This window comes from Scomber japonicus, chromosome 1 (assembly GCF_027409825.1).
Source record: "Scomber japonicus isolate fScoJap1 chromosome 1, fScoJap1.pri, whole genome shotgun sequence".
Classification (NCBI taxonomy): domain Eukaryota; kingdom Metazoa; phylum Chordata; class Actinopteri; order Scombriformes; family Scombridae; genus Scomber; species Scomber japonicus.
The window spans coordinates 13,403,719-13,692,076 of NC_070578.1; the positions used below are offsets into that span (position 1 = coordinate 13,403,719).

The 288,358-nt window shown below is 39.3% G+C and overlaps 16 protein-coding genes and 1 pseudogene across 20 annotated transcripts in view; 5 read left to right on the forward strand and 12 right to left on the reverse strand.

Annotated features, from left to right (window-relative positions):
- The window catches only part of pkma (pyruvate kinase M1/2a), a 17,555-nt gene extending 6,304 nt beyond the window's left edge, over positions 1–11,251 (forward strand). For 2 of the 4 annotated variants that reach the window (XM_053316836.1, XM_053316838.1), the window contains exons 2-11: positions 216–397; positions 1,017–1,108; positions 3,955–4,086; positions 4,206–4,392; positions 4,563–4,833; positions 5,024–5,174; positions 5,363–5,515; positions 7,304–7,470; positions 9,637–9,818; positions 9,945–11,251. In XM_053316836.1, the coding sequence (XP_053172811.1) occupies positions 244–397; positions 1,017–1,108; positions 3,955–4,086; positions 4,206–4,392; positions 4,563–4,833; positions 5,024–5,174; positions 5,363–5,515; positions 7,304–7,470; positions 9,637–9,818; positions 9,945–10,051 (1,596 nt within the window). In that variant the 5' untranslated portion in view covers positions 216–243 and the 3' untranslated portion in view covers positions 10,052–11,251. Of the gene's footprint in view, positions 1–215; positions 398–1,016; positions 1,109–3,954; positions 4,087–4,205; positions 4,393–4,562; positions 4,834–5,023; positions 5,175–5,362; positions 5,516–7,303; positions 7,475–7,879; positions 8,047–9,636; positions 9,819–9,944 lie in introns of those variants that run through there. The other 2 variants (XM_053316837.1, XM_053316839.1) reach the window with 2 other exon arrangements.
- Positions 11,252–11,426: 175 nt separating this feature from the next.
- dhdh.2 (dihydrodiol dehydrogenase, tandem duplicate 2) lies at positions 11,427–15,212 on the reverse strand. The gene is made up of 7 exons (XM_053318522.1): positions 15,117–15,212; positions 14,152–14,263; positions 13,673–13,836; positions 13,197–13,449; positions 12,332–12,456; positions 11,982–12,132; positions 11,427–11,774 (listed from the first exon to the last, which is right to left on the reverse strand). Exons 1-7 carry the CDS (start codon positions 15,204–15,206, stop codon positions 11,665–11,667), a joined length of 1,005 nt encoding a protein of 334 aa, XP_053174497.1. The 5' UTR covers positions 15,207–15,212; the 3' UTR covers positions 11,427–11,664.
- Positions 15,213–16,726: 1,514 nt separating this feature from the next.
- Positions 16,727–20,136, reverse strand: LOC128360487 (trans-1,2-dihydrobenzene-1,2-diol dehydrogenase-like). Its single transcript, XM_053320931.1, has 7 exons — positions 20,047–20,136; positions 19,811–19,922; positions 19,548–19,711; positions 18,385–18,637; positions 17,605–17,729; positions 17,238–17,388; positions 16,727–16,836 (listed from the first exon to the last, which is right to left on the reverse strand). Exons 1-7 carry the CDS (start codon positions 20,134–20,136, stop codon positions 16,727–16,729), a joined length of 1,005 nt encoding a protein of 334 aa, XP_053176906.1.
- Positions 20,137–39,774: 19,638 nt separating this feature from the next.
- hcn4 (hyperpolarization activated cyclic nucleotide-gated potassium channel 4) lies at positions 39,775–105,758 on the reverse strand. Its single transcript, XM_053338792.1, has 10 exons — positions 105,745–105,758; positions 104,857–105,522; positions 86,240–86,663; positions 71,502–71,663; positions 68,146–68,364; positions 55,152–55,298; positions 54,566–54,806; positions 44,187–44,351; positions 40,992–42,194; positions 39,775–40,898 (listed from the first exon to the last, which is right to left on the reverse strand). Exons 1-10 carry the CDS (start codon positions 105,756–105,758, stop codon positions 39,775–39,777), a joined length of 4,365 nt encoding a protein of 1,454 aa, XP_053194767.1.
- Positions 105,759–109,395: 3,637 nt separating this feature from the next.
- Positions 109,396–119,590, forward strand: rec114 (REC114 meiotic recombination protein). The gene is made up of 6 exons (XM_053315784.1): positions 109,396–109,482; positions 114,311–114,400; positions 117,524–117,607; positions 117,971–118,144; positions 119,189–119,254; positions 119,426–119,590. Exons 1-6 carry the CDS (start codon positions 109,396–109,398, stop codon positions 119,588–119,590), a joined length of 666 nt encoding a protein of 221 aa, XP_053171759.1.
- A 939-nt stretch (positions 119,591–120,529) lies between these two features.
- nptnb (neuroplastin b) lies at positions 120,530–149,230 on the reverse strand. The gene is made up of 9 exons (XM_053339055.1): positions 148,917–149,230; positions 135,183–135,530; positions 130,986–131,160; positions 129,562–129,656; positions 126,389–126,522; positions 126,022–126,295; positions 121,225–121,246; positions 121,024–121,097; positions 120,530–120,931 (listed from the first exon to the last, which is right to left on the reverse strand). Exons 1-8 carry the CDS (start codon positions 148,987–148,989, stop codon positions 121,037–121,039), a joined length of 1,182 nt encoding a protein of 393 aa, XP_053195030.1. The 5' UTR covers positions 148,990–149,230; the 3' UTR covers positions 120,530–120,931; positions 121,024–121,036.
- A 5,340-nt stretch (positions 149,231–154,570) lies between these two features.
- Positions 154,571–156,193, reverse strand: LOC128355565 (UDP-glucuronosyltransferase 2B13-like; annotated as a pseudogene).
- Positions 156,194–158,126: 1,933 nt separating this feature from the next.
- Positions 158,127–160,632, reverse strand: LOC128379223 (UDP-glucuronosyltransferase 2A2-like). 2 transcript variants are annotated; one of them, XM_053338948.1, is made up of 2 exons: positions 160,531–160,632; positions 158,127–160,069 (listed from the first exon to the last, which is right to left on the reverse strand). In XM_053338948.1, exon 2 carries the CDS (start codon positions 160,045–160,047, stop codon positions 158,470–158,472), a length of 1,578 nt encoding a protein of 525 aa, XP_053194923.1. In that variant the 5' UTR covers positions 160,048–160,069; positions 160,531–160,632; the 3' UTR covers positions 158,127–158,469. The 2 variants fall into 2 exon arrangements, with proteins under 2 accessions (XP_053194923.1, XP_053194860.1); XM_053338885.1 differs by having other exon boundaries at positions 158,127–160,073.
- Positions 160,633–162,361: 1,729 nt separating this feature from the next.
- On the reverse strand, positions 162,362–167,760 carry LOC128377094 (UDP-glucuronosyltransferase 2C1-like). Its single transcript, XM_053337023.1, has 3 exons — positions 167,654–167,760; positions 164,127–165,664; positions 162,362–162,463 (listed from the first exon to the last, which is right to left on the reverse strand). The coding sequence occupies exons 2-3, from the start codon at positions 165,662–165,664 to the stop codon at positions 162,418–162,420; spliced, it is 1,584 nt and encodes a 527-aa protein (XP_053192998.1). The 5' UTR covers positions 167,654–167,760; the 3' UTR covers positions 162,362–162,417.
- A 2,349-nt stretch (positions 167,761–170,109) lies between these two features.
- LOC128377188 (UDP-glucuronosyltransferase 2C1-like) lies at positions 170,110–172,668 on the reverse strand. The gene is made up of 2 exons (XM_053337133.1): positions 172,566–172,668; positions 170,110–171,728 (listed from the first exon to the last, which is right to left on the reverse strand). Exon 2 carries the CDS (start codon positions 171,726–171,728, stop codon positions 170,145–170,147), a length of 1,584 nt encoding a protein of 527 aa, XP_053193108.1. The 5' UTR covers positions 172,566–172,668; the 3' UTR covers positions 170,110–170,144.
- A 6,839-nt stretch (positions 172,669–179,507) lies between these two features.
- On the reverse strand, positions 179,508–182,442 carry LOC128376997 (UDP-glucuronosyltransferase 2C1-like). The gene is made up of 2 exons (XM_053336908.1): positions 182,333–182,442; positions 179,508–181,496 (listed from the first exon to the last, which is right to left on the reverse strand). Exon 2 carries the CDS (start codon positions 181,494–181,496, stop codon positions 179,913–179,915), a length of 1,584 nt encoding a protein of 527 aa, XP_053192883.1. The 5' UTR covers positions 182,333–182,442; the 3' UTR covers positions 179,508–179,912.
- A 2,803-nt stretch (positions 182,443–185,245) lies between these two features.
- Positions 185,246–191,151, forward strand: chrna5 (cholinergic receptor, nicotinic, alpha 5). Its single transcript, XM_053337429.1, has 7 exons — positions 185,246–185,336; positions 188,186–188,337; positions 188,708–188,752; positions 189,492–189,601; positions 189,877–190,054; positions 190,144–190,836; positions 190,993–191,151. Exons 1-7 carry the CDS (start codon positions 185,246–185,248, stop codon positions 191,149–191,151), a joined length of 1,428 nt encoding a protein of 475 aa, XP_053193404.1.
- Positions 191,152–193,520: 2,369 nt separating this feature from the next.
- On the forward strand, positions 193,521–194,987 carry LOC128355659 (UDP-glucuronosyltransferase 2A2-like). Its single transcript, XM_053316017.1, has 2 exons — positions 193,521–193,875; positions 194,107–194,987. Exons 1-2 carry the CDS (start codon positions 193,521–193,523, stop codon positions 194,985–194,987), a joined length of 1,236 nt encoding a protein of 411 aa, XP_053171992.1.
- A 1,119-nt stretch (positions 194,988–196,106) lies between these two features.
- Positions 196,107–199,222, reverse strand: LOC128355756 (uncharacterized). Its single transcript, XM_053316137.1, has 9 exons — positions 199,192–199,222; positions 198,804–199,103; positions 198,409–198,729; positions 198,107–198,220; positions 197,940–197,967; positions 197,654–197,736; positions 197,455–197,491; positions 197,208–197,275; positions 196,107–196,585 (listed from the first exon to the last, which is right to left on the reverse strand). The coding sequence occupies exons 1-9, from the start codon at positions 199,220–199,222 to the stop codon at positions 196,503–196,505; spliced, it is 1,065 nt and encodes a 354-aa protein (XP_053172112.1). The 3' UTR covers positions 196,107–196,502.
- An 824-nt stretch (positions 199,223–200,046) lies between these two features.
- chrna3 (cholinergic receptor, nicotinic, alpha 3) lies at positions 200,047–208,051 on the reverse strand. Its single transcript, XM_053336696.1, has 6 exons — positions 207,839–208,051; positions 207,140–207,279; positions 204,608–204,652; positions 203,130–203,239; positions 201,607–202,807; positions 200,047–201,452 (listed from the first exon to the last, which is right to left on the reverse strand). Exons 1-6 carry the CDS (start codon positions 207,897–207,899, stop codon positions 201,324–201,326), a joined length of 1,686 nt encoding a protein of 561 aa, XP_053192671.1. The 5' UTR covers positions 207,900–208,051; the 3' UTR covers positions 200,047–201,323.
- Positions 208,052–210,880: 2,829 nt separating this feature from the next.
- chrnb4 (cholinergic receptor, nicotinic, beta 4 (neuronal)) lies at positions 210,881–218,534 on the reverse strand. Its single transcript, XM_053336790.1, is given in 7 exon segments — positions 210,881–211,045; positions 212,580–213,633; positions 214,487–214,596; positions 214,820–214,864; positions 215,718–215,863; positions 218,403–218,492; positions 218,495–218,534. Coding segments are annotated over 7 exon segments (1,650 nt in total).
- A 21,194-nt stretch (positions 218,535–239,728) lies between these two features.
- On the forward strand, positions 239,729–253,932 carry ube2q1 (ubiquitin-conjugating enzyme E2Q family member 1). Its single transcript, XM_053337535.1, has 13 exons — positions 239,729–240,418; positions 240,832–240,936; positions 245,015–245,137; positions 245,416–245,469; positions 246,065–246,205; positions 246,876–246,960; positions 247,556–247,616; positions 247,720–247,810; positions 247,905–247,963; positions 248,151–248,199; positions 248,340–248,435; positions 249,525–249,591; positions 250,647–253,932. Exons 1-13 carry the CDS (start codon positions 240,260–240,262, stop codon positions 250,676–250,678), a joined length of 1,122 nt encoding a protein of 373 aa, XP_053193510.1. The 5' UTR covers positions 239,729–240,259; the 3' UTR covers positions 250,679–253,932.
- The last annotated feature ends 34,426 nt before the right edge of the window (positions 253,933–288,358 follow it).

Sequence of the window (288,358 nt, forward strand, 5' to 3'; positions counted from 1 at the left end):
AGCTACAGAGCAGGATTATGTACAGTATGGTGCTTTGGCGAAGGACACTTGAACAATGTGAATACTTCAGTGCCATTAATTGCTGTCCAGTGTGACCTAGCTCTGTTAGCCCTATGAGCTTTATATCACTACATTCACCCTGCAGAATTATCTGTAGCTACCAGACAAATGCTCTTAAGTTTTGACTTATGGTTACTTCTGACTTTTTCCTGCAGAACCACTCCAGTTGCACCAGTAAACGCCATGCCTCAGCCAAAGTCAGATATGGGCTCTGCCTTCATTCAGACACAGCAGCTCAACGCTGCCATGGCTGACACTTTCCTGGAACACATGTGCCTGCTGGACATCGACTCTGAACCCACCACCGCCCGCAACACTGGCATCATCTGCACTATTGGTTGGTCAACACTGTTATTCTGCCCACTTGGAGACAGAGAGACAAAAACACATACTTGAGCTCACTGCTTTCACAACATTTCATCAAAAGACCGTAGTTGAAAAGTAGCCAACATTGGCACATTGGCAGAAATGCTGATTAATAAATGATTAATAATTAACTAAATGAAATGATAGTCAAACCTAACCAGATTGCCTTTCATGATGTACAGTGTTGGTTGTGGCAGGACAATACACACAAAAGATACCTGAAGCATTTTATGCATTCAAAGGAAGATTTATTAAAAACTAGTGTTAAAATTAGTGTATTACAATTGATCAAATCTAACTTGTCAGATGATATGCTGTGAAATGTGGTTGCTATAGATATTTTGTAGGGTTACATGGCTAAAATGATTTGTTCCATTTTTAGATCACATTCATTCATTAGCCTACAATTATGCATCCATCTTTGGGAGCAAGGCAGGCTACTCTGACGCTGACATCTAAAGACACACACAGAAAATTAAAAATATTGCACCTGACACAGCTTTATTCATTTTGGGAGCCATCATTTTTATTTCAAATAATACACAATTAACTGTGCAGGAACAAATGAATAACATATTTTTATTTTACAGGGCCCGCCTCTCGTTCTGTGGAAACGCTGAAGGAGATGATCAAGTCTGGAATGAACATTGCTCGCATGAACTTCTCCCATGGCTCACACGAGGTGGGTTTTCACAACCTTTGCTATTGCGTAAATGAACTCGGCAGGTACAACTAGTCAAACTGTTAAAAATCACGTTTAAACTGTGCTGATAATTTACATTAAACATGGTTCTGTGCTTTATCACAGGATGGTATTGGGTGGTTTGTTGATCTTTCTCGCAAACTTTTTCCTATCTTGCTTTTTCAAGCTTTAAACAGTTTGTAGACTCTATACATAAAGTAACTATGGTGAAAGATGGTCAACAATGCTCACATTTAAAAAGCACGAAATTCATGATGAACTGCTATCAGCTTGCAATGAAGCAACACTAAGCCAGCCAGCTGGAATGGGGAACAACAGTAGTGCTAACTTACTTAAGATTAGAGTGTGGGACAGCTAACCAAGTTCAAGTCAATGTGATGCAGCCTGATAAAGTCTTAAGAGTGGTGTCCCACGCTGTAGAGTGACTGTTTGTATCTGCTTTTCAGGATTTGAGGACATACCAAAAACATTTTATATTTTTTGTTGGTCTTACCTAAACGCACACTATTGGGTATTATTTATGTACTACATGTGATCCAAACTTAAATATGAAGATATTCAAAATTCTCCAGGCTTCAAAAATAAAGCTTCCCTATTAACTATACCTGTTATTATATCTTCAAAAAAAAAATCTAAACAATATGGTGTAACAAATACTTAACAAATATAACCAACAAACAAACAGGTGAAAGCCAGGGGAAAGTGAAAGGGAATTGAAGCTAACTGATGGCCTTTCTCTTCTCTTAAGGCTCCAGCAGGGAGAAGTTAGAGATTCATGTCTAGAGGGTCATCAGATATATCAACAAAATTCATTTAAACTTTTCTACAGTGTGTCACTTTATCAGATGCCATTTGACATTTTTGTACAAGATGACCTTGTCGACTCAAATTCTGCAGAATAATCATAGATTTATTTGTTTTATTGCCATTAAATGTGATTTCACTGCACTCCGTGGCATGAGGCATGAATGGCATGCTTGATAGGATATAGAAATAATAAATGCTGTTTGGAATGGATTCTCTTCTCCTACTTAGTGTAAAGTATCTGTGGTTTACATAGGTTTAGTTTCAGGAGGATTGAAGGTTGGTCTAGGCTGAGTTTCAGGGAACAGCAAAAGACATCTGAGCTCTGTTGGCTTGGTGTACTATAAATACGTCAGGTGTATCTTCCTGCCCTTTCTTTATCTACTCAGCAGGCAGCACGCCTAGATTCTGTAAGTGTGTGTGTACACAAACCAGTGTCAAGGTCAGTCCACTTTTAACGAAAGTGGGAAGTGGAACGTTTATTATTTTGCAAGTTCAGTAAATTACATTTCATAATCCAGTGGGAATAATCTTTTAAGGAAGTGAGAACTAAATCCATGTTACTGGCAATTCAATCATACTTCCACTTTCTATATAGGGCAATTTAAATGTATAGACCCTAGACTATACCCATACACTCAGTCACCTGCTCTAAATTCCTGCAGCATTGGTCATAAAACATAACACAGTCTACTTTGCGTTCCATTTCTGCTGAAATGCAGAAACCTACTAGAAATTGCCACCAACCAAGATGTCATCTCCATTGATTTCTTGCTTCACATGATGACATTGCAACTTTTGAAGCTATCCTTTTAAAAGTTTCCATTTCAAACCCCATAAGCTCAGTGCTGGACTAGGTGAGACTCATAACTGTAGTTTTGTGTAGTTTGGCACTTAGCAGAAAAATCTCAAATTAGGTGCTCCTTTCTACAGATGGTGACTCTATCCAGGTTTTTTTTGTCATAGTGCAGTGAGAGTTGTGTAAGATCAACATGTTGCCTTTACAAAAGGCAGCCAATGTGATTACCTGCCACTTAAGTTATTACCTAAAAGCCTGCCTCAGGTGGGCAGCATAAGCCACGTGCAGCAGACAGCTGCCTTCAGAACCAAGAAGACTACGCTACATGTTTATTAGCCTGTGTAAATATGACTACATTAGTAACATGAGTACTAAATGCAAATCTCCTCTAGCATTTCTCCAAAACATTTTATAGTTGGACTACTTTTTCAAGGTGCGTTGGACGGTTAATTCTCCAAACGTTATTTCAGTGTAATAATTTGTTTCAAAGTTGGCTAAATTACATGACAGCAAAGTTTCCAGTGCAAAAGTACACCTTCCCACTTTATTTCTGTTCTCCTTTTAAACATAATTGTAGGATGTTGCACCCTGTTGGTGGTGTAAACAATATCAGGCCACATGAATGAATGATTTTAGAGAGGTCTATTTTGTTCTCTCTTGCTAGGATTCCGATTGTTCAGTTTTTTTTGTGTCTATTGTTCCAACTTTACCGAGGGTTTTCCTTCTGCGAAACACTGCGCTTCATCAGCTGACAAACTCATAATCATCACTGGAGGCAAAACCCCTTTGATCTTTGTGGGAGGAGTGTGGGAGGATTTGATGTATCATACGATTCAGGAATGGCCTGTGTTCAAGGAAATGAACTTGTGATTGTTTGATCCAGTTTATTACTCCCAATAGTTGTATAGATATCTGTATCCTTTTAAAATGTAATGTCTTAGGACTTGCACCTGATTTAATGAAACTTAATTACTGTATTTTAAACATAAAGGCTCACAGTTACTCGTGAGTTACTGCTTGATCAGAGATTTCTCTAACAAGTAAAATGTCTGGTAGGGCGGTAGAAAGAAATCTTATACCCCACAGTGGTGCTGGCAGTATGAGTCATATTTATGACTGCATGAGTTGTCAGATGCACCTTATCTTTTTATTGCCCTCGCCCATATTTCATATCTGCTGTTTAAAACTAACATCCTGTGACATTGCCAAATTTGAATTGTAGTATCATGGAGAGACCATCAAAAATATCCGCGAGGCATGTGAGAGCTTCGAGCCTGGCAGCATCCAGTACAGGCCTATCGGTATTGCTCTGGACACCAAGGGCCCAGAGATCAGGACTGGCCTCATCCAGGGAGTGAGTTCAACACCACCTGCACCTACACTTGCACCCTAACAGTATTTTTTATATTATTTCTTATTGATGTTGGAACACAAATATTACTCTAACACAAAGTAAAACTAAATATTTGACAGAGCGGCACAGCTGAGGTGGAGCTGAAGAAGGGCAACATGATCAAGATTACCTTGGATGACAGTTACATGGAGAACTGCAGTGAGGAGATCCTCTGGCTCGACTACAAGAACATCCCCAAAGTAGTGGAAATTGGCAGCAAGATCTACATTGACGATGGCCTCATTTCCCTGCAGGTCAAGGAGATTGGTGAGTGGAAGAGAGGCTTAAACATGCTTGGTTAGATGATGATTTAGTAGTGTGTATTATTTTCATTCAAACTTTGTTTAGTGTGTCAGATGTTCTTGATCAGGAAGTCTGCAAAACTGTTATGCAATTACACCCAAAGAAAAACTCTTCAATATTTTCTTTGTCTCCAGGCTCTGATTTCCTCATGTGCGAGATTGAGAACGGTGGCACCCTGGGCAGTAAGAAAGGAGTGAACCTCCCCGGTGCTGCAGTGGACCTGCCCGCTGTTTCGGACAAGGACGTCCAGGATCTGACGTTTGGCGTGGAGCAGGGAGTCGACATGGTCTTTGCCTCCTTCATCCGTAAAGCAGCAGACGTACACGCTGTCAGAGCAGTGCTGGGAGAGAAAGGCAAAAACATCAAGATCATCAGCAAGCTCGAGAACCACGAGGGTGTACGCAGGTGTGTGTGTGTGTGAATCACGTGTTCTTTTCTCATCTCACTGTGTGGGGTCAGGTCTGTTTCATTGCTGTGAGCTGTATGATAAAGGGGGAAAATGCCCAAGAACAAATCCTAACAAAAAAAATCTCCTAAGCTAACTGCTAGTTGCTTTATGATTTTAATTGGTTGCTCTTTTCTGTCTGTTTTCCAGATTCGATGAGATCATGGAGGCCAGCGACGGTATCATGGTTGCCCGTGGTGACCTGGGTATTGAGATCCCCACAGAGAAGGTCTTCCTAGCCCAGAAAATGATGATTGGTCGCTGCAACAGAGCTGGCAAGCCAATCACATGTGCCACTCAGGTCAGATAACAGCAAAGGTTGCACTTTACTTCTTAGGCTATATTTCTGCCAGGAGCTTACTAAGACTGGCAGATGATTTTATGTGTAAATATATGCTGTGAATGTGAAGCAGTGCAATTAACTTGCCCTGAAACATCTTCTGTTGAAATGTGTTGATGTGTTGATGTTATCCTGTGATCTTTATTCAGATGTTGGAGAGCATGATCAAGAAGCCGAGGCCCACCCGTGCTGAGGGAAGTGATGTAGCCAATGCCGTGCTGGACGGAGCTGACTGCATCATGCTGAGCGGAGAGACTGCCAAGGGAGACTACCCTCTGGAGGCAGTACGCACACAGCACATGGTGAGATAATGCATATTAAATATAAACATAATAAACATGAATTAATTTATCTATAAGCAAAGAACAAATTGCTATAATTGAAAAATAAGACTTATTGATTGAGATAAATGAATTATGTTCATGAGAAGATCTTGCATGATTTGTGATTTATAACTTTATAAAACTGAAAAACAAAAAAATTGGAAGCTACTGGGAGATTAAGCTTTTATGTTTTCTGATTTTTCTGAACACATCTATCACTTCTCAGTCAACTGCCCATTGAGGCAGAGTCTTTCTTCACTTGGCCAAACATTAGCTGCTAAAGTGTCAGCATAGTGTAATGCCAACTGAAAACTCTGATCTTTTTTTTTTTTCAATTTTCTTTTCAAATTATCCATCATTTTGAGTTTGCACACTGAATATTAAGTATGTCAATGAACAATCGATAAAAACATTATAAATAAATCACCACATCAATAAGTTAATCATTTGATCAATCACACCTCTCTGTTTATACAGTAGTAATGATGACACAGTAAAAGGTGATGATTACCTTAATGTCATATATGTTTGAGTCCACCCACGCTGGAGTAAATGCCTGTCACCTGCACTTTTTCATTTATCAATTCACCATGGCTGCTCTTCACTGATTCTTGCCGTAGTAGCTCCAAACTAACTAAAGAGCACACACAACCCTAAATGTACCAATGTACAGTACCAATCAAAAGTTTAAATACATCTTCACATTCTCTTGAATGATAAAATGTGTCTAAACCTTGGGCTGATATTGTACACTTTTGGATTTTGTAAGCTATTAATGATTAATCAATTATTGATCATTAACGTGGCTGATAGGGGATTAAGGAAGTTGCCTAAAATTTGCATCCTTAATGCCCACACTTATGGGAGGGGTGTTCCAGTCAGGGACAGACACAAGTAAACCACCTTTTTGAAGTCTCAGCACTAAGGTTGTTAATAATTCGTATTTAATGAATATTTTAGTCATAATCCCAATTAGTATAAATTGCATGGATGGATAATGCTGCCGACGTTGTCATGCCTGTCTTTCATTGTTCAGGCCCCTCTTGGCTAACCACTGTTCTTGGCCCCACTCAGTTTTTGCACTGCTATGCAGATGCATGAGTGACTCAGCATTCCTGCAGTTCCTGCCTTTGAGCTAGTTAACCTTAAGTTGCATGGGTTGCTTTACAGTCTGAAGTAAACACAGCAGAAAACTTGTATACCAGTGGACACATTTACACAGATTAACGCCGCTTCTTAACTTCTTCCATTTGACTATTTCTTTTTCTCATTTACTTAAGTCTTTCTAATAATGATCTCGTTCATTCTTCCTGTATTTGTTTCTTTTCATCTTTGTGTGCAGTTTTGCATTTTTAACTCCTAACTCCTCTTTTCAGCTCCCAGTTTATAATAGTTGTTGAGGTTGAACACTTCATTTTAAAGTCAATTTCAGCAGTAGATGTAGAGTAGTTGTAGAGATCTGTTGTACTATTTTACATGTAATACATCATGTAAGTGGTTGATATGTTTTAACTTTGATGTTTTCATGTCCCCCCCACTAACTGCACACCTAAACTTTTCTATTCACTATCTCTCTTGTACTTTACTTCTGTCCCTTCTATTCACTATGAACTTTAATCCTCCTTGCGTCTCTAACATTGTCCCTTTTTGTTTCCTCTCTTCCTTTCCCTGTTCCTCATTTCTGGTCATTTTCCCTCATTTTACACCTGACTGTGCCTGGTGTGGTGCCTGGTGTGTCTTGATGCATCTTGCCCTCACCTGTGCCAGATTGCTCGTGAAGCCGAGGCAGCCATGTTCCATCGGCAGGTGTTTGAGGACCTGCGTCGTTCCACGCCGCACTGCAAAGACCCCGCTGAGGCCATTGCAATTGGCGCTGTTGAGGCCTCCTTTAAGAGCTTAGCCTCCGCGCTGATTGTTCTCACTGGCTCTGGAAGGTAGGCAGGATATCTGATCCCTGCAGGTCAAGGAGGGCACTGTTGGTGCTCATAGTGTTACAGAGAGGGAGAGTAGGGCAAGACAGGGACTGACAGAGGAGGTAACTTGGAGAGCCTGGAAAATACCCAAAGTAGACTACTGGTAGATTTTTTTGAACCTGTGAACAAACTTTAAAAAGTATAACATTAGTGTTAAAAGGTACAAATAATTACAATGACCCAAACTGGCCTCTCATAATTTGCACAGTGCTCAAAGTAACAATCATTATCCCAACAAATGACTTAAACCAGGAATCTAACCAAGTGTTTTCCAGGCACTCCAAGTGGTGTGAATGACTGGGTGTGCAGTAGTAGTGGTTGTGTGTGATTGAGAGTAACTCCCCCACCCTTCCCTCATGGTCGTGCTCAGATAGCACGGGAGGCCGAGGCAGCCACCTTCCACAGAAAGCTGTTCGAGGAGCTGAGGAGGCACACCCAACTGACCAGAGACCCCTCAGAGGCTGTGGCTGTCGGAGCCGTTGAGTCCTCCTTCAAAAGCTGCGCCAGCGCCATAATTGTTCTCACCAAGACTGGAAGGTAAGAAAGAGACGGACAAAAGTGACACAATCCTGGTCCCAAAGGTAAGAGTTCGCCAGCCACATCCATCACCCTAATATGCTGTTAATGTCCCCTCTCCTTAAATTCCGTGTGTGTGCGTGTGCGTGTGTGTTTGTGTGTTACATAGGGTGGGTGCAGATAGCAACTGATTTTAAGAGTTCCCCCTGCTATCCATATTGCTGTAAAACAACCCATCATTGTTATCTGGTATGTGTAGTTGCACCATGCCAGCTTTCCCATTTACAATGTGACCCTGTGCACTGCCAGCTTAATGGCAGTAACAACAATGCCCCTTGTTTGTACCTTTTTATACAGAATAACAGTGCAACATTCCCACCTTCAACAGGCTGTCTGAAAGGGGCTAGTGAAAGCAAGGCTTCAGTTAGCTTGGTCCCAATGTCCACCACAACTTTTTTTTCACCTTCATATTCATTACCAGTGGTTCAGAAGGGGTCAAAATGCTTCATGAAGAATGGGACAGCATTTAGTAAAAGTATGTTACTCAGGGCTGTGGTCTCTCTCTGACCAGTCAAGTAAAAAGCTCCCATTGCATGCAAGATCTAAAAATATGGAGTGCCACATAGTCACAAATATATCAAATCATTACTGTAATGAATTTCACTATGTGGCAGCAATGAGATGCCTTACCAACAGGGGGCGATATGTGACAGAGAAAACGACCCAGCTACCTACCAGCTGCCGTAGATATCAAACGTAAACATGAAGAGGTCAAGGCGAAGTTTGGTGTGGGACCTTTCAAATTAAAAATCATTCATTGTTCATTGTAAACCTGCTCCTTGGCCAGGTTCCCATCTAAACAGTTGAACTTTAACTGTCTAAACGCACTGTATTTTGTATATTCATGGCATTTTTAAGATTAAAAAAAAAAAGATTTATTGATATTGATCGTTAATTTTCCTGATCAATCAAGGAAATGTATTCAAAAGCCCATCCCTAGTAGACATAGAGTTCTTGCAGCAGTGTAGTCTTACAAAAGCTTGATATCACATTTGGACAGCCCTGAACCTTGTGTGTTTGAGGGTGGACATTTGGATTTAGACTCTGATGGTGACCTGAAGCCTCTGCACACCCATGATACAACATAAGTGTTGTCACTTATTTTGACTGATTAAACCTCTCAGGACTGATTGGGTGTTCACTGACTGTACCTGGCTTCTCTGACTTCCCTGTCCTGTTTTATTGCGCCCATTAAGGCAGGATAACTCAATAGATTTAATCTATGATCAACCAAGCATACCTCTGCCAAATCTGATTGCATGGAGTTGATTTACATGTACAAATAATTCAGGTTAAATGACAGTGTTAATTTCAATGTTCTGCTTATGAATGCATATCTAAATAATCTATACTCTATGTAGCATATAGAACATATTGCCTTGGTAACTGAGCCTCTATCTGACTCTGCAAACCAAGAGGAAACAGAGTTCCCTTTCTAATCATCACAATGAATTGGCCATACTGCTCTAATCATTAGTTTAAAGAAAAATACTCCAAATTTGAAGTGAGGTAATCTTTCATCCTCAGCTGTGTCTTCGTGTGTATTTGCAGGTCTGCCCACCTGATCTCCAGGTACAGGCCCCGTGCCCCCATCCTCTCTGTGACCCGTAACGCCCAAACAGCTCGTCAAGCACACCTGTACCGCGGCATCTTCCCCGTCCTCTACACCAAGCCCTCCAACGATGTGTGGGCTGAGGATGTCGACATGCGTGTCAACTTTGCCATGGATCTGGGTAAGACTTTAATTATCCAATATTGGTATTAAAAGGTGTTGCAAAACATTAACATTTTTTCAGATACTTGATATTTCACTTCATACATCAAATAAGCAATGCTTTCTTGATTTGTTTAATTTGCAGGCAAAGCCAGGGGTTTCTTCAAGACAGGTGATGTTGTCATCGTCCTGACCGGCTGGCGTCCAGGCTCTGGTTACACCAACACCATGCGTGTGGTCCTGGTGCCCTGAACAGCCAACACAGCATCTGTTTTCCCTTTCCACCTTCATCTATCTTTCATAGCCCTACATTCAACACTCCACTCCTGCTCACAGACCTTATCACCCAAGACCTGGGCTCAGAGTCAACCCCTGAACTATTTAGAATTTAGGCAATAATTTCAAAAAAAAGAAAAAAATGAATAGAGTATAGCCTTCATGACACAAGAGCCATCTTTGGGTTGAAGGTTGTTCTGTACAATATCACTGTCTCCATTCCTTTCAAACCAGTTCTCTCAATCAAACCAGTCTTCAGGGCCTCAGATTAATACACCCTGACCAGAAACTGCTGTATTTATTCACTCAAACACTTGTATTCTTTAAAGTGAACCAGTCTAAGAGTGAATGCATCCCAGTCCGTATGCACGCGCATACTGGCTTTTGTTTAGGTGGGGTTGGTGGTTGAATAGGATGACCTTAACGGAGCACTTTTTAGTAACGTAACAGTTAAATTATCACACTCCTCTGCCGAATTAACGAACAAAATAGTGGCATCCTCAATCAAGGGCTCCTTCCACAGCGCAGCCTCAGTTCCACCGCTCCACCCAAACAGGTCCTTCTGTAGTGCTGTCTGTTTGAAGTGTCCTCTCTTAATGCCAGCTTTCACTGTATTTTAAGTGTATCTGTACGTGTTGCACTCCTAATCTACTCCAGACAATGTTACATTCTATATTATACTTGACTATTGTGAGTGGTGAAGTTTTGTTTTGGGACATCTAGGACTACTTATATTTTGTCTAACTATGGAGAAATGTTAGTTTTGGATGTCCATTTCAGAGGTGTTTGCGCTAGTTACTGTATTTGTGTTTTTAGACATGTCAAAGCCTTTACATTTGGATCATATTTACTTATGAATCATATATGGTTCACTAAAGTTGACTGATTATGAATGAGCACTTTTAGAGTTTTTTCACAGAGGACCTGATGTAGGGATGAAACTCTGTCCCTCTCAGCTCCAGTGGGTGATGGGTAGAACCCCTCGGCATGTCTTTGTCTCTGTTTCTTTCTACATCAGTGACCCACTGTTGCTGTCTTCATGCGTCTAACATGCTTTTGATTGTAAGGCTAATGTGTAAGAACTAACTAAATGTAAAGGGTAATATTATGTTTAGCTGGTATACTGAGCTGCCCTAAACGACTGGATTTCCATCAATAAAAGAGATGAGCACTTAAGTCTGCCTTTGCAAATGTGTTTGTGTATAATCATGGATTCATGTGTAACTTTATAGGTGGTTCTGCATTCAATTAACTTAAAGATGTAGGTGAAAAAGTCATGGAAAACAGGAAATGTTGACATTTTCAATGTCTTTCTGCAGTGTTTTATTGAAGAATAGATCCAACATACTCAGTGAAGTTGTATCTTTACAGCTTAAAAAATGTAAAGCATCTCAATCTATATGAAATTAAAGTAAACCATGGTCAGGCAAATAAAACAATAAGCAGGCAATTGAAAATTGGCTCTTTATTCTCACAAAATGTAAGCATGGTCCTCAATGTTGGTTTATTAATGCAAATCCAGCAAATAATTATTATTCTCCATTATATCCTTTTTCTATTCAACAAGAGAAAGAGTACATGCTCAATATTTACTGGCAGTCCTGGCTGTACACGACCCCGACCTGCCTACGAATCTCATCCTCCACCTCAGCCAGCAGAAGAGAGTCAGCATGGGGCATAACTGCACTCTCCTTCAACCCTGCATTGAACAAAAACATGCAAGAACATGTGCAGTGTATCAGTGCACCATCACATCAACACAAACACAGTAAATTACTTATGATTAAAGTGCTTCTGATGCCACCTTGTGTTGAAAGTGTGTATAGCAACTAACTGCCAAAACAGATGACCGATTGTTGTTTGACCCATTTAGTTTCTACATGAATGAGGAACTGTCAAACAATACCTTTGAGCAAACACTGTCGAACCTCCTCTGCTTCGTATCTCATCCCTGTACTGTTCATGAAGTTAAGAGGCAGGGAGGGTTCTGGTAATGTGTATTGAGTCTCCTTCCCATTCACCACTAATGTTGTGGGACACCACATATGAGCAGGAATCTAAAAAAAACAAAATTGACAAAAATGACAACAGATTAGTAATTACTGTTTATACAGCATATCATGTACTCAGTGAAAATACTTTATTGCTTCCTTGTTTTATACTGAACATGCAAATGTACACTGTGCAAGTGGGTGCTGTATTTCAAGCAATGATTTGAATATTATATGGTCATACAGCCTTCCAGTGATGACCTACCTTGATGGTTCCCTTTGTGCCCAATATAACAGCATCATTGGGCAACTCTGCACTTATACAGCAAGTAAACACCGCCATCCTGTTCTTGGAGTACTTCAGAGTGACAACCATAGTCTCATCCACTCCTGCAATAACATATGCATATTCATGACACATGTTTAATAACACCAGGAGTATGATGACTGTAATACAGCAAGCAACTTTATTCATTAAAATGATGTTTCAGGAACAGTCTGAATATAATAATAGTCAGTGCTATATGAATGATTGTTGCTGTCCACTGCTGAATAAAACAGCATGCTGACTGTGTTTTATATTGAAGAACAATACAAGTGTGCAACGCAATAATATGTGGACTTTCAAACCTTATTCTGTGCCAGTTACCACATAAAAATGAAGTGACAGAGATAAGAGGTGTAGTCCCTTCAGATAGAGACACTCCCTTTGTTAAAATCCCCTGTTTCACATAGCACAGATTGAGCAAAAACTGCAATTTACATAGTCCAGTCTGTTGTCATATTAGCAAGTTAGCAACTACAAATGAATGCCTACAACCACAGTCTCAACCCATGTGACCTGTGGATTTCCTTTAAGTCTCAAAAGAGGAAGTAGTGGTAAGCAGGATGACTAGGCCATAACGACAGGCTACTTTCTTTACTTCAGATTTAATGTGAGCAAATGTGAGTTTTTTGGCAAACACATCACAGCATGAAAAACCAGAATGAACCAATAATTCTCACCACTACTGATGAACTTAAACAACATTATAGCACAAGTGGAACATCTCACCATGTGTTTACAGATTATTAACTCTATAAAGTGACACCTTTCCTTTGCATATTTGCGAGACAATCTCTTTCATTACCTGTATCCAGGCAGACCCCCGCAGCCTGGATGCACTCCGGCTTCTCTCCGTTATACACCATGCTTATGAACTGCAGGCAGTAAACGCCAATATCCAGTAGTGCTCCTCCACCCAGCTCCTTCTCCACTGCTCTCGGTACGTGCAACAATGGCACAGCAAACTCTGTTCTTACTATCTTCAGGTCACCTATCTCCCCCTGGGCCAGCAGCCGTCTGATCTCTACTGAGGCAGGGAAGAATCTGGTCCAAACAGCCTGGAGCAAAGGGATTTGATTGCAGTTACATTTAGTTTAGTACTCAAGCTGGTCAGTCTTACTACGTAGAGCAATTCTCCTTGCTGCAGGTGAATACAGGGCTGTTTGTCCACCAATATGACTCAGACTTTATGTGGTCTATTTATTGCTCTTTTAGGATATATGAATAATGTGAGTATTACATAAAAACACTGCAGTCTGTTTGGCCTGCTCCAATCCATACCTCCATGAAAAAAACGTTATTCCTCTTGGCACAGGCCAGGATCTCTTTCACCTCCTTAGTGTTCATGGCCAGCGGCTTCTCACACAGCACATTCTTCTTGGCATTCATGAAGAGCAAACAAGTGCTCATATGGTAGGGGTGGATAACGCCAATGTACACCACATCTGCACACACACACAGAAAACGTATAGACCAGAGTGCATACTGTAGAAAATGAGATTATTGTTTTTGTAAAATAAAGGTATCTAAAAAGGAAAAAAAACAAAAAAAGCAACAAGTATTAAAAAACAGTTCAAGGTCAAATTGAAGTGTGAATCAGATAAGATAAGATTCAACAGACGGTTAGGGCTTGCTGTGTTAGAAAGTTTCACCTTTGATTTGAGTGTTGTGAAACAGCAAACTTTAGTACAGAGCAATTAAAATAAACCAAATTCTAGGAGCCACCGCTCAAATTTGACCCAGGTCTGACACAAACTCACCAATGTTTGGATCTCTGGCCAGTGCCTCATAGCCTCCATATGCTTGGGGGATGCTGTGCTTTCTGGCAAACTCCTGTGCATTCTGTAGCTGGCGAGCTGCCACGGCCACAACCTATGAATACAATTGTTGTTTATCACTACAGTGTGCTCCTCTTCTACCTTAATGAAAGGCCTGTCACAATCTAACTTGCTGCAGTTTACATTCCAGCCTACGTCCCGAGTATTGTTTATCAACTCAATATTGCCTTATTATTCTACATAACCCTAATAATAATTTAATAGTATTCAAGAACAGAACTCTCTGTTTCTCAGACTTGAGTGAATATGACATCAGTAGTGATTTGCAAAATAAAGAAACTGGCACTTTTTCTTACATACAAATAAAATCTCACAATATAATCAGTTTAGAAACTGAGAATCAGTAGGCGTGGGTACAAGAAGATCATTTATCTTTAGTCTTCATCACTACATATTGTGAATTAACAGACATGATAGATAGCGTTTTTTCTCTTTGGTAAAAAAAAAAGAAAAAAGACTAAGATTTTTAATGCTTTATATCAGCAATTATTGCTGCAGTAATTTAAAAAACAACAACAACGTAAAGCAAGCTGTATATATACCGTAATTCTTCTGTTCTGGAGTGCGCGTGTAGTGCATATTGTACGGTAAAAGTAAGTCAAAGTGTGAAAAATACTGCTGACTACAGCGGTTAAAGAACATGCTCGATGTCGGGTTTCAGTGACTCACAGTATTTTAAAACTGAGGATTTTGCATCTGCTACATGATGTATACTTAGTATAATACGATTAGAAACTGATTTAAACAGACTTAACTGAGAATCGACAGCAACAGATCAGACCATACAGATACCACACAGAGCAGTAAGCCTCTAACAGCCCTAATGACAAGTCATACATTTGAATCACAGGGTATATTTGTGTCTGAACATTTTCAGATATTCATACCTGGTGGTCTTCTGGAGGAAGAGTTTTCAGAGCCACAGTAAAGTCATTACTGATCTTCCCGGCGCTGCAGATCCCCCACCTGGTTGCCATATTGGACCTTTCACATCAACTGCTGCTACAGCATCTCGCCACAAGGTGGAGACACAGTATCAATTTTGACTGTGTGACGTAACGCTGCACAAAAAACATGATGATGTGGTGATGATGATGATGATGATGATGATGATGACTATTATTATTATTATTATTATTATTAAAGATACTTGCTTGTGTTGACAGGATGTGACCTCCAGTTCATGATCATAGGACAAGTAAAAGTGGAGTAAACAAGCTACATTTAATTCATTTTTCATATGTTGATATTAATGTTAATGCTACAGTCATGTACTCACCCCTGATCCCATCATGTCAAGCTATATACTGTATTTCACAAATAAAAACTGCAGATACCTTCACTCTCCCCATCATCCTTCATGTTAATCCCCAGAGGGATTCTTTCTTTCTTTGACCACCAAGGATGGTCAAAGGTCAGAAGTCATACAGTACTAGCCCCCTCGATGTTGGAAGGAGGACTGACTGACAGGGACATTGTAGTAGGGCTGATGTTTGTCATCATATTACTTAAAGCTGAGTGATCCACCTGAAGCAATGTCTTCGTTAAAGTAATTAAATTTAGAGTTAGTGCTGTGGTACGCTTTCAGGGCAAACTCTAGGGGAAAAAATCCATTGCTAATATTGTCTGTTCTTGAACAGAAAATATCTGCAGAGTTTTATCATGATCTGATTCGCATTCATCGGCTGTATCAGTGGGACATCCTCCAGGTTTTAGGAGTTCTGTGAGCCCAAAAAATGGTTGAGAACCACTGTTAAATGAGCCATGCTCTTTGCTGACTCATAAAGGCCTTTCTTTGTCCTAACCTTGAACAGCAGACAGTGCAACCTATTTTTGTATGGGGAACATGAATCTATTTGTACATCGCTGTAAGGGTCAGACATGACAGAACACTTTGATTCAAATGTGTCACTCTGAGTCTCTTCTTCTCTCCAGCAGATGATATTTGAAATGAAACATGGCTTTTGCAATCAGTCCTTTATTGGATTCATCAATCACGCACATCTCTCAGTGACAACATGGTTTGTCTTTACAGGCCTGTGTTTTGATTAAAGGATGGTGACATCACAACACTGTGAATGTATTTGTTTACATTGTGATTTGGATGGTTTATACATGTTTTCAACCTGACATTTTTAATCTGTGTAATAGAAAAACTGACAGTGTTTACTTATTGTACTGTCTACATGGTGACTCTGGGGTAGAATGATTATGTTTGAAGCTATAATAAAGATGCTAAAAAGCACATGGAAAACAAACTCTGTAATAACACAACCATGATTTACATGTTCCAATAAATTACAGATTGCATCTTTAATTCAGTGGCAGCACGCTCCGAGTCACAGCTGCCTCAGTGACACTGCATCAGTTCAGGCTTTCTCACACAGGCCATGAGTGATCTGCTTATACCAAAGATCCAAAGCCCGCCTGAAGCAGCTCCCTCTGTTCCATCTGAGTAGGTTTAGGTCAGGTGAAGCAGCCCAGCTTCAGTGTGATGTCACTGGCTGTCCTGGCTGAAGACAACTCCCACCTGCTTCCTGATTTCATCCATGATCTCTGTCAGTAAGACAGAATCTGCCAGAGGCATCCGTGGGCTCTCTTTAAGTCCTACAGATGAGGAGTCATATTAACAGCATGGTCACAGTTTAACAGGAAAATCAAAATGACAGACAGATAGTTGTGTTAATAACAGAGTTGAAATTATGCACATATTCACAATCACATATAAATTATGTAAGCAGGGATGCAAAGATTATGTAAATTAATGTAGGATCCAAATTCTAGGAGTGCATTGCTGCACAAGCTAGAGGACATTCCAAGGACTGATAACAGCAGTGATTCTGAATCAATCTGATGAGTTTATTAGTGTATGACTATTCATCTTATTTCACCAAATTGCAGCGTCTTCCTTTCAAAGTCACCTTAGCTTTGAAACTGTGGTTTGGACTGTTCAAACAATTTTATCTCTTTGAAGACAAATATGCACCTTTCCTTTTATCACGACTTACCTTTAAGCAGGCACTGCCTCACTTCCTCTGCCTCATAGCGAAGCCCAGTGCTGTTGGTGAAATTCAGAGGGAGGCAGGGTTCAGGCAATGGGTACTCCATCTCCTTGTCATTCACAACCAGAGAGGTAGGACAGTGCATGGGGCCAAGGACCTGGAAGACAAAAAGAAGGGCATTTTTTTGTGTTAACTGAATACTTAAACTGGTAATTCATCTGACATACTGTACATGCAGTAGGTACGGATTTATGGCTGAATACTTCAATTTAATTAAATGTGAAAGCAATTAGCAGTCAATTCGGTCTTTGCATGTCTCAATCATTTCTCTATTAAATCAAATGTCTTGTACAGGACTTGTTGCATTACATACTTTAATGGAGCCCTTAGTGCCACTGATGACAGCATCATTTGGAAGTCGTGCAGCAATTGAAAAGGTACAGAAGGCCATTCTCTTTCTGGAGAACTTCATCACCACAACCACTGACTCATCCACTCCTGACAAACATTTTAAAACAGTAAATCATTGTAAAGCTTTTGAAAAACAAATCAATCAAGGAATGCTAACAATACTGCTGTTTATATCATTATCTTTCAACTTGCATTCAGTTCACTTCACCATAGGTCAAGACACACTTCAATTAGGTCAATTCAGTTCAGCTGTATTGAGCATTACTTTTTGATAAAACAAGAGGTCTTAAATATATACTATGAAAGCCTATTTTCGTGTATTCATGAAATTGACAAATTGAAAAACATAAAGGTAGATAAAAGAAAATTACATATATAATGTGATGGTCTTACATTGAAGTATATCTTACTGTGAGAAACGCAGTTACATACTCCCCTGCCAGTTTTACAGTATAACTGTATTCTCAGGGGAGGATTTGGATTAGTCTGACATTTTAAAGATAAGTCTGGGATTTTCTGTGTGAAGAATTTCTCCCTAAGGTGTTTACATTTTGGACAGTTCATGAAAAAGTGATTTAAAAAAAAAAAAAAAATTACCCCTCTGAGTCACACGAGGGATTCTTCTTTTCCTCCTTATTTTATGGTAAGCGGTTTCAATTTATGATCCCTGATTCATGCTGTGTGGGTAATGATATTAATCTATATCACACCTCTGCTGTGTAACCTGTGTGCTGAATCATACCTGAGTCTAGCAGCACCCCTGTGGCTTGAATGGATTCTGGCCTCTCCCCGTTGAACACCATCAGCACAAACTGCAGGCAGTACACTCCAATATCCAACAGAGCGCCTCCGCCCAGCTCCTTCTCCACCGAGCGGGGGATATGGAGCTGAGGAGAGCCGAAGTAGGCCTTTACCAGCTTCACCTCACCTACTGCCTCCTCAGCAAGCAGTCTGCGCACCTCAGTGTGCACAGGGAAACAGCGGGACCAGATGGCCTGAGAGGTGCAGAGCAGATAGTTTATACTGGAGTTTCACCTGAGCAGCAGTGTATTAACATTTCCTATATGAGCACTGTGGCAGATGTGCTTGTCAAACATGACATGACAACATGTTTTCCTCTACCATGATCCATGAATAATCCCATGACATGCAAGGTTATGGTTCCTACATGAGTCACCTGTCTGCACTCATAGCAATGCACTGCAACTATTTACCTAAAGTGTATTATAATATGAATTGCAAACTATTTTTATGTTTCCAAAATGTAGTAGTTTAAACACCTAGCAGCCACCTGCAGCAGTAGTGTCTGTGGAAGATTAAAGCCAAGAGTCTGATGGGAACATCAATACCACTCCCATATTTGTCTGGTCAATACAAGGTTAAAACCTGCAGTCGGTTAGCTTAGCTAAGCATAAGGAGGGGAAAAAAATAGCCTGCCTCTGTCCAAAGGTAACAAATTCTGCTGATCTGCGCCTGTAGCTAATCCACATTAGAAATCATTTGTAGGCTGAAAATTTCAAATTGAAAAGTTGCAATTTCACTATTTCTTGACCAGGAGCAGTAACTTTGTTCCTTGCTTATGCTATACATAGCTAACTGCTAATTGCAGCAGTATATTTACCATCCATCTCATCAAACTCCCAGCAAGAAAGCTAATGAGTGTATTTTCCAAAATGTTGAACAATTCTGTTTTTTTTTCTGTTCTTAACAGCAACAAAAACAAAATATTTTTAAGTACTTACTTACTTTACATTTTCTAAGGATGAAGATAAACATGTTATAGACACTCTGTTTTTCATGTGTTAGGTCCATATGCAATGACCCCTACTGCCAACAAGTGGCCTCTGAGCATCATGATCTACATGATGTGACTAAATGACTGATATCCTTTCAACCTTACTGTACCTCCATCAAGAAGACTTTGTTTTTCTTGGCGGTGGCAACGAGGTCTTTCACCTGCCTGGAGTTCATAGCAAAGGGTTTCTCACATAGGACATTCTTCCCAGCTTTGAGGAACAGCAGGCCAACTCGCCAGTGCTCTGTGTGCAGCACTCCCACGTATACAATGTCTGTGAGGACACATGTTCCAGGCTCAGCTTCAAGCAGTAACACCAACACAATATGAACCTCAGCCTGTACATAGAGGTCATTCATAGCTCTCAACTCACCAATGTCCGGGTCGTTGGCCAGCTCTTCATAGCTACCGTAAGCCTTAGGAATACCATGTCTCTTGGCAAACTCTTTGGCACGCTCCAAACTCCTTGATGCAATGACTGCTATCTGTACATGGGAGAAAAACACACACACATACATCACAGGGCAGCTCTGTCAGCAGCTCTGGTCAGTGCACAGGAGACATCCTGTGTGACAATGAAGATGTAGTGAGGTTGTTTGGATAGAGTACCTGGTGATCTCCAGGAGGCAGAGTCTTCATGGCCACGCTGAAGTCATGGCTGATCTTCCCTGCACCACAAAGTCCCCATCGGGTTGCCATGTTGAATTGGATGGTAAGTGACAAATGAGCAGGGTGGTGCTTTAGTAAAGCTCTGAGCTACCGGCGAGTTGTGACCTTGGGAAAGGATGCACGTTCGGGGGAAAGAAACGTACTAAACTGTCATGCCTTAGAGCCAGCAGCACTTCAGCAAGAAGGCTCCTGCATTTATATTCTGGGGAGGTAGCATGTGTCACCTTCCTTCTGCTCCCACCCTCAGGTAAAGGGTGTAGTACACACACACACACACACACACACACACACACACACACACACACATATAAACACACAAACATCCTGCTGTGCTGTTGCTGATACAGGCCTTTCAATCTGGGCTGAAGTGGTTTACACCAGTTGTCTCTAACAATCTGTAACTGGGCTATCAATGGGGCTCTTGCCCATCATTAACATGCTCAAGGGGGAATAAGTGCACAGTTTAATGTGTACACTGCAAGGGTTCACCTTTCCCATAGATCAGCAGGTCAAGTATTAGAAGCAGGAGCTGCTTTGTTTCCCACTGAGAGAGAGGCACTGATTAGCCTGCGATGGTTTGACAACTGCACAGAAGCCAATGATTAAACTGGAGCCTCATGGGGGTTGCTGGGGATAAATAGCTGGGTTCACAGAATGCTCGTGGAGCCCACAGCAAAGCAGTTTAACTGGCCAGTAAGCTGAGCCAGGATGACTATGGAAAAGCATCATCTCAGTTGCCCTTGAGCTAAATATTATCTGTTTAGCCAGACAAGGCGGCTGTGTAAACTTCCTGCCACATGCTGCCAGTAGAGGACACTGTGTTGTCAGCAGAGTTTACTTTCTGTAAGTCTGAGGATTTGGCATGGCTCATTGCAAGGAATTATATAAAGGTTTGCAAAATCAGGTGAACCGAAAAGAAGGCAGATGCACTGCCAGAGGTCATAAAAACACTGTTGATCAGTTTGTAAGAATTGTAAGGATTTTCATGTCAGGATTATAATTCCCCAAAGGTTTTAAATTTAACAATTTCTTTAATAATTGAAAAACAAACAAACTTGTAGATACAAACATATTTAATTTGACCTACATTGATATTATCTTATCCAATAATATCAGTATTTGTAGTAGAATATGATTTTTTTTCATTTCCTGCAGGTTCTGTATTATGATTAGATTTTACATGAGTACGCATTGTCAGTGTTAGCAACATCTTCATTATGAAAGAAATTTTGTCAATGACTCTTCTCACTTGCTGTTTTTTTTTCTCTGTTTCTCTTCCAAATGAATTCTGGGAGCTGTGTGCCGTTGTCATAACAACAAGGTACCAGCTGGGCAATTTGTATGCAAATGGCATTGGGCTTGGCCTGATATCCCTGCCTATACCACAGGACCTGGTTACCATGGGAATGCCTAACTCCTCCTTGAGTAATTTTTTTCTTCACTTTTTTGGGGAAAAGGAGAACAGCATTTCTCTGGCAGGACTACTCAGTGATATCACTATAAGTGCTAAGAAAGGAGCTAGTGAGTGTGAGTGAGGAGGTGTAACCTGACAGGGAAAGTGCAACTAGATTTTGAATTGGTGTGAAGCAATGAATTGGTTCTGTGCTGCCTGACATGACTGCCAGCAGACGGGCACACAAAGTAGAGGCTCAGGTGGTAAAAGAAGGATGTCCTGGACAGGATTTGGACAGGGTCCCCTGACAGCCTTGCACTGGGACCCCGATGCTCAGCAGAGCCATGGATGCCTACTTTTCAGGACACTCCAAAAACCTCAAAATTTCCTGCTGACAGCCGCCCTCTCCTACTTTCACTCAAGATCATGAGAAGAACAACCTTATAAACTGATCACACTTTCAGCTCTAATGACAAGTGGCCATCACAGGATGGAGTTTGGGGTTCTGGGCCTCTGATTTTGCAGAGCCTGACACAGGGATGGAGGTAGGCAGCAAAGATGGCTCCAGAAAGTGAAAGTGAGGATGAGCCAAGTCATTAAAGAACCTGGCATGTGGAAGGAAGCCAGCACCTCATTCATTCAGCATGGCCAGGATGATTGCCTTCCTCTCCTATCACTTCTCCTTGTATTTATTTGATTAAGAATTCATGCATCATCTCTTGTCCGCTTCATCAGTCCACCGAGACTTGGAAGAATGCACATGAACCGATGGGTCATGTGACCGGTCACAACAGTTTCCTTGGGGGTGGATCATTTGTGAAGCCTGTGAAGGTGGTTGATCACAGCAGACAGTTTAGCTTCACACATTGTCAAGTTATTTCATTTGTGAAGCTTGTTGTCACAAAGACTCTGTCCCCCTTTGTCATTGACTATGGCAACACACCAGTGTTACTGCAGAGCTCCTAAACCTCAAAGTCTGTGTGAGATCATGTCAGCACTTTAAAAAGAAATATTTTTTGGAGAAAAAATTACAGAAGGGTAAAACCCAAACAATCAAAATGATAAAGAAATGTAAAGCTTTTTTAAAATGTAGAAAAAATAATATTGGTGTAACTATCTGAATGTGGCTACAATGTGGCTCTGGAAAAAAACAGTTACCATGTAACAGCTACGTATTTCATCAGCAACTTCAAGTTAATGGGAAATAAAAAGGACCAGAGAGAGGCACCTTAATCCTATTTTGATTGATGCGGATATGCAGAAGGTTTTTTCCTCCTCCTCCTCCAGCTGTCTGTGTAAGTGAGAGCCATCCTGCTGCTGTGTATTTTTCTTTTCTTCGAGGGGTGGGGGGACTGTATTGCAGCAGTTATGGGAGCACCATCACTCCTTCATCTCTGTCTCAAGGTCACTGCAGAGGAAGGGTGACAGGCTAGACAAGCGCCAGGAGGTGCCAGCCATTTTGAGGGGAGGTTGGGAGCTTGATGAATCCAGGGAGGTAGAGGGAAGTGTGCAGCGAGGAGTAATAAGTCATTTTGTCAATGCTACAGCATGTTCTGATGTGTGGGCCAGGTTATTTTTTTTTCCATTAGAAAAAGTGTGATAGAGGGAGACTGAGAGGAGCGAGCAGAAATGGGAGCCTTTGAGCTGCCCAGCATTGTGCTGGCCCTTTGAGAGTCCTATCACTGTCTGCAGCACACACACACTGAGAGGCTGAGCTGTGGAGCAAGAGCATGCTGGACCAGAGCTGACTAGCTTAACAGCCCTTCATCTGGGCGTTAGTGGAGATGGGGAGGGGAATGGGACATAGAGTCAGTCCAAACACACATAGAGCTATTGCATTAGGTTACCATTCTTCAGTCTGTGTTTCCAGAGGATTTATTTTTTAATTTTCAGTCAAAACCACACATGAAATGCTGAGGTTAGTTCTTCCAGTTCTTCCTGCTCTCTTCATGCGGCTTCTGCACAACACTCTTAAATGTAAACACTCACAGGAAAGTCACACAGGGCAGCATGTCAGCAGGCTGGTTATCACATGGTTGATAATTTCATTCTAACCGGTATTGCGCTTTTTGATGATATCTGGTTGCCTCCTGAGGGCTCCCAATTTGCACTGTTAATTGAACAATACAGAATAAGTTATCAGTCTTGGGTACCAGCTGTGCACATTGCTCCCCAAATACCCCTTAGCAATGTGACCTAATCCTCACATCTGTGAAACAACACGCTTCAAATAAATTTAAAGCTTAATTTACTTGATGTAACACTTGTAAACACATTGTGGTTCAATCTGTGTCTATAATAACTATAAAATAGGTATTGCTCTCAAGGACACAAAGTTGCAGGTAGAAATACAAGCAGAATAGCTTTATTAAGTGAGTTTTCATGATTACAAGTGTGCTATAATATGTCTCCTTGTCTCTAATTATTACATGTAATGGAACTGACCAACAAATGAAGTCCTGTGAGAAGGAATTGTGTCCCTGTGGGTAATGTTTATATCTGTTGAGTGCTAAAGAAGTTGTCCAGTCTATCAGTGCTGTTGTTTCACTGAGTCTCCATTAACAGCAGCCTGAATCTGGGGAACATGACACACTTTCTCTCTCTCTCCCTCTCTCACTCACACAAAAACTAAAAGAAGCTGTGTCTCTATCCACCATGGTGCTAACTTGTATCGGCTGCCTGTGATTGTGTGAGGTGATACGGAATCCATCTTGGAGTCCCTGCTGAGGTGACAGTGGTAGACTTGTCAGGAGCCCAGACATGGGGCAGATACAAACCTTTGTCGTCAAGCTGATAATGTCCATTTGGGTTTGAGGAATGCCCATTATGGAGTGTAGAGCCTTCACCTAGGTGATGTTTTGCATGTCCGTATAAGAAGCAGCATCATGGTCATGATGTCATGGAATACAGCTGAGGTGGAGGTTGCTATGATCTCACATTACCAAGTTTTTCCTCTATGTTGAACTACTCAATAAAGGGAAAGTTCTTGTTGTCTAGGAACACCAGTATATCATCAGAGGTGGTGGTAACTGAGCAGTTTGCTGGAAGGGGCTTAAGCAGAACCCTTGCAATCTAGTACAAATCCGATACGCCTTATGACTCTGATCATGAATGGAGATAATAGGTTCAACAGGAGGGTGAAACAAATACAACTTCATAATAATGCATTATTTTCATAAGAGGTGTGTAAGTTGTGATTAGTTGCTTTATCAATTATTCATACATTCATATTTAAATGTTTTTATCTATTTGTGGAATTTGGTCTTGATGCTCTGCAGCTAAAAGTGATCTTCTTGTAAACATTATTTACAACTGAAAAAAACTTCATAAAGTGCTACAAAGAAGCTAAAAAAATATAATTTAACAATATGACTTAATACAATATGCACAGTATGAATACTACTTAGTTTGAATCAGAAATGTATACCACAAACAAGCGAGTACAATTGTGGCTGAAGTTGGTTTATTCATAACGGAATACTCTCTTTATTGTAACCTCTAAACTTAGTCCAACTTTTTTACACAGGAAGATTTCTTCAGTAGGGGGTAAGACCTCCCTGAGCACCCATCTTCTAGCACGTGAAAACACACAGAAAAACTGCTCACTGTGACCAATGTAGCTGCTTCACCCACCTTTTGATTACCCACTCCATCAGTGGTCTGTATCCCCCCTGTTGGCCAGTCACACTGGCTCCTCTGCGGGGAAGCCGAAGCCATTAAGAAGCCAACACATTCCACTGCGTCTCCCTGTTTAATTGCCTGATAGGGCTTGTGATATTTTTATCAGCTGTCCTGTGCCGGATGGCTGCCGAGAGGGGAAATGTGTGTGTGTGTGTATGTGTGTGTGTGTGTGTGTGTGTGTGTGTGTGTGTATGTGTGTGTCTGTACGTTTCATGCCTCGGTACGCCCCTGACAGGAGAGCTGCCTGCCTGCTGCAGGAAACCCTGCGCTTCTGTGCACCTGCATATCAAACTGTGTGACCCAGCCTCTCAGCCGTGACATAGCACAGAACATCCATACCTAAATACAGCTTTGGCTTTGACGCCCCATCATTATTATGCTACAGATAATGGATCATGTCCTTATCATGTTTGAGCTTTGTTAAATATTATCAATGAGAAATATTTTTTTCTCACATACGCAGTAGTTCCTCCACAGTGGTCACAGGAGCATGTTTCCATACAGTTGTGAGGTTTAAAGATGGCCCTGGAATAAATGGTGGATGGATTTATCACTACAAGCTGCTATCAGTATCAGATCCTGCCTAGAGACTTTATATACAGCTACACAGGTTATACTGGACCTCGCTCTTTCACACACACACACACACACATAGAGACACTAACTGGTACCATTTCCTTGCACTTCCCTTCCGGCTGTTAGGTTTATTAACTGTATGCTTGTCCACAGTCAGAGTGATTTAGGGCTTTGCAGTAAGGTGAAGGGAGGAAGAAGTGTCAGTGGGGGAGCCAGAGAGAGAGAAGGAGAAAGAAAGAAACAGCATAGGATCCTTATTGGAGCTCCGGAGCTCACTAACTACCGGTCAGCATAGAACCAGGGAAAAACCAGTTGGCTCATTTTTCCAGCTGAGTTTTTGGCAGGGGATTAGGAAGTGGATTTCACCTCCCTGGGATCTTTCTGAGTGCAAACTCTGTCTTATGCGGAGATTATTGAATTCGTTCAGCAACTTCCTCCATGCAGGCTAAGATATTTCACTGTGGCCACTCCACACTGATTGGATACAGCCAGTTAGTCACACCATCTCACAAAGCAAGCACAATTCATCCCAAAATAGGGTAGATGTAAAATTCTGAACCCTGGAATAAATACATGAAAGAATCTGTTCAATATTTCATTTTCAGTCTTTGGAGTGGACAGTGGCATAAAGTATAATCTCAGTCAGTGCAGTCACAAGTAAAATTTATCATAATCTATTGCACTTGAAAAAAAAAAAAAAAAAACATAGACCTTATGTGACCTGCCCAAATAAGCTCTAGTTTTCTATTTACTCCATTGCCACTTTTATCTCTTTATTTTTTAAATTGTCAACATGACCAGCTGATCCTGCAGCTGTGCAGGGAAACTTATCTAATTTGTGCCACTACATAACAAGTTGATGTTGGATTGCCATCTCTTGTTTTCTTCCAGGTATGGCTGTCCTTAGTGATGTATTATTATTATTATCATTATTATTATTATGTAAATATGACTTTCTAATGTTTTCAGCTTATTCATTTTATAAAGAGAATTTTCTCTTTCTTTAATATGCACTTGATGCTACATGAAAGACTGAGGCTAAAGTTGCATATCTCATACAGTGAGCATTCTCACAGCTGATTTCTAGTAGACGTAGTGCTGCAGCTCATACACATTTATTATAAATTAATCTTTCTATATTTTCTATATACTTTCAATAATTTTCTCAATAAATAGTTTTGTCTACAAAATGTCAAAAACACTGAAGAGTGCCTGTTATGATTTACCATTATCAATGATTATTAATTCCAGATTCTTTTTCTGTCCATTGATTACTCAAATCTTTGCAGCACTAATATAATAGCATTGTTCTGTAAGTGTGAAGCTAGTTAGTGCATAGCAGACTGTTATTTCACTCTAACATCACCCTCTTTCATCATATAGAATTTATTTGTTAAGTTACAGAGTGCATTTACTTTCTTTGTTTGGAGCCAGGAGCCAGATTATTTTTGTCTTTTTTATTAAAATCACTTATTCTGAATGTCGTCCTGTACTGCAGTATGGCTTGGTTCAGCAGCTTATCAGTGTAACTTAAAACAAAGCTGCACAATCTGCACAGAATTGTGCATTTTGCAGCACGTGGTCGGGTGAGATGGAAATAAAGTATTATTGTTAGACTCAAATGCTTATTCTCCTTTGCTAATGTCCATCTAGCTCGGGAGTCCTATGGCGCTTTTCCATTATACAGTTCTAGCACTACTTGACTCGGCTCGGCTCTACTCCAGTTTGGTACCAGGTACTTCATAGTACCTACTCAACATGGGTGGGGTCAGCTCTCGTTGGATCCTCTCGTCTGCCACCACACACAGAAACGTCTGCACCTCGTCGAACCACCACAGTGTAGTTTTGCGTATAGGAGCCATGCATACTCGCCCGAAACTCGCTGTAACTATTGTTGCAAATGACGTGTTTTGATTCTTGTGTGGGATGTCATGTTCATGACTCTTCCAGTGACAACACTCTCTAACCAATCAGTGGCCGGCAGTCTGTTGACATCACATTTTAGTATCGGCTCGGCTCGCTTGGAACCTCACCGTCGAGTCGAGCAGAGTTGTGCTAGAAGTGTATAATGGAAAAGCCCCACTATTTGGGCTATTTGCAAGTTTCTGCTCAATACTCCATCACTCTTCCTTTCACACTACAGGATTTCAAGTCATACATATCAAATATGTTTGATATTCAGGATTCAAACTTGGGGAGACTCTGATCCAGTAGGTAACATTAAGATTATGTATATGTAAACCTATACTATAGGGTCATTTGAGCAGATAATCTGAATCGGGAACACTCCTGCAATTGTAAGGAGGGGCGCATCAAACAAACAAAACGAAATCTGCCCAATTGTCCTTTAGTGTGGGTCCAACATAAGGATGCAAAATGAATGTCTGTGTAAGCTGACAATAAATGCAGAGTAGGTATTGTTCTTACTACAGCTCTACACACAACAACATGTGGGGAAAGCTCAGACAAAAGCTTGACAGACCTGCTGTGCATACTTACATTTGCTAAACTGTGATTGGACAATCACTGTGAGATGGAGGGTTTATTGAACAGTCAATTTGGTGAGCAGGAAATAGGAGTGAGGGCAACAATAAAAAAAAAAAACAAGAAATAGGGCAAACACTGCTCACTCTTCTAATCATTGCAGGAGAAAATAACTAAAATCTAAACCTCTTTGACGTTGACACATAAAAATCATGAAATATTCAGAGTTTAACTGCCTCATTTAATCCCAAAGGCTGTCCTAAGATTAAAAAGGAAGTTTCACACTCTTCAGGAAAACACCTCGGCCACAGGCACCCTCCGTTGCTTACTCATCACCTCACCAGTCTCTTTTCCTCTTCCCTGCACAACCCTCTCACATCCTCCTCCTCCTTCTTCCTACACTATCTCTGCTCTGGGTTCTCCCTTCACCCCCTCCTCCATCCCTCTTATCACACACAAAACACACACATTTGCACATACTGACATACTTACAGCGTTTGTGTCCTGGCACACACACATAGACACAAACTCATATACATAGCCAAAGAGGCACACATGTGAGCACACACACAATACAATTTTCCCCACTCCTCCCTTTTGTTGTTTTTTCTCTGTTTTGCTCTGGGGAAGTTGGCACCATACTGTAACTGTCTATTGAATCCACTGCTGTGAGCTATGTTTTTTATATACTAATACACACACACACACACACACACACACACACACACACACACACACAGCCAATTACATGCAATGTAAATCTTGTCCATTTTGCAAACAGAAAATATTCCATATGACATACCTAAGGAGGAAACATCAAAGGTACAATAGCTCAGAATGATCCACTTCTTCTAATGAAAGTGAGTCATCCTCAAATTAGCATCCGCTTCCTTCATGTTATGTAAATACCCATGTACTCTGAAATCTGCTTCATGAGATGGATGTCGGTACTTACACAGACTAAGATGAGGCTTTGTAGGGAACACACCTGACTACTAACCACATCACTTCTTCTTCTTTTATTCTCTTTTTTATTTTTTAAATGAATGAACCCTGTTTTGTATTTTTGGCCACAAGTCAGTTTTAACATTGTGTAGCTCTTTCTGTTGATGAAAGGCTTACATGAATGATGAAACCTGAATGCTGAAAGGTAGAAGGAGAGAATACCTGCATGATCTCCTAAAGCGGCTGGTGACTTCTTTCTTTCTGAAGTCTTTTTCTTGTAAAAATGCAGAAAACATTTCTAAGTGTCCTTTGCAACAGCAGCAACAAGTGGAGCAGGTCAATAGGAAATGTCACAAAATATACAGGTTTTTTATTTTTTTTATTTCAACCATGTCAACATTGTGTTAAACTTAATTAATTTTGCTGGAGAGCTCCCTCTGTACCAACTTCTGGGTCCACCTCTCATTCTTCTATCATCTCTTCCTATGCCTCCTTCCCCTCCCACCCTTCTCCCCTCTCCCCAGCTCTATTTTCATAAAGAATGCTGCTGATTGTTCGACAGTCCTTTATGCCTTATGGTGAGATCTATTTCTGACTCTTAAGCACACCAAAGGTGGTCAGCAAAGGGGTCCATAATGAGAAATAAAAATCATTCAACAAAAAGCTCCCATTGTGCTAACCTCCACTCTTCACTATGTAACAGCTCTCCTGGGCTATATGACATAACATTACAGGCCACTTGACATATAAGGACGCCAATTGCCATGTTGACTTTGACTCTTTCTGCCATCTGTTACCTGGTTGAAGGGAAACATTGTGTTTAGAAATATGCATCAGAGTGTAAGATAGCTACCTCAGGAATGTCTGCTTGTTTGTTTGTTTGTTTGTTTATCAAATTTTATGGACTTAATTGGATGTCTCTCACCTCAGAGGATTAACTTAATGAGGTCTTTAGGTTTGCTTTCAATCACATTTGGTGTGGGCCTGGATGGGCTGCATCCAACTCCCCCTTCCCACCACTAGCTAAGACATTAATTTGCAGGTGAGATGAAGCATAGAGGTCAGCAGGGACAGTATGACATTCACTGCACTGGCTGGCTGACTCCAAAATTGCTCCTCTTCTCAGCTCCTCTCCAAGAATGATTCTGCTCAACAGACTGGCTCTTCTGCAAAATTATAATTACGGGGGTCAGTAATGACACTTCAAACTATCTTAATTATTCTGAACAATGGCTAGTCCAGCACTGGTGTAATTAAGCTTTTCTAGATGCATATGTTGTGGGATAATTTGATCCCCTCAGCTCTTCATGGCTGACTCCTACATTGGCATGATTTTATCACTAAATAGATTGTCCTGCTAATACTTATTGTGTTTTCACAGCCAAAGAGATAAAGATAGAGGAGATAAAGGGCTGTGTTTTGCTGGTCTTCTCTCAAGGCTGGAAGAGGAGCCATGGCAGGAAAACAAGCCTACCAAGACAGCCAATCAAGAAACTCCATTCTGAAGCCTGGCGTTGGTTTAGTACAAGGCCATTTACTGTCAGAATTTAAACCCATATGATTTATGGTATAGTCACCGCAGCCTGCTTTCTCTCCTTAGTTCAAAGGATGAGTCTGGCTGCAAAATGCTCAAGGGCACGGGCTAATATGATAAACAGGGAACAGAGGCTGCAGGCTTGGTGCAGGGTTTTTTTTTTTTGGGGGGGGGGGGGGGGGCTGGGTCTTCTGCTCTCTATAGTTTACCCTGTGAAAAGCGAGCAATGGTGTATGAGAGATGCAGCATTTCTGGAGCCAAGAGGGGAGAGGGATGTGAGGAGAGGAGATCTTTTCCCCCCATCAGCTCTCGCTGGGGGAAAGAGGAGGAGGAAGTGGAGGAGGATGGTATTGCAGGGATCACCAGTCATGGAGGATTATAATTGCTAAAAATAAGAAAATGATATTTGCCTCTCTGTCAAATGAGTTCCTCTGGGTTCCTTTTAATATAATTATTTTTCCAAAGAGAGAGAGGGGTTTTATGAAATATGCAGGAATCATCCACTGAACTATATAGCATGGTAATATATAGAGATGTATTTGGTTTCTTTGCTTTATTTGTGATGGAGAGAAAAGTATATCAGCTTACTGCTCTGAACATCACTCTCCTTTAAATTACAATCCCAAAATATCCCACAAGAATATTTCACAGTCATGCACGCAGTCAGTTAAGCAGAGAAGGGGTCATGTTTTTGAAGTAGTGGATGTCATATTTTGGAATTAATCTTTGCAATTCGATCTCATGAACCAATTCAATAAATAGTATTTGAACATTTTGAGAGCACTCACACACAGATTTAAGACTTCCTAGTCAGAAATAAGCAGCTAAGTGTATCAGGCTCTGAGGTTTTGTCTGGAGGGTGCATTGGCTGTGCTTAGAACTGGACATTTAGCAAGGACTGTTACCAGATGGCAGGGTGACAACTTGAGCTGCAAATTCTTGTGTTTACATATCAAAGTGGGGTCGCAGCTCAAGGCGGCAAATCAATCTGTTTCTCTCAGTTCTGATTAACACTTGATGACTTGGAAGTTGCCAGAAAAGCTTAAAAAATAGTGGGTATTATATAATGTATACTAAATGTAGTGTCACAAGAAAGACACTTCAACCTTTGTGCTAATCACATATCTTTTCCTGGTGATGGCAACTATCATCTTGCTCCCAGAACTCATATTATCACCTTGACAGACTTTTTTTCTCTCTCTAATACTAACCCTGGCATAGTTCAGTCATTTTGTCAGCACTTTTCTCTACCTCTAAGTAGGGCACATATGGCCCATTTCTGACCATCATGATTTTCCAGCAGGGGAGGGAAGGACCGAGCAGAGAACCAGGGCATTTTTTTTTTTTTTGCAGAACAAGAGCCAAGAGGGGACATCAGGTTGGCAACCTGTGGCCATCTTTCTGATGTTATCCATCCGTATGCTTTCATGAACTTAATCCCAGGAGGCACACACACATACACACAGAGTCACCCATGTGCATGGACACACACATACACACTGACACAAAAAGAAAACTTTTAGCCACACGCATCAAATGCTGGAGCATTGCAAAGTTGGCATTTGGACAATATTTGCGAACAAACTGGCAGATGTCAAAAGGCTTTGACGGCAGGGTTTTAGAGGGGAAAAAGCACTAATACGGATGTGCTGTAGTTACTATGTGTGTTTCTGAGTGCTCTGGGCCTCGTGCTGCCAAAAAAATATAGTGCAAGGTCTGCCTGCTATGAGCGTGAAAAGATATGGAAAAAGTAAAAGCATTTTCTTTAAAAACAAACACATAAAACTGGCTGCTGAGAAAGACGAACAGAAAGAGAGAGGACATTCACATCACATGAAAACGCTTTTTAATGCTACGTGTGACCTACTGTTGCTCTGTACAAATCTGTCTTTCAAGACACTAAAGTTTCATCCCTCTAGCCTTCTGAAATCCTCCCAAATCCCCATGTACCTCTAAAATGTCACTATTAAAACATTTTAATTTAAAGTCGTTGTTCCCTCTCTACCAGCACAGTTGATGGCAAGAGCTGAAAGGACCTATCTGGGAAAAGACGAAAAAAAAACTTGAGACACACGCATATACAGTACTTTAACCCTGAGGCCTGCGGGGTAATGGTAGGATTAATTACTGTTGAGTTTGACCCAAGGAGAACTAGAGCAGATTATCCCAGATGCTGCAGAGGAAGGCATTAGTGCTGGTTGTCCCTCTATGGCAGCAGAGAGACAGCCACCTCAGCCACGAGGATGTCACCATGACCTCACTGGCCCGCTGCACAAAACCACACTCAGACAGCATACAGGAGGCTCACGTGGCAGCAGCGGCCATGCGCCATTTACACCACGCTCCTGTGTACCTTTTTTGTTGCCATCAGATGCAGGCGGCTGTGAGGCAGCTCTCTTCTCAGTAGGCAGGCATTACAGAAGGAGAATAATGTGTAATTACAATAGACAATCTAAAACAAAGCCCTTCACTTTCAATGAGTTCCTCTTGGAGAAGGGAAGGTTACCTCAAGGGGGAATTCTAATGAAGCAGATGGCTGAGTGCTCACAGGGGCAGACGCAGACTGTCCTCCTTTTTACATTCTGCCAACATTTCCAGCATTCTGAGGAGCCTCACCTGTCCCTTGACCGCTCTTTGTGTGCATCTGTGTGTGAGAGGGAGAGAGAGAGTGTGTGTTTGTGTGTGAAAGACTTCTGCTTATTGACATATCTCACAAGAGAAAATAAATAATGGATATTCCATCCTCACAAACTCAATGTCTCGTGCCCCCAGTCACACACACACACGCAGAAGAAGCCATATATGAATATCCCAAAAATCTGTGAGAAGAGGTGTGCATATTGCATTGTGCTATGTCTAAGTGACTTTGTGGAGTATAACTGAGAATGTGTTGCATGTGCTACAAATGAAGAAATAATGAAAAAAATACTCCAAGCAGGTGTTCCTTATATTTTATTCTATACCGTTTTATTTCATCCAGTATGTGTGCTTATCGACAACGCAGTTTTTGCCTCACTGCTTTCACCGCCACACAAACGACTATGTGTGGTTGTTGTGTTAGTCAGCGCAGTGTCCTGTAGGTACACATCCAGTCACACCATACCTTTACAGTACTCTTATTGCTTTTTTTCCCCCATAGTTCCTGTGTTTAATGCAGAAAAAATAGATTGATATCCATTGATGATTAGCAAAGCGGTCAAAATACTGTCCTCCCCAAAAGGTTGCGTGTCCTTGTAAGAAGTGTTGAACCAGTCTCTGCCTTCATCAAACAAAAAGGTTGAGCCTTCAAGTAGTCTTGGTCTGTAGCATCATGAAAAGAAAATGTCTCACTTCTGCACTGCACCAAAAGTAGAGACAGTATACAATGCAAATGACATGTTTCCTTAAAAATCATGGACATGTTATGAACTGTACACACACACACAGAGTTTGGTGAACATTGCTTATCATTATCTGTTATGGTGGTGACATCACTTATTCAGAGAGTCTAAAATGAATATAGAAATATAAATAGGTCCTATGGAAATATATAAATCTTTATAAGTACCTTGTTGAAATTATTTTCCCAACATCAGATTAAGTGGAATTATAGTACATATTTCAGCAAATGAAAGACAGCTTTGAGAAGCACAATGTTTTATGTAAACCCTCATCTCTCTCTCTCTGTTTCCACTCAACACTAATCCAGTGAAGAGCAGCCTCAACTTTGGCTTCAACACACGATTTTCTGATCAGCTGCCCCCAGTAGAGAAATATACACACCATATATTTTCAGGACCATATCACAGTTTCTAATTGGCATATTTTTCATTTTACCAACCCAAGTCAAATCTCATGTATCTATCTGTCTCCAATATTAACAGTGAAACCCTGAAGGATCTCAAGTCTTGGAGTTAACTGATAGGCACCATACTGGTGCACAGTGTCTCTAAACTGGGTTATATTCAGGTTACACTGCCCAACAGCCCACTTTGTGGTAAAAACAACATTATTGTTGTGTTATTCCATCTCACTGGAGCAGCCTTAAAAGAGGTCAGTTGTATTAGATGCTACAATAAACAGAACTTTTTACCACATATAGCAATCTTCACATCATATCCAATCACTCTGAGGTACATTGTCATACGAACACCTGATTCTGCTGCTTGTGAATGAAATATAAATTGAGCATTTGTGGAAGGGTAGGGGGAATTTGCAGTTATGAATGAAAAACAAGGGCTTTGGAAAAAACACGTGGAGAATCTCGCCCGAGAAATTTCAGGTTCGATTCCACTGTTGCTACATCTAATCCTCAATCACAGCAAATGATTTCATTAGTGTGCATCACTGACTCACCAACCCATATTCATGGGTGAACAAGGCAGCACAAAGGGAGAGAGAGGCTAAGGTTAGGTAGTGAAATTGGAAGTGCACCAAACAGATTCTGGGAATGCTGCGTTACAGAAATGGGAAAATTATACATAGGTGCTGTGTGGAGCTCCTCCTTTGCTACACATCCAGCTAGCTAGCAATTGCTAACAGAGTCAGGAGCCAGGTATGACCTAAGACAGAGGAAAAGATGAGCTACTTCTGTCAGACCTAGATTTGATTTAGTTAACTAGCTTATACCAAGGCAGGACATTAAAATAAAACAATGGTACCTTAAATGATCAAAAAAACATGTAAGGTGCTTTTCAACTGTCATCCACTGAACTGATTTCAGAACAGCCTAGCTCGGGGCGTTTGGACAGAATGCTGGCAGCTATCGAGATCCTTCAACTGCCCTTAGTTTCTCTTTTCTCTGTTGCTCTCAAACAGCTGTTTTTCTTACCATGTTTAGATGGGTGACACAGGAAAACATCATGAAAATAGCTGCATGAGTGAGTGAGTCACTCTTGTTTTTCTTTATTCACTTTCTGTCAAAAGACACAAAGTTTCAAAGCCTCCTTATCTAATTCCCAGCTGATTCCCCTAAAAAAAAAACCACTGTCTCCATACTACATTACCTTACAGATGTGGCTGCAGCAAATAGTCTAAGAGGATGGAAATAGCAAATCCCCTTGAAGAATAAACATTGCTGTCAGGTGAAAATCTTGTTACTCCAATTTCAGTTATTTTTATGTCTTTACTCAGAATGAAGGATTATATGGTCGTTTTTAAATTGAGAAAATTTCATGACCCAAAGGATTATGAAACCCGTTTTTCATTTCCAATACATCATTTCAATATCTATGTGGTCATCAATCAAAAACATATTTTTTTTTAATTTTATTTAAATTTATTTAAGGTTTGTTTTCTCACATAAAAAATCCAGTACAGGAGATTTTGCAAATATGTTGGTTTAGCTGAAACCGCCAGGACATCATGCAGATTGTGGCAGCTGTGTAACTGACAGAGACAGATTCAACTGATACACTGTGCGCCCACCCACCCCTCCCCTAAACCACTTATCTGTGATAATGGACCATACTAAGTTCAGGCCAACTAATCAATCCCTGTCCAATGTCTATCTCTCTGTAAGCTCTGACCTGTTCCTCCCTGTCCCACCCTCTTCAGACAGCGGCCAGCCCTCGTCATCGACCCTGCCAGGCAGAATGGGATAGACAGTCACAAACACACACACACACACACACACACACACACACACACACACACACACACACACACACACACACACACACACACACATACACACACACACACACACACACACACACACACACACACACACAAATACTCTCTCTCTCTCTCTCTCTCTCTCTCTGTAGCTGCTAGCTTCACAACAACGCTCAAAGCTTCCCTCATATCCTTCCAATCAATACAATACTGACAAACACCCAGGAACGATCATAAGGAAGGGCGACATGCCACAAGTCCCCCAGAAACAACTACCCCCTCAGCATGAGTACCCAATGGGGTGCCTCTCTACTTGTCTTTCCTGTGGCTGAGTGTCTGACCACATCATTCCCTCAGTGCATCAATGTCTCCTCACATATACGTATACTTTTGTCTCACAAACCAACTTCAAATTGTTTGCCAACTATATGCCTCAATAAGGTCATGTTGTGCGGAAAAAGGATGAGTTTTTCCTGATATGCGAGGCACAGCAGTAAAAGGCTAGCAGGTACAGGAAGACCATGGTTGAAACACTATGTGAAGACGATTAGTATTCCAGAGGTGAAACCATTCCTGGTGTTTACTTTCTGTCATTCTGTTACAGGGCTCTGTCCCTTTCACCCTTTGCCCTACTGAATGGTGGTCTAAAGAGACCCAGCTTCTTGCCATGGGGCGCAAAGGCTTCATGTGTCACATAAACACATAGCCCACATAAATGTTTCAGAGCCTTTAAATAGCTGTGAACTGCAGATGAGGACAAGGTGTTAAAAAACAGTGTGTGAGGTCAAAAAAAAGAGAAGCATTAGAAGCGCCTGCTCAGTCTGTGAAGAAGACCATGAAAAGGCCATGTGATTCACTCATTGTAATTATTGAATCTAATTCTGAAATTATTTCAGTTCATAGTTTTTTCTGTATTCACTTGCCCCTACTTTTCCTTGTTTAATTGACTGTCAGCAGTTGAATTTCGGCATTTCACATGACAGGTAGACTATAAGAGATTGTTGTCATTTAATGTCGCTGCAATATCTCACAAGGCTATTGATGAATGAAAGAAGGTCCACATCATTTGCACTTCAGAAAGTGAGATTCATTGATTTGCTAACTAAAGTTCAGGATATTTTTAACAATATAAAATGTTTTGGAGAAAAAAAAGATTGTCAATTTATGTGTTTGCAAAGAGCAATCAAAGAGTGTTTTTGAGGTTGTAGGCATGTCTGTAAATGTGCATTTGTGCAGTTATGTGTCATGTCATGTGTATTGCTATACCTTATTCAGGGACTTCTGGGAACTGTAATGAGGGGAGAGCATGGTCACTGTGCACCTCTGTGTGAGTCCATGACAGCCTGTGAAGGTCAAGGGATTACAGACATGTCTTGTTAAATTAGGCTGCTGTGGCTGAGTGCTGTGACTGAGTTAGGGACTCAGCTGTCTGAGTGGAACCTGGGTCTGTCTTGATGATGAGCTGCAGACAAACATGTAGAAGCATATCGGGGGTTTTCTCCTTTGGGAGTATCTTCCTGTACTGTGTACTCCTCTACTCTGTATTCGGTTTTCTGGCAACTGTACGGCTCTCTGATCACCATATTTTGAATGAATATACACACACAGACCTTTTCTCATATTTGATTTTTGATTGCCAGAAGTTAAATGCCATCTACATATAGGTGCTCCAGTTATGTATGTACTTTATATTATATGAATTCAAAAATACCTGCAGAAATGCAATCAAAACTGAATAGTGTGGAGCACATTTTAAAATGTCCATTCTGACACAATATTTCATTGCTGCCCTGCACCTTTATGGGCTCAATAATAACATCTGAAGTTTCCAAGCAATTTCTCTCGGAGTTACAGCAGTAGCACAGCGGTATGGCAATACTTCATGGAGCATATGCAGTAAAGAGTGCACATTTTTAGGCAACTTACTGAGTCATATATCCAGATTGCATTACAACAAATGAGTGGCTAGTTGTTCTGTGTCTTGCTAAAGGACACTTTGGCAGAAGAAATGTCTGCTGATGAAAACATCTGTCAAAGATATTGAACCAATGACCTTTTTAGTTATGGAACAGTCTCTTATCTCCCCTTTAGTGCATCTACCATAGCTACAGTACTTACTTTTAGCGACAACAAATGTACATACATTCAACATTAAACTCAAACTCAGTACTGGCCATCAATGAGGAGACATGTCTATGTTGACCACATAGCAGCTACAGTAGAAGGAATAATGCACAAATTAAATATCATGTGGCATATTTCCATTTCCAGCACTTTTTGGATATTTCAGCTTGTGTATTGTATATACTGTATTTGCTAAATGACTGGAAGTCTGGTTTTGGGGATTTTATATATTTGATTATTTTTTTTATTTTGAATGTTCTGAGTGCTACACAATGCAACACACAAGCTGGGGTTAATGGAAGTCCTAGTTTTTGTGTGAAAAAAAGGCAAACTTCCTTTTGATCAGTCCAGGGAAAAGTCTTGCCTTGCATCTGACTGTCCCACTGATTCACACACTTACTCTCACTAACACTCACATACATTAACAGTTGCACGCAGTCAGGAAGAAAAACAACACATGCTTTCTACACACATTAGCGGCATGAGCTTGGAAGACAAAGTGAGCTTGTTAGGACACGGTTGAGGACTCTACAGAAAGCCAGTCGCTCACATACTGTTATGTCTCAATATTGAGATGGAGGGTAGCTCTCTGAACCCCTCTCCCCCTGCTTCAAAAACAGTATTATTACGATAAAGTGGTACAAAATAAGGATAGAAGGGCCAAGAGGAGGTGAATTATTACCCATCAGGAAAAGTCTTTTTGGTTTCCTATAGACACTTCTCCATCTCTCATCAGGTTTTGAAAAGTTTACACAGAGGATAAATAAGTACAATCTAAGAGATACATTTAAAGATCAACAATATGTGATCCTGTATGAGATGGTACAAGAGTCAGCCTGTCTCGAAGCATTTTGTTTTAGCTAAAAATTTAGATAACTTTTTTGAAACACACAAAAAGCCTTTACACATGCAGGTATTAGTGCATAGGATCCTGCGGAAAAAAGAGTATTACTGTGTAGTCCATTAAATTGTCTTCCCAAAAATCACCAGATGAATTTGGCATAGTTATAGAAATAAAGAAAATGACTGTCCTTTAAATGGAGATTGTTTTTCACACCCTCCTAGTCCCTTGATTAACTTATCATTTAAATATATCTCTATCTATATACAGTATGTATGACTAAAAAATAGGAAAAAGCATAAAACAAATATAGAGTATTCTCTATGCTCAGAGTTACCTGGTAAAGTGTCTTTTAAATCACAGTAAATTTAAGATCTTGGTAAAATGAAAGGTGGAACACAGTGAAGTCTGATCACAGAAAGAAAAGAATGCCACACATGGATATAGTTTGTGTGTGTTTCAGTTCGGAGGAGCACAGGAGGGTGTGATCAATCCTCACAAATTGGAAGGGAGTTTAGAGCGGACAGTTTGAGGTTCTAGATCTGATGAATAGGCAGCAGAGCCCCTCCGTAGAGGCAAGGCCGGGGAGGTCCTAGGGGACTGAGTCTGGTGAGGGTGCCCCGGAGACATCTGGATTGGAGGAGTCATGCGTCCTGGCACTGAGCTACAGGGTTTGGGCACGAGAGTGGGTGAGGAGAAGGGTGAAGGGTAGTATCCAGTTTCCACCAAGGAGCGAGGTGTTTGGTGGCCTAAGGCCTGGGCCACCTCCTGGGGCAGAGATGGGTGTGAGCTGGATAATAGCTTTAGGTCCTCTGAAAAGCGGCCCAGTGGAGAATCTCTACCTGTTGTGTGTGGCTGGCTGGGAAGTTGTGAAGGGAGAGAAGACTGAGGCATAAGCAGAGAGCTGTGGGATCCTGTTGTACTAGAGGGGTCGTTGTAGTGGAAAGTCCTGCCTGCCACTGGACTTTGAATAGTAGGGCTGGGTGCGACTGGGGTAAGGCAGGGAGAGGCGTTTGCTGAGCCGTACTGGGCCAGAGAGGCCAGGGCAGACCTCTCAAGGGACATCTGGTGAGGCAGGAAGCCAGACTGGAGGCCTCCCAGGCTAAAATGGCTGAGGGATGATGGGGAGCCCTCAGTAGGCTGTTGACTATGATGTCCTCTGCTAGAGGATGGGGAGCCTTGTGGAGGGGAGTGGAAGAGGTTTAAGCCACTGGTAGTCCTTCCTCCTCCAGCAAACTGCTGCAAAGGAGCCACTTGAGGAGGCTTTGGGGGTAGCTGGCTAAGGAGAATTTGTGTAGGCAAAGGGCTGGATGAGCCGGTAGAAACAGGACTCTGACAACGGGAAGAACCAATAAGTCCAGCTGTGATTCCACCAGAAGCCCCACCTACAGGACAAGAAGGAGACCCTCCTAAATGACTCCCTACTGCGCCTCCTGCTGCTCTACTACTGTGGACTCCAATCAACCCTCCCCCTGGCCCACTCAAACCTCCTCCCATATGGCTAGATGTTGATCTTTCAGAAGCCCTTCCAAATGATCCTCCAGGATTTCCTATAATAAAATCACCAGAAACCCCTCCAAACGATGCTCCAGAAGTACTCCCCAATGATCCTACAGTGGTTGTTTCTACCAGTAAATCTTTAGAAGTCCCTCGTACTGATTCGCCAGAAGCCCTCTCCAATGATCCTCCAGTTGGAGTTGCTATCAGTAACTCTCCAGCAGTCCCTCCCACTGGTCCACCAGAAGCCCTCCTCAATGATCCTCCAGTGGTCGTTGTAACCAGTAAGTCTCCAGAGGCCCCTCCCACTGATCCCCTAGAAGCTCTTCTTATTGATCCTCTAGAAACCCCTGCCATTGATCTCCTGGTTACATCTCCAACTGACCCACAGGTAATGCCCCCCACTGATCCACCTGAGGCCCCACCTGCTGATCTGCCACAAGCACCACCAAGTGATCCTTCAGAAATCCCTCCCATTGATTCCCCTGAGATCCCTCTTACTAATCTACTAGTAGCCCCTCCCAACACAAAGTGCCCCTCGGAAGTTGCTTCTGTCGCTGCAGTTGTAAAGTCCTCTCTAGCCCAGGTAGCATCTCCTCCACTGGCCCCTTCAACCAAACCTCCAACTGCTCCACCTGAAGACCAACCTGTTGCACCACCACAGGCTCCAACTGCACCGCCACTTATTCCTGACCCTGTGCTTCCACCTGCAGATCCTTGATGGAAGAGGTTTGACAATGGTGGGGTGCTGGAGCGAAAGGGTTGTTGCTGCTTGGGTAGTGGGTGTAACTGGGCCATACTAGATGAGGGTGAACCAGAGGATGAGTATGGGTCGAAGGGGAAGGCAGAGGCCCCTCCTCCACCTCCACTGAACCCAGACCCTGTCCCACTAGGCCCACGTTGGCCTCCACTACCTGAGGCCTGCTTGCTAGAGCCAGTTGACCCAGAACCTGATGTCATGTGCTGGGCCCGAAAAGAGGCCAGCAATGGCATGTCCACCCCTGTGCGCAGTTTAGAGGGTGTGCTAGAGGGGGAGTCCCCTGCAGATTCAGGAGCTGTGGATGAAGGAACAAATGTGTGAAACTTCTTAAGCCGACTGGGAGGGTCCTTAAGGGAGCCTAGAACAGAAAGTGGAGGCCTGAAGAGCGTTGGTGGGAGGTGGGGATGGTGTGTTAGGGCAATGGCTACTGAGGTGGTTGCGGCTGCTGCCTGGAGAGGGGCCTGGATCAGTGGGGCCCAGATGACAGGGGTAGGTGAGGGAGGTGTCCGGGGTGGGATGTTCTGCATGAGGTGGGCGCAGTGGGCCATGTCCCTGTCATGCTGCACAATCTGCTGGATGATCTCATTCTCCTGGTAGTTGAGTACACCAGAGCTGAGGTCGTGCTGTACCTTGTGCTGCAGGATGGAGTTTTTCTTGCCTGTAAAAGCACACACACGCACACACGCACACGCACACACACACACACACACACACACACACACACACACACACACACACACACACACACACACACACAGAACACCCATGCAGAGAGTGACAGGTGAGAAAGAATAGGAAAGAAAGAGGATGAGCATAAATATTTTTTTCTAACAATGTTCTCCAATAGAAGCTAGCAAACAAACAGTTTAAAAAAGGGGAAAAAGAAAGAAAAGTGTACTTGAAAATCACAGAGTAGAGAGAGAAAAAGAGATTTAAGAAAAATATGTACTGTAGCAGAAGGTGACAGACACAGTATGAAGGAGTATGGAGTAAGAGAAACAACAAAAGCTAGGTGGGAGATAACTACCCAGAGACAGAAGCTCAGAAAGCATGACAGCCTAAGATGTAGGTGGTGTTTGACTAGCTCTCTCTGTGATTCCCTAGGTAACAGGGACAAAACATAAAGCAAACGTTGTACCAGAAGGAGTAGATTCAGCATCTGATAGAGTGTGAGCTGTGCTAGAGTATGGTTCAAGTCTACAATTATCTTTTTGGTGTCATATTTTCTTTCCTATTACTGTCTGTTAATATCCAAAGGGAAGCATCTTAAAAATCAGTGACCAACCTGAAACAATATTGTTCTACACTTCTATAATTTCTGTGGAGTAAGCCATCTTATGTCACAGTAAAAAAATGAAAAACAAAATGTGAGATTCAAAAATCTTGCTCAAGATTGTTTGTGCTCCCTAATTGTCCAGTTTTGGGACATGCACTCTGAAAATAAAGTCACTATGAACTGTCCACAAGTTGGAGTTGCGTCACTATGATAACCATACTATCTGCTGACATTACCTCCTAGAGAAATGTGTGCAACTCTGGCCTCAAAGTCCATTACTCATTGTTGCATTAGCACTGACAGGGTTAATACACATGACTGCCATTTTCAATTTGATGCTAACAAAGGCAGTGAAATCCAGAAATATTGTAAATGCAATTAGGCCGAGATAAAGCTCTCCATTTTCTGTTATGACTGATAGCAGATTAGTAGAGGTGTTGCTGTGAGGTATCTGGCTTGACCCTGTCACCACCTTACCCTTTATCACTTGCACACCACCAATCAGATTGTGCAAAGTCCATAAAGACAGTAATTAATTTGTGGATCAGTGCTGTGTGAGTGACTTTATTAGGGAAGAAGGGTGTACATGAGCATCAAGCCTAGGAGAAAGGACATAGGCATAAGACCATCTCAGAGAAACATCACTATCAGCCCACCACATCTTTTCAAAGCAGCCATTTTCTACAAAGAGAACCCCTGAAGCAATTTCTCTATCTTCCATTCTAAACATAGCAGAGGATAAAACAGAGCATGCAGCGATGGCTGAGTGATGATATAGGCGTGCCTTTCATTGTGATTTTTTCATCTGCCCAGGCTGAGCCTGGGAACAGTGATGGATATGGAGAGAATATCAATTGTATGCATAAGAGAAGTCATGCAGGGATTTCAAATCCACAGCTCTATCTGCATGTTTATATGCAGATGACTTTGAAAGACATTTAAGTCATTGAGTATCAAAGTGAACATTTTAACAATCCTTAAGTTTTCTCTGGGAGCTCTGGCTTTTATGTATACCTACTGGCTCTGTGAGCTCTGGCTCTGACTTTGGTTTTCTTAGTTGTCAGTGTGCCATGTTGAATACTCGTAACTCATGAGTAGCAGAAGGTAAAACACACGTAGGAGAGTGATCCTCTCCTAACCCACTGGTAAAATCTACAATGTACTGTGTTAGATACAATCATTCATATATTTTCAAATATTAAAAATGTACATTAAAGAGCTGTCAAGTTGAGATTGTCATGTAATATCTGAAAATTTCACATTGGTTTGCAGAAATAATTTGAAAGTTATAGTTTGATGAGAGAACAAACATGTTATTTGTAGTACAAAAATGCCACTACTCTGAAATTATTATTTTAAGGATTATTTTCTTACCAATACGGTCCAGCCTGTCCAGGGCAACAGTCTCAAAGGCCCTTCTCATCATAGGATACTCCTCCAGCACCTCATTGAAGTTATCCACAGACAATGAGTACAGACGACAGTATGTGTCCGCCCGGACACTGGCTGTCCTTCTGCCTCGTGTCAGCAAGCAAATCTCTGCAACAAAACACAGCAGAAAAGAGAAAGTACTGTAATGCGGTTGACTTTTTTTCAGCACAACATAGCCTGCACATGAAAAACAAACAAATAACAACACAAAAACAAAACTGCCCTGATTTCCACAATGGCCACCCTTTTTTATATACAAAATATATGTTTTTGTATATCATACCTGGAAAAGTACCCCCAGTGTTCCCACCAATAAACATAGAGTCAAAGGCACTGCTACTGGAAATGTACCCTGGGTCTTTGTGGTAGTAGACACAATTTTGGTGTAAAATCATGGTGTATTCAACTACAACAGAGAGTAAAACATACTAAGACCAACCACTTCCCTACTGACTCTGACACCCTCTAATTTATCTTTGCCTCTTTCAACATGACCTAAAGCCTATAATTATAGTTTTTTTCTCTGCAGATAGAGTGTGCTCAGTGAATACAATAAAAACTTTCTAAGCAAAGTGTGAACTCCAGTGTTTTGTTTTATTTTTTTAGCATTAAAAACTACAAATTGTCTATAATCCATCGGTGTAGCACTTAATACCATTTTTCAGAGCTTAGAGGCCTGCCAGCCCTCATCTGCCATGCCCGCTCAGGAAAATAATGCTCCATTTAACAAGCTGCACTGCTATATAGCTCTGGCACAGAGGTTGTGTGTGTGGGTGCAAGTGTATCTGTACTGTATGCAGATGTCGCATGTGGATGCATGCACCATCCAAATTGGATGTGCCTGTGTGAGAGCCTGTGTCCACACAGAGTGTGTGCATGCATGAATGTGTCCATGCACAAATGTATGTGAATGCACTATATGTGTGTGTGCATGAAAGTGTTTTATTCATGACAGCAAGGCAGTATAGGAGACCTAGGCTGAAACTGTAGGCTTCTGTATACTTTGTCTACATAAGGATATGAATATACATATATGAGGACTATGTATACCTGCAAAAAATACTATACCTTGAATGTATATGCGTAGTTATATGGACACAGTTAGGTTGTTTTGGTCTATGTGTTATTTGTCAGTTTGCCATGTGTTTAAACACATCATGTAATGTATTTTCTCTTCAGCTTTCATCTCATCTTCCACCCTCCCTTACTGTGTTTCCTATCACACTCCCTCATTCTCAGAAACCCATTTCCAGCTCATCCACACACACATGCTCTCAGTTCTCCCACAGCATGTATTTTCCTTCTTTTGCTCCCTTAGCGTATATCAAATCAAATTTTTAAAGAAGCCTTCATCCAACTTACTGCTGTGTATCTTATGTTAGTTTTACTGTTAACCCTAACTGTCCTTCTCTCTATTGTTCTTGGCTTCAAATTTACTCTCAAGATATTGCACATGCCTAAAACGCTGGTGTTTGTGGAAACCTGCAGCCACACACACACACACACACACACACACACACACACACACACACACACATACACACACCAAGTGTCTCCTTGTACTGGCAATGATGTGCTGCTGTGTTTTGAATGTGGGTATGATGTGTAAGTACACAATAAAAATGTGGTCAACGAGTCTGCCTGTGTTACGGGCCGGTAACTATCATGACACATCTGCTTCTCTCATCCCCTTTGAAAAAAGTGCTCTCCCAACCATGATGTACATTTGGCAGGAAGATCAGTGTGAACCAGGGTTATAATAGTTTTGAAATGTTCATTAGTTTTTACTTTTATTTCAGTTTTCATGAAGTTTTAGTCTTAGTTTTTCAGCCTTGATTTGTAGAGTGTCATGAAATAATGCATGACACTGAGGTAAGGTTTGCTTTGTTTTTTTGGTGCAGCTGTCTGACTGTGAGCTGACGTTAGCAGTCTCCTGCTTCTCTGTGAGAGCTACGAAGGTGGACTTTCACATTAGTGGGATTTTCCCTTTTAGCTGTATCCCACAAATGTTCCCATCACTGTTCATCACAACACTTTTACATTTATCTACTATGGGGTCGTAGTCAAAACATTCTCATATTGGGCTGTGATGTTTTCTGCCTGGAGCATCTTCTTCATCTTCTTTCTAAAAAATCATAAATTTGTCAAGCATCTTCTTCTTGTGCTTTATGCGGCAGCTAGCATCTGCTATGCTGCCACCTACTGGTACTAGCCTGTTATCTCAAGAGGTCAAACTGAACAGGAAAAACGAAACAACAATGAAAACGAAGCTAATTTTATCTGCAATTCAGTGTCGTGTTAGTTAGTTTTGCATTGTTCATTTTATTTTTAATTTAGTTTTTGTTAAAAAAATATATTATTTTTATTTCAGTTTACTAAATTATTTTTTCACAGCTAGTTTTAATTTTAGTCTTGGTTTTAGTTAAATATAATAACCCTGGTGTGAACACATTTTCTCATCTGTAAATCACCATAATTCCCATATCACTTTTTTCTCCTATGAATGATGTTCATAGCTAAATACATTTTAGAGAAATACAGCAGAGATTAAATTACTTTACCAGCCTATAATCAAAACATGCATATTAAGCATATCCGCACAAATGTTAACCAAGTCTTTTGAAGATAGAGTCAATTAATACATGGTTAAAAACTCAACCCTAACTTGAGCAAATCATAGTCTTGTAGATCTTCAGAGCATGGTTAGAAAACTCCATGGAATACCACGGTATGATAGTTTGATGCCCACAAGAGTGATGAAGTATATGTGGTTACTTTGTAACAGCCTGGTGCTATTTGTGCAAAATTTCAAGTAGCCACAGTGAATCTGATGTGTCTAATTGCAATTTGACAATGCATGTCACTCAGATTAGGCATTGCAGGTGAAAAAACCCTCTGAAAAGGAGAACTTTATCAGGCAGTTACAGAGAGAGTTAATCAATTGGAAGGGAAAGCCTCCTTACAGCATGCTTTGCTTTATGTGTATAGGTTGAAAAATGTATGATGAATAAATAAAAAAGATTAAAAAAAGGTGATCTTGGAGAGGTCTTTCAGGGTGCACCATGTATAGTGCATACTGTATATCATCTACTCTGAGCAGGCGGATGGCAAAAAATGCTGTCAATGTTGACTTCATAATTGCAGGGCGCTGCTCGATTGCTGGTGACACTTCACAACTGTACTTCTCCTCCCACTGGCAAGGTACCAAAATGTGCTCTGTGGCAAGGAAAAAACCCACAGCACCATGGAAATACTGCCTCTACACTCACACAAAGACCACAAACTGCCAATATGGGTTTGAGTTAAATTGGAAGTGAGTAAGTGTGTAAATTCTACTTTTACATATTGTTATGATTTAGCTGGCAACTACCACACATTACAGCTACAGTACTATACATCTAGAACATATCCTCTGTGGACAGAAAATACCTGTACTGTGTAATGCTGCCTTATACAACAGCCCAAGAGTAAATATTCCCTTTATGACAATTGCACAGTTTAATTTTTGAGAGGGTCAAAAGGGGTTAGGGTAATTTCTGAAAAGGGTTTCCAATGGCAACCATATTTGCACATATGTTTGGACCTTAGAAACACCTCTCAATATAATAAAATTAACCAAAAATCATCACTAAATACGGCTTCAGAAACTGACAAACCAAGTGGACAACAAAATGTCCACCTCACATCACTGCAGGGTGATTGTACTGGGCTGCATTAGCTTGTAAAGGACTTCATATTTTTCTGGTCACTGAGTGTAAAGTGGTTATGATTGTGTGTCATGTGAAACGAGATCAGGGAGCAGCTAAAGGGAGAATGCATGATTTGACATGACAGTGAGCGAGGAATATGTGTTGTATATGAAGCATATGAACAACCTCATGTTATGTGTGTTACTGTTGTGTTGTGTGTGCTGGTGGGTGCTTGTGTGTGAGAGAGAGAGCATGGATGAATACATGATGATGGCCAAGTTGGCAGGAGAGCTGTGAATGTGAAAGATAGAGTAAAAATACCACGCTCGTACCGTATGTGTGTGTGTACATGGTGAGGTTTGCATGTGTTTGTGTGCGTGTACTGTAAGAGTGTGCTAGAGGGCCAGTCCTGGCTGTAGCTGTGCTGGGGGGGTCCATTTCCTGCAGCACTGCTCCAGTAATCCCCTCTGGAGAGGAGCATCGCAGCTCTGTATTAAATCCTCTTGTCCCGTGGCTTTCTGGATGAAGGCAACACTGCCAAGATCAGGCCGTGAGCTGCAGGGAGCACTCTGGCCTCATCTAACTGTCTTTGCAGAAACCAAGAGAAGCCCGGACACTTAGTGGTGCCATTTGAAGTACAAGTGCAGGGAAAAAAATCCATGGCAGGGTTCGGGGCTGGTGCAACCCAAAACAAGCTAAACAATAAGAGATTAGTAGACAGCGCTCAGGGGCTAAATGCAGATGGCTGCACGGAAGCTCAACACTGTCCTGAATATCAGAAACTGTAAAACTGGAGCACCGTTAAATGTGCAATATAATGTGATTCATTAAAAAAAGGTAAATGTATTATTTCTTTTTAAATATTTTAAAGAAATCTCAAGCAAAGCTTAAAGGGGGACATATAATGCACTTTTCCAGGTCTATATTTTTAATCTGGGGATCTTCTAGAATGTTTTTGCATGATTTACAATTTAAAAAAAAGTCTTATTTATCTTATACTTGTCCTTCATGCAACCCCTCAGTTCACCCACTGTCTGAAACAGGCCGTTTGAGCTCAAGTCTCTTTAAGGCCCCCCAATGAGCCCACTCTGTTCTGATTTGCCAGCCTCTGGTTTTGGCCTTCACTTTTTACTCAAAATGGAGACTTTTCAAACATATCCATGCATGTTCAACACAAGGAACAATTTCAGCAACAAAGGCTAAGGATTTGTGGGCAGGTGTGAACAACCTGATGTCATCACGAGGAGGAAGTTGAGATTATATTGCAAAAATGAAAATTTGGCTGCCCTGATTATACCGTTGCATGTTACCAATGTCATCGTAAACATGTTGGCATTCTGACATTAGCATTTAGCTCAGAATACAGCCTCACAGAGCCAGTATTTGTTGCTTTCATGTTAGCAACAATTTGGTGTGTAGATAGCATAATACCTTTTTGTCAGATGTCTGAAAATTGTAACATACTGCTGCATCACAAGTTCACTTCTGCAGTGCACTGTTCAACTCTAGATGGCTTTTGCTGATGGATCATGAGTTACATTCAATGTATTTATGAATGCTCTACTCCCACTGCTTACTCACATCTGCTGTGAATCATCACAATGCTCCTCAAATCCTGCATGAAATCATTGAACAGGCTTAGTTGGTGTCGCTCTGCCTGTATTCTGTAAGGGGCGTGGTTTTTCCCCTCAAACTGACTGCTGCTGCAACAATTACCCATGTTTGTGTGCTCCTTGCTAACAATGACATGATTCATAATCAGCTCAAAATTGTGGGCTTCATTAGCTCAAATTAAAAAAGCTATAATATCTGTCATGATACAAGATAACCAACTGGCTGCAAACTAAATTATTAATTATTTTCAAAGTATTTGATTCTAAAAACAACAAAATAGCTCTAAAGATGAAAAACTCTACTACTTGATAAATCTTTCTATCTGGTCTCAATGCAGTCCTCTTCTCTCTTGGGTTTATCTGGTCCAGCAGTGATAGTTGTTCCCAAAGCTGTGTTTGTCAGGATGCCATTGTTTCCAGAAGGAAAACCACTTCAGTGCAGTACAAGATGTTGCTTTTTACATTACCTTGGTTGTGTTTCTTTTTCACACTTAAGTGACAATGCATTCATCAAAATTGAATGACAACAATTAAAATTTAATGTTGTTCTGCGAAAGGAAGGAGTAAGACGTCATGTTCTGTGACCTTGGTAAGAAAACACTACTGGTCTTTCTGTTGGATGATGTAACCCACGTGTCTTCAGCTCTTACTGGGAAGATGCTTCCCTTGAGTCCCTGCAGGAGCTTGCAAAGTGGAGAGCAGATTGTATGCCATGCAAGATATCAGTATGTGTGTATGTGTGGCAAGAGAGCAGAGCAATAGATATGGAACTGAATATAGAATTAAAGGACTGAGTGTTCACAATCAATTTTTGGCCTCAGATTCAATTAACATAATGTTTCTTACCATTTATAGATGTGTAAAACAAAAGCTTAACATTTTAAAAATAGCTACTATCCTTCCCCTTGTCATTGGGTTTAACTGAAATCCAGTTTGAATCTCATGAGACTTCTTGGTTAAATAAAAAAACAAGTATAATTGTTCAGACCTTTAAAAATGATATATCACTGTTTTCCAATATGCAATGCTCACAATGTAATGTCTACATGTTCTAAAGATAAACAGAGGGATTCTAACTATGCTCTCTGTGAGGTTTTATTGACTTTCTCTTGACTTTTGGTGCTAGAAAGGCTTGATATTCTGCTGCACATACAAAATACTGTAGTTTGGAGATGTACAGTGCACACCTATACAATGTAATTTTTTTAAATGAAATGTCCCAAATGATGGGAAGCTGATCATTCTTTAAAAATATAAATAAAACAATCATTTTATGATATAATTCTACAGTAAAGTAAGTGGTGTCTAAAAAATGAACAAATAATAACATTAACATGTACAATAACATGTATACATGTTTTCAGCAAAATAACAGATAGAGATGAACAAAAAAACTACTCTGCTCATTACTTGGTTGAACGACCACTGCTTGTTGCAGTAGAACATTAGAAACCCATTTCTGAGCTTCTTGACAAAGGTAAATTAATTAAAGTATTTGAATTACTTTAAAGTAATTAAAGAAGTGAGAACAGATCACAACCCCCATAAGCTATATGACATCATACTGTGTGATACAAATCACAGAACACACACAGAAATCTTCTGCACTGTTGCAACTGTAAGTGAAACAGATTTCTGCTGGAAACATATTTCCTAGTTCTGTGTTTCCAGATTATTATATACTGTATATGCGTGTGTGTGTGTGTGTGTGTGTGTGTGTGTGTGTGTGTGTGTGTGTGTGCCTGTAAACTACTGTGCTTGATTCTGAGTGAATGCAAATAGTGGCCTTTGAATGTGCTTTTGCATAAGTCTGTGTGTCCATGTATCTGCATGTGATTGTATGTGTGTACCTGCCTTCTTCTGCTCACAAGTGTGCATGGATGTGAATTAATGAGTATGAGCAGGGCTGCTCAGTCTGTGATGAAGTATCTTTGTCCTGAAGCCTGGTCTGACAAAGCTCACCTGGACTCTGAGTCCTGCTGTCAGTTCCCATCTCCCTCCCCGACAGTGCCCCCAGCCCATGCAGCGGACACTCTCTAACCTTTGAAACATCCACAGTGGGCTGCCTGATTCCCTGTGACAGACCATGCTCACTCCCTCACTGCATTAGCATAGCTGCGCAAACACCTTCCATTTGGCTAGCATGCACAGACTGGTAGGGGATATCTGGCATTTTTTCAGCTGACGCTTGTGTCCCTTCACATCTCATTGTTTCCTTTTTACCCCTGAACAAAGGCTGGATGGGGTCTTTTAGAATGTCTTGACTTTTATTTTATAAAACAGAGTCACAATCTATCTGTTACAAGGACAGCACTGACAGTTTGGTGACAAAAAGATATCTTATATCATCTATATCTATCATCATATCCCCCGTTCTGTCAACTGCTGTGTGCCTAAGTCTTTGGGTGACGTTGCTGGGATGATGGTGCAGGGGTGTTAACTGGGTTAATGACCGGAAGGATTACCTGGGCTTTGCTGGTGCCAGCCCCTCTCACTGACTCACTCAGTCAAGGTGGCCATTTGGCAGTTCTATAACACAGTCTAAGCTCAGAGAAAGAAAAAAAGGTCAAAAAAGTAAAAGATAGAGCTAGCAGAGATGGGAGATGTATTAGTTCCCTAACCCAGAACTTCAAGAGACTACGGATTAAGAGTGCACCATTCAGAGAGAACCAGTCAGACTGAGGAAAGCCAAAAAGATGACACATGAGATTGCAAACTGCAGTCAACTTCCTCCCCACCTCAACCTCCCTCCCTCTCTCTCTCTCACTCTGTCTCTTTCTTTTTTCCCCCTTCTCAAAGAACTGCTGCAAGCCACTCACTCAGAGGCAAAGTGAGCTATCTTAGAGGTGCAATCAAAGGCAACTTTTGATAAGCACCTCTGACTGGCATTCTGGGCCACCACAAGGTCATGGAGCTCTACTCCTAACAAGAGAGAGCTGCAGTCTGCACTGGCAACACATCAATTACTGCAGGCAACAAAGGATGAACTATAACAACGCAATAACCTGCTCAGTCTGGGCACTGAGAGGGCAGCCGAGATGCTGTTCAGATAAGTGTTTCAATACTGAACTATAAGGAGAGAAAGAGGGACGTGCAAGGGGATGGGAGGGTGTGCATGTTTTCTTTCTCAGCCCAAAGGAGCGTCCAGAGAGTGGGCTTGGCAGCAATCCATGTGTCCCTTGGCGTTAGAACTGCAGTCACATTACATTTCCCCCCTCCAGTGGATCGCTGTGTGCCCAGCCGACGCTCCCATCCAGGACATGTCGTGTCCACTTTAGACTTTAGGCTCACTGACTCAAGCTAATCCAACAGCTAACAAACTGGAGAAGACTGCTGAGTATATAATTGTGTAAATAATTCAGGTTGTCTATGAATTAACAAGTTATGTTACATGAGTTTGCGTAGACGCTGATGAGCATATACGTGTGCCATTTGCTGTACTGTAAACTGCAGCCTGCTGACACGGAGCCTGTTTGACAAAAAAGAACGCTCTTCAAAAACTGGGCAGCTTGTGCTCCTCCTTCACATGCTAACACATTAACACTGTGCACGATACACAGAAAAAACATTGCAATCTGTGTGGTGCAGGTCTCTGTGTACCTGCAGATGATATGTTAAAAAAAAATACTGCTCATTGCTTTTGACTTCCTGCTTACTGATACTGACAGCCACATTGAGATCTGCATGTGCCACATCCTCCCTATGCTGATCCTGCACCAATTAATTTCATGAATGACTAACTCGTGTTTGGTAACAAACTCCCAGTGGCTCTGGGCTTACCTCACTAGCCCCCACCCATACACCCCCAGAGGAGTGGCACTGCCAGGAATAGTCACAAGATAATGGAGTCAGAAGCCTTGTCCCTATAATGCGCAAGAGAGGAAAATAAATACAGATCGAAAGCTTAAGATTGCAGCAAGCAAGCCAGTTTGTGTTCCAAAACTAGTGCATTTGCACTTTTGTGGGTTTCACTACTCATGTTAAAGTTCACTCAAAGAAAAAAAAAACAAAACTTGAATGTCTTTAGATGACATTGCCATCTAGAGTACATTCAGTTCAGCATCTTTGAAAGGCAGAACGTCCAAGCTGTCACACAAACTGGGCCATTACCAGTACCCATGTGCTAGAAACCGGCTTATAAGCGCACTAAACCTCTCCCTAAATCCCTGAATCTGAATTTTGCCTTGCCGAGGAGAGACGGAAGGAGGGAACATTTTGGACAACATGGCCCTAGAGAGAGATGGGGCCATGTTGTCTAAAATGTTGATTAGTTTTGGCATATGTAGAGATAGATTGCCTGCCATCTTTTCATTATTTCTCAGGAACCCCCAGAGAGAGGGCATGGAGATGGACTTGAGCAGGCAAGGCGTAATTAAACTTCCACAGGCAGGTCATGTGCTGTTAAACGCTTTGCCACCATTTCTCATTACTTAACAGTGTAGTCTAAATGATACGCTGTCACTGGGCAAATTAATTGGTATTTGGTGAGGGCAGTATGGCAGCATTGTCTCCTACATGTGTCATAGGCTCTCTGGGACCATGAGAGAGCTACGCATTATCTGACCCTGATTAAGAACATAACATGAGTTAAGTACATAACAACTCTGGGTTATCGCTAAAGTCTCAAGCATTCAAATAGTATGCAATTTCACAGCTTTCTGATCTCTGTGACCTTCAAATGCATATTTCTTAATATTCACTACAGCAAGTACTGTTTTCTTAATTTGCCCTATATTTAAGAGACAGCTCATGATGTGAATTACAGGAAAAGTCCTGCATAAACCATGAAGCAGAATTTTAAGTGAGTTGACAAGCACTGCACAACATACCACTGAAAGCTCACAAGGAGCTAATATCTGAGTCTGAATAGAATTATCCAAATGCTGTTTCCTAACATATCAAAATTCAAACGTAGGCTGATTTCTTAAAGGACACCATTATTAATATTAAAAGAGGACAGATTTAGGCACACGTGAAGATGCGCATGAGTGCATGTGACCTTTGCGTTTGCTTGTCTTACCCCCAAAGTAGGAGCCGTCGGAAAGCTTGGTCTCTTTATTGCCTTTGGTCAGTACGCTGACGACCCCATGTTGTATGAAGTACATTTTCTTGCCAATGGTGCCCTCCCTGATGATGTAATCCCCAGGCTGGAACACCTCGAACTTTAGCTTGGTGAGCATGGATGTGACAAAGTTGGGGTCAGCGTTGGCGAAGAGAGGCATTGAGGCCACCAGCTTTCGACAGTTAAAGTTGATTATTTCCTGTGAGCATGCAGAGAAAGATTGAAAGCAGCAGTTAGTGATAACAGCAGTTAAAAGCTGGAGCTGGTGTTTTACAAAATGTATTGACCTGTCAACGTTTCAGACAAGAGGGATGTCAGAGTGTGCAGACATTTGTTTTCTTTTGTGAGAGCCTCACAGTTTTACACTTGTTTGGCCTCAGGAAAAAAAAACTTTTTCCCACTGTGTACTTGTGAAAGGGTAAAATGTCAGTGAATGTGAACTGAACTGAACTGAGGGGAATCTTAAGCAGTACACATGCTTTTGAATGTATCACAGCCGCATGTGCAGAAGATTCAAACCTCAGACAGAAACACTCAATCCCACCTCTCGGAGTGGCTCGTTCAGCTCTCCCAGGATGCTTTCCTCATCAAACATCTTGCCCTGGTAACGGTGTTCATAGTAGTCATGGATTCTCTGCCTCATATCTGCTGGCAGCTTGTGGAACGACATGTATTGCTCCACCTGTTTGTACTGCAGGGACACAGAGATATACAACAATCAGGTTACTCAAAGGCCACAATGCACACACAAGGAAATGGAGACATATACATACAGGACATACGGTCACTTGCAGGTAACGCCCAACAAGAGAGTACTTTTAAAGTTATGATCATACAGTCTCTCTCAAAACATGGAAAGCAGTCTGACATAATATAATGGCTTTATCTGTTGGAAGCACATTGCATTTTTTAAACATATAATATCACCTCTATAGAAATTGTGAAGTGTGTGATCATTGTTGAGAATTGTTTAGTCATGCAGGCAATTCACTATGAGCTTGTAAAATATTGTACCAAGTAAATGTGTCACTCCAATACCCAGTCAGAGTTGTCATTTTCAACCAACTTCTTTGGTAATTCTACAGTTTACATTTAATTTTCAAGTTCAAGCCAGAGTTACATCTCATACATTCCAAGTGTTTAACAATGACACAATGTATTTTTGCATTTGCCTCTGCTATGGGTAAGAGCTGGTCCAACCTAATGTCTGGACATAATGTGGACATAATTGTCATTGTCAGTCGGAGCATCAAAGGCGTCTTTCCTTTAAATGTGAGATAAGAACAGTAGGGAAAAAAGCAAGGCACTAGAGACACTGGTGGTGTCCCCCCCCATGTTTGTGTATTCCTGTGTGTGTATGTGTGTGTGTGTGTGTGTGTGTGTGTGTGTGTGTGTGTATGTGAATGCATGTATTTATGTATGGTGTTGTAATTATATGTCCGTATTTATGTGTCATATACTATAATATCATAAAAAAACTAAAACTAAATCAAAATCTGGAAGATATTTTTCCATTTTTGTTAAGTCAAGAAACGTACACCTCCAATAGCTGACCTCACAATATTCACTGTAGGTGTTACATACAGTACTCAGATTAAATAAAACATAAATTGAAGAAAAAATTAAATATATTTGCACAATGTAACACAGTTAAATAACATCAAACTAAAAACTAATGAAAAATTGAAATCTGCATGACAACCCTACTTTGATCACGTTTGAATGTGTCCTCTCAATAACGCCATAATGTATTAATATACAGGTATATGAGTACTGGGTTATAATTAGTACAGAGCCTTGTGGCTCCTCAAACACCATGTACACCAAAACACTCACCAGTGTTCCTGTTTACACTGAAAATGTGTGTGTGTGTTCATGTGTGTGTTCATGTTGTTTGTTAAAAATAAAACTATTAAAATGTGTGTGAGATGGCCTTGAATTGATTCTACAGCGCAGTAAGTAGGGATGCAGATCAAAGCCCACTGAGAGCACCTTGGGAATAGGAACAGGTAGAATCCTTGACCCTCAGTGAAAGAAAAAAGAAAAGAAGAAAGACAAAAATGAAGAAATTAACCATTCATAGGGTGACGCTGGAGGTACTCTTTGATCACCATTTCTTTGCTGCCAACACTCTTACCCCACAAAGACATGGCTGACCTCAGTTGTCTCCCTCTTTGTTATCTGGCTCTACTGCTCTAGTCACCACTAATCTTAGAGGGGATCATCAAAAGGACAATCTTGTGGAAATATAGCACAGTAAATAAGGACAGCTGTCTCATGCAAGTCAGATTGTTTCTGTGAGACCAGGAAAGCTGTCAGGGTCCCTGAATATCAAGATATGCGAGGGGAGTTGGAGAAAACACATACTAATATTAGAATCCTGTTCTATAAAACATGCAGGCAGACTAAACTAAAACCATCCTAGAATGAGTTTGATCAGTTTCTAGGTAACACACACCCTGCTGAATTTGTAATCCTCCTTTGAGCAGCCCTATATTCCCCCTTCTACAATGCTCAGTTCTGCAATGTTCTCTTTTTAGTCCTGCGCCCATTTTTGCCAAATATAGATGGGTTGAGTTTGTCTGTGTTTGACCAGAGCCTATTAAATCCCTCACAGACGAAGAAGACAAACGCAAGTGACTGCTAAGATATGCAAACAGCTATATAAACATCTGCATGCCCCTGTTTGCAATAATGACTTTCACTGTGTTACCTTGTTACCTTTACATTGTTAGTTGCACAAATACAATCATAAACACTAACATTTGTACATATAATTGCAAGTGCGAGGGTACTCATACAAAAACACATGTATGGAGGGATCAGCCCAAATATAATACTGTATGTCCAACCTAGCAAAATTGCTCATATACTTGGAAAAATCCTGTCACCTCTTAGAAATGTACATGTTTCAATGCTGTGTAAGTGACCTGGAAAATTAAATACTTGCACAAGGAAAAATAAGATGGGGGGAAAAGAAGCTTTTAGATATCCAGTTTCTGTGCATCTGCGGGGAGATGAATGAGTTCTGTCATGGGGTAAGGGTTTGAGTCTTTATCCCCGCAATCCCTTTGGCATAAAATTGAGCATTTACTGATCTGATGATGAAACAGAATCCTTCCACAGAGAGAAACTTCTCTTCCTCTCTTCCAAGATATGGAAAGCTCTAGAAAACAATCACAGACATCCAGTTACAGCCCTATTAACTGGTAAGTATTGCAGTGAAGATGGCTTGTGTGCATGTGACTCAAGGGTGAAGATGACAGGTGTAACCCACATTCTGCATCTTGTGTAATGTCTTTATGTCTCCTGCATTAGACATGCCACAGCATGGCGCCTTGTTTCATAGGCATGGATTATGATATTCTTCAGAATGTCTCTGAACCTTCTTTTTAAACTTTCATAGTAAAAAAAATGAAAATACTGTCCATTTATCCTCAGCTTTACATGCTATGATTTAATTCTCTCAGCATGAAAGGGCATTAGTCAAGTGAGCAAATGCAAGTTAATGTCCTTTGCTTTATACTGTCATCAATACTACAGATATTACTTGTTTCAATTGATGTGATTACAGCAGCAATGCTGACACTAAGGTGGGGTCCTGGTAGTATTAGTTGGGGAGGTAGTCATTGGGGTGTTTATCTTATCCATCTTTAAAACACAGTGAAATGGTGAACATTTGCTGTATTATTAACTGCCATTACTGTTCTCACAACTGCTGTGAGAAATGGAAGAGTTGATAGAGAGGTGTCACATTGCATGGCTAGCAGCTGTAAGACAAACAAACATCACTTTCAGCAACATTTCCCAACACATTGTTTTTGTGTTCACACCATTTTCACATAGGTACGTTATAATCAAAACTCATATAACTGTTACCACTAGCTCCACATACATGGTGTTGGGTAGCCAATCTGTGTTGTTTATTATTGATTTGTTGCTATAGGCAGCCAGCTTAGCACAAACAAAGTTGGCTGCAGTTACATTACTAGTTAAAGAATACAGTGTCCTGAATATGTACCTCCATTACACCTTGGGCACACAGAGCAATGCACACTGAGAAGTTTAACTAAGCAGGTAGCTCTGGGTCTGAAAAGTGCCTTAAATCTGCATTCTTTCTAATGACCAGCAGGGGCCGACTCCATTGGTTGCAAAAAAAGAAGTCTATGTAATGAATGTGTGGCCTCAAACGCTAGTTTCAAGTGTTACTCAACACATCATGTTGATTTTGTAAATGATATATTTAAAGGAAAATAGATGATAAAGCAGAGTATGCTTTAGGGCATGGCTACTTATCACAGCGACATGTCACTATCATGTTGGTAACGTAACATAGCCATGGTATAAACGTATGAAAGTAAATTGTGACATGTTCAGCATTAGGTTGTATAAAAAGACCTTCTGAGAAATTAACTGGTCAGTTTTGTAGGTCATGATAAATGCTCCATCATCTCATCCAAATTTGGTCACTTCTGGCTCCAAAATTCAAAGATGGCAATGTTCAAATGAAATATGGCGACGGTGGGTGACTTGAGTGATAACATCCATACTTACTACTTACAGTCTGTATATACAATTGTTTGGTGTCTCATTCAAAGGCAGCTCATATTCATTAATCACTGCTGAGTCTCTGAGAGTAGCTGACAGGGTTGTAAAGACACCAGCCATAGGGGGGTGTTGGTCTCCTGATGCTGTGAAGGGCTGATAATACCCCCTGTGACAGGAAATTATCTTATTACTGCACAACCACCACCACACTGCCACCAGGAAGACCCCCTCTCTCCTGCTCTACTTGGCTAAATCCAATCATAGTCAGCATTAAGGAGGTAATCATTCCGCCATCAGCCTCCCTAACTGCTCTCTGAAAACCAGGGGGTTCAGGCTGCAGGGGTCTGTTAACAATTTAAAAGGTAACCGATAAGAACAATTGGACCCCCTCCCCCCCTCCTTTCTTTAGCTCTAAAATGTTGAAGATGTTGTAAAAACAAGTTGCTGACACAACACACCTGAAAAGTTAAAAGACTACTTAGCTTTGGAAAGAGCCAGGCTAGCTGTTTCCCTCTGTGTACAGTCTTAGCCCTGAACTAATCAGATAGTGGTGGTAGCTTCATATTGCAATGCTTGGCTGTGACCATCTTAAGATATTGAATATTTATGATATTTCGATTTTCAAGCGCAATAGCAATAAGCATTGTAAGTGATAACATGATGACTGCTGCACTTTTTTTTCTTATATTTTTGTTCTTTAAATGACACAATAATTTATATAAAAAAGTCATTAGATTGTTTATCTGTTTAGGTTATTACACAAAGTGCTAGCCAGAAATGAGCCCGGCCTCTCTATACTGTAAGTCCCTAAATATACTTTGCAGTGCTCTAACCACGTTATATTAGGGAGGACCTTATTTGTGTGTGTGGGTGAGCCAGTTACCCTTCAGTCGGCATTTTTGGATAACAAAATTTGTCCTCTGAACTATAGAGAACTGCATTCTCATGCTATTCCATTTCACAAATTACAGTTTCGATCTTTTTCCATATTGTCATTCTTTGGTGTGTCTCCCATTTGTTTGGTGTGTCTCCCATTTTCTTTTTGAACCTCTTCTCTTTTATCGTGCTTTTCTTTTTTTCCCACAATTCCCTTCTCTCTCATGCAGCTCTCCAAGCAGATTCAAATTTTTACCAAATAATAAAATATGAATAATTCATTTCCCAAAAGAGATGTCAGCTACTTAATTACACTTTCCAAACATTTATTTTTCTCCACCTTACTCTGTCTCCTTCTCGCTAACCTTGCTTTGTATGGTCAAAAGGTTTGGGTCATATAGTGAGGATTACTGGTGTCTTAAATACAGTATTTGTATCCACAAATGTTTGCAAATGATTGGCTAAGAGAATTACAAAGAATTTACCAAACAACATAATAGATAATACTCCATCCTCTTTGATTTGGATTTCTGTATGTTTTAAAGGACATCTCAGTGCCAAATATTTGTATAGTTTCCATTAATGTGGCAGTTATGACTCTATGCATCCTGCAAAAAAATACGTTGCCTGACAGAGGTTGCCCCGATAACTGTCATTATACACAAGGCCTCACTAGCCCAAATCTTCATCTGATTCTCCAGAATTTCAATAACGGAGCAACAGAGAGCTAAGTTAGAAGGACATATTAAAAATAAAATAAATAAAATAAAAGGGTAAAAAAGGGGTAGGACTAGAAACGCTAATTGCTTCATCCTACACCCAATCGAACAGATATTTATTGTTTATTGTTGTATGCCTGAAAGAGGAAAATAAGAAATAGGAAGAAGAAGAGAAAGGGAAAAAAAGAAGAAAGGAAAAGAATGGAAGGAAAATATATGTTTGTGAACGTGTATGTATGTATATGTATATGTGTATATGTATGTATATGTATATATGTGTATATGTGTGTATATGTGTATGTGTATATGTATATATGTTGGGTTTTTTTGTTTTGTTTTTTTTCTCCTATAATTTCTATTTTGCTGTAAACCACTGCCTATTTGTTTTGTTTCGCTATTTTAACATGTTCCAAATAAACTAAACAAAAAAAACAACAACATAAAACATATGGAGTCACAACTCTCACATGTATGGGTTTACTGTCAATTCTTCAGGTTCAAATTAACCAGAATTTTCTTTGAGGGTAAAATCTACTGTCTAGCTGTGTGATGCATCAAGGTTTTTGAATGACATAAAGTCTGCAGTTTTTTTAGTATAGCATAAAGGTACTATCATTTCACCTGGAGGACAACATCAACACACTGTATGTAGGCTAAACATTAATGATCAGTAATCAAAAAAGTCAATTGACAATTCAGAGCATCTGATTGATTAAAGGACACTGTGGTGCCTCAGCTGTTGCTACTGACTATCTAACAAAGCTGACATATGTAGGAAGGAAAATCTCAGTATAAACACTTCAAATGTTTCAGGTGGTTTATATTTGCCATGACCCATTAAAGGGATACTTTTAAATTGCAGGTCAGACAGTATAATGTCATTGGTTGCTGTTTTCACTTTGTTTTGGTTATGCATTTAACAATGGGGTACTTCATGGAGTACCTCTGAGGCACGTCAACATGCCTTGACTCAGCAGTAGAAGTTATGTGGCAGACAGAGAGGAAGAGGGAATGTAACAGGGTTTAGATTAATGCCATCAGTCAGATTCCAACTAATGAGAACGACTTTTACTGTAAGGCAGAATCAGACTTAAGCTCCTCCACTCGTTGACAGCTTTGTCCTTGGCTGATTGTGGGGAAATCATGATCTTTACAGAGCAATAGTTAGCTTTTGCTATTGTTGGATAAAACCTGCATCTTTTTCATAAATGGGTGTTTGATTTTAAGACCATCAAAGTCAGTCAACATAGAGATGACAAAGTAAATATTGAGGCTGAATATGGAAACTACATATTGTGCATGTTCACTGACAGGATTTATCCTTTCTCCCTTCCTGGGAAAGAATGGGATATATCTATCAAGTGCAAACATAGTCTCCCTCTGATGACTATTTACTGTATTTCTAAAGGTCTTGATTGGGGGATTGAAGTGAGGGAACAAAAGATCTCCAGAGCCTCTTCACCCACAAATAACCAGCTTTGGGCTTCTTATTAAGTATTCCCCAAAGAGCCGTGTTTAATTGCTAAGTGTTAATTAGAGATTTAAAGGGGAGGGGCTGCAGCACCCCATTGCCATTTCCTTCTAAAGCCATTTGGGACTGGCATGCCACAACATGCTACTCATATACAAGACCCTCCCCTGAGCATTGATTCCATCACTGACTAACAACAATAAACACAACAACTCACTTATCCTGCACTGAATAATATCAATAATATACTGTTAAAAACCTAAGAGGAGACATACACAAGTGGATCACAGAGCTTCCAAATGCTGGTAAGTAAGACAACATGGATCACAAGTCACCCACAAATGAGTGAGATTATCTCTTTTGTTTGGTGTTCCCATCCCCATCTCTGTGTGCTGTATAAATTTGCACTGTAGAGGGCCATAGTTAAAGATAAGCAGCGGCTTAGAGAGAGATGGAGTGGCAGGCGTACCCTGTATGCACAGTCACATGTACAGCCATCTTGTGCCCCCAATCTAGAGAGATGTAATTCTCTTTGTGTGATAATGGTTCTCAACATGCCAGAGACAAGAGGGAGCAATCCTCAGGGGAATTTGGCAGATGCTTAACCTGTTCCAGCTCACAATATCTTATACTGTGGTGTAGCAGAGCTGCTCGCTGCACACAAGGGTTCAATGTGGAGATGAGAGACCCCAGCAGATTAGTGTATAATACTGCTACTCGGGTATTATAATATCACAGTACTGTAGTATTCTACAGTACTGTGATATTATAATACCCGAGTAATTCTACAGGGTAAAGCTGAAATAACTAATCGATTCATTGATTGTCAGAATATTAATCAGTAACTATTTTCATTGATTCAACAAAGATGCCAACATTACCCCTGCAGTAAATTAATTAATAAAAAAATACTGCTTTTGTTTGTGTTACATAATAGTAATAATACAGAGGTTTATTAGATAAACAGATTTATTTATAATAAATATAATCATTAGTTGCAGTCCTGCTAGTGTTAACAGTATACTCCTATAGAGATGATACAGCACATTAACAGAAAATTACCAGGAAAAAAAAGAAAAGAGTAAATCTATCTTAATCTATTTATCTTAATTTATCAAGCTGATTTCCTCAGGTGGTTTCAGATTTTTTAATTTGAGTATTTGTTGCTAAAAAAACAAAAAAGGATCCATGTCAGAGCAGCAGTTGGTAGAAATTGTCTTGTCTATAAAGGAGTAATCAGTTCAAATAACACCACAGATTGTATCACTACTTCACAGTTTAACTAAAATCTCATGACTAGCACTCTGCACCTCTGGCACATTGGAGTCACGGAAAAGGTGTCATTAAGGAAAACCTTACAATATGTGCAGCTCCAGTCAGTCTCTATTCCATTCAGATGTGATGTGGAATCAACGTACTGTAATCCATGCAGTCAACAAATTGAGTTAAAAACAGGTAGAAAAAAAACAACTAATTCTTTGAATACTCTATTTCCCCAGGTTCTGTTGACACACAGCAAAAGACTGACAACAGGCATATATTTTTTAGTAGATTGAAAATAAATCTAATAAAGCTATTTTTCATCTCAGTGGGGGAAACACTTCAACCCTTGGTATTTAGTGTGATTGCAGGCTCTCCACTTTTTTATAACAGTTAACAGGCTGCCTGATTCCTATTTAAGAGCTAATTTAAGTCTGCTTGCTAGCTTCTGACAGCTCAGGCATTTATCATATGGAGCCACATTGTAATAGAATTCTATTCAGGAAAGATTATACCCCGGCTTTCTGATGATAATTTTCACCATCTTTGAGAGCAGAGCTTTTTTTTCCACACTCTTTTGCTCTTTCTTGTCTGTACACTTCTGAGATTCCTTCATAGACTGATTCTCTTCATCATCATCCCCCAGAGGAGTTTCACTGATTTGTTTCCCATCTAAATTTAACTGTCACCTGGACATCATCTCCTCATGCCAAATGGACAGATGGCCTTTCATCATGGCCATACAGCCGTGTGTATATGAGGGCTCCATGCTCTAGTTTTTCCATTTCCTTTATGGTGAATAAGTGGAGAGCTCATGTCACATCAGAAGCAAAATGAGTTAGTTAAATGTGGCATTGTTGGTGTTTGGCTCAGCACTGATCAACATTTTGCCTTGATTGTGCTCTTTCTTCGCTGACTGAACAGAGATCTGAGGTCAGTATATAGCCTCTGCCTCTGTGACAGTGGCCATTAGGTGTTTACCAACTGGCAGGCTCAGGTCAAATGCTATACATAACCCAACCACAACAAACAGCACAGTGCATAAGCTTATCCAGCCCCACAGATTACATGTATTCATTTGCATATTACCATACACACACATTATTTGTGAATACTGTATAATAAGGACAATTGTTTAAAAAATATATCAGTGATTTATGGGATTGCAAAGAGTCTATACTAGAGTTAAGTAACTCACAATTCCTGCTACTTCACAGACTGTTGGTGTATGTAAATGATGCAGTTTTGTAGTATTGCTGACAGCATCTTTGGAATATCAACATGGAAATTTCTGGCTTCTAAACATAAAAACTCCAAAATGCAGAGTTATTACAGCCTGCCAACAGCCAACGGGAAAAAAAAAACTGGTGGCATTTCCAGCTTTTACTAATGAGGCAAAATGTCTAGTTCTTCATATTTCACGATGTGTAATCTGCAACATCAGCTGTACACGTTATTGAGTCAGCATGCTAAATGAACTATAAAAAGAGTGTCTAAACAATTGTGATGTTGTTTAGAAACCAGAATGAAGAACTACATCTTGTTTTAGAGCTATGGGTAAACATATTTGTGAGAGTTGAAAGACATCATCAAACCCACTGCATAGATATTTGATGAAACAATAATGACTCTGTGAATCAAAAGAGCAGTCTGTGATGCAAATATAGAAGAAACATCTAGCCTAACTTTCAGAAATCAAGACATAAGATAATATAATACTTTTCCTTTGAAACTGATAGAAAGATCTTTAAATAGAAAGATTAACATAGGACAAACACTTAATGAATGAATAACTGAACTTGAATATGAATAAGCTCAGTCATTATAATTCTTATAACTTATTCATGTTGTTTGGTAATGTAAGATATTTGTTATGTACATAGATCACATGTTTTTCAATTTTCCATCCAATATTAAAGCTCTTCAAATATGTATGGTAATAGACCTCATATATAATTGTAAATTGGTCTTTTAATATGGGTAATATTGTAGGTCTATAACAATGAATAGGCAATTTAAATCTGAATGAAAGACAACATTACATTTGGAATTACATTTTACATATTCATTCATTTGAACATCTGCAGATTTGATGGCATTTATACATTTCAAACACGTTACAACTTAATATGATACTAAGGATACGATTTTGCTTGTTTAGGCCAATACAATTTAGCACTTATATCCATGAGGAAAAAAAATCTTATGGATTTGGTTGCATAATTACCCCTTAATAATTACCCCTCTTAATTTTCACTACACAATAAATACACAGCCAGCCACTCTAGCTACTCCTGTTTCATGTAATGTGTTATAAATGCTCTCTACTTTTGATCAGTAAAATTTAAAGCTTCTCAGTATGTCTTCTCATACTTTATGTAAGCATGTTTATGTATGCATACTTTATGTAAGCACCCACCCTAAGACTGATTTTTTGAGTTCATTCACACTCATCAAATTGCTCTGACTGGACAGATTAATAAGAGCACATATATTATTATTTAAAGTATCCTGCATATGATATGTAAATATCTAGAGAGAAGGCATCTATGACTAAAATGCTCTTTCTTTGAACAGTGTTTAATATTTCAAAGTTCTGAGTTGTTGGTATTTTTGTTATCAGTTTTTTCTAACCAAGCTCATCAATGTGTGATTCAAAGGTGTGAATGATGAGTAAACACCTGTTATTTAATGATGTCTTTCTTTATTGCCACATCTGTCACTGGATTAGAGAACACATATTTGTATCAATGTTGGTCATCATCAATTGCTTTTTATCTTTCGCTTTAAGATTTTCTTGAATATATATCAAGGAACCACCGCAGCATGCTTTAACTAATGAAACAGCACAGAATCATCTCACACAGTTGTGTACACTATCTATGTGTATGGTGGCAGGTTTATTCCATTGTCTGCTGTGTTGGTGGTGGTTCAGTGAGCAGATTTCTCCCCAGGCTGGCTCCCTGCTGACAAGAACAGCTGGCTCCGTCATGGCAACCCAGTGGCCATCTGAAAACAGCCACCTGTCTTTTTCAAAACTCTAGGAATTGACCAATGGATTGTCCACATCTTGTGTGTGGATTAAGGCATTAGTCGAACATGGAAAAGCAGAGTGAAATCTCCTCGAGGCAGATCCCATTGTCACACAATGGAGGCAAGGGCCAATGACAAAAAGGGTTTAAGTCTTTGAAGGAACTAGCCCTGATAAGCGAGGAGGAGAGGGTATAGTATAGTGTAGTAGAAATCTACTATCTGGCTCCCACAGCCAGATGAGCACACAGTGACAGTGCACCCAGAGAGTGCCTTATCATTGAGGCATGTGGGAAGATAAATGAGAGAATCCACACTCTTATAAATTAATTGCAGTCTGCAGTAATAACCTTTCTGCAGGCAGGCAGCGTGAGAAGCTGTGGGGAGCACAGGAGACCTTTTTTAGCTAGTTGGGGGATTCTTAAGGCGCCTTAGGGTGTGATCCCACAAACGGCAGAAAATGGCTTTGGTAGCACATGCTGACGAGTGCTGAGACAGGCCAGCTGTTCAGTCTGCTTGGCAGCGATACATCTCTAAAGCAGAGAAGCAGATGAGTGCTGAGTGCTGAGTGCTGAGCTGGGAGTCAGTTTGCTCCCCTTTCATTAAACGGCTACTTAGATCAGCAGCAGTAGTGATGTACCAACTTATATGTTGCTTTTTGCATTTTTCTCCTTTTAGCTTTTGGAAATCTGGTGAAGAACTAGTTTCTTTGTTGCTCACCTTCAGAGGTCCATGAGGCGTTTCATTTACCCATTGCTCTTACTGAAGTCCAAGCACACCCATTACGTCATCTAATGTGTTGCTCTGCCCGTCTGCTTGGTTCTTTTTCTCTATGCCCTCTTTCACTCCCACTCTCCCCCTCTTTCATACGGATGCTGCCTCTCGAGCCTTTTCCTGCATTCCCTGGAGGTCATCCTCTTCAGTCTCCTCTTCGCTACAGACTGTGAGCAATGTGGCAGCCTAGCAGCTCAGCTCATTATCGCCCACACCGGGTCTACAGAGGGCATGGCACTGTGGAACACAGCTCTGCCTTCACAGCCAGCTATCAGGGCTTCCCTTTCCCTGAATTGGGGAGACTGAGGTTCCTGCCTCTCTACATAGTTCCATGGAGAAAAACAACCAAAGTGCAACTAAAGATAACAATTTTGCTTGGAGGAGCAGAGAAGACAGGGACACTGATCACAATATACCTCAATTTTTTTGAAATAGTGCTTTCTGTGTTCTTCCTCTCTGGACAGAGTTTGCTTATTTTCCAGATTTGGTTCTCTCAACACACAAGAAGAGCGTGAGATTTCCTCTCCCTATAACAATTCTATAGGTGTGAAGGTAGGTATTTTAGACTCACAGAATTTAGCTCAACATTTGATTGGAATGTTTCAGCTGTTTAATTCAGAGCAGTGCAATGATGCTCCTTTCCCTTTTTGGAAGAGTTATGGTGGAACTGCAATACTTAGAAGCTAGACAGTGTTGGTGTGTGTGTGTGTAGTGGCTGTATAAATTAAAATGAAATTCAATTTTGTGATGAACTGCTCCTTTGAAGGAAAAAATAAACAGACAACAACCTACGACCCTATCCTCTCTTTGAAATAAATCAAGACTAACACAGCCATCAGCAAAACGTCATCTTGACTCACCTTCTCCTGGTACTGCCGTCGAGACGAGTCTAGGGATTGGATTAGTGCGGTGGCATGGCCCACAAACATGGCGTAGCAGGTAGCGCCCACAATCATGCTGAGGATGGTCAGCCACACGTCTGTCATGCCCACCGGGGGGTACATGCCATACCCAATACACAGCATGTGGCTCATAGCTTTGAAAAGTGCGTAGGAGTACTGCTGTCCCCATGTGTCATTCTGGATGAAACAGAGAAGATGAGATGAGTTAGGGTGAGTGTATCGGGACACTTTAGTGTCTGTTGCTCGCTCTCTGTCTCAAAGGGTGTTCATGGCACATTAAAGGTCAACAAGCCCCCTTACAGATCACACACATACACGCTGATTTCCAATTACTTGAGACAAAACTAATGGCAGATGTCCACTTCAAACTATCTTGGTTCAACATGGAGCAGCTGGCAGGGTAAAATGTACTTTTCAATATGCAAACATTTGGAGCAAGCAGACCTTTGGGCAGGAGCCCAAAACAGAGCCCTGAGAATGGGCGGATGGAGCTTTAGACACTAGAGGCTTGCATGACAGAAAGTAGGTCAGCTATTTAGAAAAATGTGATTTCTCTGTGAGTTTTCTCATTTGTAGATAAATTGCCCCTTTTCCTTTAGATCCTGGTGGTAGTTCATGGCAAATCAATATCAACTCTCTCCTGGGGGTGACATGTCCAAATTGCTTTCAAACTCATTTCCACAGCGGAAAAGCCTGAGAGATAGCAATTTTATTAGTGCCCTCCTGAAAAGGTAAGGAGCGATGACCCAGCAAGATAATGGGACAGCTACTGTAAAAGAGGACAAAAAATGTCTCCTAATGATTCTAATCAGGACCAAACCAACCGTGAATGAGCCTAGCAATACCAACAACCTCTTTGTCTACTAGATAACGTTGGCGAAACATGAGGAACTTTCTGTCAGAGTGGTGCCTGCCCCTGAGGCTTGAATTAATTCAGAAAGATATATTTGTTATTCTGTCACATTGAGAATTCTTCTTCTACGTAATGCAATTAATTAGACCGTGTTTACTGTGTGAAACAAAACAAACTCCATTTGGATGTTAATGAGAGGCTACATCCCTCACATGGGATTTTAAACCAAGTACATTATGTGTGTTCTTCCTCACATCTCAGGGCCTCTCCACCCTGAGATGCAAAGGGCTGTTTTGGGGTGCAGCAGTTTGAGGAAGCAGCCAGCGCTACCTCTGTAGAAGTTATGGAAATACGACCCTGATCTGTAACAACATGAGAAGTAAAAAGTATAATCTAGTCAGAACTGCATGAAATCATTTTGTGAAGAGGAATTTGGTGTGTGAGCCCATATTCCACAGTCACAGAGGTTACAGTATTAAAGCATTTAAGAAATGGAGGAAATGGAGGTAGAAGAAAAGGTACAAGTTACATATGAACAGAGACACTTTTATCTCTGAAAATGTAAACATGTAACAGAAAAAAGTAGTATTTAAATATACATAATGTTCAAATATGTTTAAGAAAAATAAAACAAAGAGATTAGGGGAGCAATACTTGTTTTCACTGCTGCAGTATAAAACAGAAGAAATTCAATCTTAATCTGTTCATTCTGTAGTGTACTATAGAGTTGAGCTACAGTTTACATTATGTTGCCTGACAGCTCAGCCTTATGTAATTTAAGATAATCCCCTTGCAACTTGACTCCGTGCATATTGAACTGGTGGTAAAATCTTTCATGTCGGCAAAAGGAACAGAAATAGAAAAGTGGAAAATATAAGTCTGCATTCAAATCTGTAATATTTGTTTTAATGCATATTAATCTAGATAAATAAAATAAAGAGCTTGGTAAAATTGTGAGGTTATGTAAGGAGGCTATCTAGTTGAAAGGTTGCTCATCTGATTCCCATTACTGAGTGTGCTCTCAGCAGCTGGGTCCCAGAGCAGACCCACCTAACCTGACTGTGCATCCCTGCACAGACAGGTATAGAAAGCTTAAATTAGCTAAACTGTGAAACATCTCAAGGGACAGCAGTTTGCAACATCTGTCGCTTCTTATGATTAAACAGAAGAGAGGCATATTCTGTGAAAAAACTGAGAGCTGAGCAAGTCAGAGAGGCAGTGAGGCATGATGAACCAAATACATCATACCTTGAGCGATGAAACTACTCATGTGACATCTGTTCTGGCACAGATAGCTGAACAAACAGCTGACTTGAAGCTGGTTTATGTATGACTTAAAATTGGCTTCTGTGAATGTGTTTTGTTGTTTAAAAATATGTCTATTTATGGTTTCTGATCTGGCATCTCTCTGTTAATAACAGCAGAAATCCCTCAGTGAATTGAATCATTAAATGACTTCAAACTAGTTATTTTAGTCTGTATTGTAAGTATTACATTCGAAAGAAAACAGCATTGTGTATTTTACTACAAAGAGAATCATGACACAGTGGCTGACAACCATATTTGAACACTAGAAAGCTGAATACAATTAGATGAGGAAACTCTGCTTGGTCAAAATGTCAGCAATAAATCTATTCAATCTAGGAAGCTTTTATTCCACCACGTGAACATCTTTCAGTGTTTCACTGTGATGATTTACCCACCACACAAATGCCCAAGCCTTGTCTTATTGACACTAACTTCGACATGTGTATTGATAAGCCATCAGTTAGAGAGCCACTCTCCTTAGCTGCATTCTTTAAAGATTACATATATGTTGATTTATCAGGATGTTATACTGACAAGAGGAGCATTCACAGATCAATTCCTATTGACGACAGCAAGCTTTGAAATCCCCAACACAAAACCTGACAATAAATTATATTCCTCTGGAGCCGTGTTCTTTTGTTACATGCCAAGTTAACACGAGGCCATCAGCTGCGGGTGATTCAGAGTAGCACATCAGGTGTGACACAGTCCGCTTCCATAAGCAAATGAAAGAGAAGTCAGAGAGTCGCGCTTTAACTGTAACTCTACTCCGGCAGCTGTTTTAACAATACAACCAAATTAAAGCACAGCATGAATGCTCACTGGAAACTGTACCCAACCAATATTGGATAAGGGCCAACTGTCCTCCTCGAAAAAAAAAATCAATGGCTCATGCACAGCCTCAGTGTCTCCAAAGATTTCACAATATGGACAGATGTAGACAGCTCAAAATAAATAAAAATAATCAGCAAATTGAATAAATGTGGGTAAATATATTTGATTTAGGGCTTAAAATGACAGATATGCTGGGCAATCTTTCCCAGGATGCTGAAAGGATTTTAGTAGAGTAATTACTGGAGCTGATGGATGAGATAAGACAGGACATAATCTGATTCGAACAGGCAGGAGGACTCTGTGCAGGAGACGCACTTACCACCATCTTATTTTTGGACACCCAGCAATCGGCGGGGAAGTCCTGCAGCATGGGCACCAGGAACTGCAGGCAGCCGTCCCAGTGACACAGGAGCAGCATCATGCCAATCAGGTTGACTATCCTCACCATGGCGCTGGCTAAGTCATACGTCATGTGGAAGATCTGAGGAGAGAAAGGAAGCAGGAAATGGGTTGGATGATTCAACACACTGATGTCCAAATCCCTGAAATTTCTATAGATTGCAACGCACACACACATCCTCAAGGGAGATTTCCCTCTTCTACATCCAATTCAATAACTCCTGGGTCTATTCTTTGATCACGTCATGCAGAAGCTTCTTGGTATAGGAATTAAACGGCAATGTGCTTAGACTACTAGAAGAGCCTATAGAAACCATAGCTTTTTACATTGCGCCCAGATGAGCAGATGGATGCAGATGTTGCAGCTGTGAGAAAAGTCCACTGGAGATGGTTAGCAGACTGGGACCAGAGATTTGCTTTCCCTGCTGCAGAATCACTCTAATCATCAGCCACTCAGCCAAATACAATAATGGTACAAGGGTAGAGGTGGCTGCGCTCCTGGAGTGAGAGCGTTCACAGGCTGGGTTTGTTAATCCTAATGATAAATATACTCATAAGGCGCTCCAGGACTTCTGGGCTGGTGTAGATTTTAATGGCCTCAACCATTCAAAGCCTCTTAATCCCATTGAAGACCACGGTGTGCACTGCTAACCACTCCAGTGCTTATTAAAATCCACTCAGTGCCTTTTAAGAGCTTGTGACTGAGAGGGGATATTCCATCTTCACGTTGTTGTTCCACAGTAGGTGATGATGAGGAGGAAGATGAAGAGGGTGCAAAAACATAGACATTCAAAGTTTAATTTTTAGTCTTCATTCCTTAAGTTCTGGGCTTGTTTATTTCTCCATTTGTAGTTTCCATCCTACTGCATATACATGTGGATATGTATCTGTTTGCATGTTAAGAAAGAGGCTGGCAGGGATCAGTGCCGTGTTTGTCTGGGACTGCGTGTGCACTGCTGCACCATTATATCACATCAATTTAGCTCCGTCAACAGGCTAGCATGAAGCCAGAGGTACGGCCAGCAAAGTGTGCCCGGGTGAGGAGTGGAGATAGGCTCTCTCTCCTATGCCAGATCTCTGTCTGTCTACACAAATGTACATAGACTGAAACGCAATGTGTCCCACTTCCACTCTGTCCCACTCCCACTCTGTCCCTTCCTTCTGTATTTGGGCTCTTGCTCAAAATGTTTAGCCTTCTGCACTTTTACATCACCTAAGCTGAATCATTCGCCCAGCTGCACCTTTCCCGCTCATTTTCTAGACCTCTGTTCACAGCTGCACAACAAATGTGAGCTCATTGTTTGTTTTCTGGGAGCCAGCCTTTCTTTCAACACAGCATTAAATAAGATATGTTATCTAATATGCAATGTTGAGTGATGTTAAATTTCCTGGTGGATCTGTAATGGCATTCCATAACATTGAAGTGTTAAATTCACTCTAAGGCAAATGAATAAATCATGAGGTTCCCCTTTCCATCTCCCACATTAAGACTGATATATTTTTCATTTGTGAAATCATATTTCCAGACAGGAAAAGGGAAGCTTTATAAAGTGGGGACTGTTTTTAATCTGTAAGAAGAAGAAGAAAAAAAAGAGTGATATGTGAATTCAAATACAGCATTTCCTAGGACATTAAGGACTGACAGAGATAGTGCGTACAGTACAAGCACACAGTGTTGTTTACATTGTGAATTATTATTTTTAAATGAGCTATTTGCGATTCTGACACAATTTCCATTCCAATATTACATTTACCCCTGGGCTATCTGCAGGAAGAAGCTGCATATGTTGTCATAGTAAAAGAATAAAGCAGTGTAGCTTACTATTTCTGCGTAATTCTACAGGAGAGAGAGGCATTTCATTTTAATGGCTGGTAGATATGAGATATTAAATTATTTAACTTTCTAATTGTTTTATGTGTTTAGTTAAGTCATTTTGGGAGTTGGAATACAAAATATTCTACCGTCTTTAGTCAGTCCTATATTGTCCTGTTGCATTGTGTTGGTTGCCCTTGAATGTGTCAGTGTGCTGAATAATACTGAACTCTCTGCAGTGTCACTGTATTTCTGAAGCAGGATAAATTCCTTTCAATATCTTGAAGCACAGCCTGAATGACTCATTACTATTCAACAATAACTCCTGCTATATTCCTACTGTAGATGTGCCCTCAGAAGACCTCTGGCACTTAACTACTGTGTGGAGAATAAAGCCTATGAGAACTGTCACGAGTAATTCCATGCAAATCTCCAGTTTGTAACCCAAACTTTACTGTCACTGGTAGAAGGTGATTCCCCTATCTCCCTTCACAGCTGTAATCAATTCAAATACACCCGAACAGACTTTGCAGTTAGGAAAAATTGTTCCCAAGATTGGTTCTGTTACAAGGTTGTTAAAGGATCATTATTCTGAAGCAAAGAAATGAGGTCTCTGTATCTCTTCGCCCTCTCTTTCTTTTCATTCCTGTCACCTCTGTGTAAATTTGAAAATTGCCACATACAGCGAGACATTTACGCTCTGTGTAATTTAACAAAGAAACATGTACTGTAAACATGCATATATACAGCATGTAACATAAACACACAAAAAACAGTATGTACGCAGACCTACATGATGCCTGCACACAGTAATCCGCAATGTGGCGTATTACATGGTGGATGATGGATTACTGATCACTTTCTTTTAATTGACAGGGACACAGAGTGAGCCTGGCAGTATTAGCATCAGCATTAACAAGAGAGCTTTGATTGATGAGGGCACAGAGACACAACACAGTGGTTTCTTATGGGGGCTTGTTGTTACTCATACTACTCTCATCAGGACTCTCCATATGAAACGCCATGCTAATGTGCACTTGTCTTTTTCCAATCAAAAAAAATGGGCCAGATCTTGCAAACCTACAGTTACTCAAAGTCAGTGAAGTAGTTTCATGACCAGTGTTGGGCAGATGTGTTGCTGTAATACTATTACTTTACCCAGTCACAAGTAGTGTAATGAAATATCATTTCCAAAACAGTATTACAGTTACTAGTCCAAATAACACTGTGTTACTGCGCTGCTAGAATGCAATTTGTGTTTTGTCCTAGGTACATGCAGCAGGTCAGGGCAGGTCATGTCGGCAACTTGCCAAAAAGCTAAATGAAGGATAGAGGATGAGGGAGAGGGATAGAGGCAGACTTTAAAGGAATAGTTCAGGTTTTTTGACATGAAGTTGTATGACATCCTCACCATCAGTGTCGTGTATCAGCAGTGGCTTTTCCCCCACTGCGTCCTGTGAGTTCTGGCCCGCTTTTGGTGCTGAAGAAAGTAGTTCCGGCTAGTTTCTGGGGTCATAAAGATAAAGCGTTTTGCTTCAAAAAACAATATGCTTTCAAAAGAGTAATACATTTGCAAAACGCTTTATCTTTGTGACCCCAGAAACTAGCTTTCTTCAACACCAAAAGCGGGCCAGAACTCACAAGACGGAGTAGGGGAAAAGTCACTGCTGATGCACGACATTAATGGTGAGGATGTCATACAACTTCATGTCAAAAAACCCGAACTATCCCTTTAAACAGCTGGAAGATCATTATTTTGATTTTGTCACAGTAAAAGATGCAAAGAACATTGTCCTCTATTTTAAACTTTGCACACGCACCAAAATGCTTTCAACCACGGAAAATACAACATTGAATTTGTTGAAGCATCTGTATGGCGGCACAGCAATGTGAAACATGTTGAAAAAAGGGAGGCCTCTACTGCCAGTGATGAATGCACTCCAGCTGAACAGTAGAAACTGGATTTCACAGCAGGACATTGTGGCAAAGAGACATTAAGTAGACAAGATCTGGTGAAGCTCATCTTGACTCACACATTAACACATTAACACACATTTAACACATTATAGAGAAAATAACCATGAAAAACAACATCAGGCTGCCAGTGCCACAGAAAAAGACGTCTGCTAGCTACCTTGAGCGAGAATATGACGGAATCTAATTTGAAGGCCGTACTCAGAGAGTTAGACTTTGTTTACACCACAGAGGACATCTGGACAGCTAACAACATTAGCTTTCAGGGTGTAATAGTTCACTGGATCAGCAGTTGCACTTTGGAGCACAATAAGGCCATCATAGCAAGTAAATGATTTGGAGGAAGGTACACACTTGATGTTATTGGTGCAGAGACACAACAAATTCATTCATCATATGGACTGCTTGGCAAAGTTGTAGCCACTGTGACAGACTATCAACTACCATCAAATTTTGTCAATGGCATTCAAGATATATCATCTGTCAATTTGGAGCCTGATTCGGAACTGGGAGAATAAAGTGACGATGATGTCACTTTCACAGATCTCACATAAGCTCTCTCCACTGATACTGATGGTCATTCTCCCCACATAAGTGCAAATCACATATAATTATCCCTTTTAACACCAGTGAAGTTGAGAAATACTTAACTTCCAGTGCAGACACAAAGGCTGTGTATAGAAGTGGTTTCCTGAAATGCACAGTTCTTAAGATCAAAGAAAGTCAATCTACTTGTGCATCAGCACATGTGGTAGAAGTCAGCCACCCACAGCTACTGGTGCCATCATCCACAAGGTGGAATTACTTTTACAATGCGGTTTAAAGAAGCACACAAATTCCCACTAACAAGCTGAATAGCCTTTACATCAAACGTGCCTCAACGACAAGGAGTACCAATTCCTGCGGGGGTACTGCACCGGGGATAACTGTTGTTATGGGACTTTAATACCAACCCTCGAAGTCCTGATGTCAAGGACACTTGCCTTGAAACACCCTCTCAAGTGTAACAGATGGCCTCCCAGATGTGTGTGGAGGTATGCCTATATTCCTAAACTGTATTTTTGTTTGAATTTATTTGGGCAGATTTGTTGCATTGCATCATTCACGAACTGAGGGATCAGATCTTCCCACACCATTTTTTTTAAAGCAGTCAGTACAATTATCAAAACAACAGTAGTCAAAATACTGATAGTCATAATCACAGCAACAGATGATTAAAACAGTGGTCAGTGGTCAATAAACAGCCTAAAACAAAATTAAATACATGATATTGATCCCACATGAGAAGAAAGGTCTACAGCACATAGCCAGCATAGAAATTAGTAATTAGTAATTATACATCTATAATAAAAAGATCAAATTGTATTTTTCAGGCCATCCAGACTCATGTTGCTGTTATACTGGATATCAAAGATGCCCTTCTAGCAGCTGCAAGTTGTCTAAATTCAAACTCTGATGGCTGAGAGATGAGGGTAGCAGAAAGTTTTTGAGGGAGCTTCTGACAGCAGAGTGTCTCACAACTGCTCTCAACTGTGTCTCAACTTTAGAGGACCCTGCCTCTGCGTCCTCGATGTCAGCCAGGCATGATGAAATGGACTTTTTGCATTTGAGACAGAGCCCGAGGACAACTACTCAGCAGAAAAAAAGAAGTAATGGACTATTTGAGGTCAGGGAGTATGAAGTTGAAACTCTTAACTAGTTGTCAAATGTCAAAAATATGAATATGAAGTGAAACACTCCAACCCCAAACCATCTAGCACACCTGTGTAGTGACTTTGTAGTTTAGGAGGTTTGGTGTTTACCACTAGAGGGAAGAGGGGGTAAACTTTTAAATTATTTTTGATAACAAGTAACAAGTAAAAATGAGTATTACTATTTAAATGAGTAATTAATACAAATTTACTTTAACTTAACTTTTTTTAAACACTTCCTGAGTAACTTGCCAAACGCTGTTCATGACTGTCTGTAAATAATGAAATGGCAATTGCAAACAGTTGTAAGCACTTTGAGATGAATGAACAGTTATCATGTGGGAAAAGCCACTTAAACAACATTTCATTTTAAATTTAAAACTACTGTTATTACTAAATTACTACTATAAATACCATGATTACTGTTTCTTACCCTGGTGTCTAACACTACTGTTTACTAGACTATACTATTACAAATGTTATGAATACTAATATACTGTTACCACACAACTGCTATTATTATTTCTATACTATGCAGCGACAAATACCAAATAAATTCAGTGCATTCTAGAGACTAATAACTAAAAGTAGTGACTAAAAACCAATAAATATGACAGGGATCAAAGACCGGGCTGGCTACATAAAGTAATCTGTGTCCTTGTGAGGTAGTGATCAGGTGCAGACAGGGAGAGAGTGGACGTGGGTAGCTGCCGAGTCATCTCAAACACATGAGTAGAGCGAGATCCAGGTGAGAGAATAGATACATATGTCCCATGGTGCTGATGGTAGCTGCCCAGACACAGGCGATGTGGCACTATACTGAGGCATCTGGTGTTTGCTGCTCGCACCGCTAATGATGATGAATGTTTGGCATGGCGGTGTTGCGACACATAAAAGAAAACTAAATTCTTCACTCATATTGTTTTCCTGATGCTGACTGAACTTTGACATGCGTCCTTTCTCATCATTTCTGTGATGTTAAAAGTACAATAAAAGCTACATTTCTATTCCAGTTATTTAATAGTTAGACACACCGAAGACATTTCATTCTATCACAGTGTTTTAGTGCAGTGGACAGCCTCCGATTATATAATTTAATGCATTAATGAAACGCTTGAATTGAGTGATTCTTGGTTTTGATTTAGCAGGAATACTGTACATAGTTGAGCTGAGCATGTTGATTTCTCATTATTTGTTCAAACAGCAAAAACATGCTATTAAAGAAATTTAAAAGTGAACTGAATCTTCAGTTAAAAAACCTATTCAACATAAAATTACTTATTGCCGTAGATTTTTAGCTGCTTATTTACAGATGCACACATCAGTTTGTCATTTTATAAATCCACAAAGGAAAAAAAAAACAATTTCTGGATATTTTAATTAGCCTTTTCTTTGGAAATGATGCACATTTTGAGAGTGCTGTATGTATTACTGTATGTTCGGCACATTTACTGTGTCAATTACCACATGCTGCATCATTCCCTGTGATTAGTAATTAAGTTTATCAACCAAATCAATCCATGCATGCCTCAGTGTTATTACTAATCATCCAACTTGATGGCAGATTCTCAGAGCAGGGGTTAGATTTCTCTCTATAAATGCCTCCACCAAAATGTCATGCTCATGCATGCTGTCATGGTGGACGAAGCGCATGTGGAGAATGAGAAGTAGGCCTGGGAGTGGACCACAGGGAACACCCTTCCATCATCTGTCTAAACAGGCCTGGAGGGCTCGGATCACAAAAACCACTCTCACTCTGCTTCCTACCAAGATGCGCCAAAGGTTTGTGCCGGATTACACATTTCTGTGTAAAAGTTTTTTAAGCAAATCCACTGTGAGTATTCCTATCACATACGACTCATTCAAAATGTTGAGGACCTGTCACTGTTGCTGGCAAGCCTCATTGTGCACTCAATAATAGCCCATTAAATCTATTCTTCTGGTTTTTCTTATCTCTGAAAGACCAGTCCTTGGCAGAGGTAATGGGTCAGTGAGTGGGGGACTGATTAGTTGATTTACCGTATTTGAATATTTTTGTATAGATTTACTGGGTGGAAATGAAAGGTGCCTCATTCATTCTCTGGACCCAGGGGCAACCACATGACTTCTATAAAAGCAACAGAGCATTTTACTGACGTATGGTTTTGTTTCTCTATAGCTGCCACTTGGGCAGGCAGAGCCATCAATCTCAACAAGCTGCCAATATTAATGGAGAAAGACGTTCTGCCACCTTGTATTAAATAAACACAGGTGGTGTGGCACAGCTCTTGACTACACAACATACTGTAAAATATCCTTTTTACTCCCTGTCCCCCTCAGTAAAAGCCTCCGCTCTTGTCTCCAAAACTCATCTCCATTCATGCTAGAAGCAACGTTTAGTGGGTAGGCCAGTTGAGACGGTTATGTTGTAGGCATCAGGAGTGGTGAGAGGAAGCCCTCAGAGCTTAGTCATTAGTGCACTGCCTTGAATCTGATTTAACAGGATGACTAATCTCATCCAAGTCACTGGTTCGTCAACAGGAGACAACTCCAATGAGGAGAATATCCGGTCACAGTCTTATTTTTATCCCAATGAAAAGTGACAAGAGGAAGCTGACAAGAGGGAGACAGGGGAGACGCCATGTCGTGCCATGTCAGATGCTCTGTGTCTGTGTGTGCCTGTTTGTGTTTGTGTGTGTGTCTGCGCATGTGTGTGATGGATATCTACACACCGTGTTGAACGTCATTATGCATGACAGTGTTGTCACTGGCATATAGCCACCTCCACCAAAAAAACTTCTTGTTTGTAAACAACCTTCTGTCGACATGGCGGTTATAGAAACATCTTTAAATCTGGAGTGTTTCAGGAGGAAATGGAAGCAATCAGAGCTCATTTATGACAGCTGTGGTTAAAAAAAGGACATGCAAGAAGGAGGTTTATTTGCTGGTGGGGGATCAGGGCATAGCTTTAGTTATGCAAAAGGATGTTGATGGTCTTAGTGGTTTTAGGATTAGAGTCTTTGAGGAGGTGAAGATGATATGATTGCAGTTATAGACATCACTTTATTTGCTGAGATGCTCTGGAAACATAATGTGCTTTGTACTTTTTTATCTTTTCCCTCCACAATTATGAGAATACTAAACAGATGTTGATGTCTTGAATAACACATACAACATATTTTATATTATGTCTTGAACAAGGCTCATTGTTAAAACAATGTAAAAGCTACACTGCAGATGTCAGTGAGTCAGGAACATTTTTGTAATTTATTGTTGATGTACAGTACATCTATTTATGTTTGTTATCAGTATACCATAGAGGTGAGCTGATGAACGTTATTGTGAACGCGTTCATTCTGGCGTTTGTGAACGGCGCTCTCTCACAGTTTAACTTCGTTCAAGAGAGTGCTAGATTTCCATAGAGCTTTCCAGGCGAAAACCCGGCTAAAACACACCGTAAACAGGCCTTAATATGTAGCAGAAAAAACACCCAATCTGGCAACACCAGCAACCACAGAGTCGCACCGCTGCATGCGTCATCAAAATGCAAAATACGGAGGCAATAACAAATGAATGCAGCAGCACTACCTCATACTCTGCCTCCATCATTAATACAGCGTCTTCATATGATTACTTAAAACAATGTTGAAATCTGACGCATAGTTTCAGTGTTAAAACTGATAAAATAATTGCTGTCTGTGGTTCTATATGGGCTGTGGCAATAATTTTGAAAAATAATAGCTCGCAGGAACATATTGAAAAAAAATTGAACTATTAACTAGTTCATTTTTGGAACTGTGAACTTAGTTCAAAATTTGGAATTATGAACTATGAACTGAACTAGTTCATATAGAAAGTGAACTTTCCCAACACTGGATACTTTATTTATCATTTAAACAGTCTGATTTAAAGCTATTATTCTCTGTTGATACTGATGATCAGTACTGACCATCAAAATACCACTGAGCTGTAGCATGCATGATGACAATTCATGAAAAAATTGTAGCTTGGCTTTGACCCACAATCCCCTCCGTTGTCTTCTGGCAGCCTCACTGGAGCAGTTTGGGGGTCAAGCATCATGCACAAGGACACTTGAACAGTTTGTGGTTATGTGCCAAAATGTGTGATCTTCAGGCTACAAGCACAGTCTGCTCTCCTAAGGACATATGATTGTGACCCATGTAGCCTGAGCCAACTAAAGCAAGCCTGCACTCACTCACAGGAAAACATACTGTAACTTGCATGCAGTACATCAATAGACATGTATATTGATTGCAATTCAAGGGGGAATTATGTATTTGCCAATGCGTGAGCCTGTGTACATGTCAGATCATGATCTACTTTCTTTACCCGAGCTGCACTTTCATAAAACAAGAAGCTGAGGGAACTCAGCCATGTGGGAGGGCTGAACCATAAATCTTAACAACCCAACATGCCAATAGAAAACGACACTCTACCATCTTGTAATAAATAAACACAGGTGGTGTGGCATGGCTCCTCATCTCAATCCACACTGAAAGCAATTTTTAGTGGCACACTAAAGACAACATTCTTCTTTAACCTATAAGGAGCACCTTTATGTTTCTCAGACATAAGACACCATGACCAAGGACCATACAACATGAGGTTAGCTGACCCCAAATGAATACAAAACAGATTTATGACCTGTTGAACAGGTCACAAAATGGGGGTGAGCATAAAATGGCCCATATGTATGGCCCAAATATCCCAAATCAAAGGTGGGCCTCTTTTGGTATATGTGCTCTCGGGTATGTGTATTCAGCATTGTGCCTGTTTTGGTTTATCTGTTTTTTCTTGGTTGACATACGGTATCTCTATGGCTTGCTTGTGGCCCAGATCTGGGAAGCAGGAGCGGACCGCCTAAATGCCATCATTCCATGTGGGCTGGATGAAAGTGTGGAAAGTGTTGGGTGTGGGCTGGATCTGGGCCACAGCAATTTTGCTATCTGGGTTGTTTGTATATTGTTGTTTTCTTTTTTTTACAAACTTTAATCTTTGATACCCCCAGGCTTTGGCGGGGCCCAAAAGCCACGTTGTGAATCACTAATCCAAATAATCAGAGGATGCTCTGGTGTGCTGACAATGTTTTCACTGAAGTCAAAGAGATAAACACCTAGAATCCACTCAAGAAGATGGCAAGTCATATAACTTTCACTTTAGGGGCACTTCACTTATCTTGTGAGTGCTATTTTGTCCCTGGTTTTGGTATGAATTGCACTTCTTGTCAGCACATTACATACTGTTTATATTCCTTTGTCTTGTCTGGAATTCTTTAAAATCTTTCACTACAGTGAGTGCAAGAGAAAAGATTTAGATTTTACAATCTGCTCAAAACAGTATCACTGCACGAGGCACTAAACCACACACACCACAGTTCACTGAGCTGCAGTCAACACTCCACAGAGGAAGTGTCCTTTGCGTGACTCCTTACTGAGGAGAAAATGAAACTCGAACAATAACAGACCAAATGAATTTATGCCAGGCTATTTATAGCTTTCAGAAACTCCGAAAAATAAATCTTCTTTGCCTTCTGGAGGACACTGGAACATCACAGGTCTGAAGCTTCTGCGATGTCGGAGAAGTGCATCTCATCGAGGTGCCATATTTAGAGAGGCCAGCAATGCAAAAACATACTGGGTGTAAGAGAAAGTGGTTCAAATGGTTTACCACAGCATTAATGCATATTTCCCTCCGAAAGCTTGATAGAAAACAGTACACTGGAGTGTGAGGGCAGTGTGAGGGTGTTATCAAAATATTCAAATGGTGATGAGACACATACATGCTGTCTGAAGTGTAGCTGTCGATGGAAAAAGTCAAAAAGTCAGTCAGGTGGTAAGATCTGGATGACAAGTTATTCTGCAGTGACAGATGACATTTCAGTGAGGTTGCATCTGGAGTACTCTGAGGCAAAGCTGGCCTTTCACACACCTCAAACACACACACACACACACACACACACACACACACACACACACACACACACACACACACACACACACACACACACACACACACACACACACACACACATCCACACAGACATAAAACATGTAAATGGTGGCTGGCTCTGTCCCCTCTCTTTGTGGTATTATTTCAATGGTTTTTAGATGCTGCATTCATCACGGTCTCGCAGTGTCCTTGCAAGTTTTCAAAGGAGATGAATATGAATTATTGTTCTTTATTTTCTTCTCATCATACTGTCTTCCTTTTCTTCTAAACATGGTACGAGTCTGGTTGTGATGGTGGTCGATTACACCCAAACAACCCGTGGCTATAAGCAATGTTTCTTTCTTTCTTTCTTTCTTTCTCTAGTTTCCTTCCTTTTCTCTCCTTCCTTTGTTGCCTTCCTGCACAGGCTGAACATGTGTCAGCTTATAGTCAGTGTGTGCACCGTATTCAAATGAAGGCCGGCCTGAACTGCATGTATCCTTTCCTTCATTTTGCACTCAGAGGAACCAGCAGCAGGCATGCATAGAGGCACAGGGTGGCAAAGGGATTCTCCCTGAGTGGTTCATTTGAACTTTCACTCTCTTTGAAATGGCATCACAGAGGCCCTGCATGATTAATGTCACCACACTTATATACACTGTTCTACCCAGAGTGCCAGCTGAATATTTGAAAACCAAGAACTTTCCAGAAAGCCCTGTGGGCAGGTCTGGGATAACTGCATTTGGTCGGCGATCAGTGAGCTATTCAACCTTTCCGATTGTCTGTGTAATGCTGTACACTCAGGTGAACACATGCACCACCTAACTGAGTGCTTCAGCAATTTGATACCATTGTGCAAACAGGCAAATTGAAGGACATCAATACAGTGTTGTTATTGTTTGTCCTCCTGGCTCTGATGTCAATCAGATGTGAGATTAGTGAGTATTCACTGAAAGAATATTCTCAGTGCTGTTCTTGTGACCTTGAGCAATACATTGAACATTTTATAACACAGTCCCATTTAATGCAACCTTATTTCTGAAATTGTGTTTTTTAAATTTTATTTCATCACATGATTATTTAAAAGTTTGCTTGCATTTGAAAATAAAAAATCAAAATAACCCAAATATTGTGTTGTGTTATTTTTATAAATATGAGCACAGGAACCAGTGACAAAGAGAGACACATCCTCACATTGACATTATTGTTTTCTTTTTTTGCTGAATTAAAAAAGTGCTACAGCCTACAGTAATGTCAGATCATACTTATTAGTTAACTTATAAGTTAATTCATACATTTTCCTTTCTGTGTCCTGGAGCAAATGTACTCTAATTTGCCTGATTAGTTTTGGGAATTAATTTTTTTTGTAAATTCAAACTAAACTTCTAACTACACAAAACTGAAATTAATTGATCATTAGAACCTAAATACCTAAGTTACCTTAAAAAAATCTACAATATGCACGATGTCATGGCAATAGCATGCAACTGCACTGAAATCACCTTTATAGTCTTGTTTTTCTCCTTGTGTCTAGGTTCAAATAAATAAATCTCTTTACTGCACACACATCTTAGGCCTGCAGGCACACAATGTGTCTACTCACTAAAACTCTTGTTTGATCCCTGACATCAACAACAGAGTGTACTGCAGGGATGCTGCTGTAACATTTGTATTATGACCATGTGCAAAGATACTCTAAATCCTAAATCCTGAACTAAGGCCTCAACCCTGAACTCATATTGCTTTGAAGAAATACAAGCATGTGGGGGGGCTTTGGTTATTCTTAAGGAAGATACAGTGGAATGGCAAACAACAGTTTACTACATACAGCTGTTTCTTTATCCCTTAAACAGACAACGTGCACCAGGAGATACAGACTCTTTAACCTTTGAGTTGTCCTCCCGGGTCCTTCCTCTGTCCTTCCTTCCTTCCTTCCTTCCTTCATCTGTCCTTCCTTCCTTCCTTCATCTGTCCGTCCTTCCTTCCTTCCTTCCTTCCTCAGATCTAAGTTCAGCTGTTAGAGTAAATGTTCCCTCCTTCTGTCCTTTCTTCCTTCCTTCATCTGTCCTTCCTTCCTTCCTCCCTCCTTTCCATCCTACCTTCCTTCCTCCCTCCCTCCTTCCTTTCCTTCTTCCCTCCTTTCCTTCCTACCTTCCTTCCTTCCTCCCTCCTTCCTTTCCTTTCCTTTCCTTCCTTCTTCCTCCCTTCCTCCCTTCCTTCCCTTCCTCCCTCCTTTCCTTCCTTCTTCCTACCTTCCTTCCTTCCTCCCTCCTTCCTTTCCTTCCTTCTTCCTCCCTTGCTTCCCTTCCTTCCTCCTTTCCTTCCTTCTTCCGTCCTTTCCTTCCTTCCTTCTTTCCTTCCTTCCTTCCTTACTTGAGGTGCAAATGACATAACTAGTAAGGTCTGTTTAAGGGTTAAGATACTCTCCCTCTTGTGAGCTGAATGAGAATGTCCTTATTAGTTATTGAATACAACTATCCAGTGATTTGTTTTATTTTATGACTGGCCAACAAACATGACAAAGCTTTTATTTGACCAAACCACGCATTTATCTACAGTATACTGAACCTGCATAAATTACCTTGTATAACCTCACAACCAAACAAGTGCAGACCTGACTGTCCCACACATTATCCTCCAATGGAGTGTCCTCATGTTGACTGCATATGGAGACTGATTCTTTCACTTTGCACCTTTTACCTCTGAGACTAAACAACAAGATCCATCCAGTGAAAGAGCAGTGGGAAATCTTTCTAATTATTGCTGCAATTATAATCATGCTTGTACTGCAGTAATACCGCTCTGGGCTTGGTGGTCCCACTGCTAGCTGGATGGGCATGCAGAGAGAAATGCAAAACAACATCTCAGCTTCATCAGCTTATTGGTGACTGGGGCAGGACAAAAGAGCCCCTTTACTCCTTCAAGGGTGGATGTAATCAGAAGCAGCATCTATCCATATTTCCCTCCCTGGGGAAAAGGGGAAGGTACAGAGCTCTGCAAATATACTCGCAGTAGCTCCCTAGGATAGTAATATCATTTTGATTATAATTGGATTTAAAGGAATGAAGCCATGTTTGTTTGACTGGCTTCATCAAATAGTATGCTTGATTTTCTCTACGTGTGAATCCATTTGTAGCACCCATTATACACATCATGTGGGTAACATTTAGCAACTTTAAGTTATCAGCTTTAACACATTACCATATTCCCTCTCATATGCACACACAACCACACTGAGGTACACTTTCTTACCTCTTCCCATTGGTGAATGTAGCGAATGAGTCTTGAGAGGCGCAGCAGTCGCAGCAAGCTGAGGATCTTGGTGAAGCGGACAATCCGTAAGGCGCGCGCTGTCTTATAGAAATCTGAGTCGATGCGCGTCTCCACGATGAGGAAGATGTAGTCCACAGGGATGGAGGAGATGAAGTCCACCACAAACCAGCTTCGCAAGTACTTGATCTTGATCTGTTGTGGGTCCAGGATGATCTCTGTGTTGTCCTCCTTGACGATACCTGTCCTGAAGTTGAGAACCAGGTCCATGAGGAAGAAGGTGTCAGAGACCACGTTGAACACGATCCAGGGTGGCGTGTGCTCATCTTTGAAGAATGTGATGCCCACGGGGATGATGATGAGGTTGCCCACCATCAGCAGCAGCATGGTCAAGTCCCAGTAAAACCTTGTTGGAGAGAGAAATGGAGGAATACAGAAATGGTATGGTGAAAGAGAGAATGTTAAAGTTAGCATAGTCAGTTTTTCAAGCTAACTATTAGTAACATATTGCAGATCTTCAGCAGTTAAACTCATTCCAGATGGACTACATGATATATGATGAACACACTGTATCTACAGTATCAAACACGTGCCCAAACAATTAGGCTTTTCAAATAAGGTAGGCCAAATAAATGAGCAATTTACTGTGTTTAAGGCATTTATGTATATAGAAAAGTTATCTTATTTCTTTTTAGATTTTTTTTAGAAAAAAAAGTTAAATCGAGGTAAAATTCATTTTTGGACATCAATACAGCAATGTCTTATTATAATAATATGCATAAAATTGTGTGTAGTGTTTGTAAGGTTTTTTGTGATTGTTCTAAAATTACTTTTCATGCAACTGCTTCAGTTAAACTCAAACACATTTAATTCATATAGTATATGTGAGAGTAGAATTGTGATTAATCTTATGTTTACATATATTGTAATGGAGATTGTACTTGAGACCAGAATAGAGCAAATCAACTCAAATTACCCACATTTATATAGCAATTGTTGCTTTCTGGTTTTATTATATTACATGACTTGACAGTAACATTTCCCTCATGAGGAACAGGAAGGACTCTACTCCTATCTCATCAGTTGAAAGTGACTTATTTGAAAAAACACATCCATCCACTCACCAACACACACACACACACACACACACACACACACACACACACACACACACACACACACACACACACACACACACACACATAGTACAATTGCTTAGCAAACACTGGGAAAGTTTGTTTATCCATCTAACCACAGACTCATGGACTGATATGCTGTTTTTCCCTATGAACAACCAGTATTGGAGCCCACTCATGTTTCATCACTAGCCCGTTTTAACACACACATTTAGTTGCATATGTGGGAGATTATACACACACAATGCAATAATGGCGTGATAACCTATACACATGTGACCTCCCCACAAGCTATTTGTGTTTGGACAGTAAATCACAACTCAAAGGTCAATGAGGGTTAACTGTTAATTACGAATTGTGCTGTGACCTCATCTATCTTCCAAGTCAGAGAGTTTGGATATAAATTGCACTCTCTGCTTGCTTGGTAATTGAATCCAGATTGGCTCTTTTGTGTTAAGGATGATATTTCCCAGATCATTCATAGATTGCACTATGAGAGGATTCAGTGAGCTTGGATGATTTACCAGCCCACCTTTAACTGGGCCGTAAAGATCTGTCTTTGTGTAAAGGCAATTTCAAGAACAGTTCTGTAAGAAATAAGAAAGAAAGGATACTACATACATAACCAGGGTAGGGGATGCATCTTTCCTGCAAGTACGTTAGACTACAGCAAGTAATTATTGCTCTTTCACTTCCTTGTTGCAGCTGATGTCTATTGATTTCATGGTTGATCCGCAGTGTGTTGAAGAAAATGACTCATGAGTTTACAATGAACTGCCACTCTCTGCATGACCAGTATGCACATCTGATCCAAAAACAACTCTGACAAGTTCTTTTTGAATTTAAATTATGACATTACTTTTTACAAACACTTTGGGGCATATTTGAGGCCTCGGAGCATAAACATAAAGATAAAAATAACTTTTAATTCCAAACTGTCTTCTAGTATTTTCCTCATTAGATTTTCTGTCTTGTGTTTTTTTCTTTGTTGGATGATGTAAAATGCATTCTTTCATTGATAGTCAGTTAGATCTAAAAGAAACTCTTTAAAGTCCTTTTTGTGATGAAGCACTGCATAAATAAATAAATAAATAAATAAATGAGCTTAACCTTGTAAAGTGTGACATATCTATTGATGTATAGCTAATAATTTGACATTTAGCTAGCGTTTTTTTGTAGTGCAAGCATGTCCATGTTAATCTATGGACATATTTTACATCACTGTGAATAAAAAAATGTGATTGCAAATCTACACACGCTGTTATCCACAGTTGAGTTGTAAAGCTCTAGAGCATCTCACACTTACACATGCATGCATAAATATGTTGTACACATGGACACACATCTCAGTTTCATGTCTGTTGCACATACAGACACACATGCACATGCACACACGCACATACTGAGGAAACAGTGACAGTAATTGGAATTCTTCAAAGTAAAAGGGTATCTACAGTTCCAGCTTGTTGTCAAGTGGAGTTATATTTAGACAGATCCTGCCACCACTGTGTTTGCTCATGTTAAGGCTGAACGCTCCAGAGAACAAGAAAAACTTCAAAGGAAGAAACACAAACATAGATAATGACATTTGTTCTTCATATTTCCATGTTCCCTAATATTACGAATGCATGATAGCCTGTGCATCTATATAAGCTACGCAGCTTATTAATAGGATGCAAGTGTGCTTCCAGCGCTTGACAGGGTCTACCATCAATGAACTACGATTATCGGTTTCTTTCTGTCTGTAACAGCTGCAAATCATTGCCTTTGTTTTGCTATTTGTATCAAGTGTGACGACTCCACACAGAAATGAACAGAAACCAATAGCAGCCAAGATGGTAGAAAATCACATAAAAATCAAAAGCATATTTATGACCCTTGACAAATGGACTAAATCATAAAGAGGACTGGAATGATCCTTTATGATAACTCTGTTTAGCACCAACAAGCAACTGATAAAATGCTGCAGTACTTTAGGGCTTATGAGGGAAAAAACGCAGTGACATGAACATACAAACAGAGTAGGTCAGTGTCCTTATTCTAACCCTAACCCTACCTAGCAAGGGTAATTCAGCCCCAGAAAAAACAAGCCAGACAGGTGCAAGCCTGAGAAAAAAGCTTCAAACCTTACAGAAAAATCCCACCTAGCAGTTTGATAATATTCTATAAACAACAGAGTGAGGAAACAGAGTAAAAGAAATGAAAATAAAATAGTCCCAGAGGAGAGCAGTCAGAGCACCTCATTTTTATGAAAGAATAACAAGACAGTATGTGGTCTAAGACCTCTAGACATCTCTCTGGCAGAACATTGCTACTGTTGCTGCCTGTCTGAGCAAGTCTCACTTGTTATAGGAGTGTGGGGAGAAGTAAGATCAACAGCAGCTGCTGTATGCTCATTGTGCAAATGCACTTTTTTAAATGTAAGAAAACATACAGGACACATGTTGCAATATAGAATAAATGAAAATATCTAACCACCGCATCAAGGTCAAATCAAATCAAAAATGTGCTGACACTGTTGCGAACGGCTATGTGCAATTCATTAATCCATTTATTTATTATTCATTTTTTAACGTAATGTTGTGTGAATGGTTGTATGTCCATTTGGTGGACTGTAGAAAGTGAATTGCCCTTCAGGGATTAATAAAGCTTTCTGTATCTGTATCTGTAGCCGGTTTGTCATTTTTATGGTGCTTTTTTATGGCACCATTGAAAATGTAACGAAAGTTTAAATATAAATATTATAAATTAATAAAAATATATAGTATAAATATGGATGTCATGACAGCTCCTCAAAAGTGAAGCCAACACATCTCAATCACCCCTGGGTAGCTGGCTGAAGTATAGGTCACAAGTCTCCCCCGCAAGATGGCAGCTACTGAAAAGCTGACTTTTTGGCTTAATTTTTGCATAGCAGTAGTAAATGAAGACAAGTCGTCCATATTTACAGTCAATGGTTGGGACTAGGAAATAATTATGTACATTTTTAGTCTGTTTTATGTGTATGTCAACTGTGGGTTTACATGCATGTGTGTTCATGTGCGCTTGCGTGTGTGCATGTGTATAGTAAATGCTCATGATCTCTCCTTTTCACTCTTGTGGTTGCCTCTTAATGGAGGTCAGGCCACCTAAACATAGCAGGGATCCATTTACTGTGTTTTATTATGCACTGGGACCCTGACATAGAAGAACATTGTTCTATAAATACAGTTGGGCAAGTGCGCGATGTGAGGCAGACATTTCAAAGGCATTAAACAGTCCCACATCCCTGTGTGCATCCCAAATAACACATTCATGCTGTGTTGTGGTATACCACCTGTTTTGAAATAAAATGAAAGTGGAGTGCAGTGACCTAGCAGTGGTGATATAAAGGTGGTATTCCTTGGTGTAGGCGGCAAGAGAGAAAAAATAGGGTTTTATCCTTTTTATGATGTTAGTTATAGTTTTACTGAGTTTTATTTTATTGCATAATTATGAGACATCCCTGGTAATTCTTGGACTGTTCTGGCCACACATCAAGTACATAAAACATGTTAAACTGGCAACATCTTCAACTCTGTGTAAATTTGTTGTGAAAAAGATATTTTATGTCTGTCAGGTATTTTTTTCATACAAAGGAAAGTGCACGTGCCATGACTTTTTATGACATTTTTTCCCCACTTTAAACAATCGTTTGGCTTGTTGGTCTGGTTGTAAACAGGAAGCACAAGATAGAACTGGATCAAAGTGCTTTACAGGAAACAAAAGACACAAGGCAGATAACACATCAAAAAACCTGGCCAGTGCTTCTGTGTGTGTTTGTGAAATGACAGCATGTGATCACTAGGGAACATCAAATATCAAATTGAACTCCTGAACAGAAAGGGAAGGATGGCACAGCGTTTTGAATGGCAGCACATGTGTGACTGAAACTGTTGAAAATGGGGAGTGGCAAAACACTGAAACACTGAAAGTGCAATGGCAGAATAGCTCACACCTAACTTGTTATGGTACTGAAAGTTCACTGTACTGATGAAGGGAGCCCTGACATGTTGCTGTCTGGAGGGACAGAGCAGCAGTCCACTCTGCTCTCCAGTGGGGTGACCAGGGACAGTAGGAACATGTTGTCACCCTTAGAGTACATTTGACTACACGATAAGCCTCTCTCATTCTCTTCACTCTGCTGGCCAAACTATCTGAAAGGGATTGCGAGAGCCACCATAAACCAGATGGACATACATTTACCATTCAGAGTAGCCTATATTTAAATTGAGGAGGCACTGGGGTATATATAGTCCTGCATATATAGGGAGAATATGTTTGTATCTGTGCATGCATGTGTGTGAGCACTTGTTTACATCTCCCATGTAGAGATGTCTATCTGTTGGCTAACATGCTGGGAGAGTGATGGCATAGCATTGCCAACAGATCATCTGTCATGTCAGGTACAAGTGGCAGACAGCATTTAACAGTGTCTCCCTTTATTCTGAAACACACTGACTGAATGGGAACAGCAGAACAGTCAATGCCACACTTCCATTAGTTTAACTTTACAGGTGTACTTCAGGAACCCATGACATCACTCCCATCAGTAATAATAATAATACATACTTTATTGTTGGACAGGGACAGTGCATATTGAAGAACATCGATATTTAAACATCTCTGTAAACATGCCGGATTATAGCAAAGCTGCTAATTTGCATCCGTAGTCCCTAGTGATGTTGGGTGAGGTGAAACAGGCAGTAAAACACTGCTTTTCAGTCTGATGTTAAGTTACTCTTTCAGGAACGTTATTTTAGGTAAATCAAGTGGCTTACTCACATTTGATACTCGGTCCGTTTAGTCCTGTGTGTCAGATTGGTGAATTGCATAACTGCATGAGGCCATTTGCAGGAAAATGTAAACACGGATGCACAGAAGTTGCTTTTTCACAGATTTTTTAGAAACCGCTTAACTACCATGAGATGTTTCTGTATCATGATGCTTAAGTTTAATCTAAGGAACAAAGCAAGTATTTATATTAATTTAAGGGTACATCTCTGTTTAAGGTCTACTGTAAACATCATTTTAATCACACTAAATAATACTTTTGGCTGGACTGCAACAGCAGGGCCAGCCATACACATACAGTTGTCCATGCGTGTATGTGATGAAGTTACATCATTGGTTGGGCGGCCGAGTGTTGGGGTTTCCCCATAGGCTTTCAAAATTAATCGCTTTCTATTACGTCATTGGGGGAGTTTACAGTGCTTCCAATGATAGCCTTATTCGCATGGGCAAGTATTACCTGTACACCTCATTTAATCTTCTGAATTGCTCCCACCACCAATGACTTTGTTTCATGCAGTATCTTTGCATGGGATAAGCAAAGTTTGTATTTTACTCAAATTTACTGATATCCTCCTCGGTGTGCGTGACAACATGACAGGCCGCAAACTTTAAAGTTTTGTCTCTAAATGACGTGCTGTCCGAATCCAATGGGAGTGAACTCACATTATAAACACTACTACTGACTATTCCAGTTACAAATTGGCCACAATTTTGCACACCCAAGCACAGTCCAGCCATGTAGTAGATTTTGACCTAGTCTTGTTGTCTTTCACGATGGTCACCATGTCAGATTACACAATCATAGTGCCATAAAATATTTTTCAGGGGACTAAGACACAGCCAATCATAATCCTAAACAAATGCAGGCAGTCAGGAAATTGTCAATCATGGCTGCAGAAACAGTACTGTATGTGTGATACTGACAGTCCTGTATTCAGGGGAAAAAAAGAAAAAAAAAGGGAAAAAAATACTTGTGGACCTCTTCCTGGGTGTCACGAAGAGGACAGCACTGTATATGCTGTCTATCCATCAAAGAGAACTTGAGGTAATGAATGTGTTAACATGTCAAGAATGTGGTATAAACAGAGGGTATTGTGGGGGGGAATAAAATTGTATACTCTGGTAAATGAAGATTTAATTTAAAGTGATCTCACAATTACTATAACTGAAGTGCTCTCTAGCGCACCTATGCAAACACTGACACAGAAAATCAAAGCTGTCAAGTGACAAAAATTCTGACATGCTAGACTGTTCATCAGGGTATTGTGGGGTGTCCCAGTTGCCAGATCACTGTTCTTTTGGTTATGTCACACTACAAGGCACGCTTGTCGTTCCTGACATTCATAATCGGGCCCAGCGCTGGACAAAATCGTGTCAAAATCAGGCTCAATATGTGTAGTCTGATCCCAGGATAACAGGAGAACAACATCTGTGACATCATAAAAAATCACTGTGTATTGCCCTCAAAAGAGCAGCGCACTGGTGTTAAATAAGCCAGTTGGCAAACACAGCAAGATTTAAGTGTCTGTGAAAAAAAACAAAAAAACAAAAAAAACAGGTTAAAAGGGTTAATCCTATTTTTCTTGTCACCCGCTCCAATGAACTGTCATAATGGTGCTGTCTTTGCTAAGCACAGCCAGCAGGCACACTGCAAGCACATCACTGACACTGGGGCTGTGCAGTCGCAGGTGGCTATATTTAGGTGAGCCACGCTGTTTTATCAAACCTAAGCTAAGAAGATTTCATCAGAGGTAGAGGCAAATCTCTCCAACCTTTAGGCTAAGAGAAAACAGAGGGATTTACTAAATACCTACAGAGAGGAGAAGCAAAATCAACTGAAACTGCTAAAATATCTCATAAATAAGATTACAAATAGTTCTGTGGTAGGACATCTAGGTAAGGGTGCACGGTATGATTTTTCATTCACCTCTAAAGCTCTGTCTAGGACTGTTATTCCACACAGTTGAGAGAAACACAACGCTACAGACAATACCACATCCACTGCAGTAGAAAACAGCCTCTAACAGATAGAGGTCTAACCCCTGATACATAAGCACTGACATATGTTAACAGAGGAACATACATGGTTGTTACTGCTACAAGTCCTCTCAGCTGATCAGAGTGTGCATTTACAAAAACACGGCATATTCCTTCAATGGTGATTATTAATGGCTGAAAGGGAGTTTAAGCCATTCCGTAGACTTTATTTTCATTTAAAATCAGAGATGCAGGCAGAAGTTCAGAGGCTAACCATCTCAGGGAAAATCTCTCCATGCCGTAGCGTGTCATTCAAAAATATACCCCAGATCCAGTTATTGAAATAAGGCCAGACTAAACTGGCTCTGATGTTTGAATAGCTCAGAAGTGTGCACTTAAGAGCTCTGACTAAATAATGAAATCACCAAAGCTACTTTGCAAACTGACCAGTTGTAATCAGGGAGCCCACTGAGAAGAATTCTCTGAAGTAGACAAGCCAAGTTCCCTTTTCTTACTATTGAATTTTTATTTCTTCTCTTTTTTTGGCTGTTTCTAGAAAGGCTCTGCCTGGTGCCAGTAGTAGCTACTCATTGTCCCTGTCCTTGTCTCTGAGGCCCTGCAGAGTCATTCACAGCTTCCCAGAACACAACCTGCTACTTATCTGCTCATAGGAACAAAAACTGTACAAGGGTAGTCTGCAGTCAGCATATAAATCTGACCTCTGTGGGGGGAAAAAATAGACAGACAGTGAGTGGTAGGGCTGGAGAAGACATGGGGAGGACAAAAAGCTTTCCAGCCGGTGCCATCAGCATGCACTTATCCTACTAGCATGTGCCAGTATCTGCACTCTGGCTTTGCGTGGACTGTCATCCTGCCACTAATTGCATCTGTGTTTTATCATGATGCCTTGTTATCTCCTGCAAGGTCCTTAAGGTCATGTCAAGGGGTCTCGTGTCAGCCAGCCACAAAGTGTGGCAGGGGAAACACTAGCCAGCACCTCCCAACTGAACATCAATCCCCTCCCCCAATCATCCCACTGCACTGTGGAGTACGAGAGAATCAGACAGAGAGAACCAGAGAGAGAGAGAGAGAGAAAGAGAGAAAGAGAGGGAAAGATGGAGCAAGGGGCTTTCTCTTAACATGAAGTGCTAAGATAATGTACTGTCTATAATACCAGGAGCTGGTCACACTGTACACCATCACCTCATGCCCTTGCTCTGGGCTGCACCTACTGGGCCATTATCTTCCCCACTTCAGGTGCTGCAATCAGCAAATGGAGCAGCCACAGTGAAAGCCTTTTCTATCCATCTCCAAAACAGTGATCTGAGGTCAAAGGGTGAGAGGAAGAGTAGGGGAACAAAAAGAAACAAACATATGGGGAGAGAAAATATGGAATCAGTGAGAGAAAATGAAACTGTACAACATATTTAGACTAAAAAGGAGGGTTATTATGAGGGGTGATCTCCTGGACATAGAGGTCATCTCTGGATTCACCATCTCTTGAAAATACACAAAAAAGTGGAGGTAAATAAAACCAAAATTAATGCAGCTTAAAAGCTGATGAAAAACCCTCACTAAGAAGACACTCTGAGCATGAAATCAAATCAAATCGGTGAGGAGATGCAGTTTATCTGATTTTTGCTGGTCTGCGTGAGTAAGCAAAAGCAGAGGCTTAGCTGACTGTTAAACCAAACAGAGCAGGATTTATAATGTTTATTTGTTAGCTCTCTAATTTTTCAATTGTACATGCTAAACAGGGTCAGGAATTGGATTTATACACGCACACCCTTTTCTGCTGCCTCCCTATTTAATCAAACACTGTGTAACATTTACTGTACTAGTATGACCAAAACCTGAGTGGGGCAAAAAAATTAGGACATGCTATCAAGTATGGAGATGGTGAAGATAAATCAGGAGTCAACTCCCATAGCAGAAGAGACGAACAATCTGTCTCTCACCACTGCATGTCTCATAATCCTGCTATTTGTCTGAGTCCTCTAGACACCCAGCGTGTGGCAGGGCTAGGCCCATCACATTGATCCAGGGAAGTATTTCCTGTGAATCACGCAAAGCCACACACAGAGTTCTTTATTCATCACACTTGACTCTGGTCCTCTCTTTGAGTGGAAACCCCACTGTTTCTAAAGGGCTTTAGCCTTCTATACAATCTTACATAGTAAACCGTGCAGAGGTGCTGATGATATCCTCCTGCCATGTCTGTCCAGCAAAGATGGCTACTGAGAGTGATTTTAACAACAGAATAACTGCAATCAAAGGTGAATTGCAAGCAACTTTTGTGAAGGATCGTTATGTGAAGTGGTATAAAAGTATGTAGAACTGATTGTCTTTTTTTTTTCTTGGCTCACAAAGTGATTTTAGCGTGTAATTATATTTTTGCCCTTTTCCACCAGCTGTTGTACAAATAAAGTCTGGTAGCTAATCAGATATGGAACTCATGCACAGCCCGATCAATATTATCACTATATGATGCAATATGGAAAAAAATGATTTACAGTCGAGTCAAAAATGATTTTAGTATAAATATTCACTTTTGACCTTGGCAATAGCAGTTTGACAAAAAAAAAAGTATTTGACGGTCCACTTACTTAAGGTTTTTTCTGCTTTCAACAGCAAGTCATGGTCATCATCTGTAAATGGAGTGCGCTCAGTTGAAATGTGGTTGAAGAAAAAGCTAGTGAGTGGACCTTGAGTTATCTCATCAAACCATATTGATGTTCAATGCAATTAACACATTTTTTGTAAAACTACAACACAATATGATTTTCCGTTCTATTGAAAGCTGATAAATGTTAGTATGGATTTATTTCCTATGCAGCCATGCACACTGTTTACATAAACTAGTATTTTAACTTTACTTGATAGTAAGAAAGTAAAACAGAGAGATAGTGGAGATGTAGTAGGATCAAACGCAGTGAAAGTCTGGGCACACTGTAAGTGTTACATGACCAATGGCTATCCATCTGAGTGACCTACAGGTAGAGCTGATTACTGTCACTAGTACACACTGCTAATTGGCTCTGAACTTAATGGAACTTGCCTGTGAAAATGACTTTGTAACGGCCAGTGTCTAATATGAAATTTAAAGTGCTTTTTAATATGGTGTTTCTCTTGTGTCCACCCCCTGGAGCAACATATTGGTGCCAGTCTCACATCTTAGCCATTTCCTATCTAGGTTGATAGGAAAAAAAAGCAATCAAATTTCAGAGAGACAAGGGGTGTAAGAATCCACCTGGGACACAGGCAGGGCTGAAAAGGTCAACCTGTATGTATTAGATATAGCAGAATCTGTGTGAGGAGGAATGAGCAGGCTGCTGCTGCTGCAGCGTGCACGCAGAGGTCACAGTAAGAGAAGATGTGATTTGGTTACAGTACTATAAAATAAAAACTATGCATGAAAACATCTCGAATTGTTTTAGGGAGAATTGCATGTTACACTAAGCAGTTTCTTGGTTATGCATTGCATACTTATCACCAGTTGAAGGACAAATCTAGGTCAAAATCTACTGCAGATTGCAATTAATATTAAGTGGTTATTTAACCTGAATGGGGTGTAAATTGATATCAAATATCAGACCAGTTTGTGTCATAGATAAAAAGCAGTACTGACCTGCCTTATAATGTGATTGTTTGTGTTTTAGACCCTCATTGCCTTGTTAAAATGACCCTAACCCTAACCCTAACCCTAACCCTATCTAGACATCAGAGAGAAGTGATAGTATGCAGTAGGTAGTTTAACCCAAGCAATCTTAATTATTCATTCCACATCACTGTGCTTTGCTTTCTTGATTGCCGGCAACCAGGTCATACCTTCTTTTCAAAAGTTTTACTTTTTTATGTACAATAAATTAAAGAAACTTCTTCAGTCATTGCATTTTGGTTAATAAAAGTAATGATACCAGAAAGAATATATTTTTTCACTTTGTTTAACAATTAGGTGATGTTGCAGAAGGCTGAATCACCGCAATGCCAATAATGCCCTCTTGGGTAACACTGGAAGATTACACCTATATATAATCTGTGTTGATTGTGTATTTGACACTTGACATTCGGCACTGATTATATGCCAGATGTCAGACTAAAATTACAACTAATGTGTAAAATTATATTTCTAGCCAGAACCACTGTTTTGATTGAAAATATGTTTTGCTGCACCACAGGGCAGTATACAGCATGCAGTAAGCCATCACTGTCAAATTCAGTGTTTACAATTACTTCCCTAACAGTGAGTTGCAAACCCCTTTTGCACTATATGTAAACTGTCACAAGGCTTACAAATCCTACTGTAACACATTTCTTCCCATTCTCAACTGCTCCCGTGGACAGGTGAAGTCAACAAGGGATCAGTGTATGTCCACTGTATGGAGAGAGCAAGAATTTTTTTTTTCTTGCACTCTTTTTAAAAAGAGGACGTGGTGCAAAATGATGTTCTATTACAGCTACAAGCATGAAGTTTCAAGAAGAATACAGAAAGGTCCAAAGAGGTCTTGGTCACTCTACTGGCACATACAAGGTACCTCAAACATGACTTGATGATGGCATGATAAATTGTTAAATAAAGAAATAAATACATGTTCTCCATCAACATTCTAAAAAGATGAGATAAGTGAAACTGACATATTTACCTCTGGTCAGTGGGGCAATAAGCACATCTCTCTAGTGGCAAGAAAAATAAATGTGATACTGAAATGTGTTAAAAAAAAACCCAAACAAACTTGAGACTGGGTTTGGATGACTAGTGTCGTGTATCCACCTGGAGAGATTATAAATCAATGTTGCAATGCAGAGGATGGTGGAGCAAGAAGGACACACGACATTACATTTGTCAGGTGACCAAAATACATCAAGCATGACATGTGGCACTTAACAGAAAATGCTTCCAAGCAGGCTTTCCCATTTTCAAAATGTATATGACGTCCAATCAATCAATATAATCTCACCTCAAGATTACCATCACTTTTCCAAGGTTAAACTCAGCTCTCTGCCTAATACATAAAGCTGAATTAAATGACATATCAGAAGAGGGAAAAAAATCCCTGACGTGCAAAAAAATATAAAAAAAGGCAATTCTTGTACAGCTGTGATCACGTGTCCTGATTTCACACTCCCACACAAGCGTGCATGGCGAGGTCATGCGGTACCGTTCAATCATTCTGCCACTATGACAGGCAACCTTCTACCCACCCGCTACACACATCCTCCCTGGGCTCCCTCCATTAAATAAATTGTGCTGTAATAATCTCTTGGCTCCTAATATTCGTGGATGAGCACAGCGGCCTATTTTGATTACCCCACTTTCAGGCCCAGCCAGAACCATCTGTAATCCCCATGTTTTACCCTCACTAAATTAAAGGCGGAATTATTTAATGAGGACCAAAAAGAATAGAGTGTCATTCATGCCATGTACTGTAGTGTCAAATCTCCTTTTCTTCCACCTTCCCATGCAGAGTCGCACCATAAGACAAAAGGGCATGGCCCATGAGGGCACGAGCTAACACTTGTCTGGACTTCATTCATGCATCTTTTATTTGATCTTGTGCAATGATCATCATTAAGATGTACTGCACAAAAAACAGTTTAAACGGAGCTCTAAATGTCGAGGCTTTACATTTATCTCCTGCAGCTTGCCAGCACCTCACCTTGACCTTTATGTAACTCTCACCCAGACTATGACTCCTGACACCGCCACAAGAGGGGGATTCACTATCGCTGCACTCGTGCATGTTTCTCCATCTCATTTTTTAATAAATTCACTTATGGCAAGCCAGAGGTCCCACGAGTCACAAACAAATCAATAGCAAAACATACTCTCAAATAAACTGTAATCAACCTGACCGAGACAGAGAATGCTGTTATTTAATCTGATCCCTTATGCTTACAAACACAATACACAGAGTGCACACTCCAGTACTGTAACTGTTCTTTTCAACAGAAAGCATGCACAGAAGCTACTAATGCAAATCTAAACTTGCAATATTTACAATACCTCAACATTCATCAGGGGAATAATCAAGTCAGTTTTATTTATACGGTGAAAAAAATCACAACAGCAGTTCAGCAGTTAAATCAGGCCACTTTTCACATAGAGCAGGTCTAGACTGTATCTTTAATTTACAGATACCCAACATTCTCCCATGAGCAAGCACTTGGCAACAGCAGCAAGGAAAAACATCACTTTAACAGAGAGAAACCTCAAGTATAACCGGACTCTGGGTAGGTAGCCATCCGCCTTCATAATGGCCATGGGAATTATTTCCCCGACATTCTTCTGAATAAAAGTGCAGTCTAGGTACATGTAGCACAGCTATCATTTACTTTTTATAGTAATCATAGAACACTTATAGCTTTTTCTGGTCATGTTAATCTTCTGATGATGCATATATGTGATTCAACATAGCTGTACTAATAATGTGAAAAGCTGTACCATTTTTTCTTCTTCTATGTTGGTAATGAAGACAATTGAACATAGTTTTAGCCAGAGAATACAAAAATCAAATGAGAAAATGGTTATGTGAATTGTTATGTTACCTATTAATTATTAATGTAGTGTAATATGTATTCATGAACATAGTGAACATAGTCTACATTCTGTAACTTTTCTTAAACTATATCTGCTCTACTTTGCTTTAATGTATTCCCTGCAAAAAATAGCAGAAACTAAATTGTAAGATGTCTTTTCACAGGAATTATTTTTGCCACTGTCTAGGTAAATGTCTTCTGGGACACAGTGCTGGATGTTCAGGAGGAATAAAAGGCTGTTTAAAAAAAGCGGACCTTTGCGGAAGTACTCGCCTGACGGTTGCAATGGGATTTAACTGACTGACAGAATCTGCAGACCCTCCTCTCTGATAATGTTGGCAACATAGTTCTAAAGAAAAAAAATGAGGGATGGAGGAACTTAATAGAGCCTTCAGTACAAAAAAAAAGGTCTAATGTGAGACATCTCCTTTTCTATCTCTCCAGGGAAATGTGGAATACTTCCCAACAGATGTGTCCTCTGGGCTCTGAATCACAAGATAATTAAAAGGCACTTGACGATCAGAGGGCTGCATTCTAATATTGCACCGCATTATATTTCTTGAGCTATGTACAATACCATTGCATTGATAGAATCCATACAAAAGCCTCTATGCAAAGAGCTAAGCATATGTTCTGTTTTTTTTTTTTCATCAGGCAAAGATGAAAAATCCTTTCTGTGAGATGTGAGAGGGTTAATATTTGATCAGCACAGAAATATTGTAAACTTCTTTAAAGAGGTAATAAATGTTCTATGACTTTTATCAATCTCTATCTATGACCAAGGACATGCAGCATCAATAGGGTTCGGCACAGCTTATGATACAGCATGTTTTAAATAGCAAACATGAAGTCACACTTTCTTGACAGAGACAGGTAAGCTAACAGAACAGAGCAGATATCCAACAGATGCATCCAGTAAAGAACAGGACAGAGGGGACAGTAATCTCAGCCCCCCTTCTTATGTATTGTCCAACAATCCCATCAAACACCCACAGATATTTTATGTTCTGTGTGTGTGCTTAAAGTCTTCCTCATTTTAAAAGACTCTGTACAACTTAATCATTTTGTAGAAAAACTTCTCCTGTTCTTTTTTTTTTTGTTCTATTTCTGGGTGCTGGATTTTACCAAGTGGCTAGCTCGCTGACCACATCTCCTGACTGGAAGATGCTTGTTCAAAATCGAAGGGGGGTTGTTCAGCTTTGGATCTGGAAATGAGGCTGTAGATTGGATTATGATGCCATTTTTAATCCGTCTTTTTCCCTTGCAAGATATTGCTCCTCCCCTGCTTCTTAGCGTTATACAATACTTGACAAGAGAAGATTTTGCTGAATTCTGGTGCAGTGATGACTCTGTGATTCCTTGTGACACTCTAATTTGAGCTTATAGTGCCAAAGCTTTGATGCAGACATGGGAATAAAACTTTTAGTCACAGCGACCCCTCTTCTTCTTCAGGCCCACTAAAAGATCCCTCTCTCATACCCTTATGTACTTTAATTACAGTCATCTTGTCCTGTCTCTGATCCTGATTTTGGAGTGGGTGTGAGTGTCCAAGTATCATACTTCTCCTTCAGTTCATTAAAAATAAAATATGAGCTGTAACTCATCTCAACATGCTGTGTTAGCTTACTGACATGATGTGTTATTTCTAAAAGTATATTTCTAAAAAAAAAAAAATGCTTGAACCATGTTAATACTGATAAGGGGTCACAGATGTTGGCTTTCTAAGAGAAGCTGTTCAATAATAGGCCATCATATTTAAATGTACCTGTGAATTGCTGTGTGTATGGTGCTTTTCTTTTTCTTGTTAGTCAGAGCAGTGAGAGCTGAGACTACATTTTTTTACTTTCCTGATTGAGTATCACGGCTGTGGTTTTAATTGTAGAGTTGAGTGATTGCGTAATCATAGTATTGAGTGCTTGAACCACAAGCAAACCACTCTCAGATTGCCAAAATGGTTTAATTATGGTAATATACAGTGTCCTCCCTCAGACCCCGAACAAGTGGGTGGCTAACCTCATTTTTTAGAGCACTTCTCTCTCAGTGCAATTTAATCTATCTATTTATTTATTATTTCCACCTCACTGAGAGAGTCACACGTGCGTCTCTTACAGCGAGTGCAGTGTGGAATGGAGCCCCAATTTCTTGCTCAAAGACACTTCAAAACTGATGCCTGGTGCCAAATCTTTGCCCTTTCAGTAAAAGGACAGTCTCCCCAAGCCTCAAATCACCCTCTCTCATGACATTTAACATAGTGAGAAAGAGAGCAAAGGGGGATCAGAGGAAGCATAACCAGCTGGGAGGAGCATAACAAAAATGGCAATCTGTCTAATACTTTATCTCACCTCCTCATGATGACCTATACAACCTGTGTATGTATTTGGAGATAGTATGAGTCAATAGTTCTGTAAGTGTTGTATGTCTGAGATCCATCTGACATGTGATATTACAAGAAAGCTTTTTTCTTTTGTCTGAAAAAATTGTATTTGTGTAGCACAGATATCACTCCTCTCTCTTACAAACAGTAACAGTAACAGTAAGTTATTACTTTTCATTCCTGACAGTATAATCTAACTAACATGCATGTGGATCAATATTACATTTAGATTCAGCATAAAACATTCACTGTTGTCAGCAAGCATGGTATATTGGCCGCTTCACTCTCCCACTGGATAGATGATCAGATAATGTGCCTGTTTTCTATTCTAAAAAGTCTTGTTCTTGGGGTAGAAATTACACACTTTTGTGATTAGTGATAGTCATATATATATATATATAAGTCATAAAACAATCAAAAATCAAATACTAGGCAAGCTAGACAGGATTCAATGTCACAGACAAGAAGAAAATGTTACAGTATGTGTAACAATTACCATCCTGCTCTGTATCCTTTTACAGCAACATGAATGTCTCCAGTCTTCACACAGCTCAAATGATAAGATGCACTGTTGAACTAAATGCCAAGGCTGACACAGTCTGTGATGAAATAGTGTTGCCGAAATTATTGAACTACATGAAAACATGGTCATTTAAAGAAAAAAGCTAAGGCTCATTACCTACTCACAATAAACAGTCATGATAATATACAATAGAGATTTAGAAGCTACATATGGAGTAGTCTATGTAGATTTTTTTCCAAATTTGATTTCACAGGACATATTTTATGTTGTTCAATCCACAGTAATGTTTTTCGCAATGAATAAGTGTAGTCAAACAGCCCGCTTAGACTTCCTTTAAAGAGGTCATCTGACATACAAGTAAAGACGCATATGTGCATTTAAGTTTATTAAGTCTAAAATCATAAAAGCAAAAATGAAGGAATTTAACTATAATCTTGCTTAACCATTAAGAGCATCTGTGTGGCCATGAATCAGATGCATATACTCAATAACAAAGTCAAGGACACTAACAGAGAGAAGTGTGTAAGACAAGAAATGAGAGCGATCATATGCTCTGTGAGGACTCTATTCAGTTTTGCTGCTGTAGTTTGTCCCAATTTAAAATGCAGACATAAAATGTGTTGATCATTTCAGAATGGCTTTACAACTTTAAGAGCTAATCCAATTAAATTCCAATAAAGATCACTTAATCCTGTTTATTTTCAAAATACTCTAAACAAAAGAAGAGAAGAAAGAAAGAAAATCATTGCTGTGATGTGAAGGCCTGCATCAATAAACCTAATCAATGGATAAATCATGTCTCCTGTGCACATTGCCCTAATTAGTAAAGGCTGACTTATCTGTGGGTTACTCCATAACACAACAAAGTGTCTACAGGCCTCTTGACTAACACTTGTATATCCTGAAACTAGTGAATCTTGTTCTTCTACTGCTGGAAACTCCCTTATCAAAATTGGTACATTTTGATCATTTTTCATAAAGCAGTAAAGTCAGTTTATTACAATCACGGAATTGGTCAAATGTGTGCTGACTATTTTAATCTGTATGAGTAAAATAAATGATAATGGTGCTGTAAAGATGAATAAAACAACTAATGGACCTAATCAGAGGTGATGAATGCACTAATAAATGATAACACACTGAGAAAAACATCTGACACTGTGCCAAAGCACTGATAGTAACATGAGCTTCATTCTGAGCTTTTTGGGGTCTGTGTGCAAGGTGTCAACATTTAGCCTACCTGAAATCACTGTAGGGGTGAATAATCCAAAATCCAGCGGATTTAACCCGCTCTTGCTCTCGTTCAACCGCCTTCTCACTTCCAAACATCCTCAGGGAGAACTTGTTGACCCCTGGCTGAAGCATTGCCCCAAACTGTCTGTGCATGAACCCAGCTTGATATAATCTCTCGTCGTCCGGCAGAATTTGATCAACGCCATCCAACTTTATAAACCCTGACTGCTGGTCTTGGGAATCATTTTGGGTACCGCCACCGCTGGCCCCTTGCGCGCCTTGATCCGGCGGCCCATCACCGATGGCTCCGGGGGGGCTCTCCTCGCTCGGAGTGACATCCCCCTCAGTGATGAGGCGTCTCTCCTCCGCCGAGTCCGAGTCGTGCACATGCCGACTTGTGATGGACGAGAGGCTGCCTCGAAATCTCCGACAATCTCCATTTGAGCTGGTCTTCATCGGTCTCCCTATGTCCGTCTCCATGATCACAGACTCCCCACTTTTGGTCTCCCCGATGCCTTTGCAGCTTCCCCCAGAGGTCGGCGACGGCAGAGGCTTCATCCTGATACTCTTCCTCCGGGTGTCCTTGTCTGAGTCTTCTTCACCCATTATAGATGCTTTCTGTCCAATGTGTTGTGGCAAACTGTAGAGCCTTTTACGCATGGAGGAGTGCAACCTGTCCATTATGACATTGAAACAGAGTGGAGAAAATGAAATAAATCCAGATTGTTAGGCTGTACTGTAACGATTATTGCCACCAGCCCAGCGCTCCGTATCTGTTTGTGAGAGCAATCAGTCTGGAGCTAATCTGAATCCCTGAAAGCCTGCTACACATGACATGGACCGCCGTGGCTCTGCTGAAACAGAAACGAGACACTCTTTTTCATAATTAGACTACCTGACAGTTTGCATATGTCCTCAGACGCAGACTGGGCGGTCCGCTTGGCCACTGTGTCCCCGATGAACATCTTTGTGTCGTTCCGACATTGTGCGCAAAAGTGGAAAAAACTGCTTGAAAGTCACCTTAGCTTGACATGTGAGGGACGTGCCGACGGACGGTGATATGGAGACGAGGGAAAGGTCATGCACAACGGAGGATGCTCTTTTCACCAGATGTCTTGCCAGATGCCATCAAACAACGCGACACAATCGTGCAAAAATACAGTACAGCATTCCAGGGACCGCTGACATCACTGATCCATAGTCAGGGTGCGTTTTGGTGAATTGTGAATATTCATGATGCTGATCTATTGGGTTGCCATAGGAGCGAGAACTGCAAATAAGCTCAGCCCACCTTGTTTAAAGGGGAATGCTCTTCCCATTCTTAAAACGCTCTCCTGTTCTCTTAAGTTAAGGCTACAGGTAGGCGATGCGAGCTCATTGTTCAATAATAGACTGTTGGCTCCACATAGCATGTTTGCCATCCCCGCGATCACACTGATCCACTGCGTAATTTGCGCACATTAAACAGTTCAAACTAGAATAGGCTTGCCAATTTGGTAAGGGGGGTTTTATCGAACGTACTTTCATTAGTTTGTCTCACACAAATCTAATAAGATTTAATGCTTTGACGGTAATTTTATTTGTCCAACTATGGATTTATAATTGGTGATTAAATCTTATTACAGATGGTACAATGTTGAATTAGAGCTTCAACACAGACGTGTAACGTTTAAACAAATATATCTTTGAAATCGAAAATATTATTTCCTTCCCATTTAGGTGAATACAATTTAGGCCACGTCAACGACTTTAGGATTATAGACTTGCATTTATTTTCTCCCCCTAAATCTGTTGTTTGATATGTTTCCTTTTCATTCTTGTCTATCTAATGTGATTCAAATATGGGCACACAGTTCCGTAAAAATATGTGTAATAGCAGGGTCATTAATTTCCCCACAAACATTTGTGTGAAAATGGAAAGTCTTGTATTCACTTTCAATACCTATAAAGGAAAGCAGAGGCATGGCAGTTTCAGTATGCACATTTAGTTTTTTCTGTACATTTCAATAAGATTATGATCTCCACTTCCTAAGGAGGTCCATATGATTAATATACTTGATAATTGGTCAAAGTTAATTTTGATAAAGTGATTTTGATAGCAAGATAGATGTTTGTCAAGGAAACATGGCAATAAGTGCAAATACAGGATTTGTTTAGTGTAAAGTCAACTAGAACATTCAATTTTCACTATTAATCATTAATCACTACTGTCACTATATTTACTGTAATGTATGTGTGCTTTTAACATATTAAAAGTAATATGAAGAAAACATACTCACAAACACACAGTAAGATACATCAATACTAAAATATATTAACAATACAATAAGTTAAATGGATAAAATGTTCTCACAACCAGATCCTCACAGGTCAAATGTTTTAATTAACTTTAATAGACTCCATCAATAATTAGTCCAAGGACAATGTTGCAGATAATAAATTATATATTTGTCTAATGTGATAATAATGTCAAACATTATCAAGAAGGTATATTGCTGATATAAAATAATTGGAAATAAATATTATTTAAGAGGTATTTCTACTGTGCTGAATTTGCAAAATACCATAAGGTTGATTCTCAATTTTGTGAGATTCCCCTTTGCAAAGTATGATTATTAATTAACCCACCCATTTGCAACATACAAAGTTAATATGGTATTTAAAGGCAATGAGAGGTAAACTAAAAGTCTACAACATATAAAATACAAGGGCTCTTTGTCAAAATCTAATTACATTGAGCTGATTTGTTGTAAAATGCATACAGAACACTATATTGTTATTATCAATAGGTCTAACAGTTATTTTCTTTAGTAATTGATTGATTGTTAATTGTATAAAATACTGATCATTATTTTTTGAAGCCAAAGTTAACATATTTTACATATAATATATACTTAACATGTAACATGTTACTTGGAAAACTGGAAAACTAGCAAATATTCCCATTTGAGAAGCTGGTACCAGTGAATTTAAGCTTATTAAAGACTGTGTAAAGTGACTTCAGACATTTTCTTCTAAACACATTAAATAGGTCATAAATGTATTTCTAAAAAAAGTGTAAAAAGCATTTCAACCATTTAGATTTGAATTGTGGAGCTAGGATTCACAAACTGTGTTTCAAAATGTCTGTGTTCAGGATTTAGTGGGCGGGTCTGAAAATCACAGCTGCATTACGTAACGCGGTGGTGATTGGCTGCTGTAGCGGTATACGTTCAATGCACACACGCTACTACTACTACAGTCTACACAGTTAGCCAGTTAGCTGAGTTAGCCACCGAGCTAGCGGCAGAAAGCCCTCAGACTTAGGACCATCTTGCGGTCGGTGCACAGCTGATGGCGGGCGTGGTGCATATGTCTTTGTTAGTTTCCCTCTCCATATTCTTCCTTTATATGAATTAAATGTGAGGTTAGCAGCTCATTAGCCAACTTTCTTTTCAGCAAAACTAACTCATGATATATTATTGAAACGCATTGCAAGGTAAATGCACTGTTATAATAGCAATCCACCAAAGTGACAGCACGCCTGGATATTAAAGGGAATGGGAGACGACACTCTGATTGGTTTTACTGCGTGTTACGCCCAAAATACGCCTGTGATTAATGAGGGGACTTAAGTCCATCCCTTTTTCGACCGTGCGCCTGACAGAGTGACCATTTTTCCGCCATTAAAATAGCAAAAGTGGATTTGGACACGCCTCAAAGGCACTTGCGCCACACGCTTCACGCCATGCGCTATAGATCGTTAAAATGGGGCCCATAGCGTCCAAGTTTTGGGTAGAGGTGGTGAATTTGATTGACAGGTGACACTTGGTAGGGGGCGGGGTCTCAATGTACTCGGCGGGCATGCCCACAGCGTTTGGGAGCAGAGAAAGAGCCTGAGTTTTACACAACTTAGGACTAACTGAAGACTAATTTCATATATTTGGCAATGTTTTAATCATTCATTGACAGGGTGGTTAACAACACACTTTTCTGTGGTATGTCAAACTAAGAATACATATTTATTCTTACTTTACACAGACTTTAAGTCTAAATATTTTTGCTTTCAAAAATAACCCAAAAAATTAGTCAGTTATCAAAATTGTTGCCAATTAATTCTATGTCAGTCAGTTCATTAATCAATCAACTAATTATTGCAGCTCTCGTGTACCATTCAGAGTTTAAAGCAAGATGTAAGCTCAAGTTATTACAGTTAAGTTTGTAGTTCAGAGATAGAGCTGATACAAACTGAGTTAACGCCACAGTGATATGAATAATATTGCTGAGAACTGTTTTAAATATGTTTTGGACAGGCAACCCTCTGCCATAAAATGTGTCGTACCAGTCGATCCCGATTCAGAGGGCTGTGATGTGATGATAAAATGTTTTTTATCTTTACACAGTATACATTTTTGCACAGTTCTTAGTCCACTGAAGCTAATATGATAAGATAAATGGTTAACTGCATTTGAATGAAAAAAATTGAAAACATCTTACAGTCACCTGCCTAGATAGAATAAAAAACTGAGCAGGAGGTGGAGTGCTCCACTGTGTTATTATTAGCGTCATGTCTGAAGCAGTGGAGAGCAGCCTCTCTGTTGCACTGTTAGCATCGATGAAAGACATCGCTGTACAAGACACTGAGTGGGTGCAGGTTTGTTGAGGTGGTAGTTGGGTTAGGTTTAATGCTGCAGTGTATGTTGGTCAGCCAGTCTCATTTGTTACTGCTGAAGTGTGCTGCTCTGCACCGCTAACATTAGTCTCTGGGGAAAGGAGTAGAAAGTAGAGTGTATAGGGAGCACTGTCCTCACATCACATTATTAATGTTATTAACATTTATAAAATTAACTTTTGACTTTGTGAATCGATGCAGAATCAAAGTTTTTTCTTTGATCACGTTAATCGTGCTGCTTACTGACTCACTCACTCAAAACCACTGTCACGGATTGCCGTTGCAATCGACCTCTATAAACTGTGTGCAATGCATGGCATGTGTTTGTTTGCCAGGAGTCTTGCTGCTACTGTCATATTCTGTGCACTGTCTGTGCCATTTGTTTTGACTTTCCTTTCCTCATTATTATAATGTGCTGTACATTTTGTGCATGCACTTCTGCATATTTCTCTTGAACAGTGTAATCCTTCCAAAATAAGCACTTTGAAGTTGTCTCCTACCTCAGGACCACACTGTTGTTGTAACATTTATTTTCTTTTTAAGGCAAGCTATATTTTTAAAGTAGATAAAACTGAAGCAGACAAAATAGTTTCATAAAACCTCACAGTTCCAGTATCAGTACAGTTACACGATCAAGTGCTAAAGTCCTGAATGGTTATGGACATGGCTTTTGATTGACACTTATTCAAAACAAGAGGGCTTAATCAAATCATTAATTTTGAGGAATGATTTAATTAGGCCATCATTTAATAAAAGACAAACCTTTGTTTGTAACTATATGAAACACGTCACAGAAATACATGCTTCACATGTACAGTCAGTATTATCCCCTACTAAACATGGCTTTGGCTTTGCCAACCTGACCCATATTCAAGAAAATATGGAATATATATGTGGTGACACACTTTACCACACTTCATTGAGTGAGATGTGTTGTATGTTGACATGCTGACACTGTACATTGAGTGTTTTTTCATATACTGAAAACAAGTGATCATAAATTCAATTTATCCTGTTTAGTGTACAAGTCTTACTGAGCTGTCATTGTTTTCTTTACCCCTTCTCTCTCGTGCCCTACCTGTCCTGTGCTGTGTGACTGTGACTAGCATTGTTCCTCTCTGGCTAGTCGTGTTAGGTTCTGGCTGCATCTGAAAAGAAAAAAAGGGGGAAAAAACAGTAGGGAGATCATCAGGCAGGATATAGCCAGCCCCAATTTGTGCTTCCCAGTTTTGCATTTGTGACTTGTAACTGATGACCACATCAGAGCAATTCTAAGATAATACAAACTCTTAAAACATTAAACTTGACAATACTTAATCACTGTTGGGAGACATTTCCAGATTCCTCAGTCTTCTGGCTGGAAAGATAATAATCCATCTGAAAAATGGGGTTGTATCCCCAATATCCTTTTCTGATACTTTGAGGTAAAGCACTCAAAGCTCTAAGTAGCCTTTAAAGGCTATAGCATATTCCATGTAAAAAGAGTCAGCATTCTTCAGTTTTGTTACATAAAAAAACTCAATTGTAACTCTAACCACCTTGTTCAACATGAAATATTAAGGAAAAAATGCATATTCTGGGTGGATTACTTTCTAATGTGAGTATTTATATGGTTTACAATAGTTTATAGAACAGTTGCCACCGTGATAACTGTGGTAACATCCTGTCTCAGTTGTAATGACCACTGAATAGCCACAGAATACATTAAGAAGGCTTCTGCATCAATGTCCATGACCATCAACAGATACAGTGGTTACCATCTGCCTCGCCCTCATTTGACCACCGGTAACCAATGTTCTACAAATAGGTCACATGAGCTCCATGTGCTGAAGTAGGCAGTGAGATGTGGTTGAAAGCTCCAAAAAGCTAGTACATAGTAAGTGTAGGTTTGATTTGGTTACACAGCCATCTAATGTGTCAAAACAACATCACGTTTTACTACAGATTGTCCACAATATAGTGTAATATAGACATGGCATAATATGCACAACTATTCTGTTACTGTCAATTCAACAGGTTGTGTCTATCTCTTATTATAATGTCTCTGCTATAACACATAAAACTACTTCTGTTAATAAAGATATTGGGCTACTTACTGTATTATTTATACACAATGTGTTCCAGCATTCCTTGCACTGCCATGCAAAATTGCATATAATAATTTTATGGCTGCAATAAACAATTATTTTCATTATCGATCATTTTATCAGTTACTTTCTTGATTAATCTATTAGTTGTGTGGTTATTTTGGCGCTTTCTGTTGACGTCACATCCCGCGTTGAATATACCCAATCAGCACCGAGTCTACCTCAACCCCCCGGGGCCGCTTATATAGGTATATATGTCACATACATAGGTATATATGTCTATGGCTTAGAGCATATAGACATATATAGGTATACATATGTCTATGGCTTAGAGCACCTACCCCGTAAAAGTTCCTGGAGTTGTCCTATGGGGACGCAAAATTACCCTGAACTTCCTGCAGTGGAAACATTGCACTGTAGGGTCGGGCATACATGTGTATGGTGGGATCACCCACCGCCTGACAAAGGTTTGAGAGCGGCTGTCAAAGCTGTCAATCATCATCGTCCATCTTTATATACAGGTTAATACCGTAGACTGTGTACAGGAACTCGAACTGCGCGCCAATATTATGCAGGCTCACGTAGAGGCACTCTAGGCTCACCTAACAGGTACACATCCTGTCTTAATTAGCAGATTAGTTTGACAAACAGTTTCGATAAATAAGTGGAAATGGCAACAAGTCTTACATGGAGGTTAAAACGCTACGGCCGTCTCATCCCAAACTCTACAAAAACAGTGGATACAGCTTGGAAGGTAACTTACGTTTATTTTACAGCTATTGAACAGCATTATGCTAGCTGGCTGAAATTATTTTCTGTCTGTTTAGCTAGCATAGCGTTGCTAGTCTGACATTATAGCTACTCCCATCATTCACTCAAGCACTTTGACAGCTAACAGTTGCTGTCATTGTAGCTATATTGATTATACCATTGCTGTACACATATGAAATGAAGCTGTCTCCAGAGAAGGTTATACAGTTTCACTTTGGACCTAAGTTAATTTACCATCAGGCTGGTAGCTGTGCTTTTAATCAAATGCGTATTACCAATGTTTCACTCCAATCCAAGAGCTAAGCACTATTTTTTTCCCATTAAAAATATGTCCCTGATTATATCTCAAAAATATCAAAAAAGTAACAGCAAAAAGAGATTGTGAAGGCCAATATTAGGTCAAATTGCGAATATAGTCCTTCTGCATGGAAGTGAGGGAATTAATTTATGGAATGTACATTTGTATAAAGAAGACAATACTATTAAAAAATGATAAAATTGAGGGATATATTCTGGAAAGAGATAGCCATTATAATTTATATCTGGTTAATGGCTATGTAATGTATTAGCACACATTAATTATTCATAGCTAGAAATGGCCTTTATAAGTGTAATATAACTTTTTTTAAATTATCAAATTACAATCTTGATAATTTGGTAGGTTGTTTGTCCTGTTTCATGTAAGTCTACCAATTACTTGATGGTTTTATTTACCTTTTCTGTTTGGTAATATAGGCTTTTTCACAGCAGACTTTTTTTTGACTCGTTATAATAGGAAAAGCACAGGTGTTACTAATAACATTAATGATGAAATGACCCATTTCATTTAGTAAGCCATGACTGAGTGACTGTGAGCCAGTATGGGTAAGACCCAGACCCTAAAATAAAAGCAGCTAAATGGAATTTCATTCATAATTAATATAACTATTTACACCTGGGCTTTTCCTGCTGTGCTATGTCAAAAGGTCTAACAATAAAAAGGACTTCTTATTTTCAATGACAAGTTGGGGTCATTTGGCTGTGGGTCAAACAAAGTGAGCAATTTCAAGTGATATTGGATTCTGGTATGTTGTAATGGGCAATTTATCATATTTGATATTTTAACTGTATAGACAAGACAATGTATCAAGTCATCAAATAATAGACAATTTGATATTTTTTTGATAATGAGTAAAGGCAATATGTTATGTTCTCATGGTCAAAATTTAGCATGTTTCGAGTAAAACATGTTTACATGAAAACAAATTAAATGTCACAATATTTAAATACATCTATGATCATCATCCTACATGTGCAAGTCTACTGTGAAATGCCCACAAATGTTATATGTTTTCAGGTGTTTTCAATTTTCACAGTCACCAAATATTTTTCTTCACATCGTCACTAAGCTCCAACTTGCCATCTATCTGTGTTGAGTACTAAAATTATTTGGGGATTTAGTGATGTGTAACAACATCAGGGAGTGTAGCTTTGTCTTCCATTAACTCCATCAGACTCTAGATGGCAAGCTAGAGCTGCATGTTTACTGGGAAGACTGTTATGGCAGGCTGTAAAACATGACTTACAAATTATTCCTTTTAAACTTCGTTACACTTTACCCATAAGCCTCCATCACATTGCAATACAGTTCTAGGCCATTTGCCCACATGGACTTGCAGTAAAAGAGAATTACTCCAAACACTCTTAATCTTCATCTGATAATGCCACTTTTTAGAGAAACCCTTTATCCACTTAAAAAATGTGAAATGTACTATGCTTTAATAGATAGGCTATTAAATCAAGTGCTCAAAATCTCATAGAACATATAGATATAAGTCAGTGCTGAGGCATGAACTGCTTCAATTACTCACTTCAGTTTTAACCAAACATCCTCTAAAATTTATAGAGCTCCATCATGAGTTGATCTAGAAAACTCACTATAATTTTGTCTAATATTCTCTTTTCTTCCCCAGATATTTGAGACAAATGGCAATAAACCTCAAATCATCCTCACAATCGTGGAGTATGGATACTTGATGGTATTTCAAGGACAGGAAAGCTTGGTAAGAGGACTGTGTGGGTTTATTGATGGTCTTAGTTTTACTCTGTTTAATTTCTTTGGGTAGTCATTTACAGCAAGCATAGAGCACCTTATAGTCCCCCTCCACTCAAAAATGTGTTTTTCTTGTTCCTCAATGAATGTTTGAGCTTCACTGTGCAGAATGATGTGTGTTCAGCGTTTGACACTAGAAAACAGTTTTCACATTTATCTGTGCTCACCTTGAAGTGTCCTCTTTACATATACTGAAAGTGGACTTAACAGTGAAGAACTGTTGGATCCAACACTTTAATGTTTGAAATGAAAAATATTTCAAATATTGTAATTGTACCTTTTTTTTTTAAATAAAAATATCAGAAATACATTTTATTCTAAGCAGAGTGTTTTGATAGTTGTTAAAACATGATTCGAGGGGATCTTTAAGATTTATCCTGACTTTCCAGATGATGTTACACTGAAGGTGTTGATTAAGGCTTATTGGTATGCATGTGTGTGATGGGAGGGCCTAGTTTATTTACTAGTTTATTTCCAAAGAAGGCCCACAGTAAGAACCTGTTGTGAGAAAGGGTATCCCATGAAGGGTTTATTTGTTAGTTTTTTTCCATTGTTGAGAATGGTGTGTAGAGTAACAATTACTCTCCCGTCAACACTGTGACTGGAGGTATAGGTTCAACAGACATGCATGTTAAATCCATGGACACCTTGAGAAACACATGACTGTGACCCTCCCTAAGATCAATAGTGGATGTTAGCAGTGACAGGGACTGTACATTTCATTTTGGTTGAAGGGGGGCACAAATTAAAAAATACTCTATTATTATAGATTAAGACATGCTATGATTTATTTAAAATACTATTACAGGTTAAACTAGGGTTGCCATGAAATGTTAATTGGAATATAATATGTGTTTATATAGTATGTGGGATTTCAGTGTGTATTCCATTCACATTATAGCTAAAGAAAAAATACACCATTCTTCTTGTGGGATGAAAACAGTAACAAAATCTGACAGGCGTCTATGAAGGCCTTATGAAATATTCTGCTGAAGAGCTTGACATTTCAGCTCAAATCTGATGGGACTTGACTGGATTGTTTTGGTTAGGTCAAGCCAAATGTCCCTCACAACTTTGAGGGTGTAGGTTCAAAATCAACTTATTAAAAATGTGAAAAGTCAAGATCAGACTCAGAAAATCTAAAACGAACTTCAGACTTGATTTAAATACAGCAGTTTGTATGACATGACCTCTAATTAGGAGAACACATTGTAAAGTGTAAATCACCAGCACACTGAGTGGACTTGAAATGTTAAAGTGGAATTACATTGACCATAAATTTACATGCCTTGATTCAAGTCATATTTTATATGCCTCATGGAGCTGACAGTTGTTTCCTATTCCTGTATTGGTTTGTTACCAAGATTGGCACAGCAGACATAAATCAATCAACTCTACTAATAGGAAATCACTAAAGCCACCCCAAATCATAGTAATTTCAGCAGATTATCATAGATTACCATTATGTAAAGATCTGTAGAAGTCTGTTTAAAAATGTAATATAGTAAAGGTAAAGTAACTTTGCTCTTTGGACATAAAAAAGTTAGCTTTCTGCCCTGCAGACAACAGGAATTTGAGGGACTACTCAATGTCTCATTAATGGAGTTCTGGCAGGAGACACTGCTATCTTGCTGCGCCAGGGTGCCGAGCCAGACAGATATTCAGGTCAGACTGCAGAGAGCTTTCACCAAGGATGATAGACTGGTCTATTATAGATTGGTGCAGTGAATGCTCAGGAAGTTTCAGTACAGAGAGTTTAGGCCTATAGGCTACATGATAAAGTCTGAAGGAAGAAAACGTTTGAACAAATTGTCTTTGAACACAACAGAAATTTGCCATATTAAAGAGAATCAAAGGGATTACTGATAATTTTCAGTGCTCTCCTCAAAATATGGACAATCCTTACTTACAGGCATCACCAGCAGTAAGATCGGTCAGCTTTAAATTCATATACTGTATATCTTGCATGCAACAGACAGATGGCAAGACAACAAAGTGTTTGCTCACACAAGCCACCAGAGCAGCTTCAATGCTTCTTGACTCAGGAACTCTTCCAATATATGCTCTCTTGTTTAGTGTTTGGATGAGGATGGTTTGTATTACGTCAGGCCAACATCTCCCATAAGAGCTGGTAACTGTGAAGACCATGGCATGTGATTCATATCATTTTTATACTAAAACAAACAGAACCATTCAGACCCCTCAGTGTCCCCTCGTGCCCTGTATGGTAGCATGTATTTGTTCGGTCTTACCACACATTTATTTATGTTTTTTTTCCTTTCATTTGGCATCCAGCCATATATTTTATATTGTAGCAAACAATGCAGTCTGTCACATAAGTTGGTATTTTAATGAAAATTCATATCCAGGAATGGGTTTCCCTAATTGCCAATAAATCATTTGAATGTCCTACAGAAAGAAACGCCTATCCATAACATTTGGAAACCTGATATATTTACTCTTATGTTTATTTCCACTCTTATAGTGACCAGCAGCAGAATTGTTTGCACCACAATCAGAGACAGCAGAGATGTGTGTCTCCCCGAAAAAGTATGATGGTGCCATCAATACAGAAATCATCAAATCATTTGCCATCAAATAAAAACCCTTTTGTTATACCTACATTGAAAGCTTCAAAACAAATGTATTTATTAAACAGATTTAATAAAATAGGCTCAATATTAGGTTATTGTTTGAAGACTTGATACATGTAAGTTAGTTGTACGCATGCATTTACTACTACTTTGTGAGTTGCATGTATGAAACTGCTTATTATCCTTAAAGCTGAGGCTGAGGTTACTGAGTAAATAGAGACCCCTGCAGACAGTTTTAGGTAACTATTTTTGTTCAATCCGCGTCATAAATCTAAAGCACACTCTTTAGTCCAGACATTGCATGAGTGGAAATGAAGCTTTTATATCTACCTAAGCAGGATGGAGGATGTCTTTATATTCTTAATATCTAAAATGTTTTGGGGGTTTTTGTATTTGTTATCAATCAGTTCATTGAGCCTGTGGATAAAACTGATTATTTACTTAACTGCAACAAGGATTATTCTCTTGTCTTTTCCCAGGATACAATTCCTCTGCTCGGTGGCTCAGATTTTCTCAAAGTACAGCAAAGGACTGATAACCTGATGCTTCGACTCACTGTGACGGTGCGTCATGAGATGCATTACAATCCCAACAGAGATACTATTTTCTCAAGCTTCTGTTCCAGTATCTTAATACAAGGTTAAAACTAGAACTAATTTAAAATGAAAACCAATACTGTTAGTTGGATTATTAGGTTTTTATCGTCTTTTAATCAGATGCTATGATGAAAAACCTTCTCATACTTCTCTGTTAAATTTAATGGTCAGGCCTGAGTTGCCTGATTAGTGTCCTTGTGTATCAAACCCTTTGTTTAAACCTGAATGAGATGCTGATTTTACAAAGACAACATACAAATCAGAGTGTGTTTTCACTGGGACAGTTGGGATTGACAGATACAGATTGAACACATTTATGGATTTCTGCAGGGAGAGAGTCGTATGATAAGGATGCAGTTTGAAGGGAGTAGCAGGGCAGAGGCTATAAAGCAGTGTTCAAGTGCTGTGGAAAAACTGATGGAGTACCTGCCTGTCACCACTCAAGATGATGCCCTACCAACCCCTAATCAGCCCCCCACTGAGATCTCTGCACCAGTGATACAGGTTGCCCATTTTACAGTTCAGTAAATACAATTTTGACATTTGTAATTAGAACTGACATACAGATCAGATTTTTGTACTTTTTAAATTTCTTGGCCAAAATAGGCCAAAGACAGGATACAACTTGAGGGTTTGTGGATGTATCAAAGATGCAGCATTTTTCTTCTTAAGACACTTATACAATGTAAATACTCATTTGACAGTATCTTGTAAATTATTTAAAAAAAATAATATCAAAGACTACAAAATGACACAGTAAATATTATTAGCCATTATTGCTCTTTTAACAGTATTGTCACAATGTTATGGTCAGATTCATCAACAGTAGCCATATTATCCTCACTAGATGGTGCTATTTACAATACTGTCATATTAGTAGAGGTGACACTACTGCTACATTAGATGGAGTGAGATAGACTATATACTGTACACGCATGATAAGCCAATCACAATAATGTATATTGTGTAGTACAGTAAGCCCCACCCCAAACACACACACAAAGAGACAGAAATGTAGAACAATAAAAATGAATTTATAAATACAGCCATCAAAGTGGCATACTCCTTAAGCCACTGAAGAAATGAGTTCTTCATATTGCCTTGAACAGTCAAATAGTTGATGATGAACAACAAGATAAAAAGACACACACACAAATGACACAAAGATGACAGACGCTTGTTTGGGCACTGTTATTCAATTCTGCTTTAAGTCAGTAGGTGCCTTTTATTTACTTTGGAACTTCAAAACATTAAAAGCATATGAATGATAAGAATTTAGACTCTAGGAACTTCGATTGCACTCTTCTGGGCTTCACAACATTAAACATAAAGGGTTGAGAAAGGAATGGACTCTGCCATGGGGTTGATTGTGTGACCTTTAGCGTACAGACACACTGAAGGAGTTCACAGTGAAGATGAAAGGGCTTTGAGGGATGGATATCTTTCAATTAGTAATGAAGCCATTGATTGGCCTCTTAACCCTGTGGTGCCATGCAGTGTTTGTCAAATCTTTTTTTCTCCTTTTTGTGTGTAAACCTATGTCAGCAGGGGAAGGCTGTGGGAGTTGAGCCTGAAGTTGTCCAAGGATCATTGTCAATCAAGCGTCTTACCCAGGTATTGCTTAAGTGAACATCAGTAAACGTAAACAGTGGGTCGTCTTGTGCTAAAAACTAACCAAATTAAACATCTCAATGTGCTACATTTACTGTAATTTCGTTCAAGTTTAACAAGGAACGACTTTGTGCTTCTTCATAATAAATATTGCATTTGTTGGACTTTCCACAGCACTTCTTGGGAGAGAATGCTGTGATTCTGCCTAAAGTATACCACCATGGTTCTTTGGCACAAGGTGATTTGGAGCCAATCCTGCGTGTTTGTCTGCTGGATCCTAGCTTTCATGCATTTGTGGACAAGGTGGAGGGGGAGCTGAAGAAATTGCTTCAGGAGTGAAGAATCTCAACAGCGGGCTGAAGGCAGAGAGGTCAAATGAAATGTTCTCTTTTTTTTATATAGTATGTGTAGGAAGTGCCTGGTGGTGGTGGAGGTTTTGTTTTTTATGTGCTTACGTATTTGTTATCATATATGTCCTGAAGAGGACGCATTAAATGGTATTAAACATACCAAAAAAAAAAAATGGATGTTTTAAACTTTTTATTCAGAAAAAAAATATTGGTCTCACTATGTTTGATCGTGGCTATATACTCTGGTCCCTCTGTTCCCACCTCAATGCAGGTCCATTTCCACCGCAACACACACTGATACATTGTATTGAAAGAGGAGTCATGCAGCTACAGCAGTGAATTTTGCTATGCCAGCTTCCAAGTGATCCCACAATATTAAAGCTTCACTGAGTAAAACAAACTGCCCTCCATATATCTAAGAATACATATTGCATAGGATTATAGCCATGCTATACAGTTAAAGAGAGAAAAAATAGAAAATAAAAATTAATGAAATTGGGAAATATAAAAAAAATATTTCTTTCACATATTTCCTATCATTTGAACACTCATACTGTAACATATACAAGACATCTAAGTTACTCTCAAAATAAGATAAAAATAATACACATATTTTTGTTTAGATAGTTAAACACACATTATTCATTTTCTGTAATCACTCTCAATTAGATGTAAATACTGCCAGTCATTGAAGCCCTTGCTTCACAATAAAAGTTCTTTTAAAATTGGACTTCTTGTCACAAAATCAAACATATTTTAATTACAATGATATGCTGTACAAATTTCAAGAAATAAATATATATATACATATATATATATATGTATGTATGTATATATATATTACAGTCAGTGAATGAGTATGTGTGTCCCAAACCTGACTGCCACTACATATATATGAATGATAAGGATGACTCCATAAAAAAGGTAGTTTTGGATGCAAAAAAAGCCACACCAGGGATAACAACAGAAGATGTCTATTCTGAGTATCCTATTGCGTAATTATCTTGCATGCATTGTACATGATATGTAATACAAAAGGGATCACCTCATCTGAGGACCATGATAAAATTAATAAAGGAGACATCAACAGCACATTAAAAATGTGTACACCTTTTGTGGTGGTTTTCGTCATTATTCGTCATCCTGAAATCTCCACGTAAGACTGAATAAGGCATGCTTAAGACAGCCATTATGTTCTTTTTGTTGCCAGTGTTATGCTGATATTGTTTCTCGTAAAATGAGACAAGATGTGCTTTTTTTTAAAACTGCCTGGAGCTTTATCCACCTCTGATGCCTTCATGTAGCCAAAACTGCAGTTTAGACATCTCATCTGTGAAGGAAAAATCAAGAGAAGGCGTGACTATGGATAATCCTTGCAGTGAGTTCTATATTTAGCCCCCACCCCTTACAACAGACTCTTACTTGAGTAAATAGCTTATTTTGTATTCCTCTGGCGAATGTTTTTGTCCTTGTGGTTGTTTGTTGAATTTGTTTTCCTAGGAAAGAAGCAGTTATGATTTAGTGACCTACATGTATAGTGATTCAAATTACAGTACAGAGTATTTAAATAGGAATTATATTATATTTGTAGCTATGAGAAATTGAGAATATTTATGTACTTACATCGGTCCAACTGGTTCATCATCTTTGATACGAGGAGAGGACAGAGGGGGAAAAAAGAACACAGAAGTCAAATAGAAGATAAAGGAAAAAGGAAAATACCTTGCCTTTACTACAATTAGCATGTATTGTTTTGCCAACTATGTGTATATGTTCCAGAAACTTGAAATTTACTAGAAATGGGTTATCACATCCTCTAAATGTTATTGTTCTGTGAGAGAACAGATTGCTTTTGAATCATGGTGCGGTACAGTCATGTGCACTGGTGGGAAGCTCTGACATCATGTGAGTCAGCTGCTAAACAGCATTGTATGCACAAGCTCTGTGTCTAATAAACAGACTCAGAAGGAAAACATTAAGCAAACACAGGAGTGACAAGGATACGGTGAGTTTTGTAGCTTCTTCTTTTCTCATTAACAAATGTTTTGGGCACTAAAGGCTGCTTGGGAAGTGGCAAAATCCCATTCAGAAAAATATCATTAACTGCAAGCATGAGAAAATGGTCAGCAGTGACTTATTTGTAGAAGTACTGAAATGTATTTAACAGTTTATTGCCAAACATTCTAAACTTAACCTCATATGCCATCTGAATCTCATGGGGTTTCTGTTCATTTCAGACTGAGCATATGTGTAGGAGGGGTACAGATGGCTCACTTTAAACCATCTCTTAATTACACTCAGCAATTTTATAGTGATTTTCAAAGGGCCTAGCACACGGGTGTGATATTGTGACTGATTTGGCATAAAAACATGGGTCTTTCAGCATCTAGTGATTTTACCAATTCCCTGCAGAACACATTGGTTAATATTTTGTTGCATCATTTCAATTAAGAATAGCAACATGACATTCATAAAAACACATTTTTGAACAATGATTTCCTTGCACATAAATTGTCATAGTTTCTCACAAGACAGCAGTGCAATAACTAACATTACAAAACACTACAAGAAGAGGAACTAAGTGAGAATAGTGAATATTGCTGCATTTAGTGACAAGTTAGTTTGGAAACCCACAGCCTTGGGGTTGACAAGGTGGTTGGTGTTTGGCATACAGATGAAAATGTGTCAGTTACCATCACAGTGAGATATTTTGCATGCAGTTACATGTCTGAGATAAGCAGCATTAGCAGCATTCCATGGCATTAATATGGAGCAGATTATGGTAGTTATAATGTTAGACAAAAAAACATGATTCTGTGATCACTTGGAGAAGGAACATCTGTCAGCATGTCCCACTGTTTTCACACCTCATATGTATACACATCACAAAGGCTATGTTTACCATAATGGCTCTGCAAGCACATAACAAATGACAGATTTTTACTGTGTGAGACTACTTGAACATCGATAATCTAATCAGTAATTCAATTCAATCAACTGTAACGTCAAACTATAAGTGCCAGCTTAAAATGTCTGTTGTTTCATAAAGTGAGCTGCTATTTAGCCAAATTATCACACAGCAAAATCTGGGATTTTAGCAACTGGGTTTTGAAGCACAGGATAGAAAAATGTCAGCCTCTGCCTCAGAGCTCTTGGTTGTGGAGTATAAAAGTGTTCAAACACAGCTAAGCCATCAAGAGAACAGAATTCATAATGCGCACAGACAGGGGCCAAAACCTCCGGGAATACGGGATGCTAAAAGGAGATTTAGAGAGACTGCATCGTGAGCTGGGAGTCCTCATTGCTGATTTGAATGGCATAAACACGGCAAATATAATCCACCTTAATCGCTTCATTTTTCCGGTAGATGAAACCAAACTAGAGGCCATGCATAGAGCTTACTTGAGCTGTGTGTGTTTGTATTTTAAATAAGTATTGTATTGTAGTAAAGCATTTTTTCTCTGTGAGCTACTTTGTTTTGTTTCTATTTTGTATATAATTGTTTTAATAATTAACAGCATTGTCATATGATTTAACTTTATGAATAAAACAAATATAATTGATATATTCAATTATAGATAATAACAGATCATCATAATACATGTTGTTAACCACCATAGTGTCTGAACAACTTCAATAAAGAAATCAATTCAACATTAAATAATGGTTAAAAATGAATGACATTTTTTTTATTTAAGAAATGGATTCTGGTACCTATTATAAACCAATAATAGGTACCTATAATACTTAATTATTTGAAACATCTGTTAATTTAGGAGCCTATTAAATGATGAATATATTTAAGTCTGTCAGTCGTATGGGAGAAACAGCATTACATGTGAACAGTTGAAGACATTGACCTGATCTAAAACAAGTGTGTCTACTTCATATTCCTTACACATTTTACTGAGTAAATAATATATGTTTGGACAAAGTGGATGAAAAGCAGGATGTACCCTGAAGCGTTCTTTGGTCTGTATTACTGTGCTCTGTATTGTACAGCTGTTGCCCAGCTGAAGTGATTCATATTAGTGGGGAGGCTGTTGTGGTTTTAGTATAGTGTGTTAACGTTTGATTCCAAAATAAAAAGAAGACAAAACCACATGAGTAAAGGTCAGACACAACCTTTGGTGACTGGAGATGCCTTTGGGCTTTCTAGACATTTTCATCTTGTCACATTCTTACCACGTGATTTTTGTCTGCCTCCTGAAGCATGGGCCATTTCTTTTGTTAAATGCAAAGGCTCAACTCGCTTATGGGCTACTATATTTGGCAGATTTCAAAATAAAAAAGAAATGCATGAACTACTAATACTATGACAGAATTAACTAAATAATTGGACATTCTGCAGAAATGCTTTATGTAATTTATTATCTTTCCAATATTTATGCTTTATAATGTTTATCTTTTTATATTCTGTTTCTATGTGTAGTATTTCTTTGTCCCTTAGATGTGGCTTTGACATTTAGGTATAATGTTCAGCCCCAAACTGCTGATGCCTACATGGCCACCACTGGGCCCTGAAGCCTTTTTAGTACAGGGTGAGCCTGCCTGCCTGCCTGCCTGCCTGACTGCCTGCCTATCTCCCTGCCTGCCTGCCTGCCTGCCTGCCTCCCTGCCTGCCTGCCTGCCTGTCTGCCTGCCTGCCTGCCTGCCTGCCTGTCTGCCTGCCTGCGTGCCTGCCTGACTGCCTGCCTCTCTCCCTGCCTGCCTGCCTGCCTCTCTCCCTGCCTGCCTGCCTCCCTCCCTGCCTCTCTCCCTGCCTGCCTGCCTGTCTGCCTGCCTGCCTGCCTGCCTGCCTGCCTGTCTGTCTGCCTGCCTGCCTGCCTGCCTCCTGCCTGCCTGCCTGCCTGCCTGCCTGCATGCCTGCATGCCTGCCTACAGTGCACCTTTCAGATCATAGGTCAGTGTGTGTGATGTAGTAATGCTCAAATTATTTTGCTACTTGCATATGCCAAGTTGGGAAATATACAAAATACATATCTTCCACTAATTTCCTTTTATTTGAACACTACTGCAACATATGCAATATACAATATATTACTCTCATAATAAAATCACGCTAATAAAATCAACCTAATAATTGTGAAATACAGTAACTAAATGGATGTAAGTTGGGGTTTGGATTTGAATATGTGGAAGTTCAATTGAATTGATATTGCGGAATCAGTTGTATATAGTTGCTACCTTTTTGCTAAAACTTTTCTTACTCTAGTAATGAGTTTGAGCTTGGCATTAGGACTGCTAACATAATGACACAGGCAAGAATTTTCTATTAGGATCAGTTGAGAATTACACAACTAAACATTTTTTTTTATCTATAACTCACATTTCATTTATATCTGTAAACATAGTTGTGATTTATGTGGTAAAAAGAATCTTGCTTGGACTTTTAATATGGTTTAGAATTATGGCTCTTGAATCCATGCCTAAACTATAAAATGAGAAGAAATTGCATTATATGGGTTCAGTCGAATGGCAGTGAAATGAATAGAGATCATTTCATTCTCATTTCACTATAATTGGTATAAAAGTTAACTTAATCAAAATGTTAATCTCATAAGCAAAAGAAAAAAAAATGCCATGTGTTTGGATGGACTGTAGGCTCGTAAAAAACATAGAAATTGACAGGGGGAAAAAAATCTCTGGAACCATGCAGAATCTCTCACTTACCACCCGTTTAGATTATGTTGCCATTTGGAAAGAAGGAGGAAAAGAATAGTAACCAATTCAGTTACATATCGGGACTGATATGCAGGTTTACCAGCACGTAGCTAAACCCACATGTTTATAAGCATTCTTATTCTGCTATCATTATAGAAACAAATGTGCTATTACCATTGCCATTAGTACGAAAACACAAAGAGCCAACTCTTGGAAAGGTTAGCTGTGGGACCCCTGTTGTTAACCTAATGTGAATCTGTAAAGGTCATGTTTGCATGCATCTAATATGTTGAATGTGTGACTTATATGTGACAATGTCCTTCCTTTCTCCTTTTGCCACACCGCTCAAGAGCCAAGGAGGCAAGTCCTTTGATAGTCAGTTGGCCACTACAGATATGGCAAGCTCCTCTCATCATGACATTTGACTGTAATGTTGGATCCAAAGTCCTTCTGGAAAAAGAAATGACTGGACACTATTTATAGTTGCTGAAATGTCTAATCTGACACTTAAAAGCAAACCAACCAGAATTATTCTTTAGCTTTATTTCTTAGTAGTGTCAGTACAGTTTGTATACTACATGTACTTACAGTAATGTATTAAGAATAGTGTAATGTTTTTAAAGCAAAGATCAGACTCCAGACCAAGCACACTGAATATCACCATAGTGTGGAAGTGGTGTACTGTAATTCAAACATAAAACTACTTTCATGGTGTATTACAGCATACTGCAAGTAACAAAGTGAAAGTTTTCTTACCATCAATAATGTCATCTGGCCTCTTGCGTTTCTCGTACACAACGATGATGACTACTAGGATTATAATTTCAGCTAGCACACCCAGGAATGGCCAAAGCGGTGCAAGATTGCTTCGCACCCGTAGGATAGTGATCTCAGCAGTGGTCCCAATCACATTAGTGGCATTGCATTCGTATTTCCCCGGATCGTTCTCTCTCTCCAGGTTTATTATGTTGAGCTCGGTGTAGTTGTCTCTATTAGTGATAAAGACGCGTCCAGTGGAGTTGTCAATATCCTGGAACACAATGATAATTTCTCCAAGTTAATTAAAATGTGTGTGTGTGTGTTTCTCTGTCTCTTAATTTATAAATGCAGTATATACATATACCTTGTAGGATGTTCCATCCACTATATGCCATGTCCAGGTGGGATGTGGGTAACCAACAGACTTGCAGTAAAGCATTGCATTTTCCCCCTCGTTTTTATTTTCGCTTCGCTTGTGGCCAGTGATATGAGGTTTTGCTGAAAAGGTAAAATAAATAAATAAAATTGATCAGTTGCAGCTAAGTTGGCAAAAATGAGACATCCAAAGGAACGTTTTAACTCCTACCAGATGGCACAAGTAAGGAAAGCATGATTAGCTGTTCTGGGTAAGGTAATAATGAGTATTATTCAGCTGTCTGTGTAAGAGAAAAGGGTGCAATTAAGATTCTCTATAGCTGGGTTGATTCACTGAAGCAGCAATACTTTCAAAAATCATACAGTCGTATACACTGCATCATTTAGTTTAAGTCACATGACTTCATTCAGTATCTCACGCACGTTATTGAATTTGTGTTGTATTATTATATGTATTGTATTATTATTATTATGTTTCTGGACTATTTTCTTCTTTTAGGGTGTTTTAAATCAGTCACACACAAAAAAACCTTATGTGTGTATTCATTTTGCATCCAAAGTCCAATTTTTTATTAGTGTAATTGGTAATACAACACCCAATCATTATAAGACATCACACATTTTTTTTAGCTGTCAAAACTACAGCTCGTATGAGTCATTGACACACACTTGCTGTCAAAAGCTCATGGGGGCTGTATTTGCTGAATGCTTACAAAATAATAACCCTAACATAAACTGGTATTGTGTTTCTATTGTGTTTTTTTTTCTTGTGGTAGGAGATATTATTATTTTTAAGAAGTAAATATCAGTTTATCTTAAAATATACACATAATAGCCCAGGATGACTTCTCATTTTATCAGAAAGATAGATGATATACATTTTCATACGGCTCTTGATAAAAAGTGCAGTTTTGGATGTGAATTTATTTTGTGAGCACCGATACCCCCCTACCCAACACCTGCAATGGGGGAATATCACTCTGGAAACAAAAAAGTAAAACATTTCAGCACAATTCATAATGAAGTCATGGAAGAGGGAGATCAGTATGATATGAAAGTCTCCAGATGTTCTCATTCATAATATTTCCAAAGTGAATTCCATAAAAGAGACATTGAGCCAAAGGAGAACTGTGTAAATTGGCTCTGATTAATGAATGCACTGAGGATGAAAATGCAACACAAAGCTTATGAATTAAATAAATTTAGGCATATGGGATAAAGCGCTGCAACAGATGCCAAGTCAAACCGCTCCATCAATGGAACAGAGGTGAGATGCAGACTCTCCATTTAACTCTGCACAGCATCGGGAAGATAACTGTTCCTGCTTTTCCACTAATCCTCAAAATTACAATAATTCCTTCCATGCAATTAAGCAGGATAAGGGAGAGGCCTGGAGTGAGCATTTTTCAGCTGCGCATGGATAATAGAGCAGGAGAGGTCTGAGCTCTTTGGTGACATCACCCCACTCTAATTATGGCTCACATGTGCTCCCTTAGCAGGGGGAGTGGCCAAACTCATTTGTGCCTTATCCTGGCTGCATTATGTCAATGACTGACAACGCAGAGACAACCCTCAGAGTGGCGCTAAAACAGGCAGAAACCTCCATTTCATACTCCTGCGATTATTAATCTGTTTGTGCTAGACAGAGGTAACGTGACGCTGAATGAATGTGAGAGCAATGTGTGAGGAGGATCAAGGTCAAAGCTGTCAGAAAGAAGAGAAAAAAGCTGATTAAGGTGACATCAGATGTTAAAGAGCCATTAAATCAGATCCTTTATTAGTCGCTTTCCGCATTTTACTGAAGTGTGAAGTAGCTTAATTTTGTTATTGTGATGATTTTTTAAAAATTATACAAATTTAAACAGATTTTTTTTAAGGATGATGATATATTATCAATATGAAACATTTTATAGAGACATGTGCTTGACATTAACTGCAATTTTAGAAATATAAGGTACCAAATATGTATCTGTGGTAAGCTTAGTATCACAGACAATAAACTCCCCTCCTGCCACAGAGATGGCTGGGACCGGATTCAGAGCCTTAATCCTACAACATCACAGAACCCTCCATCTGTTGCCTCTGAGCTGAGTCCTGCAAGAATGAGTGTGCCAAGGACACTGTAGGCGAGGGATCTCAGTGAACTGCTGCCAGAAGCGCAGTGCAAAGCTGGCTAGCATAACAGTGAGCTTGCTACCTGGGTCATAAAAGATCTCAAACACCTCTAGAAAATCACAAGAGCATTTAATGCTTTGTGTAAATGCTGCAAAGATTCCTACTCTTCAAGTAAAAACATTGTTATTTAAATATCTTTTTTTTTTTTAATGTAGTTCAATTTTTTAAGGAAAAAATCATGCATCATCAGTTTAGTTTTTATCCAGAGGACAGATAGCAAGCCTCAGCAGTCACAGGCCTGCAGTCTGGTGATGGCTAGAACACTTCAGTTTGAATGGCGATGAGTCCCGTCATCTCACAATCCAGTGAAAGCAGAACACACACGGTCATCACCCATGTTACGCAATCAGGCAGCGCTTTAAGACAGCCGCGGAATATGAGGCACGGCATGTTGAGTATGCACCATAGCCATGCCACAGCAAATTGGCTTACGCACTACACACAGAGAAGCTTCTCTTGAACAGGGTTTCACTTGCCCTTTCTCAGAGAAGATTCCATATTCAAGTTGATGGCTTCGCTGTCAGCTCGTATGAAACCAATACATTAGGTCTTCGGTTAGCTTTATAGCCATTACAGAGACTGTTCACGTTGAATTTCATCACTGAAGTCTTTAATTGCAATAAGTATGTAAGGATGCCTCATAGGATATCTTGTGTTTTCATGTTTCGTGAACATGTGCAGTGCCTGTCCATTTTTGCTAGACTGCAATCTCAGTGAAAGCCAAGAGTGACAACAGCCTTAGGAATGCTCCTTGTCATCACCACTGTACCGGATGAATTAAAACATCTTTGTCATCAAGGACTCTCTGCACTCAGTTTTAGATGATGAACTTGTCTATGACACCTTTGGAAAACCGCAGATGACATGGTAAAAGCTCAAATTAATGCCAGGACTTTTTCACAATCTAATGAGTTCAGTGTTGTACATTAACAGTTTTTGATCAGAAAGACAAATGTTCAGTTGTTTCATGTCACAGAGGAATCTTACCTTTAACTTCAATTGTAGAATTAGCATTTGGTGCGTAGTCAAATGTGTAAACACACTTGTATTCTCCAGAATCATCTGCCCGTGGTTTATTGATTCTGCAACAAAACACAAAACAACAACTTATTCCATAACCTTAACTTACTTGTCACATGCATTGTAAGTAGTCAAGTAAATAAAGTCAACTAATTTTAAGCTTAACTCCAGTAATTAGTTGGGACTATAGCAGTGAGGGCCTAGAGGACCTCTGAGCCCATGGGAGACAAAATGTTGGCATTATACTGTTATATTACAGAACAGCAGCTCTGCATTCTGCGGGGAAGGGCACCACAGGCATTTTAGCTGTAATCTTCAGAGTATCACTGATGTAATGTGACAAGGAAGTGACCAATTGGTCTTATCTTGTGGCTAGGGAGAGTCTGTGGTATGTCTACAGGGGCGACAGTAGCTTTGTGCTCCAGTGGTTATAGTGTATGACAGCAGGAACTAACGACTAGTTGGTACTTGAGGCTATGATATAGTTTTTCATTTCTTGTTAGATGCACAGGCATTGATTTAAGGCATATTATGATCTGTTGCATCATTTTTTGAAAATCAAATGGATGAGAATGTCAGAAATGACCTCAGTATTGATCGTAATCAGCAGCAGTCCTGGGATATTTTAAACAGGGTACCAAATTCAGCAGTGTTCTTAATAAGCTCTGAATCATTTGTGCTTGTTTCAGCGTATCACATAACACTTTACTTAAAGCAAAAAATCATCTGAAGCATGCACTTGTACTTATAAGATACAATGCACTGATATATATAGTAGTTTGCTAGTAAATCATATATACATACATTTGTTGAATGTTGCATCATGAACTACGTAGAGCAAAATGACATAGGTTTGGTATACTACTTGAAATAAATAGGTGTTCATAGCTCAGTAATTGTCTCTGCAACTGGCTGAAGATAAGTACATGCAGCCTTACTCTATTGACGTGTTCCCTCCATGTCTATAGAAAATGTCTCAGCTAGCCTACACATTTACCACTGAGAATAAGAAAGTTTGCAACACTGGTCTGAGGTCTGATCCACTTTCAAGCAAGTATCTATAGTTCGTTAGCCTAGAAGAGAAACAAACCTTTAGTTACCATTTCTGAAGATGGGAACATGACTCTCATTTCAAACTGAAACCCAATCAGTGTACTCCATTTGTCCTAACAATGTCAAGTTTGCCATTATTTTCTGACAAGAATCCTGCTAGATGCCCTCTGTTGAGTCAGATATATGACTATGCAACATTACCTCAGCTGTGCTTTTTGCTTGCATAGCCACTTCTATTTTACATGAAGCATTGAGATGAATTATAGACACGTATTATACTTTCAGTCACTGGGAGCACTTATTGTCTGCATTGTCCTCTCTCCTAAGCTGTCTGTCACCTGTAAGCTGTGTTCCTGTGCTCTGTCCTTGTATTAGGGATCTCCTGTCCATTCTTCATCCAGAAGCTTTCTTTGTGGGGAGTGTGGGCAGTGGTGAGGTTACATAGCAGGGTAACGGGTGTGCCAGAGCTGTCCGCTGACAGGATGATTGGACCAGAGGCACTGATCTTTGGTTCTGGAAAATAGAGACAGTCAAACCTTTTCACAGAACTGGGGCTCAATGCTGTTTTAATGCTTCTTCCCATGCTGTAGTAGCTGTAGGCTGTATGCTGTTTATATATGATCTGTGTAGGTGGGTGTCTATAAAGTGAAGACAAAAACGCACGCAACAAACAAATAAAAGACATAAGAACATCAAACAGCTGGAATACCTTGTGTCAACCAGTTGTTTTCATAGTGTAATAATAGAGTAATTGAGTGATATTTTTGGACGAAGCTGAGAATTGGAGTGCTTAAAATGAATGATTAAATAATACAGATTAATGTTTCATCCATATTAGGAGAACAAAACTTAACCACTACCAAAATATCTGTGTTTTAGACAAACACAGACAATAAAAGATAATCAAATATTACATTCCTCAGTTATAACATTGCATTTATGGAAATAAACATCTGAATACTGCTGTCACACAGTCTGAAGAAGAACATATGTCAGTATGATATAGCTGATAAAGTAATTTAAGTTTCATTGTAACGGATGCTTGCATGTAAATGTCATCAGAATATTGATTGTAAAATGAGACATATATTTGGGAGAATATAACATTGAGAATACCATTCAAATTTTACATTACTGCTGGATGGTTGTCTAAATCCACCCTCTAAATTACTACGCAATACCAGGGTCCAATTCTCAAGGACATTCAGGGAAGCAGTGTCATCTCAGACCGAGCTTTCCTTTGCCATGAGTAGTAGTAAGCAGGAAGCCTCCTCTACCCTGCCCCTCCTCCTCCTTCTCCCCCTCCACAAGGGCGGGCCAACCATGGCAACGATGGAGCCCCCGAGGGGAGGAGCAGAGAGGAGCAGCATCATAATCCTACTACTGGCTGCTGCTGCTGCTTCAAGGCCACTAGCAAGGCAAAAGGGAGGAAAGGGTAAGAAGGGTCACTTAGACTATTGGCAAGTGACTTCTATTAGCAGTCATGGCACCTTCTTTCTGCAGTTGTGTATATTCACTTGCTAAGGGGATATGTCTCCCCTCCCCCTGTACATCTCTCTCTACCCCACCAAGCACAACCACATGTGCTATTAATAGTATCTTTGAGACATGCGTACACACACAACATGAGGTACATAAATTAACATTTAGCAAACACGGCACAGTGGTCCACAGGCAATTTAACCAGAAGGTTGTTTGTAGGACACCTTGTCACAACTTAAAATATGGTAACTGCTGGATAGTATATCTCCATATCAGAATGTAACCAGATATAAAAGATCTAGGGAAGCCATATACCCCCCTTTCCTCTTGCTGATACACTAATAATCCAATCTAATAATGCTGCATTTAGACTGACATTGTATCCCATTAACCAATAAAAATTACATAATGAGGGATCCTACTTTTTAAATTATTTCCTCATAAATACATTTTTCCCTTTTACATCAGCTGGTAGTTTATGACAGTACTAGTTTTAATTTGATGTAAAGTAGAGCTACTTGTTGTTGCATGTTGTCATATGTTATGAAATCAATTAAACTTGGCAACAACTTGGTAAGACTTGCAGTATTATGTCACTGTAAAAAGCAAGACAGGTCTCAAATTATGACATTGTTCCAAATTACACTTCAATAAGAGTCAGAAACTGTGGTGCCACAGAGAGAAAAGTGGGCCTCCTGAGCACGTGGTTGAGCTAAACGATTTATACCACATACACTTTATAAGGATATGCATTTTCCAACATATTCTCATGTCCAAATTAGAATAACACATGTTTGTATTACTTTGCAAAGGAAAAAGTAGTAGTTCCATACTAACATAACAAGAAAGCAAAGTCACACAAACATGTCTTTACTCTCAAAATCCACAGAGATCACTGTAAACAGTTAAAGTGACACTCCACACAAAATGTGTGCATGCTTAGTATGAAATATGTATCACTTGTAGACTTGAAAATTGACATGTGACAAGTTTTATATATATGTACATAGATATATGATAAATATGAAGTTAACAGTGGGCAGCCAGCCAGCTTAGCATTGCAAATTTACTGAAAATAGGTGGAAACAGCTAGCCTGGCTCTAGGAAATCACAACTGTTAGCCAAGAAATAGATTGAAATATTCCCTTGAAAACCATAACATGTCTTTTTCACACTTTTTCACAGCTTTAGGTGCTGGAAGGCAAAATTGTACTCTTTGGACAGAGCCAGGCTACCTGTTTCCCACTGTTTACAGTCTTCATGCTAAGCTAACTCATTTTTTCTAACTCTTGGAAAGAAAGCGAATAAGCCTATCTTTCGAAAATAGTACTATTCTTTTATTAAGAAAACTGTCAACTTTTTGATGGTTTCAAACTCAAAAGAAAGACTGAGCATCACTTTAAACACATGTAGAAAGCACATGTTAAAAAGATCTCTGGTAGATTTCATCCATGCATGCATATTTTTTGGAAAATTCAACATTAAAACTGAAATTACTTGAAAATCCAAATGTCAAAAAGAGTAGTTATTACAAACATTTATAATGGAAATGAATTATTGCATAAATACACTGATTTAGAGTATAATGATTTGGAGCAATTCACAAACTAAATTAAGCAAAACTAGAAGGCCAACAAGGCATTCAGACTTCAACATGTTCCCCCAACTACAAACTATACATTCACATAAATGGGCTACGATGTATAGCCTGTTATATACATGTAATAACTTAAATATTACATGTATATGCAAAGAACATTTACTCCTCAGTAATGACAGAATATATTGAGTAAGGATTTGAATTGCATGTTTGAATTTTCTTTTTTTTTAAAGTAGGAAACAAGTAAATAAGTCATCTGTCGCTGTCCACTGCACTTCTCTTAAGTTTAAATTGCATCAGCGTCACACCTATTTAAATTGTGCTCACACAGACATCAAAATTTGTCAGTCCAATCTGAAGAGCCATCAAGAATCAGACTCCTCTAAGCTTCTCCGAGAGCTTCACTATGACTAACATTCCACATAACACTGTGCTCCAGTGAGCAGAGCACTGAAGCATGCACAGATTAGAAGGGTCCAGTTGAAATTCACTTTGTTTGAATGTTTGTGTGCACAGAGCAGAGGGTTAAAGGATATAATGTCATTACTGATTCACAGTCACACTCTTAATGGCTGAGAAGGCACAAGGTTACACAATGCACAGGAAAGTCCAGAGATTATTTTAAGGAAAAAAAATCTGTGTCTCATCTGAAAGAGAAATGAGACACTCAAGGCCCTCGTGTGGTCTTATCCTTTATTGGATTACCACACACAAATTTGAAAGTAATAAATTATTGCTTTTATCACCAACGAGTTGACAGCAGGACTCACTCTTTTATACCTTATGGGATCCCTCCTTGTGTCTTCTTACAGTCCCATTTACACTTTGCCAGAGTGAGAAAGCCAAATCAAAAGCACCTTTACTTCAAAGCACCACTAGGTTTCCGCTGCATTTAGCAGGCAGGACTCTGAAGTAAATAAAACAATCCATGCAATGCAAGAGACACAACATTTTAAGAGACTAACTATCACAAATAAACCCAGGAATAGGGAATGGGTGAAACTAGTATACAGAGAAAAAGATAATGATTAGAATATTGCAAAAGGACACATGAGACAGCAAAAGATTGGTGCAGAAGGAAAGAGGGAAATGCAGATAGAGGCCGAGTAAAGTTCCTGGGTTTGTGGTCATTTATAACAAGGTGCTTAAGTGATTTTGGGAGAGACAGGGAGTTTCTGAGTTCAGTAGAAAATAAATATTTATCAAACCAAATAATTAATCCAAATTTAAAAATAATGAAAGTAAAATACAAATGCAACACTACCACAAGGGGTTCAGACAGAATATTTTTATATTAAAGAAGAATAACGTGGTTGGTGTTTGTTTTATTTTTGCCTGGTCAGTGACCGCTGGGGAGGGAGAGCTCTTGAGAGGTGTTACAGGTAAGTAAGGTTGGGACAGGGTTTTAGTAGTTCATTCACCATCTAGGTACTACAGGACATAGACCACTCACTCTGTAGCACCGAAATGGTGGCCTGAGCGCGGATCCAGGTGATGGCAGGGTTTTGTCGGAGGTCATTGCGCTTGGGGTCGTTGCTGGCCCGGCACTCATAGGTCCCAGAGTCCTCCAGTGTGAGGCGAGTGATGCCAAGCACACTAACCCCATTGGCACCGTATGCCGTGTTGATAGATACCCGGCGCTTGCGGGCTCCGTCCCACAGCTGCTTGAAGGAGTCGGCTCGGTTGATCTCGGCATACCACCACTGGATCTCTGGAGTGGGGTTACCCACCACGTCGCAGTACAGCTCAAAGGTGTCCCCCGTAAGCTTAGTCTCAGACATTGGCGACTTCACAAACCCAGCTGGAGACGAAAAGTGTATCGGGATTGCAGGGAAGGAAACGGTAGAAGAGGGATAGAGAAGGAAATTAAGTGGGATCATAGTACATACAAACAAAAGAGAGGGTGATTAAAGGCAAATGAAAAAGAAGCAAGCCTTAAATCATTGATAGGTGAGAAATGAAAAGGTTAACGATAGTCTAAATACAGTCCGTTCAACGTCAAGATTCCAAGGCCATCGACCTGTCAGACAAAGTCATAGTCAACCAGTCCTACGTCCATACTAGTAAGTAGGGCTGGTGTCTTGTCTCTTTCTCTCTCATATTTAACCTTTCATGAGCTAATGCTTGAGGAAACTGTGTAGACATTAGTTACAATACACTGAAAGCAGTACATGTAAATCACATCTTTCCTTAACATTTCACAACATTTTCAGTGAATATATGATGAAGGAAAATAATAATAATATTAGGCATTCTTCCGGAGTTGAATCAGTCTCTGCCGATTTCCAAACAGTTTGTTTATCAGAGCTTTTTCAAGTAGGTGAACAATCACCCAACCCCAACATACTGTGTTGCAACAATCAGTGGCACCACTCCTACTTGACCTCATTGAAATAAAAACTTCTCACAAGTGTGCCATGTGTTTGTTAGTGTTGAATAAAAAGCAGCTTGGAAATTCATTTGCTTTGTAGGAGAGCCAGCAGCACCTTCCTTCACTTCTGTAAATGTGAAATCTATGAAAGCCCAAAGAAGGTTCTGAGCCCAGTCAACAATAACCTATAACCTCAAGCACATGAATGTATATTTACCTTGGGTATGACATTCTTTCAGTGTTAAAATGAGAGTCCTCTCTCAACGTTAAAATGTCCTTTTGTCCCTTCACAGGACAATCTTCCTCCATTCTAGCTCTAGAGACTCTGTCAACCGTATTGGATAAATTTCAAGTGAGATTTATGACCCAGATCAACCTATTTATATTCTTTATCAACTCCTCAAATTTAAAAAATACTGGAAAAAAGGACTTTTCTACAGAAAAATGAAAAAAGACACAATTTAATTTAATCAGTTTTTAAGGAGCTGAGACAATCCCATGTCACCCAAATTATCTTTTTCTCTTTCTAACCCTATGCTTAATACACACACCAACACTTATCCTTCCCCTTTCTGTTTTTCACTCTGGCGTGACTTCAAATAAGGACATTCATTAGATGTGGGATTCAAGCCAAGCCTCATAAATTAAAGCAAGTCTTGGCTTGAATGTCTGTGTTCCTGAAAAGCAAAAGTTTAATACAGTGTGAAAGGATGTAATCATCTTGTAACCTATATATTTTAGTCACAATGCAGATTGTAATGGTCTGACAATGAACTCTCTGTGATAAACTACAGTTGGGACATGTTCCACCACTACAACACAATGCCAGAAGGAGTCCACACTAGGGTTTTTGTTCAATTTATATCTCCTAGGAGAGGAGAGGCATTTTTTCCATACATTTCTTTCACATCACATGATTTCTGAAGTTTAGTGAGAAAATCAGTGTAGTCCTTTGTGAGATTTCATAGTGAACTGACCAAGATATCTTCAACACTGTTACCAGAGACAACCATATTAGATCAGTTTGTCTCATTCATGTAACAGTTAACCCCTGTGATGGTTGGGTGAATCACCTGAATAAACCATGTAAACAATGCTTTGCCTTAAGCCTCCTGCAGTACTCATGAGTAGAAAACATCCACTGGGAAACTATGCAAGAACTGAAGAAGAGGCCTCTTAACAGCTGATCCACTGGACGCAGCAGACCGCCCGCTGTGTCACCAGTTCCTGTGAGGACAATGCTATGCAGAATATAAGCTAAATAACACCTGTCCTGCTCCATCTGCTACTACAATTAAAAATTTGGTGTCGTTTGACTTGAACTCTCCAGTTAAACTATTAGAGAAGTTGGTTAGTGCAATGATCGTAGCCTTAATTCATTCACTGGTAATTACGTTATCATTCCGACATTTGCAAAATATGCATTTATCAATATGTCATTGTCTGTGACTTAAAGAAGACTGTGACTTCAGACGAGAGACTGATACAAGTGTTTCTGTGTCTTTTTCTGGCACAGTTTAAAACACAGGAAATGGTGCTCCGATCAAAAAAAGTGTTTTATATTAATGAATGTGGATGTTGCTACAGTTTTCTCTACCATGAATCCTGCACAATTTGTAAATACTATTGTATGAGATTGTATATGAATGATTTTTTCAGACATTTTTTGATATGGTACAACAATTTCCTGTTTCTATCAGTAGTGCAGAGTGCTGGAGTCTGTTCCTAACACACGTTGGGTGAGAGGCAGGGTTCATCCTGGACACAAAGCCAGTCTGGTACAGGGATAACACACAAATTCACACTCACATTCACACCTACAGGCAATTTAGAGTCACCTGTTGGCCTGACACTGATTTGAACCCAGGGTCTTTGTGTGCCACTAGTTTCTTATATAACTGGCAGTCAAAGTCTTTTTGGTGAAGCAAAAAGTAGCAAATTAAATAAGACTTTTAATAGTCTGTGTTCTGTATGTTCATCATGCAAATGTATTTATTTCACTTCCACAATAATAAATACATTTGAATATAGATCCCAGTTCTCATGGTTATTTTTTACCTAAAATTTTCAGGGAAATTGTCTCAAATAGATGTAAGTGTATGTATGGATGTATAAACCTAATCTATCTTAATCCATATCAGCTCTCGCTGGTGACGGCAGAAATCAGGTCAACCAGCTTTCATTTTGGATGAGTAGGACTTTAAAAGCAGTTTTTCAAAATTGACTTACTGTCACAGTAGAAAAGGATCATTCTACCAGCTTCTCTGTGAACACTGGAAGACTGAAATGACATTTTGAAATCCTAAACAGTTGATTTTTGCTTTTAAACCAAATTCACTTTACATAAGTAACACATGTAAACCTGAACATGCACTGTACATTCCTAATACATAATGTCACTGGGACTTAGGCCACTGGTTGTTAGACAAATAAACCCCATTTTTCTCACATCTGTGGACTACCTCACTGCTGTGTGGAATAGGAAACACATTTCATTTCTGAAAGAAGTGGAATTCACAATAAAATAGGATTGATATGCATTATAATCACAACTCTGAATGTACCATTCTGTGTCTGTGCCTGATTTATGCTCCTGTTCCACATCAGTAGTTAGCCCAACAATACACTGCCAGCCCTAATGAACCTCATCTAATGACAAATCACCTGGACCACAGACACTGTTCTCTGCCACCCCTGCAGCCTGTCAGCTGTAAGCCAGATGTGCTTAAATAAATCAGAAAAAAACACTGCCTTAACTCTGGCCTGGATTGCTGAAGAGGAAATGGGAACAAAGAGCCTGTAGTCTCTAGAATGTTAGACTATGTGTTGTGTCTAAATACAACAGCTTACAGGCCCTCCTTGATCTGTCTGTCCTGCTCTAAGTAATGTATCATAAGTACATGAACAGATAAGCCTGTGGAAGCCTGAGGAAGGAGTGTACACTGCTACAGTATTCATCTCAACCCTACAATAAAGCCAGTTACAATAATCATTGTATTGAAAGTTTAACTGCCAGGTGAACATAAATACCATTAACAAGGTTTTCCATGGTTTATGTCATTGTTTTTAATGCACAAGACACAATTTAATCTAATCCATTTTTAAGGAGCTGAGACAATCCCATGTCACCCAAATTATCTTTTTCTCTTTCTAACCCTATGCTTAATACACACACCAACACTTATCCTTCCCCTTTCTGTTTTTCACTCTGGCGTGACTTCAAATAAGGACATTCATTAGATGTGGGATTCAAGCCAAGCCTCATAAATTAAAGCAAGTCTTGGCTTGAATGTCTGTGTTCCTGAGAAGCAAAAGTTTAATACAGTGTGAAAGGATGTAATCATCTTGTAACCTATATATTTTAGTCACAATGCAGATTATAATGGTCTGACAATGAACTCTCTGTGATAAACTACAGTTGGGACATGTTCCACCACTACAACACAATGCCAGAAGGAAATAGCCTCTCAGTCTCCACACTAGGGTTTTTGTTCAATTTATATCTCCTAGGAGAGGAGAGGCATTTTTTCCATACATTTCTTTCACATCACATGATCTCTGAGGTTTAGTGAGAAAATCAGTGTAGTCCTTTAAGAGATTTCATAGTGAACTGACCAAGATACCTTCAACGTTGTTACCAGAGACAACCATATTAGATCCGTTTGTCTCATTCATGTAACAGTTAACCCCTGTGATGGTTGGGTGAATCACCTGAATAAACCATTTAAACAATGCTTTGCCTTAAGCCTCCTGCAGTACTCATGAGTAGAAAACATCCACTGGGAAACTATGCAAGAACTGAAGAAGAGGCCTCTAAACAGCTGATCCACATCACTGGACGCAGCAGACCACCCGCTGTGTCACCATTTCCTGTGTGGACAATGCAATGGAAGGAGTGTACACTGCTACAGTATTCATCTCAACCCTACAATAAAGCCAGTTACAATAATCATTTTATTGAAAGTTTAACTGCCAGGTGAACATAAATACCATTAACAAGGTTTTCCATGGTTTATATCATTGTTTTTAATGCAGTGTTTGCAAAGCACTGTGATCTGTAGTACAGCCAACAAAATCCCCACACTTAACAATACATGGATTTTAGTTACAGTAGCACCATGGAAACAAGTAAGTTGCCCAACACCAGTCCATGACTCCCAGCCATGTGAAAATACATTGGTTGATAGGACAGAGAAATAGTGAAGAGAATTTAGAAAAAGGAAAAAAAAGCAGTCTTCCTGCTAGGAGATGTGTCTGAGGATATTAGGTGCTTATAACTTGTGTTTCAATGCACAATGCCTAGAGATATGCAGAGTAATTAGCATTTGTTTCTTTTCTCTAGAAACATCTGGGCCCATCAAGCTCACCACATAATCCCAGAGGGTGAATCCAAGCCTATCCTCCTACACTGTTAAAGCAATATTTCAATTTGACAGAACATTTACTGTGGCATCCTTTACTATGATTATGGGTATGGCAGTAAACTGGCTTGGCACATGACATAGACAACTACTGTCAACCATGCATACGTGCTTATAATCACAGTAAAAGATCAGCTTTAAAAAATGTCCTCCAAGGTGATGGCAAATTAAATCAGAAAAAGGAAGAGAAGACCTGAGCCTGATTTAAATTCAGGCTGCGGGAGTCTCAGTGGAGGAAGACGAACAGAACAAACTACAGAACACTCGACCAATGAGCAGACCAATTTGTGTGTTGTTTAAACTAGGTGCTTACACTGGCAGTGAAAACAAGACAAAAAGCAGCCAGCACTCATTCATTTCAAAGCTCTGCTGAGAAATAAGTGACTAAGAATGGAGCTACGGATGATGGACAGATCTCAGTAACTTTGTGACAGAAGAAAGATGAATTCAGAATTCTTTCTGCAAATGAGCAGGAATGCTGTCAACACGTCTATCAACATAAGGGCAGATGAGTTGACTTTAGTTCCATTCAGTGTGTTATTAACAAATGCAAAAGAAGAAGAAAAAAGAGATGATGATCACATTTTTACTTAGTTGTCTTGCTGATATTTTATCTTACATGGACATCGGTAGAAAGAAAAGGGAATGGAAAATTATGTGGGTTTTTAGGACTGAAACAAACATAATTTAATTTTTTTTTTTTAAATATTTATTTTCATATTAATTGTGTATTGTTTAATTTGAAATATCAGTACAATATAAAAGAATTTCACAACAAGTCCTCCAAATTAAATGACCAAATTCATTCTTTGACCTTGCACTCCAGAATGACACAGTAGCTTTTTTTTCTTTTTTTTTTCTCTGGCACAGGACATCATTAATCTGTGCTTTCCAAAACCATTCTAAATCTATTTTAAAAATAATAATTTATGATGTGATGATACTATAAAACAAACAGCAGTGTCCTGTGGCAAAGACCAGTGTGGGGTTATACTGTCCCACCTGACCCACCACCCCCAAATGAGGAAATTTGTTAACTTGTATAGACATCATCTCAGTTGTGTCATTGCTCTGGGTCATTATTACTACAAAAGCTAAATGGCATCTGTCACCCAGACAAAATTAAATGTCATTTTTGGGGCGAGTGACATTATGACCTATTGTACTGTTTTTCTGAGGACAGTCTCCAATTCCACAGCAACTAAAATGATGTCTTCAAACAAAAGTCCAAATGCAAAGACAATAAATGTATAACCACATACAAGCAGCAACCTCTCACGTTTGCTTGGAATATAACAATATATTTTATGTCACTATCACTGAACTATATGTCACTTGGACAGCTGTGGCTCAGAAGGTAGAGGCACTAATCAGAAGATCGGCAGTTCAATCCCCTTCTCCTCCAGTACGCATTTCTAAGTGTCCTTGGGCAAGATACCTACATTTCCATCGATGTGTTAGAATGTGTGTGAATGATTGGATTCCTCCTGACAAGCATGGTATGGTAGCCCCTGCCATCAGTGTATGAATGTGTGTGGGAATGGGTGAATGTGGCATGTTGTGTAAAGCACTTTGACAAAAATCTCCATATATAATTAACAATCAATCACACAATCAAAAGTGTTTCTATGCATGTTACTACAATTTAACACTCCTACAACTATCTGTAGTTTGTATAATGCCCCAACATTAACAAAATGGACAGCAGTGCCTGCAAGCTACAGCTGCACCACTGGCTGCAAGAGACTACACACATGATCATCATCACTGGCAGTGTTAGCACGCAGTTACACATGTACACTTCAAAACAGGATATAACAAGTCATAGGTTACCATAGGAAGTAATAAAACAGGCTAACTTTTAGTTATATTAAGTGAAAATATCACTTTAAATAATGAACACAAACTATAATACTAACCAAGTACACATTGATGTAGTGGTTGGTTGTCAACTGGTCATAATGAGGGGTTGTTGCATCTCAAAATGCAGGATTTGCAAAAGAAGATTATAAGATCTACGATTTAATACGTGCAGAGGTGTAGTTGCCACAGGGGTTTGTATGGAATCTAACCGAGGAGGACAGACATTTATGAGTGGATGGTTTAACAGAAATGATTCAACGCACAATAATGAAGTCCTCCATGGTGCCACATTTGACAAACACGCTTCAGCTCATTTTACTCCCATGTGACATGTGCACAATAGTACTGCAAAATAACCTGTAGTTTTCTGTGATAAGCTTTTTCTGAGCCTGTATATAAGTCACAGTCATTACAACCTACATACTATACCGATGTAGGTAGAGAAGAGAGAGAGCTCCCCTGAGGACTGACAGCAAGTCACACACAACCACCATGCATCCTGTGAGTGAGTCAGCAGCCTGCCTACAACCTGGATCCCCGACCACAGTCCCACAACACAGACAGAGAAAGCAGCGAGTAGGAAACCCCCTAGGGCAACTGAACTGGTTACATGCTAGGCGGTGTGTGTTTTTGTGGCTCAGGAGGTAGAGTGGGTCATCCACTAATCGGAAGATTGATAGTTTGTTCTGCTCCAGTCCACCTGTCGAAGTGTCCTTGGGCAAGATATTGAACTCCAAATTGGTCCTGAAGGCAGTGTCGTCGCAGTGTGTGAATGAGTATTAGATTAAATCCCCTGATAAGCAGGTTGGCATCTTGCATGGCAGCCTTTACTGTCACTATATGAATGTGTGTATGAATGGGTGAATGTTGACATGCAGTGTAAAGCACTTTGATTGGTTATATAAATGCACTCCATTTGCCATTTATTAGAGTTAGTAGGTATGGATGCATCTGTGTTGTACCTGTATGGTACAATGGTAGATATGTTCAGGTCATTTGTATGAAACCATAAATTGTATTTGGGACAATTGTTTATATTTCAATTTCTTTTTTTTGATGAGGAAATTGGTTGTTTTCCTTTGTCACATGCAGGTAGAGGCCAATCATAGCCGAACATGTGTTTTCAGATATTCTGGCTGGGTTCAGGGCTCCTTTTGGGTGAAAGTTGACTGGATCTACCCTGGGAGTGTTGTCAGGCTCACTAACTATCTCCACTGACTTCAAATCATAAAGGTGTAACTTGTCCTGCCCAAACAGGAGCCACAAGAAAGAAAGAAATGGTGTGAGTCAGAGTGTCGTCAGTCATGCTCAGCGTGCAGACACCTACACAGGAAGAAGACTGGAATGAGAACACAACTGAGAACACCTGTGTGAGTGTCAGAGATCAGCCATAGCATCCAGATAATTTGTCACGATATGGGGACAACCATATGGACATGTTTTGTTTTTGTTGTTTCCTTCACTCTCTCTACTTTTTTATCTCCCTGAGGGTAGTAACTTTTTCAAACTGTCTAAATCTGAAATCTTCATATCCTCTTTGATCTGTCAAAAAGTTAAACAACTCTAAAGGGCCATATTGTTAGTGTTCATGTAACAGCACAATAACTACAAATCCCCTGTGCTTTACCTGGCTGCTAACCCATTTCTTTAGATTCTACCATTGATGCTACCTTCTAAACATCCATTCTATTCATTTCAGTAAATTATAAAAATCATCCCTTTTGAAATGAGTAATGTATTTGACATAGGACATAACCAAAACAGTTTTTACAGTCTTTCTTGTTTAAGCACACACAGACCAGGTTTAAAAGTTAGCTGGTGAAAAAAAGATTGCATTCATAAGCTGTAATTTTGGGAAATCTAACCAAGAATTCATTTGCAACTGCATTATGAAGTAAATATTCAGCCATGCTAGAATGAGTGTAATAACATAGATGCATGGAAGGTGGGTGATTAGTAAATGGTATGTACAGTAGTAATGTAAGAAGATCTGTCAAAGAGGCTGTGATTGTGTATACAAGGTCCTGAGCACAATGATGACAGAGTGCTTGTAGTTTTCCTCACTCACAGTATCACATCACTGATATACCTTATCTAATGTCACTGGAATAAAATATTGGTGTTGTTTAAAAGGCTGAATTCCCAGAAAAGCAGGCATTGGGACAAGCATTTCCATTTCAGTGATAATAATACTTGAGTCTGTCATTCAGATCACAAAAGAGAGGCAACAGTTTGAGATTTAAATCCCAATAACCTCTGTGCTGGGTAGAAATGCTCTAATCCCATCCTCTAATCACAACCAGCAAACACTTCCTACTTCTCTTTCAGAGGTCAAAACAAGGGAATTCAAATGATTTGATCTAAAAACCCAAGCAGCACTTAGATAGATATGTCAAGGGACACTGATTACCATTATTGAAATAACACGATCATTCTTAAATTAGAACAGCCTCACCTCCAGAAGAGTCTGTTTTCGACTGCTAATTGATTTCTGCAAGAGTGACAAATGCTATTCCCCCAATCTCCTGCATATTATTTCTTAGCTTCGGCTGGCATGAGCTCCTACTGTAGGTATGAAAAACAGGCTTGTGTCTGCAATGTCACTAGTTAAAATGCCCAGGCAGATGGGAACAATGTGGTCAGGCATAAATGAAAGTAACATTTTTGAGTATTGTCTCTGAGCTGCCCTTGTGCACCATGCTTAACCTGAGTTGTTCCTGTAGAAGAGCCAGTAGTGCAGGGCTGAGGCTAAATTGGGGAGCTTCCAGCTGTGAATGTGTGTTAAGTGTGTGAATGTGAAGCGGGGCGGTGCTGAAAAAAAACATAATGCGTGCGCAACAAAAGCCTTTCCTGAACATATCACTTTTTTTTTTTTTTTTAAATCATCCCTCCCCTTTACAGTTGTGTATCAGTATATGACTGCAGTGTGCTTTATACTGTGTGATGCTGCCCCTAATCAGTGCAGTCCATATCAGATTTCACAGTAGGCAAGTATGACTCAGTGTAAGAGCTGGCTTGAGTCCGACAGCATATTTTCCAGACTCACAAATGTACCATTGTCCAGAGCATAGAAAGAAACATGATAATGGACAAGTTGCTGCATTCTATACATGGTTCTATTTATTGAATGGTTTTCTGATTTCAAAATGCAGAATTGGCTTCTATTGATAATATTTCTTGGTATAAGTGGTATAAAGAACTAGAGGGACACATATTGGCACAAAACTGTATACTGTACTTGCCATATACATTGTAGTGCATGTGGGCACAGCCTTCACTACATTATGTCTTTGTACTTTGCACTCAGTCCTAAGCAACAGCATACCTAGATGCTCTAATCAGTTACATCAACACGAATAATATAAATAGTTAATTCCTAACATGCAAGTAATAATATGAGGTCATTATGCTACAGCAGATTGTCAACAAGGCATCCAAAATCATAGGCAACCCATTTCCCTCGGCTGAATCTCTATACATAGTCACTGAACTGTAAAAAGAGCAAAGACAATCGTCTCTGACCCCTCACGTCCTGCTCATCACCTCTTCCAGTCCTTTCCTCAGGGAAGGGCTACAGGTCACTGCTCACTAAGACTAAACGCTTCACAAACAGCTATTTCTCTTAGATATCAGGAGGATATCCTCTTCAAGCCCCCTCCTCCCATACCATTGACATGCATTACGATGCACCAACTGTATATGGTTGTCTTATGTTTCAGTGATTATATGTTGACTGTATCCCTGTATTTTGTCATGATAATATTAATTGTCTGCTGCTACAAATTCCACCAGAATTGGTCGTGTGGCTAATAAACAATCTATCTATCTATTATTCACGCAGACAGTGATAATATAACAACAGTGTCAGCACTTGGAGCAGGCTACATGGTTCGTAGGGGGAAATTATGTAAGACAGAAAAGCGCTCTTTCGGGTCAGCCCCAGCCACCTGCTCAACAGTCTTTATTTTCTTTACATAAAGATCACATCATCTCACATCAGCTTAAATAGTTCACAGCCACCTAGCAAGTCTTTAGAAGGCTGTGCAGCTGTGCACAAGGAGGCCGTCCATTAAGAGTTAATGGATTCACTTTCACAAAAGGACCTTAAAGCCACAGTTCTCTGTGCTGTGTCGCGGAGGTAAAAATAGAAACGAGGCAGAATGGACGGATGCTATTTACAGTCCTCCAAATATCTGTCGCAGAAACCGGCCACCTATAGTAGGCATACTTTTCCCTGAACATGAGAAAATAATAATGGTGTGAATTCCCTCTGCTTCCCAGATGCAGTGATTAAATCTCATGCACTTATAATTATTATTCTCCCCACGTCACTGCCTGAACTCAGTACTATCACAGGAAAATCTAGCATTGCATAAGAAGCCATGCACTGATTACCCTTAACCTGAACTGTGAGAGAGAAATGAAATGGCTTTTGGATGCATGCAATGTGACCAAATATCAACATAACACTTACTGTAGCCTATTACCACTATGATCAAACCTGTAATTACTGAGCATGAGGGAGATGAGCTGTGAATTTTGAATTTCTACATAAAAAGAAGATGAAGCACCAACACATGTAGTGTGTATCAGTCTGTCTCCTACTGACCCCTGGTTGTATGTGTGTGTGTGTGTGTGTGTGTGTGTGTGTGTGTGTGTGTGCGTGTGTGTGCGTGTGTGTGTGCATGTGCATGTGCATGTGTGTTTTTCTGTGGTGTGAACTGGGCCCCAGTGAGTGGGCACTAACACTGGACAAAGACCACAGGAAGTGTTTGGAATGCCTTTGCTTGAGCTTTATCAAACAATAGAGGGATTATTGAATATTTGATTTTCCAGATAGCAAGATCAGAAAACGCCTCACTGTGTGCTCGCACACGCTTCAAGCACCTCGGAGAAATTAACAAAGAATAAAGAAAGTAATCCAAGGGATAATATTTTGTTATGTAACTGCTGTGGTAGTTTTTGTCTACTCGTAAGCTGAAGATGTATCTTATGTGATCATGTAAAATGGTCTTGTTGTTTAGACATAAGTCATTTTGAACATTTTTCATTTTAGATATTTGAAAAAATAAATCCCTCAAAGGTAGGACAGTGCTTGATTGAGGTCTTTCACAACCTTCTCATCCTATCATCATAATACACTTATTAAGCCTGGCATAGTGGGTGTCCGATTATCCCACTGGAAAGACGAGGCGGACATTCAGCACTAAAATTATAAGTACGCAAAGTCATTTTCTCCCTTATTTTTCTCTAAAGGGGGATTAGATCATGTCAGTGACATTGATTTTTCAAACCAGAGGCCTTGACCTTTGCGGAGAGCATGCTTCTTAAATGATGTAAGTATATGTAATGATTATATTATGAACAAAAATTGAAATTGATTGATTCAAGTTTCATATTAAAGTGCCAACTTCTTTATAACCATATCAGAATTGTAAAGGAACCTATTGAGTTTCTTTTGCAATAAAAAAAAACATTCAAAAGATTCCACACTCATTTCATGACTGGCTGTTGATTTGTGTGCCCCTCTGGGTGATGTGATTCAACAGAATTTGAAGTCAGGACATGCTGTGTCAGAGGAGGACAGCCTGGAACACCCAACAACACGTTACTGACATTAACTTAAACCAAACAGGGTTTGTGATTAATAGAGAACTTTTGAAATTTGCTATTCAAAATACTAATATCATTTGCAGTTCTAAATCTTTTCTTTCATTTTTGAATACTTGGATAAAGGAAACATCTGGTGCTCCAACATGCCAAATAATCAGATAAGGAAATAAAGATGTTGCTTGTGTAAGAATTACAGTTGTTGAAGAATGAACCAACTGAGCATTAACGAAAGGTCCTCTTAAACTTGCATCAAAGGAAATGTGGTAGGCAACAATAGTGCATTAGTTGTGTCAATCGAAGAAATGCACAGGCCCAGCAACTGTGATACATGAGGGCCTGGTGTTTACATTACAACAAACTAGGAGAGTCCAACTTGTATTTGGTAATAGGTGAGTTCCTCAACATGCAGAGCGGGTTGGTCTTGCTTGAGTGACACTCTGTCACCCAACCGTCTTAGACTAAACAAACTACACTGGCAGCCAGAGGCTACTACACTGTATGCAAATACTCACAACTAATTCCAAGAAGGTGCAAAGCTCAGTTTTGTCCCCAGCATTCATTGCCTATTTTAAAGGAAATTTGGAAAAAATATCCGACTTGTCCTCTAACACACAGACACACTACACTCAGTTGAAAATAAGTAACCTTGCAACAAAAATGTCACAATATCATCCCCAGTTGTTGCAGTTTCTGAGTTGGTTACATTGAAGACAGATTGTCTAGTCAGTGATGGATCATATTTGTTGGTTGTCTAACTCTGGCCTTGATGTCGAGATGCATGAAACGATAGTAGTGCTTAACGGAGACATTCTCACAATCCTCTTCAGCAACATTTTGCTCGGGCGTCCCCACACAAGTCAAGTCACTTTCCCTCAATGCGCTGTGCACAACAATGCCATTGACACATCTGGCATCTTACCGTTTTGAGCCGTGATGAAAGGCAGCATCAAGTTCCCCGCAAGGACCACCGCCAGCACTGCGTTAGGATGCATCGTCGGGGCTCGATGAGAGTACCCGGGTCTCGGTCGGACGAATGTGGGAGGAGAGATCGTGTATTGATCACAAGCTCTAGAGAGATGGGCCCTGCATAGCACCAGGTTCTTTAAAAAATTGTCAGCCGAGGATGATTTCAAAAATATTTGTAAAAAATAAATAAAATAAAAAGTCGCCCTGATTCAAAGACCTTCAGAGGACTGCGATGAGCGAAAGGTCCGGGACGAGGCCAGCGGCTCAGGGATGCCGATGTGTGGCCATAGGCGGTGAAGAAGCCTCGTCGGATTGCGGAGGAGGGGTCTTGGGATGTCAGGGAGATTGTCCACAGTGTAATTCCAAAGATTCAAAGATGCGCAGACCGATGCGCATTTGCGCACGCACGGTCACGGTTCGGTGATTAAAAAGAAAGTAACACACAAATTACTCCCGACGGGAAGTGAGCCGAAACACCAGTCTGTTCTCACCAGCGGTCTATTTTTAATTCCAAAAAGAGAAGCAGATGCTGGTAGGACACCAGCGGCAGCAACGACAAACTGCGCGTACCCTATGCGCTCATGACCGCGGCACAGACTCACATAGGCTGCACATATTGTCTACTGTATATAACACTTATGTCATTAAATGTTGTTTGGGACCTCAAACAGTTATTCTGTGGCTACACAGGCTCCTTTTCCTTGCACGTGGATAGGCTTCATTTTTATTACATGCCATTTTCATCAGCTGACATTTGGAGGATGTTGTTCGTGTTCATACAGTGTCTAATGAACCAGTAGTAGCTATATGATTGCCTACTCTGACCACTCTGTTCAAGGTCTTTTGCAATATTAGTGTATCTGCTGTCTACCATCACCACCGGACAAGACAGATGTGTCACGAACTAAACAGAGCAAACGACAAATAATTTTATACGCACGATTTTACATTTGAAAAACTTGAAAGAGATTAAATGAAAGCATCCCAGTCGCTGTTTTCACCAGTCACATCTTTTCAAGCCTATTTCACAGCGCCTAAATACTCTCTCTTGTCAGGTTTTAATGTGAGGAGATTATGGTGATGCTTTTGAACTCGCTGAGGTCATTTAGAAATTATGTCATCACATCAGCGGCATGCATGTTCTCAAGCTGTATGTACCACATCCCCTTGAAAGTTTAACATGGCCTCCTGTAATCCGCTCAATCCCTAATATGTGCTGTTGCATGGGCGACCTCATGTGGTCAGTTATGGTAAACTGAAAAAGAGCCAGCATGCAGCTAATTTTTGGATTGCAGGCAATTGAGAAAACTTAACTCAAAACACTTGAGCATTTGTTGCATTTGTAACTAGACTTACAAATTAAGAGGCGTTTCTTTAGTTAAATATGTTTTTAATTGTAACATTTTACCCATTTGTTTAGTTTTAGTGTAAATGTGAGCCTGTAACTTGATTCCTTTAATAGCAAAGGCTTGCTCTTTGACAAATGCCTGGAGCAGGCTTTTTTTTGTTTTTGTTTTTTCTTGCTGGAATATTGCAAAGGGCCAGCCTGTGCTCTACTGCAGAACAAACTTCCCTCCACTTTACAGCCCTCCCTCCAGTTTGTCCATGGGAGACCACATTTAAAATGTAACCCCACCTGAAACCTCACACAGACCAATCAGCTAGAGAAATGTCAGAGCAGACGGCACACCCTCCTTTGTTCAAAACCAATCAGAGTGGAAGTGTGGCATTTTGCCCGAGGGGAAAACTTACCCCTGGATGAGTTAATTACGCATCACTTAGCTGTGTCCAATGTGTTCACAACGGTGGACCCTCATTTGGGCTTTTTACAACGACTGTCTTCATTTTCGGTCAATCTAGTATGGAAAGTAGACAACAATGGCTTACCAGGCTGAAAAATGAACTTAGCAACAGTCCTCTGGTATCAAATGTGGCTTTTGGCTTTATCCTCATGGGACTAGAGAAGCTGGTGGAGCTGGAGTTTGAGTGTCCTTGCAACCCTACATGGAATGGAATGTTTTCATCAGCATTCTTCATCATTCCTGCCGTCATGGCCTTCACCTTGATGCTGATCATTCAAGGATGCAGATGTGATACGTGGTGCAGGAAAACTGTTTCCCTCTCCAGCGTCGTTCCTGCTATCGTGTGGCTGATTTTGTTGTTCCTCGATGGGCAATACTTTGCTTGTGCTATGACAGACTGGGAGGGTAGATTTGTACTAGTTGACAAGGCTGCTCCGCAGAAGTGGTGTGAGCCAATTAGTGAGGGAGATGTCAGCCCACAAGAACTAATGCTCCGCTCACAGCAGCTGTTTGTTTTTTCTCAGGTGAGTAGAATGATTTCTAGTGTACAGAAGATTATGTAGGATGAGCGGAGTGCTAACACCACACTGCAGAGAATCTATGTAGACATTTGCATAAATATAGCTTTGTTAATAGACTTTATACAATTCCCATCTTTTCTATTAAAATGACTAAAACGGCATTGCTCTACTCCTTTGCACCCCAGGTTATAGGCATAGTCCTCCTCATTTTCATCTGTGTGGGTCTCGTAGTGTATGTAATCAGAGAAAGCTGCCAACAAGAGGTGGAGATGCAGGATGCAGATGTAGCTGAGCTCACTGTGCTCAGGATGAGCTCTCTACGGACCAGGACATCATGAGAGGATTACACCGCCCACCACACCTGCCCTGCTGGCATGGACACGTTTTAAATACCTTGAACAGACTTTACTATGAGTATACGTAACAATTGTCAATAAGTGCCGTTTGGAAGTATTTTCCCCTCTAAAAAGATTGACATGTGTCTTGAATGATGCTGCCATGAATATGAATATAACTGAAAATAATGTACCTGTTATTTTTGCTGTATTATCAGTGAATATGTACCCAGTGTTGTGCCTGTATTCATCTGATACTTCAGTGCAGTGACAAAGTAGTTCACACCTGTCTTTAAAGTGATATTTTACTTCATCACATTTGGTGATTTTTTTCAGTTTTAAACGATCAGCCAGCACATGTGAGACACTTAGTTAACCTAGTTAACATTTTATACCATGAAAATGTTGTTTCATTTTTCATCTGGATATTTTTTGTACCTTTTGTATAAGCTACATTCAGACACATGGAAATACTACTGGTGACAGGATCCACCAGGCACCTAATATTGACCTGACTAATATTAGATTACTCAATATATATTATTGCGTATTCCAACAGTGAAATATTTTAACAGAAATTACACGTTAAATATTTTTTCCCCTCTCCTGAGTAGCAAATGTCTCCAGATTTATGTATGGTTGGACGTCCGTCATGTGTAAACCTACATAACCATGATGATCAGACTGAACTGATAATTGTTATGATTCATCTGTTTGACAGCGAGAGATATAAAACCATACACATGATGATTTGTATCATGGCTGCAACCAGAAAAAAGTAGGATGTAGACACAAATTCTATAACAGTATTTGCAGTATGTTTTTTTTGTTATTGTTTTGTAATAAAAGAATTTATTTATTTAAGTAAAACCCCTCAGGGATTTTGTACGGTCATGTCATATTAGTATGTTAGTTTCTGTAATCCTCAGTTATTTGAATTTAAGTTAGTCTCACAGTGTGAAACTAGTTTTTGTGACATCTTTCGAGCAAGCAAATTTTACAAATCCCAATATACTGTCGGACAAAATATAATCACTTCAACAACAAATAATGTTGTTCAGACACTAAAAACAGTGTATGGTAACATTTGGAATATCTTTTCTGCTTCTAGTGGGCTTTTATATCAAAATTCAAACATTCAATACATTAACTCAGCTGAAATATGGGCCGTTTAACCCAGGCTACAAACAGCATGGTATCTACAGAAGAATACAAAGACCTGTGGACTATTGTTCACTGGCACTGCAGTCCATAGAGTCTGTGCAGGTTTATCAAAACCAGTGCTTACAGTTTAGTTCCCAAATGCCAGGTAAGCCCATTAAGTGTAAAAATTGGGACAGACCCTGCATGTTCATCCTATAGGGGGGCTTATGCAGGACTTTCTGTGTGGCCTTGAGGAGGTTCTTTCCTTTATCCACTCTGCTCCCTTCACTTTTAAACATAGCAGGCTGCCATATTCATCATCATCAAATGGAGACGTACAACTTAGACTCAGTTGAATTTTGAACTACTTTATTTCTTTTTCAAGCTGTTCTTGACCAGAGTAGCCGATCTATCACCCTAATTGTTTTATTCGGTAATTTGCCAAGTACTGTCAAATATATGCCACTATGTTTAACACAGGCATTTCACTTGCTTAAGTACTGACAAAGTTTAAGAGCTGAATGACAAGGGAACGCAAACACAAAGGCCACAGATATTGCGTTAAAGGAAATCTGTCATTTCTGAAGACAGCAGTGGCAGCCCTGAGCCACTTCTTCTTTCTTTCTTACTTAAAAGGATATGTTCTTACATAATATACAAACAGTCACTTTTTTAGGAGGTAGAGTTTGAGCCAATAGTATACCTGTATCCCATATTGGTTGTTAGTCATACTTCCAAAGTTCATCACTAGGTTCTCTCTCTTCTATTTTTATAATATTTTGAATCACCAGTCAACCCCTCAGTGATGCTCCAGCCTCTGTGGGTCTGTCTTAATATATCTAAGAGTGAATGAATTAGGACAGTCATGTTCAGCCAGTGGCTTCCCTCCACAGGAACGTCTACAACTCTCTCATCAGGAGAGGAAGGTTAGAGAAGCATAAGAAACATCAAAAGATGTCAAAGAAACAGCGTCACTGAAAAGTGTTCAAAATCATTCAAACACCTTTATTTTCAAAATGCTTATGTACATGCAGTAGAAGTCCTTTCTAGAATTTCAGCATTCATCATCTCAACATATTGTGTTAGGCAGTAAATATGTATGTTAATCAAATGATTTAAAGTAGTTTTACATCTAGAATGAACAATTCAAGTCAGACTTTCACACTTGAATGAAAGAGGCTTCTGTTTAACACTGAGATTAATACACTAGTAGCCTATGTATTGCATAACAAGGAAAGACTGAGTCAGTAAAATCCCACAGATATAACAAGTTATAGTGCAAAGAGTCTAGTGTAGTCTTGATGTGTCACTCCAATGTATGGCTTCGTTGTTCAAGCCTACACTTAAGAAGACAAATAAGATAATACAGCCTCAATATTTTAAAATGTGAATAATATGATTAATAATTTATAAATGTAAAATATAGTGTGCTACAGTATAAAAGTGAATTTTGAAAATTTGAAAATTAGTGGCACTGAGAGAAAAAAAACACTGATTAAAATGTTTTTATTTTGTCCATACTAGAGCAGCAGTGCTACTTTATATCTTGTTAACCCGTTTATGTGTCTTGTCGCCTCTGGCTACAGATATCAGGGGGTCCATGTATTTTGAATTAGTGATGTTCTTTAATATATACTGTAAACATGTGTGTGTGTGTATATATATATGTATATATGTATATATATGTATTTGCCAACTTAATAAGAAAAATAAGTTGCTGTTAAAGCTATTGCAGTTTGTTTGTTCAGCGCACTGGTTTTGTGAAATAACAATAATGTAAGAATGTAGTGAGTCAAAACTACAGACTTAGGCATATTTGTTGTTCCCTGACAATAAAACAAATAATTATATAGCACTAAATGACATGTTTTACATGTTTTTTTTTACTAGAATCAAATTATGTTTTTGCAGCTCATTTAAAGTTTATTTCTATTATCCTGATAATCACAATACAAATAACTATCATATGCAAGCAAATTTAGCTGATTGCTACTTCTAATTTTTTTTAATCACATTTATTTTTTGTTCTCGGACACAGCTTAGAGCATAGACACTTTATAAAAGCAGCAAAAGTACTTAGAATAATCAGCACAACTAAAACTAAGGAAAGTATCACATCTACAGAGTGATAGGAATACAAGGGCAGTTTGTACAGGACTCGGTTCTCAGGTGAGCTGCTCCTTTGTGTCTCATGACGAACTCTATCCAGAAGATGGCGTTATCGAGTGGCTTCATTGGCTGATCTCTGTGCAGCCTGGCGAGTCTCTGCATGTTCATCCTGTAGGAGGGCTCATTCAGGACTTCCTGAATACTCTGGAAAAAGATGTCTTCATTCATTGTAAAAACATCAATTATCTTCCCTGCTACTATTCCTTCCATTCTTAATAGATTATCAGGTTGATCAAAAATCAGTGGAAGCCCGAGTATAGGGACTCCATGGTAGATTGCTTCTTAAACACTGTTTGTTCCTCCATGAGCCACAAATAGTCCTAAAAGGTTATTCTGTGGCATTCAGTCATCTAGTAGAGCGTTGTTGGCCAGAGTGGCTGGCCTGTCACCTTTATGCCTCCAGATATATTTCTGGGGTAACTTGGCAAAAGCTGCAACTACTTTGTTTGTTATGTCAGCACGAAGTTTACTTTGTGCTGACATAACAGCACGAAGTGAAGTCCCAGAGACATGATAATGACTCCATGTTCCCCTGAACTCTGGGCAAAATCCAAGTGTTGAGGCCGAGGTTTTCCAGGTTTACACAGGAACCCTCCAAAATAGATAATATTAGGCATGGTGGGATGTCCATTCTCATGAGCCACAGATCTGCTGCCTGAAACAGAGAGTAGTCTACATCTGGACATAAATACTTTTCAATTAAGCCAACATAGTGTGTTTGATATAGTATGCAACTTGATACTCTGTGAAACCAAAAACAATTATAATGGTAAGTCTCTCAAGAAAAATCTATTTATCTGATAAAACAGTTCCCGTCGTTGGAACATGAGAGAGAGGAGAGGATGCAATTGAAAAATGGCCTTCACCATGACTAGTCCATCTTGCACTGAAAGCAAGAGACACCTTAAGGTAGTGGGCATGTATAACACCCCCTGGCATAGCAGGGTCTGTCAAGACAAGGTCATATTTTGCATCCTGTAGAGACTGTATCAAATATTTGTCTTCAAAAAGCATCTCAAGCATTGTGCATGTTTTGTGTCATGCATCTCAGAGGACTTGCAGTTTAAAACATGTCCAGGCAGACTTTCCCTCCAACTGTATTTCAAGTCTTTATCATATCCAGACTCAGTATTGAGTGTAACTGAAGTATAGAATAGGGAGTTTTCCTTGACGTACCAGCTGTCTGATCCTCGCACAACTGAAACCTGGTGGCCTTGAATGTAGTTCCTCAAAAATGACTTTCATGTTTACCCAGTGGCTCCGGTCCACTGAATAAACAAACACTTTCCCACCATAAATTACACTTGGGCAGTGCATGCAGAGAGTGATCCCAACCCAGGACTGGTGTATTTGTAATCTTAAATTGGGAGGACAGAATATTAAATCTTAAGTAGCTTTGTTATTATAAAAATAAATGTACTTAAAATAGAATTCTGTTATATAATATGTTATGTTATATAATAATTTGGCTTTAGTGTGTGTAACCTGCTGCAGTAGTTTAACATTTACAGTGAGTGCTAACCAGAATGCAACCTTTACACCTGAGATGATCTAAACCACTGGAGCAACAAGAGGATGTGTAACAGTATTGTATGTCTAGTAAATATTAGCGTCTAAAATATGCACAATTTCTAATTCCAAAAAAAATAAATCCTTTCTATTGGCAAAAGATTTTTTTAAATGATCTTCTTTGGCAATGTTTTTCTTTTTCAGTATTTCTCCTTTGCCAGAGGATAAAACCTGTGTTAGTCCTTTCACTTTCAAGTTTGAGGTGGACTTTAGTACAGCAATGCCATATTGTTAACACTTGTGATAAGAAAGTTCAAAGGGGAAAAAATATAGTCCATGGTGTTTACTCTAGGCAAATATTGGTAACCAAACTAAATTGCTTGTATACACAGGAGAATTATGCTGCAGTTTCCAAGTAACTTTCAAACTGCAGCATAATTCTCCTGTTTTTACAAGTGTTTAGTTACATACAATTTTAATTTTCAGTTTGCAAATGTTATTGCAATTCCATTATTCAGTCAAATGAAGCTTGACTTGACTCCTTATAAAAAGCAACTGCTACTTGACATGATCGCCAAACATTACTGTTATGACGTTATGACTAGAGTACCGACTGCCAAGCATTTCATTTCACAGTTTGTCCATCTTTTCTCTTTGCCACCCTCCTCTCTCTACATTAAAGAGGCATAGATTAATGTCACTGTTGTAGTGATTTCGGACAGGTTATGGATGAAAAGTTCGGATAGGATTAAAGCTTGTTCTGTTAATGCGAGTTTAAAGTCTGTCTCCCCTCCCTGCTTTAAAAATGACTGAATGACATGGTTTCCTGTCTATGTTCAAGAAATTTGGTACACCTTGTCTAATTCCTGCCCCAAGTTCCTTAAGGTCTGGGGACCCTTTATTGATCATACTAGGACAGAGAGGTATCTCAGTGGGACCTAATTCAGTTGGACTTTACTGTATCATGTTGTAGGGCATTGCATAGTAATGTGCTGTAATCCACCAGATTAATTTTCTTTTCTGGCCTTCCTCAACCTCACTGTATTAGCTACACCGACTCAATTCCTGATCCTCAATTCACTTATGGACATTTCAGTCATTGCACAAATTGACATGCATGTGCATCTTTACTGTGAACTGGCAGTGTGTTGCTCTTTTTTACTTTTTAAAAAAAATCATTTTAGTTTGTTCTGTTTTGTTGTGTCACTTTTTCTATTTTGTTCTCCACATTGTGAAAAAGCAAAACTTATAAATACAATTTATTTAAAAAAAACAGCAACTACATACCTTAATGTTGTAACCAACGAGTGGTTTTCTGATATGGTGATATGACAATGTTCCAGTGTAACCTGGCCACTTTGTTGTGTTGTCTTCTTGAAAATTATATATTTTTAAGTAGCTGATATTCCTCTTTAACAGCCTAAGAAAATACTGTAATGGAATAACATCTCATTCTAGCTGATACAGGTGGCAACAAACTCTCATTTAGATTCATTTTTAAAACATATCTATTTCAAGGTACTTTAATAGAAGTAGAAGTGCATCCTTCTCTGTTTTAATGTTTTATTGTCAGTGTCTTAAATATTTCAGGATCCTTGCTTTAACAACTTTTTTTCAGGATAATGCAGTATATTGTAAAAGTATAGCATATAATAAGTGTATAGCAAAGTTGAAATGTGTATCTTAGCTCGTTTTATTTATCAAGTTATGTAGTACACTTCTGGTAGTTTGCATTTGCAGAGATCATTTTAATCTTCATTTGGTTACATCCAAAAGCAACGGTTGACAAATGACACAATAATCACACACATTTCACAAGCCAGCAGTTAAGACTAGTCATTTCATTTTTTACAGTACATATTTTTTTTGTAGGAAACTTGCAGTAAACACAAAACACAAATAAAAAAAAAAGAGAAATATCTACAAATAAAAAATCAGCATTTTTCCCCCCACTAATTACATTTTACAACTGTAATATAGCAACATATTAACCAATATGAAAATGAACAATCAAGCATGTCTTTTGGTTAGTCAGATTTCACTTTTCTTTTCCAACACAGTCTAAAGCATGTAAGTGCTAACCCAGCAAACGTGAACAAAATAAGAAGAGCAACTGAAACTAAAAATAATATGACATCTACAGAGTGGTAGGAATACCATGGCAATCTATAGGACTCGGTTCTCAAGTGAGCTGCTCCTTTGTGTCTCATGACAAACTCTATCCAGAAGATGGCGTTATCGAGTGGCTTCATTGGTTGATCTCTGTGCAGCCTGGATAGTCTCTGCATGTTCATCCTGTAGGAGGGCTCATCCAGGACCTCTTGAATGGTAGTCTGAAATACTTTTCTATCCAATTCAGAAACATCCAAAACCTTTGCCACACCTTTTGCTTTCAGTCTAGAGAGGTTGTCAGCTTGATCGAACACAATGGGAATGCCTACAATTGGAATACCATGATATATAGCCTCATAGATTCCATTTGTTCCTCCATGACTTACAAATACCTTCATCTTGGGATGTCCTAAGAGGTCATTCTGTGGCATCCAGTCAACTATAAGAGTGTTGTTGCCCAGAGTGGCTGGTCTGTCACCTTTGTACCTCCATATGACTTTCTGGGGTAATGTGGCAAAAGCTGCAGCTATCTCAACAACTAAGTCATGTGGAAACTCTGCAATTAAAGTCCCCAGAGACATGATAATGACTCCATGCTCCCCTGAACTCTGGACAAACTCCTCCAGGTGTTGAGGCAGAGGTTTTGCAGGTTTACACTGAAAACCTCCCATATAGATAACATTTGGCATGGTGGGACGAGGAAACTCAAACACAAAGTCCACTCTCATGAGCCACAAATCTGCTGCCTGAAACAGGGAGAAGTAGTCTACATCTGGACCAAAGTATCGAGTGGACAGTGCAGAATAATGTGGCCCAGCTATCTGCTTATACAGATGCATCCTCATGGTGTAAAAAATCATGTTTCTGACCCTCTCAAAGAATGTCATTTGATCTGTTAATTCAGAAGGTGGAAGTGGGACATAGGAAAGTGGAGAAGGTGCAATTGCAAAATGGGCTTCGCCATGAACAGTCCATCGAGCATTGAAAATTAATGGCAATCCAAGATAGTGAGCCAGCATTACGCCTCCTCCATTAGCAGGATCTGTCAAAACCGTATCATACTTGGCATCTTTAAAGGACTTCATTAACACTTCATTTTCAAACATGTACATGACTACTTCGCAGATTTTCCTGTGTAATTCAAAGAACTTGTCTTTTAACTCCATATCTAAAGCAAAACGGGCCCACGAAGACCCCTTGCTTTGTTTAATTTTAAGAACTTCAGAGACAAAGAGACGAAAAAAATCCTCATTTCCACCACCAGAAATATCCAATGTGACAGTACTGTAGAGTGGAGAGGTTTCACTGATGTACCAGCTGTCTGCAGTGCGAATTACCGTCACACTGTGCCCCTTTGAATGCAGCTCCTCAACAAGTACCCTCATGTTAACCCAGTGGCTGCCGTCATGTGGAAATACCAGAACTTTCCCGCTGTAGGCAGCTGGCATAATGACAGCCAAAAGAGAGATGATAAAGGCCAATGAAAAAAACATCTTCAAATCTTCTCAAATGGAGCTGTCTGAAATGGAAAAGAAAAAGAACAGAGCAGATAGCGGTCACTAATAGATTCGACACATGTGCACATATATCATGGATGGTGTTCCAAGTGTAGACTGCCCAAAACAGAGAGCTACAACAATGTTCCTTGGCCCAGTGGCACAGGCGTCCTCTTTCAGGAAATTAGAGTGCTATTCAGTGCCAAACACTCTGCATGCAACCTCCCCGAGCAATGATGTTTGTATAACCACATCTGTTTTCATTATGCATAAGAGAAAAAATCCAGGAGCTTCCCTGTATGAAAACACAAACCCTGTGTAACAAATCCTATGCACCAATATTTATAATGATCTGTGCTACTTGGCAACAAAAGCTTTGTACTTTGTATCCTTTCAGTACTAAACAGCAGTTAACAGCTCTCAACAGAGATTACTCATTTGTTGCTCATGTCGCAATAACAAGATACATTTCAAGCTTACTGTGAAACTGGCACTCCAATCAACAATCCTGTCAGCAGATGGTTAAGACCAAAACGAAGTAGGTCATACAAAGCCGTAGTCAAACTGTTGGGACTATAAAACATTTCCTGGTTTCTTTTGTCCCACCCACAGCACAGTTGCAACATGAGATTCTGGCTACTAAAATGGAAGTTCATTCTTGGTCATGCATTATGCCTGAACGACAATGTCAACAAGAATGATTTACTTTATAATGGGGTGTGTGTGGGTGTGGGTATGGGTGCAAAAAAGGTGTGCTGCATATTTTTACCTTTAACACAGGCAGAGCAACATAGTCTTTGAAACACAATGACAATGTCTATCATTATTTATTAAAGCTATAAGATTTACCCAGTTAATAACATTAGATCCTAAATTCACACCACAAACAGTATAATTTTCAAAACTTTTTAACTTTTTTTTTTTTAAACTGGATTATTAAGTGTGTCTTTGGTGTGATACTGAAACTATAATGACAGATGTCAATAAACAATCAGCATGAATTATACATCAACCTCCAAACTCACTCAGAAATAATACATCAATAAGAACATTTCATAATTCCACAATTTTGAATTATGAATCTTGGACATTGATTTGATTAAATAACTGATTCAACTATAAAGGCCATCTTCCAAAAGTCCATAAACGGGCCTAAGAAATGTACAGGTTTTCAATATACCAGTCTTTATGCTCCATATAATAAGACCTCTACACCTGTCATGAGAAGCTCACTTTTGACAGACTATTCTAAATAGCCATCTTACAGTTAACTGCCTTGGCTTTGCAGACGGCACTGTGAAGAGCTGAGATAAAATTAGCTGAATTAGAAAGCCACTTCCCTTTTTTTAAATGTTGCGAAATTGATCTCACCATGACAGCACTTCTGCTGAGCTTACTACCTTCAACTCTCGTCTCCTTAAGGCAACGGTTCTCAAGTGTTGTCCGGAGACCTCCCGGAGTGCTGAAGGGGATTTTAGGGGGTACCCAATAAAAAGGAAATTAATTTATTTTCACTATAATATAATTCACAAGCAACAAAATAACAATGTTTGTTGGTTATGAGTTTCATGCACTCTCTATAATTAAATATCTAAAAGTAAAAATCCTATCAGAAGGGGGACCCTGGGACAAAATCTTATCAAATGGGGTTCCTTGGTCTAATTTGTGTCAGTTTAAGAGTCCTTGATGTGAAAAAGTTTGAGAAACACTGCTTCAAGTGGAGTGCATGAGGCAAAACTCCACAGTAATCTGCATGAAAAGTTTCTTCAGTGTTTATTCTTATGAGATATGTTCCAAGCATCTTGGGAGAACCTGCCACAGTGCTTCTGTGGATTTAGGTGCCTCAGTTGCTTCTGTCTCTTCATGTGATTACAAACTGATTATATTATGTTGAGATGAGGCTCTCTGGGGTCATACTATCTGCTGCAGAACTCTTCCTTCATGTCACTAAAGACAGTTTTTTAGAACAAGGGTCAAGCAGAGAACATCTTTATGATGCTAGTTGTATGTTTGGGGTCATTGCATGTTGCTGGAAGCAATCTTGTCATTACCCTTGAACAGGGGTCATATAGAGAGCATAAATTACCCTACTGGGACTAAAAAAAGTATTACTCAATTTAGATATTCTTTTCAGTGTTTTATTTATAAAATGTCCTACTTGAAGCAGATTGAAGATAACAACATCCATTTACTTCATCCACATAATAAAAAAAAAACATGAATATCAAAATTAATTAAAATAACTATAAAATATTGCCTTTAAAAAATAATGCCATTGATTAGTCATTATCAAAATGTTCCATTAATTTTACTCAAAATGAGTAAAGCCCAACTTAATATTGAACAATATATACATCCTTTGAATGATTACTCACGTTTCACTTTATGTTTGCACATTGCAGTGTATAGACACCTAATCAACATTTTAAAAAGGTTCAGTTACATTTATTTGTGCATGATAGAAAGCAAATAGTGATACTGACAAGATGACATACAATAAATATGGAAAATTGAACTACATGGTTGCATAACAATTGACAGTATATGACAGATAGTGCAGTGTAGACAGTAGTATACAGTTAATCAAGTGGTATGGTTTACAGTAAGGATATGTGCAGTGTGTACATTTTTTGCGGGTGATGTCAGCAACAGGATGCTTTGCTGCATTGATAGTCACACACAAACGTGCAGTCACTCTCTACAGCACACTCTTGCTTGCTCAATCCAGATTCCGGGAGTATCTGTATCTGTATCTCATTTGTGGGCGTCAAGGAGCCACTATCAATATGCGGGAGACTCCCGGAACTTCCAGGAGAGTTGGGATGTCTGCGTGTGTTTTTACTACAAAGTAACTTGGGCTATTCAAAGTGTTTTCAGTTTCTTCCATTTTTTTGTGGGTCTGAAGTTTATTTCAAATTTCAGCTGCCAAAGCTCCGCTGCCCTTATACCCTCTCTAACTCAGGTCCTGCGCTGTGCTCAGTGTGCTGTGTGAGTTTTGACAGGGCTATCAGACATAACTTTTATTTTGAAAGAGACACTTTTATTTTAGGGTCCAGTTGTGCTGTTATGGTGTATGTGAGGGGGAGAAATGAGCAGGTAAAATGTGCTCCAGAATTTGGAGAGAACGCTACAAATAAAGCAGTTGTGAGAAAGCCACTTGTGTTTGCCTGTGCTTCGAGGGACTGTGAAATATATGTAGGGACGAGACCATGGGGAGATTTGTAATCAATTGGATGGGAGGGGCGGGGGGTTAGAGATGGTTCTGAAGTGGAAAAAGCTGGATCTGACAATGGAATTTACCCATTTATAGAAGTTTAGTTCACTGTTGAATATAATGTGGTCTGGGTGCCAAAGAGTATGATGTCTGCCGTGTCCTTGTTTAACTGAAGAAAGTTTTGAGACAGCCAGTCTTTGATGTCATGGAGACACTTTTGTAGTTTGGTTACATCGGCCTGGATGTGTGCAATTCTTTCTAATGTGAGCATGTAAAGACTGAAAAAATTGGACCTAAAACGCAATACTGCGGAGCCCCACATGAAATATTTGGTGGCGTTGAGCTGCCAATGGAAACGGTATATTGTCTGTTTTAGATATAGGAGTGGAACCAGTAGGGGGGAAGCCCTGAGACGCCAGCCCGACGTGTCAGGAGAATCTTGTGGTCAGCAATGTCAAAAGTTGCACTTAGATCGACAAGAATAAAAACAGAATGTTCTTGCATCTGCAGCGTGGAGGAGGTAAAAAAGGAAAGCTTACATATTGACCTTAAATTATTATATAGCAGGGTCAACACCAGGCTCCTTAAGGAGTGGTTGAACTATGGCATGTTAAAAACAAGATTGAACTGTGCCTGTGGCTAGAGAACTGTTAACAATTGTCAATATGCTTATGCCAACTGCTGCAAAAGACTGTTTTAGTAGCCGTGTAGGAAGAATATCGAGTTGACAGCTGGTGGACTGTCCAAAATGAGTAAAACCCTAACCCTAACCCTAACCCAACTTGATATTGAACAAAATATATTTCCTTTGAACTATTACTCACGTTTCATCTTATGTTTGCACATTGTAGTGTATAGACACCTAATCAAGATAAAAAATGTTGAAAGCACAAGAAGCATAACTACAGCCAAGAACAAAAACACATCTACAGAGTGGTAGGAATACCAGGGCAGTCTGTAGGACTGTGCTTTCAAGTGAGCTGCTCCTTTGTGTCTCATGACAAACTCTATCCAGAAGAGGGCGTTATCCATCGGCTTCACTGGCTGATCTCTGTGCAGCATGGAGAGTCTCTGCATGTTAATCCTGTAGGAGGGCTCATTCAGTACTTCCAGTATGGCATTCAGGAAGTTGTTGTCTTTGTCCACTGTGCTAATAGATAGAATCTTAGCTGCTCCCCTGTCTTTCAGACGCAGCAGGTTGTCATATTGGTCAAAAAACAGTGGTATGCCCACAATTGGCACTCCGTGATAAATTGCTTCTTGAACACCGTTTGTTCCTCCATGAGCCACAAATAGTTTAATTTTGGGATGTCCTAAAAGGTCATTCTGTGGCATCCAGTCAACTACTATAGTGTTGTTGCCCAGAGCAGCTGGTCTGTCACCTTTATAACTCCAGATGACTTTCTGAGGTAATGTGGCAAAAGCTGCAGCTATGTTGTTTGTTAGGTCCGCAGGAAGATCATTCACAAAAGTCCCCAGAGACATTATGATGACTCCATGTTCCCCTGAACTCTGGACAAACTCCTCCAGGTGTTGAGGCAGAGGTTTTGCAGGTTTGCACTGGAACCCTCCCATATAGATAACATTAGGCATGGTGGGACGTGGATATTCAAACACAAAATCTACTCTCATGAGCCACAGATCCGCGTCAATATTTAACTGATTAAAGTCCTTATCTGGCCCAAGATATTTGTCACACATTTTCTGGTATACCTGCTTAACCACTATAGTGTGTTGCATTTGGGTTATTAGATACAAAACCATGTTTTTAACTCTCTCCAAAAACATCATCTTATCAGTGTAACCAGATCCTGTGATAGGAATATATGACAGAGGTGAAGGAGCAATAGAAAGATGACCTTCTCCAGCTATTAGCCAGCGAACATTATAAACCAAAGGAAGGTTCAAATATTTGGCCAATATGACTCCACCACCCCAGCAGGGGTCAGTGAGTACAAGATCAAACTTGCTGTCCTTCATGTTTCTCATCAACTCTTGATCATCTAACATTGCAGATACATAGTCACCCACCAATTTATGAGCGTCAACAAATGTGCCAATCATTCCTACACTTATGTGGAGAAAACTCATCAAAGGAAGCGCCCCCCTATCAAATTTTATGACGTCAGATACAAGTTTTGAAATAAATGTTTGATCTAAGCTCCTCTCGACTTGAACTGTGAAGGTATTGTAATAAGAGGACTTATCCTTGATGTACCAGCTTTTACTGGAACGCACAATGGTTATATTGTGTCCTCTTGAGTGCAAAGCTTGGATTAGAACATCCATGTTTATCCAATGGCTGCCCTCAATAGGAAAGACCAAGATGTTGCCTCCTAGACACGGACTGGGTATGAAGATGAGCAGCAGCAAAGCAACGCAGCAGCAGATGAGCCTCATCTGAAATTAATATGATGGAAAATCAATTTAATACTGTGAAAAATATCATGATAGAAGGTGTGCTGTGACGATGTCTGATGAACCTTACTCTTACTCATTTTTTCAACTTTGTCATCACAACATTGTAATAGTTAGGCTGCAGCTGAGGTCTATGCCGCACACTCTCAAGTATAACTCTCCTATAGGATCATTGCTGAAATGCTAGTTTCATTTATAAAATATAGGCCCGCAGTTTGCATCAAAGTGTTACATTTATAGAGAAAAACAACAAGATGAAGAGAAAGGTGTTTAATATATTAGCCTGACACTGCATGTCATTGAGTTTAAAGTTTTACTTTCTTTCAAAACACACACCGCCTAATGAAATACTGCTCTTAAGAAACCTAGGTGGGGTTTGTTATCAACATTGAGGAACACTTGACACATATATGGACTGTGGATTGGACTGATACATCTAACTCAGTGTTTGCATTAATATGTCAAATGTGTATGTCTGAAGATGACAGAAAATATCCTGTTAACACATCCATTTTAAAAGTTTAAAATTAGATGGGGAAGTTGTCTATGCTGCACACTCTCAAGTATATCTCTCTTAATAGGATCACTGCTGAAATGCTAGTTTCATTTCTAAAAATATAGGCCCACAGTTTGCATCAGAGTGTTAAATTTATAGAGAAAAAACACCGAGATGAAGAGAGAGGTGTTTAACATATTAGCCTGGCACTGCATGTCATGAGAACAGCAGTGTTGCTGTTGAGTTAAAAGTTTTGCTTTATTTAAAACAATAATGAAACACTGCTCTTAAGCAACCTAGGTGGGGTTTGTTATCAACATCAGACACTCTGAAAGGAAACTGTACACTCTGTCTCACATTGGAGAAAGAGGCAATGGAAATAACATTATAGACGGGTTTCTGAAAGCCCATAGGACATGTTTGTCAAAATCAAAGCACCAACTATGATGAGAAAACGAGAAGGGTATTAATAACAATGAAATGCATTTTCTCATTAAAGTTAAGATGTTTTCTTATATTGAGAAACTTTTTTCGACAAGGTTTAAAAGAATATGTTTTCTCATAATGAAAAACACGTGAGATATGGACTGTGGATTGGACCAACTAACTCCTTGTTTGCATTAATACGTCAAATGTCTGAAGATCCTGTTAACACCTTCATTTTAAAATTAGATGCTGCCACCTCATCAGTATCTGAGGAGACACTTTTCACACAATCACTGCAATAGGTAAAACAATAGGCTACTCATCCTACCTTGTATGAACTGAGGTTAAGAAATAATATTGATTGAATTGGGCTTTAAGAATTAATGTAGCCTAGATTTATGGTGACACTATTAACCTCTGCATTTTTATATTGTGGTTGAAAAAATGTAAACAGTATAATAGGCTACTTGACATGTGCTGGCATGGTGCCCACTGGCTCATCTCCAACCAGTGACTTTGTGACTTAAAGGCATGAGTACTAACCACTCGACAACAATCGTAATGTTTTAATAGTTAACTAACCTACCAGCTAGTCTTAATGATATGGGGCTGACGAGGTTCGTCCGACTTTCCGAGTCGGAAATCCGACTTCAGGGCGAGTCCCAGTTAAAATTTCCGATTGGGAACTCTGAAACACCGACTTCTGAGTACAATGGGAACACACCATTATCTCTGGCTACTACACCCATGATACCGACACAAAATGCAGCAAGTATTACACTAACAAAGGTGAGTAGCAACCTCATATAACCCACTGCAAAAAAAAAAAAATCTAATTATCCCTATAAGACGTTCAAAAAGGACGTGTTAACGAGTATTGATTATCGTCTTTAGACAAAACCTACAAATGTAACGTTTTACATAATGTGGAGGCATAAACCAAACCGTGCCATTTTTCACCTACTGAACTACAAAGTTAGCATCAAAATACCATTAACATAACACATATCTATCACACAATATTGTTAACACTTTGTCTTTCCACCTACTGTGCTGCAGTTGGGTTTGTTCACATCGAGAAATCAAGTCAAGGCGGTAGTCAACTGTTTCGTGTTGCTTGTGTGTTACTGACGAGTCTACACAGCACACATGAGCTTCAGCTGCACACTGGTGTCCTGGGAGCGTTTCTCTTTTTTCCAAACCAGTGTACATTAAACTACGCCCACTTCTTTTGGGAGTCATGTGCAGCGATATGGAGGTTACCGACTTCCGAGCAAAACTGGAACGCACCACGATTGATGGGAACAAAGCACAATTTGCATGTTGAAGTACAGTAATGCAACTTAAAGTCACACTTAATCATTCATATTAGCTCAGATTTAACGACCTCAAAATGAATGCTTTTAATAAGTATAGTTTTGGCCAGAGAATTGTATTCTTGAATTCATTCTCACTCAGGCTGTTTGTCTGTTGATCTCACAAGAATCATAGTTTCATTATGCCAAACAAACAGAGGATGGTTGTATCTGATGACTATCATTGCTTTGCTTGGTAATGAATAATACAACAGGCAACAACACACAAAATGTGATTTAAATAGTTAATAGCTGATAGTTCCAGTGTAGTTTCTGTACTGACTACTTTAGAGCACAACCTCAATTGTCAGTGACCCGAGAGACCCTGAGCTGGAAGCATTACAGTAGGTTATGTTGATCTTTCTTGTTGACAGACTGTGATCCACAGTCTGCTTTTAGCTGCAGCAATATTAAAATAGCATACTATAAAATATTGTATTTAATAAATAATGCCATTGCTTAATAATCACGAAAATGTCCCATAAGTTCATGACTAAGCAAATATTGTTTTCAAGTTTCAGGTTTATTTTATTTATGTAGCACATTAAAAAGCAAACAGACTTTGCACCAAAGTGCTTCACAAAGGCAGACACATATACAAACATGAAAGGATCAAAATTAAAATAGAACATTTAAGCACAGATTTAAAACCCAAAGAAATTAGATAAGAAAAAAACACATTAAACACCATTAAAGGCCAGAGAATAAAAGTGAGTCTTTAGATGCCTTTTAAAAGTGTCAACAGATGCAGCCTGTCTAATGGCTTCTGGCAGGCTGTTCCAGAGCCAAGAGGCCGCTACAGAAAAAGCTCTGTCCCCAGACCTTTTTTTTTCCATGAAAGGGGCAATGCCAACATACTGAGGTGGGAGGATCTCAGGGGTCTGTTGGTGTTGTAAAGTGTAACTGTTGTCCATAATTTGTAATTTGTAATGTCATTATTGTCATTTATAATATATTTCGGTTATCTTTGTTGTTTTTGTATTATTTTGACAGGGTTATCAGACATGACTTTTATTTTGAAATCCAGTTGTGCTGTCATGATGTGTGTGAGAGGGAAAAATGAGCAGGTAAAGATGCACATGTGCTCCAGCTAAGATAAAAGCTAGGTATCAACCTAAAGTGGTTGTAAAATGTTATAAGAGCCCTCCAAGGACAAAAGATAATTCCCTTGTTTGCAGCACGCACCCAACGAGATGACTTTTGTTTTTATTTTGTCTTTGTTTTACTTTGATAAGCTATTTTCCACATGCTGTGCATGCTTTTATTTTTGCTAACTCTGCCTTTATACTGTGTGTGTGTGTGTGTGTGTGTGTGTGTGTGTGTGTGTGTGTGTGTGGTTTTCACAGTGAATTTGGAGAGAACACTACAAATAAAGCAGTTGTGAGAAAGCCACTTGTGTTTGCCTGTGCTTCGAGGGAATTACATAAGGTGTGAGAAGTTCTGAAATATATGTAGGGACGAGACCATGGTGGGATTTGTAATCAATTAGGAGAATTTTGAATGTGATCCTATAATGAACCGGGAGGCAAGGTGTACGGAGGGGGGGTTATCAACATCCGGGGTCTGTAGGTTGACCTACTAGCCTCTGATCTGGATGATGTAATTTCCGAACTTCTCTACCATAGCCCAGTTTATCATTGAGCGGAAATCCTCCAGTGTTGTGATACAGACATTTATTGACACATCCAGACGCGTATTTCCTGGCGTCACATGCCACCACGGGCTCGGAGGGGAATAGCACTAACATATCATAACAAAATATTGGTGAAATTAACTAGTTTCGCGGCAGATAATGCGTTATATAGAGGCTGCGCTTCGGTGCCCCATGTACTCGCATTATACGCATACACGGTGCTCCACTGGAGTTAATTATGTCTGAACGACTCCAAATGACACCAAAGTTGTCTGGCTGAGTAAAGGGTCATATTTTATGCTGGAAATAAGGTCCAGGTTGTAAAAAAACGGTAATTATCCTTTAAGGAGTGGTTGAACTATGGCATGTTTAAAACAAGATGGAACTGTGCCTGTGGCTAGAGAACTGTTAAAAAATGTCTTTGGGCCAACTGCTGCAAAAGACGAAGTTTTAGTAGCCGTGTAAGAAGAATATTGAGTTGACAGCTGGTGGACTGTCCAAAATGAGTAAAACCGACCTTGATATTGAACAAAATGTATTCCCTTTGAATGATTACTCATGTTTCACTTTTTGTTTGCACATTGTAGTGTATAGACACCTAATCAAGATAAAAAATGTTGAAAGCACAAGAAGCATAACTACAGCCAAGAACAAAAACACATCTACAGAGTGGTAGGAATACCAGGGCAGTCTGTAGGACTGTGCTTTCAAGTGAGCTGCTCCTTTGTGTCTCATGACAAACTCTATCCAGAAGAGGGCGTTATCCATCGGCTTCACTGGCTGATCTCTGTGCAGCATGGAGAGTCTCTGCATGTTAATCCTGTAGGAGGGCTCATTCAGTACTTCCAGTATGGCATTCAAGAAGTTGTTGTCTTTGTCCACTGTGCTAATAGATATAATCTTAGCTGCTCCCCTGTCTTTCAGACGCAGTAGGTTGTCATATTGGTCAAAAAACACAGGTATACCCACAACTGGCACTCCGTGATAAATTGTTTCTTGAACACCGTTTGTTCCTCCATGAGCCACAAATAGTTTAATTTTGGGATGTCCTAAAAGGTCATTCTGTGGCATCCAGTCAACTACTATAGTGTTGTTGCCCAAAGCAGCTGGTCTGTCACCTTTATATTTCCAGATAACTTTCTGAGGTAATGTGGCAAAAGCTGCAGCAATGTTGTTTGCTAGGTCTGCAGGAAGATCATTCACAAAAGTCCCCAGAGACATTATGATGACTCCATGTTCCCCTGAACTCTGGACAAACTCCTCCAGGTGTTGAGGCAGAGGTTTTGCAGGTTTGCACTGGAACCCTCCCATATAGATAACATTAGGCATGGTGGGACGTGGATATTCAAACACAAAATCTGCTCTCATGAGCCACAGATCCGCGTCAATATTTAACTGATTAAAGTCATTATCTGGCCCAAGATATTTGTCACATATTTTCTGGTATACCTGCTTAACCACTATAGTGTGTTGCATTTGGGTTATTAGATACAAAACCATGTTTTTAACTCTCTCCAAAAACATCATCTTATCAGTGTAACCAGATCCTGTGATAGGAATATATGACAGAGGTGAAGGAGCAATAGAAAGATGACCTTCTCCAGCTAGTAGCCAGCGAACATTATAAACCAAAGGAAGGTTCAAATATTTGGCCAATATGACTCCACCACCCCAGCAGGGGTCAGTGAGTACAAGATCAAACTTGCTGTCCTTCATGTTTCTCATCAACTCTTGATCATCTAACATTGCAGATACATAGTCACCCACCAATTTGTGAGCGTCAACAAGTGTGCCAATCATTCCTACACTCATGTGGAGAAAACTCATCAAAGGAAGCGCCCCCCTTTCAAATTTAATGACGTCAGATACAATTTTTGAAATAAATGTTTGATCTAAGCTCCTCTCGACTTGAACTGTGAAGGTATTGTAATAAGAGGACTTATCCTTGATGTACCAGCTTTTACTGGAACGCACAATGGTTATATTGTGTCCTCTTGAGTGCAAAGCTTGGATTAGAACATCCATGTTTATCCAGTGGCTGCCCTCACCAGGAAAGACCAAGATGTTGCCTCCTAGACACGGACTGGGTATGAAGATGAGCAGCAGCAAAGCAACGCAGCAGCAGATGAGCCTCATCTGAAATTAATATGATGGAAAATCAATTTAATACTGTGAAAAATATCATGAACCTTACTCTCACTTATTTTTTCAACTTTGTCATCACAACATTGTAACAGTTAGGCTGTAGCTGAAGTCTATGCTGCACACTCTCAAATATAACTCTCCTATAGGATCATTGCTGAAATGCTAGTTTCATTTATAAAATATAGGCCCGCAGTTTGCATCAAAGTGTTACATTTATAGAGAAAAACAACAAGATGAAGAGAAAGGTGTTTAAAATGTTAGCCTGACACTGCATGTCATTGAGTTTAAAGTTTTAGTTCTTTCAAACACACACCGCCTAATGAAATACTGCTTTTAAGATACCTAGATGGGGTTGTTATCAACATCAGACACTTATAGGATCTGTCCACTCTGTCTCACACAGGCAATAAATGTATCATTACAACATGTTTCTGAAAGCCTATAGAATGTGTTTATCAAAATCAAAGCACCAACTGTATGAGGAAACTCTGAGCGAGAAGGGTATTTTACAGTGAAATGCATTTTCTCATTAAAAGAAGACATTTTCTCATTATAATGAAAAAACAATTAAGGCATATATGGAATGTGGATTGGACCAATATTTCTAGTTTGGCATTTTCATTAATATGCCAAATTTGTACATCTTAATATGACATCAAATAGTTGGCTAAAGATGTGCAAATGTTATGTTTTACTTAATGTGGAGGCATGAAGTATATAAATGCCACTTTTCCACTGACAGAACTACAAAGTTAGCATCAAAATTCTGTTAACATAACACATATCTATCACAAAATATTGTTAATATATAATAGTCTTTCCACCTACTGTGCTGCTAATGTGTTTGTCCACACAGAGAAATCAAGTCAAGGCGGTAGTCAACTCGTTTCATGCTGCTTCTGCGTTACTGAGATTGGGATTGGTATTTCTGACTTTGCCCCCGGAACTTCTGACGTCTTTAGTAGAACAGCAATTCACCATACGTGTGTGCAGCAACAAGGAGGTTACTGATTGATAGGACCAGAGCGTACAAGTAATGAAACTTAAAGTCACAGTTAATCATTTATATTAGCTCAGATTTAACAACCTTTGTGAGTGTTGCATTCTTGAATTCATTCATTATTCAGGCTACTTTTCTGTTGATCTCACCAGAATCATAGTTTCATTATGCCAAGCTAACACAAGATGACAAGAGGATCATTGTGTCGCTTGGCAATGAATAATACAACAGGCAACAACACACAAAATGTGAATTAAATAGTTAATAGCTGCTAGTTCCAGTGTAGCCTTTGTACTGACTGACTACTTTAGAGCACAGCCTAAATTGTCAGAAGCATTACAGTAGGTTATGTTGATCCTTCTTGTTGACAGACTGTGATCCAGTCTGTTTTTAGCTTTTATTTTGTAACAACTATGTAATCTACTAATGTGATCATTATTGACAAACGGAAATTAGAATTACACAATTATTAGAATTCCATATGTGGATCAAATACTTATTAGTATTAGATCACTTCCCAAGACAAAGGTAAATGTATAGTATATATTATTGCATTTATCATATTATAATAAATAGCATATAATTAATACACCGAATAATCTGTATTATGTAGCCAACCTCTCTAAGTAAGTGTATGGGGTTGATGGTTTGGTGGTGTATGGTGAGGTGGAGGAGGGTGTCGTCAGTGCTTATTCTGGTGCTACATTGTGGCAGCAGTCCCTCCTTAAAAATATTAGAGCCATCACATTTAGAGAGGAACATGTGGGAGGAAGCCAATACACTCAGATAAAAACACATTTCACAAGGTCTTTCGTTTCACAGCAAAACCTCTTTCAACAGTCTAATAGCAAATTCTAATATTTTTAAGGATATTGGCCTATATCCATTTTTGAAAACATACAGTCGGTAAAATTGCACATTGTTTTAGTTTCATCCATGCAGTATTGAAAGGGAAACTTGTCATATTGAGGCAACAAAAATGTTTTTTTCCCACAGCCTCTGAAGCTGGTTTCACCACTGGGAAAGGTTATTTCAGGAGCGAATTGTCATGCAGTGATCTTTAATTTCGTAACAGCAGCAGTCCTGTTAAGAAATCTTTCAAGACATTTCATTATTATGATCATTATTAATTATACTGCATTGAAAAATGACATTATGGCCTGCCTGCATTTCATACATTGCTCCCACACATCAGTGTGTGTTAGTGCGTGTGTATGTTGGATAGGGGTGGGAATCACCAGAGACTCCAAGATGTGATATTATCACGATACCTGTATCATGATACTGTAATAGCCTGTATTAGTATATGCCAGTAATTCATGCCATGACTACTAGTCAGTGCATGTTTTTGATTCATGTAAAATGACTGGACAGGTACTACATAGCATAGTTTTCTTATCTCTGCACTGAGTATACTATACAATACTATTTATATGAGTCTTACATTCTGTTATTATCGGCTATAGATTTTACAGGTTTCTTTTATAATATTATTAATGTTGTGATTATTTTGCTGATATTGGCAATGTCTTACTGTAATCATCACTATCTTTATGGTAGCAGGTATATTTTCACTGTTTACTTTATTTACAGTACTGATTTGATTTTTTTGTCTAGCTGCCAACGGCACCTGGCACGCTACAGGCAATCCTTGACTTGATTCTCCTTGAAAATGAAGGAATGAATTCACTTGAAACATTTATTAGACTCAGTTTTAGGTGTACAGATCATGTCATTACATTGTAATTTGAACTGATAGAACTATATATTTTAATATGAGTACATTTCTGGCATTATATGGCAGGATTCATGCTTTTGAATCCTGCTTGCCTTGTCTTTATTGATCCACACGCTAAGAGGCTAACACCACGCATTTGTGGTCATTCTTGTGGTAGATTTCAGTGCATTCTCCATCCATAAATTGAGTTTATAAACATGTTGTTGGGTGATTTAAAGAGCAGGAGGAAAGAAATTGTAATTCAAAATGTGAATGATATCCTGCAGTGGAGCTCTACTTCAGAAAAACAATACAGCAGTTTGACTGTGGCACTGTTGTATGGAATGATTATAGTTACAGTTATCATGAACTTCCATGTAATGTTAATATATGCTGACTGGATAGATATCATACGGTACTGCTTTTTTGAGTCCTGTCCTGTGACAAGTGCTTTTGTTAAATTTAAAATGTTTAATTGTTATTGATACTGTGTCAGAGAAATTGGCTTAATTTAACAGTTTTTTTTTTAAATAGTAAAAAAATAGTAATAAATAATAGACACAATTATGGTTTAATATTTTTGTGTTGGCCAAACTAAGAACAGTCCAACAAATACACTACTGGTCAAAAGTTTTAGAACACCCCAATTTTTCTAGTTTTTTATTGAAAAAATGTTTTCAAGCTTACCATCTTGGTCTTTTTTCCTAAGGTAGTTCTGGCATAGCTTGGACTTATGTTGTGGGTCATTATCTTGCTGTAGGATGAACCCCTGACCAACTACGTGCATACCAGAGGGTAATGCATGGTGCTGCAGAATGCTGTGCTAGCTGACCCTGGATCCAGAAAAACAGCCTCAGACCATCATGCTTCCTCCTCCATATTTGACAGTTAATGTCACACACTGAGGAACCATCCTTTCGCCTACTCGACAGTGTACAAAACTCCTGCGTGATGAACAGAATATTTTAAATTTTGATTAATAAGTCCATACCACCTTCTTCCAGTCTTCAGTAGTCCATTGGTGGTGTTTCATGGCCCAGTCTCTTCACAGTGGATCACGCAAGCTGTTGACTCTCAGAAACTTGTTTTCTGACTCTGTTGTGGCTTTGGGTCTGCCAGACCTCTTCCTTTTAGAGTTTCTCCCAGTTTCTGTGTGCTTTTTGATAGTGAGGAAACTGTACTCACTGACACACACCTTGACTTTCTTTGCAATTTCAATAGGAAAGAACAACATTTGTATAATTTTCAGTTTTGGGTAGCCCTGACAGTTCATCACTTACCTTTGTACCATTTCAAGCTATTCATTGGACTTGAACTGCTTGAATTTCAATAAATAAAAATTGGGGTGTTCTAAAACTTTTGACCGGTAGTGTACATGTACACATTTTGAGATTATTGACAATAAACCCTCTAGTGCCATCATGATTCCACAGTTCAGAAAATACTTCCTTTTTTTTTAATATCGATACATTGTCATTTTACATTCATAATGCCCTATTTTCACCTTTAATTACATTTACACTTCTTAAACCAGAATCACAGGATCAAAGCCAGCAGTGAATGTTTAATGAAAGCCATCCAAAAATCACAATAACTGACACATGAGTCACAGTGAGACAGGTAAAAAGGCTTATCTTTTTATTAGGCTTTCTCCAATTATATTTGAAATCACACATTTAGAATACAATTCCTCAAATGTGAAATGTACTCTCTCTGAGACGGATTTGATTATTCCCCTGTTGAATAGCACACAGATGTCAGATGTAGTCACAGTTACATAGATTTTCAGGATTTCATGCATAATGTGTTTTAATGATAATGACATCAAAGTTCAGACACTGTAGATATGAGCGCTGTGATAAGATCAGAGTGAAGTACTATTAGAAACAGAGCTGAAAATGAACCATTGAGTCTATATCAGACATCTGAATAAATCAATGAAGCTTTATTTGCTCGATTACACGCATTGATAAGCTGTAAAAAAAAAAAAAAAAGATATTTAACATTGTTGTCTTTTCACACTTTTTAGGGATTCCAAAACTCTCATCCTATGCAAAAGCAGAGGACAAGCTGTTCAAATACCTCTTTGGAAACTACCAGAAATGGGTTCGTCCAGTGGAATACCTAAACCAAACTATCTGTGTGAAGTTTGGACTGGCCATCTCCCAGCTAGTTGATGTGGTGAGATTATCACATTTATGATTTATATAACACTGTATTGTACTTGGAACACAAGGGCGTTTCTTAAATGTGATATCATTGTATTATTTTATATTGGATATGTGTAGGCGTTGTAGCAATCCAAAGGTTAAAGACTTTAGACTTTAGACTTTACTTCAAGGAAACAAATACAATCGACTTGAGCAACATTGAGCCCTCAGTGAAAAAAGAACGAGAGCGTTTTTACATTTCATTTCATCAATTTGTGTCACTGAGGTTTATATCTTCATAAACTTAGCACTTAAAGACATTATATTGCAGCTCTATAAAAAATGTTATAGCCAATTTTTGAATTAAAATCTAAACTTAGGTTGGATGAAAAAAAACAGCTAATGACAACCAATGTGTGGATGAAACAATTTATTCCATTAACATTTATTTACCTTGAGCATGTGCTGTATACTTGTATTATGGCATAGAAAGAATACAATCAATTTAAAGCTTCTATGAGTAGAATTCTTTCTTTATGGCGACTTAACATTTTTTCTTAATGTAGGAATGGAATGATATGAAACTCAGATGGAACCCGGATGACTATCTGGGCATCACGACTATACAAGTCCCCTCTGACAGGATCTGGCTCCCTGAAATTGTGCTGTATGATAAGTATGTAACATGCCTGCACCATTGATGTCACCTTCTTCCCCTTTGACCTCCAGAACTGCTCAATGAAGTTTGGCTCTTGGACCTATGATGGCTCCCAGGTTAGTGTGTATTCCACAATGTGCGCATATTATACCAGTGTCAGTTATGAGCAGTGACTGTCATCAGATTTCTTCTGTTTATTTAAAAGGTCAGCATCATTCTCAAGGACTTCCATGTGGACAAGCAGGACTATTTTGACAATGGTGAATGGGAGATAGTGAAGGCCACAGGCAACTGTGGTCTGAGGACAGACAGCAGCTCCACCTATCCTACCATCACCTACTCCTTCATTATCCGGAGGTTGCCTCTTTTCTACACCCTCTTCCGACAGAAGACAGACGTCTTTTAAAAGTGTCAACAGACTCAGCCTGTCTAATGGCCTCTGGCAGGCTGTTCCAGAGCCGAGAGGCCGCTACAGAAAAAGCTCTGTCCCCAGACCTTTGTTTTTCCATGAAAGGGGCAATGCCAACATGCTGAGGTGGGAGGATCTCAGGGGTCTGTTGGTGTTGTAAAGTGTAACTGTTGTCCATAATTTGTAATTTGTAATGTCATGATTGTCATTTATATTATATTTCAGTTATCTTTGTTGTTTTTGTATTATTTTGACAGGGTTAGCAGACATGACTTTTATTTTGAAATCTTTTATTTTTGCGCTGTCATGGTGTGCGTGAGAGATAAAATGAGCAGGTAAAGATGCACATGTCCTCCAGCTAAGATAAAAGCTAGGTATCAACCTATTTAAGTGGTTGTAAAATGTTATAAGAGCCCTCCAAGGACAAAAGATAATTTCCTTGTTTGCAGCACACACCCAACGAGATGACTTTTGTTTTTATTTTGTCTTTGTTTTACTTTGATAAGCTATTTTCTACATGCTGTGCATGCTTTTATTTTTGCTAACTCTGGCTTTATATTGTGTGTGTGTGTGTGTGTGTGTGTGTGTGTGTGTGTGTGTCTGTAGTTTTCACAGTGAATTTGGAGAGAACGCTACAAATAAAGCAGTTGTGAGAAAGCCACTTGTGTTTGCCTGTGCTTCGAGGGAATTACATAAGGTGTGAGAAGTTCTGAAATATATGTAAGGACAAGACCATGGTGGGATTTGTTATCAATTAGGAGAATTTTGAATATGATCCTGTAATGAACCGGGAGGCAAGGTGTACAGATATGAGGATGGGGGTGATGTGGTCTTTTTTTTGGATCTTGTTAATATTTATGCTACATATTCTGGATAAAGCCTGTTACCATAGTCTAGTCTGGATGATATTTGTGCGTGGATTTCTTTTTTGAGGTCAGATGGTAAAAGGAAGTGCCTGAATTTAGAGATGGTTCTGAATTAGAAAAAGCTGGATCTGACAATGGAATTTACCTGTTTATAGAGGTTTAGTTCACTGTTGAATATAACACCCAGATTATTAGAATGTGGTCTGGGGGCCAAAGAGTATGATGTTTGTCGTGTCCTTGTTTAACTGAAGAAAGTTTTGAGACAGCCAGTCTTTGATGTCATGAAGACACTTTTGTAATTTGGTTACATCAGCCTGGTTGTGTGAATTAAGGGGGAGGGAGAACTGAGAATCATCTGCATAGTAGTGAAAAGAGATGTTGTGACTTTGTATAATTCTTTCTAATGCCAGCACGTAAAGACTGCAAAAATTGGACCTAAAACGCAACCCTGCAGAACAACACGTGAAATATTTGATGGTGCGGTTGTTGAGCTGCCAATGGAAATGGTAGGCCTATATTGTCTGTTTTAGATGTAGGAGTGGAACCAGTCAAGGGTAGGCCCTGAGATGCCAGCCCAACATGTCAGGCAATATAGGAGAATCGTGTGGTCAGCAATGTCAAAAGTTGCACTTAGATCAAGGAGCAGGTCATTTGTCACTTTTAGGAGAGCTGTCTCTGCACAGTGGTGTTCACGGAATCCTGACTGGAACTTTTCAAAAATATTGTTTTGGTTTAAAAATGACACAATTTGATTAAAAACAATCTTTTCTAAAACCTTAGACAAAAAGGAACGCTTAGGGCGCTTTCACACCACTAGTTTGATTATTTGGTCCGCATCAGGCAGTAAAATTGTTACTATGTTGCAGTGTGGTCCGCGTTCACACCTGCAAACGAATCAAGATTGGTCAGATTGACGTTCCCTCATCTTTTGGTAGATCGGCATTTGGTGCGGGGTCAAGCGGACCTCTTTTTGGAGGTCTCGGGTCCGCTTGATTTAGTGCGCACCCGAGTGCGATTGATGCTTTCACACCAACAAAAACGAACCAAACTAAGAGCTTTTGGTCTGAATGGACTGTTTAGTGCACACCAACTGTTGGTGTGAAAGCGCCCTTCGACATTGGCCTTAAATCATTCAGAATAGCAGGGTCAAGACCAGGCTCCTTAAGGAGTGGTTGAACTATGGCATGTTAAAAACAAGATGGAACTGTGCCTGTGGCTAGAGAACTGTTAAAAATTGTCAATATGTTTGGGCCAACTGCTGCAAAAGACTGTTTTAGTAGCCGTGTAAGAAGAATATTGAGTTGACAGCTGGTGGACTGTCCAAAATGAGTAAAACCCAACTTGATATTGAACAAAATATATACCCTTTGAATGATTACTCACGTTTCACTTTTTGTTTGCACATTGTAGTGTATAGACACCTAATCAAGATAAAAAATGTTGAAAGCACAAGAAGCATAACTACAGCCAAGAACAAAAACACATCTACAGAGTGGTAGGAATACCAGGGCAGTCTGTAGGACTGTGCTTTCAAGTGAGCTGCTCCTTTGTGTCTCATGACAAACTCTATCCAGAAGAGGGCGTTATCCATCGGCTTCACTGGCTGATCTCTGTGCAGCATGGAGAGTCTCTGCATGTTAATCCTGTAGGAGGGCTCATTCAGTACTTCCAGTATGGCATTCAAGAAGTTGTTGTCTTTGTCCACTGTGCTAATGGATAGAATCTTAGCTGCTCCCCTGTCTTTCAGACGCAGCAGGTTGTCATATTGGTCAAAAACCAATGGTATGCCTACAACTGGCACTCCATGATAAATTGTTTCTTGAACACCGTTTGTTCCTCCATGAGCCACAAATAGTTTAATTTTGGGATGTCCTAAAAGGTCATTCTGTGGCATCCAGTCAACTACTATAGTGTTGTTGCCCAGAGCAGCTGGTCTGTCACCTTTATGCCTCCAGATGACTTTCTGAGGTAATGTGGCAAAAGCTGCAGCTATTTTGTTTGCTAGGTCCGCTGGAAGATCATTCACAAAAGTCCCCAGAGACATTATGATGACTCCATGTTCCCCTGAACTCTGGACAAACTCCTCCAGGTGTTGAGGCAGAGGTTTTGCAGGTTTACACTGGAACCCTCCTATATAGATAACATTAGGCATGGTGGGACGTGGATATTCAAACACAAAATCTACTCTCATGAGCCACAGATCCGCGTTAATGTTTAACTGATTAAAGTCATTATCTGGCCCAAGATATTTGTCACATATTTTCTGGTATACCTGCTTAATCACTATAGTATGCCGCATTTGGGTTATTAGATATAAAACCATGTTTTTAACTCTCTCCAAAAACATCATCTTATCAGTGTAACCAGATCTTGTGATAGGAATATATGACAGAGGTGAAGGAGCAATAGAAAGATGACCTTCTCCAGCTATTTGCCAGCGAACATTATAAACCAAGGGAAGGTTCAAATATTTGGCCAATATGACTCCACCACCCCAGCAGGGGTCAGCGAGTACAAGATCAAACTTACTGTCCTTCATGTTTCTCATCAACTCGTGATCATCGAACATTGCAGATACATAGTCACCCACCAATTTGTGAGCGTCAACAAGTGTGCCAATCATTCCTACATTCATGTGGAGAAAACTCATCAAAGGAAGCGCCTCCCTTTCAGATTTTATGGCGTTAGATACAAGTTTTGAAATAAATGTTTGATCTAAGGTCCTCTCGACTTGAACTGTGAAGGTATTGTAATAAGAGGACTTATCCTTGATGTACCAGCTTTTACTGGAACGCACAATGGTTATATTGTGTCCTCTTGAGTGCAAAGCTTGGATTAGAACATCCATGTTTATCCAGTGGCTGCCCTCACTAGGAAAGACCAAGATGTTGCCTCCTAGACACGGACTGGGTATGAAGATGAGCAGCAGCAAAGCAACGCAGCAGCAGATGAGCCTCATCTGAAATTAATATGATGGAAAATCAATTTAATACTGTGAAAAATATCATTAACCTTACTCTCACTTATTTTTTCAACTTTGTCATCACAACATTGTAACAGTTAGGCTGTAGCTGAAGTCTATGCTGCACACTCTCAAGTATAACTCTCCTATAGGATCATTGCTGAAATGCTAGTTTCATTTATAAAGTATAGGCCCGCAGTTTGCATCAAAGTGTTACATTTATAGAGAAAAACAACAAGATGAAGAGAAAGGTGTTTAAAATGTTAGCCTGACACTGCATGTCATTGAGTTTAAAGTTTTAGTTCTTTCAAACACACACCGCCTAATGAAATACTGCTTTTAAGATACCTAGATGGGGTTGTTATCAACATCAGACACTTATAGAATCTGTCCACTCTGTCTCACATTGAGGCAATAAATGTATCATTACAACATGTTTCTGAAAGCCTATAGAATGTGTTTGTCAAAATCAAAGCACCAACTGTATGAGGAAACTCTGAGCGAGAAGGGTATTTTACAGTGAAATGCATTTTCTCATTAAAAGAAGACATTTTCTCATTATAATGAAAAAACAATTAAGGCATATATGGAATGTGGATTGGACCAATATTTCTAGTTTGGCATTTTCATTAATATGCCAAATTTGTACATCTTAATATGACATCAAATAGTTGGCTAAAGATGTGCAAATGTTATGTTTTACTTAATGTGGAGGCATGAAGTATATAAATGCCACTTTTCCACTGACAGAACTACAAAGTTAGCATCAAAATTCTGTTAACATAACACATATCTATCACAAAATATTGTTAATACTTTGTCTTTCCACCTACTGTGCTGCTAATGTGTTTGTCCACACGGAGAAATCAAGTCAAGGCGGTAGTCAACTGTTTCATGCTGCTTCTGCGTTACTGAGATTGGGATTGGTATTTCTGACTTTGCCCCGGGAACTTCTGACGTCTTTAGTAGATCAGCAATTCACCATACGTGTGTGCAGCAACAAGGAGGTTACTGATTGATAGGACCAGAGCATACAAGTAATGAAACTTAAAGTCACAATTAATCATTTATATTAGCTCAGGTTTAACAACCTTTGTGAGTGTTGCATTCTTGAATTCATTCATTATTCAGGCTATTTTTCTGTTGATCTCACCAGAATCATAGTTTCATTATGCCAAGCTAACACAAGATGACAAGAGGATCATTGTGTCGCTTGGAAATTAATGATACAACAGGCAACAACACACAAAATGTGAATTAAATAGTTAATAGCTGCTAGTTCCAGTGTAGACTTTGTACTGACTGACTACTTTAGAGCACAGCCTAAATTGTCAGAAGCATTACAGTAGGTTATGTTGATCCTTCTTGTTGACAGACTGTGATCCAGTCTGTTTTTAGCTTTTATTTTGTAACAACTATGTAATCTACTAATGTGATCATTATTGACAAACGGAAATTAGAATTACACAATTATTAGAATTCCATATGTGGATCAAATACTTATTAGTATTAGATCACTCCCAAGACAAAGGTAAATGTATAGTATATATTATTGCATTTATCATATTATAATAAATAGTATATAATTAATACACTGAATAATCTGTATTATGTAGCCAACCTCTCTAAGTAAGTGTATGGGGTTGATGGTTTGGTGGTGTATGGTGAGGTGGAGGAGGGTGTCGTCAGTGCTTATTCTGGTGCTACATTGTGGCAGCAGTCCCTCCTTAAAAATATTAGAGCCATCACATTTAGAGAGGAACATGTGGGAGGAAGCCAATACACTCAGATAAAAACACATTTCACAAGGTCTTTCGTTTCACAGCAAAACCTCTTTCAACAGTCTAATAGCAAATTCTAATATTTTTAAGGATATTGGCCTATATCCATTTTCGAAAACATACAGTCGGTAAAATTGCACATTATTTTAGTTTCATCCATGCAGTATTGAAAGGAGAACTTGTCATATTGAGGCAACAAAAATGTTTTTTCCCACAGCCTCTGAAGCTGGTTTCACCACTGGGAAAGGTTATTTCAGGAGCGAATTGTCATGCAGTGATCTTTAATTTCGTAACAGCAGCAGTCCTGTTAAGAAATCTTTCACGACATTTCATTATTATGATCATTATTAATTATACTGCATTGAAAATGACATCATAGCCTTCCTGCATTTCATACATTGCTCCCACACATCAGTGTGTGTTAGTGCGTGTGTATGTTGGATAGGGGTGGGAATCACCAGAGACTCTAAGATGTGATATTATCACGATACCTGTATCATGATACGAAATGATTGCAATTTGAAGTATATTGCAATATCCTGCGATATATTGCAAATCATTACCTTTTTTCAACTGCAAATTATTTCCCCAAAGGAAAACGCTGACTGTCATCTCTGCTGACCTCACCAGAAAACAAATTAGAGCTGTCAAAGGACTGAAAAATTGATTGATTATATTATTCTCGTACCGATAACTGAAATTAGCAATATACATATTAATATATATATTAAAAGATCGATACTTAGTGTCTGTGTATTGATGCAGTATTACCATGCAAAATATCACGATACTATGCTGTATCGTTTTTTTCCCCCACCCCTAGTGTTGGACTAGTGTCCAAACATCTTAATAAATAAGCCATATGTGAAGGTAAGCTTTTTAGTTTTCAGTATTTTACAAAGAAAACAAATAAAGACAAAACATAAAATGATAATCTAAGCTAAATATACAGAAATCTGGCTTCAAAATTGATTTTTTTCAACATGAGCCAGGTATTGATTTTCTTTTCATCTCATACCCTATTGCATCCTTAGATCCCACAATTTGCTGTCACCATGAGAGCACTCACACATGCACACATTCAGAGAGACAGATACAAAAAGAGGTACAAGACATCACATTTGGCTGTGGACACCAGACACTGTAAGAACCTGAAAACTTCAGGCAATACAAAGCAGAATATCAATGGCAGAGCTGCCCCTGTCATTTCATTTCATGATGCTGTTGATAGGGAGTGATGTGGCTGCACAGAGTGGCTGACTATCCCTCTCTATGATTAGTGACCACAAGAATGCTAGGAGATGGGATATGGGGGGTGGGAGAAACAGGGCGGGCTTTCTGAAGGAAGGGGGGGTGGAGGAAAGGAGAAGGGAGATGAGCCTGTGCACAATTGGAGGCAGCAGAGAGTGAAGCAGCATCTGTACGAGGCAAGAGAAAGAACCTGCATGGAATGGAGGATCACTAGAGCAGTACTGTCGCTGTCGTCAAGACTGCCTGCACCTCCACCACCTCCACCACCACCACCGCTTCTCTGGATTGTGTATTAATGGCAGAGACTCTGAGCAGGTTTGTGCAGTATTTGCATCCAGCTTTAGCAAGGTGGGAGAAGAGTGCATTCTTGGCTTGTGAAGGATGTTGTTCTCTATAGTAAATGTGTGTTAGCCATTCAAATACAGTTTGTTATTTGGCATGAATGACATGAGGATGATTTTTTTCTTTAATGTTTGTCTATTCACTGAAATGCGTAATTGGAATTGCATGCAGCAAAGGGGAGTAAGCCGAGGTGGCTGCCTAGCAATGTAACCCACAACCTAAAGCATGATTCATGTCACACTCTGACTGCATCAACATTTGCCCAGTGTAAACAGAAGCATCACCACAATTTTTCCTTTATCAACATTTATCCTCCAGCTCTGCGATGCCCGAGGGACCAGCTGTCTGTGTTGATGCGGTGCCACCTCTGATATGATGCTGAGAGCAGGAGGGGCAGCCACCTCTCTCGCACTGCTGCTGCTGTTGCCGTTGCTGTGCTGTTGCCACCTGTGCCACTCATTGCGTAAGTGGGAAGTACCTCATCAATTTACCATGGCAGAATAATAGATTCAGTGTGACAGATGACATAGTCAAAGACGGACTGTAGAGACAGGGAGAGAATAATTGGCAAGTGGTCGGAAAGTTAAGAGTGAGGAGAGCCTGCCATATTAGAGTCAGTTGTGCAAACAAAAAGTTGTTATGTCAGTGTGGATATTTGCCTTCTCATATCAAATGTTTCAGTTTTTCAGGTAATAAGGATTCCAGCTACATGGAAATTGTGATAATTTAGCTCAAAATACTGCAGGAACAGTTCAAGGACCATTCAGTTTTTACACAATTGTATATAGCAGCAAAAAACACTTCTCCTAAAACCCACAATAATCTCAACAATAATAATAATACAAGATTACATAATAGTAGACCGGTTTTCTGCTACTGTACATGACAGAGAATCACCAACACAATGTCTGGACAACTCAGGAAAGACAGTAGTCATCAATTCAAAATGTGATCAATATTTTTTAGTCCGTACAGCAGTGGATCGCTGCTTCAACTAAACAATGCAGCAGTTTGACAGTGAATCAGGCACTAGCATTGTTATATTAAATTACCAGTCCATTATAGTTGGTGCCTGTAATAGAATATGCCAGTAATTCTGAGAGGTACTACACAGCATTGTTTTCTTATCTCTGCACTGAGTAACCACAATACTATTTATATGAGTCTTACATTCTGTTATTATCGGCTATAGATTTTACAGGTTTCTTTTTTAATATTATTAATGTTATGATTATTTTGCTGATATTGGCAATCTCTCACTGTAATCATCACTATCTTTATGGTAGCAGGTATAAGTTCACTGTTTACTTTATTTACAGTACTGATTTGATTTTTTTGTCTAGCTGCCAACAGCACCTGGCACGCTACAGGCAATCCTTGACTTGATTCTCCTTGAAAATGAAGGAATGAATTCACTTGAAATATTTATTACACTCAGTTTTAGGTGTACAGATCATTTCATTACGTTGTAATTTGAACTGATAGAACTATATATTTTAATATGAGTACATTTCTGGCCTTATATGGCAGGATTCATGCTTTTCAGCGAAGCAGGATGGTCATAACAGTTTGGGGGGAGGCTGAAAATATGATGAATTAGCTGATAACACAGTCATTGATTGAGGGTGTTGCAGCCTTGTCTTTATTGATCCACACGCTAAGAGGCTAACACCACACATTTGTGCTCATTCTTGTGGTAGATTTCAGTGCATTCTCCATCCATAAATTGAGTTTATAAACATGTTGTTGGGTGATTTAAAGAGCAGGAGGAAAGACATTGTAATTCAAAATGTGAATGATATCCTGCAGTGGAGCTCTACTTCAGAAAAACAATACAGCAGTTTGACTGTGGTACTGTTGTATGGAATGATTATAGTTACAGTTATCATGTACTTGCATGTAATGTTAATATATGCTGACTAGATAGATACAGTATTATACGGTACTGCTTTTTTGAGTCCTGTCCTGTGGCAATTGTGCTATTGTCAAATTTTAAATGTTTAATTGTTATTGATACTGTGTCAGAGAAATTGGCTTAATTTAACAGTTTTTTTACCATTACATGTAATAAATAATAGACACAATTATGGTTTAATATTTTAAAGTTTTAGAACACCTCAATTTTTCCAGTTTTTTATTGAAAACATGTTTTCAATCTTACCATCTTGGTCTTTCTTCCTAAGGTAGTTCTTGCATAGCTTGGTGTAGGTTGAACCCCTGACCAACTACGTGCATACCAGAGGGTACTGCATTGCGCTGCAGAATGCTGTGGTAGCCGACCCTGGATCCAGAAAAACAGCCCCAGACCATCATGCTTCCTCCTCCATATTTGACAGTTTATGTCACACACTGAGGAACCATCACGCAAGCTGTTGACTCTCAGAAGCTTGTCTTCTGACTCTGTTGTGGCTTTGGGTCTGCCAGACCTCTTCCTTTCAGAGTTTCCCCCAGTTTCTGAGTGCTTTTTGATGGTGAAGGAAACTGTACTCACTGACACCTTGACTTTCTTCGCAATTTCTAGAGGAAAGACCTGCATTTGTATAATTTTCAGTTTTGGGTAGCCTTACCTTTTTTTTAACCTCTGGCAGTTCATCACTTACCTTTGTACCATTTCAAGCTATGCATTGAACTTGAACTGCTTGAATTTCAATAAATAACTGGAAAAATTGGTGTGTTCTAAAACTTTTGACTGGTAGTGTACATGTACACATTTTGAGATTATTGACAATAATCCCTCTAGTGCCATCATGATTCCACAGTTCAGAAAATACTTGCTTTTGACTTTTTGCCCTATTTTTACCTTTAATTACATTTACACTTCTTAAACCAGAATCACAGGATCAAAGCCAGCAGTGATTTTTTAATGAAAGCCATCCAAAAATCACAATAACTGACACATGAGTCACAGTGAGACAGGTAAAAAGGCTTATCTTTTTATTAGGCTTTCTCCAATTATATTTGAAATCACACATTTAGAATACAATTCCTCAAATGTGAAATGTACTCTCTCTGAGACGGATTTGATTATTCCCCTGTTGAATAGCACACAGATGTCAGATGTAGTCACAGTTACATAGATTTTCAGGATTTCATGCATAATGTGTTTTAATGATAATGACATCAAAGTTCAGACACTGTAGATATGAGCGCTGTGATAAGATCAGAGTGAAGTGCTATTAGAAACAGAGCTGAAAATGAACCATTGAGTCTATATCAGACATCTGAATAAATCAATGAAGCTTTATTTGCTTGATTACACGCATTGATAAGCTGTAAAAAACATTAACATTGTTGTCTTTTCACACTTTTTAGGGATTCCAAAACTCTCATCCTATGCAAAAGCAGAGGACAAGCTGTTCAAATACCTCTTTGGAAACTACCAGAAATGGGTTCGTCCAGTGGAATACCTAAACCAAACTATCTGTGTGAAGTTTGGACTGGCCATCTCCCAGCTAGTTGATGTGGTGAGATTATCACATTTATGATTTATATAACACTGTATTGTACTTGGAACACAAGGCCGTTTCTTAAATGTGATATCATTTTATTATTTTATATTGGATATTTATTGGCGTTGTAGCAATCCAAAGGTTAAAGACTTTAGACTTTAGACTTTACTTCAAGGAAACAAATACAATCGACTTGAGCAACATTGAGCCCTCAGTGAAAAAAGAACGAGAGAGTTTATACATTTCATTTCATCAATTTGTGTCACTGAGGTTTATATCTTCATAAACTTAGCACTTAAAGACATTATATTGCGGTTCTATAAAAAATGTTATAGCCAATTTTTGAATTAAAATCTAAACTCTGGTTGTTGTTTCATCATTATAGGATGAAAAAAACCAGCTAATGACAACCAATGTGTGGATGAAACAGGCAAGTAGAGTTAATGTATACAGGTAACTAACACAAGGGTAGCATTGCATTTCTTTACTGTCCCAGCAGTAAACACAACACAACATGCAGGTAGAGCTGTTAAAGAAGCATTACTGGTGATACTTTTTGGCCATGGGAAAAAAAAAAACAACCTCTGACTTACATGACATTTAGACACAGTCAGCCTCCCCATACCCCCTTTGTAATCTGGTGTGGTGGCATTTCACTGACAGTTCTGATCTGTATGAGCTCTGAGCCCACGCACCTGCCTCCTCTAATCACCTCCTCCCCACTGTGGCTTCTGTCAAGCCTTATTCATGGTCTGGAGTGTCCTGTGTGTCATGCATCTTATGAATTATCCCCACAGACCAGCTTCTGCCATTCAGGTCAGTTGCCCCTTTTCACAGTGATGGATTACATCATGCAAAAAGGGGAGGCAGTGACCACAGTGATGATGTCTATCTATCATAGATGTCATTTGCAAAGTGGTAAGAATGTCAGATTTTATAATTGGATCCTTTCTCCTGCATTTGGTGGTCACCTTTGTTGTTAAAAAAGAATATCGAGCTTAAGCTTTTACCATAAACTGGCTTACCTTCCTATTTATTCCATTAGCATTTACTTACCTTGAGCATGTGCTCTATACTTGTATTATGGCATAGACAGAATACAATCAATTTAAAGCTTCTATGAGTAGAATTCTTTCTTTATAGCGACTTAACATTTTTTCTTAATGTAGGAGTGGAATGATATGAAACTCAGATGGAACCCGGATGACTATCTGGGCATCACGACTATACGAGTCCCCTCTGACAGGATCTGGCTCCCTGACGTTGTGCTGTATGATAAGTATGTAACATGTACAGAAAGAAGCTTGCATAGATGTCAGACATTCTTATATTTTCCAAGTTTGCATGATGATTTACATGATAAGAAAGAAGACGTGTATATTTCAAAGTCCTCAAATGATTTCAAAGGACCAACCATTGCTTATTTTAGTTCAGCTGTGAACTTTAAAGAAAGAGTTAGGAGTGGTTGTTTCAGAAAAGCTAATCTAGCAATCAGCTATCACAGTCAAAGCTTTTTTCTTGTAAATAAATAAATGTATTGTTTTCTTCTAACAGTGCAGATGGTCGTTTTGAGGGTACTGTCACCAAGGCTGTTGTAAAGTATGATGGAACAATATCATGGACACCGCCAGCTAACTACAAATCAGCCTGCACCATTGATGTCACCTTCTTCCCCTTTGACCTCCAGAACTGCTCAATGAAGTTTGGCTCTTGGACCTATGATGGCTCCCAGGTTAGTGTGTATTCCACAATGTGCGCATATTATACCAGTGTCAGTTATGAGCAGTGACTGTCATCAGATTTCTTCTGTTTATTTAAAAGGTCGACATCATTCTCGAGGACTTCCACGTGGACAAGCAGGACTATTTTGACAATGGTGAATGGGAGATAGTGAAGGCCACAGGCAGCCGTGGTCTGAGGACAGACAGCAGCTCCACCTATCCTACCATCACCTACTCCTTCATTATCCGGAGGTTGCCTCTTTTCTACACCCTCTTCCTCATCATCCCCTGCATTGGCCTGTCCTTCCTCACCATCCTTGTCTTCTATCTGCCCTCCAATGGTGGTGAGAAGATCTCTCTCTGCACCTCAGTGCTGGTTTCGCTCACCGTCTTCCTCCTGGTCATAGAGGAGATCATCCCCTCCTCCTCTAAGGCTATCCCTCTCATTGGGGAGTACCTGGTCTTCACCATGATCTTCGTCACACTCTCCATCATCATTACTGTCTTTGCTATCAACATACACCACCGCTCTTCTTCTACACATCATGGCATGGCACCGTGGGTGAAGAGGATTTTCCTGCATCGACTGCCGAAGCTGCTGTGTATGCGCAGCCATGTGGACCGCTACGCCGCAGCTGGATTGGCCAGAACAGGAGGAGCGGTCAGACTGGGTTTGAGGAAGGACTCACCTGAGTTCACCCCTCTCCTCTACACCCGACATAACCTACAAGCAGCTTTGGATTCTATCCGCTACATTACCATGCATGTGGTTAAAGAAAATGAGGTCAGAGAGGTGAGTTTGTTAGATTTTGTGTATTTATTCATCCAGGGAATTATAAAAATGGTTAATAGTGGTAGAAACAATAATTTTTGGCTCCAACCTTTTTGCTGGATTAAAACAAAATAAAACGTGATAACAAAGAAGACATGTCCTTCTTTTTTGGCACAGGTGGTACAGGACTGGAAGTTTGTAGCCCAGGTTCTGGATCGAATGTTTCTGTGGGCCTTCCTGCTGGTGTCAATCCTGGGCTCGGCTCTCCTCTTTATCCCAGTTATTTACAAATGGGCCAGCATCATCGTCCCTGACCACACTGGAAGCACCCTCTAAATACCACAATTCAAGAAGCCACAACTAGAGGCAAAGCACATTAACAGCTACGGTCCTGCTCTGGTTATCCATAGCTGTGCCAGACATTGTTTGCGGGGTACATCTCACAGAGACAGTTTTCTAAAAAAAAGAGAGATTCTGTTTCTGAGTTTAGACATATGTGGAGAACTCCTTTTGTCTAATTTATACAATATGAGATAAACTGACTGTTGTATGATTGAAAATAATTCCACATTCAGTGATATTCGCTGCATTTGTTCATTCATTTCAGACATGAATAAAAATCAGTACATCCATTTGACTGTATTTGCTGGCATCATATAGTCTGAGATCATTGAGTTTGGTAGCGATAGATACAAAAAGACAAGAATAAGTCCTCACATGAACATTTAAGATGAATGTCTCACCACTGGCCCTTAGAGTATTATGCAGGTTACATGGCACAGTGAAATATGTTAACATATCTTGATGTTTGACTGATGTTTGAAGAAAAGGCATTTCTCATGAGTTTTGTTTTTAATGCTCATTGTATTTGCTTCTCTTTGTGTACATTTCTTAACTATAGTGTCTGCTTTTATAATTCCAGTTTCACAAATCTCTATTTACTTATCCTGGAATCAGCAGCAACCTGGAAGTTATGTAAGTTTCTGGAGAACATCCTTGTAAGTAAAATATGTGAAACTTGAAGGATTGAAGGAGAAAGAATAAAACTAAATATTGTTTCTAATAAAAATTTAAATAAAGACTTGCATCTCAACAATTCCATGATCACAATCCATATAGTGCATGAAGGTCAGACTCCACAACTGATTTTACAGTTTGTCTTTACACTCTGCTTGACTGTGCATGGGAAGGAAATGAGGCTTTATTGCCACGACTTGAATCTCTCAGGCAGCACTTCTTTTCAATCAGAGGACTTATCCTGCATTCTTTGTGAGGGCTGTAAGATGGTCTTGCATACAGATTAGTACATAATGTCGGTCTAGGATGTCTTTAGTCTTAGCACAAAGGACAAAAGTGTTAGCCATATCTCAATCAGAAGTGAAAAAAAACATTCTCATAACAACTTTAAAGCACAGATCATGTTTGCATAAATTCCATGCTGATACCTAAGGTGATGCAATAAAGCAGATACTTTTTGAGACCATAAGAAGATCCTGTTTTCCTGCAGCTGAGCAGCTCAGCTTTGAGTTGAGCTTACACTGCCTCTGCATGGCCATGTCTTTACATTACAGCTGAACAACACAATTAAGGCACACACAAGCATGGGCATGTCAGTGGCTGAAGTGATTAAAGCTGTGACATTCCAGTTCCAGTAACACCAAATGTAGAGGTTAAAAATAAAGATGATGAGCACAAAATTAAATGAGCAAGCAGTGTAAAGATAGACTAAGGGAGAGAGGATCCACGTAAAAAGGTTGTGCATGATTCAAAATCGTGGGAAATGTCTAAAACATGCAATACAGTATCAGCCACATAAACTGAGGAATAAATCAAATAAATCATGTACATGCTGCACAACTAATTAAAGTGAAGAATTGCAAATTAGCAACACAAATGGGCTGTTAATGTTAATGTTAATTTTATGTTGTTCAACTGGTGTTTGACTCTGAGATACAGACTGAATGAGGTAAAAAAAGAGAGAAGAGAAGAGAAATAAACAAACAAAAAACATCTGGGTGTAAGACATGTATGACATGTGACTTCTAATATCATAAAGAACCATTACAGTACAGACATGTAATATTATTTAGACCACCTTGGGTTGTTCCCAAATAATTTACATCTTCTTGATGAACACACCTTTGAAAATCTTTGAGTTGTTGCCTACAAATATGAACCACTTGAGGATGCATACTAGATAGATTTTTATAAATTCACTCAAAGAAGTACAAATAAGTAGCTGTGATACATTTCTGCTCATGGCTCAACAAAGAGACTACGTTGTTCTCCATTCCTGAAAGAAAAGCCCAAATAAGAGCTTATCCATAATCCACTTATGTAAGATTTCCTGGAATTTGTAGTTATGCATTCGCTGGTACTTAAGATGTTTCACATCATCATCTAGGGAGAACTTCACCCATATGCATGCCTGGAGCTACTAAATGTAAAGGTATGTTACAGATCAATCTATTATTGAGTTTGCTTTTGTTGAGGCATTGATGGCATTCAATGTCTAGTTTTCTTTACAAGTGTTCTGGAATTATTTGTGTATGTCTTTGTTTTTCTTTCCTTTCAGGTTAGAGATGCTCCTGCACAGAAATTCAAAAGGATTTCTTTTCTTATTAACCATCCTGTTCTTATCATGGAAAATTTGTCATGGAGGCAAGATTTTGATTGTTCCTTTAGAAGGAAGCCACTGGGTGAACATGGACATCATGATCAAAGCTCTCCACGCTCGAGGACACTCCGTTGATGTAGTACGCACCAATAAAAGCTGGTACATCAGGGATGACTCTCTGCATTACAATACAATCACAGTTCCTGTCAGCGAAGCCTTTAATCATGACTTTATTAACCCTATCCTGAAAAAGATCATTGATATAGAGCGGGGGGAGAGTTCTGCTTTAAACTTTGCAAGTTTGCAGCTTGAAATGTTTACTGCAATGTTTAACATGCATAGAATAATTTGTAAAATGGCAACTAATATGCTTGAAGATAATGACTTAATGAAAAATCTAAAGGAGAGTAAATATGACATGGTTTTTACTGACCCAGCATGGGGTGCAGGAATAATGCTGTCTCACGCTCTTAAGCTACCTCTAGTCTATAATGTGCGGTGGATAACTAGCGGGGAGGGACATATGGCCATTGCACCTTCTCCTTTATCTTACATCCCATTGACTGGCACAGGACTGACAGACAAAATGAATTTCATACAGAGAGTCAAAAATCATATTTTCTACATCATTTGGCAAGCTCAGGATACATTTCTAATCCACCCTCAGTATCAAGCTGTCTGTGATGAGTTCTTTGGCCAACAAGTCAGATATAGTGACCTATTACAGGGAGCAGATCTGTGGCTCATGAGAGTGGATTTTGTGTTTGAGTTTCCTCGTCCCACCATGCCTAATGTTATTTATATAGGAGGTTTTCAGTGTAAACCTTCAAAACCTCTGCCTCAACACTTGGAGGAGTTTGTCCAGAGTTCAGGGGAACATGGAGTCATCATAATGTCTCTGGGGACGTTTGTGAGTGAACTGCCTGCTGACATAACAAACAACATAGCTGCAGCTTTTGCCACATTACCTCAGAAAGTCATCTGGAGGCATAAAGGTGACAGACCAGCTGCTCTGGGCAACAACACTATAGTAGTTGACTGGATGCCACAGAACGATTTGTTAGGACATCCTAAGACTAAACTATTTGTGGCTCATGGAGGAACAAATGGACTCCAAGAAGCAATTTATCACGGAGTGCCAGTTGTGGGTATACCTGTGTTTTTTGACCAATATGACAACCTGCTGCGTCTGAAAGAGAGAGGAGCAGCTAAGATTCTAACCATTAATACAGCGGCCAAAGACAACAACTTCCTGAATGCCATACTGGAAGTACTGAATGAGCCCTCCTACAGGATTAATATGCAGAGACTCTCCATGCTGCACAGAGATCAGCCAGTGAAGCCACTCGATAACGCCATCTTCTGGATAGAGTTCGTCATGAGACACAAAGGAGCAGCTCACCTGAGAACAGAGTCCTACAGACTTCCCTGGTATTCCTTTTACTCTGTAGATGTGGTCCTGACTTTCTTAGCAACTGTGGTAGTGATTTTTTTTCTCCCTTTTGTATGCCTCAGATTTTTACGTATTGCAAACAACAAGAAAGCAAATAAGTGATAAGACACTGTTCATGGTGCTTCTCTTTACACAAAAAATATTAAACATAATCATTGTTTAGTGGTTTTGTTCAAGTAACAGGAAATAAAGGGTATGTGAATTACATTTTCTGTCATGATATGAATTATGTTGCATTTGATTCTTGTTGATTAAACACTTATGTGATTCCATGAAACACCTGCAAATATCTCTGTGCCAACTTCTTCCAAGAAAGGGCAGGGTGAGGCTTCTATGATACATTTTAGTGTCAGGTTTAGCAGGCAAGTTTGCTTTCAGCACAGGTTGCTGTCACTCATTGTATAAAGCTGTTTGCTGTAAAGATGAATGACCAGGGGAATCAAGAATTGTGAGGATATTTTTTCCTCCAAGGTGACCTCACTGTTACCGTGTTCAGACTAGAAAATCACAGGTAAAAACATGAATGAAATATGTGAGATAAGTAACCAGCTCTTGTGAACAGAACAGCACTGGGCGTCCATCAGTGGTAGTATCAAAAAGATAGCAGATAACCTCTAGTCTTTTCCTTGGCTTCTCTATTGTATTTCCCACAGGAGAGCAGCAATAATGAGAGAGAGGAGGAAAGGAGCACTGGCAAATATATTGGATGCTGTTCTTGATTGGTTGCTAATCAGCTGAAAACATTAAGTCATTATTACTGATGGAGAGATTCTCTTTTCACACTGTGTCATTGAACTCTTTGATTGGACTTATAAGACAACTACAAAACATGGATGGTAATCTCATGTTATCTCCTTGAAAATAAAAAAAACAACAGTGATATGGGTTCTTAATACAGTTAAAACATTAATGTAAAACATTCACACATGCGATACACTGTTAAAATTAAATGTGGTTAAATATTAATATGTGTTTCCATCTAGCCTACACACACACTCTCACAAAGCTTAGGCAAGCTGTTGCCCTGCAGTGCACTATTTGCATGATTGACTGTTTTTATTTTAATTATCTTTGTGCCATCTCCTTTTTTGAAATCTTTCCCCTTATGAGCTGAGTGAAACATATCAACACAAGAATTAAAACTAAAAACTGCAAATTCACTCTTTGAAGAAAGTTTGGCAATAACAGAATTGTTTTATTACATTTAAAAGCACTTAAAATGCATTTGTCAGCACACATTTTACACATGACAAAACAGAGAACAAATGTAATGTAATTACATGTGAGAGGAGGAGACACTGTATTGTTTAATACAGAATAAAATCTCTTCAGTTAGCAAAATTACAACATTAACACTTTAAAAAGCAGAATATTCTATAAAGCCATGATTGTACAAAATAGTAGACACCCACACTCTTTTCATTCAATGTTTTGGTGCATTGGTTGCAACTAATTTGCCCAGTAAAATACCTCCTAAATAACTGAGATCAAGAGGAACTTGGCCACCATACTTCCACAAAACGGCAAGATTATATTCATTCTAAACATAAACATTGCCTTACTATGAAAGAGACATGGATGGACTTAATGGTGGTCCAACTTCAGCCGGTGTTCCCCTTATTCTGTGTGTTTAGAGATCTTGTGTCTTTTCTTTTTGAGGGACATGGTGTACACAGGTACTGCTCTTGCAGGTTCAGCCTCTGTGGTTGGAAAGTTCACAGCTTAATGTTTAATTTTAATTGTGGCACCAGACCATTATTGTGCTCAGACATTTAGACATGCATGCATCTATTCTAAGCTCCCTTGATTCTTTTTGTTCAGTCTACCGCTTTCCATAACAGAATTAGAATGAGTCAGAAGTGAAGATGTGCCTTTCCTGTAAGATACACTTCCCTTACTAACAGAAAAAAAACCTCAATGTGTGGTGACAAGACAATGTCAACTGTGTAATGGTTTCTAAGCTGATAAGTTCAGTTTGTTTTTGTTAATTTACTTATCACATTAACTTTCCATATTGTTTTGTTATTGAGTAGTGTTTCTATTGACCTTCCTTCATACAACAATAAAATAAAGAAAACATACAACAAAACAACATGCTTTCATACCCACAACTCTTACATTGTAATTATAAATCTACGTTACAGTACCTTTAGTTTCTCAGTTGGCACACATATGATTATGTCACTGAATATCATTCTTATCTGACTGTTAGAAAATAAGGTCTTTGAGTTTCATCTTTATTTTTTAGCAATTAAAAAAAGGAAAAACATCTGTAATAGTACAAGTAACTTGTAATGACATGTTATGGAGGTCATCAGTTACCTGCTTCATTGTACACTGGCTCATAGCTCTCATAAGTGGAGTCCACAACAGCCAGACTATTCTGAGACCTGCTAAGAAAATGCTGTTAAAGAGTAATAATAATAATAATAATAATAATAATAATAAAGTGCTTATATGAAGTGTCCTTGTCCTTTCAGTATCAAAAGTCAGGCTCTTTATTATTTCTTATGTTGTTCCAATATGCTTAAAAACAATACTTTTGACTGTAAATTATTAATATTCTTACTCTTCGTTGTCCGTGCTGAAAGAGTCTTCTATTGAATCTGAAAATGCATATATTGTCAAATTTATAAATGAGACAGTCGGGGTTACCCACCTCCCCAACTGCCCCGCAACCCTAACCCCATAGTGCTTTGGTGATAACCACAAAACACATAATGATGAAAACAATTATCTTCTTTACTGTAATTTCATTTTCAACATACCATATTGTCCTTCCAGATCCTGTCCCTCTGTCCTCTCCTCCAATCTCTCAACCACATCTAGATTTGCCTGTTGACTGTCTTCACTGTAAGAAAATACAGTTCAAGGAATAGGTAAGCCGTTTTTATCATATCAGTATTGTTTGTTTGACAGTGTCAGCTGCAGATTCACTTTGTAGTTTACTACAGTTAACTATAAACACTGTGCATGTTCAACAACCAGGATGGAATATATAATATATTTCAGTTTGTAAGGTGAAAACATCAACCACAGTTTATCACAACTCACCATGGATTGCACAAAGTTGCGTGCTGTTCTGAAATAGAAAGAAACCCAATAGTAGAAAGAAATTAAAATAGAATAGAAGAACTTTTTTGTCAGCCAATAATACTTGAAAAGGAACTGAAATTAACTTTTGCTGTATACAATATTAAGTCTGAAATGTAGTTATTCACCGTTTGATTCTCCTTTGATCACCCAACTTCGTTTGTTCCAACACAGACACCCAACCAGTAATAACATGTGGATCACAAATCCACATAAGAGAGTCACTCGGAAGACCAAACTTTCTGGAAAGCAAACAGCTGTGTCAGCCTCAGCATAATGAAAATTGTCGTGTTTCAAAAAAAAAAAACAAAAAAAAAAACCATTACCATTTTAAAAGAACTCACTGAAATCAAGGCACTGGATTAGGGATCTGGCCCAAACAGAAAAACTTAAAGTAAAAAAATAACTTTTTTCCAGATGCCATCCTCACCTTTGACTTCTAGGAACACTGAATTGTTTCCATACAGTATTGACTTGTTCTCTTGGTGGCACTTAGATGGCAGCACCACACAGGTGTAATGTCCCGAATCCCTCATGACTGCACCACCAATGGTGAAAGTCACCTCCATCCGTGTGACATTAAACATTTGCACTTGGAGGACAGTCTCATTCTTTTTCAAGTAAGAGTGAATGAACCGACATTTATCGAATGTTTGTAAGATGTCAGAAACAGTGCATCTGAATTCAACATTATCTCCCTCACTGACAGTGGATGGTCCAGACATTGAAATATCTGCAGGGAGAAAATTGGCTGCAAAAGGGAGAAAATTAGAATAAAGAGGTGACACTGACTTTATGCTGTCATAGGAATTAAACTTGCCTTACCTATAACAATAATCTCTAGGGTGTTGATTCCTGTCTTGGCTACTTCAGAAAGTGGGTGATCGGCTTTGGAGAAAACACAGCTGTAATTTCCACTATGCTGAGTACCAACATTGTTTATGGTGAAGGTCGAATCATTTTGACTTTCCTTCTGGGTCATGTTCTTAATTGCGCGACCATCTTTACACAAATAAAGAAAAACAGAACTGTTTTTCTTGCTACCAAATGTGCTGCAGGTTAAATAAAGGTCACTGTTCTCACTTAACATTTTCTGTTGAGCCCAGATCCTCGCAGGAAAGATATCTGCAAAAAAACCCAAAAAAAATCAGACACTGTATTGATAAATGATACAATTCAAAACATGTTATGGTATTGAGGAATGAAAGCTCACCATCATTTTGGCCCATGACTTGATATGCCATAGCACCTTGAAGAAAGAAAAAATTAAAAAAATTAAAAAATAAAATAAATCACATCTTCTTCTCACATACAAAGGTTTACTTAGTAAATGCAAACTATCAAGTATTTAAAGATGTTACTCACACAGAAGAACGGCGACTATATTCATGATTACAAGCTGCTGTACACTGTCACCACAGCACACCTTGTTAAGTCTACAGAAAGCTGAGAGTGTAAACCATAAGAGAAACTATAATAAACTACATCCTGTGATTGACCTTGTGACTTATGACAACTGAACTGAAGTTAAGAAAAGAACAACGGCTCATGCATGCTTTAAGTGAGCAATTGTTGGCAAGTAAGTGCTGTTACTTTTTTTAGTTAAATTCAACATTAGCTTCTGTGGACATTTTTCAGATTTTATTTTATTATTCATAGTCAGTCTTTGTAGCACATAGTCTGTCAAAAAGACACCTAGAAAAAGACTTACTGATACCTTTAGAAGCTCGTTAGTTTTGTATTTTCATCATACAGAATCTGTTTGGGAGATCTCCTGCAGGTCAGCTGCACGAGTTCTGGGTGAGCTTTAATCTAGTTCATTAGTCAGAGGTTTCTTATCACATGTGACAGCAAGCTAATACAGTATATGTCTATGCTTCTCTGCCAGCATTCAATTAATATGGGCTGGATTTCCTTGTAATGACATAGCTTGCCATCTGCTCTGATTTTTAGCTGTACGTAAAATAAGATTCAGTGACATACTGACAAAACCACTAGTACAAAAAACAGAAGGCAATCAGTTGCACCATATATCAATTCATGAGTACATGTGAGAATTTGATCTTTTAGAAAAACTTTATTTTGGCCAAGAAGAATGGTTAGATGAAGAAAAGAGAGGAAGCCAATAAGGTCCTTCATCAGTTGGTTTCTGTATTGATAGTGATCCAATAAGCTGAGTTAGCTCCATGGGGGCACAGAAGACATGAAACAGAGTAATAAATAGAGCCTTGGTGGCATCCTTGAAATAACATTTACATCACAGAGCCTCTGTTTCCAGTCACAGAAACCACCACCTGACATACAGTAAGAGCTCCATCTTACACCTTTTCACACGATTTGAATATGTATTTACACAAATACATGAGTAAGACTGGTCTTGAATTGGTATTTACAGTCTCTTTGCACATCATATACTTTTGGGAAAAAGTCAACGTCCTTCACAATTAAAATCCAATATATATATGATAAAGTCTCAGTACTGCTCAGCAGGTAATGGTGTCAAAATCAAACAGCAGCTCTCTTTAAGCATTTGAGCTATTTAAATAAAATCAAATATACTATTTCAAATATAATTTTACAACTGCGAATGTGTTACTCAGATTATGACAAAATGGTTGACATATCCCTTTAAAACTATAAGAAAGCCATTTTATTATCTGTAGTAGCATAGCTTTACCACATGATGTCAGTCTTTGAACATTGTCATCAACATCCGTTTTTGGTTGTGACGCATGGAAATCTATGACAGACAGTTCCTTAAACATGTTTTTACTCGGACCATGACCCTCAGCAGTACTTAACATTCTAAAGAAGAAGAAGAAGAAGATTTTCTTGTTCTGGGACTGGATGGTAGATCAACTACTTGCCTATGTGAATGTATGTACATACTCCTGAAAGTAGGAATACTTTTATGAATTCAAACTATCATACTGTGTAACTGTACCAATTATTTACTCATAAAACACAACAATGACAGCTCTTTGATTTTGCATATATTACCTGGTATCCTGTTTTAGGGCACCAGCACTCTGTCTGTTGTAATTATTTGGGTGTCATACTGCAAAACTATTTCTTACATGGTGAAATAACTAATGACAATTGTCTTTCCATTCCACATTAGCCATGTCTTCAACATTTGAGAGTTCTTAAAAATTCTGGCAAACAAACAAACAAACAAAAACAAAACATATGGCTCTGAAAAAACAAAAACAAACACTGAACCCTTTGAATCAACATTTAGCAGGCAGTTTGGATTCACCCTGTATTTTCTCTCTAAGTCATGGCGAGATTGCAACGAATGCTATGCAAATCAACAGTCTGAAATATACGTTTTGTCAAACTGATTCAAATGTCCTCCCCAAGTAATAGAGGCTGCAGGAAGAGGCCAGCTGTTCCCAGGATACACACAAGGACAAATACCCAGAGGAAGATCCTGTCAATAACCATGGCAACATACTTCCAGTCATCCTGAACCTGTGAATGGATCAAAGTGAAAACATTTTTAATGCCATGGCAAAGAAGTTGTGACATTATCACAGTTTCCTTGAAAGTGCACTCCATGTAAGGGTTTAACAACAGTACTTTCTCCACACCCTTCATAAATGCTTTCACTATTTAGAGCACTTACCTCCTTTGCTTCATTCTGCAGTCTCATGTTCTCTGCAATGTATTTGACACTCTCGATAGCCTCCCTGACCTCAGGGGAGAGTGGCAACAGAGACGTTATTCCTACATCCAGAGACTCAGAACTGGAGCACTGACTCTCCCCTCCAGCCCCAACAGCACTGCCGCCAGTCAAGGCCCCAAGACTGCCCAGTCCTCCACTGCCTCCCCCAGAGTCTGCAGGCAGTTTGCTGGATCTCTGGTGCCAGCAGCAGTTGCAACGACCCTCACGGCACAGGAACCCAGAGCCGGCACCTTTGGCTGTCTCTCCGCTTAAATTATTGAGATTGGAGAGCTCTGTGTTGTTGAAAAGTCGCTGGCGGTTCGTCAGGCTGGACACTACAGTGGAAGCAAGGGCCTGAGGTTTATGCTGTTTTTGCAGAGAACCTGAGGAATGAATGGCACAGGGCCTCGAATGCATCATCGGAGCACTGTCAGCCACTGTCACCTTCTCTGGGTCTCGCTCTGGTCTGGTCATGAACATCACCTTGGGCAACAGCCCTAGGAACACACGCCTCACCCAGCAGGGCATTGTGTGCGTCTTTGGTGTGCGGTAGTGGACATTCAACACAAAAACAGTGATGACAATGGAGAGAGTGACAAAGATCATGGTGAAGAGCAGGTACTCCCCAATCAGAGGGATGACTAGTGAGGTGGAGGGAATGGTCTCTGTTATGACGAGGAGGAAGACAGTTAAAGACAGCAGGACAGAGATACACAGAGTGACTTTCTCACCGCAATCAGATGGCAGGTAGAAGACAAGCACGGTAAGGAAGGAGATGAGGAGGCATGGAATGATCATGTTAATGGTGTAGAAAAGAGGCAGACGGCGGATGTACAAAGAGTAGGTGATATCTGTGTAGATCTCCTCACAGCAGTTGTATTTGATGTCATGCTTGTAACCAGGGGCATCGATGATGATCCACTCGCCAGTCTCCCAGAAGTCCTTGAGATTTATGGTTGAACCAATCAGCACCAGATCAATCTTAGCCTTGTCATAGGTCCAAGAACCAAACTTCATGGTGCAGTTTTGGTAGTCGAAGGGGAAGTAGGTGACATCAATCTTGCAGGAGCTTTTGAATATGGCAGGAGGGATCCAGGTAACGTCACCATTGTAACGAAGCAGGGCCTTTGTCTTATCATCGACCTGGAAATCTCCAACTGCACTGTAGAGAAAGAAATAGAAAGAATGAGATAATGAAAAAGACAAAGGGTGCAGGATTAAATTGGGGGATATAAACAATTGACTCGTGTGTCATGTCATGTTAATAAAGAAAAAAGATGTGTTTTGTCTTCTCAGCAAACTGCACCCTTTAATGTTCCTACACAGCCTCCCTGAAGGATATGCAAAACAAATCAAATGGCCCATGCAAAATGAGCAGACCAGTGGAGACTGATATGGCTTGTCATTGTGCAGCAATCTTTCATCATAAAGGCAACAATCAATGAAGTGATTGAGCCAGGTTTTTAATTTGTTGTTATGCTCACTTGTTGTACAGCACAATGTCTGGCTTCCATATCTTGTTGGATGGCACTCGAATGAACTCGACTCCTCCAAAATCTTTTGGATTCCATCTGAGTTTGTAATCATTCCAGATCTGAAAGACAAAACAGGATGATTAATTTACATTAAAAACACAAAAAGACTGCAATTCTTCAACATTTTTGACTTATCTAAAGTAATAAATAATGAAAACCAAACATGTTTTTATTTATATAACATGGTATGATTTTTAAGTATGCTTTCTATTTATGGAAATCCAGTGTCAGACTTCATTTTAAAAAATAGGAGCAAACTATTTTACAGTCAGTTTGAGACCATACTGTATCATCCACCTGAATTGGTAAAACTGAAACCGAATTGATGCCTTTCTCATGTACTGTATACAATGTTGTTGAATCTGTGCTCTCATTTTCATCAAAATTTAAACTGAAAGCAGGTAGAAAATCAAGTAGGTTAATTTAAATCTTTGACCTGAATTTGACAGCTCATTAGTTTGATAATTCATAAAAATAATCTAAATCAAATGTAAATACAAGATAAAAGTACAAAATATGACCCAAGCAGCAGTTGATTCCATAACAAGCTGCCCGCAGTAAGTTTAAGTTTACCATCTTTTCTCATGATACACTGAGCAAAATGACCCAGTGGCAAGTTTCATTAATACACTTGGGCATTATTGTGGCAAATTGATTATTTTAAGCCAAGTGGTTTAAACAAAATAAGTGTGTTGTTAATAGTTTTGTAAAGCTACAAAACGGATATAAGAGCAAGAATGACCTTTTTGCCACTGTTTTTGTTTCAGTGCCCTCATGAGACTCATAAAGCAACAATAATAAAGCAACCTTGGAGAGCTTTAAAAATTTCACTTGATTAAGAAACAGTATCTTGACACGACTAAGGTGTATTTTAGGATTTGGGTGGTCAGGGGGCTCTCCTTGAAGACCTATTACAAGTCAACCCTTTACCATCAACATGGCTCTAGCACTTGTAATATGGGACCTGGAGACCTGCTCTGCCTCCTTTGATTTAAAATGGTTCAATGCACAACGCATCACGGCAGTAGAGGAACCACGTAGGACCAACTAAATGACAAAACCATCAATCCATACAGAAAGTATAGACACTTGTTTTATTTTTGCTGTAGACTTGTCCACACAATTCTAAAAAAGGTTTTCAGGTTTCTTAATCCAGGTTTCTGTGTTAAAAGTAGGATAAATTTCAGACCACTGCCAGATGATTTAGATTTATATTGAAAAAATGTAATTAATTTTCAATTGATGCGTTTGATTTATTTGAAGTTTTTTCAAGAGACTACAAGGATCAATGTGTTTAAAAAGCTTCCTCCCATGAATAATTCAACTTGTCAGTCTGGTCCCAAAGAGTCATGTATGACAGAAGGCTAGATCCATACTTGATGCCCTTGCTCAAGGTCCATTTAAACAGTCATGCACCATAAACTTACATGTCTCAGCCACAGATTCGTCTCCATGATCTGATTGAGTTCATCCTGGCAAGAGAGCAGAATTGAGTCTTAATGAAAACATTGTAAGAAAAGAAAAAACACATTAATTTTTAAATTTTTTTAATGTTAAAACTGGAAGAACACTGTCACAGGCAATCATCCAGTTTACCACTGAGGATTGTTTGTGTGCTCTCTGCAGGGTCAGACCTCTGCGTATCCCAGACAAGCGGATTCAGAAAGGCACACCTGAGTCCTCCATGCCTGAAGCATAACACACATGACAGCTGGAGCCAGGAGGGGATGATGCTTTGGGAGGAGCTCGCAGCATAGCCTTAACTTTTATTCTAACAGCCGAGTGAGAAAGCTGGGGCAGGGAGACATGGGTGGGCGGGGGAGAAAAAACTCATGACCCAGTGCATAACATGAACCATTCATGCCACTGTTTAATATCCAGGAGAGCTCAGAGGTTCTACACAAGCAGCCACAACCCCAGCTTGTAACTGAAGCCAATGTGGAAGTCTGTTAAAGTGCAACACCACCTGTCGCTCGACACTGGCTTCAAAAAAATCCATGGCTCCAATAGATCGGTTGGTAATAAGATATAAAAATGAAAAGTAGCTTTGATGTTTGCAATGTGGGCATTGACTGGCAGTTCACTCTCAGGCCTGCAATGATTGGCAATGAATCAGACTAAGTAAGTTTAAACTTACTTGATAATGATACCTGCCGTGTTAGTTAGCTAATGTTAGCACAAGCGTGCACCACTCGGTGTTCCTGGTAAGCTAGCGTTTACTTTTTATAGTACTTTGAGAGCTTTGATGAGATGCACATCCTGTACCTTATCACTAAATCAAGCAGAGTGCAGAGACAGAAAGGAAGCATGTTCTGTTTCAGATCAAATGGAGTTTCATTTACAATTTAGTGTCTTTTTTTCAAAAGAGAATGTCATTAAAGCATGTACATTGGATTTTTAGAATTATAAAATGCATTAAAAGCACCATGTCACTAGTACAGAATCTTCTGAACAGACATTCAGAAGAAATCTACCTTTTGAAAAAACACACAAGTTCACTTTCTTGAGTTTGATTCAAAGCTTGATGCCACCCTGATGCTTGCACGGTAAATATGAAGCTACAAACAGCATCCAGCTTAGTTTAGCACAAAGAAATCTAGCCTGTAATTTATTGGCTAAGAAATAATCCAGTATAAACCCCTTGTAAAACCACAATGTGTGGTGTATATAGCTTGTTAATTAGTTAGCTTTGGAGGTTTTACAAAGCAGATTTAGTTACCTTTGGATAGAGCCAGGATATGTGTTTATCCCTGTTTTTAGCTTTTATTTTAAACTGTGCTAACTGGCTTTTGGCAGGAATGTCTTTGTTTCCGTACAGATATGAGACTGGCATTAATCTTTTCATCTAACTCTTGACATGAAAGGGAGTAAGGATATTTACAAAATGTCAAACTGTTTGTTTAAAGAACACTCTGTTAGTGCTGTACCATAGTGCCACATGTTCTGAACCCTTCAATCAGCACACACTGCTTGTGGTACGATCCCTGATTGTGACTTGATGGATGAGACAGCCCAGCAGATGAGCTATTGACGGTCTAAATGAGCTCATATGGCCCTGCTGTAATAGGCTGACCAACACTAAGGGAGGTGGACCAGGTGTGAGAAGAGAATTATAGCCATTCATCAGCGCTGTGATCTGTATTAAGGATAAGATAACAAAATAGTCCATATCTCTTTGTCATCTCTGCACTCAGACAGCTCTTCAATATTTATCTAGCTCTAATGAGGAAAAAATATAAAGCTTTCTAATCACAAAGGCAAACTGACTGCAAGGTGTCAGACAACACATTATCCATTCAGACTGTAACAATCTGTAGCCTTGGCTCTACAGCATTGTCATGCTATGATGTAAATCAATTTGAAACTGTAACAAACGTGATATTGATAAAATATCTTCAGGGACTGATGTGACACATTGCAGTATATCCAAAGTATACCCACGCTGTCCATTCGGCCCCTTTTTTGTTTAAATATTGCTATCTACTCTAGACCTGTCTGAGTAAAGCAAGGGAGCCATGTGTCTGCCCAACCAGTCTACACACAACAAGCTCTGGTAAAACCTGCCATTAAATCCAGTGGTGCTCATCGGAAGTGGCAGCGATTGAGTGATAGAGGTTGCCTAAACTGAAAGGTGCTCAGACAGCTGACATATCCTATCTTGTCCTGGTCAGACAAACAGCCACGCTGACCCTCTTTTCACCTAGATCCCTCCTCAGGGTAACTGTGCACTGGTAGAGAATATCCCAGGTGTCTCACATGGTGCCACAATCCTCCCCCTCTCAAAACTTTGTCAAGAGTCCACAAATTTACAGGCAAATATTCCTTTATGTTGCCTCTTGCTTTTTCTCTCAAGTCATGACAGCTCATTAATTGGTACATGCCACTACAGGAACCTTTTGATAGACTTAAGCAAATGTCTCAGAAACTGTGAAGAAAACATATTTGTAGGCTATACTTACCACTTTGACCAGTTGAGACATGGACACCTCAAACTGTACAATGACTGGATCGGACACATTTTCCACAGGCCGTATGTACTGGTTGTAATTTAAGAATATTGCATCGAAGAGTTTGTGCTCTGCGTCTGAACATATGCCTCCTGCATCAGAGCAGAGGGTCACACATGAACTTGTCACTGCACATGGTTTTAATAACAGCTTGTTTTCAGGATGAATAAGTGCCAGATCACGTTAGTTAGTTTTCACTATTCCAGGGAACCAATGATTTCTATTGTTACAGTGATTGAAAAGATTAACTCTTTGTGTGTGTGTGTGTGTGTGTGTGTGTGTGTGTGTGTGTGTGTGTGTGTGTGTGTGTGTGTGTTACATTCAAGTTATCATGCAGTATATTTAAAAAAAGTTTCCTGAGGAGAATACTGGCAGCAAAATATAGCCAACAATACAATAGCCTACATCCATCCCCTCACATTAAACATGGCCATGTTTAGTCATCATTTTGATTCCCCACAATATCTGCATTATATAAAGATTTGACAAACATATTTTATTCATGCAGTGGATTACTTTAAAAAATATTGACTTCATTTTCTAGTTTAAAATGTTCATTTTTGGTCTTTAATTTAGGTAACATTATGTAACATGTTTATGTAAAGCAACAATTAACAACATGTTCTATTAATTAAGTACCCTGTTACTCACCCCGCAGAAGAAACAGAAAGAAGGAACAGGTGTGCAAAAGAGAGCAAAAATTGGCTTTCATCCTGTTTCACCTGGCAATCGTGATATTAATCCAGGGTCAGAGGCAGCAGCGCTCCGTGAGGCAGACAGGCGGAGAAAGTGGGAAGAGTGAAAGCACGTCTGCAGCTGCCAAGAGCCCAGAGAGCAGAGAGAGGGAGGCAGAGCCACACTGAAACACACAGCCAGTCACTGGCAGGATGCTCACTGCACTGCAAAAAATATGCAACCTATAGTGACCTAGTCTGATAACACAAGGGAAGGGCGGGGGCAGTTTTTTGGACAGTTCTTTTAGGTTCTACATCATCTCCAAAGTTTTCTCTTTAAGTCTATGGAAACAAGTATGCAATTGGCAAAAAAGTATACATCTTTGGAATAGTTTTTCTTCCGTTTATTCAGTTTTCTTAAAGTGGGGGAATTGAGGAGGATAGGTGTCCAAATCTGAGTGTTGTGCAAGAAGATAATAATAGCTGTCAATTAATCAAACAAGATCAGTATTGTCTGTCACTGGGTGAGGGTTTTGGTGGCCCTCAGTGGTAGTTTGGGAACACAACAGAATATTTCTTTATTAATGTGTTAATTCTTTATTGATTATTTAAGAATAAAATGCTTTTTGTTCTTTTTTTTAAGTACTGGTATGTCATTTACTACTTATAATTCCACTTCTGATACAGCTTTGTATTTGATTGTGGTCTTCCTTTTTACCCTTGTAGATCACTTTCAAGGCAGACATGTAAAAGCATTTGACTTGTCAAAGCAGAAAAATCAGGAATTTATATCATTCATAATTGCTGCTTTTCATTTAGGTGAGTTCCAGGGCACTGTGCATGCTCACTCACCAACATGGTTTACTGGGAGAATTTATGGAATCAAGTCGTTGTTAATGTTATTATTTACTGCTGTGCCTTTTCTGCTTTGGTAATTCAAAATATCTGCCACTAAAGAGTCCATTGTCAGTAAGTCGACATCTGCTATGCTGAAGTGCCCTTAAACGATATATAAATTAATAACAGCCATAACCATTAATGTGGCTTGGTGTCTTACCCACTCTTAACTCCCTCAATTGGGGCAAGCAAAAAGAGAATTGCCCCATGGGGATCAATAAATTACAACACATAAGACTATAAAGAAATGTTGAATTGACATTTTTGTCCCAGCGAGGTTACAATGAAAACTTAGGTTGTTTGTACACCTACACATAAAAGACTTCAGCTAAGGCTCAGGTCATTTCATATGACTTCAGTGACAAACAGCCTCACACTGTTAAAGCTCTCCTGTAATTTTAATGAGGATTATTAATCTATTAGATGTTTATTTTGTTGTTGTTTTAATTCTGATTGTATTGTTTAATCTGTAATGGAATTCAAAATATTGCATTTTGAAATAATCCTCACATTTATGGTACATTGTTGGATTCATATCCTTCATATAGTGCATTCTTGTTGAAAACATAAATTACTGGATTTTGAAAAGAGAACTGGTAGCTTCAGCTTCCATGCATCTCTTATTGGGGATTAATGACATAAGGCTGCTGACATAAGGGTTGTGATTAATGATTAATGGAACCTTGCATTGAGTGTTGAATGAAGACTCCTCCAGATTAAAGACTAATGATATAAGGATGCTGACATAAGGTTTGTGATTAATAGGACCTTGCATTGAGTGTTGGATGAAGACTCCTCCAGATTTGTTTGATTTGAAACTGATGATCAATGATTGATGGATTTGCTGTGGCACTGCACTTTCTCTCCTAATGACAACATAATAACAGGTAGATGAAAAAGCACAGATCTTGAGAACTGTAAACGGACATTAAAACAAAGAGCAAGGACACTATTAACATAGATGCTGATGGCTATCTCTTGATTTAAATAAAGGTCTTACAAAAGAACCAACAGTCTGCAGAATCTGTAACGAGCCCACTCAGCACTGTTTATTGAGCGGTAAATGTTGTGTGTGTGGGTTTGTGTGTGTGTGGGTGAAGGTTCAGCCTGTGTTTGTGCACTTTGTGAAGCTCAGTTTATATGTGTGTGGGTGCACTTGTATGTCTTTACAAATAAGAACCTAACAGAAATTAACTCCAGTGTAAAGGTATGTGTGGTCAATTTCTGATACATATGAGTTTAATTTTCTCTTCAGCCAAGATCTGAAACCTGTGCAGTGAGCATTGGGCCTCAAGACAAGATCAGCTCCATTTTCAACAGTTTTGTTGCATCAACATATTTTTTTGCCTGGTCACATATTCCCACATTTATCCTCGCCTTATCTATGTGATGAAATGTGCTAATTGGCAGATTTTCAGCAAATGCATAGGCTCTGAGGGCAAACTTTACCACCAGCAACATATATTAACTGAGCACTTTGGCAAGATCCTGACAAGTTTAAGACTTTATTGGGGATTTCATATGTTTAATAAAATTGAAAGAAGACACAGATTGACCTTTCCATACATTTATTAATTAGTTAATCGCACATCAAATTTCAATGACATGGTAATATAACCTAACTACAAATAAGGAGTCAAACAGCATTTGACAGCAGACAAACATCCCTCATCTCTGTCAAATTAGGTTTTTGTCGTGATAAGCAAGTATCATGTTCGCATACTTCACTGCAGAGGAACAATATTCTGTCCAGTTCTGCTACTTCATTTTGTGGATATGTAGAAAAATTGTCTCAGTGTAATTTCACATAAGGTGTTTTGCAGGTGTACCATTTTGTCAAAACATTGGGAGATAAAGACAGTTGTTGTTGTGCGGTACTTGGTTGGTACTTGGATTACTTTTTATGATTTGGTTTAACCCACTAAGGTGAATTGGTGAATTTTGTCACACATGACATTTGTGCCGGTGTTCTTGGACCTCACCAATATGGTACTAGAAGCTTTAGTCAAACACCAAAAATATGCTGCAGCTACTACTGGCCTTCATCTATTGTATGATAATTACCCTAACAGTTCAATTGCTAATGAAGAGACTAAACGTGCGCACTAATCCTCATTTCTCGTCAGATGCGAGGGACCTCAGAGATAGGCTGCTGGTTGGGAATAATCTGATTTTGGAAGAGAGGCTGAAGGAACAGGCCAAGGGTGCCCACCACACACACTATCACAAAGATCCACAGGAACATACGATCCACCACCATGGCCACATACTTCCAGTCCTCTATTACCTGCAAATATACAGAAATCAAGTCTGAATTATTCAGTGTGCTTGTTTGACAGATGTGTCACGACATATCATACACAGGTATTTATCATATTAAACCCATTGTATTACAAGGTGGTGGAAGGAATAAGACTGACTTTTTCAGTGTGATTCCTCCATGCAGCCACTCGGGGGCAGAGAGTGAGTGAATGAGTTCTCAGATCTAAACATAATAATAAAACCCTGATATATACATCTTTTAAACACATCATAAAAATCTATCTGGCCATGTGTTTTAGTGTTATGGTGTTTTAGATGTCTGGTAATATACAGCAACTGAACTGGAACTGGAATTAATTGCAACTTTTACTGTGATTTCCATTTATGGTTTGCCTTGATGTTCTCTGATGGCATGAAACCAATGTTACTTACAATACATAAGTTTATTATCTTAGGATGTAGTATGATATGCTGACTGGGTAATATTTAAACAGGAACAAAGTTAAGTTATAGCCTTATAAGAAACTGTCTCGATAATGCTGGGATCTATAATGAAATAATGAAATAGCTATTGACCCTTTCACCTCATTTTCAATGCTGGCCTTGGTAGTTTTTGAAATGAGTCATTCCTCATTTCTGCCTAACCGACCCCCCCCCCCCCCCCCCCCGCCCACACACACACCTTTTTATTGATTTGTCACAAAAAGCGATTGATTACCCAAGGTCTGCCCTCAATTTGCTGGGTCACACAGCCACCACTTAAGGTTAGTGGTATTCCTTGCTGCCCCTACAGGGGTCACATAATAGTAAATGCTATTATGCAAATACAAACATCTTTGATCCAGGCTGTTGAGATCAGAATAGATGAAGAATAATGATGAAGATATAATAGCTAATTAGCTTGAGCTTTGATGGCAAAACTCTTATATTACCCAAAGTAATTTTAGCTACGTATTGATTACCTTAACATAATCAAATCTTGAGATGAGCACATAAAAAATGTAGTGACCAATTTATCTTACCATCTCAAAACGCACTTTATGGTCATCTAACAATGTGCCCAAATATTCTGCAAAGTTAATTTCATTAGTTAAAACAATCCCATAAAGCTATCAACCCTTGATTTTACAATAATACACAAGTATAGATTTAGCAAACAAGATATAGTATGTCAATAAGTGAGCTTTAGAGGCGCTGGTAGCTCGATCTTAGATTTTTGATGGAGCCAGGCTAGCATTTTCCTTCCAAATCCTCGTCTACAGTATATGCTAAGCTAAACTCACCAGCTCCTGCATGTGCCATACATTAAGCACACCATTTGGAATGGTGTAGATATTTTCATCCTACTCTTAGGGAGAAACCTATGTCCTATTAATTGAAATTCATGCCAATTTTGATACCATTTTATTGAGAATATGTTTGTTTGCTTACAAGTTAAGTAAACAGGTTACCTTTTGATTCTTGCACAAATTTGTGATTCTTTTTTTGGCATGAGAAATCTTCTTTTCATGGAACCATATAGAGTCAATAAAAGTTTTAATTAAAACACTAATACATACACTCTGGTCATCATCATCTCCCATCATGTGCTCAGCCACAAAGCGAACCCCATTCACCGCCTCTTGGACATCAGCAGCCCAATCTGAGTTGCTTTTCTGCTGGAGGTCCTGGGTGGAAGCAAAACCACTTGGAAGATAATCGGTGGAACGTATGTCCGCTTTCCTGCTGGGGTTGCTGTAGCCCAGTGGAGGAGCTACATTTTTGTGCCCTGGGGTGGAGAAGGCAGAGTCGGAAGACAGCAAGCCAGAAGATGATATAGTGATACCTGTTTTGCTTGCAACTGGGTAACCCAGTCCCAAAATGGCTCTTCTAGCCCGTAGGCACCGCTGTTGACGTAGCCTCTGGCGTGCAGAGTTATTGTGAGGACGTCTCATGAAGAGTAAGGCGGGCAGTTTAACAAGAAATATCAGCTTGACCCAGGAAGGCATGGTATGAGTGCTGGGAGACCGATGGTGCACGTTGAGCACACACACGCTGGTGATGATGGAGAATGTTACCAGCACCATGGTGAACATCAGGTACTTGCCAATCAGGGGTACATCCAGTGATGTGGGAGGAACAATCTTTGAGATCAAAAGCAGGAACACAGTGAGGGCCAAGAGGACAGAGATGCAGAGGGTCATTTTCTCCCCACAGTCTGAAGGCAAGTAGAAGACCAGAATGGCCAGAGAGGTGATCAACACACAGGGTATGATCAGGTTGATGGTGTAAAAGAGGGGCTTCCTCTTGATGATAAAGTCATATGTGAGGTCCACATAGGTGGGATCCAGGGGGTTGACAGTCCGTCTACCAGGCAGCGCCAAGATATCCCACTCACCACTGGGGGTAAAATCATCCATGCTGGCCACTTCTGACTTCAAGATAAGGTCGATCTCTGTGTGGTCATATGTCCAAGAGCGGAACTTGAGGGTGCAGTTCTGCTGGTCAAAGGGAAAATGCTTGACCTCGATCTTACAGGCGCTTTTATAGATGGCTGGAGGAAGCCAGTTGATGCTGCCATTGGAAAGGACAATGGCATTGGTGAAAACTGTAACCTCATAGGTTCCATCAGCGCTATGAGAAGAGGAGGAGAAATCGAAAAATTAAGAGAGCCTCTGAATCAATCTCTGAGGTTTGTGTTATCAATTCTACAATCATAGTGCAGATAGGGGAAAACTATTCCTGTTGGGTATTTCAGACAGACAAGGATAGTTCAATCAATATCAAAACCAAAAGCAAAAACCAAAGCAAAGACTGAAACCCCCATCATATGAAACGTTTGGTGAGGATTCAGATTATCAGTTGAGGAACATAGTTAAGATGAGCCAAGAAGATGGAGAGAAAACTGATTACATCACTTTTATACTTCATGTTTTATTTCATGGTGATTTAGGTTCTTTCCAAAAAGTTGGACTGCTCTGTAATATAGAAATGACTAATTCTTTAAATTCTTTACATGAATAATCTTCTATTTTGGTTTTTAAGTCTCATTGGCTGCATGGATCTAGGGATGGCAATGTTGGTCCACCATTTCGAGCCAAACTGAAACATCTCAACAATTTAATGGATTGATATGAAATGCACTACCAAGGTCAGGGTCCCCAGAGCACAAATTTTAATTACTTTGATGAATGACTTCTGACTGTCCTCTATCACCATCAGCAGGTCAACGTTTTCAGTTATTCACTGAAATAGCTTGATAACTATGAAATACTTTGGCAGATAGTTCATGGTTCAGTCATGGTTTATCACACAATGTATGACTTTGGTGATCCCTTGACTTTTCCAGGTCACCACAAAGCTGACATTTAAGGGTTTTCTGTCAAAATTATCATGACAACTACAGGATGGATTGCCAGAAAACTGGCTATAGATATTAATCGGGTCAAAATTTCAAAACAACACTAGACATTTTAGTTATACTTACTTGTTATACAGGACAATATCCGGGAGCCAGATGTGTCTGGAGGGAATACGCAGCTTGTCAATACCTTCATATTTTGCAGGGTCCCATGATAACCTGTAATCCACCCAGTGCTGGAGAGACACAAAGACCTTCAAGTCTGAGTCCTGACTTCCACAAATTTCCTCAAGACTCATATCCAATAACATGCTTCATTATCAGTGAAATATGTTTAGAGCAGATTACAGCAGCAGTTTGTTCCACATTGAGAGAGGAAGAATGGATATGGTTTAATTCAAGTTCAGGGGGAAGGGCATTTAACTAGACATCGACTGGCTGACTCTTCATCAAACTTACCTGAGTGAGCCAGACATTTGTGGTCATGATCTGTTCTCTTTCATTCTGGAAATGAACAAGAGCAGAGGATTTCACATAAAAATCAGTCCCATTCAGAAATATAAAATACTGTCTAATTTTTATATATATATGTATATATATATATATATATGTATATGATATACTGTTTCAGTTATAAATAGTCAGGAAGATGAGAGAAATGTGTCAGTGCATAGCATCTTGTTTAGATTATGTCAACATCAGCACACACACACCCACACACACACACACACACACACACACACACACACACACACACAACGAAAGATTGAGGACAGACTGACCTGGCATCTCATTTGGAAAGTGGTCAAAAATAAGCACATATAAACGCTCCTCTCAGATTGCTTGTTAACATGTTTGTTGATGGCACTGTCGTCACACTGCCATGATATACACTTACAGTAAAGTGATACCAAATGCCAATTACTCCAAGGGCTACAATCAACTCATAAAGTGAATGAGCTGTGCTGCCTTAGTCTGCAGCAGGGAAGAGCTTCCACAGTAAATCAGAAGAGAGCCTCTATCACTGTGGCTAAAACAGCTTTATGGCCCCTTTTAATCCAATGTGCTGAAGTTTCAATCTGGACATGACAGAGGCGGAGATCACAGCTGACCAGATATATCCCTTACTTCATCCATCCGTTTAGAGCTATGGCCTTTCAGCAAAGGCTGGTTTGTAATTAACTGCTTTCTCAAAGCTTTCTCGCTCTGTCCTTTCCATCATCCACTCTTATTGTCTTTATTTGTCGGTCTCACTCTTTGTCTTTCCAGCATAAATTCTCACATACACTAATAGATGCACACACATAAATAAATTCACACACATCCTCCTGGTGGTCAGGAGTATTTGGTGCTTTACCACACTGATGAGCTGTGCCAGAGACACTTGCAGCTTCACTGTGACTCTCTCGGTCCTGTTGACAGCTGGGCGGATCAGTGGATTATAGCGACCCTTTCCGAGCAAGACGTCCATGAGACGCTCCTCTGAGTCAGCACAGCTGCTACCTGAAAACACAGTTTTGTGTAATATTTATTATTACACATATTTACAACCTATGTGGAATATTGCACTTGCACATCTATCTACAATATAATATACATGTGTATATGTTTTAAATGCCTCCCTTATCTTCCCTTTCTCTCTGTTTTATTGTACTTGAACTGGAACTAAAGCCTGAAGAAGTCAAATTCCACTGTCTTCTGTGTTGCTGTGCATGTGACAATAAAACGTCTTGAATCTCTCTCGACTCTTGGATCTCTTTTGTCTTTCATTTTGATTATTCTGAGGATTCAGACCTGAGACACCATGTAGATGGACCTAATTAGCTCATCTGATGGAAACAAGACTTACAGTTGTAAGGCTATCCTTAGTAGAGCAATGCTTTGGGATGTATGCTACATCAGCATGCCAAAATGCAACGCTAACAAGCTGATTTCCACCAGGTACAATGTTTACATCTACCATTTCATCTTATAGCTTATTAGTATGGTAAAATGTGGTTGATTATCATTAAAGGCAACTTTATGATCTGATAATAGTGCTAGGTGGAAGGCCAGGGGATCAATCTGTTACTTCAAAGTATTGTACAAGAGACTGTAAAGTTGTTTTGGTCGGTTGGTTGGTTTATTACCCTGCACAACTAACTCACTGTTGATAATGTATACCCACTTTGCTTTGAAAAAGACATGAAGAAAACTGTCTAGCTAGCTCTGTCTTCTGCACATCCTCTCTGTGTAGTCTGTATGAAGATAGTACTGCATACAAACTGCTAATATAACTTTTCAAGGTCTCAGGGGAGACAGGAGCTGTCAATTAAGAAAGCCAAGGATGGCTGTGTTGAGCAAATCATATTAAAATGTTATGAACACCCCAAAGTCATGTCCAAATAAGTATTTACATATCAGAGGGCAGTTCAGCAGCATGTTAATAATTCTGTTTTTGTATCGTCTTTGCCTTAAGTTAAACCGCTGGTTTTGTCAAATGAGACTAAGCTATGAATACCAACACTTAAACTCCCCCACCTTCCGCCCATCCCTGATAAATGAAGCCCATGTCAGGGATGAGGACAGGCCTGATTGAAACTGATGATCGGCACTTCTCATCTGGAGCAAAATGGGAATGGGAGCATATAGCACCTCTTCCATTACTCTGTATGCAGCTGGTTATTAATGCATTCACAGCAGTAGTAGCTGAGTCAACTTGGTCTACTCATGCAGGGGTGACTTTTACTGATGTGCCCAGAACATGCCTTTTTTGAAGCTGTATGGTGACATGGGGCACAAAAAGTAACAGTGACGTTAGAATCCAACTTCAGAGCTCATTTCTAAGCTTTGTAACGCTTGTTCAGTATCAAACTGTGTGCATCATTATCAGGCCACAGACTCCCGGAGTTTTGCAGGGTGTGGCATATCCACAGTCTGCCCTGTGGGTCAGTGCATGCTGCAGCGACTGTGCCTTTGTCAGTCATTTGGCTGAGGTCCCATCCAAACACAGTAGGACCTCTGCAGCACTCTGTACCAGATGGTGTGTTGTCAAAGCCCTTGGAGATCAGAGTCAAACAAGCTACTGGCAAAAAATAACTGGCATTTGTGTGTTTGTGTGTGTGTGCGTGTGTGTGTGCGAATGTGTGTGTGTGTGTGCATGTGTTTGTGTGTGTGCATGTGTTTGTGTGTGTAGGTTTATGGTGTAAAATGAACGGTGTTGTGTTGACATTACGTTGATTTACAGTGAGGTCGAGCGTGTTAATACAACGCTGGAGTCAGCCGTTGTAGAGTTGATAAGTTATGATATGCTTTGAGATGACTTTTACATCTTTCTCTATTTCTACTTTTTCCTCTCCTTCTTCTTTCTTCCCTGAATTGATGAAGTATAGGCCTTGTCTTTGTGACCATGTGAATCTTTTCACCCACTGTATGTTGTGTCAAATCATAATTTACTGGCAAAGCACTTCCATGAGAATTGTCACTGTATTTTTTAGTTCTGAAATAAACTTCACTATTGACTACGATTCTAATTAATCTCAACAAATAACCCCAAGGTGGTCATGTGAAATTGTGATGTTGAAGACGATACGAAGCAGGTCATGTTTGTCACAAAAGTTAGAAAGCTGCAACTGCATTACCTTCCTGATGTGGGTACTGATCTGGTGACTATACAGGCCACATTAGCAAGCACAAATTGTGTTAAAATATCTCAGCTGAATTTGCAAATGTATTTTTCTATTGTAGTTAGTTCATTTCTATTAAAAAATGCTGACTTAAAACGTATCAAAATATGTTTTAATCACAAAAAATTATAGCAACCTTGACTTGCAAATATTACTGTATCTACTTTCTGTTGTTAATGCTCATGAATTCAGTGCATGTAGTGAAGGCTGCACTCAGAATCAAAAGCTGTGATGCAACTTTGGGACAATGAAAGAGGATAGAAAAATACAGCTCAGGCACCTTTAACTCAAATACATTTGGAGCTGGCACATACTGTAGGCAGAAGCACTTGCTAGAATAACCTACATTAATAAGTGGAAAATATAGACACACTTACAGTGAACCAAAGAGAAAAAGTAAGCGAGGATGGAGAGAACCCGAGTCATTTTTTCGTCACCATCTGGTCCGCTGGAGCTGTCAGTGGAAAAGCCTCAAAGCTGCGCTGCTCAGCGCTCCTCTTCTCGGACATGCCGGACACTACGCGCTCTCGGTCTGGGCACATCAGCACTGTGCTGACGCCTGAAAAACAAAGTCACTTACCGAATAACTAGATCTGTTGTGTTACTTTACAAAAATCCGATCCCATCTAATTCACTGAGTCTCTTCAAGCAGTTTTCGCGCTTCGCCAACACGCAGCAGCCTGGCCATACAGACGCTCTGCTGTCTCCGTCCCTCACAAGTCCTGCAGGTCCTCGCCAGGTCTCTGATCAGCGACTGCAACTTTACACCAGCTCAGCATCTGTTCTAGGTTGTAGGTTTCATATGCTATATGTGCCACTGAAGATGCTACACTGTGTTTTTCAAATGGAAAGGGAGATGAGATGTAATTCATTTCTTGACATACTTTTTGAGTGACATTTGGCTCTCTTCAGGGCACGCCTGAATTATAGAAGGAAGTAGACTACTACTATTTATTTCTCTGATTTGACCTCCACACTCTATGAATTATTGTAATATCTTCCCAACACTATGGTTAAGTCACAATAGCTGAAGCATTTTACACGCTGTGGAAATCATTGTTATGAAAAGTCATATTTGATCATTTTTAACATTTTAAAGTCTGAAAGTAGAGTTTTGCCTGACTTTATGTCATAGTCCTGAATAGTCACATTTCAGCATGTGAGTGCGGATTCATCTCTTCCCAACAAAACATTCCATTAGTTTACAATCTTAGTGACTTGTGAACATTTGCTGACTTCACACTGCTTTGGTGAATGTGCTCAAGAGAGGATAATAAATTATTCTCTTATCCTGCATGTGAGATTTACGGTTGTGAGGCAGAGTCCAGTCAGACCAGGAGCAGTGCAATCTTAGTGTAGCAGATTTATAGTCACTGTGCTGCTTAAAGCCTCATTATACTGGCCAGTAAAGGGACTGTATCAGGCATGAAGAGCACCCCCAAGGACCCGCCTGAGGTTATAAATTTGAACCCCAAAGACTTAAATTCTGCATTATTGAGACCTGATCAATACTAACTGATTAGGTTTTGACCCTTACTTGTTTTTTATCAAGTCAAGGGGATGGAGCCATTGACTGCATAGTTAAGTCATTTGTTTGCAAAATTGCTCATGTGTCAGAGGTATTGTTTTTGCTGAAAACAAATGATTTCTTAGGAAATTACACCTTCAAAGCAACATTGCACTTTGCACTTTTAAATCAGATAGGGTTAGGGTTAGGGACTCTTTGTTAAACGGTTGTAGTGTTTTTGCATTTTTGGTCTTTTAAAAAATATAATAAGTTTATGTGAAAATATTTTCTATTATCAAAATATGTTTTTAGTAGAAATGTAGAAGAAAAGATTGTCCCCATGGCTACAGTAATATAATTGTCAATGCAAAAGGCAAATGCCAAAAAGCCATCTGTAACCCTGACCCATGACTTTATATTTCACAGCACTATATGAAGATCAAATTACTCTCTGCATTGGCAATGAATGTTGCCACTGAAAGTAACTTGCTGATGCAGTAATGTAACTTTGAATTAGCATTTTTTAAATTGCATAACATTTTTTTATTTAAAACCTAAGTCACTACAGCATGTCTGGAAGCAATGTAAAGTTTACATCTGTGGTAAATAAGCTTAAACATGGATGGTCTTTTGTAACAGAAAATTGTTGTAGCTAAATTGCGACTCCACATTGGGTATGACCAAGCATTGCATGTGCTTTTGCAGGAAAGAAAAGACACTGAAACTGCTCTGTCTGTGCACTGCCATCTGTCCTTCAGTGTTCCCCAAAGCTTGAATGTTCAGCACAAATTTTAGCACACAGCACGGTATTTTCCATGACACTCCCTTTTCATCATCACCACCAAAATTGTGACAAATGCTTGAAATATGATGACACCTCTCGTGCTTTTAAAACAATTCAGTCAATTTGAAATTTGATCCTAAGCAGCAAACTTGACAGTATACTCTTAATATGCAGTGAACTGCAGTACAGTCATGAGTTGTGAAACATGACTCCTCAGAAATAAAGCATGAGCCAGTTAATTTTCTTAATGGCCGCCCACTTCATCATATTACACAGTGATGACAATTTACAGGGACACATTCTGTGAAATACGCAATATCAACAATATAATTCCTGATTGGAGAGGGAGAAGGTTGTTTGGACTTTGGAATAAAGCCAATGATCCCATCACTAATTGGATCCCATCCCTAATGTATCAATGGATAAATTGATTATTTATTCCAAAGGGGGTTTGCAGAGGACATCACTGGTCTTTAGCACCATTCTAGTTTCTTTGTTTGTAACCTCAGAAAGGCTGAATTTGTTTAATGGCTATTACTAACCACTCAGTGGCTCAGATTGCAAGACTATGCAAAAGCATAAATGTCAAACAAGAAATTTTATAAGAACAGATTTACATGCACAATATATAAAGTTTTAACATACACATTTGATCATTTTGATACATGTGATGCTGCGAAGAGATTTTCATATTTTTACTACCCAATCCTGGTCTACTATACCAATCCTGGTAATATCTTCTTAATGATCATATATATTCACACACATTGCATTTTATGGTAAGCAGGCACACAAACTATTGGAGAGAATCCAGGCGAGATATTGGTGACTCTCTTATATTAACCCCAGTGACGAGGCCCTTGGGAAAAATTCTCTCGCCTTTGTGAATCATGAAGTGTGGGCGTTCCATTTTCATCAAGGCGGCACAACATTTTAAAAGTGCCACAAAAAGAGCAAGTTTGTCACACAAAATTCACTACCATAGTAATGTACTTAAGGTGGGACAGCTTTTGGCACATCTTTTTTAAAAACATGAGAAATTATTTCATATATGATTTAATTTAGGCTTGTTTAAGACATTTTCTGCTTGAGCATATTATGTCTATACATGCTGTGACAATAACAAAGAAAAGGTAAAGTAGGACATGATACACATGTGATTGGCTCATTGCAGCAGCAAAACATACCAGGAAAAATTCATGTAGTAAGTATGCCATATTTATATATTGTATTTTATTATTTGATTATATCAAAAACAAGACAATAAGTTCACATTTTGAAAATATATTTTTTGATAGTCTTAAGTGAAGCAGTGAATTCAAATCTTAATTTATGATTATGAAAAGTAGCCAATTAGAAACTCAAGGGCCACAGCATATATCATTTTAATGGGTGTATTATCTACATGTCTGGGCTGGTGTGCTTGCATTTCTGTAGCGACCCTGCTGTTTTGGCTTGGATGTAAGATGCTCTATGTTATCAACATTGCTCACCTCCCTAAATCATTTAAATTCACTCTAGTGGGAAGCCTGTCTGGACTGTCAGTGAACGCAACAGAAAACAGTAAAACATTAAACAGCTCAGATCTTTTCATTGCTTGTTTAATTCCCCTTTCGTATTAATAAAGTAAATCTGTCTCTCTGTCTGTCTGTCTGTCTGTCTGTCTGTCTTTCCATCCGTCCATCTGTCCGTCCGTCCGTCCATCTGTCGGTCTCTCTATCTATCTTGTCTGACTCAACCGGTTAGACAAGTTAGTTAGCCTGGTGTCACATATTTATGGGGTTTTCCATTATACAGTTCTAGTACTACTCGGTCACTATACAGGCAACATTAGCACGCACGACCTCTGGTAAAATATCTCAGCTGAATTTGCAAATGTATTTTACTGTTATAGTTTGTAAAAAAATATTGAATTAAAACTTATTCAAATGTGGTACCTGGTACCTGGTGCTTGTTAAATTGTGACATCAAGAGACTGCCGGCCACTGATTGGTCAGGGAGTGTCGTCACTGGAAGAGTCATGAGCGCGACGTCCGACACAAGAATCAAACCCACCACCTTTTAATATCGGCAACAGCGTTACAGCAATTTGTTTCACACGAGTAAGCATACATGGCTGCAGCATCGTGTTGCGTATAAAACGACATTGCGGCAGTTTTGCGCTATGACGACCCCGTTCAGGTTGAGGAGGTACTGTGTGTGAAGTAATAGAAAACAACATGATTGGTACCAAAACCAGGTAGAGTCAAGTCGAGTATAGCAGAGTAGTGTTAGAACTGTATAATGAAAAAGCCCCATTACAGATTAAGGAAGAAAACTAAAGAAAAGCTCTAAAAGCCATATTTACTTACAAATTTGCCCATACTATAACATAGAAGAGAAGCATTCAATAGTAAAAACGGCAAAGAAATGCTTTATGAAAACTTCTCACTTCAAGATTTACCAAAACAAATTAAACAAAAAATACAAAGTAACAAAACTAAACCTCCTTACTGACAAGCATGCAAGCATACAGCTGATATTTATAAATCAGAGGGGATTAGAAAATGATACTGTACTCAAACAGTACATCATAGCAATAGCACTGCAATGGTACGAGATGTTAGCAGCCAGCAGAAGCCTCATGACAGGTTGGCAGTGGACATGTTGATATGTCGACAGACATTGACTGTATGTGTGTGAGAGGTTTTCCACTGTACCAGCATGATAGAAGAGAAATGGCTAATCAAAGATTTGCTGCTGTTGCAGTGCCATGTTGCACCAGTGCAATCCCACTCTGTGAGGGAGATATATCAAGCAGACAGTTCATTACCTGGAGTGCTTGGCTCCTGCTCCAGAGAGTCTCAGCCTCATGTGAAGTTATCGATTACCCACCGTCCATTGCTTGCAGGGGGAATCAACCCATCTCATTGGTCCATACAGGATGTTGTAGCATTATGATAATCTATGGATACAACTGACATTTTTTGGTCTTTGCGTGTTGGTAGACTTGGAGCGGCTGTGTGTGCATGAACATACTGTATGGGTATGAAATGAATGTTGAGGTCTCCTGTGGGCATAACCACCCAAACTATCATTCAAATGTTCAAAAAACATTACTCTGATTGTAACCTACACTGCAAAATTAAGCAGCCTATAGCAATATTTAACATGCAAGACATACAGAACGTTTTCAATTTTGCACACACAGAAGTTCAGAACAGTTATTTTTAGTTACAGGGGCCGTGTTATAGTTTTAGTGGTTTTTAGTGGTGATGTTGTAGATTGTAACCAAACAATCCCCCTCCCTTTCAAGCCTGTAAGAGAACAACGGTGGCTTGAAACTCATGTAAAGTGTTTGGTTAGTCTATTCTGAGCTGGAAACATGGCAGTGCAACATGGCGGCTTCCGTGGAAGAGGACCCATTCCCTATGTAGATATAAAAGGCTCATTCTAAGGTATCAAAAACACAACAATATATATACACTAATTTAAAAAAAAATTAGCCAGTGAATTACTTAGTTCAGCAATGATGAACAAACTACTTGTTTTGAGTATTGTCAGATTTACTCAGTTTAACATTGTAAATTGAATATAATTGAATTTTGGCTTGTTGATTGGATAATATGAACAATTAAAATGTTCATGGGAAGTTGTTTTGGGATCCCCCCCCCCCCACACACACACACACACACACACATTTTTTAATACATTTTTAGTGAAAATAATGAAAATATATCTAATATCATTTGTTATATCAGTCGCCCTAGATTTGAGTTTTAATACATGCCTAAACTGAATGTTAATATGTAAATATTTACTCCATAAAGATACTCTTATCAACACTTAAGTGATATCTATGGATGCTCAGTGGCCACGGGCAGGCATCTGATTTCAGCCCGAACCACTGTGATCTATATGCACTATATATGTGACCACACACATTTATTATGCACTGACCACACAAATAAATATATAAATTTACAAAAGCAATCACTTTTGTTCATTGATTCTTATTAAGCAAAACATTTTAATATGGTATGATTCAGAGCACAGTGCAGTTGCACTCTAACTTCTAAAAAGATTGACTGTATGTCAGGGGGGACGAAATTACTTTGCAACTTTGCTTCACAATCGCTTTGCAATGTCCAAGTAGCCAATAGGCTTGCATTGGCAGACCTATTGCCAAAGCATCTGCACTGATCTGTTGGGGACTTTGAGGAACATTTAGCACATGCCTTATCACTAGCATTTTTTAGAATTTAAAACAATAACAATAGGAATGTAATAGTCAGTTTATCTCAGTAGTCAGACTCAGTAATACATACTCTAATCTGTTTTCTAATCTCTGGAGAAGACAGATTAGCCTGTTCATTATGAATTCAGCTTCTCAGTCAGAAAGGAAGGTCAGACCACTCTCAAGTGTCGTTTCCAATATGTCATACAGCAAGAGTGAAGAAGATAAATGGTCTTACGTGACACCAGCAGATAGAGCAGAGCTTAAAGTGACTTCCTGATTCTGAATGTACTCTGCAGTGTCATTTTTTACTGCTCAGGGTGGAGTATTAAACCATACCTGTCTTGAGGTGCAGACCCAACAAATCCCGAAAGGATCAATTGGTCTGGGCCATCTCTGATTTCCTCCTCCGCCCAGAAGCTTGATTTAGGGGTGGCCTTTTAATGACCCCAGCCAGCAAGCTTGTCTGGTTGTTTTAACCATCAAAGCCTTCACTGAAGTGGATTGGAAGTTGAAAGACTGGTTTACCAAATTGTATGTCAGAGATTAGAAACTGAGAGAGGCTGAGAGACCTGTAACTGTAATAAAGAGATGTCATACTTTGCTTGGTTTTATATTGAAAGAAATTACATCTTTTTGAATGGTGCTGTGAAGACAAATAATAAAAAACTGGGATCCAAAAGTCTGTATATGTGTTAACAGAACTGTAAAATTGATCCCATTTGTCACTTTGAGGTCTTTTACATATAGGCTCTATTTACTGACAAGCATTCCCACAATCACAGCTGACTGGAATCAATTCTTTCTGCTCTAGATGAGATCTTAATGTGCTTAGAAAGGTGTGTCTAATAGCTCCTAGACAAGAGCTCGATCGAAGCAAAGCCATGCAAACTGTTTCTATCTGTAAATCTTTTCTTTCTGCTTCTTTGGGCACAACTTAGATGTCAGTATTAGTAACAAAAGAAATGCAAGGAGAGGACAAAGTAAACACTCAGAATAGGTAGATAGGAATAGTCCTGCTCAAGAATACCCAGGTCATTGCTGTATAACCTCAGCTGTCTGAAGAACTGGGACTGCATCATAAAATCCAAATGATTGAAAATCCTTGCTGTCAATGCCCTCACACATTGTGAGTTAAAGAGGAAATTATGGCAAGAGAAAATGTCTGACACCTTGAGAGAAAAGACTGAGGTGCCTGTTCATGATCTTGAGGTAGATATCACCTCCCAAAATCATATGCAGAATGATTTTTTCATTTTGGCCTTAATAAAACGTTTTGTTTGAAACTTAAATTCAAAATTATTGTGATCAAAAAACAACATCCACCATCATGCAGAGGCTGTATAGAATTAAAATCTGTAAAAGTTGATACATGCACAAGTAACTGTTGACCTGTAAGCTCCAGCGAGCATCATGGGTGACTAGCAGTGAAAATAGTAAACAATGCAACGTGTGGAGCCAATAGACATACACAATTTCTACACATTTAAAAACAGCTTCACCCCAACAGAACCTGTCTTGAGCTTTTGTGTTTCACAGATGGAGCACACCAGCTCAAGATGAGTTCAAAATGAGTCTGTAAGTCAAGATTTGACTTTATATGACATCATATTAAAAACACTGAGTGAATTTGCAGAAGGCTTTGGCCAGATCAAAACAGAAGCTGAGTTACAATCAATTCAGAACAAGAAATTAATCTTTCTTCTTGTGGCATTTTCTAAGTTGCTCAGCTCCAGTGATTTTGCGACAAAAGGCTTACAGTCCCCATCTATTTCAGTGACTGATTGCATGAAGAAAAATGATGTGCTGCAGAACTGGGATGTTTGGGCGCTCATAACAGGAAATCACCTTCCAGGTTTGGTGATTCACATGTGATCTCTAAAGTGGGCAGATGTGCACTTATTAGGAGTGACATGGATTTGCTTTCATTGTGGATTTTGATTCTTGACAGACAACTTCTGCAACATAACTCCTACATAATAATGAAGGCTGCTGCCTCACTGCTGCCTGCATCAGACTCATTTAGCCAGATGGAAATACTACAGGCTCCAAGCAAGCATTATGGGTTTTGAGTGGAAGGGCCTGAATTAACAGTATTTGTACAACTGGTCAAACAAAAGGTGAATAGGGCTCACTCATACCTTTCCTATTAAGTCTTAGACCCGTGTAATAAAGAAACCGCCAACATGAACAGTTTACTTGGTGTTTTGATCACATTGCCTGTTACAAGCTGTTTTGTGGAGTGCCTGTTCTCAACAGTCAACATGATAAAATCTAGCAGTAACCATCCTCACAGGAACACTAAATAGCCTCTTTTTGTTGGCCTTTGAAAAGGAACTTACAGAGAACAGAACAGAGACTTTGGAGTGTAATGAAATCATTTAATCATTTAAAGCTAAGCCATGCTGCCTTTCCTTTTAAGCTGTCAACATGCACAGGTAGGCTATGTACCAATTAAGTTTCATGTAAATATTATTTGGGAGAATGCTGTGTAGAGTATAGTCTTACCTAGTTGTTATTTATTCTATTGTAGGACTGTTTTGTTTTATTTGATAAGCCAATGTAGAGAATGATTGCACTGAGACATTTAAAATAACAATCAAATAATAAACTGTACAATGACTAAAGCACTTTTTAGACTGTGTTATGAGTATGTTGTAGGCAAGCGTGCATGTGGAGTCATCGATGGTTGTAATTTGGTGGAGGTTCATATCAGTCTAGCCTACTCTGTGTTGTAGAGGAAATTAGATGTGGCACACTCAATTTTTCTGATGTATAGTCACAGTATTTTTTCTGGCTTCAGTGTGTCATGATTATAAAATACAGGTAAATCTGCTGCATGATTTACACACATAACTGCTGTGGTGGAAAGTATTACTTCTATACATGTGCAGTATGTAAGTCAGTGTGGTGCAATGACAATTTTCTAGTGTTTTAGTTTACCTGCCAGTGGCAGAAAGACAGAGAAGCACATGTATAAAATTGATGGTTTCTATTTTAGATGTAAAAGTTGGACAAGGCATGTGAACTGCAAAGAATTCTTCACAAACAAGATAAATAAAACGTCTAAATAAACAAGAATTGGATGTCATTACATAACTTCTTGACATTTATGGTTGATCGTAACAAAGCATTACCCAATTCTCCAAATGTACACACTAGTCCATCACAGAAGATGTCTGTCTTTGCTCAATATCACGTTGTTTACTCATTCATTTTGGAAATAAAACTTGTTCTGTCTGCCGTTAATTTCACAGCATGAAAAAAAAACGTAATGCAATATTTAAGATATTGTTACATTCAGTACCCTGAACTCATTTGTGGTGAACAGGAAGAACAGGAGACATTGGTCCTGGCCAGACATAACTATGATGGAGTGGGACTGACAGTGCAACACTGATGTTATTGGACCTTGGAAGCTGAAGCCCTCTCCTGGGACTCATAATAGGGTCAAGGCTGAGCATATTCAATCAATGCCTATCAATGCTGGACATGGAAATGACCCGCCTGGGTCTGCAGGAGTGTGAAATGGGTAATACACCACTACGAGGGTGGTCCCACTGGGAGGATGCATCTTTAGGAGCACATAATTGAGCCCAGTGTTGGATGAGGGTGAAAACTTGTGTTACTTGTTCTTTTGACATAGTTGGAAAAAAGAAAATATGATATGAATTTTACCAGCAGATTTTTGAAAAAAGAGATCAATTTTTATACATGACAAACAGCTGAAACATGTCATATCATGGTAATTACTCTTAGCTATAGAGCTAATAGTCTGTGATGAATTCTCTTTCAAAACTCGTACATAGACTTTTGGTATGAAGTCCATACGCATCCATTAATGGGATCATAAGAGCACTATAAAACATCAAAGACACAGAAACAGACAATTGAAGTAATACAGAGTAACTGGAAACTTCATTATAATATGAACAGTTGTATATTGACCTGTATTTGACTTCAGCTTTTATGACGCAACTATATCCTTTTAGCCGTTGCTCAGTGGATATCTTGGGTTAATGACATCTCTACATTTGGCTAGGATTATGTCTCTGTGATTCAATTCAGTGTCTGTGTTACCATGAAACCAACTCTCCAGGGAGAGGGATGGAGAGGATGAAGCCTCTCTCTCATGAGTGGTACCCAAGAGACCACAGAGACCCTCATCATAGCAGAGATCTCATCTTGAGAGGCTGGGTTCAGATGGTGAAGTGACTGATTGCTTTGTGTATGTCTGGACTGGCTGCTAATGATGCAGGGCAGAGATAATCAACTAACCACAGGCAGCGTGGCTGGTGGTTACTCCAAAGTAAGTGAAACAGATTGGATGTGAAGATACATTTTCCACATAGAAATCCAACCATCCATCAATTAGCTGAATGCAAATGCCCTCAGCCCAAAGAGGATACAGTAGTATCTTACTGGTGGAGCTGCTGTAAAATGTACCCACATAGGTGATTTTCATTTGCGTGTGTCTTGCATATAGCAGCAGAACTGTGATCCTGAGTTATTGGGTGATAACATTTTTGTCAACAGTGCAATGGGATGTACAGGTTGTCAGTACAAAATAATGTATGCACTGTTTGGGTATTCAGAAAGTAAATATTGGATCATTTCATAACCAACTATCCATTCAATCAATGCAAAACGGCTTTACTTTAATCTAATGAAAATCCAACAGTGAACATGAATAGTCATGTTGAGCTAGATAGAGAGAAGAGGAATCTTACATCTTAGGTCCTTCAGTGTTAATCTGATATTTGAGACATCTAATGTAGGTGATTTTTCCATTTTAGGTGATATTTTATTGCTTTAGTGTCATTTAATTTTTCTAATCTTTCTTTGAAAGAAAGCTAAATGATTCCTTAAATAGAAATCTTCCTCCTATAAAATATAACTGACGACTTTTTATCCCTACCCTAAATTATATGACATGAAGGAGCCTTTCCTTGGCCATAGTGGAGAGCAAGGTTAAGTAACTGTTCAATCACTTGATTAGATGTGTGTTATGATCCTAGAATTGCATAACTTAACCTGGACTTAAAATAAATTATGTCCCTGTTCATTTACAACGTAGATGATGTGAAGGACATCCAACGTTTTTTATGGCCTCAGGATTATAAGAACCTATGTAAACTGTTTTCTACAATGATCTTAAATCATGTAAACACACAGATCAGTACAGGCTGTTATCTAGATAGCCTAGATAATTTACAAAAATGCCTTGTTTTTTTCTAAAAATATTTTACCTGCTCTACTTCAGAGAATAATTTGACCAGTTTGAGAAGTGTGTCCTGTCAGATCTGACTTCATCTAATCTCTCTGACTGTTGCCCTGGTGAGCTTTACAGAGAGGTCACTGACTGGTCCACAATTAAAAGTGAATGTGTCCAGATGGTATGTTGCTCCCCTTGAGACCCTCTCCTTCTTGCAGTCTCCACTGTGATCAGAATCATCAGTGGAAAATGTTATCTGCCACACACAGCTTCTCAGCACAGGCACAGCCACCATATGTCCTCACCTTTTCTCATTATATCATATCCCTCCATGTTCTCCACACCCTCAAAATACACATCCACACAAGCAGGCAGAAACTTTCAGTGCAGAAACTTTCCAGATTGTGTGGATCCAGCAGCCTGTCTCACAAAGCAGGATTTGTTGGCATAGTTAACTAACTTAAGCTCAGTCACAAAAGTTACCTTTTTTCTCTTTGAGGGAGCTCTCAAAAAATAGTAACATGCTCTTTGCTTGGAGAACTAGCCACCCCTCAACACAAACATAACATTTGATCCTATAGGATCATATAAACAGTTGTAGCAGCAAACAGCATTGGACCGAGGAGAAGGCATCAGCAAAGAAGCATTTGAGAAGTGTTACCTGATGTACATTTGTAGCTACTGCATGTTTTTATTGTATGTCATTTATGTGCTGCAACTTTTTCCCTATTTCTCCCTGGTGGAGACCAATAAAGTAACCTAACCTAAAGTGTCAGATTATAAAGATTTGCATGAATATGACAGAATATTACTAGTAAACTGGTAGTCAAGCAGCTGATGACAGATCACTGATGCTAAAGCATGAACACAATAGTTAAAGCCTGTGTAAAGTCAATTCATTGATTTACTTCTAAACATATTATACATGTTGGAAAATGGTTACAGAAAACGTGAAAAGGCTGATAACTATGCAGTACTGAATTGTGGAGATAGAGCCTTAAACTGTTTCTCACCCTCTCATTTTTCCTGATTTTCTGAACCTGCAAAAAAGGGCTACTCCGTGACGTAGTGGTGTACCCACCTGACCTTGGCCCCTCGCTTATTATATAAGACCAATTGACAGGTGACATTTGGTAGGGGGCAGGGTTTCAGCTAACTCCGCGGGCACGCCCACAGCGTTTGGGGGCAGAGAAAGAGCCTGATTTTTACACAACTTTGAAGACTAATATTATATATTTGGCAATTCTTTAATCATTCAAATTAGGCAGAGTGGTTAACAACACATTTGTCTATGCTATGTCAAAGTCAGAACACATATTTATTCTTACTTCACAGACTTTAACAGCAGCGCATGCACCAGGCTGTAGTCATGATTTTTCAAATACTGACATCAAAGAGACCACACCTTGTATGCAAGTGCCCAATAAACCATGATATATTTATTCCACTTTCTTGCTGCACATTTCTCAGTCATGGTCACTCTTGTGATCCAGTTCTTTCTTATCACTTCCAATTTTGCAATCAGCAATCAACTCCTATTTCAGTATTCTACAATTTCCATGGTTGTATATTTAAAATAATAACTGTAATACATTATTTTCTTTGTTTGTTCATAAAATGTGGAACGGAGCACGGCCTGCTGGGAAAGGGAGAAAAGGGCTCATCCAATGAATGAACAGTTTGCAAAATCGGGTTAAGTCCAATTGACAAAAGTAGACAACACATTTCACATCTACTGCAGCGAATATTTGAGCACTATATAACTGCAACTTAAAAGTCTCCAGTAATATGCTGTGTATATTTATGAATTTGTGACGAATCTGCTGACCAAAGCGCAACACAGCTGGAGCTGTTCAGTAAGGAAACCAGTTAGGACATATCACCGAGGCTGGTGAAAAAATTCCCAGTGGATTTCAAGACCTCACTCCGCCGCTGGCTATAGCTGACTACTTTCGTTTTGACATGGCAGCAGTATCTGCAAGTATGTGTCATGTGACGGTCCGTTGATGCTATTTTCACTTCACAATGAAACAAAATTTAAAGAAAAAAATACAGAGGACATGACCTCGGTGTCCTCAATGGTAGCTACGGCCATGTTCATACACCTGATGCAAGTGCATCTCGACCAAGGTGGCTTGTGTTTCAAACCAAACCCTAGAAAATACAAGCCAAAAAAGCAAGATAATAACACAAACAAGCCCTAGATGAGCTGTTTTGTGTTTCAATTAATCATGATGCAAAGGCATTAGCATGTTTCAGACAGACTAGGATGTACAATATGTACTCAAAGGCAGTGTTGCATATAGTGCTGCACTAGATTTTTTCTCTCAATTGTGTCCTCTGACAGGCCCATATTAAATAAGACCTTCACATTCAGCAGCCAACCAACTGGACAACCTGTAGCCATGACAAAACAATGAAAAGAGAACATGAGAGAAAAGTTTAAACCAAATGTACTTTCACACCTCTGCACACCATGGCCAAAAAATGCAGGATGTAACTCCTGTAATTTTGCCATTGGAAGAGGAAAGTACATCCTCAGATGTTAGATTACTCAACAAGCATATGATTTAAAGCATGCTGGGCCTTTAAGAGTGATCCAGATGAAAGTTTAAACGTCTGCCTTAGTTTCACAATCTCAGAAGGTTTAAAAGTGGATGTGCCCTCTCTGCTAATGTAGCATAAATGAACATTGTGTTGATTGATGAATCTAGTGGTTTTATTGAAGTATGCTCTCTGATCTGACTTTTGGTGTCTGCTCAGTTCTGAACTAGTTGATACAGTAAGTGTACGCTTAACTGTCAGAACCTCAATCATAACTCTGGCTGGGATTCAGTACGTGCTACGTTTTGCCTGCATGTGCCTTCCATTTTCAGGCCCGTTGCCCAGGGCCAGGCAGAGTATGATTTAGATGATATTTGTCCTCTTAGCTAATTGATTTAAGCTAGCCCTCCTTCCCCCATTGTCAGCCTGTCAGGGTCTCTCACTGGCCCTGTAAACTGTATTAGCATTAGGGCGGATAGATTGGCAATGGTGTGCTCATTTACGAGGCCCTCCCACCAGCCCATTTCGTCTCTTGCCAGAACAGCAGTGCCCCAGGAAGTAAATAGACTTTGGCTTGAATGTGATTAGGCAGCAGTTTACTTGGTTAGACCACATGAGGAACAACAGATCTCACCGAACAGTGATGCTCCACAGATAACCCTTATCCAATTAGATTGGCCCAATACAGTCCATTTATCCATTACAGTGAGACTTATGAAAAATACATGACTTTACAAAATATGAGAGCTGCCATCGAACAATTTCTCTCTGTGTTCTTTCATGCTGTAATATTTCTATCACAATGAATTCCTTCTTTAACCTGCATCTTCCCCACCCCTCAACTCTACAGTATATATGAATGTGTATCTAGGCTTGGTACCTTACTGTGGAAAAAGCAAGGTATAAACATCACACTGTCCTAATCTGAACCTATAAAACTGACATGCAGCATAATGATGTTAAGGATGTGTTTGCAATTTTAATGTTGATTGTGTTGTAGATGCTGTTTCTCTTATGGTTCTTATGTTTGTTGCTAAGATTAAGGTTGTCACCATCACTGTTGTTTCCTCACCCCAAAGTAATTTCATTGCCACACAGACTCTGTTATAAACTTGATAATGATCAGCTAAACTGTGTGACATATCTCTTTCCATTCTTCATTTTCATGTATGCTTTTTAATGCAAAGTGTACTTGTACATTTCTCCTTCAAACCTGACCTCATCTACAGCTGTTAACTTTGTAACTGATGATATAACGAGACTGCTTAGACACTTGTGGTGATACCACTGCAGTTCAAGGTGACATTTAGTCTTTGTTCAGTACTATTTGAGAGTAATGGCCCTCTGTATGCTCATTGGAGAAACACTTAAGCTGACTAAGACCCATGGAATTGACAAGTGCCTTTTTAATGTAATTATGGTTTGGAAGACACTGGTGTGGGAAGTGTAAAAAAGCTATTTGTATAAAGTAATATACTATAATACCTCAAATACAAAAATGCTATATTTTTTTCATCATGTTTTTACATGATCATTTACATGTATTATTGCAAAGTAACATAGTTATAAAATACTAGTGATTGCTGTTGGTTTTTCCTTTTTCCCAGAGTTAAATATATCCGCTACCCAAACAACAAATTCCAATCAAATCATTAACATTTAGTAAATAATTGGAGCAAACATGGGTCCAGTGTGGTTCCCTTAATCTAGGTCTCAAGGGCAGTTCTCACATTATGGTACATTGGGCTTATACTGTATATCTTATTACCCCTTGCAGCATAAACATTTGAAAGCCAGCATCAATCAATCAATCAATCAATCAATCAATCAATATTTATATAGTGCCAAATCACAAAAAAAGGTCATCTCAAGGCACTGTACACATAGAGTAGGTCTAGATCGTACTCTTTAATTTAATTTAAAGAGACCCAACATTCCCACATGAGAAAGACAGTGGCAAGGAAAAACTCGCTTTTAACGGACAGTGAAGTTAATTCAGTACGGTCAACTGGAGAAAAACAATCTAAATAAATATCAGGTTTAACAGCAGTTTCGAAATGTTCTGTTTTTGAGTTACGCTCATGTGTTTAATTTGCAGAAAGGACCTTGTATTATTATGTGAAGCCTATAACAGCAGCTTTCTAGCACTTGGTGTGAGATAAAGAGTTTATGTAATTGAACTACCATCTCTGTCAGTTGTGTGGATGATGCACAGATAGTATGTAGCACTCACTATGAGACCTGCATGATGTTAACCTTCCTCTCTGCCTCTGCTTGTATGGTCACTGTTCCCCGGAAAAAAATTGAATATTGCTCCTCCTTGGTGGGAATGGTGCTGTCTCCTCTGACAAACAGCCCCTCTGTATGTGGTGAATCAGCAGCAGAGGTGGTTGAGTAATGGCTTTAGCTATCCAAAGCTCAACATCTAAACACCTCAGAATCCTTGGCTTAACATCACAGTGGCTTAGAAGTCTTTAACAGCCTACAAAGCACCTTTAGTGAGCGACTTGTGATGCCTCAGTGTTCTACTCGACGTTTTAGAAGGTCTTTTGTTCCAGCAGTCGTTTTTCTGATCCAATGCTGTAGATCATATTTCAAATGTGTTTTATGTATTTATTCATCACTTGATTGTATTGTCCATATTGTATGTATGAGCTACTTGGTGGCAAATGAGTTTCAGTTGATCCAGTTTCACCTCCGCTGTACATGATCCTTTATTCCTTGCACAATCCAGGCATTTAAAGGCTTAATTGGGAATGTTATACCTCTTAATAAATCACTCAATCACTTAATTTAATCCGTCAAGAGATTATTTAAATGAGATGGAACGTTTTGCATTTACATCTTGTGCTGAGGTCTAAGGTCAAACTGAAAAAAAGGCGTGCAGTGCCTACAAGTTGTTGACTTCAGCCCTTGTTCATAAAGAAATAATAAAAGGTTGTAAATGGTGTGAGATGATTTGCTTGCACTGTCTGGAATGGAATGAGGAGACAAGACAGGGTTTTAATTAACTTTTCGTCTGGTGCAGATGGAGGACAGAAGAGCAGGATAAATCACTGAGGACAACAGCAATCTGCCTCTTTATTAGTGCATACACAGGCACGCTGTGACAAACTACATGTCAGCTGCTCTATCATAAAGCAAGTCTGAGAAGACAATCAGGATTCAACCAAAGACATTTGTTTTAGTCTTTCTCTGACCCTTGACAATTTTGCATATGCATTTGTGGCATCCCCGAAGATATACTCTGCCAAAATGTTTTATATACACTCAGCCTAAAATATATGAAACACAATTCTCGCATTGAGGTCTACAATCCATTTCTCAGTTGTCCATCACCTCTCCTTCATTTGCATGTCCTCTTCATGGGTGAAATGAATGTAATGCTGTAGGTGCAATCAATAAAGAAGCATATACAATATCTTTTCCCTTGCGGTAAGACACATCATGAAATATGGTAATGGTTTTCCAAGCAGAAATATTCATGCAAAAACATTTCATTAATTACTTGTCAAGATTTAGGAAAAGCAGAAATGCCACTGTAATGAATCTGTCTAAGAGTGAAGCGTCAACCTCTCAGCGGCTGTCAGTTGTGGGAAGATGCAACACGTTGGGTGTGGTGGGTTAATTGCTTTTGGCAGGATGTTATACAACTGCTATCCTTTACAACATGATATTCTAGCCGAAGACACATGTAAAGGACATTCCTTAAACACAATATCCCAAATAAGCAATCTATGCAGAGTAATTGCACACCAACAAGAATGGATACTATTGATTTAAACTGCTAGTGGAAGGTCGACCTGCACCACAGGTCAGCAGCTTCAACATCAACCTGGCAGCCAAATGAAGTGAGGCACCCAGGTGTAAGGACTGCAAGTAACCTTTAAAACACTCTTCGACAACAAATCTTTTTTTCTCCACACTCAATGATCAGTCATATAACTAAACCTCGTAATATGAGTCATATACAGAGATAGCCTTGTTAAAATGAGTGAAGGGTTTTTTTTTTTTACTAGGAAGTGATTTTACTAAGCTCATTATTTCAGCTCATGTGGTGCATTAATAAAAGCTGCAGTGGACTACTTTCATGTCTTTTGTTTCTCATGACTGATATTGTGTAGTGACTGAATTGTGTTTCCTTAGTTTTGCATCCCGTTCAACCATCTTAACATCTGGAGGTAGGCTGCAATATTAATTTGAATGGAAATCATTTCCCAGCATAATTTGTCAAACCTTTGTGACCTATTCAAATTAAATAAATCATAAATTACTATGCCCTATACCCTGACTTCTGAATGTAATTACTCATAACACAACCCCCCCCCCCCCCCCGTCCACCCACCCGCCATCAACACCACCACCACCATACCATACCCACACACACATACATGCACACACACACATAGAGGAAACCACTGCTCCTAATTCACACACTGTTTCCGACAGACGCGTATATGTAACCAAACAGAAACACAAAGTGTGGGCTCAGAAAAAGAAAGGTTAGCCACACTTTGTGATCTACCCTTGTTGATTTTACACCACCACCTCCACTCTTGCTACCCAAAACCCCCCAAAAATGAATTACAATGTGTGCTAGACTGGAACCGTGACCTTTCCCGGGGAACCATTACATTAGCAGAGCCCCTGACCTCACTGCACACACTCAGTGAGTTCAGGTAGACTGTAAGAGTTTATTGCACACAGTCACGATATTCTGCACAATGAATCTAAGTATGTGTCATACATAGATACTGACATATAAGTATGGGCAGCAGTGTGGCTTAGGGCAGACCCGTGTTTGACGCATTCATATGAGGGTGCTTTTATGGGTTATTCCTGGTTGTCACTTTTCACTCAAGATGCTTCACATCACCAGTGGTATGCAAAGAGCAGAACTAATGTGCCAACAACAACTTCCCTTTTAGTCTTGGATGAACAGGGGCTTTTATAGTAATATATCAAGTTGCAACAGTTTTAGTTCTTGGCACAAAAGTAACAACTTTAATACATTTATAAGTGCCACATTTGCATTCCTCTCTTCTGCTTGCATTCATCTGCTACGACAGGTCTGAGGGAGAAGATACGACTAAAGACTATGCAGTAAACCTATACCAGTAATGTTCAAGTGAGTTACCAGTGCCCTCCACAGAATACTAATTCGGAGAGGGCAAAGTAAAAGCAAGGTTATCCCTGTTGAAAGGAAAACCTGGTGATACCATAATTAGAGTCGACAGCACAGCACTATGCTGGACCCAGTCAGCTGCTCCCAAATCTCTCCTGATAACAGTCGTACTCACAAAAGGTATGGCTTTTAAAGTTTGTTTCTGAGGTTTGCTGTGCTCCCTGAAACCTACCCTATCTGTGTAATTGAATTTATGGACTAAAAGGACTGCTTCCAGAGGCTTTGTGCCATCTCCCCAGTATTGAACCTGTCTGGCTCTCAACCTGAAAGTCAAAATATTTCAAGTTTTTTTTTTCTTTTTCAGTCGATAATGATCACAGTACAGCTTCCAGGAAAACATAGTATCCATACACAGATTTGCCATTTGTTCTATTTATGAATAATAATGCCAACATTTTATAATGTCCCTAACCCACCCTGCACACCAACATTTTATACATTTATAAATATGAACAAAATGGATATTATTATAGCCTGAAATACAGTTACCACAAGGTACCAAGAGCACAGGCAGTCTTCATAAGGGTTGAGTGTTTACTGTTCAAAAATCAATGCAATACTACCCCCTACTGGGCACCAAGTACTACTACAGAGATGATTTATTTCCAAGATCTTTGCTACCTTCTTATGAGAGGAGTAGATTTTTTATAACCCAGTGTGAATAAGACAGTGTAAAAATGGCTGCTGGGCTGGAGGTGAGCAGCCACATCAGTTCATAGTTTTACTATACTATTGTACTATTATTATTGATAATTAAGATGTGATATTTTACAGTTAAATTATAATTTATATTGCAGAAAGTTAGACGAAACACTGCAATAAATATATTTATCTGCTATTTAATAATTTATTTGACAAATATACACATAGAATATTCTGACTGTAATAGGCAATTGCCTTTTTCCTTTTATTAATGAAATAAAAGAAAATTGTGATTATCATGGCTGAACAGTTTGGGGTCTCCAGGCCAAAATCTGCAGTTTGGCCGCTGTTACCTACAAGTTCATATCAAGCAGAGAGCACATAGTACACTACAGATGGCAGCTTCTTTATTATATTTTGCACAAAGTAGGTAAGATCTCCTATATTTGAACACCACCTGGCCCAAGTGTTCTGTATTTCAATTAGTCTGTACAAATGTAATTAAAGTGTTCAAACAAGATTTTGACACAGAGTACATCTACAAGATTGGGTCACAAGATTATGTGCTAATGCAGAACCCAGCTGGTATTGTAATTTTGTGGTGCAAATTCCCAAACAAATTTGCAAGAAATCAAATTACCGAAAGCCAAACGGATACACAGTCAACCTGGGGCTCTTGAGTCCCCTGAAGCTCTGCGGCCCCGGGCAGATAGATACTGTAGATAGATAGATAGATAGATAGATAGATAGATACTTTATTGTCCCCGAAGGGAAATTTGTCTTGGACTCTAAGTGCTGAGACATTAATTTAAAAAGATTTATACTTTTAGTTAATATATTATGTATTATTAGAATCAGAATCAGAATACTTAGTCCCAATACTATTAGTCCCAAAAGGGCAATTCATTTCAGTCAGCCCAGTCATAATAAATAGAATAAGATATAGTAAAAGACAACAACAATAGATACAGCAGCTCTCATCCACAATCAAGCATCTTAACAGCATCATCATCCTCACAACATCAGCACCAACCATTGACACTAAGTGAAAAGTGAGATGCAAAGAACCAAGATTAGTGGGTTATGCTTGTTATGCATTTTGAGCATTTAACATCCTTATGGCCGAAGGAAATAAATAATTTGCATAACGATTATTACATTAGATTATGATATCAATATTTCGGCAATTTTAAAGTGTGTTGCTTCTTGTTTACTTTTACCATCTTACTGGGACTTGAGCAATCTTGATTTTGTTCCCTTATAAATGTGTGAGAATTACAATTAAAACCTTGACAGGTTTAGCTAATGTACCATGTATACCTAAGAGGCTATTAGTGGGGGTACTGTTACACCTGATATTTTTCAGTTGAAGACCTAATGACAGACACCTTTTTATGACCAGCCTGTTAAGATTGCCGATTAAACAGAGATAACAGATACGTCACAAGTGAGTATTGGGCTAACATCAACACCCTCCTGCCTCCCCCAAACACACACACACACAGATGTTTGATTAACTCAAATTATCCACTGTGGTGAACTTTTTCTCTCTGCTCTTCAGATACAGTGAGGACGCGCTGAATGCTGGGACTCTGCGGGAACAGGGAGATTGCGGAACGCCATCTTTAAACCCCACAAGAGGCCAGCTACAGTTGAGCACCGGGATGAAAAACACTTTCCCTTCATCGGGATATAAGTTAAGATCCTGGGAATTTATATATGTGTGTTTCCCAGTTAAGTAGGTAACAAGGGGCTGTCCGATGGGACTGAACGGAGACGGCCACGGGACACAGTGAGATCGTTAACATGTTGTTATCATAGGCAGACAACAACAATAGACGGAAAGACAACAACAGTGGGCTAGCATCGCCTTGCTAACGCTGTTTCAAACGCTAGCTGAAAGCTAGCTAACGTAAGCTACTTCATCGGCAAGTCTGTCTGGTTGCGCCAAAACTGTGACCGGGCGCTGTTTGATAGCTGACACTGGGTGTCCAGCTCTATCCAACGGGGCACCCCAACGCCACTTGGACACTTTTAAAAAACAGATTTAGTTGTGAGATTTGCATTGTGGCTTTAGCTAGCTAAAAGCTAAGTCCCGACTTCTCCCCCTCCCCAGCGGCCCGGCCGGAGATGCGTGGAAGATGTCGGTGTCGGGGCTGAAGGCCGAACTGAAGTTTTTGGAGTCCATTTTTGATCCAAACCACGAACGATTCCGGATCATTGACTGGAAGCCCGATGAGCTGAGCTGCCAGTTTAATGTAACTGGGGAAAAGCTGTTAATTATCCACTGTAACATAACGGTAAGGGGACATAAATACAAGCGCCGGGATTTATACGCGTCCCGTGTTGTTCGTTAGCGAGCTAAAGTTAGCTGTTTAACTTGCTAAGTCAGGTAGCAGGCTACCTCCACAACTGTGCAATAATCTGATGCTATGCGGAACGGGTTTTGCGTAGTTTCATTAGCTAGTGTGAATTGGAGCTACGCAGCAAAGGTTGCAGGTTTTGCTGGTATGACAGTCCTACATTACAAACTATCGATAAGCAACCCTAGCTGTTAGCTAACACTGTACTCTGAATGCTAATGTCGTCAACCTAAATGATAAGTTATTTACAGACACCGTGTTAAACCCTGCGACACGCAGGCACATAAGCTAGGTCACACGCATTGCTGAAAGCTAACTGTCTTGTTTCTGTTGTGTTCAACTGTGTTTAGGAGTCTTATCCATCTACGCCGCCTATATGGTTTGTGGACTCTGATGACCCAAGCCTAACACAAGTACTGGAGCGTTTGGAAGATGTGAGAAAAGGCAGCACCCTGGTAATGATCGTGATTCACTTGGTTCACTGTATGTCACTGAAGCGCAGGGTTTCTGTACAGGTAGTGAGAATCTGCTGACAGTTTTATGATGCATTGTAAAAGGATGAACTCAAAGCCTTGTCATCCAACATTTTGCCCAAAGAAGTGTACTTTGTCACTGGATCATCTTTTAATTATAACGTAAGAGCAGTTAGTTACAAGATAACAGACCATTTTAATACCCAGAGAAGTTTCAATAATGATCCATAGATATCATAACAGAACACACTTTTATGGCATGTGTGTGGTATTTGACACATGACTGGGTGAAAAGAGACTTAACTGCATTGCATGGCTTAACAAGTATTGACCAGGCTGCCTCACAGCAGGAGCATTTTCTTTGCATTATTGTGACATCATGTCAACCTGCTGTGATAGAAGGAGGCTGATAATTGTGGTGCTAAATAATCTTTTGTAACTGCTGCTTTATTTTGGGCTTTGACTGATTATACTGGCTCTTATTTAGATGTTTTAAATACTAAGTGCACTTAAAGTTGGATTTTATTTATCCACCATACATTTTTTTTGTCCTTTTTTAATGTTGTTGTGCAGGCTTTTTTCCAATGTCAGACTTGTTTGAGAGTGTTCACTGACAATGAGTTTTTGCCATTTCATTGTCATATTCCCAAGGTTTACCAAAATAGGGCCTTATGTAAGTTTTCTTACAGTATGGCCTTTCAAACACAAACATTTTGCATATGCTGCAGAAATGTGTGGGGCTCTGTTCTTATGACCAAATGGCTGCCTCTTTAGATCATCGGGATAGTCTTTGGGGACTAAATGTGACAAGCTGATCTTTTATCAGGGATGCTCAACAACTTATAAAAATTGAATACTTCATGTGACTATTGTCTTAAACAACATTTTCCCTTGTTGTTTACCAGAGTCTGGTATCAACATTAGTTACAACCAGTCGCAGATAAAATCCATTCAGTTTTTCACACGTTCATTCTTTTTCACACCAGGGCAGTACAGCATTTGCTAAAGCGCTGTGAGATGGGCTTGATGCTAATGCACAAACATGCAAAGACTATAGCATGTTCCATGTGGAACTCCTTTGAAAAATAAACAAAAATGAGGTGCGGTGCAAACTCTGCCAGGTAATCAGCATATTACAAGTCTATAATTGTGCACGGCCATTTGAGAGCAAAGCAGCCAGCAAAAGGTGGTGGCCCATTCACAGAACCACAATTAATAGCTAGCTATATTGCTAGACAAAGTAAGTTTGATAGTACACATGCAGAGCAAACAACAGCCCTCATCTCAAAGTTGATAGTTAAAGAAATGCTTCAGCTTTGTTGAAGGGAAGGGTTTTCAAAGTGTGATGGCCTTTGTTAACCTTGAGTTTACAGTCCCAACATGAAAATATTTAAGTGAGCTGTGCAGTCCGTTGAGTTTGAAAAATAGTCGCTGACCACGCATTCATGGACGTCACTTATAACTGAATCATATGTAATAGTCACCTGTCATTACATATTCAGCTGGGAAATATAGAGTGCAGTTCTGCTGACCAAAGTAATGCCGGAGTTGTATAAAACCTGGCAAATGTGCTTTCCACTGCTACTGAACACTGGTCTCTAAACAGAAAAGCCACGGAAACCATACATGATAACCAAGATGGTGCTAGCCAACACTGAACGCCTGGAATGTGACTCTCAGCCTTGTTTTGCACATTCACTCCAAGTAATCGCCAAAACATGTCATGAATAAACGATGGATTCAGGCTTCAACAGATAAACCATGTGGTTGCATCTGTCAGTTTCCTGGTTTCTTATTTCCGTCACAATACAACCGCAACAGAAGCACTGAAACAAAAAGCAACAACTGCAGAGCTTGCCTGAGCCCAAATCACTGCTGAACGCAATTAAATTCTACTCCTGATGTGCTCCAGCCGTTGCTTGAGCAAAGATGGTCAGTATCTGCCGTCACGTCAGAAAGAGCGTTCACCAAACTATCAGATGCATGAACCCTTGAGTTGACTGATGATAGCTGCAGGTTTTATGGAGGAGCTCATGCCTCTCACTGAAATGTGCTTGTACTTCATTGTGTGGAGAAACTGGAGTATCAAATCTCCACGGTTTACCCCATTGAAGCAACTCTTCTGTCAAAAAAGCCTCAAAGAATTCCAAAGAGGGTTACCCAAAGTGTCTCAATTCAAGCACACCATGTCTGTTTCACTGGAGTGACGACTTGCACCTGCAGATGTCAGCAAGGCTTGCAAGGTTGCATACATTGCATGCTTCCTGGATCTGAGGCACAAACACCTGAGGTTAACAAATGATGATGTTAAACTCGCTGTGCAGGCAAAGGTGTGCAATCTCCTCTCGAGCAGGCCCGAGGGCATGGAAGAGATGGTCACAGTTGAATCAGGATGAAACCGAGCTGTTGGCCAAAAACCACAAAGTGATGCTGTGTCTGCCATCGCAGTCCTGCTTGCTGAGGATTACAACATGGAAATAACTACTGAACTAAACCAGTGCTGCCAAGTGTCCACCCTTCCTCATCGATCCCATGAACTGGAGGAAAACCAACGCAAATAAATATCCACAACTGGCAAAATTAGGAAGGGCATACTTATGTGTGCCTGCAACGTCAATGTCACCAGCGAGGATGTTTTCCACAGCAGGACTTACTTTTAACAGACAGTGCACCTATCTTCATTCCGACCATATGGAAATGCTCATTTAAAACAAATACAAATATGGAGTTGAACATTGCTGTCATTCAGGTATGTTCAGAATTTAGACATGTTTAGAAACAGTCAGTATCATTATGGCTTAGTTGGGTCAGCACCAATTTTCACAAATTGTTATGATATTGATAGAAAATAACTTGTACAAACATCTTTTGAGCTCTATTAACATTGATATGTTATATGAGAAGTACTATAAATAATAATGTTCCCTTATTTGGCTTTGCGGTTGGCATATAGGATTTTGTTAGCTTTTCTTAGACCTGAAGAGTCAGGACCATGCTGCTGTAAACATACTGAGTTGGAGTATGACAGGCTGAGTGCCAATAACCTGTCCTGTCAGAGAGAAATGATCCATTTCTGTCTGTGTGTTTTATGCGGATGGAGGTGGCACACTCCATTATTCTGTGTTTTAAAGGGTTTTGGGGGTTTAACAGTTTAATTGGATTCTGTAGTAGATTCTTGCTCATTGAGACACGCATTGTATCACAGAAGAACATGATATCAAAATAAAAAGATGGCTGTGAAAATGGTGATTGGGTGTCTCTCTCTCCCTCTGTGTGTGTGTGTGTGTGTGTGTGTGTGTGTGAGCATGCGTTGGAGGGGTGGTGGGGATCTTCAAAGAATGGTTGAATAGTTTCCAGTGAATATTGATCAGTAGTTTTGCTTGAAATGCCCATCCCTACTATGTATGTGTTAGTTAGCCTACTTACCCATGCTGCATACTCTGTTTGTAGGACACCAAATAAGCTTTTTATAGGATTGTTGTCAGGTTTTTTAGACAGAAGGAAATTATCCATAACTTCTACACTGCAGTCTGCATTCATATAAAAATACACTGTTGTGAAAGAGACAGGCTATGCCTTCCTGTAGATAGATAAGATCAGTGTTTTACTGTTGCACTGATGTTTTCATGGCATGCTATATTTGAATTGCACTGAATTTGCAAAAAACGAACCGAGCACACTGGCACACTGGCAGCCTAATGACTGTGTAGTCTTTTTTTATTTGGATCTGTCTTCTTTTATTTATTTACAATAACAAATTGTGTTAAAATGTTTTGTCTTATTTAAGTAATTAGCCTAAATACATTGCTTCTCTGATAGATTTACAGTGTCCCATGATAGTAGTTAGAATACATTGCAACACACTGGTGAGTGATGTAAATGTAATTTTTCTTTGCCTCACAAACTCATGAATAATAGTATTGTCACCAGTAGCTATTTGCCAGATGTTTACATGTCTGCTGTGTGGTGGTGTTGTGGTGGTGTTGTGTAGCTGTGTTTGCTATCTTGAACGATTTATTGCACTCTCTTTAACCTCCTTTTTGTGGTTTATCTTTACTAGCTTTTGCAGCAGTTGAAGAAGCTCATTTGTGACCTTTGCCGGCTGTACAACCTTCCTCAACATCCCGATGTGGAGATGCTGGATCAGCCCCTCCCTGCAGGACCTGTGGCACAAGACCGAAAGGCAAGGCTTCCTTAGTTTGTTCTTATCATGTACCTCCCAATGGCCTGGTATTGTATGATACACCAGGACACTGGCTAGAAATAATTAATTAAGGATTATGCACTACATGTTTATATTATAACTGAGATGATGTTCTCCAAGTTTATCAGTAGACAGTGAACACTGGTCTTCTGACATATAAAAGAACAAGCCAGCTCATTGAGTCTCCTGCACACTCCTTTGTTCACTGTATGCAATTTGATTTAATGTCTTGTCTTATGGTGTTTGTGTGTGTGTAGCATGGAACAGAAGAGGTCACATCCGAAGAAGAGGAGGAGGAAGAGATGGGAGAGGTAAGTTATTATATTAATAATAATATATATATATATTATATAATATATTAACCAGGTGCCTGGTGCGGATTATGAATGGGAATCTTTAGGAATCTTATGATGTTATTCTGATTCCTTTGTCTGTGTCTGATTTGATTCAAAATTGATTCTCGATTCAAAACTGCCTTTTTATTTTAAAGAGGTAATTGCATTAATTAATTAAGTCTAAAACATCTTACAGTCTGATGAGAATAACAAAATAAGGGGAGGTAGAGTGCTCCACTGTGTTATTATTAACTTCATGTCTGCAGCAGTGGAGAGCAGCCTCTCTGCTGCACTGTTAGCTCCAGGGAACGACATCACTGTACAAGACACTGAGCAGGTGCAGGGTGTTTGAGGTGAAACAGAGTGAGCACCGAGTTATTTTCCTCACCTTACAGTTGGTTTAAGAACTAGCAATTAATTAACAACATTAGGGAACATAAAGATTTGCCTCAAAAGTTAAAATGATTATCCAAAAATCAAGAGCAACACTGTTCAAATTGCATGCTGTCATGATCCATTTAGTAAAGTATACTGTGCTGTAAGACTGTCTGACATATCAAATATAACCCAGGACATAGAGGATCTGGACCACTATGAAATGAAAGAGGAGGAGCCTGTCGATGGGAAAAAATCAGAGGATGATGGCATCGAGAAGGAGAATCTGGCCATCTTGGAGAAGATACGAAAGAACCAGAGGCAGGACCACTTGAATGTATGTCCTTTGGTAGATACCATTTTTGATTGATGTCTGTATATAAAATATATGTATGCTGCTAATTGTTTTGTCAGTTGTTTTTAGGGCAGCCACTTAAATAACTGAATGACAAATGGGAACGTTTTAGAAGAATAAAAGCTGAAAAATAAGGCAGTTATAAGATATGTCATTAATTTATCTGACAGTGGGGAATGTGACCTGCTTATTAACTTGTTTCTATATACAGCACATGTCCAGGTTTATTTCAGTGTCTGCCCTTCAAGGCAGCATAAACTTATGAAATGATTTGTTTTTGTTCTGGCTCTCAACTTGCTCATCATTCTGTTCAGTGGCTCAACTATGTGCCTGTCCTTGTATCTGCAATGTGTCAAAAATACAGTTAGATCCTAACTAAGAGCTAATGATTCAAGCTTTTCATGCACTTATTTTGTGTATATATATATTTTATATTTTGTAGATTGGTGAAATAGTCTCAAAGAGCGTAGAGAAATAAATAGTGACATCTTGCAGGACAGTGCTTTCTCTTTGATGTTGGCCTGCATTGAGTACAGATGACAGGTTTACCCTCATGGTGAAGAGCAAAGCACCATGTTCTTTGTCTGCATTGTTACATCTGTTATTTATTTTTGTTTAATGATCATTATTATTATTATTATTGTTATTGCAGGGAGCAGTGTCTGGTTCAGTGCAAGCCTCTGACCGCCTGATGAAGGAGCTTAGAGAGATCTACAGGTCTCAGAGTTACAAGACAGGTAATGCTCACCACACAGAGGTCTGTACTTTGGTGCAGATGTGAATGAAAAGAATGAAAACTACACAGATCCAAACCTACAGTCATCCAGTCATCATCTGTTGTATCCACTTTATATGATAGATGTGTTTTGGTGAATATAAACATTGCAACACAAGAGGTATGATGTATTGAGCAAAGCATTTTGAGTAGTGAAATTCAAGTACCTTTTACATCTTGTTTGGATGAGGTCCGCACCACGCTCACTGTTATTTATATACAACTCGTGTGCTTTAGAAATGGCTATAGGCAAAGAAAAATGTATTCTTTGAAATATGAATACCAACCATTTTGAAGATTATTATGATTAGATATTATGCAGATATACCAACAATTTTGATCAATTGTCAACAAATGACTGGTGCAGAATTAGCTGACAGTAGTATGAGACTGGAGGTACCTGTCAAATTCAAAACTAACATTCAAACCTTTGTCTCACTGCATTACTGTTTAGTTTAGTTTATAGAATGAAAAGGGAGATTCAATTGTTACAGTTGTTACTAGGTCTTGCAATGAGAGATGTCTAAAGACTATTATTTAATCAATTTCTTTTGCAGGTATCTATTCAGTCGAGCTTGTTAACGACAGCCTGTATGAATGGCACGTCAAACTAAGGACGTAAGTACCTTTTAGATCCACAGAAAAAATCATGTTGTTTTTTGTTTCGTTTTTTCTGTGTCAGCATAAACACTGACCGACTAACATCATTTAATGCCAACAGAGTGGATCCAGATAGCCCCTTACACAGTGATTTACAAGTCTTAAAGGAAAAGGAAGGAATGGATTACATTTTACTAAACTTCTCATATAAAGTGAGTAAAACTGACTTATTGAAAATAAAATATTTAAGTGTTCGGGAGGCTTTGAAGTCTTTAAATGAACAATTTTTGCCGGTTGTGTCTACAGGATAATTTCCCCTTTGATCCACCGTTTGTCCGGGTAGTTTCGCCTGTGCTTTCTGGAGGGTGAGTTCATTTAGCATGCACACTTAATAGTTTCTTCCATCCCCATAGTCCGTTTTCAAGTTGAAGCAGAGTTTATGGGATTAAAACCGGGGGGGATTAAAAAGTGCAGACATACAAACAGGAAGAGGGCTTTCTTGCACTGTTCTGAAAAAGCTTCCTCTGCTCATTTGTTTTATCTTTGCTTTAGTTACGTTCTCGGAGGAGGCGCCCTGTGCATGGAACTTCTCACCAAACAGGTATGTCAAATGTATTTTTTTCAAAATAAAATGAAAGTCAATTTGCATTGCTTTATATAAAGTGTTTCAATGCATTGTACTTACATCTGTTTTTACATTTTGAAATCTACTCTTATTGACACTGTGCTTCCTGATTGCAGGGTTGGAGCAGTGCCTATTCCATTGAGTCTGTCATCATGCAGATCAATGCCACTTTAGTCAAAGGAAAAGCCAGAGTGCAGTTTGGAGCCAATAAAGTAAGTGAGGAAGCAGCAGCAAAGGTTCATTTAAAGTCAGGAAATGTCCTGTAATAGGTTGATATCACTGTTTCATTTCATCCTTTTCTCTTTCTTCTTTCCCCTGTCAGATAAGAGTTAAGTGTAACAGGCAAATTTGATCAAGATTATTATTAAAGTACATGTTTTTTCCTTACATTTAAATCTCTGCATCATTTCATTGTAGGAGCTATTTTAAGCTCACTGGATGCCTTTAACAAAAGTTACTGAAATAGTTTTTCTCTTTGGGGATCAAGGGCAAATGGAGCACTGTTTATTTTTAAGCTCGTATTGCATAATGTTCGCATTATAATGAATATGCGAAGTTTTTTTTAATCAGAGCTTTCCCTATAATTTGATCTTTTAACCCTTCTATCCTAAAATTAGAATAGTTTTCACCCTAGCTTGTTTTGGGAGTGCACGTTTTGTTGATGTTGCATCTACTTACTGACAGTTGTATGAAAGCTCTTTCAGTCCTGGAAAACAACCACCATGAAGAGCATTACCCCTTATACAACTTAAAGATAGTCTGACTGATCTAGGGTGAATGGGGTGTAACACTTGAATAGGGGTTTCTTCAATATCCATAGTTACTGTATGGTCATTATAGTATTTCTGCAATTTCTTACTGTAGATACTGTTAGCATTGTTTGTAATTGTAAAGATCCATAAATACATATGATTGTAGAATGGAAGTTGTGACATTAAGTTATGAAGTACGAAAAGTATGTCACTATTTTCATAATGTCTTGTGTAGTTCTGTTGTTTAGCAGTGATGTGTGCTGAAGTGCAGGTGCAGAGCCAGGTCTTATGTGACTGGTTATAATAACCAGGCATCTGTGTGTCAAAGCAGCCTGGTATGAATAACCAAACAAGGGGAGACTGTGTGTTCATTGAACTGCACCATACAGACAGTTCTCCTTTTGAAATGGGAGATTGTGCGATAAGCTTTTTTCTTTTTTTTTTTTTTGCTTGTAGAAAACAGCTGTCAGTGCTGTTTCCTGTTCTGTACTGTCATCATAAACGCAGTGCACACTCTAAAGTTGACTTGATTTTCATCTTTGAATGCAGAACCAGTACAATCTTGCCAGAGCACAGCAGTCCTACAAATCCCTGGTTCAGATCCACGAAAAGAACGGTGAGTGTTTTTGTCTCCAGTTTCATAGAGAGTGTATTGCTGACCTTGTTTACTGAAACCAAATCCCTCCCATGCATCAAAGTGCAGGGAAATGAGTGCTTACACTGGTGTGTACGTACCAAACACGGATAACATTTACATGTATGTAGTCACTTTATTGCACTCAATTACTTCTGATTTCACACCAGCCCATCTAAATCAAATTGTTTGTTACTGACAACACAGTTTAATTTCTCACATGTATCATAGTTTACACTGAAGGTCAAATATTTTACCAACACAACAGAAGCACACCAGTGTTTGTTTGATTATGGAAGGTATATCTGCTAAATAATAGTTTGGACAACAATTTGGTTATTAAGCATGTAATATGTTGAACAACAGCCCACACTACATTTAACTGCAGGTGAGAGTATGAAAATTGGGCTACTGTATTGAGCTATATTTAATTGTATCAAACATAAAAAGAATATAAAAGAGAGAGCTACACTTTGCATTACAAATCAGAGAGACAGAATACAATGTACTTGTGTGTGTATTTGTGTTTGTGTTTGTTTCATAGATTAATTCATGTGACAATTGTGTTTTCTGTCAACTGACCATAATTTAAAGTATTGGCCCATCCTATTGCTGTTTGCAACATGACTAATACAACACTGGTAGTTGTCAGAAACCATTAATTGTATTGAAGGGGTCAGATTTTAGGATTAAATTTAGGTTCCAATCTTGTCTTTTCAATTTAAGATGTAATGCAACCCTTTTGTTTAGATGAGCAATGTATCAAACCCCTAACTATAACAGTCAATGAGGAAGTGTGTTACTAATGTGATCTGTAGAATATGGCAAGCAGAAAGTTTCATATTTATTTTCTCTATCAATAATCACTTAAAACAAATCACAATGACAAGATGTTTTACTGCAATCAATAAAGAGTACTGTGTATGTGAATGTATGAATATGTAACTACCTGCAATACTGTTGGTGGTGAACAGTGGATTGTTTTCTTTTTTTCCCTAATGTATAGTCATTTTCTGTTGTTGTGCTTTTTCCTCAAGGCTGGTACACACCCCCAAAGGAGGATGGCTAAAACAGACTCTTGCCTTTCTTGCACTGGGACCATATGTCTTAGATTTTTGTTTTTCCCTTTTCCTTGCGACCAATTTTTTTTTTCTTTTTCTTTTTTTTTTTTTAATCGTACAAACCATTTTGTTCTCTACATGAGAGTTTGAACTTCAAACCAAATTCCTCAGTGACCACCCACAAACTAGCACATGAACACACACACACCTGAAATTTACATCCAAGCCCATCAGCTGCTCGCAAGGTTTTCCTCTCTTCAGATATTTATCTCTCTGTACATCTATTGTCTGAAACAATCTCATTTTACCATTGCGACATTCATCCCATACTCCAGGAGAACAGTGGACTCGAACATTCTGCAAAGTCTCCATTTGGTTTTGGCAGCGAGCATGCCAAGGTTACTTACTAGCTGTAAGTTGAAAGGTGCAGCATGATTTTATCCTCAAGCGGTGGCAGTCTGACGCTCCAGGCGCTGCACACTGCCTGTGTGGCCACATATTGGATCTGAGAATGGCATGCGACATTCCTGGATATGATGCAGTGGTGGCTGGAACGGAGATATAAATGCTGGGTGGTGGGAGGAACCACCGCCACCACCTGTCTCTCCATGGACAGCCTCCTGTAATATTGTGCTCATGTATTATCTTTGTAATGCCAAGATCCCTCCTCTGGAATAACATGCTTCTGAGGCCAGCTCGCTTTCAAACCTCATATATTTTAAAGCTTGAAGACCTGAGGTTGGGAGGAAGATAAAGACACCTTTGCAGACCTGAGTGGGACAGTCCATAATAATGAACAGCATCCTTTTTAGCTCCAAAGTTGGAGACCACTGTCGTCATCATCATCATCATCATCACAACCAGCTACTGGACCACTCCCTGCAAGGGGAGGATTAGTGTGTGGCGTGGCTGGAAACAAAAGGAACATGACCAGGCAAAGTAGGGGTGTGTTGGGATCGGCTCACACTGTAATGTAGTTGATTTTAACTCCACATGTAAACATGTAAATTTGTATTTCTGCAAAAGGATTTAATTGTTTATAATGTAACCTTGTCTGGGTCTTTGGCTGGGCAGAGACTGTATTAGTATATACCCTTGACTATTAACAGCAAGGGCACTGCAACTTCTCAAGACCCATTTAGAATAAGAAAGAGTTGCTTCATGGGTACTCTTGCAGAAGGAAACAAAAGTACACCATGTTCTTATGTAAGCTTAATGACTACTGCGGTTTTGTTCATTTTTTTTATATATTGATTTGTAATCCTTGTGTTATTGGCAACAATGACAGTACCATTCCCCTTATTTGATGGCACCTCTTTACTACAATGGCCGTAACAATGATGGCGTAGGCGCAACTGTTTCTGGCATTCCCAGAGGTTCGGCTATTCATATCTAATCACTCAAACCGGATGAACCTCAGTAAGGCTATGCAGTGAAGACACAGTCTTGTGGAGTTTTGTTGTACTGAAGAAAAGTAGTCTTAACAGTGTAATCACCTGCTTAGTTCTTGTAGCTGGTTCACATCCTGACCACTTTGCCAATCCTGCAGTCGTAATAGTCTGGGAAAAAAAAAAAGTGACCTTTATCTTCTGACTTTTCCTTGACCTCATGGCTGTTTAAAAAAGCAGCCAGAGTTACAAATTCACAGCAATAGTCTCGACCACATACCTACTGGCCTCACACCTGGGAAGATCGACTGGAGTCCGTTCCATTTCCAGAATATTTGTTCAGGTTTGATAAATATTTGTTCAGATTTGCTACAGGAAGGACCCAGCTCTTCCCATTACCACCTCTCTGGTTACTATTCATAACCACTCTCAGCACTGCTGTACCCCTCACGCGCCGAATCTTTGATGTAATGTGAATAATATGCAGAAAACTGTGTGGAGCATTCCAATTAATGCAGTTACACGTTTGTTGTGGGTGTTCTATTGTGTGGTTATTTGCATTGTTTTAAGTATATTGTCCTGAAAACCAGCATAGAAAGCTTAGTTATGCTAATTCATACAGCCATTCCTCATTTTTGCGTTCATTTAGAATTTTCTCAGTAATACTAACCTCAGTCACATTACCAATATCTTCTAAACAGGTAGAGATGGGTACAAAACAGAACTTGTTTCATGTCCAGCACATGTCTGACATATGTTAAGGATATGACAAGAGTCACACTCCCTTCTTGTTTTACCACAAGTAAAACTTTAACATGACTTAAGGATCATTGGCATGGTTGTTAGCTGTTGTGATGCCATTGGTAAAGTACTAATCACTTCATTCTGGTCACATTGTCGAGCTCACCCCTGCATTCTCTGGAGAAGCAAACTCAGGAATACATACTGCACACTTGACTTTGCAAAGGATTGCTTCAGAATATCGTCATAAAATGCGAGATTGAATGTGTCAATCATTTTTCGGGGTGCCATTTAAAAATGATGCCCTCGTCTCACCAATAGGCTTTGCAGTGTGTTTTGCTGTCGTATTGCACACACTTGATTTAGATTTTCTGAGTACCATTAAGGTTGATAAATAATTACCAAGAAAGTTTTTGGAATGATCAGATATCGGGAGCAGGGATTTGATCCCACCTTCATATCATCCTGTGCTTTATGAGGGGTTAAGAACACGTCAACCCTGTCTCTTTGATATTGCTGTATTTTGCATGTCAATATATCAATGGGTGTTTTTCCCTAAGCTACTGAAGGCAAAGTGTGGTTGGTTGGGGTGGTAAAAAGATTAGATGTATCCATTTTTTGCATTAATTGTTTACTCAACTAGTGGTTTCCTTTCAGAGCACAAGGTCAATTTTCCATGTGCGTTGCTTATTGAAACAGGTCAGATATAGGAGACACATGTACGACATGTTCGGATTACCTTTTGAAGATGCCAGGATTCCCAACAAAAAGTAGCAGTTTAGATTTGTGTGCCATCAGAACAATTGTGAGCCTACATCTTTAACCTGACATTTTTGAATAACAGTGTACCCAAGTCGTTTGTGCACTGAATAACAGCTTCTCTTAAATCAACACAAGTTGTCTGACTAACAAAAACCTTTTCTGCTTTGGCAAGCGCCATATTGATCTGAGGTCTGAACTAGCCTGATTCTGGGTTCCTTGCTTCATTAACTGCGGTGGCCGGGTTATAAAGTTATGCACTGTTAGCATGCTTTTGGTTTGGTTTCTTTTTTTCCATTGCAAGGGTGATTTTGACCATGTAAAGTAATTTGTAAACTTGCATCAAGTTTATGAATAAAGAATTTTATGAAATATCTCCATGTTGTTCTTTTTAATATAACCTGTCAAAACCAAATGTGAAAGTACAATATTTGCTATGTGAAATGTATGCAAAATCTGCCTGGTATTGCATGAATTTGTATATTCCAGTACACTGGAATAGTTGATAGTATTGACAGACTGGGAAAGAACACCAACTTTACCTACAATCAACAACCCACCTTAGATCCAGAGCTACACCCTACTCCAAATGTGTCTTGGCCTTGCAGCTAATATATTTCTTGTGCCTTACAAGAGTACGTGGAGTATTTGCAAAAAGATTCAGGCAATCATGATGTTTGAAAGAGAGATAGTGCACATGAGCCAGTGCACTTGATCCCTTGACTTGTGGTGTAATACTGAAACCCTTTTTTGTTTCCGCTCCTAACCCTTACACACATTTCATGTCTCACTTTTGGCCTTTGTTGTGAAACACATTTTATCTAGGAAGGTGCAATTTTAAATTGAACACACTGACTTTCACCCTTTTTGACAAAAACTACATCTTGGAGCCTACATTGTTAAAATTATACTAATCACTGTTGGATAATCATCTAACACCCAGGTATGCATTTCAAGCACAATAACTGAAATCAAAAGTGTGGATTAATATTAGATTTAGTTTAAATCAATTAGTTCAGCAACATCACAGATATTAGGTCAAATGTGTTTCTGGTACTGTAGGGTATTGTTGCACATTCACTAAATAATAGCAAAAACTGCACTGTACATGGGTATGATACACATTACATTATGACATTCAAATGTCTGGAAACATTACACATGCAAAACAAAAAACAGTTACAGCTTGTGCAGTTCAGTCAGAGGGCAGTGGATGGGCTAAACTTTGAGTTAATGTGTTGGTGAGCAGTGATTTATAGAACCTTGTAGTGGCTGAGAAAAGTGGTGCAGAGCGAGTGTGGTAAGCAGACTTTTATGCCTAGTATTTGTAATAATAGATTTCATCTTTCTCTGCAACATGTTGGACATTTCATAGGCTTTGTATTGTAATGGTTGTGTGTCCTAGAAGCCACCACTAGATGGTACTGGAGCACTCTTGTAACTCACTGGTGGCATTCAAGTACTGTGACTCTGTCCTCTTGTAACATCAGCAGTCAGTGCTCCATTATAACACTCATTCCTGCTCTTATCTATGTGGCTTATTTCCTTCAAGGTTGAATGAATGAATAATGAATAATAAGGTAATTTGTTTAAGTGGTAAGAGTGCTATTGACAGGGTACCATATGATATGAACGGCTCATATTCTCTCATCAGAAATTGTTACAGTGCGCTGCTCTCATAGATGTTAGCTTTGTGATAAATAGCAGAATCAATGCCTATCAGTTCTTATGAGGAACAGGAGAGCAAGTAGATGGAAAGATGACCTGCCCTCTATTGAGTGTGTGGTCGATCATGTTGCAGCCTGGATAGTTATGGATATTAGAAATCACTCAAACCATGTTATTCATCATGTCTTCCATTCCTATCCTGCTCGTTTCTTGCTTTTTATGTTCATGATGCCATTTTTTAATCACACGCAAAGGTATTCTCTTAAAGATCACCGGCAGCCATCTTTAAAAAAGTGGACTTGCATATTCAGTTCATTGAGCAACCACAACAACCATAAATAAACCAAACAAACCACATCTTTCATTGATGAATTGCATTCTCCTTTAGGAGACTTGGTATCTGTGTGAGGATGATTGCAAACCCGGATGAAAAGGGCAGAATGTAGTAAGAAGGAGGAAAGCGAAAAGTAGAACACAGCACGTAAACAGAAGGCCAATTGCCTATTATTGCAGCAGTTTTTATTTTTGTTCATGTGTGAGTTGCTCTTTGCTCAAGAGGAGCAGGAATCATTATGCAGCTTCAGCCAGTTGGTTTGTCCAGCCTGTCGTTCTCTTCAGACGCAACACAGTGAGGAGACTGACAAAGCTTTCAGGCCAGACGAAAGAGACTGTGTATCTCTGTGATTAACGTGCTAGTGCCCACACAGAGACAGCAAGAAAGAGCTGACTTTTCCTACCTCCTCTCATCCTGGGCCAGAGCAAAGCACATGGTGGCCTGCATTCAGAATCAGCAGGAGTTGACTGATAGCCTGCAGCATAACGGCTGTGTCCATCAGAGCTTGACTTTCTGGGCATTGCCTCCCATCAGTAGCATACCATGCTCAAGTGTAACCCCAGATTCATCAGGGAAGCAGCCAGGATTTTAACCTTCTGCCTTGCTGATCATCCTTTTCTCACCAGCCAGGTCAAGGCTGTACTAACAATGTTTTATTACAGATAAGTGAGTTGAAACTGGCATTAGCATTTAATAAGGATTTGATTTACTGATTCCACTCCATCAACAAAATTTGCAGTTATGGTAAATTAAATAGGCCAAAACAGAACACTGTATCTGGTCTTCTACCAGCCATAAACAGCCCACTCCACTTTTCATTATTCTCCACTGGCTCCCTGTTGCTGCTCACAAAGTTCAAGTCACTAAAGCTCGCCCACAGAGTGGCCACTTGCACAGCACCCACCTACATCATTTACATGTGCCTTCTTGTCCACTAAGATCTGCAATGAACAAAGACTATTGTCACTGTGAGGCAGGAAATCTCAGTTCTAATTCTCCTCCTGTGTGGTCCCTTTTGTGGTGGATGTTACCAAACTTGATTTGATCAGCAGAATCCCTTTCTTTCTGCAAAAATTGCTTGGATACCCACCTCTTCCGAGAGTACTTATATGTGCTTTCTCTATTGCTTGATCCTTCTCTTGTTCTTTCTCAAAAGAACAAGCCAGGCTTGTGGCACTTTTTGCATGCAGGAGTGTTGCTAATGCACTTAATCTTGGTCTATAGTGGCTTGGATTGTAACCTATTTGTACGTCCCTTTGGACAAAAGTGTCTGCCAAAGAAAGAAATGTAAATGTGAAGTAATAGTTTAACATTTTGAGAGATGGGTATATTTGCTCTCAGAATACAGACTCACAAATGAATATGTTATATCCATGTTTGTTTAACGTGTATATAAAAAATGTAAAAATAGAACAATTTGCTGTGTTACCATTGCACAGAATCAGGTTAGCTGTTTCCTACTTTTCCCAAATCTTAGTGCTAAACTAAGCTAGCCAGCTACTGGCTCCAGCTACTATATCAATCTTTGCACCAAACTCCAGTCAAGAAAATGAAGTGCACTGTGCAAAAGAAGCTCAAAATCTTAAACTACCAATGTTGGACCCATCTAACAATGAGCATAAAGGAGAGAATAATTGTTTCCTGGCTGTAGCCAAAATTAGGAAGTGGTAGAGTGGATCTGAACTCTAATTTTCTAATATGATATAGCCTACATGTAAATTATATTCATTATCTTGCAATCAAATGCTTTCTAACCTCATCGAGCATTGCTTGGAGTAAGGAAACAGCTACAGTATGGTGTCTCATTAGTAGTTAACTAATTGCAAGAGCCTGTAGTTATCTCCTTTTCAGTTTCATTTAATTAATGTAATCTGTTGCTGCCAGGTTCTCCGGTCAGTGTCCTGAAGATGCATTAAACAGTGCAGGAGTAAGGGAACCAAACCAGAGGCTTTTACAGACAGCAGGTGCTTCCTGATATTAACAGACAAGCAACACTTGTACAGTGGTCTGTGTGAGCCTTGTTAGAGTAAATTGAGAATACAGGCACAGAGCTGCAGTAATGACGTCTGGCTTTGAAAGACATGGCACAATCATGGGCTGACGCAATCCCACTGTGACTCTGAATGACCTGATGTTAGAGCAGAGCATCTGGAGAGCAATAAGACAGGTGTCATCCCCACAGACACTGTTATTATACGGCCATAAAAACCTCCACAGCTCACATCTTGTTGCTGTGGAACGAAACATGGCATTCATTCATTACGCACTAAGAGCAAATAACATTTTGAAATTTAGGTCTGAGGTTATGGTGTCTAAATAACCACATTATATTTGAATTGAATGAAGAAAAATGAACATAGTTCAAATTGGTGGTTTAATAGTCCTGTCTGTGTTTTTCATCTGTCTAATTGTCTCTGGGTGTGTCCTTGGAAGGGAGTATGTCAATGCTCATCACCAGTCAGTGGCAGATTTACCTTGAAGGACTTGAAAATAAATTGGAGCCTGTGATGAGGCGCAGAATTGTAAATTAATCAAAATCTTTTGAACCAACACACACACACACACACACACACACACACACACACACACACACACACACACACACACACACACACACACACACACACACACACACAGAGAAAGACAAATGGTCAAACTTGAAGAAAAAGACAAAAAAGTGATGGATCTCATTACTCATTCAGCACGTGTGTCATTTTAATAGGGACGCTAACACCTCTTCCACTGGAAAACACTGAGCATCAAGATAACCAGAAAATAATGTGTATGACCGTGTAACTTCCATTTTGGTGTTTTACTTGTTTTTATATGTTGCAAAATCAGTTTCATGAATCTAGGTTACTGAAATCATGAAAGGGTTCAATCTTATGAGATGCAGTGCTTTTTTTTATTCCTGAAAAGATATTTTAGTGGTTCACTGCTTTTATCCACCAGCAGCAATGTTTATGATCATCTGGCTCAGAGAAAACATTAAGCTTCATATTTCCACTGGTAAAAGAGAAGACTGCACAAGGCAGTCAATACCACTTTGAAAGTGAAACCAGTCTTATTTAATTTCGAGTAACCCAAACATTTTTAGGAGAACACAATCGCTTGCAGGACCACTGAGTGACTGACCTTCACAGGCCCTCTTTCATGTCTCCATTAAAAGACTCACTTCAAATGTATTCGCAGTTTGCCTCTCAGGCTGCAGCAACGTCACAATCAAGAGCCAGAATGCATACATTACACTAAAAGGCCGGCCTCAAAATCCAATTCTCCCTGGCTTGAAGTGTATGTAAATATTAATGATCCATGCATCTGCATTTTGCTCCATATTCTTCATGGGTCTTTTCATTCAAATCAGATAAGTCTTTCAGTGAGGACACTTTGGATATTTTTCCCCAGTTTTCAATCACTCAAGACTAGGTGCCTTTTAAAGAATACATAATTAGTTCCTTCAAATGTTCTATGTCATATTGGTATGCAGTGAGAGGGCTGTAAAAACTAAAAAGTAGTCAAATCAAGCCACAGACACATCTACTCTTCTTCTATGCTTGGTCACAAGATGACCAAATAATACCTTTTTTTGTTGATTGTTTAGGATGGTCTTTACTTTGAATGTTACTTGCTTTTCCTGCCTGTGCTGAAAGATAGCCCGGGGTTCAGTTCAGCGTGACGATATGCTTCCCTGCGCAGTCTTATACTTCAGACCAAGCTAAATGGATTTCCATTAGAGGGGCTATGACTCATTCCAGATGCTTACTCAATACTGTGTGGGCACTGTAGCAGAAAGTTTCCTCCAGACAGAACAAAAAAGGACAACAAAACCAAACACTCCTGTATGAGTGTATGAATGTCCAGAGAAGGCTGTGCCTTGTACCATTTGCATAGCTTGTGTACTGATTATCACAGCAAAAAAGGTTGCCATCTATATTGTGGTTGTAAAGAGAAAAACATGGATGCTGTCTAACAAAGAAAAATAAACAGAAAATAAGACAGATTGCTAACTAGCTCCCTGAGTAAGTAATAAAGAGTAGCTAGGCCATCTTAATGGGAATTAGTTCAGTTGAATTGCATCTCTGACCCATCAACTCACTTAGTTGAAACTACCTATTATATCAACATCTGTTTGTGTGGGAGAGCTGGGGGCAGTGAGTGCATGTTATGTTCCTCTGCTGCTATGTATATAACTCTTCAGCACCATGTCTGGACTCAGGCTAGACCTGCATCGGGCGATCAATAGGAAAAGCAATGATCTCAGTGAAATGGACCATCTATCTTACCATGATTACCTTATGCAGCTCCTTGACTGCAGAGAAGAGCTGGAACTGAATTATTGTCTGAGCATCGATTTGAAACTGTCTTAAAGAAGCAGCACTCTCTTCTCATTAGAAGTTCTGTGGGATCTTCATGAATGTGTCAAAGATAAACAGAAACAGCATTTTGTGATGTGTTTGGAATTAGAGCAGGTGTATATCTTATAAAGCCTGTACTTTTCCCTGCCAGGAAAGGTCAGGAGTTGAAAGGATGTCTTAAAGGTGTAGTAAGCGATAATAATCCAATACATTTTGAGTCAAAATCACAGAATCTCTCCTCACTATTCGCTAACTGTCCCTTCTAAGTGTGCGCTGAAAAAAAGTCCGGTCTCAATACACAGCCTGGGCTCTGAGATTTAGCAGATATGTGGCTCGGAGCGAGCCAACCAGGCGGGGAGTTCCGGTCCTCTGAAATGAGGCCAACGCGGAAGTAACTTATAACTGCATTCTATCAAGAGGCCACCAGGGGGGCGACCGTTTTGGTGTCAAAAGGACTTTCGTCTCTATACAAGTCAATGGAGAATTCACCAACTTCTCACTTGAGTTCTTACCTCAGTAAACGTTTTCAAAATGTGTTTATGGTCTCAATCGCTAGTTTAAAGCCTTCTTCAATGCAGTATGATGTTCATTTGTGAAATTTTGGCCTCCCTGATTTTATATTTGACGATAAAGCAGGGTATGCATTAGGGCGTGGCTACGTCGTGATTGACAGGTTGATTGCACAATGTCCTCGAGATCCAGCCCTCGCAACCTCCCCACTCCGCCCTTGCCCCCGCCTCATGCCCATATAAGTAGAATCAGTGTTTTTATTTTTCCCAGCATGCAATTTTCACGGTCAGACTGAGGGGTACGCAGTTGGAGTGAGAAACGTCTGGTACAAACATAGTGGAGACAGAGAGGTGACCAAGAAACATCCAGAGAAGACAAAGTTAGAAGAACATTTAATATAAAAGAAGGACTTTGACCAGACAAAGACTCGCGAACACATCGGTGTGGTTTTATACCGGCGGAGGGACCAACGGAGACCCGGCGGAGGAGCGGAGAGTGAAGGCGGACGCTGATCTGCCGGACAGGTGAGCAACATCAGCGCTGCTTCACATAAACTGTTATGTCACCCGCTGACATTCAGCTCACTGTCTAGTTAGTCAGGATGTTGTTGTTGTGATGTTATCTGTAAAGTAGCAGAGTTGTTACTACAGCTGTTTGATGCTCTGCACATTAGCTTCGCAGCTAACGTTAGCAGCGTGCTAACGTGACCTACAACGTAGCTGCTGTATAGTTGCTCGCTGTGTATCTGGTGTTTGTTCACTGCTTTGATTACAGTCATGAAGACATGTAAACACAGGTTTGCTATCACAATAATCTCACGCGGTCTGGTGTTAGCCAGGCTAGCCACCTGTACTATCAGAGAAATATATGCTGCTGTCAAACTAAAGCTAACTTTCCGTCCCACAGCGGACGCTTCAGACCCGCCATGTTGGTCAGCTTGTGCAGAGGTTACGTCCGTTACCATGACAATGCATGTCCATGAACTTCGGGGGAGGAGCCCCAGAAGGAGCACGAAGGGGGTGGGGGTTGTTTTGGTTTTCACTCAAGTATCAACAACTTTTCTCCTCGTTTTCTCCCACATCGCTTACTATACCTTTAATTCATCAAATAACTCAATAGTTTTTTCTTGTCAGCTATGTTTAGCTCAATTTATGATAAGAGGGCCTTCAAAAACTGAAACTCTGGCATTACCCTTCATAATTGTCTATACAGTTAACGCGTTCTATCATCCCCCATAAAGGCATGAGGGTGTACTGGAAAATATATGAAATTTCAAAATCACATTCCATGTCTTGAGCAGTTTGCTTCGCCCAAATCAGTGGATGAGTTGCTACTTGTTGTATTTTGCCTTTGAGTCAGTTTGGTTTGGTCCTGCAAGGTATCTTTCCAAAATGAACCGACAGAATTGCCATATCTGTATAGTTGTGGTCATCACTTATGCCATATACTAATATATATGATATGTAAACAAAATGAGACATTTGCATGGACCTCAAGGCAACGTCTCTCAAACAATGTATTAATTCACATTATGTGAAGATGTGCTGCCTTCAGTTGGTGGACGAGGAGAAGGCAACATATTTCATCATAGCTCGAGGTCAACCCTCATTTCATGTTTACAATACAAAGTTCTTCCTCAGCCCCGCATAATGCATAGGGCAGCTGGCTACAAGAGCTGGTTTAGTCCAAAATACACAATATTTCCTGCAGATGGATTGGATCATTCATTCCACCAACAAACCCTACCGGAGTTAATTTCTAACTAGGTTTAGTACAGTTGTTTTGGTCTGCACCCAAGTGCAATTGTTGCTTTCACACCTGCCCAAACAAACCGCACCAAATGCACTAGAGTTCAATTCAAATCGGACTATACAAGGCAGATGTGAAAACATCCTCAGATTGATTAATGCAAGGCTAGTTGGTTCATTATTTTTCCATTATATTAAGTTTAGCAGGAAAATCTTTTGTTTGTTCTAGCACACACACAAATCATGCTCAGCTATGCAGCTCTGAACCCCTTTAATAGTGTTTTCATTGAGTCCATAGTACAAGGTTATATTTTCTACAAGCGTCTTAATGCAAAGATTATATAAAAATTAATCACATCTTACAGTAGGTATCTTCTTGCATGTTCTGTGTGCTTCTGAAAACAGACACTCTTAGAGATGATCAAATTTTAACAAGTCACACCTGCTTGAATAGGACTAAGGGTCACAAGTCCCACATAACAGTGCAGTCTCAATAATAAGTGCAAAGCTGAAGGACAATTAGGGCATACGTGCTTTTGTTCATGCACTATGTGCAGTATGATTTTTGCTTGTATAGTATGTGTGTGTGCAGTCAACTTTATCATACTTATTGTTTCAAATGTTTAGTGATTAAAAAAAAGTTGTTTCTTCTTAAATAATTGATTTATTTGTATTTGCGGTTTGAATACATGCCGCCAAAACCACAAGAAAAGCTACTTACACTTTGAATAATTAAATAAACTGATAGTATTGCATTTAAAATGTATCCTAAGAGACAAGTTAGACAAGTTGGAAGGACCTCAATGAAGTTAGCCCCACTACTCTGTACTCTCTTACTACTCTGTAATTCAGGAGATGCTGTGTACATTTAGTTTGGGTTTTGTAGATTTAGATAATGGATACTTATAAGAATCACCCATTAATCTTTAGCTCAGTACAGATTGATTTTATTATGACTAATATATCATATTATAAACCCATTATACTTAGTAAACCCATTAACCCATTATTTTTTGTGAATATGTGTTTTTGTTGCTTTAAGAACAACCTGTTCAGGTGTTGCCAAAGCTGATGCCCTCTGAGTTTGATGCTACTCCTGTATGTGATGTCTTACACACTGCTAGTGGTTATACTGGAGAGGCAGTAATGTGCTGTATGGATGTGGGAACATCATAATATGCTACCATTCTTCACAAAAACAAAAAAATTAACAAGATACAGAAAGTTCACTGATATAGGCTGGAACAAAGACAGAAGTTAATGTTATTAATTACGCCTGGGTTTTTCCTTCTATTAAATTTTATGAGATCTATGAGCAGCATTAGTTGATTCATGTTCTGAGGCTAGGTTTGTTGTCTATGCTATGAAGTTGTGAGGAAAAAACTAACACATTAATGAATGTATTTGATGGAATACCAAGTAACTCTAAGACCCCCTGAAGCACATAGCACATCTTCTGGACAATGATTTCCCTTGACGGCTCCATCAGGTGAAGATGCTGGAGGAAATGGGGAGGAGGGGAAGGAAGGGTGGAGAAGATGTTTAAAGGAGGGGCGGGGGATGGAGGATGAGGAGGGATGAAGGGGATGAAGGACCTCCTGGAACTTGGCTAATAGAGGGATGTCTGAACTGTAAGGAAGCCAGTGACAGATGATCAGACATGGGAGCACTCACAGACCTGATAAATGGGATTTCTACATTGGCTGAATGGCTACATCACCATGGAAAAGACAGGGAGCGAACAGAAAAGACAAAGGACTCTCCATTACTTGGGGACAATTGCATTAACAGAATAGGCTTTTTGCCATGAAGTAATATTTGAATTGCTATTGGCACAAAGTGCAGTGCATCTTCAGGATTAATATTGTTAATTATGACTAGCAATATAGATATGTATAATGTACAGACAGATATGAAAGATAGAGATTGAGCAACAATAAAAGTCTGCCACTCCTGACCAAAAAGTCACAATTTATAGTAATTAACAAACCATAGGTTCCTATAAAATAAAATGTTTTCTTTGTGGAACAGTGTTAAAGACAGTTTCCAGCCAGGTTACACTGAAATCTTGAAAACAAATGGTTTCGTCCACAAACATCTAAAATTCCTGTTGAGAAAGGATCTTTGTCTGGCTGTGTGAAAGCCAAAGGTAAGCGCCTCTGTAAGAGAGATAAGGCTGTGATAAGTATCTTATCAGCCTGTCGTCTGCCTCTTGAACTCTCAGAGTATACCTGTTGTATTACAGAATGTTAGACAGCCACTGCTACCTACAGATAAAGGACTCTTCTGTTTTTGTACCTTTGCACAACCTACATTAAGAAGAAAACATCGCTTTGACACTGTATCAATAAACTCATGAATCATTTCTCTCAAAAATAGGGTCATGCAGTGCCATTATCATTACACTCTTACATGACCATGTTGTATCTTTTTCTATTTTACTGCTCACTGTTATAGTTTTTTTAGAGGTTGGTAATGCTGTAGTCCCATGGAGACACAGACATACATTATGTTGTGTTTTCTGTCGCCAAGTACACAGAGAATCTCCAGACTGTTTCACTAGACTGTGAAATATGTTGGCATTACATTGCTTTGCCAGCAACCCGGTAGAGGCATTTCATTTTCACATACATATGAATTATACCCTCTAAATAGACGTCCTTCGGAGCCCTCGGGCTGGATAGGAGATGGGGCTGGGCTGATTTCACTCAGCCGAGCCCCATCAATCTCCCAGTACATTCAGTTCACAAAGGGGGTCCTCTTTCTCTGGTGAGAGCAGTCGATAGAACATTGTTACCCGGATGAGAGCAATTCCATTAAGAGGGCCCTCCACCTTGGGCCTCGAAAAGAGGGCTTATCAGAGGCCAGCTGTGAGGGGAGTGTTGTAGCCATCCATCCTCAACTGTGAGAGGGCAAAATAAACACTGCTGCCAATCTTGCCACCTTGTCTCCTTTCTCCTGTCTTCTCCTCTCCAAGAGAACCACCATGGCCATCCTTGTGGATGTACATGGCTGGGTCTTCAACATGTATCCGAGTTCTGAAATAATTATTATTTTAGCAAGAATAAATACATTCCTTCTAATCAATAACTGTAAAGTCAGACAAATATACAGGCAGAGAGACAGATTTAGAGAGAGAGAGATAATACAACTTTAAAGGCAATTAGTGTAGTTTGAAATAAATGGACTCAAGCACTGTACTGACATATCGTTTACCGTATTGTACTTAACATAGTTATCTTCAAACCTTTGAACACACTGGTTACCAAGTAACCTGTACACCTTACGCGTTTTACCCATTTTTTGGCAGTGTGCCCATTTTTCTATTTTTGGGGTAATAACCCCATGGTCCTACATTTTGCTCATTTTGCTCAACCTCAGCCTGCCCCCCTCATTTATTTTAGGAAGTTTTGGGACAATCTGCTACCCTCTGTTATTTTGCCCATTTTTTGAGTAACCCACGCATCTTACACATTTTATCCAATTTTTGGTAGTGTGCCCATTTTTCAGGTAATATCCCTGCAGTGCTCAATTATTGTCATGTTGCAACCCAGCCCACCCCCCTCATTTTGGCGAAGTACATACACATGTTCGTATACATTAAAGTGCTAAATAAGCACTTACCTAGCATTGTCATGTCATATCAGTAGATGACATAAATGTAAATTAGTTTTTATTTTTAATGTGTTATTTTCACAGCTTGACATCTCACTCTCGTCCTGACATGCATGACTGGCAGCCTTGAGCAGACCTTTTAGAGAGCAGTCACACACATGCCTGATAATGCAAGCTCTTTCACATCTTTGAATCAATTCTCAGGTCCCTGACATGACACTTTTTAGATCACTGTGCTGCACCACTGACATAGCACTGACATGCTATGGCAATGATGTCCAAAATAATAAACTGCTGAAGGATTTTCCTCTGTTCTAGTGAAGAAATGGTTTAAGTGCCATGAAAAAGTCGTATACACACATACATGTATGTATGTATGTACACACATTAATTTCAGTCCTGGCTCAAGTCTAAATGCCAGCAAGGAAATGTTGGAACAGCATTTTTCTCTTAATAAATTGTGTGTAAAAATAAAATAAAGTGTTATTTGGCAAACTGTCATCCAAATTTATGAAATATTGTTGTGATATAACAGCATTGGTGTCTCCAGCTGTTTAAATATCACTTGCCTCTGTAGGTGGTGCCCTTAAAAAGTTTGCATGCATCATAATAACAGGGTTGGACTGGGAACAAAATTTGGCCCTGGCAATTTTCATCTTGATCAGTGTCATTTTCCCCAACCTATGAGTTGCATAACGTAATATCAGGCTATTTATAACATATAGGCTAAGCAGTATATAAACTTATCACCCTACAATAGGTGTTATTACAGGGTTTCATAAAATAATGTAAATGGTGCAGTTGGGATTTTATTTGTTTGACAATTGATAACTCTAACTTCACAAATAAAACAAATATGACTTAATCATATATCATGAATGACAAAATGCAATGCTATCATCATGAATCCAAAGAGCCAAAATTTAATTTTCCCAATAGACAAAAGCTTTCCTATAGGCTTAGCCTAATGATGATGTGTCTGTAATTGTACATTAATTAACAACACTATATGTATAGTCAATCATCCAACATTGTGTTCTCAGCTGATCTGATGCAATTCACACATCCAGCTTAACAGTCAGAATTTCATGCTACCGACATTATATAAGCATTCATTCTCTGCTATTGTCAGGATGTGACAAGCAACAAGTCTGCACCCTGTTGGAGTAGATCCAGAGTGACTAATAAGCTGAGCCATATAATAACATCTTGACATCATTCAAAAAACAGTGCAGTGCAGCAGCCTTAAGCAGTGAATAGAACAGAATAACATTTTCTACCGTAGGCAGTGAGAAGGCGTCTCATCAGATTATTCCATCAGTGTCCAAAGCCAGAAGGATGTCTTTTTTCTGTAGCAATAAGCATAAATGCTTCAAGATGCTCTTGTGATATAAATGGGCTACATTTATCAAACACTTTTCTAGTCTACCAACCAAAGTGTTCTACAACACATGCCAACAACATTCACCCATTCACACACGCTTCATACACTGATGGCAGAGGCTGCCATGCAAGGTGTCAACCTGCTCATCAGGGGTAACACAGGGCTTTACAATATCTCTAATGCTCACTCACCAATTCACACACACTCACAGAGCAATTTTCGGGGTTCAGCAAGAACACTTTGACATGTGGACTGGAGGAGCAGGGGAACGAAACACCAACCTTTTGATTAGTAGACTACCCCGCTACGTAGTGCTCTGTAATCTATTCTTGATTCATTTTAAAGTTGAAAAGCTGTGCCTGCATGCCACCTGGGTAAAGGAGAGGATCAGTGCACCTTTTGCTTGTTCCCAGCAGCGGCCTCCTTTTCTCTACTCACCTAGCCAGACTCGTTCCAACTCCTTTTCATTTGAAGGTGGACTGTTAATGTTATGTTGCAGCTAGGCAGTGGATTTTGCTCCACTTTTTCACTTTTTGGGACCTTTATACACTTGTAATGTTATATTTAATACATTAATACATCAATACATTAATAACTTTTTTCCCCCACAATTTTTGACCAACCCTATAAATGTCAATGTCTCTGACTGACTGAGTGACTGACTCAGTGATGAAGATACACCATTGGTTGGCCAAATGCTGCAATGTCTTGTATCTGTAGCCCCCATTTCAAATTAAAAGCCCTCTAGCATTTCATACACAATACAGCCATACTACATTTTGACCTAGTCCAGACCTTGTCTTGTTTTTTGCCCACACTGATGCCTTGTGGACCACTAGGTGAGCCAGTCCATCTGGTATTTGCTAGTCTGAGCCTGGCCTCAGCAGATTTTTGGCATGTATTGCATTCCTTAATTTAAAGTGTCATCCACATTCAGGCTAAGCTGCATTAGCTATTTGTCATTATTTTTATATGTATTACAAGAAATGGCAATTAAGGGCATGCATTAGAAGGAGTGTTAAAACAGCGGGTTTTAGGGCATTACTCTACCATTACTAACAAGCCAGAATTCTCATAATAACTGAGGTCACCAATGCCAGTGAGAAGATTTTAAAAGCAAGAAACAGCAGATTGAAAACATTATGAGAGAAAGAGTAGCATGCATAGTTAAAAAAAAAAAAAGATCATGCCACCAACACAGGCACTGTTTTCAGTCCACACCACCACTTTGGAAGTCAGTCTGACTCAACAACATAACCTCCACACTTCCACCTGCTATGTATAAATAGCAGTCCTGCATGCACGCCCTGCTCTGATTGATGTGCATGAGTACCATCCTGCCGAAGGGAGTAAAGACAGATTGTTTGATGGATGGGGCCTAAATCCTGATGATATTTAATATATCCTGTATTTAATGACCTGTTCCCAGAGATTTGTATAATTAGGTGAGTGCTGGCAGGGATCTAGCAGGGATAAGCACTTCATCTATCGTGTTAAGATTTGTGGGCCTCAACTACAGGAACCCATGGTTGGACACGAAACTGTCACAGCTACCGTCTAATCACCGTGTCATACCTTTTATGCATGCAGGTTTAGGATTAAGACACATTTTTTGCCTTAAGGTCAAACCAGAGCTGCATTGAAGGGAACCACAGAGGCACTTGGACCTACCACAGGGGAACCTGAGTCTGGCAGAATGGACACTGGTTTAAATATCACAGAACCCTGGCTATAGACATATTCTGTTTAAATGAAGTTTTTTTTCTTTAAAATTAAGAAATGTATTTCTCTTCCTGCCTTCTTCCTCCTAATTTTCTCTTGGTTGTGTGCTACTTAGTGCTCTACCTGGCTTTTAAGAGCTGATTAATTGAATGTGCAGGTGTGCACTGTTTCAGAGGTTTCCCCCTTTTTAGAGTTTAGTGATAGTGAGATGTGTGCACCGTGTCCTCCTTCTGTCACCATGGCCTCTCTATTAGTCACAGAAAGGAAAAGGAAGAAGGAGAGCCACTCTAATTATCCACCACTCCCTGCATGCTATGTTAATGGTCGCTTCCGGCTTAAGTAGGCTATCTATATGCAAAGTCTCTTCTGATGAATTTCCTCATTATTTATTGTTAATGTATTACTGTATCGTTATGATGAGGAGAGAAGGCTGTTAGTTCTACACTTTATTGCTCTGTGTGAGTGTAACACGGACAGTCATCGTGACAGTTTGAACAAAGGAGGAATGAACTACAAGGTGGCAAATGTGTGGTGGTATTTTGGGGCTCTGTGTTTAAGTCACATTTCTATCTAAATATTTAGCTTAAATATTGAATCAGAATTTATTTGTCAGAGATATTTTAGCATAATTAATTAGGTGCTGCACTCGACTGACATGTAAAGTAAAGTTGCTGTTTCTCCACTTCAACTTAACTTAAAAGAATGTACAGGAATATGCCACATTTCTTTAGGGGTGAAACTGAACTCTAAATGTGTTCTAATGTCCTAATGAAATAACTAATAGCCATTATCATTATTTTAGGGACAATTTTAGGGAAAATTAAATAAAACTGAATTGGATATCTAGCTGGTAACTGCTATTTGTGCAATAACTTAGATCTCCAATCTCCATTCTTCTTGTGCTATTACTACTAATAACAATAACAATAATGGTAATTTCTTAGAAACACAATTTCTTATCATGAAACACTATCACAGATAGGTGAAAAGATTATGAAAGTGTAATATGTTGAAATACATTGTACAAAATAAATCCAAAAGAATATGTGATGAATGTGTGCCTAACAATATTCAGTACAGATAGGAATGATACCAGAAGAAGCTGCCAAAGAGCTTTGTTCCTGAATTTGAATCTGGGAAAGCTATGCTAAAATCTGGGCACCTCTATTTCATCCAGATAACTGAACTCCTTATGGTTTGGTACATTAGCTATATTTATTTTGATCCATATGATGTTTCCATCACAGATAAGGGATTAAACATTGGCTATGTTCACACTGCAGTTAAAAGTGACCTGAATCCAATTTGTTCGCTCAAATGTGACCCATATCTGATTTGTTTCTGACAATGTAAACAGCACAAGTCACATTGAATCTGACATTTCCAAATCCGATTCAGGCCACTTTCAATTGTGGTAGTGAATCAGATTTTTTTGAATGCGACCGCAATCTGAACAGTCAGGTTGCATTTAATGCAGCTTTGACGTTATTCTGGAGCAAGACACACTCCTCTGTACGGATGTTGTAGCTAATGCTCCGCATAAAGACATCAATAAAGTAGTATTTGTCTTTCTCCTCTTCCTCTTTTTAACATCACCCGATCACAAATTTGAATCGGAATTGAGCGTTAAACATTCTGAGCTACTTTAATACAAACATCTGAACTCTTAGTAACTTAATATTTAAAGTTTATCAGCATCTTCAGTCTGACTCAACAGAAATAATCCACATCTTTCACATGAACATGGCATCAGGGCTCCAGTAGTCCCCAACACTTATATCTTTCACCTTGAGGTTGTGCTCTGAAGTCTGCCCATTTCCCTGAAAGAGGAGCTGGACTGTGGTGAGGCGAGCTCCACCTCAATTAAAGGCAGAACTTGATCCACTTGTCGTACACTCTGTAGCCCACTAGGAGCTACAGAGGCCATCAGGAGATGGACGGGGTGTGTCGATCAGTGTGTAAAAGCGAGGAGAATTGGGAGATATGGACAGAACCCCCCCCCCCTTCCCACAAGAATACAAAGGCTGTATAAGTGGAAGAAATTTTACTTCACATTTTCCATCTATTCAAAACTTTCTATATTGTAAAAGGAGTATTAAATCCTTGTATTTTTAAAAAAGAGAGAGATTTTGGATTGCCTGCTGTGCATTGGTGAAATTCTATTATAGGTTTACAATAGGTTTTGTGTGCCCGAAGGTCATTGAATACTTTGAGCACATGAAGCACCATGTCATCCTTCCATTCAGGTAAAATCATGAGGACTGCTGACACTGGAGTTACAGTAAAAGGTTTTTTTTTCCACCACAGCGACGATATGCAGGAAGGTGGTGATTGGTGACACACTTATCTCGTTCCAGGTTCGATTACAGCCGTAATGTTTCCTCTACTCCATTAAGTGTATTTGATTTCCTGCTGTGGGGGTAGCTGGCAGGGCATAGATATGACAGCAGCGCCAAGGCCAAGAGGGCAGCTCTTGCAAGCATCACATCCACTGATGTGCCTGGGAGCGGACAAAAAGTGGCTATGCTTATACAATTAGAGTGTAGACTTTGTCAGACCTCATTTTTGAGAGAGGTTTGAGCCGCAGCCCTCAGAGAGTATTATTAATTCACTGCCCTGGCCCGGTCTGCGGAGATAGAAGGATTATACAGCGGTGGATGACAAAATGACATACTAAGAAGAGCTTGGAAGTGCCTTCGTTCTGATTCAGAGAATGAATTTTACCATCAGCCTCGAGGGAATTATCTTGAAAGTTGAGGTGAAAAGGGTAAAGATTTACGTGTTAAATGGATTGTTCAGATTTTTGATAGAAGGAAACGTTCAGCAGCATGTGGGGTTTGCTAAAACATTTTGAAATACAACACAAGACTCAACCCATTCACAGATTTCACAGTCATGTTTTTGCTGAGAAAATGCATTTATTTATTTATTGACTTGGTTTTAGAGCCAAATAATTTTCTTACTGATTATCCCAGTCGATCACCCTGAGTGTTATCACCTCAACTAGCTTTATCAGTTTTCAATGCATACCTGCAATTTCATTCTCAATCTCTGCAGCCAAAGGGTAAAGACAAAGAGCAGGACACTGACTGACATTGAGCAATAAACTGAGTGTAGGTCACCTTGGTCTATTTTATATAGTACCATTTTTGTTGCTGTTGTTTTGTGTTTTTGTTTGTTTTACAGATTTTGGCTTATTAAAATTCTGCCCTTCAAAGTTAATAAGCTATAACCTGCTTTTGCTTCTAAAGGTACCCTGTGGAAATTATGAGCACTTGTAGCACTATGGAGCAATGTTTAATGACTTGATTTGTGTTTTGTTCTCATAAACATGCAGCACACCCACAACGCAATACACATTTCTTAGAGTGGTTTCACACTATTCCAGGTCTTTCTTGAAAATATATTTTATTCTCATTGAGATTGTTTTTACCTGGTTGAATAAAGGAAAAAATAAAGAAAATTCTACCGATGTACAGGTGGAAACAAGAAGAAGACTGTTGGCAACTGACATAAATTAGATTATGTACACACAAAAATAAAATAAAATAAAACAAAATGAAATAAACTGAAATAAAGAACCTTGCAAATTAGACTGAGGAAGGAAAACATTCAGACCTCTGTTATGCAAGAAACTGTTTTTGTTTTACAAGAAAACTCTTCATGGCACCTTTAAGGTAGCTCCTTCACCACAGAGAATGGACCATATTTTTTCTTTTTCTTCTGTATACCTACAAATGAAAGGGTACCCTACATCAATGAAAAATGGGAAGCTCATGACTCATTTCCAATTGATCTTTACATACCTCAAGCAACAAGTTTGTTTCTGAGTTGATGAATGTTGCATAGAAAGGGGGGAGAAAATGGATTTTTTTGTCAGATGGGATTAGGTAACGCCAGACCCTCCAATTAGCTATATTTCACTTGTCAGTTTACATCAGTGAGGCTTTAGCACTGCGTGATAACACAGATGGAGGGAAAAAGAAAGAGGGAGGGAGGGAGAGAGAGAGAGAAAATCACAGAAAAAGATAGGATGAGAGATGGAGCGAAAGGGGAAGACAGGAAGACAGAGAATGAGCCCATGGAGATTTGAAATAAATATAAACAGAAAGGCAGTAGGAGAAAGGATAGAAAAGAGAAAGATGTAAAGAGAGAAAAGAGTGATTGGAAAGAAAATGGAATTAATTAGAAGAGGTATTAACAGACGATTGATTACAATTTTTTTTTAAGTATTTTTTTGTCTCCCATTTGTCACAGAATAACTAATTAGATTCCCAGGACCACACAAATGCTAAGTAATGGTAATGTAATCATTAAGAAGTGATTATCAAATATTTAGAATTGTTACTTAATGTTTCAATAACAAAGTATCTCATTGCTATCAAGTAATCATTATCTACAGGAGCTTTTATTCATATGTCATATACTGAATGTGTGAGAGTTACTAGTTTAGTGTAATTAATGCTCTTTTCCATGGATGTGAAGAGATCCCTTTCTACGTCCACACTGTATGAAATAGAGCACAGAATCCACAGTCCTCACTCTGTGCAAAAATGCATGCTGGAGTTTGGGCAAAGCTAATACAAGACTTCAGCAGTCAAGTGGTTCATGTTAGTTCAGGTGTCGTGTACCAATAAGTAATATAAAATGTAAAAGCATCTAACTCTGGAGGACACCCATTTGTTAAACTCATGCAGTGTACATGTGGACACATTTGACCACTAAACACCCCAGCTTTTGGGCAGTGCTGTTTCCTCCATCATCATGTTGGGTTAGGGTTAGTGCTTTCTTCTCTCCAAAGAAATTATGTAGTTAACACGGAAATACTGCAGTTCATAGTGCTTAATTTTGGCTCCTTCATTTTCAAGCAAGAGAAAATGGCAGCCTGCTGAAATACTTCCTCATATTACAGCTAAACAGTACATTGAAATATGTTTCTGAAAACATTTGAGGCGAGGGATAGGCAATGCAGTAACAGAATCTTGATTCATAGCTATTTGATCAGCGCTGCCTCGTTTGACAGTTTGAACTGAGTTTTGTGAGCCAGGTGCTCATTTGAATAAAGCTGAAGTTGAGTCATGTTTATGCAAATTCGGATATGGTGAACATATATATCCTGCTCTCCATAGAAAATGAATAGAATCTGTCAACTTGTCATACGTCATCACATCCAGTCTACGCACTGCATCAGTCTACTGAAATCTCATATTAGCTTTGACTGAACTGAACTATGGTGCATGTTTGGCTAATTTTATAATGTATGATTACAACCATCAGCAAAGGTGAAGACACACTGGATCCATTGATGGATGTCAAGTTAAAGTTTTTGATACAATGTTGAAAACAGACAATGTAAACCACACACCGCCCAGCTTGCAGTACATCACCAGTATTGGTCTGTATCTGTATGTCAGTACCATAATTCTTTCAATGTATGGCAGGTGGCTGTTGTGTTATAATGGCCCAGATTATCGTTTACTTCTTAGTTTGTTCATTCAATCTTTGGTAACTACTACAAATTTTGTGTTCTGCAATGTTAAGGGTTACTGAGGATTTGGAATAAATGGAATTGGGAAGTATATCACAGAAAGAGACAGACAGAAGACTAAATAAGTCTCATGGGAGTGTTTCAAACACTCTAGACTAGAGCTGATGATGGAGGTTGTGGCTGTCCGTCAATACAGACAACACAGTGGTCTATAGGAGGCAACAGACTGTGTGGAGCTGCATGGTTTGACATAGAAGAACGACTGAACACGGCTCCATCAGTACAGAGGAAACAGATGGTATAAAAGATGACTGTAGTGCCTCATTAATAACTGTGTATAGAGCAAGGGAAAATCAAAGACTCTCTCAGTACAATACACACACACACACACACACACACACACACACACACACACACACACACACACACACACACACACACACACACACACACACACACACGGATGGCTGCCATCATTTTCAGGTTGTGGAATATATCCAGATAATATCCAGAGTCAAACAGCAAGCCAACAGTTTGTACATTAGAAATGCATCCATTTGATATGAATCACAAATTAGATGACAGGAAAGGAGAGCAGCACTTTGAACAGGTGTGCGTGGGCCCGAGCGGTGCACTGAGCATGGAGGCCACTGAATGAAAAAAGTGTCTGAATTTTCCTGTGGGTGCTTTGAAGAGGCGGATTTTGGCCAGACCAATGGATTTCAACAGGTGTGCTTTAGCTTACTGGCATGGATTTGCATGTTTTACAACAGTTCTGAAAAGGTTGAGTAGCAGTGTGGTCTAGGAACTGAGAGACAGGCAGCTGCTTTGGAGTACATAAATATTCTAATGTTCTGGGTAAATAAAACAGATTTGATTTAGGTAAAAGGTATGAATCCTAATCTTAATACATTGCTTCAGTAATTAATAGTACAATTAGGCAATGATTATATACAAATGTATATTATAGTTATATTACTAATTATAGGGAAAGGGTAAAAGAGTAATCTGCAAAGAAAATTAAGCTTGTTTTAACACCATAGACTGTCTTTAAAGATGGACGCAGTACACTATTTAGAGGGCCTGAATTTAGCTATTGAGACCATAATAAGTCATTGAAAGTGATTGACTAGTTTTTCTAGAGAAAAGTTGATGTTTTTTAAATGGGTCATTTGGAGCATCTAGCGGCCATCGGTGGCTTTGCACTTTAAGGTACTTTCACACTGGCTTTATCCTCAAGCCATGGTAGTTGCCGCTTGTTTAACATCTGGTGTCAGATATCTTTTTTCCAGGAAGAATCTTGCGGAAAACACATTTACTGTCTCAGAAAATATGAGGATCCCAGATATGTCTGTGATGGGCTGGCATTTTGGTCCAATTTGGCGAACCAAACAAAAAAGCCCTAGTCCTATATAGGCCCCATGTGTGTCCAACCGTATGGATTGTTATGATAGGCTATAGGGCCTACCGAATGTGAGGGTCATCTTCTAGCCACACAAAGGCCCAGAATATAATGATTGGGTTTTCAGATGGGCCCATAAGCAATCATCTCCAGGTCTTACATGGATTCTTTATTTTTGTCCACCTGCTTTAGCTCATGATTGAACCCACCTTTGCCTCCATTAGGGATCAATATGGTCAGACAGACCAGTGAGAGCCATTAGACCACTGGTACTGATGGACAATTTCTTTTGGACCCCATTTTGTTGTCCATTTGGGAATAAACTTATAACCCATGTGAGGCCCACAGCAAATTTTGTGAGGTCTTTGAAACTTTTCAGACTTACTGCAGGAACAATCTAAAAATTGCTTTCTTGAATCACAAGATTTAAGAGAGACAATGAGTTCACCCAACAAAGGTGATATTTGTCCCCATCTCTCTTGATGAGACGTAGCTCACCAATGATTCCCAGAAAATTGTGTTCTCATTAATCTATATAAAACATGAGAGAAGTAATTACACAGTTCTTAAAGCGGGAAAGGCGACAATGTCCTCAGTTCTTATCGTAGCAACTGATTCATGGTTTTTAATGGGCTTTTAAGCCAGATTAAAAACCTGATGCCCCCACTGTTAAAGTACCCTTCTCTTTCAGGGAATCACATTTATGAGATTGCCAATAAAACCAAGAGACCTCAAAGGAATACAAATTACTTTGATGAATCTACATCAAATTGGCATGTCCCGTTAAAGCACATAACTTTACTGGAAAAGAGGGATCCTGCTCAGAAATGCAGTAAGTGTAGGAGGTAAATTACCTTTTCATTTCTCTCTGAATATATGTGTAATTTTCTAATATTGTTTTAGTGAATTAATCTGTCAGAATCTTCTCTAAACAATGTGAATCTCTCATCATAACTAGGTAAATCCAAGTAAAAGCTATAATCCTTTATTCATTCTGCCTTGAAATCCACTTCATTATATAGTAACAAGGTCAAAAGGGGACAACTGAGACATGAATATTTAAAAGTTGATTAAATTGGCCACATCATAGAAAAACAGCAATCACAGAGCATGGATGTGTCAACACTAGTTCCTCACTGAGTCAGTAAAAAGGTGAGACGTCAAAATGGAGTTCAGCATCGGGACATAAAATACTAAGTACACCCACCTTAAAGTCAACATAGGGAAACTGTCACTCTCTCCGCCTGAACTCTTACTTAATTCATATCTTTTTCAACACCCAGCTCTCCAGTGGTTAGACTGGTGAAACTGATTGCCATGCTTGCAATAAGGGAGCAACAGTCATTTTGGGTTTTACTTTGCTGTAAGGAACATCAATCCACTCCACACCCGATTCCAAATATGTCTTGGTGCTGACACGAAGACATATTTAAATTTGTGTGTGTGTGTGTGTGTGTGTGTGTGTGTGTGTGTGTGTGTGTGAGTGAAAGTGAGGGCAAGGCCAGTTTTTTAATTTTCAATGGTAAATTACTACATTTTTACAATATGTTTATCTAAAGCACTTTACAACCCAATCACAAACACGCTTGATACTTTCATGCAATGTGCTGGCTTATCCCTTGGGAGCTATTTTTTATCATATTAATTATTAATATTATTATATTATTATTGAATGGCTGAATTTGTTCATGTCAGATCAATTCAACTGAAAATAACAAATACTGTTTATGCTAAACTTTGTTAAAGTCAAGAATGTTGCTGCATGCAGTATGAAGGAAAAACATATAAATAAACTATTTACTAAAACTCTCATTTTACTTGTAAGAACTAGTTATAGTTATTATATTATTACGTGGAACAATTCACCATATACATCACATATTATTTGGGAGATTATTATATTATTCTGACATGTCTGTGCGCCATCTGAATCCTTTGAGAAGACAATGACATACTTTATGTAATTTCTTTAGAATTAGTTGCATTTCCTCTTTAAAGATGTAAAACATATATGTACAGTACATTCTCATCTTTATTATACAAGCCATTTCTTTGTGGAGTTCTCCCTCATGTTCAGACAAACTGATGACAAAATGAAAAACAACTTCAAACATGCAGAAGTAATTAATGGCTGCTGGTTACTGGTTGGCAAGTATTAAGCATCTAAGCTCTAACTGAGCTGAAATACAACCACCCCAGCCAGCACCATGTGACTACTGAGGTTGAATAAACCTGGACTTACTGCATATCGACCTCCGCTTGCCAGTAAACAGATGGTAAATGGAGGTTTGTAAAGGGAGAATCATACCATATATTATTGGGCCCACAGACCCCAGTTAGGAAGACTAGTGAAATGTAAGATTTTTCTCAAGGTAAAATTACTCAGAGGTATGCTGTTGAAAAAAGATAAGCACAATAATCACCTGAAGGAAAAATGTTTTCAATATCAGATTGTATCTCTGGTGTTTAGATATGACACAGAAAAAAAGGAGCAGAAAAAAGGGTCTGTATGAGTGTGAAATACAAAATACTAACACCTGCATGAAAGATACACATCTTTAGTACAATACTATCCAGCAGGCTAAAGCACCGAAGGGCGATAAGGAGAAAAAGTGCACACATTTAAGCACATGCAACAGTTGACACAAAAACATGACAAATATTTTAGACACTGGACATTTTACTGGAAAGTAAGTACTTCAAAGTCACGTAGGGAGAACATTTCCTTAAAGGCATGCTCTACCATTGTTCTGCCCCCAGTCCACTTTTCAGAGGAAATTATTCTGTTTCCTATTTTACCAACGTCCTCTGTGTCCACCACCTGCCAGCTCCATCACCTTGCCCAAGGGTGAATAGTGGTCTGAGACTCTCCTGAGAATGATTTTGTTTGACTTTGTTTGGGCATTCATTGTTTCATGATTTTATTTTCAAATGACAAAAGTACATTCCTAATCTCAATTTTGTGGTGAGTTTTTTTTTTTTTTTTAATTTGAAATAGATTTTCTTTTTCTTAAAAGTGGGTCTTTACATAAATAAGATCCATTATCAGTCTGTCTTGTTTGTGTGAGTTTATATTACTCAATGGATACTTCTTCAGATGGTGAAAGCAGGGGGTGCTCAAACACATCACATACAAACAAAACCACCCATGGCGCCGGGTGGGGAAATGTTACAAACAAGGACAGGCTGGGAATGCAGATGGATAGGGAGGGAGGAGAGGGGGTGGGGGTGGGGGGGTAAAAGGGGGGTGTCTGCTGAGAAGGTCACGCTATAAAAGATGTCTCCTTGCATTTAGGCCTCATTCTGGCAGTCTGTGCACAAATGCCACAGACCTGAATATTGTACGCTTAACAATTTAACAGGCTGACAGGGAGCCATCCATCCATACAGCCTTGGGTGAGCTGCAGAGAGTGAGGAAAGCTGTTCTTCTCCTCTCAGTGATGGTTTCTAAACCAAACAGACCTAAAAATCTGCAAATCTCAGTGACAAGTGCCCTCAACAGATGTCAGCGTTTTTAGAGACTCCAGTGTTTGAGCCCACTAAATATATACCATAATTACCAGAGCACTGTGTGTTCACACATGCAGATACAAATACACAGGAGGAGGCAGGTCACCAGTCAGCTTCTGAAACCTCAATACACACACAAGTTGCAGCAACAGAGATACAAAAAAAGAGGCATAAATGTATCCAGCAGCTTGGTTTTGTTTTTGTGTTCTCTGATGTACTGAAGCAACTAGCAGAGTTTTGTAATACTCCCGTATGAATTGGATGAACAGTGCTGTTGTCTCCACGACAACATGGAGACAAAACTGATCACAGCAATCTCTAGCATCGCGTTGACAGCTACAGGGACTTGCATGAGAAAAATGACATGTGAAAAACGGTTAAAGCTGTATGAGCATCCTAGTGTGGTAGTTGTAATTGTACTCTGTCAAAGTCTCAGAACAGTACAACTCCCTCCCCATAAGCCCCTTTTTCAAGCATTTTCAACACAGAGAAGTAAACTGCTAAATATAGTATCATTTTAAAGCATTGCTCCCTTTTAAATATTTAATTGTCTACCTATTGCATTTATTGTTGAGTGGTTTCAATAATGGATATGAATTATTTTAAGGTGCATAAAATGTAATCTATCCAAAACCATAATCTGCAGTGTAACTACTAATTTCAGCAGTCACCAAGAAATGAAGAAGAAAAATGGCTGCAAATCCCTTGAATATAGTAGATAGAGTGTAAAATATTCTCCAGTATTCAGTGACTCTCCAGTAAAGTATCCATCCTTCAAAACAGTGTATATGCACAGTACTTGAAACAAATAGTCTGCCTGTTATGTCAACTTTACCTTTGCCGTTCATCTTTGGCTTGTGTCAGTACTTTCCCACATTAAAACACTTTCACATGATCCTAAGATACTACTGTATCTAAAATATACTGTGACAAATGAATAAACACATAGTGCAGATGTCCAACATGTTCAGATTATATTGCACTTTACTCAAAAACAGCCACAATAAATAACATATCACTCCACACTCTACTCTAGTCCATTTTGCCCCTGACCTGACACATGGATAACTTCTACATCCTGCAACAACTTGCACAACACAGAAGCAAACATTTTTTTAGAGCAAAAGAGGCTTTTGAATGAGCTTTCCCTCTGGCCTCGCAGACCTTTTGACAGACCTGTGTACCATGCACATTGCCTTAACAAATTGTGTGCCATGCACATTGCTAATCATAGATTGTCTGAATTGTACGCCTCAAGAGGCAGGATGCCAAAGGTGCTGTCTTCTCTTGCCCTTAACAAATGATCCTGTATCCTTGGAGAGGTGTTGTCCCTTGATTGGACACATTTTTTATTGATTAATTTGTTCCTTGCAGCCAGTAAAACATGGGACTTGTGGGTGAGCTTAGCCAAAGATGAAGTTGGCTAGTTTTCCACTATCAGTGGACCGACTATGGCACCAACATCTACAACACCACCCAAAAACAGTACAAAGAATTCAGAGCTGCCAAGAGAATGTATCCTATAAAGAATGTCTAGGCACAGACTGTAGATCTCTCGGGTTAGGACAGTTTTTGAACCATGTGCTTCCATACCTGGAATTACTTCAGTGAAAGTCTCCAAGCCAAATGTGGAGGAGAATGGGAGGGCTGGGAAGCATCCAGTTGCAGCTTTTTCTTGGCAATCTGTCATCCAGACATTCTTTGTAACATTGAATCACAGATCTAGTGCCCAAAAGCAGACTCTGCAGACTGAACAGGTGTGGTAAAAAATTGGGTGTTACTGGGTCAGAAAGCAGGTTTTCGAGTTGGCAACAAGGAAGCAGTGAGAACATAAAACAAATCCAAGGAGCTGAGGTAGACGTATTTACTGTCCACTACCCCAAACAGTTGGGCACAATTACAACACTGCAATCTTTACATGTCATAAAAGACAAGCTTTTGATTTCAGTAACTTAACTGTGTCCTGCAAGCCAATGTGACATATACTGTACCATTTATAGCTCTAAATGTTTTCCTCTCAGTACTGTACAGAGAAGGAGGCTGTATCTAAGGAAAAGGGACTCAAGGGGGCTCTGTCTAGTCCACTTACCTCTCATTTTCTGTCTTGGTAATTACACCTGAAATTGGGGGAGGCGAGAACACCTCCAGTCACACACTATCCAATTTCTTCACAAGCCCTTCATGTGGACACACACACATACAGCAGGACATGCACATGCCACATTCTCTGTCAGATATGTCCATGCACAAACTCACATGAACACAAACTTAAATAGACCTTTTTTTTCTTTGCATTTTATCTCCTCTCCCCTTTCCTCACGCTGTCCCTTCCTCTTACAGCTGTTTTTCTATTTCCTCAGACCAGCTCTGTATCTATTAGGTGTGACATTCCATTCTGCTTTTTAATCACCTCTTTGCTTTGTCCTTCTGGAGCCAAATAACTTCATAGATGATGGTCATAAAACCCATACATTCTCTGTCAACAACTGCATGTGAGCACAAATACAAATTCATGGTCTTGGAGTTCACATGTTATCTGCACCTGCATATATAACCATGTTTCTGTCTCTCATAAGCATATGCTATCCTCCTCATACACACTTCTGATTAAATGATTTCAATTATTAAATGAGTAATTTAGCAGGGTGAATGTTGAAAAGCCATAATTTATATGTATATAAATTATGGCTAAATATAAATGTATCTATTTTCTATCTTCAGAAGTCTGCACATGAAACACTTAATTCATCAGTACTCAGTTGATATGAAAGAAACATGACATAGAGATCTGTGCATAACAAGCATCACATGATCAATCATGGGAAAGACCTAACACTGATAAGATGATTGGTCATAAAGCAACAGAAGACATACAACATGCATCACATTGTATCTTTGCAGATAACTTAGACTAGCTCCTATACATTCATCATTCATGTTGTACTATGTGTAACATGACAAGCAGCTCATGCTTTGAAACGCTCAAAGCTGCCCTCAACTCTGTTGCTGATGAAGAAAGACAGATATGGATGTTTTTCAGCACCAAACATTTCTGCTGGTGTGACTGCAAGTCAAACATATAGATTCAAAGTCTGGGTCTCAGTGTAGCTCCACCAGAAACACCCCGCAGGCAGCCGCCACAGACAGCTATGTGGGTGCTGCCATGTTGTGTCGGGTCTTATCTCACTCAGGAGAATGTCTTTGGCTGTCCTTGGAGGAGAGCAGTCAGGGATGGAGGGAGGCGGGCAGAGGGTGGTGTAGATGTGGGAGGGGGTGGGCTGGGCTTCAGGGACTGCAGGCATTTATATTCCTCTCTCATCTGTGACGGGGTGGGAAAGGTGGGGAGACACATGAGCAAGGCGCAGCAGGGGCTTTGGCAGGACTGTGGCGGAGGTTCAGGAATCAAAGATGCAATGTTACAAAATCTCCTTGTTGCTTGGCCCCAGAGGGCAGGCACAGAGACACTGAAATAAACAATGTGATGTCAGATTCCAACACATTAAAATGAAGGAGCAATAAATACACTTGACTCCTCAGATTGCTTTGCAAAACTATTATTTTTAGATTACTGTTGAACCAAACATCGTCTTTTTATATCACAGTCAGTTTGGCAAAATGTTAATCACATCTTTTTGCTGTTTTATTTGTATCTTTTTTGTAACCCTGCCTGTTGAAGCTGTAATATTATAAGGAATCAACACCTCAAAACAAGGTAGCACTCACTGCATTATATAATGCACATAACCTGCATTCATCTATATTGAATCACCTTTCCAAGGTTTCTCTTTGTCAGGCTATTGTAAATTCCAGGGCCCTGCATTTGCGCTTTCCTTTGGGTTGTTTCAAAGAAATGTGATCAGTGTAAATAATCCATTGACCTCAGCTAGCTCTAAAACAACGGTGCTCTAAATGTGAGCGTGCACTCCTTGTTCTCTCACATGGTCAATAAATTCCCTGCAGATTCAGGTCTATGCTCGCTTCCATGTGTCAGCCCACTTAGCTGATGATCTCAATCAGAATGACTCAAAAATCAATACTCTAATAGACACCCACTATACCTAATCAGGTTCATCAAAATAGTTGTTTGACCCAAGCAACTGCTCAATTCAGCTGGCTACTACAGAAACATTCATTTAACCATGAATGATGAACAAGGCGTAACCCTAAAATGAGATGTGGACAGTGTAAATAATCCCAAAGCTATACACTATTGATCTGGTTGCAAAGCTAAGTGGCTCAAAAAGCTTCTCTGACATCATTCTACCATTAGTAAACATAATGCCTTTTTCTGAGTGTGCACTTTCCATTATGCAAGCAAGCATTTAAGCACAAGCACACGTATGCATGCAAATAAATACACATATGTACAGACAGAGGAGATTCACCATTCATGTGAGCTATTAGCTGAAATCTAACTGGTAACATGATGATAGTTGATTTTTCTAGCTGTATCAGATTGAAAGATTTAACAGTCAGAGAATAAATCAGTCAGTCAACAGAATCATGTTATAAATTGATGCATTGTATTGGTCATTATTTGCTAGTTACATCTGAAATGTGAAGATTTCCTTGTTGTTTTTTTCTCTGTTAATTTAAACCCTTTAAGATTTATTTAACTGTCTTTATGATTAATTAACACGATCCTGCAGTAGCACCACAGTACCTTAAGCTAAATATTAACATTCTCACAATGACAACATTAACACACTGATGTTTAGTAGTATATTGTTTGCCATGTTCATCATCTTGGTATAGCTTATTAGCATGCCGACATTTACAAATGAGCACAATTAAAATGAAGTACAATTGGCACTGATGGGAAGGTCATTACATTATGTAGGTATATGGTCAAAAATGTTAGTAAAAGTTAGGGGATCATTAAAGTCAGGATTCCTCTGATGAGGACCATGAATGTTTGTGCCGAATTTCATGGTGTGGATAATTGGTCCAAAGGGGTGGATTGACCAACTGAGCAATTAAATATTTTCAAATTTGTTTTACTACATAGATTTTTATGCAGTATACAGTCAACATATTGGACCAGCAATTTGGTCCAATTACCTATGCACATCCAAGCCCCCTTCCCAGAACAAAACACAAAAAAGGGGATATCTAGCTCTTGCAATTATACAATTCATAAATTATGGTGGACATTACAAACATAGAAAACACAATCAATAAAGTGAGTATAAGATTAAATATATACATTTAGGAAAATTAACCAACTTACCCTAAGAACCACAGAAAGGCTCCCAAATGTAATAATAAATAGCAAATGTTTCTTTTAAAGCATATGCCTTATTATTCCAGTGTGTCATCCAATTAACAACTGTGGGAGTACCTTCTTTAATCCAGTTCAAAAGAAGCAGTTTCCTTGCTGTACTTAAACAATAGGAAAGAAGTTGTTGTTGTGATTTATTATGTAAATGTTGATTCCATGTTGATTTCTAGCGTTTATGTCAATATGTAAAATACTGAAGTTATCGGTTTAATAATGATGCAATTTTGAACAATTGACAATATTATGTTCAAGATCTGCTTTTTCTAAGGCACACTTATTGCTGGGTGATGAATGGGGACATTTTTTATGTAATTTTGCTTGGGAATAGTGCAATCAGTGTACAAGTTTAAACTGAGTCAGACAATGTCTAAAAATATATGTATTTTATTCTTCCATTCCTTCTGAGTCATGTTTCTATTTCTACTTACCTGCTCCCAGTGCAACTGCTGCTTGGATTATTTTTGTCACTTTGAACTGGGTATTAAGTATGCTGTATGATAGAGCAATACTGCTCAGTGGACATGGATATGTAATTAATGAGAGTAAACTTAACCAAATTCTTAGATCAAGAGGTCTGTCCAGAAGAAAGCAGCATGGTAATTAATTCATGACCAGTTACTGTACTCAGGACAACTGCACAGATCCAGATGGATGTATTCTAATGGAGAGAGTTTGGCCCACAAGTAAGAGGATGTCTGCTTGATTATGAAAGAATCTGGATCCCACAGGGGGTTCACTGAGAAACCAGGACTACACAACTATTGCAAGTGCATGCAGAAGTGTTGCAGGAGAAGGCACGATTTATTGTGAAGGAATGCAAAAAAAGTAATTAATAAATACATTTTCACCATGAACGTGGAAGGCTCTGTAAGAAGTGGAGGACAATTGAAAAAGATTTTGGCAATAATATTGGCAGACTTTTGAAAAGATATAATAGTTGAGGAAGAGTAATCATTGTAATGGCATTAATTTTGTGGCTAGATGTGAGTTTTTTTTTATGTAACATTTTTCTGCATTTTTGTAATCCATTGAGGACATTTTTATTCAGTTCTAGTAAGACAGCTGTATTCTTTTGAATAAGTTGTTACACCCTTAAATTATGTACCATAGGTAATGTTGGAGACTGTCTCTAAGCAGAAGGCTGTAATGTCACTCATTTGTAGGCAGGACAGAAACCCCAAACACAGACAATCTATACTGTAAATAAACATGTCAGTGGTGAAAGATTTCTGCCATGTGCCAGAGTGGCCTTTAATAAGCCAGTGACCCTTTACCTGTTCATACTTCATGTCATTCTTGATAACAGTGTCTGTAGCTGTAATGAAATCACCATGTGAATTGAACTGGGTCAGTTAATTATTTATATAAGCTTGCCAATGTTCTATATGACAGATATCTTCATTTCACATTTCCTCTTTTGTTCTTCTCTTACTGAATCTTATTCATTTCTTGCTATCAGTCTTCATTCATACATTTCTCCCATGCCTCTGGCACTTCAGTTTTCCCACACTTTACTCCACTTTATCTACATCAACTAATGCATACACTTTCAATACTCTATGAACCAGCTGATGAATTCTGATCGTAAAAAAATACACAGTTCATGTTTTATTCTCTTACAGGCAGAGCATTGAGCTTTCATTATCTTCAGATTATCCTGGATGAATTGACTGAGAGGGTCAACCATCCACCTGCAGTCTTTTTACCTCAGTCACTGTCAAGCCTTCAGAGAGGACCGTGTCATAGATCAACTCATACAATATCTTCATGGGCCTGCATTCTGTGGAGATGAAGACATTTATGGTAATGCAGCCGAACTGACAAACATATTAAATACTCTCATTCATTTCAGGTTGTTCTCTACTTATTGAACAGATGTTAAACAGACTGTGTTGAAAAGGTGAAACAAGCAAACAGTCACAGTGATCTGAAGCCGGGGAAAGCAATTGAGAAATGTGCTCTCACATTGCTTTGTCTTGTCACTGTGATTGCTGACAAAAAACCTAATTTACCTGTTATTAAAATGCAATCTGTGTCTGAAACTCCTACCTGCAGAATGTTAGAGGTAAGAAGATTTAAATGTGATACAGCTGATAAACTTCTTTCTTCTATTGTGATTGAATATGTTTGGTTTAAATGAGGTCTAAGTGTGGACCAAGCACTCTAGACACGTGAAATGTCTCAGTGTGCGGGTGTGTGTGTGCACGCATGCATTTATGTGGTGAATGTGGTCTTGTGCATGTCAGTCAACTTCTGTTTCTTCCTCTATGTGCGGGACTGCCAACGTGCATGAGAGTGGGCAAATTTGCATGCATCAATGTGCGTATGTGCATGCTGATGAAGTCAGTGGATCAGAAAGCTAGCAGCCTGTCTGCAGAAGCCCTGACCTGTGTGATGCGGTGTCAGAGGGCTGATCAGACCAGGGCAGAAAGGTGAGTGCAGACCGACAGAAGTGGCTCATTAGCATGAACACACATATTCACACACAAGCACATAGACATAAACACACACACACGCACACACATCAACCTGTGGTGGGTATATACTGTACACAAACATGCAAACACATGTGTGCCTATTCACACAGTCAAAGTCAAACATTACTGTAAGGGAAGGGGGACAGGGTGGGGTGAGTGAGCGCCTCTATCCCTGCCTGATGTTCAGTGCATGGAACCATTTTATTTAATCAATGTCCCAAAGAAAATGACTGTGCCTGTATAATAGTTTATGGTTGAACCCTTTGGTCAAGGCAGCTCGGTATAATTCACAGTTTATCCTTTTATATCATTTACTTCAATTAAATATATTGTGAGTGGACAGCTCCCATGGGGCTCAGCTTTATCACCCAGTGTTAATTATGCTCAGATGGGACATGGCTTGAATCCATCGGAGAGAATGATAAAATGGAGCTCTGCAAGGGAAGAAAGGGCTGTTTCAACTAATCCGCAGTGTATATGTTGGTCAGTGGATTGCTCCAGTCCTTTACTATACTGTGTAGATTATTGTCTAGTCACATGTCTACAGCAGTAATTGAAGTAGCAGCACATAATCTCTTTAGGGAAAAGGTGTCATTGATTTAGAACTTAACTAGGACAAAAGAGAAATAAGCAGTCCACATTAAACAAGAGTTTATTCCTATACAGTGCATACTGACTTCTTATTTACTATACATTTGACATTAGTTATTATAACACAGATGCATATTCTGCCAAAGGTTTCAGATGTAGTTTCATTTCAAGTCATGAAAGAGAGTGCAAAATTCATGACCTTGTATCTGAGTATGGTATTGGTACATATGAATGTTCTACAGTGCAGGTACAGTAAACACTCTCTCTCTCTCTCTCTCTCTCTCTCTCTCTCTCTCTCTCTCTCTCTCTCTCTCTCTCTCTCTCTGTGTGTCTGACTGTCTGTCTGTTGTTCCCAGAACTTCCTCTCTGTGAAGATACAGACTCTCCTCTCAGGGGAGGAGCTGTCACATGGATTGTGTCCTGGGGGAAAGAGAAAAGGTGTACACTGCTCCATTTAGAACTCAATTCCTCTCTGTCATGCTAAAGTTAGTCCATACACATGCAAGATAATCCATTCTTTGTTTTGTTTTGGGGTTTTTGTTTTGTATTTGTCTGTTTTATGTGTGTTTGTATGTGTGTATGTAGTCTGCCATAGGCTACTTTTGGGGACAAAATTCAGACTTAGGTCTAGTTCATTGGGGATAGCTTATCGAATTGGAGACAAAAGCTGGAAAGGAAAAAACTGATTTTGGGGTCAGTGGTTAATGTTAGGGTT

Bases quoted from the DNA above. Each gene is read 5' to 3' on its own strand.
- hcn4 (XM_053338792.1), bottom strand. The intron at 55,299-68,145 runs GTGAGTCAAGAT...GTGTCCCTGCAG, and splicing joins GACGGCAGTACCAGGAGAAG to TACAAACAGGTGGAGCAATA. The intron at 42,195-44,186 runs GTAAGAAAATAA...GTGCTTTTACAG, and splicing joins GGACAGGCTGGACCGTATTG to GCAAGAAAAACTCCATCCTG.
- LOC128376997 (XM_053336908.1), bottom strand. From the start codon at position 181,496: ATGAGGCTCATCTGCTGCTGCGTTGCTTTGCTGCTGCTCATCTTCATA.
- chrna5 (XM_053337429.1), top strand. From the start codon at position 185,246: ATGATGCTGAGAGCAGGAGGGGCAGCCACCTCTCTCGCACTGCTGCTG. The intron at 190,055-190,143 runs GTTAGTGTGTAT...TTTATTTAAAAG, and splicing joins GGACCTATGATGGCTCCCAG to GTCGACATCATTCTCGAGGA. The intron at 190,837-190,992 runs GTGAGTTTGTTA...TTTTTGGCACAG, and splicing joins AAGAAAATGAGGTCAGAGAG to GTGGTACAGGACTGGAAGTT.
- LOC128377094 (XM_053337023.1), bottom strand. From the start codon at position 165,664: ATGAGGCTCATCTGCTGCTGCGTTGCTTTGCTGCTGCTCATCTTCATA. The intron at 162,464-164,126 runs GTGTCTATACAC...AATGTTGATTAG, and splicing joins ACATTTTTTATCTTGATTAG to GTGTCTATACACTGCAATGT.
- LOC128355756 (XM_053316137.1), bottom strand. From the start codon at position 199,222: ATGGCATATCAAGTCATGGGCCAAAATGATG. The intron at 197,968-198,106 runs GTGAATAACTAC...TTTCTATTTCAG, and splicing joins GATCAAAGGAGAATCAAACG to AACAGCACGCAACTTTGTGC. The intron at 196,586-197,207 runs GTAACTGATGAC...TTCCAACCACAG, and splicing joins GCCAGTGTACAATGAAGCAG to AGGCTGAACCTGCAAGAGCA.
- nptnb (XM_053339055.1), bottom strand. From the start codon at position 148,989: ATGCATCCTAACGCAGTGCTGGCGGTGGTCCTTGCGGGGAACTTGATG. The intron at 135,531-148,916 runs GTAAGATGCCAG...TTTCGTCTCCAG, and splicing joins TTTCATCACGGCTCAAAACG to CTGGGTTTGTGAAGTCGCCA. The intron at 126,523-129,561 runs GTAAGATTCCTC...TTACCTTTTCAG, and splicing joins TTCTACAATTGAAGTTAAAG to CAAAACCTCATATCACTGGC.
- LOC128355659 (XM_053316017.1), top strand. From the start codon at position 193,521: ATGGACATCATGATCAAAGCTCTCCACGCTCGAGGACACTCCGTTGAT. The intron at 193,876-194,106 runs GTGCAGGAATAA...CTCAGTATCAAG, and splicing joins TTTTACTGACCCAGCATGGG to CTGTCTGTGATGAGTTCTTT.
- dhdh.2 (XM_053318522.1), bottom strand. From the start codon at position 15,206: ATGGCAACCAGGTGGGGGATCTGCAGCGCCGGGAAGATCAGTAATGAC. The intron at 13,450-13,672 runs GTATGGATTGGA...CCTTTGCTCCAG, and splicing joins ATAACGTTTTTTTCATGGAG to GCTGTTTGGACCAGATTCTT. The intron at 12,133-12,331 runs GTAGGTCATCAC...TGTTTTTTTTAG, and splicing joins GCACAAAGGGAACCATCAAG to ATTCCTGCTCATATGTGGTG.
- LOC128379223 (XM_053338948.1), bottom strand. From the start codon at position 160,047: ATGTTTTTTTCATTGGCCTTTATCATCTCTCTTTTGGCTGTCATTATG.
- rec114 (XM_053315784.1), top strand. From the start codon at position 109,396: ATGTCTGAAGCAGTGGAGAGCAGCCTCTCTGTTGCACTGTTAGCATCG. The intron at 109,483-114,310 runs GTTTGTTGAGGT...TTTCTTCCCCAG, and splicing joins AAGACACTGAGTGGGTGCAG to ATATTTGAGACAAATGGCAA. The intron at 114,401-117,523 runs GTAAGAGGACTG...GTCTTTTCCCAG, and splicing joins TTCAAGGACAGGAAAGCTTG to GATACAATTCCTCTGCTCGG.
- LOC128377188 (XM_053337133.1), bottom strand. From the start codon at position 171,728: ATGAGGCTCATCTGCTGCTGCGTTGCTTTGCTGCTGCTCATCTTCATA.
- LOC128360487 (XM_053320931.1), bottom strand. From the start codon at position 20,136: ATGGCAACCCGATGGGGACTTTGTGGTGCAGGGAAGATCAGCCATGAC. The intron at 19,923-20,046 runs GTACTCTATCCA...TCCCATGTACAG, and splicing joins TGCCTCCTGGAGATCACCAG to ATAGCAGTCATTGCATCAAG. The intron at 17,730-18,384 runs GTATGATTCAGC...AATGTTTGTCAG, and splicing joins AGGGGTGCTGCTAGACTCAG to GAGTGGATGAGTCAGTGGTT.
- chrna3 (XM_053336696.1), bottom strand. From the start codon at position 207,899: ATGAAAGCCAATTTTTGCTCTCTTTTGCACACCTGTTCCTTCTTTCTG. The intron at 207,280-207,838 runs GTGAGTAACAGG...GCTCTGATGCAG, and splicing joins CTTTCTGTTTCTTCTGCGGG to GAGGCATATGTTCAGACGCA. The intron at 201,453-201,606 runs GTAAGTGCTCTA...ATCCATTCACAG, and splicing joins TGCAGAATGAAGCAAAGGAG to GTTCAGGATGACTGGAAGTA.
- ube2q1 (XM_053337535.1), top strand. From the start codon at position 240,260: ATGTCGGTGTCGGGGCTGAAGGCCGAACTGAAGTTTTTGGAGTCCATT. The intron at 246,206-246,875 runs GTATGTCCTTTG...TTGTTATTGCAG, and splicing joins AGAGGCAGGACCACTTGAAT to GGAGCAGTGTCTGGTTCAGT. The intron at 248,200-248,339 runs GTATGTCAAATG...TCCTGATTGCAG, and splicing joins TGGAACTTCTCACCAAACAG to GGTTGGAGCAGTGCCTATTC.